This window comes from Suncus etruscus, chromosome 6, assembly GCF_024139225.1.
Source record: "Suncus etruscus isolate mSunEtr1 chromosome 6, mSunEtr1.pri.cur, whole genome shotgun sequence".
NCBI lineage: Eukaryota > Metazoa > Chordata > Mammalia > Eulipotyphla > Soricidae > Suncus > Suncus etruscus.
In genome coordinates, this window is record NC_064853.1 from 25,007,991 (window position 1) to 25,222,573 (window position 214,583).

The 214,583-nt window shown below is 47.5% G+C and overlaps 4 protein-coding genes across 9 annotated transcripts; 3 read left to right on the forward strand and 1 right to left on the reverse strand.

Moving 5' to 3' along the window:
- The first annotated feature begins 63,920 nt into the window (after positions 1-63,920).
- On the forward strand, positions 63,921-129,451 carry LRP8 (LDL receptor related protein 8). 6 transcript variants are annotated; one of them, XM_049774656.1, is made up of 20 exons: positions 63,921-64,126; positions 64,892-65,011; positions 99,146-99,268; positions 105,956-106,084; positions 108,522-108,920; positions 109,569-109,691; positions 110,287-110,418; positions 113,187-113,306; positions 113,389-113,514; positions 115,411-115,585; positions 116,399-116,626; positions 117,392-117,510; positions 117,916-118,055; positions 119,175-119,316; positions 120,289-120,441; positions 121,330-121,554; positions 124,392-124,460; positions 125,083-125,255; positions 126,244-126,420; positions 128,829-129,451. In XM_049774656.1, exons 1-20 carry the CDS (start codon positions 63,991-63,993, stop codon positions 128,865-128,867), a joined length of 3,048 nt encoding a protein of 1,015 aa, XP_049630613.1. In that variant the 5' UTR covers positions 63,921-63,990; the 3' UTR covers positions 128,868-129,451. The 6 variants fall into 6 exon arrangements, with proteins under 6 accessions (XP_049630613.1, XP_049630614.1, XP_049630615.1 ...); XM_049774657.1 differs by lacking the exon at positions 110,287-110,418 and adding an exon at positions 112,186-112,224; XM_049774658.1 differs by lacking the exon at positions 126,244-126,420.
- A 5,311-nt stretch (positions 129,452-134,762) lies between these two features.
- MAGOH (mago homolog, exon junction complex subunit) lies at positions 134,763-144,023 on the forward strand. The gene is made up of 5 exons (XM_049775104.1): positions 134,763-134,921; positions 138,768-138,826; positions 140,316-140,426; positions 142,179-142,261; positions 143,744-144,023. The coding sequence occupies exons 1-5, from the start codon at positions 134,834-134,836 to the stop codon at positions 143,841-143,843; spliced, it is 441 nt and encodes a 146-aa protein (XP_049631061.1). The 5' UTR covers positions 134,763-134,833; the 3' UTR covers positions 143,844-144,023.
- A 1,220-nt stretch (positions 144,024-145,243) lies between these two features.
- On the forward strand, positions 145,244-150,202 carry CZIB (CXXC motif containing zinc binding protein). The gene is made up of 8 exons (XM_049775083.1): positions 145,244-145,286; positions 145,471-145,554; positions 146,473-146,529; positions 146,648-146,729; positions 146,917-146,948; positions 148,153-148,230; positions 148,916-148,981; positions 150,125-150,202. The coding sequence occupies exons 1-8, from the start codon at positions 145,281-145,283 to the stop codon at positions 150,200-150,202; spliced, it is 483 nt and encodes a 160-aa protein (XP_049631040.1). The 5' UTR covers positions 145,244-145,280.
- Positions 150,203-152,102: 1,900 nt separating this feature from the next.
- CPT2 (carnitine palmitoyltransferase 2) lies at positions 152,103-177,956 on the reverse strand. The gene is made up of 5 exons (XM_049774734.1): positions 177,703-177,956; positions 165,701-165,781; positions 162,967-163,073; positions 154,388-155,692; positions 152,103-152,727 (listed from the first exon to the last, which is right to left on the reverse strand). The coding sequence occupies exons 1-5, from the start codon at positions 177,852-177,854 to the stop codon at positions 152,396-152,398; spliced, it is 1,977 nt and encodes a 658-aa protein (XP_049630691.1). The 5' UTR covers positions 177,855-177,956; the 3' UTR covers positions 152,103-152,395.
- Between the last annotated feature and the right edge of the window lie 36,627 nt (positions 177,957-214,583).

Here is a 214,583-nt window from a genome sequence, read left to right on the forward strand (position 1 = left end):
TGGCAGGTGGGAACGCAACTCCTTTCTAGATGACTCTTTTCTCAGCTCAGTCACTGGGTCCTGCTGCCTGGAAATGTGGAGAAGGAAGGAAGATGGAGGCCAGAGGTGGCCTCCTCAGGTGCTCTCTCTTTCTCTCTGAAAGGCCATCCCTGCATGCCTGGAGCACTGCCTCAGGGCCTAGTCTCCATCCTGCCCTCCTGAATCACTCCTATTGACTGATTCCCACAATTGGTTAGAATTTCAGAACATTCTAGTCAGAGTCAGAGCGGGCTCCCATCCCACCACTCTGTTTCAGATGGACTAGATTTCCAGTCTTTTTATATGAGAAAGACCTATTTTCAGATAGTCAGGACTATCTGTTTTCTCATTTCTCATTATTTTGTATTTGTTTGTTTGCCTTTCCTGGTGGTTTGTGGGGTAATATGAGGTACCAAGGGATAAAATCCAGGGTTACCATATGTTGCTATCTATTCATCATATTCACCATTTTTATGGACCGTTCCCCTCTTTGTTTCCCTGGGGCTCAAACATATTAGAGTTAGGGTTGGGTTAATTTAGAGCAAGAGGTTGAATTGGGTTAGGGTTAGGATTGAATGAGGGTATGGTTATTGTGGTTAGATTAGGATTAACTTTGAAGTAGGGTTGGAGTTAGAGTTGGGTTAGGGTTAAGATTTTAGGGATGAGTTAAGGTTAGGGTTAGGATTGGGTTAGGGTTAAGTTTTGAGTTAGAATTAAAGTTGGGTTAGGTTAGGTTAGGGTTGAGTTAGGGTTAGGGTTGAGTTTGTTTGAAGTAAGTCTGGAGTAGGGTTAGGACTAGAGTTAGAGTTGGGTTATATTAGGGTTGAATTAGAGTAAGGATTAAGTTTGCTTTAAGTGTTAAGTCTACCCTAGATTTAGTGGTTTATGTTGGGTTTGGTAAGAGTTGGTTGTGAAGAGTTTTTTTTGTTTGCTTGTTTGTTTTTTATTTTGTTTTTGGGTGACACCCGGCATAGCTCAAGTGTTACTTTTGGCTCTATGCTCAGAAATTGCTCCTGGCAGGCTCTGGGGACCATATAGGATGCCAGCATTAGAACCACCGTCCTTCAGCACGCAAGGCAAACACCCTACCTCCATGCTATCTCTCCAGCCAGTTTGTGAAGAGTTTTACCCACTTTGCTGCAGGCCATATTTTCTGAGCCAACAATCTCCATTGGTGATATGGAGTAGGCCAGGGATCAAACCCACGCTCTCACTTGTGCGAGGCTAGAACTCTACCACTGAGCTTTATTTATGATCCTTAATGGGAATTTCAATTCCCCATTGTTGCTGCCTCTATTTTGTCCAAGTGCCCTTATCCTTTTGGTAAAGCTTACCACCTGCTCTCACCTCCCCACAGCTCTGCTTTTCTCCATCTCGCCTTTCCCTCTGTCTACTGCATTTCAGCAGACTTCCTCCCACCAAACATAAAAAAAAAAAAAAAGAAAAGAAAAGAAAAGAACGTCAATGTGATGATGATTAAAGACTGCAGGAGAAGCAATTTTCAGTTGAAACCTGGTTTTTTTTTTTTTTTGTTTGTTTGTTTTTCCTGAATGGAGCAGGTGTCTGGAAGTCACAGTTACAGGAATGAAAGAACCACTTTATTCACCATTTTCCTGTAATTTAACTCATCCTCTTTCTGAACGGGGATTGTGCCTCAAGTAACAGTAATGAAAGCTTCACCTGAGGGTCCCTTACTGTCTGTGCTCCAGGCATCCTCGTGGGCTCCAGTTACTGTTGACCCCCAAGGTTTGTCCCTTGAACCTAGAGCTGGTCAAAGTTTATCCGTGACTTTCTTTGGTTTGTTGTTTGGTTTCTGTGTGTGTGTGTGTGTGTGTGTGAGAGAGAGAGAGAGAGAGAGAGAGAGAGAGAGAGAGAGAGAGAGAGAGAGAGAGAGAGAGAGAGAGAGAGAGAGAGAGAGAGAGAGAGAGCATGTGTGCAGTGCAGGGCATTGAACCTGGGGTCTCACACATGCAGGGCAAATACTCTCCTGCTGAGCCCCAACTCTGGTGCTTGCAGATATCTCTTTGCTCTGTTCCTCCTGAGCTTTGCTCCTCTGGTGCAGGAGGAGGCCTGGATGGGAGAGATCCAGCAGTAAGATTTGATTCTGACTGCTCATGTGGACCAAGGTGAGGGTTTATTTATTCCTGTGAGAGATAAACTGGGCAGGTACAGCTGAGAATGGTGAGTCCATTAGCTTCAGTTGGAACTATTAGAGGAATTCTTTTTTTATTTTATTTATTTATTTATTTATTTTGGTTTTGGGGCCACACCCTGTGGTGCTCAGGGATTACTCCTGGCTATCTGCTCAGAAATAGCTCCTGACAGGCATGGGGGACCATATGGGACGCCGGGATTCAAACCAACCACCTTAGGTACTGGGTCGGCTGCTTGCAAAGTAAATGCCGCTGTGCTATCTCTCCGGGCCTGTTTAGAGGAATTCTAATCTGAACAACCTTGCTTCTTTATTTTAGCTGCTAAAACAAAGGAGCAAGGGGTGGTGTGTGTGTGTGTGTGTGTGTGTGTGTGTGTGTGTGTGTGTGTGTGTGTGTGTGTGTGTGTGTGTGTGTGTTTGGAGCCCCCTCTGAATGATTCCGGCACTGTGCTCAGGAGTGATCCCTGCTGGCACTTATGGTACCATATGTATCACTGGGATTCAAGCCATCTATCAGCTACAGCCAGGGCTGTAACTGCCACAGGCACATACAAGGCAAAAGTGTTTTTCCTCCTCTGCTCTCCCTCCAGCCTGTAATCACTGTGATGTCTTTTGCTGATAGAGCTGGCTCCCCATCTCCCAAAACCAATGACTTTCCCTCCATGTTCTTGATACAAGAAACCCAGAAAGCATGGGCAGCTGGGGGCAGCCTGAGAAACATGAAACCCCAGGCAGATGGATGTTCTGGGCACCAGACCCTGATTCAATGTTAGGGTGACTGGCTTGAGTGTGTCTTTAACCCAAGAATCACACTGGATGTCCCCTTTCATCCTGGGGAGTCCCAGAGTGTACTACCTTGCCTGGTCCTCCTGCCTCCGAACCCCAAGCCCTGGAAGAACCCAAGGATTCTATGTGGTATTCATTCTTATGCTCAGCAGCAATGGCACCAGGCCCCAAGATTCTCCTTTGGAGGACTTTCGGGGTCTTTACTCATGAAGATGCTCTGCTAGTAGATGGGGGTTATGTGTGCCCAGAAAAGGAAGGAAACAGGACTTAAAAAATACCTATTGTCTGAGGTTCTGTTATTCACCATATGGTTAATGATGATTTTCTGTGTCATGACTCCTGCACCATATTTGTCACCAGTGTACCCATCTCTCTTCTTTTGGGTTCTCCATGCCTCTTCCTGTCAACACCACTGAACTCAGTAGAAAACAAGATTTGAAGGTCCACAACGAATCCTTTGGTCCAACACTAAAATGTGACCCACCCAGGGGATAACCTTCGTGTGCTTCCTGTGCTTCTGATCCTTCAGATGCTTCTCCGCAGCCTGTGCCAGATCACACAGGGAGCACACACCACACTCTCTTGAATAACTCAATTTTTTTTTTTTTTGGTTTTTGGGCCACACCCAGTAATGCTCAGGGGTTACTCCTGGCTATGCGCTCAGAAGTCACTCCTGGCTTGGGGGACCATATGGGACACCGGGAAATCGAACCGCGGTTCGTCCTAAGCTAGCGCTTGCAAGGCAGACACCTTACCTCTAGCGCCACTGCACTGGCCCGAATAACTCAATTTTTTATTATAGTTCAGGTAGCATGGTAACAATAGTGCAAAAGTTGATAGATTTGAGGTATAAATTCCCTCACACCCCACAACCACTAAGGAGCCCCAGATCTCCCACCACTGTCCCTACACCCATTCTGATGCAGCTTCTGGGGTCATTAGAGCTGGACTCCCCCAAACTCCCTGGTAATCTGAGCTCCATAGTTCAGGCCAAGCAGAGCCTATGCTTTGTTCTCTTATACAACCATATTGAGGTCATGGGGGAACAAACATCACCCTCTGATCCTGAGGTAACCCTGAACACATAGATTTTAAAGTGTTCTCTCCCTGCCACCCCATGTTTCCCAAAGTGGGTGACTCTAGGGTGCTGGAATCACCAAGGGATGCTATTGCCTTGGGCACTCTGATATGGGGGGGGGGCTGTTGGATGATTTCTCCATAAAGGCCACATCAGTTTGGGCCCCTACTCTGTGCCATCTGCATCTTAATCCCAGCGTGTCCCGGGCAGGAGAACGAATGGACTTAATAAAAATGTGGGTGGGGTGCAGAGGGGGGACACAACAGGGTTTTGCTAAAAGGCAGCTGAGTTGAGTCAACATGGGGCAAAGCCTTGGGGGACACAGCACAGCCAGACTTAGAACTATCACCTCAAAAACCTGACTGGTGGGAGCAGGATGCTGCAGTGGTTGGTGGCATAGGTGATAGGTCACAGGTCACATCCACACCAACCTTCTTGGCACCAACTGGGGCTAAGTGCCTGCCACACCATCTCGTTTCCAAGATGAGGAAAGTGAGGCATGGAATGGGGCATCAGTGGACTAAGATTCACAGCCACTAAAGAAAATCCATGAGCCCCCCAATCCCCATGAGATCTCTTAGCCCCCAGAAGTCACTTCTTTTTTTCTTTTTGTACTTTTCCTTATCCCCACCCCCATCATTTTTTTTTTATCAAGCACTGTGATTTACAATGCTATTCCTGATCATCTAATCCTATCATGTTCCAACACCACACTTGCCACCAGTGACCACTTCTCTCCACTGGTGCCCCAAAGTCCCTTCCCATCTGCCCCCCATTGTTGCCCCAAGTTCTGCTTTTAACCAAGGAGATGCCCTTCCTCGTCCTCAGCTCTATGGATCCTTCAAGAGTCCAGGACCCTGCAGAGCTGAGCCTCAGCCTCTGTGAGAGCTGCTGAGATTATCTGTCCTGCCTCAACTAACCCTGCATTTCAGCTCTGAACTACCCCAATAGAAAGAAGGTTGGGGTGCTGGGTAGCTCCCGGTAGGCCCTGGTCTCTAGGTGAGTGAGATAAGTCCTTTCGACCAGCTGTCAAATCCTCCAGCTCAGGAGCAGGTTCTAGATTCACACCAGGGGTCCTTAGCCAGCAGGGGTCCCTGGGTTGCACGAGAGAGAGAGAGGTGAATATAGATAGGGCAGGCAGCCCTAAAGGGGCACTGTGATGTGGTACTGGTCCCCCTATATAGGGGGGCATTTACTACAGGCTGGGGAGACTGTGTCCAAAGTGCTGTACCCACACCTTACCTGGTTTCCCCCCAAGACTGTCCTGTCTAATCCATCCAAGGCTTATCTCAAGGGGAGCTGAGCTATGGCTCTTTGTTTAGTATTTTTCAACGTCAGCAGCAGAGACGCAAAATCAGCCCAAAGGGCTGTTTAATTGCAATATGAAAAAAAATCACGTCTTTTCAAGGGAGAAGAAGAGCGCACTCCCCCGCGTGGGTTCCCAGCGCCAGGCTGTATCTGCTGATTCCGACTCATTCAAATCCGAACAAGTGCATTCATCACGCGGAAAAAGTACCATTCCAGCGAGGGCTCGCTGCGGGGCCCTTCGCCTCGAATGTTCCACAGCCCAATTAGGCCAAATGACACCAGAGGCCAGCAAGTGCCTCGACAGAGAATCAGTGGGACATGGGATGAGTCCTAGTTCTGGCCAACATGACAGCAGGGAACTGGGCATGCTCCTGCCCTCTTGGGAGGCTTAGTTCCAATCAAGTCAGGCTGGGCTGGTGCTGGCACATCTGTGGATCATGTATGCAGACCGGCTCCCTTGTCCCTGCTAAACTTTCTCTCTCTCTAATTAAGACTATGTCATCAGCCGACATGTGGTCACAGAACCCTTTTGACACAGCATTTTAAGGACTGACACCTCCTGGCCTTGGCTTTTCTAGGACCCATCCAGGCATGCCTTTAAGAGCCATAGCAGCTTATGGACCATTCCTACTTGCATCCCAGTGGCCAGTTCATCTGCAGACTTACTTAAACCTCTCCTGGGCCCATGGCTCCCTCTAATGATCCCTATTAATAGGTGAGGCACAGACAGGCCAAGTCCCTTTCCCAAGGTTCATGGATTCAGATTGGGCCCAGAGAGTTCTTGACTTGGAGCTCAGAACCCATCACAACAAACAAGCCAGTTGTTCAAGAATCAGTCACTCATCATCTTTATGTCCCCAGCATATACTCAATATGTATTTAAGATGTGAATGAGGGGCCAGAGAGATAGCATGGAGGTAAGGCGTTTGCCTTTTATGCAGAAGGACAATGATTTGAATCCCAGCATCCCATATGGTCCCCTCTGCCTGCCAGGGGCAATTTCTGAGCCTAGAGCCAGGAGTAACCCCTGAGTGCTACCGGGTGTGGCCCAAAAAAAAAAAAAAGATGTGAATATAAATGGAGACTAAGAGAATGTTGAGCACAATCATGATGCAATAATATTGGCAAGAGAGCTCTTGAATATTTATAAAAACTGAAAAGAGGCCTGGGGAGGTTCTCAAGTGGGATCCATTTTTGGCAAGGCATGGCCCCTGAGCACTGTCATGGATATTCCTGGTGACCTCTGAGCACCTCCTGAGTGTGGCCTCCACAATCAAAAGAACAAAGAAACAGCAATACTTGTCTCCTGCAATCTTGCTATACCCCAGCCTTGCTTTACAGAGAGGGGACAACTCCCCTGGATTCTCTGCTCAAAGTGAATAGAGTGGACTAGATTCTGCCCCTTGTAGGTTGCGAGTCTTGGAGGAGCAAGAGATGGTAGCTAAGATCTGATATGGGGTGTTCAGAGTCCAGGGAAGCTCTAGAGGGGTTAGAAGGCCAGCCTGGTGCCCCTATACATATACATCTATGTGCTGTTCTTTCTCTACCCTTCTGCTCTATGACAAGAGGGGTTCTCTGGGGGAGTGAGAGAGGCCTCAGAGCCCTTCACCTCTTCCTATCATGTCAGAAAGAAACTTCCACTGGGAGAGGTGCTTTTACTCCTTGAACCATAAGTCACAGAAAGAAACTTCTTCTAGGGCCAAAATGATAGTATGTGAATAGATCATTTGCCTTGTACATGGCTGACTGGATTTAACTCCCAGCATCCCAAATGGTTCCCTGAGCACCATCAGGAGTGATTCCTGAATGTAGAATAAGCCTTGAGCACTGCCAGGTGTGGCCCCTGATAAAACAGCAACCACGAAAAAAATTTGTTTTAGACCCGCACTTGGAAAGAACAGTTTTCCCAGACAATATTGAGTCGTTCTGATTACCACATACTGAGATAACTTTCTAGCCTGCTCCCACCTGGGGAACAGCTGGCAGTGACACGCAGCCCCTCCATGGGTTGCATGAACTGGAAAGCATCATTTTCAGGGCATATATTCATTCCAGCCATGCTCTAAACTGAACTCACCACCAGGTGTGCATATAGGAAGTCGCTGCCTCACTGCCTGAAGATGCTGGATCCTCAAAGCAACAACTGAGAGCCCAGAGCAAAAGCAATGGGGGCACATTCTTTGGTACTTGCCAGCCCGTTGCTGGTCTGGAAGTTTAACTGTCTTGTCCAAGGTAAGAGAAATGAAAAATCTATTTCTCACAAGCTTTTGGGTTGCTGTTGGCTCTGTTCCATGTCTCCTCCTCATCTGCAGGCCAGCAGATCTGCCAGAGCACACAAATTCTGTAGAGCACATTCCCAACAACTGCACAATCACACTGCCAAATTGAGCATTTTCAAGACAGTCTTCAGGCTCTTTGGGAGAAAAGGAAAAGAAATCTGCATAGCAGGACAGCAATGTACAACACTCAGAGTGTAGATTGGGTTTGGGGTCTAACACGTGTAGATTAAATCTCCATGACAGAACTTTGGATTCTCTACTTCCAGGGAGGGAGGGAGGGAGGGAGGGAGGGAAGGAAGGAAGGAAGGAAGGAAGGAAGGAAGGAAGGAAGGAAGGAAGGAAGGAAGGAAGGAAGGAAGGAAGGAAGGAAGGAAGGAAGGAAGGAAGGAAGGAAGGGAGGGAGGGAGGGAAGGAGGGAGGGAGGGCAGGAAGGAAGGGAGGGAGGGAGGGAGGGAAGGAAAGAGGAAGGAAAGAAGGAGGGAAAGAGGGAGAGAGGAAGGAAAGAAGGAGGGAAGGAGGGAGAGAGGAAGGAAAGAAGGAGGGAAGGAGGGAGAGAGGAAGGAAAGAAGGAGGGAGGGAAGGAAAAGTGAGGGAAGGAAGGAAGGAAGGAGTGGAGGGAGGGAAAGGAGGTAGGAGGAGAGGGAGGGAAGGAAGGTAGGAGGGGAGGGAGGGAAGGAAGGAAAGAAGGAGTGGAGGGAGGGAAGGGAGGTAGGAGGGGAGGAGGGAAGGAAGGTAGGAGGGGAGGGAGGGAAGAAAGGTAGGAGGGGAGGAAGGAAGAAAGGAAGGAGGGAGGGAGGGGAAAAGGGAAGGAAGATGGGAAACATGGAAGGAGGGAGGGAAGGAGGGAGAGAGGGAAGGAGGGAGAGAGGGAAGGAGGGAGGATATTGAGGGATAGAAGGAAGGAAGGAGGAAAAAGAGGAAGGAAGAAAGGGAGGGAGGGGAAAGGAAGGGAGGAAAGGAGGGAGGGAGAAAAGGAGGGAGGAAGGGAAGAAAGGCAAGGAGACAGAAGTGAATTCTAAGAGTTCAGCCTCACATCTCTGAGCTGAAATTTCTTTTAAAATGATGACACAGAAGAATACTTTTCACAAGTAGCTGAAGGGGAAATCAGGTTATGATGTAGCATGTAGAATGGAAACTCATTTTTTTGCAGCTGTATTCACATCTAATCTTTATGCAAGTGTGTATATATTGAGATTCTTAGCTATTCCAATAAGACTCCTCAAAGTGATTCTGCACTTTTTGTTCATACTTTCTCGGTTCTGTACCACACTTTTGCCAGGAGAAAATATTACATAGGTCATCAGAGAAAGCAACAAGGATGATCATTATGTTAATCAAAACCCACATCTCTAGGTCCTGGAGCCTGTCCCCAGGGCCCTCTGGCTGTGACAACCCTCACCCTCCAGCTGGTTTCTTGGAGCTGGTACTTGGCCTGCTATCTTGCTGGGAGGAGGGGTCAGGCCCCATGTCCTGCCTCCCCTACTGGATTTCTGTCCTTGTTCCTCCTCTCAGTGCTGAAACATTTTGCACATCTTATCAGTCTCATTTCACATCCCTGCCCCATTCTATGACCTTCAGTAGCAAGTTTCTAATCTTCACTGACACCCCAGGAAGCAGGAATGAGTCACTAGCTAAGTCACTCATTCATTTGTAACTCTGTTCATTTAGGTCCTTATCCAACTGTCCAATATCCACGATGCCCACTTTATACCAAGCTCTGGACCAGAGATAAATCAGATGTCAGTTGAAGGCTGGGAATATAGCTCAGTGGTCAAACAGTCGTCTTACATGTGTAAAGCCCTGGATTTAATCCCTGTTATCACACACACACACACACACACACACACACACACACACACACACACACACACACACACACACCCCAGATACCAATCTTCAAAGTTCCCTCTATTCTGACATGCAGCTCCTGCCAACAAACAGTGGCACATATCCAGTATATCAGGAACACAGAAGAGACCTTCATTCTTCTGGACTAAACCTCAGGTTCACACATGTAAACACAATATCACTGGTGCTGTACAGCGATGTATTACTGAGGCCTGTGTTAGAGCAAAAGACCTTAGAGGCACCTCTGAAAGGGCAGCATTTGTTTGGGCTGTGAACTTGATGGCCCCTTCCCCATGACAAATATCCGTATCAAAGGGGCAACTTTCCCACAAAACTGGGACACCCCCAGTCAACTCCACATTCAGTTTCCAACAGTCACACTGGGAAGGGGAGAAGGGAGGGGTGCTCTCGACTATGATGCCAGGGAGAAAGAATGGAAAGTAGAAAGAGCCCAGAACAAATCTGGGACTCAGAGGTCAATGTCCCAGCTTTGTTTTTTGACAAAGAAAATCAGAAGGCCTGGCCAGGGAGGCCTTGGTCAGGCCTTGCCTCAGTTTGTATGCTTGACTCATAAACTCTCAACTTTTCGTATTTTCTGCCCTGTGGTGAGCAGGAAAGAGAAGTGATCCTCAGCTTAAAAAAAAAAAAAAATCTAGGAGGTATTGTGGCTGCCTGATATGCCCATAAATTGCCAAGAGGATAAGGAGGATAAATAAGCCGGAAGACACCCAACCCACACGCATTATCAGGCACAGCTTGTACGTATTTCACTTCTGATCTCCTTGGAATGAAGCAAGAATTATGGACAAAGTGCATAAACCTTACCAGTCAGGTCTGATAATTTACACTTCTCACTGTCATTTTAATGCTCTGTGTCTGCCCCGTCCAACCGGGGAAACACTAAATCCACTGGCTTAAAGAACCACTTCAGGCTACAATATGCTCAGTCTTTCTTAAGACGTGGCTGGGTTCCCAGGAGAGTTTCCACACACACTACAGGAGCCCTGGGCCTCCACTGGTCCATGGCCCTGATGTAGAGACTGAATCACAGAAGTCTGACAAGGAGGGCACTTCACACACACACACACACACACACACACACACACACACACACACACGCACGCACGCACGCACGCACGCATGCACATACTCATTATGGAATCCATTTTGTGGTTGATCATTGGGAATACATGTCTGTCACTCACTTAACACAGCTCATGGCACCAACTTGATAACTTTAAGCAAGAATAATTATTATGGTGATTGTCTAAATAGACAGATGAACTTGGTCCTGAGCTCTGAGATACTTTCTAGGCCAAGATATACAGAATTCATGACTGGATAGAGGAAGAACTTTGAATTGATGGGTGGATGAATGGATAGACGGATGGATGAATAAATGAAAGGGTAGGTAGATGGGTGGGTGAACTCACTGATGGATGACTAGATGAGTAGCTACTTAGTGGCTGTCTAAAAGGCTCTTATTTCTGGTTCAGAGAACATCAAAAGGATATGAGATGGGTCAAGTTTGCTTCACCAGTAGTCTGTCTCAAAGGTGACATTTCCTGCAAGTCTCAGGAGCATGTCACTCATTTTCTGCTGGAGTATCCCAAACCTGACACACTTCATTCTGCCTCACTCAATCCTGAAACTCTAACTCAACATTTTAGTCCTCTGCACCCATCCCTAACACTCACCCCTGGAGCCAGGCACAGCTAGGGATGGCCATGGAGGCCAGGGATGGCCCTGCAGAGGGATAGTTCTCTGTCTAGGGTTCAGACCTTAACCGTAGGACCTCTAGAGGAGTGTGACTGGCTGAGGTTCTGGTTGCTGATGAGACTGCAGAGCTGCCTTTGACCTCCCTCCCATTGTCACCAAAGACTGTGTCACTCTGCCTACGAACCTCTGTCCTCACCAGCCCAACAGGAGGGGGTGCTTTCTCTTATCTTCAGGGATCACCTGACGCTTAGGAAATTGCTTTTGTCCAGCCAGTGGATCTGTGAACTCCTGCAGAGTCCTATTTGTCAGGTGCATCTTCGTTCCTAGCAGGGGGCCTCCCTGACAGAAGAGGGGCTGCATGGATGGGAATGGGAGTGGAGAGAACAGACATGAGCATGGGGTACCCTGAGGGGCTTCCTTCTCTGGAAATTGAATGCAAATGCTGTACCTTCACTGAGAATTTAGGAGACCAAATAGACAGGTGGATGGTGATGACAGTGATGGTAGCACTCGATTTTGAACCCCTTCTCTACCTGTTGCCCTTTCCGGGTGGAATCCCTGTCCACACACTCCCCCCACTGTGCACTGCTGCCCTAAACCCCACTGTGAGGCTCACTGACCTCCTGGTCCCCTGGGCCCCAGACAGAGGCTATGTGGGGGAAGAGCTGTGGCAGCCCCCTCTGTCCTTCCTGAGGGAGGTGGTAGGTGCAGAGCCAGGACATCTGATCTTGGAGGGGATGGACTGGAGGAAGGTGACACCCCCAAGTTGTGAGACACTCCCAGCTGAGCTTGGGTATTTCACAAAGGATGGATCATAGCATGCCCCCCACTCCTGTTGTGGATTAACACCCCCATATTATAGGGGAGACTGAGATTTAACAAAAACAGGGCACCCCAACCCCAAGGCTGGGAGGGGGTCCAGCCAGCCAGTCTGTAGTAGAGGAGGGCAGAATAGGAAGCACTTAGGAGGATAGGTGAGGAAGGGTGGAGGGACAGGTAGAGAGCAGACAGACGGGCAAGCAGGAGGCCACATAAGCCATGAGTTAGGGCAAAGCTAAAGATGGAGCCAGGCCGCACCCTGAAGTTGAGCCCTACTAAATGTCTCCAGTTGGGGTTTTGCTGGGCTCTGATCAAGGAATTGGGGGCTTGGTCTTCAGGAAGTGGGGCCCAGGCAGGAGGAAGGGCATGGAAGGGTCGACAATCAAGAAGGCCACATTTTTCCCTCAATGGCCTTGAAAGGGCCTCCCCTCTGTCCATCCTGAAAGGGTGAGGGTGCCATGCCAGCAAAGAAAATCCAGTCTGGACAGCTAGAATGGGGCGACCTGCTTGAAGAGGGCGGATCAAGATTCTTGAACCATCAGAGAATCTAATCACTCCTGCTGGAGCACAAGGCGCTTACCTCGAGGGGGTGTCACGGGAGACGACCCCCCCCCCAGTAGCCACAAAACTGTTTTGCCTTCACCCCGCCCACCTGGGCTGCCAGCAGCCGCCCCTCATCAAAGGCTCAGCTTCCTGCATTATTCACCAGGCCCATGGGGAACCATCCTCTTTCCTCTCGGAGCCTTTGCGAGGGGAGCTGAGCACATCAAACATTTCTTCCTGCTTCGCCTTCTTGTTCTTTTCCTTCTCCTCCTTCTTCCTCCCCAGCCCCCCCCCCCCGGATCAAACCCAGGGTTTCAGGCATACAAGACGGTGCTTGCTCTCCCACCCAGTATCCAACCTAGCACTGCTTCAGTTGTAAATATACTCATTTTCTTCTTCTGCTCCACCTGTTTTTGTCCTGCCAGAAACCTGGGGATCATCCTGGAGAAATGCCTTCTCATCCAGCCCTGTACTGTCAGACTTGGGGTCCGTTGCTGAAGGGCAGAACTTCATCCTCCCCTGCAGAACCCCATTTCTGGCCTCTTGCTCTTGGGCCCAGTGCAGTCCAAACCAGGTCAGAAACCCCCTAGCCCTGACAGCTTCTCATCCTCATGCAGATGCCAGTCCTGTGGTTCTCATTCAGGGGAGAAACCAAAGTCCTTCCAATGCCCTCAGACTCCCGTGAGCCACGCTGTCTCTCTCTGTTCCCCTCCCTGCCTCCTCCTTATACCTCACCAGACTCTGATTTGTTTCTGGTGTCCCCCTGGCCCACCCCCAGTGCAGAGTGTGTGCCCTGACAGACTCCACTCAGCACAGTTGACTCCTTCTCACACATGCCATCAGCACCTTCTAGCAGCTATAGCATCTACTTCCTGAGTATGTTGGTGGTGAAGATTCCACTTCAGAGCCATGGCAATTTTAGCCCATTATCTTCACCCATAAACCTCAAAGCTGGCCACAGTGTAGGTTCAGTTCATACTTTGTTGAACAAAACTCATGTTGCTGGCAATGTTCTCACTTAAGAAACCATCCCTGTTCTGTTCAAAGATAGCTAGACCTCAGGAAAGAAGGAACATGACAGGGCCCATCCTTCGAGTCATGTGTCCCATTTGCTACAGCTTCCTGTGCGAAGTGGGAAGACCGTATCCACCTTAGACACTGGTTCCAGTCATTTGCAAATGGGAAAAAGAAAAAGAGGAAAAATAAAGGTTTTTTTCTTTTTCTCACAATAGTGTTATGTAAATCACATCTAATTTTGAGGGGTTGTTGGGGGGTAACACTTGGTGCTGGGAACTGGAACCTGAGGGCTCACATACTCAAAACATGTGGTTTATCAGGTAAGCCCAGCTCCAGGCTCCATACCTGTTCTCCAGATGAGGAAATAGGCCCAGATAAATGAGGTGTCCAAATTTAAACACTTCTCTTTGCATTGTGTTGGTACTGAGTATAACATTCTGTTTGTTTGGGTTTGGGTTTAGGACTATACCCCTTGGTGCTCAAAGACTACTCTCCTTGCTCAGTGCTGAGGGCAGGAGTTGATCCCAGTGGTGCTCAGGGACAGGACAAACTGTCTTTTTTGGGGTCAAACCCAGGCCTTCTGTGATACCAGCTCGAACACTAGCCATTCAAAGTATCTCCTCAAATGGAACATTTTAATCCCTTCCTTTTCATTTAGTTATATCATGATACTGTGCCCATGACATTAAACTGTGTAAGATTGTATTTTGATGAGTATAAAATATTCTACTCACAGAAATTACTCTTATTTCCCTTTATAGTTTAGTATTCTGGATTCCGATGCTGTAGTACTATATGTGAATATTCCTATCATTCAGTTTTTCTCACATTTTAAATTCAGATTGTATTCAGATTTCAAGAAAGGAAAATCCAGGAATAAAGTTAAGCAAGTTATTTCCTTCTCCCTCCTCTTCTTTCTCCTCCTCCTCCTCCTCCTCCTCCTTCTCCTCCAATCCTCCTCCCCATACCCTCTTTCTTTCACTTCTCCCTCTTCACCCCCCTGCCCTCGTATCAGGAGCCAAACCAATGGCTTCAGGCATCCAAGGAGGTGTTTGCTCTTCAGATTCCGGTTATTAACTGAGAAGGAAAGATAGTGCTTGTGTGTGTGTGTGAGCGCACGCATGTGTGGACGTGAGTGTGCTTGTGTTAGTATACAGACATGTGAATTCCTGTGTGCATGTATGAATATGTGTTGTGTGTGAGAGTATAGGTGGAGATCTGGGGGCTATGCATATGACTGTTGGTGTTGAGTGCAAGGGGCGTGTGAGGACATGTGAATGAGTGTATGTGTGTATACATATGTGAGTATATGGGGGATCCTGTGCATATGTGTGTTTGTGTGTATGTTGTGTGACTGTACGAGGTGTGTGAGTGGAGGTTTGTGTCTGTATGTGAGAATGTATATGTGTGTTTATGGGGTGGGAGAGAGTGGATGTGTGGGGTTTGAATGTGTGTATGTCTCATCTCAGCTGTGTGGTCTGTGTCCTTTTCCCCTCCTGCCAGGACAGCTCACATTCCTGGGCTGGCCCTCGTTCATTATTGAAGGCCCAGCACTCCGCATGTTGGAGCCTGGGCCTCTGGCCACTACATTAATATTGCAGGCCGGGCTCCCAAGGACCTAAATATTTGATCAGAGCATGTGCCGGCCTGTCAGTGAGCCAGACACAGCTCAAAGAGTCGCTCCTCCCCTTCCGCCGTCCCCAGAGAGGCGAGAGACCTGGCCACCCTCCAACAATGGGGTCAGTTGTCTGAGGAGATCTGAATGCTCTGGGGTAGGAGGTGAAGACCATCGGGTTGCGTTGACAGCAGCCTCTGCACTCACTGAGTCCAGGTCTCAGAGCCTGAGACAGCGATCCCTGGCTGGGGGATAGAATGCCTGCAGACTCCAAAGTGACAGCCACAGGCCTGACACACAGTAGGCACTTTTGTGTGTGACAGGAGATTTGTGTAGAGGGAGCTCTTCCAATCTCTCTCTTTCTCTTCTTTAAACACCTCCTGACCCCAGGCTCATGTGTGCCCTTTGTGTAAATATTTTTACTTTAGTGTTTATTTGGTTGGTTGGTTGGTTATGGTTTGGTGGGGGGGGGGACACTCAACAGGATTTGAGGGCCTACGCTGTGCTTAAGGGTTCCTCCTGGCATTGCTCAGGAGATCATGGATGTCACGCATTGAACTCAGGCATCTGAATGCAAAGCCAGTGCTTGAGTGCTCTGAGCTCTCTCCCTCTCTCTCTCCCTCCCTCCTTCTCTCTCCCTCCCTCCCTCTCTCTCTCTCCTTCCCTCCCTCTCTCTATCCTTCCCTCCCTCTCTCTTTCTCCCTTTCTCTCTCCCCCTACCCCCAAAGGTCCTCATTTTCACTGGTCCTAAAACAAGGATTACAGCTAGAGAATTAGTACAAGGGTTAAAACTTTTTCCTTGCACATGGCTGATCTCAGTTCAAGCCTTACACCAAATATGGGCCCCTAACTCCACCAGAAATAATCCCTGAGCACAGTCAGGAATGAGCCCTGAGTACTGCTAAGCGTAGACCCCTCCCCCCAAAAAAGAAAAGGCTAGTTATTCTAATAATAACATGATCTCATTAGTTTGCTTTTTTTTTCTTCTTCTAATTCTGTGAAAGAGGTAAGATCTCTGTTTCCACCTCAGAGATGAGAAGAGAGACTCAGAGGATCTGTTGAGGTTGACCACAAGACTGTGACCTTCCTGTCAAATTTGGAACCAAACATGCCTTGGCCCTGATCAAGCCACAGGGACACAGGGACCTTCACATGCATCACACCAGGCTTCTCCTGTCCTGGTTCCAGCTCCAAGTCTCAGTCACTTGCTTCTGGCCACAGCCTTGACTACACGGGAGAGGGAGAGGAACTTCGCACCATGTAACACTGACACTGAGCTGACCCACTGGAGCAGTCAGTTGCTGACCCCAGCAGAGAGCAGTTCTACTGAAGAGGAGCAGAAGAGAGGGACCGGGTTCACTTGTGGGCCACAGAGCCCCACATCCTCATCCCTATGCACTCTGGGAACCATCTCAGGTTCCAGAATAAATTTTTATCACTTCTTTTTTTTGTTTATTTTTGTTTATTTTTTGGGGGGTCACACTCGGCAGCACTCAGGAGTTACTCATGGCTCTGGGCTCAGAAGTCACTCCTGGCAGGCTCAGGGGTCTATATGGGATGCTGGGATTTGAACCAGGGTCCAACCTATATTGACCGCTTGCAAGGCAAATGTCTTGCAGCTGTGCTATTGCTCTGGCCCCTTCTTATCACTTCTGCAGTGGATTCTGCAAAAATAATCAAGGAACTCTGTCAATTTGTCCACAGTGGAACTCATCACAGTGTAATCTCAGTAACATTACAGCCATAAGTGTGTGCATCACAACATCATGTCTATTCCTTCTTCATTTATTCACTCATCCATTCATCACACCATCACTGTTCCTCTCCCTCCTCATTCATACATTCGTTTATTCATCACAACATTATATCCTCTCCCTCTTCATTCATTCACTCATCACACCAGCACTTCTCTCTCCTCATTCAGCCAATCATTCATTCATCAGATATCACTGTCCTCTTTCTCCTCATTCATTTATTCATCATACATCACTGTCCTCTCCCTTTTTGTTCATTCATTCATTCATCAAGCCTGCTAATATGGGCAGGGTCTCATTCTTCTACCTTAAATTCTGCAATGTCTTTGCAGGGCGCTCAGAGTAGAAATTAAACTGCTCAGGCTTGGTGGTGGGAATGTTGCACTGATGAAGCGGGTGTTAAAAGAGGGGAAATAAAAGAATACTTTGTTCCATATCCAAAAAAAAAAAAAAAATCCCTGCTCAGACTGTTGTTAAGGCCCTACAGATTCAGCAGGCCTCTCTCCCATGTCTTTCTTCTCCATCGGCACCAATTGATCCTTTTGTCAGAAACTGACATACTGACATCTTTCCTCATCTAAGCCTCAGCCCAACCTCCCCTCCCAGGCAGCCTGGTGGTAAAGGAGCTTCCCTACTCATATCACCCCCTCTTTACCTATCGCCCCCTCTTCACCAATCACCACCTCTCACCCATCGTCTCCTCTACACTCTGCTCTCTTTCTCCTTTTTGTTTTTGTTTGAGGTCAAACCCAGTGGTGCACAGGGCTTACTCCTGACTTTGCTCAGGGGTCACTTTGATGGACTCGGGCAGGGGTCCTCAAACTTTTTAAACAGGGGGCCAGTTCACTGCCCTTCAGACTGTTGAAGGGCCAGATTATTGTAAAAACAAAAATTATGAACAAATTTCTATGCACACTGCATATATCTTATTTAGAAGTGAAGAAACAAAATGGGAATAAGTACAATATGTGGCCTGTGGGCTGTAGTTTGAAGACCCCTGGCTCGGGGGACCATATTGGGTACCAGAACCCAAGTCAATTGTGCAAGGCAAGCACCTTGTCTTTTGTACTGTCTCTCCAGACCCTTTTACTTTCCTTCCTCAGTAGGGATGCTGTTTTATAATTTACTTTTTTTTTTTATTTGTTTGTTTTGTTGTTGGGTCACACCCTGCGGTGCTCAGGGGTTATTCCTGGCTCTGCACTCAGAAATCACTCCTGTCAGGTTCGAGGGACCATATGGGATGCTGGGAATTGAACTACCATCAATCAGTCCTGGGTTCACCGCTTGCAAGGCAAATGCCCTACTACTGTGCTATCTCTCCGGCCCCCTGTAATTTCCTTTTTTGTACCCCTCAGATTAAAGCCTCAAGTGAGTCGGCCTTGTCTTGCTCACTGCTAGGCCACATGCGCCTGCTCTGCTCAAGGAGTCAGGAAGACCCACCTTGCCGGTTCTCTAAGCTGTAGGATGGGGAAGGGGGCAGCGCAGTGGCAAGTCAGCAGACTGGAAGAAGGGAAGGGGAGGGGATGGCTGTGCTCCCCGTTCTGCTGGGTTTTGTTATCTCTCAGGAAAGAAGCAAAAAGGTATGACTGCTGTTTCCCACGTGTGCCTGGGAAGGGGCCCAGGCCCCACCTCCCCGCTCCAGCAGCAGCCTGGGGTCCCTCCCGCACCCCAGGTGCTCTGCTCCGCCCACCTGCCCTGCTTGTCATTCTGGCTGCGACTTCCTTCACTCACACACTTCCCACAGCGCCAGGAGTGGGGCTGTGATAGCGTCCGAATAAATTATTTAAGCCACTTTCCGTGAGTCGAGGCGAGGCGGAAACTGCAGGCTTATCAGTGGGGCTGCCATGGGGTGCGGGGTTCAGGGCTCCCACAAGCCGGGTCCCTTCATTCTCATGCCTCAGGGGTGGAGCAAGGTGCAGGTGGAGGTGTCACACACGTGTATTCTACACTTACCTGGGCACATGCTCTAGTCACACACTTGGACATCTGTACACACCTGAGGCTGGAACCATCTCTGCATCTGGACTCAGACAGGACAACCCTAGAAACCCATGCAGGGATGGCAGGTCCAGGTCACAGGCAAGCAGGGCCAGAGGAACCCTCACACAAACCCAGTCACAAAGGAATGAGGAGGAGCCTTCTGGAAGAAGCTAGCAGGAGAAATGGGGTGGCAAAAGGGAGCTCCAGTGGTGAATGAGGGACCCCCTATGGGGATGTGGGTTTGCCTGCTGAAACAACCCTGAATCCAGGTAGATATAGGGCTGGGATCCAGAGGTGTCTGGCTGTCCTTTCTCATGCTGTGATGGGATCCTAACCAGGTAGGAGACTCCAGGCAGACCTCTGATCCTTTCCCCAATCTTTCTCTTTCTCTCTGTTTGTCTTTCTCTGTCTCTCTGTCTTTGTCTGTCTCTCTCTCATGCCAGAGCCCCCTCTGGTCAAAGTCTGGGAGCCTGGCCCACTACTTCTATGAAGAACCAGGGCCAGATGTTCAAGCAGTTAGTGCTGTCCTGATGTTTCCAATACCCCTTCACAGACCCAGGTGTGAGGAACAAGGCTTAAGGCTCAGGCCACACCACAAGTAGGTTCCTATCAGCTACATGCTAGCCCTTGTGTCCCCAAGTGGGGTGCTGCTAGGCTGACTCCCTAATTCTGAGCTCTCAGTCCTGGGTCATGGAGTCTCTGGTTTCTAGAGGCCAGAACCCACTTATCCCCTCAGTGACAACTGTTGTTCTGCTGCTGGACAATTCCTTTTCCTCTTCCCCTCCTAAGAGGAAAGAAAGTAGCTCCTATGCCCAGTATCCCCTGCACTCCTAACAAACACATACACTGCCTCCCTGGTCCTTGACCTGTGGTCTTCTCTCTTTCTTCCTCTTCCCACAGTACCACCCTCTGCTCCAACAGCCTGACCCTTGGGTTCAGCTTCCTCCACTTCTGCCAGGAGCAGGGAAGCCAGAGCTTGTCACCAGGCTGTGAGGCCATAGCAAGTCCTGCTACTGTCTAGGGGCACCAGAGGATTGTGGCCAGGCCAATTTTGACGACCCAGGACCCTATAAGGCTAATCCCCAACATCCCAGACTGGCAGACATTTGTGATGGGTACTGAAGTCAACCTTGCTTCACTTCTGCTAGTGTCTCTGGGCCAGTTACTTAACTTTCTATACCTCTTTATTCCAATCTTTGAAGTGGGACCATAGAAGCCTCCTCGCAGGCTAGGGTATATGAGCTGTGTGAGGTAGTTCTGGTAGATTGGAGGTCCCCCCAATTTTTCCTTTCTGCCCAGATTTGGGCAAGGTCAGAACTGCACAAGAAAATAGAGAGACATCCCACAAGGTCTTTAAGCATCAGGGATCAAAGTTGCTCATAGACTTATAGGCTTTGAGTCTGGCAAAGGACTGGGCCATCAGCTCTTTTTTCCAGAGGTTCCAGACAGAGGAAAAGATCAGTCCTGGGTTTGTGCTAACCTGAAGCAGTTCTCTGCCCTGTTAGAAGTTTGTCCTTCCAGAGAAGCATTCATTTATGCCAGAACCAGAGCAAGCAGCTGTGGAGGCTATGAAAGGATTCCTGCCTCAGGGAACTGCCAATCACAGGATTTCGGGAAGATGGTGGCATCTGTCTGGACATCTGGGCCTTTGCAGACCGGTTTGAAAAATCAGGCAAAACATTGGCTTTAGATTACAGAAACAAAAATGCCAATGAAGGAGAAGTACAGGGGGAAACAAGAGGAAGCCGAAAAGCCACAGCATAGAGTGAGGGCCAGGGGAATTTGGATTTGGTCTGTGCCACAGAGACAGGAACTTGTGTATATCAAAGCACTAGAGCCGACTCCAAGGGACCCAGCCTATCAACAAGTATGTAGCCAACATTTATCAGGAGTTAGGCTGGAGGGTGGAAGGGAATCTGGGCTCATTGATGGTGTGATGATGAGGTCAGGGCTGCTGGGATTGGAGGTGGGAAGACTATACCCTAACCTGCCTGCTTCTCCTACTCCATCACTGGCCACCCAGACATCCTGTTTGCACCCATGTATCTCTAGTCCCTGGCTCATCCTTCTCAGGCATCCACCAGAAGTGCCTCAAATGCAACTCTAGGGGTTCGGAGTGGTAGCATAGCAGGTAGGGCTATTGTCATGCACAGGGTCAATCTGGGTTCTATCCTGGCATCCCATATGGTCCTCTGTGCCCTTCCAAGAGTAATCCCTGAGCACCTCCAGGTGTGATGCCCAAAATGTACAAATCAAAAAATGTAACTCTAGTTTTTTTTTTGTTTTTTGTTTTTTTTTTTGTTTTGTTTTTGGGTCACACCCGGCAGCTCGGGGGTTACTCCTGGCTCTATGTTCAGAAATCGCTCCTGGCAGGCTCGGGGGGGACCATATGGGATGCCAGGATTCGAACCACCATCCTTCTGTATGCAAGGCAAATGCTTTACCTCCATGCTATCTCTCCGGGCCCCTAGTTTTCTTTATTTTTTTATGTTTAAAAATCACTGTTTAATAAATGAACATCCCCACATGGTACAGTGGGGAGGAGGACTTGGTGATTTGGGGGTGCAGTTCTGGCAGGAAGCAGAGAGCAGAGGGCATCTGCCAGCAGCATGGGCACCATGGGATGAGCCTTTGCAAGAAAGGAGTCAATCCAAACCCTGACTCTGGTCTCCCTACTTTCACCTTAGTGGGGCTCTCCCACATCCCCAAACAACCTGGAAGTGGGAGGGCAAGTTCAACCAGGGTGGTGGAGGGGTCTGGGGATGCTGGCTGTGGTCCATGTGGAAGGCATTGAAAGCTGAGCGGCTCACAGGTGGAGAAAGAGTGTGCTTACAGCCATTTTAGGCCCTGGGAGCCCCAAATGTCTGCTAGCTAAAGATCCAGAGCATGCTAGGGTATTAGATGGGAGCTAAGATCTCAAATGGTCTATGTTACGGCAGGTCCCCAGCACCCTCTGAAGTTCCCCACCTCTTGGAGCCCCACACAGTCTCCCAGATCTCCCTACCCCAGCCCCCAGTACCCTGCTTGAGTGTCAGGTTGAACCCAGAATTCTTTTGGGGTGTTCAGTCTCTGTGGGTATGGGCCAGGAGTCCTCTGAAGTGTGTGGGTTCAAGGACCCAGATTTGGGGTTGGGGGAACTGGGGAAGGCAACCTCTTCTTAAGGTTCTTTAGACCTGCTCCAGGGGTCTGAAGTGGGAGTTTACCCATTTTCTCTAGATAGAGTGAGAGCCTTAGAGAGTTTGATTATTGGGGAGGAGCCAGCAGCAAGAGAGGTGGGGGTTGGATGGCTGTGCCCCAGCCTGTGTAGGGTACAGTACAGAGGCAGAGCACATGCCTCTGCCTCTATAAGCAGTTTAGTGCCCAAGTCAAGTGGAGCTCTGGACCCAGCACAGCTCCAGCCAGGCCAAGCTCTGAGCCATGAGTTCCCAGCTGGCTTACCCCTGAAGAGGGAGGGTGCCAAGGGGTGAGGGCAGAGGAGAAAGAGAGGCTGCTTTAGTTCTGCCATTCTTCCAGCCACCACCCAAGCTCTTTCAAAACTTTTCATCTTAGCAGCTACCTGTCTCCTCACTGTTTGTATGGGAAACAGTCCCAGCGGGGAAAGAGCAGGGCAACCTCCTTGCCCCACTCCTGCTTTCCTCTTTCCTTCTGCTCTTTTTTTTTTTTTTTTTTGGTTTTTGGGCCACACCCTGTGACGCTCAGGGGTTACTCCTGGCTATGCGCTCAGAAGTTGCTCCTGGCTTCTTGGGGGACCATATGGGATGCCGGGGGATCGAACCGCGGTCCATCCTAGGCTAGCGCAGGCAAGGCAGGCACCTTACCTCCAGCGCCACCGCCCGGCCCCTTTCCTTCTGCTCTTGAGTCCTTGACAGTCATCAGGGCCTCAGAGCAGCACAAGCTGGAAAAGCCCCTCATTTAAACACTGGTCCCAGAAGTCAAAACTCCTCTGAAGTCATTGATGGGACCAAGGAGCTAGTACCAAGGTTAGGGCATTGTCTTGCTCTCATCCTATTCAGGTTTGATTCATAGCATCCCATATAGTCCCCCGAACACTGCCAGGAGTTATCCCTGAGCACCACTAAGTATTGCCCTAAAATCCAAAATAAACCCAAAGAAAGTTGCTAATATGTAAATTAAACCCAAGATGCTTCCCTAGGACCAGTCTCCACCCTCTTGGTCCTCATGGTTGAATGATCAAGACATAGGGGTGGAGACATGGGAAACTGAAGAAGGCCTGAGAAACTGAGAGGCCACTGTGAATGGGGCAGTCAGGGGCAACTTCCTGGATGTGTGGAAGAACTGGCATGAGCAGTCTCTGAAGGTTCATCAGCACTGTGCTCAGGAGAGGAGCTGCAAGGGTCACCTGTGAGTGGGGAAGCCTGAGCAGAGGATGGAGGAGGACTGTCCAGGGTAGTCTAGGCCTGAAAAAATAAAGCAGGAACCCCCCAAGGATGCCAACCTTAACTTGGGTGGCAGGTAAGATGCCAGAGAACAGCTCTATGGACCTTTTTATAAGTGCTGGCACCAGCCCCAAGAAGTTGCAGAAACGCCAGCTGTATCAGGAGAGGAAGGTCCAGAAGTCCTCCCATTGCTCAGGTCCCAAACAGAGACCAGTGAGCCCAGGAATGCCCATTTACTAGGTGGCACACTGGTGCTGGCTTTGGGAAATGACTTACCCCAGACCACCAGCTAGTGAAATAAGTGCCCTCATTTGCGTAGTTTGGATCAGGCTGAGAGAGGCCCCCAGGAGACAGCAGTAAATAGGAGCTCAGAAACCTCCCCAACCCCTATGCCCATGGTAAGGGCTTCTGCCAAACCAGGTCCTGAGCCCAGGCTGGAGCCTTTTGCCCCTTAGTCAGAGACAGCCAACTGCCTCTTTCTTCTAAATGCACTTTGCCCTTATTTCAAGTTGCCCCAGGGTCTGCGATATGGATGCCTTGCAGGAGAACTTGACTTGCTCCCAGCACCACACACATACATGCACTTTCACACACATACACACACATACAATACATGTACATATACACACGTAGTCACCACAGTAACCTTCTTAAAATTACTTAGATTCTAAGGCTTACAATATCATTGAGACTGTACATGATTTCAACACCACACCCATCTTGAATTATGCTACAAAGTTAAAATAATCAAAACTGCATGGTATAAGAATAAACGGAGGCATGCAGCCAATGTTTTTTTTGCCCCCCCCACATGTACGCTTGTAGGAATTTCCTTAAGGAGCTCATTGTGAATGTAAGTGTGTGTGTATGAGAGAGAGAGAGAGAGAGAGAGAGAGAGAGAGAGAGAGAGAGAGAGAGAGAGAGAGCATGTGTGCACCAGAGACTTCTCATTTCTGCTTGTAGGAGTCTGAGAGCATCAAATGGAGGAAGGCACGAAGGAATTAAAGAATGATGAAGTCAGGCCCAGAGAGATAGCACAGCGGTGTTTGCCTTGCAAGCAGCCGATCCAGGACCAAAGGTGGTTGGTTCGAATCCCGGTGTCCCATATGGTCCCCTGTGCCTGCCAGGAGCTATTTCTGAGCAGACAGCCAGGAGAAACCCCTGAGCACCACTGGGTGTAACCCAAAAACCAAAAAAAAAAAGATGGTACAATTAATGAGAATGTTCATAACTTATTGGAATCCAGGAGGCAGGGAGAGAGTTTAGTGCAAAAAGCAATTTTGAAGTTCCAGTAGTAGCAAAGGTTCTAAAATGAATGAGCTACTGATTATAAAAGGTCCATGAACGTGATCAAAGAATTGAGTGTACATGAAGTTCATCACAATAAAATGCTAAACACCAACATCTCAAAATTAACTAGAGAATAACTACTTTGGGCCCGTAGAGATAGCACAGCGGCGTTTGCCTTGCAAGCAGCCGATCCAGGACCAAAGGTGGTTGGTTCGAATCCCGGTGTCCCATATGGTCCCCCCGTGCTTGCCAGGAGCTATTTCTGAACAGACAGCCAGGAGTAACTCCTGAGCATCAGCCGGGTGTGGCCCAAAAACCAAAAAAAAAAAAAAAAAAAAAAAAAAGAATGATGAAGTCGGCTGCAGGGATCCCAGGTGAGGGATGGAATCCCTAAATGGAATCTCTTCAGTCTATAAGTCAGGGAAGCTTTCTTGGAGGAGAGGACCCTGAAGGAGAAGAGAAAAGCAGGGGAAAGGTTGTATAAGCAAAGGCCTGTGAAGTCTGAGGAACTGCACGGAGTTTGGAGGGCTGTAGGTTGCAAGAGGATATTTGGAGATTATTCGGAAGCTGATGGGAAGCCACTGAAGTTTAATTGAAAAAGATTTTAAACAAAACAAGCATTTTATGGTAAAAATTCCACATATATACACAAATAAGGAGAATAAAAGAATATAATTAGCCCTGGTGAGCCCTTCTTTCAGTTTCAACCACTATCTGCTCATGGCCAAGTTTGTTCTGTTTTTATTTCCTCTTCCCTCTCTTTCCTCCCTTCCCCAGCTGGACTATTGCAAAGCAAATCGAGACAGTACCTCATTTAATATATGAAAATTCCGTACAATGTCTCTTGTTAAAGAACATGATCACAATTTTTATGTGCTTAATTGTGCCCCCAATGCATACCTACAAGCCTCCAACACCAGACTGTGACCATGTGACTGTGGAGTAAAGCTCGCCTCTCACTCACTCATCCAGGACTGTGCAAGTTGTAGCTTTAGACATGAAAAAAGCTGGTCCCGCCACTATGACAATGGTAATTGGAAATGATCACTCAAGACATGATCTGGGTGCTGAAAGGAAGGAAAGTGATATGCATGATACCCCTCCACAGTGTCTAAAAGGAAAATAAAGGAAGAGGGAGGAGAGAGACAGAGAGAGAGATTGTCTGGCATAGAGGCAGGCTGAGGGAGAAGAAGAGACACTGGGGACATTGGCGGCTGGAAAAGTGAATTGGTGAATGGATGAGTATTAAACGTTATTATACAGCTGAAACTCAATTATGAACAACTTTGTAACTGCATACTTCACAGTGATTCAATTTAAAAAAAATATTAAAAGAAAGAAAGAATGCAGGCCCCAAAGTAACATCCTTTCCTCTGACAATCACGTCATGTTTTTTTTTTTTTTCATCAGTGTTATAACAACTAACTTGAACTATTCTAAGACATTGTACCTGAAACTTCTGCATCGGGAGATAGACTTTATTATTATTTTTAAAACTTTATTGATTGATTTCTTTTTGGGCCACACCCAGCGGTGCTCAGGGGTTACTCTTGGCTATGCATTCAGGAATCGCCCCTGGTGGCTGGAAGTTCCTATGGGATGCCAGGAAACAAACTGGGTCCCTCCCCGGGAGTTGGCTGCATGTAAGGCAAATGAAGTTGAAATGAAGCATCAGAGAGCCCAAGATAGTACAACAAGTAAGACACTTACCTTGCATGTGGCCAAGCCCAGTTGTATCTGCAGCATCACATCTGGTGCCCCCAAAACAACCAGGAGTGACTTCTGAGCATAGTGTTAGGAATATCCACTGAGCATTGCCAGGTAATGTTCCCTTTACTACCCCCCCTCCCACAATTGAGGTCATTAGGGTGGTCTCTAATCAGATGGACAGGCTCCTTAGAAAGGGAGATTAAGACACAGACAAAAAGAGGGAAGCGAGAAAAGCCCCTTTTCTACTAGAAAGAAGTCCCAGGACTGCCTCCTGATCCCCCAGAGGAGTGATTTCTGAACACAGAGCCAGGAGTAACCACTGAGCATCTCCAGGTATGGCCCAAAAACAAACAAAAAGTGCCCTTTCCTGGATTTAGGCCACCAGGGGCTTTGTTATGGTGCAAACAAATCCAGCAATATTATGTGACACCATCTGAATTTGTTTCTACTTGGAGTATTTCGTCCCTGTTGTCTCATGATTTTGTTTGACAGCTCATTTTAATAAAGATTCAGAGAAGGTCCACACATTTGAGATCTCTAGATCTTATAGGCCTTTTGAGCTACAGGTTCTTCCTATTTTCTTCCCCATCGACTATTGTTTCCTTCCTTGCCTTCTTGTAAGCTTATTGAATATGCTTCTCTTATTGAATATGTTGAATATTCTCTTAATGAATATGTTCTCCAGACCTTGGGGAGGTCTAGAGGCTTGATCCTGTTCATGCTAGTTTTCTGGAGGAAACACTTCGAGGGTAGTCTTGTCAGCTTCCCTCCAAAGGTGCAAATTGTCTGGTGTCTTCAGTGATGATATTAATATCGCCAATAAACATTGACTTAGATCCATGATTTCATTAGAGCTGGTGAAGCGAAACTACTCTATGATTTAACATTTATTTAGTGAGCCTAATTTTACAGAAACACTTGCCTTCTCTTGCTTGCTTGGTTACCCATAGGAACAGCCACTATAGGTATTAGAGTCTAAGTAAATTTATGATCGGATCTGATTTTTTTCACTTTCTGAGAGAAAATCTAAAAGCATCATATAGCTCAGAATAAACAAAGGGCATTATTAAAGAGCTATTCTCCCAGACCACCACACTCTACATATTGTATGGCTGAATTTCTGTAAAATTTGGAAGAACCCCAAGGGCTCTAGATAATCTATTCCAGAACAAGGAGGAAAGAGAGTTTCCTACAGTTCTCCTGAAGACAATTTAACCTTGATAACAACAAAGAATAATACACCAAACAGAAAGCAAGAAATCGATCTCACAACATATTGGGGTGTGACTTTCATAAGTAAAATGGTAGTTTTAGGAATAGTGAGAAGTAAGATTTTTTGTGTTTTTTTTTTCTTTTGGTTTTTGGGTCACACCCAGCAGCACTCAGGGGTTACTCCTGGCTCTATGCTCAGAAATCACTCCTGGCAGGCTTAGGGGACCATATGGGATGCCGGGATTCGAACTACTGTCCTTCTAGGCAAATGCCTTACCTCCATGCTATCTTTCTGGCCCTGAGAAGTAAGTTTTTAATGGTCAAGACGACCAGATCATGGAGCACCCAGGTGCTTGATCAGACTTGTATGTGTCCATGAGGATGTTTTGGGATGAGATTCACATTAAAACAAAGACTGAGTAAAGCAAGTCTCTCTCCCTAACCTCTTGGCCCTTAGCCAATATGGTGAGGGCCTGACTCGAACAAAAGGGTGGGAAAGGTAATTCTTTCCCTCTGCCTGCCTATCTCTGCTCAGGAGCACTGATCAGCCTCCACACTTGGACCAAAACTGCACCAGGGATTCTCCGATCTCAGGCCTTCAACCTGAGACTGGAACTAGGTAGGCAGTGGTTAATGATGTGGCTGCACTCTGAGAAATACACACTGAGATGAATGATCATTGTACAAACAAACATCCTGGTGTAATTACACAACTTAAAAGGTCTACTACACACTTGGGCCACGTGGTTTAGTTCACTGTGGCCCATTGGTCAGCAATGCATGAATGTATGCCACCTGCTTCCTAGGTTTGCATTTACTGCTCAACTCCATGAATGCAAATGTCCATTTTCCGATGTTGGATTATGCGTCCTACACTACTCAGTATTCATTCTTCACCCAGGGGAGTGACCTGGATTACTGGGTCCTCCCTACTTAGTATTCGTTCTCCACCCTAGGGTGTGGTCTGGTTCTTGCTAATAAAATGTTCGGGTCTCAGGAAAAAACATTGCATCCATTCTCTGGTCTTCCCCCACTAAGCTGACTTCCTTCTTATGAGAGAAAAAATTGTGTGTTAGGATTCCTGAACCCAATCTTGCCCCCTTTCACTGTGTGAATTAATTCCTGCATCCATGTTTGCTTCCAGACTTGCAACTCTTTAGGTTCTAGTTTTGGAGCCTGAGGCTTCATTCACACTCCCCCTCCTACGATAACTCCATGGTTCCTTTCTCTCATTCTCAGAGAGAGATTTATTAAAACAAATAAACTCTTAAAGTTATATATGTGTGTGACATATACTATTGGTCCTGTTTCTCTGGATAACCTGACTCCAGGATCTAGATGCATACTATGAAAATAATACAAATCTGTAACTCATCTTTGCATTGGTAATTTTTACAAATCAACAATGTCAACTATATTATATACAATTAACAAAATCAACAATATTATAAAGTGTCATCAATTAATAAATCAAAGGAATACAATTATGTTAATCTTGGTACAGATGCTTATAGGACACTTGATAAAAAATTTAACATTAAGGTCAATATTCTTCCCTTTTTTAAATCTTGATAAAAATGAAAATTGACAGATATTTTCCTAGTGGGATCATTTGTATCAGGGCAGAGGCCCCTATCAGGATGAATATTAAATAATTTCCAATAAATTCATGAATCAGACAAGGAAGACCCTCTTACCAGTCTTATTTAATATTAGTCTATAGATATTATCTACTATAACTTAATAAAAAAAAAGGCATATGTATTAGAAAGATAGAGATGAAAGTGCACTTATACACTTGAGAACCCTGAAATTAAAATAACTATTACAAGGAAGAAAAATGTGTAATATAGGGGCTGGAGCGGTGGCACAGTGTAAGGCACCTCTCTACCTTACACTTCTTAGCCTAGGACAGGGAACAGTTCATCCTGTGGCATCCCGTATGGTCCCCCAGGCCAGGAGAGATTTCTGAGCACATAGCCAGGGGTAACCCCTGACCGTCACCGGTTGTGGCCAAAAAAACAAAAATAAAAATTTTTTTAAATACGTAAGATATAAACTACAATAATTAAACTTAAAAATGTATCTGTCAGTCAGTTTGAGAGTTAGGAGGGAACCAGGGATTACTGGTGCAGGGATGGTGCCAGGATGTTGGGATAGGAGAAGGGAACAGTGTATGCCTTAAAATTATTGTAAACAACTTTGTAAATCAGTGTCAATTTTTTTTTTTTTTTTTTGGTTTTTGGGCCACACCCGGCGTTGCTCAGGAGTTACTCCTGGCTGTCTGCTCAGAAATAGCTCCTGGCAGGCACGGGGGACCATATGGGACACCGGGATTCGAACCAACCACCTTTGGTCCTGGATCGGTGTCAATTTAAAAAAAAAAATTTGGGGACCCGGAGAGATAGCCCAGTGGCGTTTGCCTTGCAAGCAGCCGATCCAGGGGGGTTTGGGCCACACCCGGCAGTGCTCAGGGGTGACTCCTGGTTCTGTGCTCAGAAGTCACTCCTGGCAGGCTCGGGGAACCATATGTGATGCTGGGATTTGAACCGGGGTCCATCCTGTATTGACCACGTGCAAGGCAAATGCCTTATCACTGTGCTATTGCTCTGGCTCCTAATTTTTTTTAATTTAAAAAAAATATGGTGAGATAAATGGGTTCAAACCTAAAATATAATGATTAATAACTTTTCTATATAAAAATAAATTATAAAATATAAAAAATTATCAAAAGAGATAAAATATGAAGCGGCACATTTAGTAAGAAACATGCAAGATATATGTGTGAGTCTTTTAGGATGCCTGAAGCAAGAATTAATGGAAAGGGATAACCTATTCTGGGATAAGAAGCCAGGAAAGAAATCAGTTTCTTTACATTAATGTATACATTTAGAATCATTCCGATAAGAAAAGATTAGGATTCTCAGAAGTACATATTAACTAGTCTGAGTTAATTGCTTCGATAAACTATCCCCAAGTTTAGAATAGCTAGTACATGATGAATGTTTATTTCTAGCTGAAATGAAGCCCCAAATAGATGTTTCTGATTGGGGTGTGTGTGTGTGTGTGTGTGTGTGTGTGTGTGTGTGTGTGTGTGTGTGTGACTGTGTGACTTTAATCTTTGCTTTTGCCATTTCAGCTTGGGTTTCCAAGGTGACCTACTGGTCTGCAACCAGCAGGAATAACCAAGTAGGGGCAGTTTTATGAGTCAGACCAATAACTTCTACTCACTGTCCATTGTCTAGAACCCGTCATATGACTATATTTAATTGCAAGGAAAGCAAGGGTGCTTAGGAAATAGAATAGGAGCTGAAGTTTTTTTGTCTTGGGAAAAAGAACCGAGATTAAAGTTTACATTAAAAAAAAAATCCAAGAATAAGCTCTCTTCACAATAGCCAGGATCTGCAAACAACACCAGAGCAGAACAGGAGACTGAAAAAAGAAACTGTGGTATACACAATGGAATACTACTCATCTATAAGAAAAAAATTGAAATCCTGCTATTTGCTGTTACATGGATGAAACTACAAGGTATCATGCCCAGTGAAGTTGGTCAGCAAGGACAAATAATCAATGACTCCACTCATCATTGTAAATCAGAGTGTACAGATGAAGATTGGGGAAAGAAAATAAATAAATCATTCAGAAAAAAATTAAAAAAATAAAAAGAGGGGCCGGAGAGATAGCATGAAGGTAAGGCATTTGCCTTTCATGCAGAAGATCACTGGTTCGAATCTCAGCATCCCATATGGTCCCCAAGACTGCCAGGAGTGATTTCTGAGCATAGAGTCAGGAGTAACCCCTGAGCACTGCTGGGTGTGACCCAAAGAAAAAAAATATTAAAAAATAAAAGGAAGGAAAACATGCAAGAATAGCTGGTGAGATTATGAACAATTTTATGAAAATGGGATAACTTACATAATATTGACAAGAATGCCTTAAAATGCAACTTAGCAAAATTGACAAAAGACAAAATTTAAAAGCTTAACTAGCCACATAGCCATCAATTGAAGTGGAATTTGTATAAAAATCCTTCCCACAAAGAAACCTCCAGGTTCCAATGGACTTCACTGGTGAATTTTATCGAACATGTATAAAAAAAATCACATCAAATTTCATACTAACTGTATCAGGGAAAAGTCCTTAAAAATCAGCAATGAATATTGGATTTTTATCATCTGTGGAAGAAATAATATGAACACCTCTCAACTTGTCTTATTAGACCAGCATTATCTTGATACCAAAACCCATGAAGATATCACAAGAGATTAAATGCAGACATCCTTCATGAATCCATCTGTGAAAATTCTTAATAAAATATTGGTTAATAGAATCAGAAATATATTAAAAAGAACAGTGCATCATAACTGAGATCTGTCCTGGAAATGCAAGGTTAATATAACATTCAGAAATCAATTAATACTATTCACCATATGAACAGAATAAAGAAGAAAATCCACAGAACCATTCGAATTGATGCAGAAATCACTTGACAAAATTCAAGCCATCTTCAGGGTGAGAACTGTCAGCAAATTAGGAAATGGAGAAAGTTTATTACTGATAAAGGGCAACCACCAAATCTTGCAGCTAACATAACTCTTAATGGAGAATATTAAGTTTTTCTAAATTCAGGAATGACTTATTGAACTGGAAGTTTTGAGAGTACAGTAAAATGAGCAAAAGAAAGAAAGGGTATAAGAATTGAAAAGAGGGCTGGGGCCGAAGAGATAGCATGGAGGTAAGGCATGCAGAAGGACGGTGGTTTGAATCCTGGCGTCCCATATGGTCCCCTGAGCCTGCCAGGGAGCGATTTCTGAGCGTAGAGCCAGGAGTGGCCCCTGAACACTGCTGGGTGTGACCCAAAAAACAAAAGAAGAAGAAGAAGAAGAAGAAGAAGAAGAAGAAGAAGAAGAAGAAGAAGAAGAAGAAGAAGAAGAAGAAGAAGAAGAAGAAGAAGAAGAAGAAGAAGAAGGAGAAGAAGAAGTAGAAGAAGAAGAAGAAGAAGAAGAAGAAGAAGAAGAAGAAGAAGAAGAAGAAGAAGAAGAAGAAGAAGAAGAAGAAGAAGAAGAAGAAGAAGAAGAAGGACCGCGGTTCAATCCCCCGGCAACCCATATGGTCTCCCCAAGCCAGGGGCGATTTCTGAGTGCATAGCTAGGAGTAACCCCTGAGCGTCAAACAGGTGTAGCCCCCCCCCAAAAAAGAATTGAAAAGAGGGTAAGCTCAAGGGTCAAGAGCTTAAGATATGTCAATATGTTGCAAGCAGAAAGCCCTGGTTTGATTATTGGCAACACATAATCCCCTAAGAACCGCCAGGTGTAACTCAAAATTAATAACATATGACAATTTGAACAAATATTAAAACAATATGCTAAGTGAAAGATAACTAACCTAGAGATAGACATGCTATATTTCTTTGATATCATGTTTCAAAAGTAGTGAAACAAATCTATGACTAACAAAATCTCAAAGTAGAACCAGAGCTATAGCACAGCAGGTGTTTGCCTTGTGCACGGCTGACCTGGATTTGATCTCCAGCATCCCTTGTGCTCCCCCAAGCTCCACCAGGAATGACCCCTGAGTGAAGAGCCAGGAGCAACCCCTGAGCACTGCTGGGTGTAGCCAGAAAAAAAAAAGAAGAAAATCTCTGGGTGATAAGGGACACAGGCATTCTGGATAGAACCTGGGAATAAAGGGGATATAGTTTGCTTAGGAGGCAGTTACATAACTATACACATAAAATTGCACTAATTTTGAAGTCATGAAATTTACTTATACGCAGATAAACATGGAGATTATTATGCTTAGTAGAATAAGCCAGAGGGAAATGGTAGAAAGAATAATCTCACTCATTTGTGGGACATAAGAAAAAACAAAAGGTAGTATGGTAATAATATACAGAGACAATAGAAAAAGGGTCAAGAGGTCCAGCCCAGGGTAGTAAGCTCGCCACAAAGAGTGGCAAGTGTAGTTAGAATAGAGAAGGGTCTACTAGGACAATGATAGATGGAACTGATCACTTGGGACAAGAACTCAGCAGTGAAAGGGGATAAACTAATAGGCAAGGCAGCCCTCCATTAACAATAGTGCAAACCACACTGTCAAAAAGAAAAGAGGTGGGAGGGAGGGAGGGAGGGAGAGAGAGAGAGAGAGAGAGAGAGAGAGAGAGAGAGGGAGGGAGGGAGGGAGAGAGAGAGAGAGAGAGAGAGAGGGAGGGAGGGAGGGAGGGAGAGAGAGAGAGAGAGAGAGAGAAGCAAATTGCCTGCCCTAGAGCTAGGCAGGAGTGGGGGTGGTGGGTGGGAGGAAAATGGAAAACACCGGTGACAAGAAGGGTGCATTGGTGAAGTATGGTGTATATTATATGACTGAAACCCAACAAAGAATAACTCTGTTACCACAGTGCTTAAATAAAACAATTAAAACTTTAAAAAAAACTAAAAACAAAAACAAAAAAGAACTTTAAAAAACTGCACTAATTTACTGAGATTAACAAAAAAATCTGTGTGCTTTATTATATCTGTTCTATCACATACATACAGAAAGTTGGGCAAAAGATAGGGAAAATGCAGAATCAGTAGCACCAAACACATGAGACTTTAATTTGATAAAGGTGTCACTTCCAATGACTGTGTAAAAATTGATTTTTTGATAATTGAGATAAGTGGAAAAATATAGGTCAAAATCATGTATCTGCTCACACCAGCATAAATTTTGGATGGATCAATGATTTATAGACAAATAATTAAGCTATGAAGAAAGTACTGAGGTAAACACATTATTCTTTTGTGAGTCTTAATTTGGGAAGAGAAAAGACTTTCTCAAAATGATCTACACACTGAGGGATCTGAGCTGGTAGGGGGCTCACCTTACACATAGCCGACCCAGTTTTAAACCCCAATACCCCAACACCCCCAACAGCCTGTCCCCCAACACCTGGTCCCCCAAACCTACCACAACTGCTCCCTGAGCGCAGAGCCAGGAGTAAGCCTTGAGCACTGCTGGATCTAGAAAAACAAACAAACAAAAACAGATCCAACCCAGAAAACCTGGAATAAAACAGAACTGTGGCCATGTCAGAGAAACTGTCAGAGAAAGTTTTGCGATAATAAAATGATAAGGAAGTCAACAAACCTATGTATTACATATATTATGTGAGACCACATGTCAAATTTTTTAAAGATCAAGAACCCAAAAGACAAGGAGCTTGGACTATGGGCAGATGGTTTGCAATAAGTACATATACAAATAGCTTCTAAATGTGCGGAATGGTATCGCCTCTCAAGGATATTTAGGGAAACGCTGATAAGAACTGCAAGCATTTCCTACTTTCCCTGTTAGACTGTACAGACCAACCAAGTTTATAATACTTTGTGTGGTGGGAGTGGGGGCACTGTGCTCTCTCATGCATGTTGAGGGGGGTTTCACTATGATAATTCTTGGGCAGAAAATCAGGAGATATTTATCAAAGGCGAAACTGCCTTAATCTGTAGCCCAAGCATTCAACTTCTAGGAACCAATTCTGTAGACACACTTGTGCTTGTCCAGAAAGACAAACGACGAGTCTCCAATATCACCTCGTGCACAGTAGCTAATAATGGCCTTCCACAGCATACTGGCTAAATAAATGACCAGGGCTGGGGACAGTGAATTCAAGGGACAGCAAAGGTGTCCTAAGGCAATCTAACAAAATCCCTTAGGACGTGGAGTCTGAAGCCAGAATAGCAGTATCCTCATCCCAGTTCTGCCTTTTCTTGACTGTGACCTTAGACCTTTTACGTAGGCTAACATCCCTTTCTCAGTTTTCTTATTTCTGAAATGGGATCAATGCCTCCTGGTGAAAGCAATGATTGATCAAAATACATTTGTTTCAGGAAGAACAAAGGCAAAGTTATTTAAAAAATTGAAAAAAACTAATGAGATATAATGAAACGAGATATAACAAGGCATAAAATAATTTTTAAAACAATTCCATGGGCTCCATTATATGATACAGGGAAAGCCTAGAGGATAGGAGAGAAAGGTGGCATTTGAGGGAGTTCTGAAATCCAGAAGGAAGAGCAGGAAGGTGTTAGAGAACCCAGACTGAGTGATAGAGAGAGGTGCTTCCTGCAGCCAGAAAATAACCTCTAACCTGGCACACTTGGCCGGGCACTGGGCACTCACCCTCTCCTCATAGAAACCACAAGTGATGGTTATGTTCTGCAGATACCGACCTACTCTGGGTTCTTGAGGACAGTGGAATATTAGCGCACCAATTGTCACCGGCCTTCTATTTTACAACTCTTATTTAATAGCTCAAGCTGGTACAGGAAAGGAAGGCAAGAAGGCAGACAGCAAGGTGAGAGGCAGGTAGAGACATGGGACCTGTAATATGCATTAGTATCACTGACTCTTAGTTCTATCTGTTGATGATTACATTCTATAAGATGATCTGATTGGAATAACCAATCTGATTGCAAATGAGGAAGTATAATAACCAATCAGTGAGATAGGCAATCAGATCATGCATGCCCTGATATGGGCATATATTGTAATGACACCTGATATTGTGCAAATACTGAATGAATAATGAGCAATCAGATCACACATGTAAATTAGGATATAGACTATGATCCATTAGGCCTAACCCCTTCCTCCTCTTTCTTTGTAATAGTTACTAGCACCTTGATGTTCTTACTGAGTTGAAAGTTCCTTGTCCCCTGTCCTAGGTGTAACTAGCAAGGGTTTTGAACAAGATCTGTCTGACTAAATCTGTACCCTTTCAGCACAGAAAGCTTATTTTCCCTAATAAATTAGACCTAGGGGAGTCTGGGGGTGGTTGCAAGGAGAAGGTAATTTTTAGTAGGCATTCTGAAGGGTATTTTCTGGACTGTGTCCTGCCCACTTCCCTAAGTGTTTGGAATCAGCAGTCCCTGTAGTCCATGGGGCAGAGCTCTTCATTTAGAAAGGATATGGTGTGGAGCTGGAGAGATAGCACAGCGGTAGGGCATTTGCCTTGCACACAGCCGATCCAGAACTGACGATGGTTTGAATCTCGGCATCCCAGATGGTCCCCAGTGTCTGCCAGGATCGATTTCTGAGCATAGAGATAGGAGTAACCTCTGAGTGCCACTGGGTGTGACCTAAAAAAAAAAATGAAAGAAAGAAAGGAGATGGTGCAGCACCAGTTAGGGTTTGCTGCTCAGTGAATCACCTCTCAAAGTTAGCAACTGCTTTAACACAGTCAGCACTATGGATCAGGCAATTCTGATTTCAGCAGAGCTGCTTCCTGCATCTGAGTTGGGTGCTGAGTTGGCTGTCAAGTATCAGCTATCCTTGTTTCCTGGAACTGTCCTAATTATACACCTGAAAGTGCTACATTCCAGGAGGTGCCTCCATCCTCGGCAGATAAAACAGTTGGTCACCCAGGTATCTGTCTGATCTAGGCTGGCCTGGGAAGGAGAGTGCCTGTTTTCCTAATGCCATTTGTTCTCCAGCAGAGGAGCTCAGGCTGTTCGCAGATTCTTGGGTGGCTGTAACATCACAAGGGTGCAAGCATAAAGACAATGGTGGAAACAGTCAGGGCCCCTTGGTAACTTACCTGTCACATCTACTAAATTAGGGAGGTGGTTTGTTACACAGTAAAGTTGAATTGATGGGGCCTGGAAGAACTCTCAGAAAATGCTGGAGCACATGCTTTGCATGCTAGAGCCCTGGATTCAAACCCAGCACCTCATTAAATCAGTATTGATTCAAAACCAAACAAAAAAAATCAAACATATAATATACCTTTACTATACTATGTGGTATATTTTTAGGGGGTGTTGGAAAGTCTTTTGGGATGAAGTAAAGGGGGGCTTCCAGGAGGGAACTGAGATAAGAATGACTGAATCTAGTGCTTCCTTCTCTCCTAGATTGGCAGAATAAGGAACCATCATTCTTTTTTGTTTTGTTTTGTTTTTGTTTTTGGGTCACACCCAGCAGCTCTCAGGGGTTACTCCTGGCTCTATGCTCAGAAATCACTCCTGGAAGGCTCAGGGGACCATATGGGATGCCAGGATTCAAACCACTGACCTTCTGCATGTTAGGCAAACGCTTTACCTCCATGCTATCTCTCCGGCCCTGGAACCATCATTCTTTTACACAGATGAAGAGACAATTAGGGCCTTGAGAGGGCAGCCATGGGCCCAAAGTCTCACACACACAAGGAGTCTGGGCAGAGGATGCATGCAGGGCATTCCACTTGGCCAGCTCTAGAATATCCCACTCTAGGGCATCCCACTAGGCCTGGGGAAGCCAGAGCAGAAAAGGAGTTCTGAAAGGTCTTTTGAAATCTCAGCATAAGGCAAAGAATCTATTGTGTGTCCATAAAAGATTGGGAAGGATGATATGAGAGAGCTGGGTTAGATGTTGAAAACACCCAAGTTCCCGTTGTGCTCCCATTCTACCCCCAGACTCCCCCAATTTTAATTCCTACAGGGTCACACGGATTTATTTATTCTTTTCATTTGAATGATTTTTTTTCCTCCAAAAATTCCCTGGGGCTCCCCCTATATCATTAGGTAGCAAATGGATTTGCAGGTATTTAATTAGGCTGGAAAATGAGAGACTGCCAAATGCCTTGTCCAGAGTTCTGCCTGGCAGGGAGGCCCAACAGCTAGGAAAGCAGCTAGTTCTGGGAAAGAGCCTGTCACAGTTCTGAGAAGGGCCTGTAACCTGCTGCCTGCCCCTCACTGGGCTCGTGGCTGTGGACCATCTGCTACCCTCGCTCCCTGCTCCTTGCTCCTCGGGTCTGGGTTTGTCCACAAAGAATAGGAGAAGGTATAAGCAGGGCAGCAGGGCTTGGATACTGCAAAAAAGGCTTGGGATAAGCAACCTGTGCTGAGGCTCCAGAGTGACAGTGAGCATAGCTGGGTCCTGGCAAGAAGACGAGGTCCTGGCTCCTTCTGGCCCAGGGCAAAGCCTTCTGGCTCTGCCTGCAAGCCTGCTGTGCTTCCGGATACAAAGTCCACTCAGCTCTTCATTCACTTCAGCCAAATCCATACTCCAGGAGGGAGTGTTTGCTACCCAAAGAACGGCAGTGAGTGACCAGCCGGTGCTACACAGCAAGTGGAAGGCAGACTCAGTTTGCGGTGCCTTCCCTAGTCTGTTGAAAGTCAGTCACCAGCTGCCCCCCACCTTGCCACTCCAACTGCCAGGACCGTATGCTCCCCCGTTGCCCTGCTGATACCCTCTTGCCCATTCTCACTGCTCTCTGAGCTCTGTCACCAAGGTGCCCAGACCCCTTGGGTCCAGGGGATTCATTCACCAGTGAGAAGAAGTGATAGCAGCTCAGGTATCAGAGAGGGCCAGCCATATAACCTTCCTCCTGGCAGAAACATTTTCCAGGAGGCTGCTCCTGCCTCCACCCAAATGCCACCCCCTCACCTCCTTCCTGCTCACTGACGCCTTCAACACAGTTGACCGGGGTGCAGAGGACAGCAGGTTGCCAAAGTCTGCAGATCCCACAAATCCCCAGGCAAGAGATTAATGCTGACCTTTCCTGTGGAGCTTTAGAAACCAAGAATCTGGGGGCTTAGCTGAATAAATTTCCTTTTCTAACAATTTAGATTAACAGGTAATTTGGAGATGGACTGACTCACTTCTTAAACTTTATTTTGTAAGGAAACTTTTCATCATCCCAGCATATGAAAAACCAGCGGGACTTGCCTCAAACAGACTTTCATCTTGAAAATGAACAGCGAAAATAAAACAGTCATTAAAATTTAAAAATCAGAATAAAAAATTAACAACACGTTGGCATAAATCTAATTGATTTGTAAAAAATGTGTTTTGTGCATCACACTGTGTGTGTCTCTGTGTGATAATGTATGTATGTAAATGTGTAGTCAAAAGAAAAGGAAGGACATGAAGCACTCTAGGTCAAGGTTATTGCCAACGCTCATGCTAACCATAAAAATTCCACAAAAATTTCATAAAAATTCACCTTGAGGTGTGGGGGACCCTATTATAGTCTTCACAGCCTCCCAACACCCTAACACAATGATTATTATCTCATTTCTTAGGTGGAGAAATTGAGGCAGGTTACTAAACTGTTCAAGAGAAGGAATGACTTTAAGGCAGTCAAGATCCAAAGTTTGTGCTTGTAGCTACTGAGAAAAGAGGGACTGGTCAGGAGAGGGATCTCAGAGTGAAGGATGTAATGCACCACAGAATAGGTGTTTTGCATGTATGAGAACCTGGGTTTGATGATGAAGGAAAAGGAGGAGGAGGAGGAGGAAACGGAGAAAGAAGAGGAGGAGGAGGAAACGAAGAAAGAAGAGGAGGAGGAGGAAAATGAGAAAGAGGAGAAGGTGAAAAGAAGAGGAAGAGGAAGAAGAGGAAGAAAAAGAAGAGGAAAAAAAAAGAAGAGGAGGAGGAGGAAGAAGAAAAAAGAGGAAGAAGAAAGAGGAGGAGGAGGAAGAGGGGGAGAAATTTTGGCCCAGAAAGATACTACTACCGCAGGCAAGGTACCAGGCAAGGTACTTGGCTTCCACACAGCCAATCCTCCCTGATCACTGGCAATATACATCATAGTTCCTGCCGGGGGTGATATCTGAGCACAAAGACAGGAGGAATCCCTGAGTACTGCTGGTATGATCTAAAAAAGAAAGACAAACAAGCCAAAAAAAAAAAAAAAGTAGGGGTGGAAATTTGCAGGAGAACTCAGTTTACCAATAAACTTTTCCCATTGTGAACATTTTGTGCTTTGAAATTGCTCAATCACATAGAAATGTTGGGAGGAGAAAATGAATGCCCTGTATGCTTCTCTAGTTTGTTACTATTGTTTGATGTATGTGCAAGTATGTTCCTCTACTTTAAACTGAAGTAACAAAGCGTTTCTTTCACCTTTTTTGGCAGTAATACCAGATTTGATGTGCTTGGTATATTTTTTCTAACTATAGTTTAAACAAATGCAATTGCTATGAAATAAGAAACTGTTTGTCCAAGTATCTCCTAAAAATACCCCTGCATCTCCCTATGGGTGTGAGAGCCCCATACTAAGAAAATCCTCTATGGATATTTATTTTTTCTTTTTTGGCAGGGGATTGGGCCCACATCCAACCATGCTCAGGGGACCATATAGTGCCAGGGATGGAACCTGGGACTCTGGAATCCAAAGCACATTCCAGCCCCCTCGGCATCTCCTCCATTCCCATGGTTGTCTTAAGTATAAGATCCATCCGTCAGGCCCACCTGCTCTCTCTGGGGGTAAGACACTTGGGTCCAGGAGGGAAGGCAGCTGCTTTCTGAGGTTCACTGCTCTGTGCAGTGCAGGCAATGTGGCCATGGCTTTGCCCTAGCTGCTCCATATGTCTGGACATTCCCTGTGTGTTGGAAGATGACCCCTCCCTTCAGGTGAACCCTCATTCACAGGCCCTTTCAGGGAGACCTTGTTGACACCCCAGCCAATGCCCCCACCCTGCTCTTAACTGCTTCATTTTTCTGCAACACAATTGGCACTCATGTTGCAGAACAGCTCTGAGAGCAGGACACATGCAGGGCCGCAGCCTGTGCTCTGTGTTTCCCTCTGCCCCCTACCCTCGACTCCCGCCCCTTGCCTGGCATGAAGCCTGATGCCAGCTTGTGCCAAACCAGAAACTGGTGGGGAGCAGAGGGAGGAACAAGCCTGTGGCCTGGGGTTTTGGAGCAGACATGGGGCCTGGCAGGGGTCACCTCAGAGGTGACCTCCATTCCCAAGCTAGCCCTGTTTCGGGGGCTCCATCTCTAGTTACTGAAAGGAGAGCATATTTTAGGGGTTTCTCTGTCCCACCACATAAGTATGGTTTTATATCCCTCCCCCCAAAACCCCCTGAGATTTACCTTTATTTTAAACTTTAGTAAACTGTAAGGGAATAAGGAGATATACATGGTAGGCCAGGCAGCCAAGAGGACAAAGGTTCTGCTTTCTCTGGACCTGTGTCACACAAATTTCTGAGCAAGTGTCCAGTCAACCAACACATTGACACATTGGACAGTTTGCCCCTCTCCACCGCTTTCCCCCACCATGTCCCCCCGCCTTTCCCTCCTGGTGCTGAACTGGGAACAACAAAATCCTGAGCTAGAAGGAGTAATGGAAGGAGGTCAGTCAGAAGCCACCAGTCCAGGCTCCCTACCTGACCGAAGGTTACCCTGGGCCCTGCGCCACGTGGACAGTGAGCTTGAAATGAATCTAGGTTAGATTTCTAGGCCCCAGGGGTCTTCTGCAAATAGTAGCTGAGCCTCTTTATCCTCTGAGGCCCTGGGCACAGATCAGCCCAGAGAAATCCTGGCGGCCCAGTTCTCGGGGCGCAAGGGAAGAAAGTAGGAACCAGCCAGGGACTCATAGCAGCCTAGTTCTGAGCCTTGTGCATGTGTACTGTGGAGCTGTGCACCCTCACCCTCATCCTGCACACCATGCTGCCGACCATTTGGTCCCCGGAGGACAGGGGACCCTGGGAATACACAGCTAATGTCCTACCCAAACATTGTTCAGAGACCAGGAGTGTGGGCTCTGCTCCTGCCTCCAGTGCTCTTCCTGACCAGCTCAGCATTGCACAGCCACCTGCGGCTGTCCTGCTGCCTAATGTTTAATGAATGACTTGGCTTATATGCACCTTTGGGACTTTCTTTTATTGGAATTGCTATACTCCACCAACCCTGGCACACCTCCTCGAGGAAGCCCTTTACATCTACTGCTTTATTCACAAGCTCTGCCTCTATGAAATCTTAGGGTGGGGGTGTCTTTGTCCCTTTTGCCTGTTCTGTCTCTGTGCCTGTCAGCTCAAAGTGAAAGGACCAGGGACTAGAAGTAAAGGAAGGTCAGCTGAGATGAAGATGAGGAGGAAGGACTCATGGAAGAAGAGGCAGGAGGTGAGAGAGAGAGAGAGAGAAGGAGAACAATACCCAAGTGAGGGAGCTCGGAAGGCCAGGTAGATTTAGGCGAGGGGGAGGATGGGAGGAATTAGATGTGGAAACATCCAGGTGCTCTTGGAGTTTATAAAGATCTTTTTAGCAGGACTGAACAGAGGGCAGTGGGTGGGGTTGGGGCACAGAGAACAACAGGAGGAACAACATTGTTAGGTAAGGAAGGCTGGGCAGGGCCAGGAGTGGACACCCCACAGCGGTCACTCAGCATTGTGCCTGGGGAGATCCTCCCATACATCCCTTCTGCTAAGAGTAGGAGACTGGACTTTGCTTACCTTGTGTCTGCCTGCAGCACAGATGGGGAAACTGAGGCTCTGAGAAGAAAAGGACTTATCATTCTGTGCGCTTAGATCACACCAAAAACATTTCTGGTGGGATCTTGAAATCTTGTCTGCTTTGGAGCTGGGCCAGCCCTGTACTTGAACCCCATGCTACCAGCTGATGAAGCTAGGATCCCCTGCCCCCCCCTCCCACTGTCCCCTTCCCTGCTCAGGACTGTGGATGAGCCTCTGTGGTAGTGGGGGTGTTCCAGTCCCTGTTCCTTCTCACAGGGTCTCATAACTAAAGCAGCATGCCCTCCACTGAGCAGAGTGACCTAGGCTCACACTTCTCTGCTATTCTGAGCCTGCTGAAAGGATATGTATTCGAGTCTGGGCTCTGAATCTCACCATTGTTCCTGTTAGTGAGACTGTGGGCTGCAATTTCCAGAGCACTCAGACCTCACCCAGGCAGACGCTGCAGTTTGTTGGTGTTCATAGAACTGATTGCCAACATCTCACAAGATAAATGATCAGGAAATTTCACCTTCGTTTCAACTTCTCTTGAAAAATCAGAAGCTGTGGTCTTGCTGGATGCCTGTCCCTGCCTGCAATAGGAATAGCTGGTCAGGTCCCCAGGCCTCAAGTCCAGAGCCAGGGGTCAGGCTTTTGGGCCACACCCTGGAAAGAGTTTCTACTCCAATCGGAGACACGAAAATAGACAGGATCTATTAAGGAGGCAGCAGTGAGCGAGCAGCAAACTCTGAGCATGATTTTGAGTCACAGTGCACACTAAAAGTCCAAGTATGGGTTCTGCAGAGAGAAGCCCATGTCCACACACATGACCTTCAGACAGTCAAGGAAGTAGGTAAAAGGTTAGGAGGAATATGGAACATGCACGAATTTCCTGGTGGATGATGCTTCCTGGAACCAAGAACGGCCCAGATTCTCATCATACTTGGTGATATCTGGGTTCCCATGGTGAGGGAGAACTGTCACTCCATAGCGGGGGTGACTTTTATGGCACCAAATGTATCGTAAGAAGATTGTATGGGAGGCGGAAGTTGTTTATCTATCTCCTGATCTTTCATTCCAGTTTCCCTCTTTTTTCTAAATTTATATAAGAAAATAGTTGACATAGTTGATCATAATACATTTGTTTCCAGGTAAGTGAAAGCAAAGCTATGTAAGAAAATAGAAAGAAAAATATAAAATGGAAGGGAAAGAAGGAAAAAAAAAAGAGAAAAAAACAAGTATAGTAACAAGCACATTTGTGTTTTTTTTTTAAATTTATTTAAACACCTTAATTACATACATGATTGTGTTTGGGTTTCAGTCATGTAAAGAACACCACCCATCACCAGTGCAACATTCCCATCACCAATGTCCCAAGTCTCCCTTCGCCCCACCCGACCCCCGCCTGTACTCTAGACAGGCTCTCCATTTTCCTCATACATTCTCATTATTAGGACAGTTCAAAATGTAGTTATTTCCCTAACTAAACTCATCACTCTTTGTGGTGAGCTTCCTGAGGTGAGCTGGAACTTCCAGCTCTTTTCTCTTTTGTGTCTGAAAATTACTATTACAAGGGTGTCTTTCATTTTTCTTAAAACCCATAGATGAGTGAGACCATTCTGCGTTTTTCTCTCTCTCTCTGACTTATTTCACTCAGCATAATAGATTCCATGTACATCCATGTATAGGAAAATTTCATGACTTCATCTCTCCTGACAGCTGCATAATATTCCATTGTGTATATGTACCACAGTTTCTTTAGCCATTCATCTGTTGAAGGGCATCTTGGTTGTTTCCAGAGTCTTGCTATGGTAAATAGTGCTGCAATGAATATAGGTGTAAGGAAGGGGTTTTTGTATTGTATTTTTGTGTTCCTAGGGTATATTCCTAGGAGTGGTATAGCTGGATCGTATGGGAGCTTGATTTCCAGTTTTTGGAGGAATCTCCATATCGCTTTCCATAAAGGTTGAACTAGACGGCATTCCCACCAGCAGTGGATAAGAGTTCCTTTCTCTCCACATCCCCGCCAACACTGTTTATTTTCATTCTTTGTGATGTGTGCCATTCTCTGGGGTGTGAGGTGGTATCTCATTGTTGTTTTGATTTGCATCTCCCTGATGATTAGTGATGTGGAACATTTTTTCATGTGTCTTTTGGCCATGTGTATTTCTTCTTTGTCAAAGTGTCTGTTCATTTCTTCTCCCCATTTTTTGATGGGGTTAGATGTTTTTTTCTTGTAAAGTTCTGTCAGTGCCTTGTATATTTTGGAGATTAGCCCCTTATCTGATGGGTATTGGGTGAATAGTTTCTCCCACTCAGTGGGTGGCTCTTGTATCCTGGGCACTATTTCCTTTGAGGTGCAGAAGCTTCTCAGCTTAATATATTCCCATCTGTTAATCTCTGCTTTCACTTGCTTGGAGAGTGCAGTTTCCTCCTTGAAGATGCCTGTAATGTCCTGGAGTGTTTTGCCTATGTGCTGTTCTATATATCTTATGGTTTTGGGGCTGATATCGAGGTCTTTAATCCATTTGGATTTTACCTTCGTACATGATGTTAGCTGGGGGTCTAGGTTCAATTTTTTGCAAGTGGCTATCCAATTGTGCCAACACCACTTGTTGAAGAGGCTTTCCCTGCTCCATTTAGGATTTCCTGCTCCTTTATCAAAAATTAGGTGGTTGTATGTCTGGGGAACATTTTCTGAGTATTCAAGCCTATTCCACTGATCTGAGGACCTATCCTTATTCCAATACCATGCTGTTTTGATAACTGTTGCTTTGTAGTACAGTTTAAAGTTGGGGAAAGTAATTCCTCCCATATTCTTTTTCCCAATGATTGCTTTAGCTATTCGAGGGTGTTTATTGTTCCAAATGAATTTCAAAAGTGTCTGATCCACTTCTTTGAAGAATGTCATGGGTATCTTTAGAGGGATGGCATTAAATCTGTATAATGCCTTGGGGAGTATTGCCATTTTGATGATGTTAATCCTGCCAATCCATGAGCAGGGTATGCGTTTCCATTTCCGTGTGTCCTCTCTTATTTCTTGGAGCAGAGTTTTATAGTTTTCTTTGTATAGGTCCTTCACATATTTAGTCAAGTTGATTCCAAGATATTTGAGTTTGTGTGGCACTATTGTGAATGGGGTTGTTTTCTTAATGTCCATTTCATCCTTATTACTATTGGTGTATAGAAAGGCCATTGATTTTTGTGTGTTAATTTTGTAGCCTGCCACCTTGCTATATGAGTCTATTGTTTCTAGAAGCTTTTTGATAGAGTCTTTAGGGTTTTCTAAGTAGAGTATCATGTCATCTGCAAACAGTGAGAGCTTGACTTCTTCCTTTCCTATCTGGATTCCCTTGATATCCTTTTCTTGCCTAATCGCTATAGCAAGTACTTCCAGTGCTATGTTGAATAGGAGTGGTGAGAGAGGACAGCCTTGTCTTGTGCCAGAATTTAGAGGGAAGGCTTTCAGTTCTTCTCCATTGAGGATAATATTTGCCACTGGCTTGTGGTAGATGGCCTTCACTATATTGAGAAAGGTTCCCTCCATTCCCATCTTGCTGAGAGTTTTGATCAAGAATGGGTGTTGGACCTTATCAAATGCTTTCTCTGCATCTATTGATATGATCATGTGGTTTTTATTTTTCTTGTTATTGATGTTGTGTATTATGTTGATAGATTTACAGATGTTAAACCAGCCTTGCATTCCTGGGATGAAACCTACTTGATCGTAGTGGATGATCTTTTTAACGAGGCATTGAATCCTATTTGCCAGGATTTTGTTGAGGATCTTTGCATCTGCATTCATCAGTGATATTGGTCTGTAATTTTCTTTTTTGGTAGCATCTCTGTCTGGTTTAGGTATCAAGGTGTTGTTGGCTTCATAAAAGCTATTTGGAAGTGTTTCTGTTTGTTCAATTTCATGAAAGAGTCTTGCCAAGATTGGCAGTAGTTCCTCTTGGAAAGTTTGATAGAATTCATTAGTGAATCCATCTGGACCTGGGCTTTTGTTTTTCGGCAGACATTTGATTACTGTTTTAATTTCATCAATGGTGATGGGGGTGTTTAGATATGCTACATCCTCTTCCTTCAACCGTGGAAGATTATAAGAGTCCAAGTATTTATCCATTTCTTCCAGGTTCTCATTTTTAGTGGCGTAGAGTTTTTCAAAGTAGTTTCTGATTACCCTTTGAATCTCTGTCATATCAGTAGTGATCTCTCCTTTTTCATTCCTGATACGAGTTATCAAGTTTCTCTCTCTCTCTTTCTTTGTTAGGTTTGCCAGTGGTCTATCAATCTTGTTTATTTTTTCAAAGAACCAACTTCTGCTTTCGTTGATCTTTCGGATTGTTTTTTGAGTTTCCACTTTGTTGATTTCTGCTCTCAGCTTTGTTATTTCCTTCTGTCTTCCTATTCTTGGGTCCTTTTGTTGAGCATTTTCTAGTTCTATTAGCTGTGTCATTAAGCTACTCAGGTAAGCTCCTTCTTCCTTCCTGATGTGTGCTTGCAAAGCTATAAATTTTCCTCTCAGTACTGCTTTTGCTGTGTCCCATAAGTTCTGATAGTTTGTGTCTTTATTGTCATTTGTTTCCAGGAACCTTTTGATTTCCTCCTTGATTTCATCTCGGACCCACTGGTTATTGAGCATGAGGCTGTTTGACTTCCAGGTGTTAAAGTGTTTCTTCTGAGTCCCTTTGGAGTTCACAAATAATTTCAGAGCCTTGTGGTCAGCGAAGGTAGTCTGCAAAATTTCTATCCTCTTGATCTTATGGAGGTATGTTTTATGTGCCAGCATGTAGTCTATCCTGGAGAATGTCCCATGTACATTGGAGAAGAATGTGTATCCAGGTTTCTGGGGATGGAGTGTCCTATATATATCCACTAGGCCTCTTTCTTCCATTTCTCTCCTCAGGTCTAGTATATTCTTGTTGGGTTTCAGTCTGGTTGACCTATCCAGTGTTGACAAAGCCGTGTTAAGGTCCCCCACAATTATTGTGTTGTTGTTGATATTATTTTTCAGATTTGTCAACAGTTGTATTAAATATTTTGCTGGCCCCTCATTCGGTGCATATATGTTTAGGAGAGTGAATTCTTCCTGCTCTACGTACCCCTTGATTAATATAAAATGTCCATCTTTGTCCCTTACAACCTTCCTGAGTATAAAGTTTGCATTATCTGATATTAGTATGGCCACTCCAGCTTTTTTATGGGTGTTGTTTGCTTGGATAATTTTTCTCCAGCCTTTTATTTTGAGTCTATGTTTGTTCTGACTATTCAGGTGCGTTTCTTGTAGGCAGCAGAAGGTTGGATTGAGTTTTTTGATCCATTTAGCCACTCTGTGTCTCTTAACTGGTGCATTTAGTCCATTGACGTTGAGAGAAAGAATTGTCCTGGGATTTAACGCCATCTTTATTTCAAAATTTGGTGTGTCTTTTGGGTAGTCTTGTCTTAGATTAGGTCTTTCAGTTTTTCTCTTAAGACTGGTTTTGTGTCTGTGAAGTTTCTGAGCTGTTTTTTGTCTGTGAAGCCATGTATTCTTCTGTCAAACCGGAAAGTGAGTTTTGCTGGGTATAGTATTCTGGGTGAAGCATTCATTTCATTCAGTCTTGTCACAATATCCCACCACTGCTTTCTGGCATTGAGTGTTTCTGGTGACAGGTCTGCTGTAAATCTCAGGGAAGCTTGCTTGAACGTGATTTCCCCTTTTGATCTTGCTGTTTGCAGAATTCTGTCTCTATCTGTGGGATTTGTCATTGTGACTAGGATGTGTCTTGGGGTGGTTTTTCTGGGGTCTCTTTTGGTTGGTACTCTTCGGGCATGCAGGATTTGATCACATATATTCTTTAGCTCTGGAAGTTTCTCTTTAATGATGTTCTTGACCATTGATTCTTCCTGGAAATTTTCTTCCTGGGTCTCTGGGACTCCAATGATTCTTAAGTTGTTTCTGTTGATCTTATCATAGACTTCTATTTTCATCTGTTCCCATTCTTTGACTAATTTTTCCATTGTCTGCTCATTTGCTTTAAGTTTTTTGTCCAATCTCTCCTGCTGTATGGAATTGTTATGTATCTCATCTTCCACAGCACCAAGTCTATTCTCAGCTTCTGATACCCTGTCCCAGAGCTTATCCATTTTGTCATTCACTTCGTTTACTGACTTTTTCAGTCCTGTTAGTTGACATGTTATTTCAGTTTGGAGTTTTGTGATTTCTGTCTTCATATTTTCTTGGTTCTTATTAGTGTTCTGTTCAACTCGATCCATGGTTTCTTGGAGTCCGTTGAGCATCTTCCATATTGCTAGTCTAAAGTCCTTATCTGAGAGGTTGATTAGTTGGTTAGTCATTATCTGGTCCTCAGAATTGTCATCTTCATTCTCTATGTCTGATGCTGGCCTGCGTTGTTTCCCCATTGTCACACTTGTATTGTGGGTTTTTCTACGTGTTGTGGTGGTATTCATTGTCTATATGATGCAGGCAGCACACTCCTCTGGCTCCTCCCTTTCTGGATGGGCTGACTTGCCTCTAAGGGAGGGGAGTCCTCCGTGGATGAAGCCTCACACTGGGTCAAATCTTAGGCCCGAGCATGCAACAGAGAAGACAGTCGGAGAGAAATGTTTGCTTCTGTGATATAGCGCCGTTCTTAGTGTGATTTTTCCTTCTTGTTGCAATGGAGTTCTTTCCTTAGAAAGAGTGCACGGCCGCATAGCGAAGCGGAGCGGCCGTGCTCCGCTGGAGCCTTTTTTTGCCCCACTCGCAAGAGTTTCACGCAAGAGGACAGTAGACAGACATAGACAGGTCACACTCACAATTTTTCACAGTTGGGCCCCACTGGGCTGGTGTACTTTCGCGGATTTTCCCCGCCTGGTGTCACACACAGGGAGCCGGCTTTTGCAAAGCTTAGCCGGTTTTTCACAAGCACATTTGTTAAAACTATTTTATCTCCTATGAAGTCATTGATACAATGGTAGAAGGTTTAGTTAGCTCTTGTTGTTAGCTATCCATTCTGTTGAATTGGGCATTCCTTTAGGGATGACAGCATCAAACAAATGAAGTTGTCTAGAAATTCAAAGCACTATTTCTGAGACTACAACTTTTAGGCCCGTGTATTCAGCTACCAGGTTTCTCAGAAGGAAGATATGGGGAGATGGGTATTCAAACTCAACCTAAAAAGCCCTGGTGACTGTTGGTGTACCTAGCTAAAACCCTGAAGTTGGGTGCAAAGAACCTAAGACCCACCCATATCTGGGAGGGGTCTTGGGAACCGGATAATAGGTGTAACTACCTGCAAGACCTCCCATTCCTGGGAGGGGTCTGGAAAAAGTTAGATAAGCCTGGAACGAAGGGGATTGGCCCTTTTTGTCTCTTGGCCGGCTTTGGGATCTTTGGGCCGCATGGAGCCCAAAGGGAAGATGGCTAACAGGAGATAAGATGCAGGGCTAGCAAAATAATGCTGTGCTTGAAAGGTTGACATAGGCCACACACCTGTGGTGGCTAGGGCATGAATAAAAATGATTCTTCCTGAAGCCTGCATGTGAGTGAGTAATTTCGCCTTTCACCTGGGCCTGGGACCCGGCCGGCTGGATGGGGTTGCAGAGCCATGTGGCCTGGGGTGGCAGAAAGGAATCCATCGCCATCCATCGCCATCCAGCCCCATCGTTAATTATTTGATGCTACAGGTGACATCATCCCCCAAACTGGTGTGTGTACCTAAAGAGTAGTCAGATTGGTGACCCCAAAGGGAATCATAGAGGATCAGTGATAAGGCAGGTCCATCAAGGAAATGATGATTCTGGGTGATGGAGGCAGCTGGTGTGACTTCTGTAGGGAGGGGTGTCTTGGTCCATCCTCTCTGCCCCAGATGGCCAGCTTTCTGCTGTGTGGGCTCATGTAGCCATAATCTTTCATGGCTCGGTTTACATCTTGTTCAAGAAATGAGTGAGTTTATGGAGCTGGTCAAACATGTGAACTACTGCATTTGTGGGTGTGGTTATAGCTGCCAGATTTCCAGAAGAGGAAGATGTGTGTGTGTGTGTGTGTGTGTGTGTGTGTGTGTGTGTGTGTGACCACACTCACTCCAAAAAGCCCCCCAGTTTCTCTTGGTTCCAACTAGTAAACTAGGTATCTCTATCTTTGTTGTTATTGCCATTCGGGTGCTAGCGTTTCTACTGAAAAAACAACCAGCACAGATTGGGTTTAATTTCAAAGAAGTGGAGCTCTACATAAGAGAACATTCTTTTACCAAGAAGACAACGACTTTTTATCTAACACTGTAACTCAGGTTGCTTCTATATCTATCATACTTACACAGGCCATTTCTCCCTGTCAAAGGCACCAGGCCTGCAGCCATTGAACTTCCTGAGTTGAGCTGGACCCGATTCTCCAAGATTTATAGATTTCTGTCTCCTACTTGTGGATTGGTGCTGGCTTGAGGAAGGAAGGAAGGAAGGAAGGAAGGAAGGAAGGAAGGAAGGAAGGAAGGAAGGAAGGAAGGAAGGAAGGAAGGAAGGAAGGAAGGAAGGAAGGAAGGAAGGAAGGAAGGAAGGAAGGAAGGAAGGAGGGAAGGAAGGAAGGAAGGAGGGAGGGAGGGAGGGAGACAGGGAGGGAGGAGGGAAGAAAGAAAGGAAAGAGGAAGGAAGAGAGGAAGGGAGGAAGCGAAGGAGGGAGGGGAGGACAAAGAAAAAAATTGAGCAAAGATTATAAAATTGATACTTCTTCCCTGCCAGAGGGGCAGGAAAAATTCTGGCCTTGTGTAAACTTTGGAGTTCCAGGTATAATGATAAAAATATGGGCCAGAGAGTAATTTACCAAACAGAGCTGACTGCATATCAGTTAGAGATGTGCTCTGGATACAGGAGGCCAGGTTTCGAGCCAGATAGCACCTGGTTATCTGTGTACCATTGGATAAGCCTGTGGCCTCTAGCACTGCCAGGTCTGAGCAGCCGGGCATTGCCAGTCTGCATGTACTGCCATGCTGAGTGTTGTGGGATTGGCCCCATTGGGGAGGACCCCATAAAAAAGAAAAGAAGGGAATGAAGGCATGAATGTGGACCTCATCTGGCCATTGTGATAACACAGAGTAGATAAATAATAAAAGAGTCCTTAATGGCTCCCTGGCTTTAATTACCACAACAGCTGCTGCTCTCTGATGGAATTGTGTTTACTCACACACAACACTGTCAGCAGAAATCTATTCTCACAGATCAGGAAACTGAGGCATAGAGAGGGGAATTTGTAACTCAGTGAGAACCAGGCGAAATGAGGGTGCTGGCCAGCCAGCTGCAGTCCTGCCCTTGACCTGAAGCCCTGGGCTAGTGCCCAGGGTCTGTGACTCTGTCTACAGACAGAACAGCCAGTCTGAAACCACACAGTGGCCAAGGTGGCATTTGCTCAGGTCCCTGCTCAGTATGCTCCAAGCAGGTGGCGCATCTCCCTTGGAAACCCCCCACTAGGCCGCCCAGCAGGAGCAGGAGTGAGAAGGAGATTCTTGTCTTCTGGCCACATCCCCATCACCACTGGTCCCCAGCCATGGAAACATGGCCCAACCCTGCCTTCCCCTGTCCTCTTCCCACCACCCCAAGTCCTCTTCAATGAGGGCACATTTACAGGGTTTCAACCCACCCCCCATTAGGCCACATCCTCCTTGGGCCAACCCCTGTACTATACCCCCATCTGTCGCAGACCCATGCTACACACTGGGAATGTATGTCTGGCCCACCCTGGCCTGCACGGCTCTTGCCTTTACATGCAACACACTGCACAACATTCTCCTCTCCTAGTTTGTACTTGACACCCCAACACATGAAGGCACATGCTTCCAATCTAGCAGCAAACAGGAAATCTGTGCTGTAAGTAGGTGGGAGCTCTCTCTCTCTCTCTCTCTCTCTCTCTCTCTCTCTCTCTCTCTCTCTCTCTCTCTCTCTCTCTCTCTCTCTCTCTCTCTCTCTCTCACACACACACACACACACACACACACACACACACACACATACACTCATGCATGCATACATGTACACACTTACATACACAGATGCACACACACAACTTATTTTCAGTCCTCTGCACCCCTGAGCACACACAGATGGGGAAGCAGGCAGGCATAGGCGGCAGCACCCCCCGCAGGGGCTCATACACACAGGCCACTGCTCTCATCCTGACTCAGCTGGGGCTACAGGGTCTGGCCTAAGGCAGGAAGGAGGTCTCCTTGGAGACAGGCTGGAAGCCCCCTGCTAGCAGGGCCTGGGAAACCAGGCCCCCCTCCCCTGGAGCTCCTGCCTGGAGGGAAGATAAATGATGTGTCTATTGAACTCCAGGGTGGGGGTGGTCCTGGCTCAGCGGGGCTCTGGGCTACTGCCTGGCTCAAGTTTCCTTCTGGCCACTGTGCTCTTGGTCACCTGGGATCCGGCAAGGCTCTTCTGGCCAGCCCCCCAGGCACTGCTGTAGGGTGCCCTGTTCCTTGCACATAAAAGCATCACTTAGCAGTGGAGGCTGGTATATGGCTCTCAGAAGTCCACAGGTGAGGACAGGAACAACTGAAGGGCCCCATGTGCTAGACCCTAGGCACACAGGAGCTGCTGCTCTCTTGGCTCTGCCACCAGGAAGGTACTATTTTTAAAGGGGGTGCATAGAGATAGAGGAAGAGTGACAGTAGGAGGGAAACAGAACTGGACCAGCCTTCCCCAGGTGTGTCCCCATCATTGATACGGAGATTTCACATCTATTTTTAATTTGGTATTTTACCCCCTTTTTTTCCTTCCCTTTGACGTTATTGTTTTGCCATAAAGAGGATGGGAGGTAGAAGCACGGGAAAAGAAGCAGGGGGCAGGTTCCTTAACACTCAGAGACCAGAAATTCCACACTTCTCCCCACCTCCGGATACAGCCTGGAATTCTGGGCTTGGCATCAATGACTCCCCAAGGTGCCCTTTCCTGCCTAGCTTCCTGTTGTTCTGCCTGTGCCCTGTGCATGGAAGATGCTTCATGAATGCTGCCCACCTCCCACTTGCTCCTTTCTACCCTTAAGTCCTCCTCTCTCTGCCTAGAGCCCCTGTTCCAGGTCACCTGCTCTGGGAAGCCACAAGGGTTCTTTCCACTAGGGTGACACGCCCAGCCTCCAGCCTCATAGAGAGGGAATGTCAGTGACCCCCAAGGAACCTATGATTTGAGGTCAAGTTTTCAAGGAGCTCTAGGAGGAGGCCACAGACAGTGACAGGTGGAGAAGGTGGGAGTGGGAAGAGAGTAAAAGGGGGTCTGAGTGGCCCAGGTGCCACCAGAGTCCCCAAGAAAAATGCCAAATTAATTCGAAAAGTTGTCAGTGCCAATAGTCAAGCTATGACCCAACATTAGAAATTATATATTCCACATAAAAGCTGATACATACAAAAGATGTGTGCTCTGTCTTTTCATAAAAACACATAGTTTGGTTGTGTAAGTTTCATTTTATTTTATTTTTGGGGGGGTCACACCCAGCAGTGTTCAAGAGTTACTCTTGGCTTTGTGCTCAGTAATTGCTTCTGGAAGGCTTAGGAAACCACATGGAATGCCGGGAATCGAACCGGGATCCGTCCTGTGTTGGCCGTGTGCAAGGCCTACTGCTGTGCTACCGCTCTAGCCTCTGGTTATGAAACTTTTGTTTGTTTGTTTGTTTGTTTTTGTTTTGTTTTTGGGCCACACCCGGCATTGCTCAGAGGTTACTCCTGGCTGTCTGCTCAGAAATAGCTCCTGGCAGGCACGGGGGACCATATGGGACACCGGGATTCGAACCAGCCACCTTTGGTCCTGGATCGGCTGCTTGCAAGGCAAACACCGCTGTGCTATCTCTCCGGGCCCATGGTTGTGAAACTTTTAATGCAAAGCAGGATCTTCTGGGAAAGGGTGGCCATGAATGATTAAGTGGGGACAACAGGTTGTAAACCAGGACCATTCCGTCAAACAAATGTTTGGCTACTGGGATGTGAGGCATAATAATAAGCACCTTTGAACCCAACTTACACTTGGGAACATAACTAATACTGAGACCTACACTTTCCCTTTTTCACTACCTTGAATTTTATGTGAATCATTTCCTTGGTGGGGTGAGGGTAGGGGGCACCTTCTCTCACAGATGTTGTAAAACCTCAACAAGAGGATTTATTTTGCTTGGTTTCCAGCCAATAAATTGTTGGGTCATGTGGTATTTGGTCTTCCACAAGTTTTTCCCACTCAGCATTATGTTTCTGAGATTTTCTCTCGCACTTGGCTGAGGTTCATGAAATTCATTTTCACTGCTGGAAAGGGTTTCAGGGTGCAGCGAGAGTACTGTTTATGATCCTTTTCTTCTGATTAGGTTGTCAGCATGAGTCCCAGGTCTTTGCCGTGACAAATGATGTCACAGTAAAAACATGTTGTCCTGTCTCTTGATCTCATGCCACCTGTTTCTCCAGAATTTGTGCTCAAGGATGATATTTCAAGATTCTGGAGTGGTTGAATGGTTTTCACTGTATTAGAGGAATGACTGGAACTGTGGTTGCCTTAATTCTCCATTCTTGCCAAAGTCAGACACCTTTATCTCAAAGGACCTCAGTGTGGTTTGACAGGCATTTCCTGATTGGTGTAAGGCTGAGGATTTTTCCTTTAGTAGAAAACTAAATCTCCATTCAAATTCTTCAAGTAAGAGGTACTTATCTGTAGCTTTTTTTTTTTTTTTTTTTTTTTACTAAAAAAAAAGTTGTCATGAGGGAAGTAGAAAGCCTGTCTCGAGTACAGATGTGGGTGGGGTGGGGAGGAGGGAGATCTGGGAAATTGGTGGTGGAAATGGTGCACTGGTGAAGGGGGGTGTATTGTGTATTTGTTGTAATATTGGGTTTTTTGCCTGTCGTCCCACCTGGATCTTCCAGGTGGGGGTGATTAAGGAAAGAAATAAACAGCTTGTTGGGGAGGCATAGGGGTCTCTTTTGCCAGAACTGACGGCTTGTTCGGTTTGCTTTTTGGAGCTGGCTGCAACTGACAAAAGACTCCTTTTGCTGAATCTTTGGTCCCCTGATCTTTTGTATTCGTTGACTATTTACTCCGGATATTTTTATCGAAGTCTCCCCCAAAAGGGGGGACGGGAGAATGGGATTCAATTTATCTTTCTGGGAGTTATTCTTAGACTTGCAGACCATCAGCAAGGGGTTTGACCTCCCCCCACAGGGGTGTTCTTTACATGACTGTAATCATACAACTATAATCATATTTGTAATCACAGTGTTTAAATAAAGATAATTTTAAAAAATTGTCATTGTTGTTTTATTTGGGGGCCAAGGGACTGTGCCTAAAGATTTTCTCAGCTCTATACTCAGGGCTCACTCCTGGTGGTACTCAGAAGACCATGTATGGTACAGGGATGAAAATGGGGTCATCTGTGTGCAAGGGAAGAGCTTTAACCATTGAGCTATCTCTCCAGCCTCAGCTTTTCTATTTTTTAATTGCATTGTCTTCTGCATTATATATTCTTGCTCCATGTATTTTGAGTAGTGTTCTTTATGCATTATTTGTGCCCTAATATATTCTTCTAATTTGTGCTTAGCTTTTCAATAATTGGGAAAAAATGTAACTTAGAGGAAGCAGAGGCTACATATGGTGATGTACACTTCAACCAAAATATCAGCAAAATATTATTACAGTCTTCAAAGAAGTAAGAGAAATATTTTATTCATGAAAAGAGAGCAGAAAAATATATAGGAGGGGCCAGAGAGGTAGTATGGCAAATAGGGCACTTGCCTTGTGCACGATTAACATGAGTTTGATCCCTGGCACTGTATATGGTCCCCTGAGCCCAGCAGGAGAATTCCCTGAGCACAGAGCCAGGAGTAATTCCTTTACATGACTGGGTGTGACCCCAAACATATAGATATAGATAGATAGATAGATAGATAGATAGATAGATAGATAGATAGATAGAGAGAGAGATGATAGATAGATAGATAGATAGATAGATAGATAGATAGATAGATAGATAATAGTCAGAAATTAAAGAGCTCTTGGGAATATAATAAAAACTAAAAAAGAGGGCCTGAATGTAGTTAAAAAAAGATAAAGGTGGGGCCGGGTAGGTGGCGCTGGAGGTAAGGTGTCTGCCTTGCAAGCGCTAGCCAAGGAAGGACCGCGGTTCGATCCCCCGGCGTCCCATATGGTCCCCCCAAGCCAGGGGCGATTTCTGAGCACATAGCCAGGAGTAACCCCTGAGCGTCAAATGGGTGTGGCCCAAAAACCAAAAAAAAAAAAAAAAAAAAAAAGATAAAGGTGCTGGTTCTGGAAAGACCATAGAGCAGGTAAGGCATTTGCCTTGCACCCAGCAGAGAGGGGTTCATCCCCAGAATCCCATATAGTTCCCCAAACACTTTAGGAATGAGCATTGAGTATCCTGAGAGCCAGGAGTATCCTGAGCATGGTCAATGTGGTCCCCAAAACAAAATCTACATATAACTAAAGATGGAGAAAGCAAGATGAGAGGGCAGGAGATGCTGCCAGTCTGGGCAGCTTTCTGGACTTGTGGTGGTGGACATGAGCACAGCACTAGGAATGCACAGGACCACTGTACTGGGATGGGCTGTGCATTCATGGTGGTTGGCAGGGTAACTGCATGTTTACTGCAATTGAAAACTATTTAAAACAAAACCCTTTTAAAACCAACCAAGCACAGGCTACAGAAATGGTGGGCAGGAGCTGGAGTGTGATTAGGGATGTTCGGGACATGAGAGAGCTAAAGTCTCATCCCCCAGGTGGGAAATCCTAGGAGAATAGCTGCAAATTGAAAACTCAAGAACCAGAAACAGTGAGTTACTAACTGCTGGGGAAGTTACTACCAGAACAGCTGAAAGAGCAGAAAGTGCTCTGCTCTGGCCAGCAGAAACTGGAGGTGGGCGGAACGACTTCAGGCTCTTTGTTAGCAAGCCCTGCAGAACTTGAAACCATGTGCAAGCCAAATTTTGATAAGAAAAAATGAAATGAAATGAAATGAAAACTAAAATCCAAGCAAAAGCCCCCTGAAAGTTGCTGAGTCTCTCTAGAAGGTCATGACTCAGGCAGCGATGCCCAGTCCACATGGCCTTCAAGTCACCTTGAGGAGAGGCCCAACACAGACTGCAGGGCCTTGCGTGCCATCCTCCCTTCTATACGAGGTGGGGACTCCAAGTGGGCTTCCCCAAGAGGCACAATGCACATCTGGACAGAGAAGGACATTGTTGATTGGAATAAGCACACATTTATTTTAATGAGTATTGAAAAAACAGAACGAGCGTATCCGAACTGTGATTTCATGGCAATTATTGCTTGGGTTGATGTTCAGTTTATTTAGTAAAAGGATTACAAAGGAGGATGCTAAATGACAGTGTGGATGTGTGTGAGCGAGGCTGGGGGTGTGGGGATTAAAGAGTGGTAAGTACCAATGGAGTAGTCATAGTCAGGTGGGAGAACAACTAGTCCCAGGAAATACTAACTACTTTACCAGGGCCAACCTCTACTTGGGGAGTGGGGCCCCAAGACCAGTAAGGATGAGGGAGCTGCTAGTGTCTCAAGATAAGGCAGTGAAGGTGGCTGACCCAACCCAGTACTCCTGAAAATCGGAGAGTCAGGAAAAGAAGTTGATGGTTTTGGTCTTTGCCCAAAGCCTGGCATCTTCACCCTCAGCTTCTGCTATTTCGTCTGTTGGGGTCCTAGAGCTAAGAACAGTAACCCTCTGGAGAGCTCTCACAAATCCCTAGGAAGTGCTTACTAGGCTATGTACCAGAAATAACAAGAGCAAGTTGTAGGTAGGTGTTCGCTCCTAGGGTTCAACTCATCCTAGCACTTTCCATTTATTTGCTAAGTTTCCCTCACTGGTTCTGAGACTACGTGGCTTCTGATCACTGAGAGGCCAAAAAGAGGTTTGCCTCTCACCCTCTTACAGGACATAGAGGACCTGGAGAACCAATGGACCCTTCAGAGATTAGGAGGGCTTCCCTACAGTTAGGTCTTGAAAGAATTCCCCCACTGTTTCTCTGTCATGAGAAAGCTGGCTGCTCTGCTGTGGGGAAACACAAGCAGGCCTATGGGAAAGCCAATGGCGTGAAAATGGAGACAGCTGTTAGCAGCCCTCTGGCCCAGTATGTAGGTGGGCCCCCCCAGTCCCAGTGAAAACTTCTGAAGATGCTGTCTGGCCAACATGGAGACAATCCCATATTGTAAAATCACCCCCACGCACCTTATCTCCAACCCCAGTCTGAATCAGGGTCACACATGAAATAATCCAAACCAGGCTGAGAGTGAAACACTTATAGTCTTGCAGTTTTCTACCTTGTATCTCCCTCAAGCTGCCTGCCAGAACTGTTTTTATTGAGTACAGAGATCATCCCTAGCTGGGGCAATAAGGACATAATAAGGGTAGATAACTCAGGCTATCCTAAGCCTGTCCCATCCAGGTTTACATATAAGACAATCTTTGTTTTGGTTGAAACCAAGTTGTAAACAAACAGATACAAAGAAATCTGGGGTGATCTTAGTTTTGGGTAAAATAAGGTGTAACCTAACACCATATGTCTCCTAATTCCCAACCCATGAGAAGTAATAAAACTTTCTTGTCCTGCTAAGCAGCTAAGTGTTGGATAATTTTATCCTTCTTTTCCTTTTTCGGTCCTAGGGGTCAAATTCAAGCAGAATTGGACCAAACAAATGAGCTGTATCTCTGGCCCTATTAACCAACACTGCTGGGCAATAGCCTCACCCTTCTTTTTTAAATAAGGAAGTGGCTGCCCCAAGGGTGAGGGAAACTTGTCCCAGGCACAAGGTTAGCAACTGACTTACCTCAAAGCTCAGATCTTTATAAAGTGCCCTTAATGAATGAGACTTCCCTTTTATAGGAATAAAGTCAGCAGGGGGTGGGGGGGTTGGGGGAGAGAGAAACAGATAAACAGAAATTCAGGAATGGTGACAGAGCCAGTGACATTCACGTAGCACCCTCAGACTCTGCCCAGAACAGCAGTAGTCTGTCTTAAGGCCAGTACAGCAGCCCTTGAAGCTTGGGGCCCAGAAGGAGTTCAGCTGCTCATAATTCATCTCTGAATGGGTGAGAGGATGATACAACCTTGGGCCCTTATGATGAGGAGACTGCCACCCCCAACAGCCACTGCAAGGGCTCTAGTTACTCATTCTATCCATACCCAGACCCCCAATGCCTAAGCATCAGAAAGGGGTTTTACAGCACCCCTTACCCATACAAAGCCAGCAAAGAGAGGGGTGTGCATAAAACTGGCTCTGATTCACACATTCATGAGCCATCACTGGACATGTCCAGAGCTAGTGTGACCCAATTTCTTGTCTTTAGTGCAAGTAAGCATCTCTACCCTGAGGAAGATAAAGGCATGGGGGAGGGCTCTGTGGAGAGGGGCACTTCCCAGAGCCTGTGGGGGGGGGGCTCCCCAGATAAGGCCCCAAGGGCAGACATGTTAAGAGGGTGGCAGATCCCAGAAAAGGCTGAAACCTGGTTCTTGTGATTAGGGTAAAGTGTGTGGGCCCAGGCCCGGAGAGATAGCACAGCGGCGTTTGCCTTGCAAGCAGCCGATCCAGGACCAAAGGTGGTTGGTTCGAATCCCGGTGTCCCATATGGTCCTCCGTGCCTGCCAGGAGCTATTTCTGAGCAGACAGCCAGGAGTAACCCCTGAGCACCGCCGGGTGTGGCAAAAAAATAAAATGAAATAAAATAAAACCAAAGTGTGTGGGGCCAGGAATCAGGACCAGGTATGCTTGGGAGGTTTAGTGCTCGGGTGACAGCAGACACAAGGTGAGACCAATTCTGTTATTTAGAGAATTTATCACTCCTGGGGGGCGGGGGGCTGCAGAATGCTCCTTAGAAACCTGCAGGGTCCAGCCTGATTGCTGAATTAACTCAGGACAGAGAGAAGACAAGTGAGGGCAAGTTCTCTGGGCTTCAATAGCTGGATGAAGAATTTGGCCTCTGTCCATCTGGGTCTGTGTTCTGACTTCATCACTAAGTATGATGACTTAGTCCCATCTGACTCCTCACTGGAATGGACCCGCCTGTGTCCTGATCCCTACAGAGTTCCATCTAGGTTTGAATGCTGGTTCTGCTACTGGCTGGCTAATTTGATCTTTTATTCCTTTGTTTGCTCTTCTGTAAAATGGGATAGGTAGAAAACATGTCTCTCATGGGGAGGCTGTATGGTCTGAATGAGTTTAAGAATTACTTTAAGTTTATGGCACTTAGCAAGAGCTCAATGAGTATCAGCTTATTCTTATTCACAGATAGCATTTGCCTCTGAACTTTTCCAAAACATCATTTAGCTAATGCTTTCTCTGGGCTAAATGTTTGTCCTCTAAAATGAGGACGCAATCCTCTTCAGGGACAGAGATACCCTGTTAAAGGTCGAACAATGACTGCTGATGTAGACCCATGTGGGAGGAGGACCCAGATGAACTAGCTGGAGAGGCAAGTGGCCAAGCCTGATGGGGGCTGAGAGGAGAGAAGATGAGCTGCACACACAGCCAGGAGACTACCTGGGAGATGAAACAGTGGGAGCAGACCCACTGTCTGCTCAGAGCCAGGATGTGTTTGGGTTCAGCCTTCATTCCCGGAGAGTTGGGACTTTCAGGAAGGAGTGTTATGGTTAAATAACAGCAACATAACAAAGGGTTATTGTACATGCACAAGCTGTTGCCTGTGGTGTAGTCCTCCCACCTGGGGCTGTGCTGGGTCAGCATTCCCACTTGACAGATAAAGAGACTGAGCCACAGAAGTTCAGTGAGTGGCCCCGGGCAACGGAGCTAAGAATCAAGAGAAAGGACTTCACAATGGCAGACAGCCTAGCCTGGACTCATGCACTCAACTCTGCATCTCAGCAGGTAGCTGCATCTCAGCTGCAATCCCACAATCATCTCAAAATGAGAACAGGCCCTGAAAAGTCCTTCTTGCCCTCAATTTGCAGTTGAGAAACGAAGACTTATAGATGGGGACTTTCCTGAGACCTCAGGGTGAATTGAGAAGGGGGGCAGGGGGACTGCAGATAGGGCTCCAGGCTATTCTATGGTCCCGGGCATTCTGTGGTCACAGTGAGCAAAAACCAAACTCTTATTGTACCTCCTGAAACTCTCATGTGATCCTGGCCTTGCCAGCTGTCCCCTCTGTCTCGCCTGAAATGCTTGCCTCTCTGTGTGTGTGTGTGTGTGTGTGTGTGTGTGTGTTTTGTTTTTGCTTTTGTGCCTCACCAGCAGTAAATCAGCAAGGTTTACTCTGGATTCTGAGCTCAGAGATCACTTCTGGCATGGCTCATGGGGTGCCATGGGATTAAACTGGGTCAGTCATGTGCAAGAAAAATGCCTTATCTGCTGTACTATCTCTCTGGCCCCAGCCTGTCTCAAGGCTTTTTACCAGAAATGCCCTTCCCATGGGTCTCTGTGAGTCCGTGCTGCGTTAGTCCACGGGTACTCTAACAAAACATCACACACAAGATGGCTATGAGCCAAAGAAGTTGCGTGCTCACAGTTCTGGAGGCTGGGAAGGGCAAGATCAGATCAGATCAGCTTTGGACTTGAGTGAGGTCTCACTTCCTGGTATTTCAGGGTTGGCCGCTCCCTTAGCAGAGGAGCTGAGGCCTTTCTGGGACTCTGCAGGAGGGATGCAGGACCCCGCTTCTGACCTAAGTGCCTTCCAAGCACCTCCACAATCTCCCTTTAGTCAATTTCATTATAGCACCTTGGTGCAGATATAGGCATTCCCTATCAGGCCTCCAGTGAAATGTCACCACCTCTGAGATGCCTTTTGTGATTGCCACTCTGTAGTATTCTCTGTGACTCACATCACCCAGTCTTGTATTTCCCACCACAACTAATGATTGAGGGGAGGCATCAGCTTTCATATCTGGTTCTTCCCAATAAGATGTCAACTGTACACCAGCAAAGAGGGATCTGATCTGTCCAGACACCAAGTAATGCCTGCCACACAGGAGGTTCCACATGTCTGAGAAAGACATGTCTGCTTTTCATGGTCTGGCCACAGCTACTGCCAGTTAAGGGACCATCCTGGGCTGATGTCAAGTTAGGTTCACCTAGGCACGCAGGACAGACCTGACTTGAAGTAGAGCAAGAGTCTATGTGCTGGATGATGGACACAAGGGGTGATGGTAAAGGGGACCTGCTCGCTTCTCTGGGGTCTCACCCTCTCCCGGGGGTGACCATAGCCACTGAGATCACTGCAGCCCTGCTCACTGCTGCCAGACAGTGAGAAGCAGGAGGGAGAGAGAGAGGGCGTGAAGGTGGGTCTCACATGGGCCTAGGCACCCAGGGGTAATCCTGGAGCCCCTCATGACCTCTATTGTGCCATTGGCTTACAGCAAGCAGCCCTAGACTAGTCCTGCCTGCCGCTGGCCTGTGAGGTGGTCTGTCACCTTTCCAAAGAGCCCGGTCACTCTCATAGAGCATAAGGACCCATGTGGGGATGTGGGGTACCCTCTCATCAGGGCTACACATCCTTTCTGTGAGCCCTACCAGCACTCTTCTCAAGCATAGCCAGAATGTTCTGGTAATCCCTGTGAACACCCAACTGTCCTCTATTGCCTAGAGTGGAGAATGAAGAGAAGCGAAGGAACCTCTATATACAGACCACCCACCTCCTATCTTGAGTGGGACACAAGGTGGTGTGCTGAAGGCAGAGAGGAGCACGGGCACCAGGAGTGCTGCTCCGAGGAGGGGTGGGTGTACTCCCCCCCAACCTTGGCACATCCTGGGGTGTGCAGCCCCCTAGCCACCACAAGCCAGCCTCCACGTGTGCCCATGCCCAAGGCTGTAGCCCCAAGCAGCACCGATTCAGACTCTCCTAGCAGTCTCTCCATCACCCATCGGGTGTCACCTCATCCAGGCATTCTCTGCAGTCTTGGGGACAGAACCCTGGGGCCCTCTGCCGAGTTTAACGGGGTGATGTGCGCCAGGCCAGATAGGGGCGGGCCTGGAGAAGCGAGGACCAAGGACAAGGCGGAGGAGGAGGGAGAGCGGACCAGGCTGCGGCGGGAGGAGCGCGGGGCGGGGCGCGCGCGCCGGCCGCGGCCGCCCCAAGTCGGGGCCGCGCGCCCAGCCTGAGCCCGCCCCGCCGCCGAGCGTCACGGAACCTGCTTGAAATGCAGCCGAGGAGCCGGGGCGGGCGGCAGCGGCGGCGGCGGCGGCGGCAGCGGCGGCACCGGGGGCAGCGGCAGCCCCGGCGCCGCGGCAAGGACTCGGAGCACTGAGGCTCGGCGGCGGCGGCGGCACCGGGGGCGGCCGGAGCCCTGGGCCCACCATGGGCCGCCCCGATCGGGGCGCGCTCCGGCCGCTGGTGCTCCTGCAGCAGCTGCTGCTGCTGCTGCTGCTTCTGCTGCTGCGGCTCCAGCATCTCTCGGAGGCGGCGGCGGCGGCTCCAATGAGCGGCGGCCAAGGTGCGTGCGGCCCGGCTCTGCGCCCCGGGAGCTGCCAACAAAAGCGCGGCCCAGCGATCGGGGGGTCCCAAGCGTCCCGGCTCTGGGTGGGAGAGGCTCCCCCAGAACCCGGGGTCTCGGTGCAATGTGCTCCGGGCCTCCAGGCACCTGCTCCTAGGGCTGGGTGGGAGGATTTGTGGGGGGAATTTGGATGGGGGGCTTTGGCCAGTGGGGAACTTTGCAGCAAGAGGAGAAGGCTGGGTGTTCTGTGCATGTATTTTTGTGTGTGTGTGTGTGTGACTGTGACAACCTCGCCTGCTGGGGTGTATTTGACTCGCGCCAGTCCAGTGCCAGTCCTCCCCACAAATGCCTGCCTGACAATGCGTTTCCGGGGACCCCCCGCGCGCGCGCCTTTTACGCGAAAGGCAATGCTTTCCTTTCCAGGGGGATGTGCCCTCCGCGTCCAGGGCGCATGTGGCGCCGCCGTGCCTAGGGGCCCACCCGGGCATGGTGCCTGCTCGATTCTGTCGGGGCCGTGTGCGCCCCCCGCGGGTGTCTCTGAAAGGGGGGTTTGCTCAGGAGGATGTGCCATCGATTGTGTGTGGCCTCCTGGAGGCATCGCAGAAACCCTGACCTCCCCCAAATCCACCCACCCAAAGGCGTGCCTTAATGGATCTCGCGGACCCCAGACACCCCCAGACGTCGGTACCCCGTTTCTTCCACTGGAGTGGGGGTGGCCAGGACCGCTCACCACTACCTTTCTGTTCCCTTCAAATCCCCATGCAGAGGCAGCCAAGGCGTGCGAGGAGGACCAATTCCGCTGCCGGAACGAGCGCTGCATCCCCTCCGTGTGGAGATGCGACGAAGACGACGACTGTTCGGACAACAGCGACGAGGACGACTGTCGTGAGTGGCCGAGGGAGGGAGGGAGGGAAAGAGGAAGGGCGGCGGGGGAAGGGCGTGCTGGGCGCGCACATGGCTGCAGTCGCTCCAGGCCACCTGCGTGGCCCCTTGCCACCCAGACCTGAATGAAGCCGGGATGCATGAGTGGATGCAGCCCTGGTGCCAGCTGCCAGCTGCCAGGGGCTGCTTGCTGGGCGACCCGGGGAGAGAGAGAGAGCAAGCTGCAGGGTCCGCTGAGCCCCACGCGGCTGGAGGCGGAGCCGGGGCAACTGGCGTGGTCCCGGGTGCGCACAGCGCACCACGCCCCGAGGCTGGGCTGGAACTGGGGGCGTGGATGCCATCCTCCCCACCCCACCCCACCCCAGCAAACCTGTAGTTTTCTGCAATCGGGTCGTGGTGGACGCCTGTCTCGGCCCCACGGAACGCTAGCGTGTCCCAAAGTTCCACGCTGCCCTGGGCCTAGCCCGCGCGCGCATTTTCTTGCGCGGGGTTTTGTGAATGAATGAATGGGCTCCCCGGGGGACCTGATTGGCTGGGTGAGGACCACCCCATAAGTCCCCATGGCCAAAGCTTGGCCAATAGGGGAACCAGCGGGTGTATAGTTTATGGGTGCTCTGGTGCAGTCCACCCACCCCCTCACCCACTCTCTGCCCTGTGATCACCCTCCCTCGGCCTGGCCATACTCCAACTGGTGCACCCTCAGGGCAGTAAGTAGGTGCCGCCTCCGGCCTTGTTGGGTTTCTGCCTAGTCACGGTGAATACCTTTTTACTGCCACCTGCACTCCTGCCAGCTTTCTGGGACTGAGTCATGGGGCCATGTAAAGGGAGCTAACCGAGCCCGGAGGAAGTTTGCCCCCTAAAATGGGACTTGAGGTGTCCTCTGGGCTGACTTGTCTTTGCTGAGGGAACCCGCTGGTGGCAGGCTGCCTTAGAAGTTGGTATTTGCTGTTCATGTGGTTTGCGATACGGGGCGGGGCTCCTGAGGTAGGCCGTTGGGGTGGAAGGAGGGTCGTTCCAGCCACAGAAAAATAGGAATTTATTTTAAGAATTTAAATTTAAATAGAAATTTATTATCATTATCTTTATTATTATTATTTTGGGTTTTTTTTTTTTTTTGGGTCACACCTAGCAGCGCTCAGGGGTTACTCTTGGCTCTATGCTCAGAAATCGCTCCTAGCAAGCTCGGGAGACCATATGGGATGCCGGGATTTGAACCACCGTCCTTCTGTATGCAAGGCAAAGGCCTTACCTCCATGAGCTCTTTCCGGCCCATGGAATTTATTTTAAGAGACACTTTTGCCAGAGACCATCATTCCACCAGGGCAATCTGGGGGAACAGATGCTGCCCTTGCCTACTAGAGAGGGGTCTGCAACAGGCAGACAGACACACAACTCCTCATTGTGGCAGGAGGGCATGAGGAACACTCACGCAGGTATTTCCTGGCCCCAGTGTGGCAATAGCCTGGAGCCTCTCCTGAGGATCCCCTACAAACCAGACTTCATAGTATGATGTTAGAGGCAACTGAGGCCTCCCTAGCAGCCCTCAGAGGTCATCAGGGCCACACTGTTGGTGCCCAGAGGCCTCAGGGGCTGGACCCAGAAGTTATGGGGTGCCCTCTGAGGTGGAAATTGAACTCAGAGCCCTCTAAGTATTCAGTGTTTGTTTTATTAAATGAAGTTTTCCAGGAAGCCTCTGATTCCTTCGCTCACATGAAACTAAAATTGACTCTGACTTGGCTACCTCTTTCCCTCCTGCCTCGGTTTCTTCACCAGAGCACACGGCTTAAGATTTCTGCTCTGGTTTTAATGGCCCATTGCAGTCAGAGACTTGACAGCATTGACACTAAGGAGCTGAGCTGCGTGCCTGCTGTGCTGAGTGCATTCTACTTAAGCTCTCATTCACCTTGCAAGGGGCCTGAGCATGGCTTCAGAGCTGGATAGTAGAAGCTTGGGTGTCAAGCTGTTGAACAGATGAAAATAGCTGAGCTGGTCCAGTGTGGTTGTGGATCTCCCCTGAAGTCTTCCTGGCTTCATACAGTGGGAGAGTTGAGGAGCCTGGGGAGACCCCTGGGTAGGACTCTGAGTCTCCTGGCTCTTCAGAACAAAAAACTGGTGAGAGTAACTGTTGAAGTGAAGAAGCTTGTCTTGGTCTGAGTTTGAAGATAAGGACTCTGGCTTTGAGAAGTGGAACAATTGGCCCAAGGTTATACTGTTATGGGCAGAGCTTTGTGAGAGCCTGTGTCTCTGTCATGGGCCATGTGTTGTCCAAAAAGATGGGTTCCTTTGAAAGCTGAGACACCCGGCTCTGTCCCCTATGGCTTCATGCATACTTCTGACTCACTGGCACAGACTTCTTTATGTGCAGGGTGACTTTGAAGGGGACTGAGATGGCCAGTCTAGGCTTTAATTTGGTTCTGAGATAGGAGGATTTACACATAGGCAGAGAAGACAAAGGCACTTGATATGGAGATCTGAGGGAACTTCCTTTAGTTATTTATGTTTAATGAACATGCTAGATGCTATCCTAAGTCCATTAGATAGGCTTTCATTTCATCCATAAAATAATCTATGAGGTATATATAGTGTGTTATTACTATTATTATTATTATTATTGCTTATAGGGGAGATGAAAACAGATGGAGTTTTCCATATAGCAAACTTGCATATTGTTTCTGCTGAAAAGGCATGTTTATTTTCTGAGCCTAACACTAAGAAGGTGCTTAAGGTACCAAGACTGGTTTGTCTTACAAGTCTTTCTGATTATCCAATCGCATGTCCCAGGAGACACACATGCTTCCTTAGGTGACTTTGCTTTGTTGTAAATAAATCCCAGTATCAGTTATGCATGTTCCATGCTTTTGAGCATATTTTTCTCTGTTGGCCATATTGGAGTAGGTCTTTCTGTGGCACGGGCCTCCATGGAAAAAGTCTATATACCTGGCTGCAGAACGAAGGGCATGGGTGCAATTTCTTAGACCTCATGATCTTTGCAAAGGGACTCCAAAAACTAAGAAAGAAATCTTTTTTGGGGGGGTTTTTTTGGGGGGCCACACCCGGCGGTGCTCAGGGGTTACTCCTGGCTGTCTGCTCAGAAATAGCTCCTGGCAGGCATGGGGGACCATATGGGACACCGGGATTCGAACCAACCACCTTTGGTCCTGGATCAGCTGCTTGCAAGGCAAACACCGCGGTGCTATCTCTCCGGGCCCTAAGAAAGAAATCTTAAAGGACAAAGCTGCTGGCATTGGGTGGTTGCTTTGCTAGATGTTTGAAAATGCTCTTGCCTCACCCCTTCCTTCCCTTTCTGGAGCTTCCCCCAATTTTCACTCTAGGCCACCTGCCTGAACTGAGTTTTTTTATCCTCCCTTGAGACCACTGGCTCCTCCTGCAGTGGTTTGACTCCTCCCTTTGCCATGCAAGCACTTCCGTCCTCAAGCACCTCACCTCTGTACTGCTCAGAGCCTTAGCATGGGGTTTGTATTTTGTAAGTGAAGTCAGTGTGAGGCAGAGTGAGACTAGGCCCCCCACGGGACCAGCTGGCAGTCTATGAGTATGAGAAGCTGATGGAGGATCAGAGAGATAGTACAGAGGGTGGGGCCTTGCCTTGCATGCAGCTAACCCCAGTTCAATCCCTGTCACTGATTTAGGCTTCCCTGAGCACTGCCAGAAGTGATCCCTAAGCACAGAGTCAGGAGTAAGTCTGAGCATAGCTGGGTGCTTGCTAATGCCTCCTCTCAGACACCCATGGGTTGGGGGGACCTGAGAATATGCTAAAGACAGCTTTTATTTTGAGGGAGCCAGAAAGACTTCCTGTAAGTTGAGACAACTGAGAAAGATCTTAAGAGATAGTAAATATATTAATACCATTCCTCTAGACTTACTTCAAAATAAATGATATGGTACCTATACTAGAGAGGGAGCAAATGGGGATTTAGAGGAATCTGGTGACAGCCCCCAAATCGTCTAATTCTTAGACTTGGAGCCCAAACTCAAAGCCAGGCCTTCTTGGCCTTGTGGGTCACAGTGGGCAGTTCCTGGTCTTGTGAGACAGACAGAGTTGGCAGGACAGGCACAGGAAAAGCCCCCGTGGTGCCAGTTCCAGCTTCAGGTTCTTCAAAGTGAAGGAAGGGGCTGGAAGGTGGAGACCCAGTCCAAGCAAGCCCTGGGGGTCCACCACAGGAAGTGGGCTGGGATCCTGTCTGTGAACTGGATCACGTAGTCCAGGAGCCCCCCTGGCCTTCTTCATGTCTGGGGCAGAGACACGCCAGCCCTTGGCGCCTGTCAACAATAGTAAGCCAGGACTCACGCTGAGGATCTGTGGCGGCAAGTCCTGGTTCCTGAGCCTGTGGGATGGGCTAGTTTGACAAAATTCCTGCTTCAGTCTGATTAACCAAGACCCAGAGTGGGCAGTGAACTGTCCAGAGATAGGGTGGTTTGTCAGTGACTTGGCTGAGGTGTTGGTGCAGGTACTTAGTAACTCAGACAAGACTCCCCACTTCGGGTCTCTGTGATCCCCGAGACGGAGGCATCGCCCCTATCAGCCTGTTAAGCAGGAACTCTGCTCTTCTGTGGTCTGAGCAGGCCAGACAGTTCTGGTGAGTTGTTAGGACCTCCGCCTTCTCTCCCGCAAGTGCCCGGCTCACCAGACCATCACCTCCTCTGGGTTTAATAGAGAGGGCATAGTGGGCAAAGACACTGCCCACGTCATTTCTTGTGCCGGGAAGGAGCCAGAGACCTGCTGGGAAACTTCCTGGGAAATTGTTCACGATCAGCCCCCACTGTCCACTGGCACTGCTGCCCCACTCTGAGTGGCATCAGGCCGCCTGTTCTTAGTCATACTCACACCAGACCTAGCATTATCTATTTGGATGGAGTTGTCTGAATAGACTGTCCACTAGAACCTCAGTTCCCATGTGACCAGGCTGCTGTTCTGTTGGGAGTAACTACAGGGCTCAGTCTGTGGGAACTCTGGGAGCTGTAGCTCACTTTCCTTTTGACATTTCCCATAAATTTGAAAAAGTGCAGATTTTGCCTCTAGCTTCCCGTGCATCACCCCACTGGTCTTTGCATATGTCCCTGTTTGCTTGGATCACTCCAGACACTTCTTTTTTTTTATCATCTTAGAAGATTAGATGCAATAATAAAAAAAAGGAGATTAAATGCAGTCCTTTTCCAAGAAATCTTCTGTGCTTACTGCTTACTTCCAACCCCCATACATACACACACACACACACACACACACACACACACACACACACACACACACACACACACACACACACTACACACACACACAAAGACAGGTACAGGAGAGAGGGGACCAAAAGACCCGTATTGAGATCACAGTTCAGGGAGACGTTGAATCTGACACACCTGGTTTTCTATCTCACTGGTGGCTGAACAATGTTGGGGAGCTAATAGTCTTTCCTTCTCTGAGACATGAGGATTAGATTAAGTGGTGATTCTGGAAACTGGGGTGTGGGTGAGTTGCAGGGGTATTGGTGAGCTACTGGCTGTTTCCGGAGGAAGGAGTTGGCAGAGGACTCCAGGGTCTGTGCATGCTCCCAGCCCTCAATGTTTCCCCTTGCTGGGTCTGGCCACAGGCAGTGCCCTAAGGCCAGAAGGACTTGGAAGTGGAGAAGAAGTGCCTGGGAGGGGCTGAGGGAAGAACATGGAACCAGCCAGTTGGTCTCTGTGAGAGTTGCCCCAGGGTGGGGGGGGGTCGAGGCTGACTCCCCGAGGACCAAGGCTGTATTGTCCTGCCTGACCTACTCTTTTTCTCAAGGCAAGCCTGAAAGGGGAAGATATTCTACTGCCCCCATTTTCTCCCCATTTCCCCCTTCCCTCCCTTCTAGGCAAGCTCAGGTCTGCCCTCTGGACCTGGCACATAGGCCACAGGAGTGTTGTTGTCTGGGAGAGAACCCAGGGACCTTTTCCCCTCATGAGATATGGCCCAAGGCTCGCTCTCCTGACTGACTGCTGGCTAGTTGTCACCCGGAAGCCAGAGCTGGGGCTTGTGAGAAGTTTCCATAAAGCCTGTTCCTGGAACCCCAGCACTTTCCCCGCCTATGCTGGCATGTCAACTCCCCCAGCCTTGCGTCTCACCCCTTACTGTTCCTGTATAGAAATTCTGAGATAGACAGATCAGGAAATTGAGGAGCCTATGATGGGGCGACCTTAGGAAGCATCAGCCAAGTGGATCTAGGACCATCATTCCCATTTTTAGTCCTTTCCTCTGAAAAGCCCAAGAGCTTGTTTTCAAGTCTGTCCAAAGCATGGGCTCCATTTCTCTGAACTTCCCTGTGTCCCCACTTTCCTCTCCACTTGGGTTTCCTTGGCCCTGATGGTCTGTCAGAGCCCAGTTCTGGTCATGAAACCACCCATGTTGGGATGTCTGTGGCTCTGCTCCAGGACAGGCCCATGGCAGCAGCTCCATCTGACTTGTCAGTATATCTGAGCCTCAGGAGGATGTGGGGCACAGACCACAGTCCTGGCCCAGAGGAGACATGTGAAGGTACAGAGGAAGTGTCCTCTGTTTTTGAGAATCTAATAGAGACCACAGGATAGATTAATCCGATGGTCTGGAGCATGCTCAGAGGCCGAGCCTCCCCCAAGGGCCTTACAGGAGCTTCCCCAGTGACCACAGTGACCTCAGAAACTCCTAGGGACTCCCATTAAGTTCCCCCAATAAGCACCCCAGTGACTCCTAATGATCGCTAACGAGCTGGTCGCACACGAGGGGTCCAGCAGTCTTGCTTCTTGGCTCACCCTGCAGAGCAGGGTAACTCCTACCTTGAGGCCTGGTGGCTGGGACGGGCGCCCTGAGGGACCCTCTCTCAGAACCTCAGTGACCTGGGTTCCTGGCATACTGAGTAGATAGCACCAGTGCCCCTGTCTTACACCATCCAGGACCAACCCTCTCTTACCTGCTGAATTTGGGTAGAGATCTCGGGGCCCTGCCACACTGGAAGGTGATTAGGACCTCAGGGCTGAGATATTGGTAACTAGGGGCTTTCTGTAGCTGCTACCTTAGGTCCCACTGCTATGCCTCCCAGAGGAAGGACCTGACTCTGAGGGGAGGCATCCCTCACCCCACAGAGCTAGCCCCGCATGAGGATGAGTAGCGCCTTCACATATGCTTACCTCAGGGCCGGGGTCCCCTACATCTACTCTTTTGCCAGTGGAGACACTGGTATCCTGCAGCTTCCTGTGAGGACTTGCATGTCTTCAGGCATGATCTGGCCTTCTTGGCACCTGCCACTCTACCCTGGCTCTTCTCTGTCTTGGGCTGAGTGTCCTAACTGAGCTTCCCACCCTGATCTATGTCTACAGTCCACCCCCACCCCCATCCATGGTACCCAGGTACGCCAAGCAGGACAGTCCAAAGCTGCTCTGAGTACTGCCAGAATGGGTGTCCCTGGAGGGACCTATGGCCACTATCCCTTCCTGGCCACCATCCTGGGGCTGACCAGAGCTGGGGACACCCTCACTGTCTTGTTCTCTGCCTTTTAGAAGTCGGACACAGTCTTTCCCAGAGTCCTGGAGACATCGGGGCAGGGTTCAGGGTTTGCCCCTATTTTCCTGGTGGGGAAGTTGCCTCTCTGAAGGGCAGGTGGCCCCGAAGTTCACTTGGTTGTGTGGAAGCTGAAATGCACTTGGGTCAGCTTTACGGAAATCGTCTTTTCTCATCCTATTACTGTCATTTCACGTGGTGCTTTAAAGTTCACAGTGGAAAGCAGAAGGGGCCACTGGGCAGGGCAGGCACAACCTCTGGTAAAGTTCTTGTGTGGCGTGAGCAGTTGTAGGGAGGGGCTGCCTGGGCTTTCTTCTGACAGATGCATCTCTTGGTCGGTGGTGGCACTTTCAGCTTGTTTCACGGGGTGGATGTTGTTCCCTTGGGAGGTGCCCATGATTTAATGTCGAAGTCTTCTCCAGAGACTTGGTTTTTTCCTGCCTGATTAAGTGTGAGGATGAGTTTTCTGAATGTGCTGAGTCTTTCCTGAAAATAGTTTGTGGGAAGTGGTTGCTGAACCATCACCATATTGTTCTCTCTCTCTCTCTCTCTCTCTCTCTCTCTCTCTCTCTCTCTCTCTCCTTCTCTCTCTCTCTCTCCTTCTCTCTCTCTCTCCTTCTCTCCCTCTCCCCCTATCTCCCTCTTTCCTTCTCTCCCCCTATCTCCCTCTTTCCTTCTCTCCCCCCTCTCCATTTCTCCTCTCCCTCCACAGATGTCCCATGCAATACCCCATAGAATTCTTTTCTCCCTGAGCATCCCAGCCTCTCAGGCACACAGTCCCCAGATCTGGGCCACGCAAACTTCAGCCAGGAGAAAGGACAATTCTGTCTGATCCTGAGTGCTCTCCCACACCCTCCCTTCAGAAAAGCCTTCTCTGAGTTCCTTCTCGAGCTCTTGTGCTCTCTCCCCCGCAGTACTGGAGTTCGGATCCTGACTAGTCTGTTCCTAGCTTGCTCTGTGCTCCTGGGTGGATGGTTTTCCTTCTTCAAACTTCCTTCCCACTCCCCATTGGTCCTCAATGCAGCACTCAGCACATTCTTTCTCCCTGGAGCTGGGCTCGGGGCCAGGACTGACCTGGCCTGGCCAGAGTTAGGGGTTGGTCTGTGGTCCCTGGTGAGCATTGGTGGGGTGTAACTGGCATGTTGGGCGGCTTTTGGGCAGAGCGATGGAGAGGAGAGCTGCCAGGCTATGGGTGGCCCACAGCCAGAACTCACCCCAGTCCCAGACTCCTGGGCCACATTCCTTCCTGCCTGGGATTTGTCTGTTGCTGGGCCAGGGGTGAGTGTCCTGGCGTGGGACCCACTGGTGAAGGGACTTGGGTGGGTTGGTTCTCTGTGTTCCATCCTTGGTCTGTGAAAAGGGAATCATGGGCTCATCCCAAAACAGTACACCAGTTACCCCAGAACCTGCAGAAGAGCATCCCCACTCTCCTTTCTCGTGAGCCCAGTGGGGAAGGGAGGGTGAAGGTACCCTCAGCAGCTTCACCCATTGCCATGTGAGGACGGGGAGGCGGAGGCACTGCTGGAACGAGGAGAGATGTAGGTCATTGCCACCAACATCTCCCAACTGTACTGAGTGCCTAAGGGCTGCCTCTGGTTGCCCAGGCACCAGCTTCCCAGCCAGGCCAGATCTGGGGAGTTGTCCAGGAGGGTCTTGGGTTCGCAATTGCCCAGGAATTACATCCAAGTTGGCAGCCCAGGCAGGAAGGCCCCACAGGCGTAGGTTAAGCTGCCTGCATGACCAGCTGGAAGCCAAGGGCTGGCTCTGTAGAATCTGGGCTGTTTCTAGCCCCTGCCTCTCCGTCCCTCCCTCTCGCCTTCACATCTCCACTTCCTAGACCCGGAGCCTCCATCTGCTGCTCCTTCCTCTCACAGCCCCCCCCCCCCCAGCCACGTGCCCCAGCATAGGGTTCGGGCGCACACTCAGGGTGCGGAGGGTGTGAGCCCAAGGTGACCCTTCCTCCCACACCCACCCGCCGAGGCAGGCCACAGGTCCCCACTGGGCTTGTATGTGGCGGGAATTATTTGTAGCTGGAGAAATGCCAGCAATCTCTGTTCCCAGCCTGACCCTCACCATGGCTGCCTCTGCCAGCCCTGTGCTCGCCAGAGCCCGAGGTTGATACAGTGTGGCCTGGCTCAGCCCTGTTCTTTGGGGTTCATGTCTGCCTCTGAGTACCATGGTGTTCATAGGGATCTGCCAGTCAGGACCCTTGGGTTGGGTGGGAGGGTCCCGAGGGTTGTTGCTATTCTCTGAAGCCCAGAGCAGGGACAACGAGAGCTGTGAAATGCAGCCCCCGGGGACCAGGTCTCGGAGTACAGAGCTGGCACTGGTTTATTAGCAGAACCTTCATGGCAGGATGGATCAGAGTTTATTAAAAGAAACCGCATGGGAGAATGGATCCCTGCGTGTGTGGTATCACCTCCTACGGGTTTTGCCAAGTGACCAGGTCACTCTCCATGAAACAATCAAAACCAACTTCAGCTCTGTGCCTAGGACAAATTCTGTCTTCTGCAGTTCCTTGCCCTGCCTACGTCTCAGGGTGCAGAGATTACACCCCACACTGTTGTCAGTCAGATCGGGATTTCTACTTCCTAGCTGAGTGGGCCTGATGGCAGCCCCTTGCACCTGACCCCTGACTGTTTTGGATCACTTGAGGAATAGACGTATCTGCTTGCCGGGGAATATGAACCCTTGTTGGTCTCGGGGCTGCCAATAGAGAATTTTAACAGGAAGGGCTGTGCAGGAATAGGAGCCACTGTCTGGTCAGGGGTTGAGCTCCCTGTGTATGGAAAAAATCAAGCTCCTACCCTGGGCTGCTTGTAGGGGTGTAGTCCTGCAGTGGGATGCACGTGGCCAAATGCAGATGCTGTTTCAGTCCAATGAGGCATCACTCACTCCTTTGTTCACTGAACACAAATTCACAGAAGCCTGGACATAGGGGTAAAAGCAGAAGCAGCAGAACCTGCTCTCCCGGCCTCACCACCCCAGCTTAGAGGTAAAGGTGGCCCAGATCAGCAGTGCCACATCCTTTGATAACCCGAGACCTGGGCCTGAGACAAGGGCAGCTGCAGAAAGGTCTCTGTTCACTGGAACAATGGCCATCTCTGAGCCATGACAGTGCCCCTTCCTGCCATCTCTGGGCCACGGCAGTGCCCTCTTCTAGCTTCTGCCTAGACTTCTGCCCCAGAGGAGCACGGGAGCTTGCTGGGACTAAGAAGGAGTCAGGATGTTGGCTCCATGTCAAGGTCTGTGTCCTCCCCTTGGGACTCACAGCCCTTATCTTGCTGGAGAGCTGTGGCCCAGGCCAGACTGTTGGGTGAGATACAGTTCTGCCTCTTTCTGCAGCCTGGCCCTCCCCAGCATCAGGCTTTGAGCCACTTTCTACAAAGGCCTGGGAATAGTCTTTGAATTAAAGGCTGGGGGCCAGGCCCAAAGTAACGCAGCCCTTCTCTGAAGGGTATAAGGGAGACAAGGGTGCAGAGGGCACCTGATCCTGCCTGACCACAGCTGTGTGCACTAGGGGCCATTTCTGCTCCTCATTTCTCCCTCTTCCCTGAACCCTCCACACCTAAGAAGCTACTGGTGGCTCTATCTCATAATCAAATGCTCAGAGAGGTGAAATATCACCAGAAACCCTTAACTAGGAAGCAGCCAAACATGGCAGGACCCCCTGGAAACTGGGTAAGCCCCTCACTCTTGTATGTCTGATAGAACCTCTCATGGTGGGGCCAGGATCTTCACATCTATGGGTCCCACCATGCTCCACAGTCAGCCTTGGGCATTTCCTGCATTTCCAAGCCCACCCTTTGGGTGCAGGCAATCAATCCTAACTCCTTCCCATCTGTGGGGAGAATGAGACAGAGCTGTGTCCAGCACATACGGTCAGCTGGTGACAAGGTGAGGCTGTGTGATGCCAGGGTTGTGAAGCTGAGATCTGGGGGGCCCTCAGGTCATGGGGTTCAGTGAAGTTACAAGAGCAAGAGCTCAGGCCTTGTTCCTAGCAGAAAAAGCACAGTCTGTCATGTCCTCCACTGTCACCCCATATCTGCGCTGTTGTCTGTCTTGGCTGGCATCAGCTGACTTTCTTTGTGGTCTCTGTAATGTCTCCTTTTTTTTTCCTTGTCTTTGAGCCACCTCAGTGATGCTCAGGAGTTATTCTGGCTCTGCACTTAGGAATCACTCCTGACAGTGCTCAGGGGACCATATGGAATGCTGAGGATAGAACTCGGGTCAGTTATGTTTAAAGCAAACAATACCCAGGGCTCTACTATTGCTTCAGGCTCCTCTAATGCCTCTTACAATGCACCTCCTGTGATGTGCAGCTGAGAATGAGATGATCTGGAATGAAAGTCATGCCATGTGTCCTGTCTTGCCTATGGGACAACACGGCCTTGGCCTTCAGTGCCCCCCTTACATCCCTCATTGAAAGCTTCTGCCATCAAACTCACTTCATCCCTGCATATTCTTCCCTGGTGACTCCTGTCCCTGTACTGCCCCCACTCTGTCCTGCCTCTCCGTCCCAGGATGACCACTGAGGAGTTGGGGTCAGTCTTCCCAACAGCTTTGGGCACTCCACTTCTGCTGTGTCCCAGCAGGAATGGGCCATGTTTCCCAGGTCTGAACAGAATTGGAAGTGGGACAAACTGGCTGTGTGTGACAGCTGAGGGTACCCCTTCTCCGAGCCACAGGCTTGCTGGGCACTCCTGGACTGAGGTTAGGGTTGGGCCTGACCCACAGGAGACTGGAGCTGGACTTGATAGAGCTCTTGCCCTTGACCATGGGGCTCTGAGTCCTATGTCCTCAGGCTGGACGTGGCCAGGGCTCAGGCCTTCCAAGGTGCCAGTGGATACCCTGCAGAGCGTCCTCTTGAGTTTCTGAAACTCAAGAGCTTGTTTGGACCCTCTTGACTTTGACCAAAGCCTGGGCAGCCCCTTAGTCACAGACCCTAGCCACCATTCCCCTGGGTCTGCTGACTAAGGCTCTCTGCCTGGTGGGCAGGGCTGAATTACACAAAAGAAAGATGGGGTTTGGGAGGGATCCCGGCGAGGGAGGTGTTGGGGGCTGGGAAGGATGCCTGGGCCTTTCTCCCATCATGTCTTAGCACAGCTGTGGGACTGCTCTCTCTGGCCTCAGTTTCCCTGGCTCCTCACCAGAATATGCTGAGGCTTAGGACAGTATTGTTTTCCCCAGTCAGCCACCCTGCTTTTGTGGGGAGGGCAAGTTTGGGCTCTTTATTCTCACATTAGTGGGGGGAGCCCAACTTTCACTATCCCTCTAGCTGTAGGTTTATGAAACCCTTGTCACATATTACCCAAGGTACCCAGCATCTCATGGGAGGTTCCCCGCAGGGATGATCCCCCGATTTGTGTGATGGGGTTCCTGGGTCCTCAACCCCAGAGGATTTCGACACACATTGAAATAGGGAGCTGGAATACAGGATTAGGCAAGTGGGTGGCTGTGCTAAGCTGTATCCATCCAACTTGCTGGTTCCATCCAAGGGTGAGTGACAGTGTCACCTTCATCAGTTAGTGTTGATTAAGTCACAGAGGGGCATGGTGGGGAGGGGGACAGGAGAGAGAGAGGGGAAGAATCAGAGGGTAGCGAGGGGAAAAGGGGGAAGGGATGGAGGGGACAAAGAGGAAAGGAGGGAAGGGGACAGAGGGGGAGAGAAGTACAGAGAGGGAGGGGGGGCCTGGCGGGGGGGGGGGGGCTCCTTCGGGTGGTTCTCACAGTCTGTCTGCAACGACTCCTGACAGATGGAGGGAAGGGGAGAGGTGCCAAGAGGCTGTCACCGCAGGCGGGCAGAGTCGGGGGGAGGGTGCTTTGTGGCCAGTTTCTGTCTGGGGAGGGGGCAGCAGCTGGTGGTCTGGCTGCTGGGGTCTCCTTGGAGCCTGCTCCCCGGGAACTGTAGCGGGGGGCGGGGCAGGGGAGTGAGCCCAGGACTTGCTTCTCTCCACCCCTTAGCACTGAGCAACGCCTGTGTGCCAATGTGGGCAGTGGGGGGAGACCCGGGACCAAGCTCAGCCTCATGAATTGCAGGTGCTTTACCCAACCATCCCAGGCCCTTTTGCTTCTTTTCCATGTTCGGCTATCTTTGAGGGTGGAGAGGCCCCAAGTGACACCTCCTGCCTGTTTCAAGGGTGGGTTTTCCCTGGTTGGGGGGGAATTACATCTCAGCTGGTTATGCCGGTACCTGAACCCCTAGGCACAGAGGGAGCTTGGAGATAAAGGCCTGGCTGAGAAGAGGGGCTGGCTTGGCTTTGCTGTGCGGTATTTCTGGTGTGCAGAAGTGTCCAGAGCCTAGACTAGAGCAGCCCACCTGCTCTCCAATATTGCCATTAGTCACAGCCTGATCCAGCAGAGTCCTACTCAAGTCTAACATTCATCCCTAGGGGGGCAGGTGCTCTCTGTACCCCCAACTCCTAGGAGAAATGAAAGCCTGTGTGAGAAAGGGTGAGGTACTAGAGCAGGAAAACCCCCTAGAGCAGAGCATCATATCCAGGTTTGGGGGCACAGGGGCCCTGGTGGGGTAGGGTCATTCTCTGAAGGTCCATCTACCTCCTGCCCTCCACACTCTCGTTACTGGGACCCTTGACTCCCAGATTCTATCTAAAGAGTCCCTGAAGTCCAGGGTCATGAACCAAGCCCCTTCCCAGGAGACCAGGTTGTAGATGCGTGCTGAGGGGCACCCGGGGACTTTAGCATTTGTCCTCCTGCACCCTGAAATGTGTGGGGTGATTCTGGAAACCTGCTTCTCTTTCTTGCTGCTTCAAATTCATTCTGTGTATGTGTTGGTCTCATGACATACTGCAATAACTAGTGACAAGTGGGGTGTGCAGTTGAACCTGGGGGGACTTGCGAACAGTAGGAGCTGGCCCCAATGCTGAGTGAGAGTAGGGGTATCATTTCTGACTTTTATCTCTTCCCTAAGGCCTGAGGCCACCCTGGGCAGCTGTTGGAAACCCAGTGCTGTAGGCCCTTTGCAACCTGTCCTTGAGGGCGCCTCCCTCTCTACCATGGTTTTACTCCTTTACCCCACCCCATGGATTCTTCAGGGTTTAGTGGGTGTCTGTGACTCCCCCAACTTCTGCTGATAAGAACCTTGGCCACATCCCGTCTCCGCTCCTGAGTACCTCCCCCCCCCCCCCCACACACACACGGTGGTTTCTGGGGAGCTTCCCAAAGAAAGGTTGGAAGGAAGGAGCAAGTGCCAGCCTGTCTTGTGCTTAAGCTTGTGGGGCGGAGGGCAAGGCCCTTTGCTCTCTATGGGCATCTCCCAAATCTGCTGGTGCCCTAGGAAAGGGATTGGTCTGTCTGTTGCTGACAAAGTCTCAGGGTGGTCTCTGGGTCCCCCAGCACCAAGTGGCAGCTTTGAACCCCGGCCTAAGACTCAGGCCCACTCAGCCAGCAAGTAGCTGCCGAATGGGACTTGCAGAGACCCGGCCTCCAGGGCCCAGCAAGAGGTGCCCCCTGCCTTCCTGTCTGCAACAGCACAGTCTCCCAGCGGCCTCTCACCTCCCACGCGGACAGGCATGGGCCTGGGCTGGGAGGAGGGATTTCCCGGCTCAGCTGAGAACTGTCACAACATTAATGTTAATTAAGCCTCGTTCATTCAGCCCTCCGCTTACACAGAGCTCCTGACAGCAAATTACTCATAAGTGAGATGGCAAATGTATCGCTGCGTTTCCCCAAACACTCACAGCAGAGAACTTGCCCCTGGAAAGGCAGAGAGGAAAGGCCTGGTGGGCCAACCTGAACTGAGGGGCCTTCTGGGCCTGCAAGCTGGGCAAGCTTCAGGCTGAGCAAAGCTGGATGCTTATCCAATCAGAGCAGGCTGCCTGGTGGGGCTTGAGCTCTCCCTCTCTGGAGGCAGGCCAATGGGTGTGAGGAAGCATCCTGGTCCCTCTGGAGCAGCTTGTCCCCCTGCCTGGAAGCTCTGTGCTCTACGCAAACCCATCCCGTGCCTGAAGCCACCTGCAGAACTCTGCTGGGCATGTGAGCAATAGCGTCCCCACGGCCCCTCTGCCTGGGCCTGGCTTCCCTGGCTGGCCTGGGGCAGGCCCCTGGCTGGGATATTTGGAACCCACCCAGGCTCTGGTACCTAGCTTTTTTTTTTTTAATTAATTAGAGCATTAAATGGTGGCCCTCCGGGAGAAAACCGCCATCTGGCTGTCACTGGCAGAGCAAGCTCTGTGCCTGGTGAGTGTACAGGCCACGTGGGGAGAGTCTGCGTGTGTGTGTGTGTGTGTGTGTGTGTGTGTGTGTGTGTGTGTGTGTGTGTGTGCGTGTGTGTGTGTGTGTGTGTGCATGTGTGTGTGTGTGTACGCACTAGGCAAGGCTGCATCTATTCCGTATGGAGTGTTCATCTGAGTGACAAGGAGGCTCAGAGGGTGCTTGAACCCCAGGAATCTTCTCATCTGCCTGAACACATTGGGGTGCAGGCCCAGCTTGTGGGTATAGTGTATCAGGCTGGCGATACACAGAGAGCAGATGACCTCCCCAACTGTCCTTACTGCGGAGTGGGCTGGAGGGTCCTGCTTGTTGCAAGTCAGCCCCTGAAGAGGTTGACTGATGGAGGGATGGAGGATGAAGCCTTTCTCTTCCAGCTCGGAGCACGCGTCTGCCACCCTGTCTAGCCGACGGTTCTGAGGTGAAACGGCGGGTGAACAGCTCGCAGACAGTCAGGCTTGTGGAAATATTAGCTTTATTCGGTGGACAAGACTGAAGTCCAAAGACTCAGCCTCAGTTCCAGCAAAAAAGCCTCGGCCTTCCACAGACCCTTGTTTTTATCCCCCAGAGTCAGGTACCATCCAATGGTGGGATCAGATACCAACCAATGGTGGAAGCAGAATCAGGTACTACCCTAGGGTGGGGTCAGAATGCCAGGTCACACCCTAGGGTAGGGCACAATCACCAATCAGTTTAGGGTGAGTAACATAGTAATCCCCTAAAATATTTACATACACAACACTGCTAAGGTTTGGCAGGTGCACAGCTGGCTGGCAAGGAGGTGACAGGACCAGGTCTTATGTTCTGTTGACAGGCGGGGAAACCCAGGACACCTGAGCACAGAGACAAGTGTACACAGAGACAAGTGTACACAGAGACAAATGTACACAGACAGGTGTGTACAGAACCAGGTGTGCATAGAGCTGGGGATGCACATAGTGGGAAGTGGATAGTGAGGTGTGCACAGAACCACATGTACACAGCCAAGTGTGCATAGAAACAGGTGTGCAGAGAGCTGGTGTGCACAGAGTGGGGTGTGGATAAAGTCAGGTGTACACAGAGACAGGTATGCACAGACCAGTTCTGGATAGACCCAGGCTGCACAAAGCCAGATGTGTACAGAGCTGGGCATGCATAGAGATGAATGTGCATAAATCTGGGTGTGCACAGAACTGGTGTGCACAGATTTGGGTGTTGTACACTGAACCAGGTGTTCACAGGGCCAGGTGTGCCAGGCAGGAAGTCAGGCACCAGGTGCCCAATGCAGGCTCTTTATATTTAGTTCTTGGTGCTTTAATCTGTGACAATTTGGGGCCTTACTGTTCAGGCAGAATTCTGAGCAGGTGACTTTCACATTTCTAGGGGTGTCTCCGGGTGAGGGCAGGACTTGTGCATCCTCTGTTCTCGTTTCCTGAATGAGGCAATTGAGCAGCTTTTGGTTTCTTCTGGGTGGTGGCACCAGACGGCATATGGCTGGATGGCCACTAACTTGCTATTTTTCCTGAGCCCATCTTGTCCCCCTGCGCCTGTCAGAGGAGATTGTTTAGAATTAGTAGGGAAGTGTAATGTCAAGGGCCTTGTAGACCTCAAAGTATAGCAAATGAGCTCTGGGCCAGAGGTTACTATCACCTTGTGATGAGGACCGTGTGTACCCAGGGTCCCCTGAGGAATAGGTAGGGAGGTGGACCCTGGGCAGAAGCTGGTGACCTTCATAGATTTGCAAAGCAGCTGTACCTAGAACTGTGGGTGCTGCCATCAGTGTCCAGTTCCAGCCTCCCATGTGTAGCTCATGGCGATGAATTTGAGCAGGGCCAGGCAGCAATGGAGATACCCTTCATCCTACTGGGACAAGCACAATGGTTTGTCTTGCTCAAAGTGACACTGTACCCCTGGGACTCCTCTGGGAGCAGAACCCACACTCTGTTCTTGGCAGTTCACTGCTGTGTCTTTGAAAAGGGAAGACTGGGATCCATTTAGGTGGCTCCTGTGCCTGGGAGAAAGGAGGTCAGGGGACCAACCATCTGGAAAGGGTTTAAGTTCCCCCGAAGACCAGGTTATTATACATGGATGAAGGACCTTTTTGCTTGTTTGTTTGTTTGTTTGTTTGCGAGTCATACCTAACAGTGCTCAGCACTTATTCCTAGCTCTGCACTCAGGGATCATTCCTTGCAAAGCTCAGGGAACCTTATGGCATGCTGAGGATGGAACTCAGGTCAGCCATGTGCAAGGCAAATGCCCTACCCACTCACTATACTATCTCTCTAGGTATTTTTTTTTTTGATTTTTGGGTCACACCTGGCAGTGTTCAGGGGTTACTCCTGGTTCTGCATTTAGAGATCACTCCTGGCAGGCACAGAGAACCATATAGGATGCCAGTATTCTAACCACCATTCATCCTGGATTGGCTGCGCGCAAGGCAAACACTCTACTGCTGTGCTATCTCTCCAGCCCTTAGCCCCAGGTATTTTTTTAAATTATTTTTGACTTAACTATTTTTGTTTCCTTGGGACACACCTGGTGGTGCTTAGAGACTACTTATTCCTGGCTCTGTGCTTGGGGTTTGTTCCCTGGGCGACCATGTAATTCTGGAGATTAAATTCAGTCCCTCTGCATGCAAAGCATGTGATCAGCCTGTTGGGCTTTCTCTTTGCGCCCAGAAATAGAGAATGTTTAAAGTAATGCATTCATGGTATTACTTTTATAATGTATATAGAATGCTGGAAAGCAAAATACGTTTTGTTTCTTGGGCTATAAATTCTGGTGGAAGAAAAGCCCGAGCCTCAAAATAGCATGTGTGGGCCTGGAGTGGTAGTTCAGTGGGTAAGGTATTTGCCTTGCTCATAGCGAACCCAGAGTCAATCCTCAGCTTTCCATATAGTTTACTGATCACTGCCAGGAGTAATTCCTGAGTGCAGAGCCAGAAGTAACCCCCGATCATCCCTGGTGTGACCCAAAATACAAACTAGCAAACAAAAAAAAAATCCCAAAGTTGTATATTCTCATTTATTGGTTCCTTTATCCTGTTCAGGCTCCCCTGCTTCTCCAGAAGCCAGTTGTGGACATTATCCTGCCCCAGGACTCTAATGGGAATGTCTGAGAGACAGCAAACAGGGTGGTAAGGGAGGCCAGAGGTGGCCAATTCCCACATCGGGTCAGGGGGCTTTTCAGCAGGTTGGGGAAGGGCTCCCCATCCCAACTCTCCAGGACAGGAGACCCTGGCCCCCAAAGCTCAGAGGCACCTACTCCCCAGAAGCAGGTGTCTGGATGCCTTTCCCACACCTTCTTCCCTCAACTCTTCTTGCATGGGGCTGCAGGACAACTCACCCAGAGGACCCCAGTCTCCGGGGCTCAGGGTAGAAGGGGTGGGGATGTTGGCAGCTGCAGCTCCTTAGCTATCCACTCGATGCCTGCCCATCTGGGAGGGCCCATATTGATACTGTCCTGGCTGAGTTTGACAGGGCAGGGGTCCCCCTCCCCAAGCATGCCCTGTCCACTCACTGGTGGCCCAGCTATAGCTCCCATGGGATAGCTTTCCATGACCCTCAGTGGTCCTGATGATAGATGCCCTTTGAACTGACCTGGGCTGGGGTAAGGGAGACTCATTGACAGTCTTACTCTGTGTATGTGTGTGCATGTGTGTGTGTGTGTGTGTGTGTGTGTGTGTGTGTGTGAGAGAGAGAGAGAGAGAGAGAGAGAGAGAGAGTGAGAGAGAGAGAGAGAGAGATCCCTGTTGGGGGTCCCCTCCAAGGCAGAGATACAGTGTTTAATAACCTCCTGGAAGGCCTGGGGTGTGCAGAGCCTGGGAGTGCTCTGTGGTGAGTGTTTGCTAAGTTCCAGATATGGAAGAAAATGAAGTGGCCTAGGTCATTGAATCATGGATGGAGTAAGGAGTAGGCTAACAAGGAAAGGGCTCCCCTGCACCCTAGCCAGCCAGGGAAGTCCCAATGGCTCAGGACCCCTTGAGGATGGATGGAAATCATCTGAGCAACTGGGTAGCATCCACCATCCACCAGCTCCTGCCCCTTGCTCCACACCTTCCAGCTTGTCTGTCTACCTGACTCCCTGCCCAGCTCTCGCTCAGAGGCTTCATGGGGCTCTCCTTATGCTCCTCGGTTAACATTGTCCCACCACCTGCCCGTGGCTGGCCTCAGGCTGGTGGCAACTCTCAGCCCTGTGAGAGCCCTGCAGAGCCAGCCCCATGTGTCACAGTCACTCCTGGGGGGTTGACCTCTCAGGTGGGCACCAGGCATGCAGGAAGCTCCTTGTTGGGTCTTTGGATCTGTACTTAAGCAACTGTGAATAGAGAGGCCTTTGGGTTTGGCCTGCAGGGGTCATAGCCATTTGGCTTCCCAGGCTACAGGACTCTGTGGCCAACACAAACCAACTCTCTGCACTGAGCACTCCCTGGATGGGGCCTGGGAGCTCCCTGTGTCCTGGGCCCTGGCCCAGTGGGGAGGTGGCAGTATGCAGGCTGCCATGCTCCCCCACACTGGCCTCCATCTCCCAGGAAACGGGGAATTTTCCTTCATTCCCATCATTAGGGCGCCAGGGCAAACAAACAGCCTCATCCAGATGAGTCCGGGGGCCACAATCACATTCTCTTCGGGGGCTTTTGCTCTTGTCCTGTCGTTTTGAGAAGCTGAGGTCATTGGTATTCTGCACGGGGCCGCTTCGCTGCTGCCTGTTTAGGATTATGCCTTAATTTTCTTTATCGCCTGGCAAGTTGGAATTAATCGTCCCTCTCCTTCCTTTTTCCCACCAAAGCCCATTACCAGCCTGTCTGCTGGTTAAAGTCACTCGGAGGTAGCTCTTGGCTTCTTTCCACGGCCCTAGGATTCTTTCTGACCTGAGCCAAAAAACAAGGCAGGGTGGAAAATCCATTTGTTCCAAGAAGGGGGGGAGTGACTCCCTCCTGCCCAAGAGGAAGGAGCGTGTCCAGCCTGCAGCCGGCAGGGCTCTCCTTGCCCATGCTGCCTGTGCGGAGCCCCCTTAGATGCTGGGAATTGAAACTTGAAAGGTTCTACTCTGGGTCTGTGCGATCAAGACTATTTCAAACTCAATAACATTCTTCTACTTCCTGTCTTTGTATAGCTGCCCTTTGATTCACTACTTTTTAAAAAATTTTTGCAGAGAGGGTTTGGGCCACACCTGTCGTTGTTGAGGGGCTTTCCTGGTTCTGTGTTGCTCAGAAGTGATCCCTGGCGATGCTCAGAGATCCTATGTGGGTGCCGGGTTTTGAACTGGGGTCACCTGCATTCAAGGCAAGCGCCTTATGCCCTGTACCCTCTTTGGCCCAAATACTTGTAGATGAGTGTTTAAGATTCTGAGTCCACTGCTGACTTTGGGAGACCCTTCGGCTACCTCCTCTTTCCACAGTGACCCGAATCATCAAGGGAGTGCCAGAGTGGCCCAAACCTGACTCTGGTGAGAAATGGAAAGGTTGAATGAACCACATGATCTCCAGGACCTGACCTGGAGATGGGTTCTGCCTGGGCCTAGAGCCAGTGTATGCTGTTAGTTACCCTGCCCAGTTGCCTCTGCCCTCATGTGTAAGGTTTCTGCAAGAAGACTGAAAGTCCCACCCTCAAGTCCAGTGGGTGTCAGTCCTTAACAAGCATCCCTGATGGCCTGGAAAGCTCACTTCATAATTGGAGGTCTGCTCTGTCCTTCAGGCAGTGAAGCTATCATAATTATGCCCATTTTAGAGAGGAGAAAGCTCAGACCTAGGGCATCCTTAATGCAACCCTCCCAAAGTTCCCTGAGAACAACCCCCACCTGGGTACTCTTTCAACCTGCCCCAACTTGGAGCTTTCTCCCTAGTAAGAATTGGATGCTGAAGCCAAAGGATAGAGTTGGGAGCAGTTGAAGGTCTATGATGATCCTTTCCTGGCCTTGGTTCCTGCTGAGCTTCTCTCTGAAGGGGTCTCGCCTTCTTTACAGTGGTGCTAGTTAAATGTCATCACAGGCCTTAGTTCCTGTATCCACCGGTGGATCTTGGTAGACTTAGGGTCAGAGTGATTTCTTCAAATCCCATATCTTGGTTTTATTCCCAAGAATTCATTGCTGGAGCCCCTGCCCTAGCTGTCTGCCTGCCTCCTTCAGTTTCTATTTAATTAGCTTAAGGGACACCCTGCTGTGCTGACACGGCTTCTGGCTCAGTGCTTGGGGGGTGTCTCCCAATGCTGCATAGGGGGGCCGTGATGCTGAGGGTGGAGCCCCTGCCTGCCTCCAGCATGGCACCAGTGCTCTCTCAGCCCTTTGAGCATTTCCTGGGCTGTCCATTGCCTTTGGATCTGCTCCACCCTCATACTGGGTGTCTTGGGTGGGAACCTTCCCTCAGGATCTCTGCTTAGGATCATTGTCTTCTGCCAGACTCTGGGCTCTGCAGTCAAATGCTCTTCTCATCCACCCCTCTGCAGTTCTTGAGGTGCTGTGTGTGGCCCCGGTTTTAACTCCATTCTGTAGGGAGCCCTCCCCCTCAACTTTTTGCCTTGCTCACCCAGTGAGACCCAAGACTGGCTGCTGAGGATACCCATGCAAGTCTGTGCCATTCTCCTCCCAGTTTAGAGGAAGGGACAGGGTAAGGACTTGTCCAGGGTTACCAGCACTCAGGGGACCTGGAGTTGTGCCCAGAATTCTCTCCTGTCCAATTTGTAGAGCTGACCCTCAGGAGTCTGAGTGTTTTCCTGCTGCCAGGAGGAAGCCAGGAAAAGACACTGATCTGTGGTACCTGGACAGGACCAGGCCCCCTCCTCAGTCCACCCATATGCTAGAGGCTCCCACCCACTGTTGCTGGTGGCACTTAGTATGATCATACCTGGGAGGTACCCCCTGTGGGGTGGGTCGTTCCAGCCTTGCCAGTGACAACTGGGAGGGCAGAGGGGACCTGGGGGAGGGGAGAAGGGATTAAGGACAGTGGCCAGCTCCACCAGTGGGGAGACCCCACATGCTAACAGCCCCTCTGCTGCTTGCAGTCTGCAGCTCTGGGAGTGATGCCCACATGGGTGCTGAGGGCTGAGTTCATGCCGCCTCCAGGCAGCTGCCAGCATCAGCCCCGCCTCCAACACGCTCTCCAACCACAGCCTCAGGCCATTTGTCACCAGGCTGCCCCCTTGGGTCCTGCCTCCCTTTTCCAGTGCTAATTGGTGGCACATTTGCATTTCCCACACTGCCAGGGCTGCTTCCCAGCAGGCCAGAGCTGCCAGTGGGGTGGAGGGGTTGTGGGATCAGGGACTGGCCAGGAGGCACTGCCCATCTCCAGGGGTCCTCCATCCCCATCCCTCCCTCCTCACCCCCCTGGAGGCAAGACCCAGAGCCCAGAGAGGCTCCCCACCTGCCCCTGAGCCCCTGAGAGAACATGGCCTGGGGCAGGGGTGCAGCTCAGACACCCGGGCTGGGCTTGTTCTGCAGGTGCAGGTCAGAGAAGCCAAAATCATGGGCTGGATTCGGGAGGTGCTGTCTTGCCTGTCTCTTGCCCTCTGCAGCTCTGACTGGAGGGCAGAGAATCCCCCCTCGGATCTTTCTAGGGGACTAAAAGCATTTCTATTGATTGTGGGTGGTTCCAAGCAGGTGTGACCCACCTGCTCCTCCAGAGAACTCAGGGGTTGCTGGGGCCCTGCAGGCCGGCTGGGACCCCAGAGTGTCTGCTGCCTTCTATCCTGATGTCAGCTGATAGTGATGGACAGACAGGGAGTTCCGCAGGCCCAGAGTTCAGCCTCCCATGGTGACTGTGGGGCTGGATTGGTGCCTAATCCCTGATGTGAAGAAGACATCCCTGGAATGCCAGTGCAGGGTAGAAGGAAGTCCCTGGGTCAGGGACCCCCTCTGACACTGACTCTCAAATCCATCCTCCCTTCTGGGTTTCTCTTTAGCCCTCCCAAGACACCCAGCTGTAGGTAGCCTGGGACTCATCTGGTCACCTAGGAGCAGCTGGTGTGGGCAGCTTGTGGAATATCATCTGTGCCCAGTGCCCCTAGACACTACAGAGACCTACCTGCCCTCCCCGTGTCATCCCTCAGCTACCACCTAGAGCAGCTCTCCCTCCACAGTAGGGGAATCTGGGATAGCCCACAAGTCGCCTCCTTTAGGAAGACCACTTCCCATGCAGTCCCCTGGGCCCGCCACTTTATCCCTCATTCCACACCTTATTGTGCTTTTGCTTTATGGTCTGGACAGACAAAAAGGTGATTGAGTGATGGGCAGAAAGAACCTGGAAACTCAAACCTACCAGCCCAGTGTGGCTGAACCCAAGCATAAACCTTCAGGCTTGTACTGCTGGACTGAGTACTGCTGGGAAAAGCCCCAGACCACTCCCCCCAGCACCCCTCGAGGTGTCCCCTATGAAAACGAAGTGATGCTAGGCTTCCTTTCTCCCTTCTCCTTCTTCCATCAGTTCCCTCAAACCCTTCTCCCTGTGGCCTGTGGGATATGGGGGCAGGGACTCAGATGTCACCTGCTGATGGATGGCATGGCCTGATCATGGGGAGCGGGGGAGCTGCTGGCCTGCAGAAAGCCGGAGCCAGGCCTGAGGCATGGGGCACCATGGGAAAGTTCAAGTCTGCAGCCCCCAGAGGCCTCACTCCCAGCAGGATTCCACGGGGGTCGCCTATAGCTGGTCCCCACACCCATCTTGGCAGCCACTTCTCTGGAATCCCTGGAGCAGTCACGGGTACCAGAAAGCTGGGGGCTCTATTGTCCCTTAGCTCTTAGATTCTTGGGACCCTGAGGTGTTAGGCCCCAGGCTGTCACATACTGGGAAGGGACTGAACCAGTGCTTCTGGGCCCCCAAGTTGCTGGTGACAGTCCTCGAGACTCAGAGCATCAGGAGATGTGGAGGAAACAGCCGGTGGTTCCCCCTCACCCACACCAGCACCCTGTTCATTTTGCTGGGCTTTTCCTGCTTGAGAATTCCGTAGAGAATTTGCTGCCAGGACCCGTGGCAGCCGAAGAGGGTGACTGTGGCCAGCGGGTAAAGGGGGACCCCGGGAGGGGGCGTGGGCGACTCTAGGCCACCGTCTCCTCCCCCTCTCACTCCTGCTGTGTTGTTGCCACAGCCCGAGAACACTCTGGTCTATCGTCCTGTTGACTGGGGTGACAGTTTAATAGTAGCTTCCTGGACTGTCATTTCAATCCGCCTGCCAGGTTAGTAGGCCAGGGGCGGGCTGGCACGCCCCCTGCCCCCACCCCGGATCTTCCTTCTCCTGGTAGCGGTCGCCTTGGCAACACCAGGCCTGGTGAGCTCTGCTGAGGGGTAACCGCGTGGGGGAGCAGCTCTTTCATGTACCCGACCCGGAGACAAGTGGCCCAGCTGCTGTGGGGCTGGGCTGCATGGCTGGGGCCAAGCCACCCCGCGAGGGGCCAGGCCTGGGAGAGACGATGGGAACAGGCACATCTTTGGGGGTCTGGACCTGTATCCTGAGTTGGAGGCCTCAGCCCTGAGATCTAGGAGTCCCTTGGGGCTGCCCTGTCCTGCTGCCTGGGTCTGTGGACCCAGCCTGAAGATGGAGCCTGGGTGGCAGCTCTGATCTGTGCCCACCCTAGGCCTTCCCCATCCTAGCTGTGATTCTCCCCACAGCCTCTCCCTTCTTTTCCTTGGCCACTTGTTGCTGGGAAGGAGGAGTCGCTTGTCTGCATGAGTGTGCAGGAAACTGAGTTGGTCCTGGAGGGCTCCTTGGGCCTCAGGGTCACCCAGGAAACATATTGAGTCTGGAATTAGTTTGGAAATAGTCTCTGTTCTCTCAGATCATCCTCATAGCTTGGCCAGGCCACTGGGTCTCCAGGGAATGAGCAGGGAGAGCTGTGGGGCTAAGCAGCAGCTGCCTTGTGCTTGGCAGAGCAGAGGGATCCCCTAGGGGACTCTAGGGACATTCAGGGAGAGGTCCAGGTTCTGCAATGGGCCTCTGGGTGGCAGGCGGGGCGTCTCACCAAACTCAGGGAGTTCCTCAGTCTCTAGTCCTTGGCTCCTCCTGGTTCCTCATACAAGTCTGTTTGTTGCCTCTCTTCCTGAAGGCCCTTCATTCCCCCCCCCCCTTATACTAAGGATTGGGTTGTCACCTCCTCCTTGAGCTATCTCCCCCTTCTCCAAGAAGCCTTCCATGATACTAGGGCTGAATAGCTTCCCCCCCCCCCCCCTGCTTTCTGATCACTCAGTGGGAACCAGGACTGGATCTGTTAGGGTCAGCCCCTCCCCAAGCTCACTGGCTTGGAGAGTGGGAGAGTCAAGGCGAAGGAGGTGGGGTTTTTCTGTGCCAGAGCATCCTGGCTGTAAGGACAAGAGGCAGGCAGTTGTTGCAAGTCAGCCCCTGAAGAGGTTGACTGATGGAAGGATGGAGGATGAGGTCTTTCCCCTCCAGCTCGGAGCACGTGTCTGCCACCCTGTTCAGCCGGCGGTTCTGAGGTGAAGCGGCGGGTAAACAGTTCGCAGACAGTCAGGCTTGTGGAAATATTAGCTTTATTCAGTGGACAAGACTGAAGTCCAAAGCCACAGCATCAGTTCCAGCCAAAAGCCCCTCGCCTTCCACAGACCCTTGTTTTTATCCCCCAGAATCAGGTGCCACCCAATGGTGGGAGCAGAATCAGATACCACCCTAGGGTGGGGGCAGAATGCCAGGTCACACCCTAGGGTAGGGCACAATCACCAATCAGGGTCAGTAACATAATAATCCCATAAAATGTTTACATACACAGCAGGCAGTCAGCAACCCTGACACGTGTGCAGAAGAACCTGGTTCTGGGCGTGGAGAGGGGCTGGTCGGGGTGAAGGGCGTGTAGGTGGAAGGAGGCAGATTGGCATGGGGAGGTGGGGAGGTGCTGCATGATCATTATCATCTCCAAGATTATAGATTCAGCGCTGAGGGGGCCTGATCCCGTCAGAACTGCACCCCACGCTCAGATGGGAGGCCAGCAGTGTCTGCCAGCTGCAGAGGCTGCTGCCTCCCAACACGGACCTGTGTACGCAGCTCACATCTCCTCAAGCAGCCTGCTGGCTCCTCATGGCCATCCTGTGTTTGGTAGCTCAGTGGGTCTGTTTGTAAGTGAAGCCAATGAGGCTCAGAGAGGTTGAGTAATTTGCAAAAGATCACACAGTGCAGGCAGTCTGCGCAGCCCTAGCTGCTTGCTGCTTTCCCCCTTCTAGGAATGGAGGCTCCTATGTCCTTGTCTGAAATTCTCACCCCCCCACACACCCCCACTGTGGTTGGTTCCCCCCCCCCCACAGCCCCCAGGAACCACCTGGTCCTTAGCAGTCCTTGGCAACCACTTGTTGCCATGGCGCCCGAGAATGATGGCACAGATCACCGGTCATTGCCCTGCCACCACCTTGTGGGAACAGGGACTCACAGAGATGGGCATTGTCCGGGTGAACTGACACAGAGGGACATAAATCCCTGGAAACAGGGGCCACAGCCTGGAGCCCAGCTGTGGACTCCCTGGAGCTGGATTTCAGGCCCCATGACCGAGAGTGGTGTCTAGTGTGTCTTCGCCAACAATCCCTCACACCACCCGCCACTCTCTGCAGGGCCGTTGTAGCCTCTTGATGTGCCAAGGTGCACATTGGGGTGTGCTGGAAACACACCACACCAGGCTTTTCTCTTTGTGTCATGGTGCTAGTGCCTGGGAAAGCCACCAGCCACCAGCTGGCTGGCAGTCCCTCCCCTGGGCAAAGTCCACTCAGGACCACCAGGTGGTTTGTTCCAACTCACGAAGACCAAGGCCACCTCAGTTTCCCCAAGACTCTTGTCTTCACAGCGCTACTTGATTTCGGGGACATAGCTCTGGGACCCTAGGCAGCAGTGTTGCAGCCCTGTCCTGTCCTTCCTATCTCTCTGGGGTCCTTGTGCTCTGCCTGGGGGCGAGGGGGCCAAAGGCTTCCGTGAGATGCCACTGAGCTTGGCAGCTGCCATGTGCATCTGAACCCACTTACCTCTTGCCCCCTCTCTCTGTTTCTATGTCCATGGGGGTTAACCGCACCCAAAGCACCTTGAAGAGTCACTGGGAGAGTGCAGAAGTCGAAGCTAAAGTCCAAGATGAACCCAGGTCAAATGGGTTCCCCAAACCTGCCCTTCAGGTTAGGGGCAGGATTTCCACTGACCTGCCCTCCTATCTGGTGCTGGGCAGGATGTGGCCAGGGCAAAGCCAAGCTCAGCTCAGGGCTGAGCCAAGAGAAAAGGCCCGGGTGAGTGTCTGGCCCAGGCTGAAATCTCAGACACCCCAGACACCTGCCTGGGGATGGGTGTGCCCCCCACCTTCTTGTTCTGGGGCCCTGGTGCCATCCATGAGCTTCCAGAGCCTGCCCAGACCAATTCGCTTTTGCTAAGTGGATTATCCACAGTCCTCTCCCCTCTTCTGAGGCTGCTCTTCCATGGCTGCTACTGCTGCTGAACATCAGTTTGGGGCACCCTGACAGGGAAGAGGGGTGTCTGAATGGGGCCTACTGAGCTGGAGAGACAGCTCTGTGAACTGGAGCACAAGCTTTGCATGCAGGAGCCACAGTTCTATCCCTGTCTCCATGGAATCACTTTGTACCCCTGGATCTGATGTCTTGGTTCCCAACTGGGAGTGTAACAAGTTGAGGGGGTCTCTGAGTGCCTAGTCTCCAGGAGGTAGGTAGAACCTGCTGGAACCAAGGAGGCCAGAGCGATGTCTCTTCTCTCCTGGAAGCTGAGCAAGTAATGAGCTGGGACTGGATGCGGGATCTGGGAGCCCCGGGGAATATGGATCCCCCTGTCCCAAAGAGACTGCAGCTGCCATTTCTGTCCTGGGGTGATCTCTCTTCCTAGAGACCTCAAAGCTGGTTCTGACCCCAGCCTGGCTGTGTCGCCTTTGGTCAGCCTTTTCCCTCTCGGACCTCATACTTCCATTTGTGGCTGGATTCTGACCTTTCTGCTTTCCGAGATCACGTATCCTCATGTGCTTTTCTTAGCTGAGTCTGGGCAGGCTGGCCTTATGGTTCATGACGCCACTGACTTAGGTGGAGACAGGGACTCAGGAGCACCCATGTCTGCCTCCAGATCTCTGCCAGGAGCTCAGTCCAGGGGGCCTGGCCCCATGGGGCAGCCTAGGGGACTGCAGAAGAATTTAGAACAGAGGACCCCAAACTTAGGTGCCTACCCAGTCCTTCCTCTTCAGAAATCACTAAATGCCCCCTTGGAAAGCTGTTTTTAAGCAAATAAACCAAGGGCCCCCCAGTTGCCCTTGAAGCCACAACTGCTCCCCTCCCCGATCATTCCAGCATCCATTAATATATATATCCAAGGTTGAGACCAGAAGGAGTTTCTGCACCCTGAAGGTGGGGACCAGGAAACTCAGATCACTTTTGGTTAGGCACCCCAACCCCTGCAGACCTGAGTTGGGCTGAGATGACACTTAGTACTCCACTTTCTTCTCTTCCAACTCAGTACATGCTTCAATCCTGTAGCCACTACTCCAGAAAGGGTGTCTATTTGCTTAATGCCAGGCCTGGCTGTGCTCTTCTCACACTGCCCTTCCTTTTGCCATAGATAAGGCAGATAAACCTTAGGGGCTCTGAGGTTCAGAAGCATCCCCACAGTTGGAAAGGAATAGAGTTATGATTCACCTACTCCACTGGGAAAGTCCCCTGCTCCTGGGTATAAGGACAAGATTGATTGGGGTATCTCCCACTCTAAACTGACCAGGCATCATGAATTATTCTTACATTATTTATTATTATTAATATTATTACTTGTGTAGTACCAGCATCAAACTCAGAGCCTGACAAATTTAAGGCATTTGCCCTATCACTGAGCCATAGTCCCAACTCCCCTTTTTTTCCATTGTTTTCAAGTGAACTCCATTTATTCTTTGATTTTTTTTAATTTACTTTTTAAAGAGCATATATTACATAGTTGGCATACTTGGTTGTAATATATTTGTTTCCAAATAAGAGGGAACAAAATTATTTTAAAAAGAATAGAAAGAAAAGCTGGAAGAGAAGAGAAAAAAAAGAAGTATAATGACAAGCAAGTTTGTAGAAATTATTGTATGTCCAATGAGGTCATTAAGTTATTGGCAGAAGGTTTAGTAAGCTCTTGTTGCTAGCTGACCATTTTGTTACTTCATTAGTTTCTACCATTAAGTCACTTTAGCTACACATTGGCATCTAAATTGGTGTACTCTTTATGGAGTGACTGTATTAAATAAAAATGAAGTTATTGTGTAGCCACAAATGCTGCTGCATGACCAGGAATTCAGAGCACTATTACTGATACTGTGGCTTTTGTGGGATGTGTTTTTGGCTGCAATGTCTTCTGGAATTACAAGGAGTGAGGTGTGTGTGTGGAGGGGTGCACTGACTCAAACAAAGTCCTGGTCATATCAGCCCAAATACCAAAATACCTGAAGTTTTGTCAGATTGTTGTCTCTGCGGAGAGTTGTAGAGGCATGTTGAAGCAAGGCTATAGGCAAAGCAGTGATTGTGGGTGATGGATGGATGCAGCAGTATGGCTTCAGCAGCTTTCCTCCCAACGCAGCCAGCTTTCAGCTACATAGCTGGTATACCCCTGATTTTTCATGGCTTGGTTTATATCTCATTTTTTGGCGGGGGTCACATCCAGCAGTGCTCAGGGGTTATTCCTGTCTCCAGGCTCAGAAATTGCTCCTGACAGGTTCGGGGGACCATATGGGATGCCAGGATTCAAACCAATGACCTTCTGCATGAAAGGCAAGCACCTTACCTCCATGCTATCTCTCTGGCCCCAGTTTATATCTCTTTTAAGAACAAAAGTGAGTATATGGAGCTGGCTGGTTTAAGACATGATGACTGCATTTGTAGGCTTGACTACAGCTTGATTTTTTTTTAATTGAAGGACATCTGACAATAGCACTAGTTTCAGGAATGTCACATCCTCAGTCAATATTTGGGGAAGAGCAAGGAAGTGGCCTAAAGGGCTCCCTGAATGCTTAGCCCCACCTATCTGTTCTTATGTTTGTTTTAGTTTGAGGGCCACATCTTGCAGTGCTCAGGGCTTACTCCTTCCTCTGTGCTCTAAGATCACTCCTGGCGGGGCTCAGGGGACCATAAATAGAGATGGGAATTGAACCAGATTGAAGTGTGCAAAGTAAGTGTCTTAACTGCACTATCTCTGGCTTCTTCTGTTCTATTTTCTATTGCTTAGGCTTACTCCTGGCTCTGCTCTCTAAAATCACTCCTGGCAGGGCTCAGGGGACCATAAATGGAGATGGGAATTAAACCAGATTGGAGTGTGCAGAGCAAGTGCCTTAACCCTGCACTATCTCTGGCCCTTTCTGTTCTCTTTGCTATGAAGTAGGTTGGGTTGTGTCTCTGATTCCACATCTATGTCATATCAAGTGGCATTTGTCCTTACCTGACTATTTTACTTAGCACAGTAGATTCATCCATGGTTATAATATAATATAATATAATATAAATATATATAATCCATGATTATATTCTTTTTGAGGACTAAATACCATTCCACTGTGCTTTGAATCATGCCCATGGCTCAGACTGGACCACGACAGAACAGAGTACAGATATATTCCAGATAGTGTTTCCACCTTTTCAGATTAAAATGCCTAGTGAACCTGATTATTCATATTGGGATTTTATTGCTTCTTGGGCTGAATCAACATAGGTTTTTTTCCCCAAAGGGGTGCCCTGGTTCACATTTGCACCAGTGTGCACAGTGCCCTCCTTTTCTTCACATCCCCACAGCACTTCTTTTAGAAAACAACTGAGAGATAGAGTTGATTTGTTTGCTGAGTGGAGTTTGCTGTTGGCACTTTTCATGTCCCCTGTGTCTTCTCTGAGGAAAAAGTCCATTTCGATTCTCTGAAGCATTTTACATTTTATTTTTTTCTTGGTGCTGAGGATCAAATTCAGGGCCTTAAACCTGTGAGGCATGGACTTTGCTCTCCCTCCTACACACACACACACAGACACACACACACACACACAGACACACACACACCATTTTTGTTTGTTTGGGGGTCACTCGCAGCATTGCTCCAGAACATTTCTGGCTCTGTGCTCAGGATTCACTTCTGGCAAGGCTTGAGGGACCCCAAGGGGTACTGGGGGATCAGATTGGTAAGGCAGATACTGTATACTGTCTCTCTGGCCCCTCCCATATTTTAATCAAATTGTTTGTTCTTTTGCTACGGAGTGGAATGAGGCTTTTATAAATTTTCTGATGAAATTTTATAAAATTTCATCATTAGCCCCTTTTCAGATACTGGATTTACAAGCATTTGCTCTCATGTCACCTTTTCATTTTAATGATGGTTCCCTTCGCTGTGCAGAAGCTTTTTACTTTGTCATTCCCGACCTTTCATTGCTCGTGTGCCTTTGATGTCAGATCAAAAAAGATCATTGCCACGACCTGTCTGTATGTGGTAGCTTACTGCCCCCTCCCATATTTTCGCCTAAGAGGTTCCTTTTCTGGGGGTCAAACCTGGCAGTCCTCAGGGGTGGTGCCCCTGATACCAGACTGGAGATTCGTCGCACAAATGTTCTCTGCCCCTTGGTGCCCTTTCCTTGGCCCCTTAGGAATTGTATGGTTTCAGATCTGCCATGCTTATTTTTAATTTTGTGTGATTTTTTTTCTGTATGGTGTAAGGCAGTGTCCATTTTCATTCTTCTGCATGAGCTGTCCAGTTTGCTTTGTGCCATTGGCTGAAGAGCCCGTTCTTTTCCCTTTTACATAGTCCTGATTCCTCTATTGTTAATTAACCATACATGTTCATGCATAGGCTTATTTCCCATCTCTTTATTCTGTTCTATTGATCTCTGTGTCTGATTTCATGCCAACATCAATGAAGTTTTTGTTGCTTTGTCATGTAGTTTGAAATGAGGGTATGTTTGATATATTGAGTTTTGTTCTTTTTCATGAGTGCTTTGACTGCTTGAGGGGTTTTTGGGGTCCCAAACAAGATTTGGGATGGTCCTGTGTCTGTGAAAAATGACATTGGAGCTTGTTAGGGATTACATTAAGTGTCTAGATTGCAGTGGGTTTGAGGGGCATTGTGACTATAGTAATTCTTCTGATACATAAGCAGATTTCCATTTATTTGGTCCCCCTACATACAGATTTCTCACCATCTTGGTTTAACTTATTCTTAGATATTCTTAGATATATTGGGTTTTTAATGAAAATGTTAATGGGATTGTTTTATTAACTTCTTTTTCTGATAGTTGGTAATTAGTATATAAAAGTGCAACCTTTTTTTTAATTGATCCTGCTATTATACCAGTATTCAACTTGTAGTATAATAAAAGTCTTTCTGCTTCCTTCCTAATTCGGATGTTGTTTGTTTATTTATTTTTTTTTGCCTAATTGCTCTGGATGGATTTCCAATAACATATAGAATAAAAGTGGCAGATGGGCTGAAGCAATAGCACAGTGGGTAAGGTGCTTGCCTTGCACAAGGCCGATGTGGGTTCAATCCCAGCATTCCATAGGTCCCCCAAGCACACCAGGAATAATTCCTGAGTGCAGACAAAAGAAGTAACCCCTGAGCATCACCATGTGTGGTCCCAAAACTAAAACCAAATATACAAACAATATAAAATGGCAGAAGTGGGCATCTTTGTCTTGTTCCCGATCTTCATGGAAAAGGTTCCCACTCACCAGACTGAGTGTGGTACTCACGGGGATTTGTCATACATGGCCTGGCCTTTCTTCTCTTGAGGCACATTTCTTCCACATGCTCTATTGAGGGTTTTTTTTTTTTTCATTATAAATGGGTGTTGGTTATTTTTTCAACAGATCTTTTTGCATCTATTGAGCTGATCATATGGTTTTTATCCTTCATTTTGTGACCCTGGTGTCTTATATTGATGTGCAGATATTGAACTGTCTTTGCATCCCTGGAGTAAATCCCATTTGATCATGGTGTATGATCCTTTGAATATATGTCATACCTTATAATCTTGCCACTAAGGTAATCAGTTACTTGTAGGGTTCGTTATCACCAGCACCCTGGTGTTTGCATAAGGGACCTTGGCTTCATTCTGATTGAGGATAAACAGGACAGGCATGTGAAAGAACTGAGAACTGGCTGAAGGGTTAAAAGCAAATGATGCAGATGGTCAGGGAAGACTTCCTGGGGGCACTGATAGTGGGTGCTGGACTTTGGGGCAAGATAGGAGGGTACTAGGGATCAAATACCCCCTTGGTGGAGGGATCCTATCACCACCAATTGGACTTGTGCTCTGGGAGATCAGGGTCAGGTGTCACTTGTTCCCACTGGTGGTAGGAAACACCTGTGAAATCAGTCCTGTCCCCTACTTGGTTGGTGAGACACTGGGGTCTGGCTTTCAGCCTGAGCACATTCTGGGCACCTCTCATCACTTGGCTGGGTGCTCTGAAAAAAAGCCCCCTGTGCCCACCTGCTCATGCCCTTCTCCTTGCCTGCAGCCAAGAAGACCTGCACAGACACAGACTTCACCTGTGACAACGGCCACTGCATCCCCGAGAGGTGGAAATGTGATGGCGAGGAAGAGTGTGCAGATGGCTCAGACGAGTCTGCAGCCACTTGCAGTAAGTGTCACCCACAGAGGGTCTTGCTGGGGGTTTGGGGGTTTGAGGCGGGGGAGATTGGGAGGCCCTGCTGTGTCCCTGTCTGGTTCCAGGGACCCAGGGCCTGGTTCTCTGTAAGCCTCCTCGCTGGTGGCTCTGCTTCACTGCCCTGCCACCAACAGCTGCCCTTGGACCAGAAACGGCCAATGCCTCGGGCTGATGGAAATGAAAGTGGGGCTGACATAGCAGCTCTGCAGCGCTTTAGACTCAGCAGTCTGTGTGCACCGGTTCACCTGCACTCCCAAAGCTGCCCGAAGCAGGGCACATTCTGATTGTCACAGAGGTTTGGAGGGGTGCGGAGACTAGGCAGGGGGTGCCCACAGAGGGCGGTGGGGCTGTTGTGTAGCTAGTTTCTCCTTTTAGTAGGGGTCATTGGTGCAGAGCAGGACCGTGCAGCCCCACATCCCCTCATCCCGGAGAGCTGGGCTTCCTGTCTCCTAGCAACAGAGCTTCCTGGATCCATGGGAGGAGGGGGGAGCAGGGCAGAGCCTAAGCAGGGTCCTCCAATTCCACAACAGCTACGGGGAATTCCGGGTTCCCCCCACAACCCTTCCTCACCTCGAGAGGGACCCAGGTGCCTGCAAACCCTGGAGGTGTGGATGGGAGAGTCCTAGCGGCCTAGATGGCTGCAGTGCTTTGTCCTGAGCTCCAGCTGGCAGAAGAACAAAGCCAGCCTCGCCCTTGACTCCTCCCTGCAGCTGGGCGGGGGTGTGTGTGTGTGTGTGTGTGTGTGTGTGTGTGTGTGTGTGTGTGTGTGTGTGTGTGTGTGTGTGTGTGTGTGTGTGTGTGTGTGTGTGTGTGTGTGTGTGAAATTTGAGGCCAGGACAGTTCGTGTGTGTGTGTGTGTGTGTGTGTGTGTGTGTGTGTGTGTGTGTGTGTGTGAAATTTGAGGCCAGGACAGTTCGGCCCTTTGCACAGCCGATGCCTGAACACCATGCATGAGGGTAGGGAGCTCTTGTGGTTACTAGTGGGGTCTGTTCTCAGCTCTGCACCCCCTCATCCCTGTTCCCCATGTCTCTGCACTGGTGTCTCTTATGTGGTTCTCAGGGATGCCATACCTTTGCCCCTCTCCCCAGACAGGGTGCTCCTGTCACCCTCCTAGAGTCGCTGTGGGCTCTGTTCTCTGACCTTGAGGAGCAAGTGGACACTCATCATGATTCTGGGACCACAGAGCCCCCACCCCAGGGAGCTGTGTGCAGGGCCAGCCCTCCCAGGGACCCGCCAGGCTCCTCCTTTCCTGCTCCTCTCCCTCCTGGTTCTTAACATTCCTGAATTCCCAAGACCAGATCCTTGGATTCCTGGGTGCTAAGGATGCTGTGCTGCTTCCTCTCCCTGGACAGTGCCCACTTGCCGTGCAAGGACAGTGAGAAGGGCTTCCTGGAGCAAAAGGAGGAGGAAGAAGTTTAAGAAGAAGAGTAAGGAGAGAAGGGGAAGGAGGAGGGAGTCAGCCAGGCAGGCTTGGGGGCAGTAGGTCCTGGTGACCAACTTGCTCACAACCTTACACTGAAGGGGACCCGCTGCCACTAATTCGTGTTGCCATAGCAACTGCCACAACCTCCCAGGTCCCCTGCCAGCTCCCCAGTAGTGCCCATTTTCTCAGGAGCAGAGGGGTGGGCCTGGCGTCCTGAGAACTTGGGTTCGAATTCTTGAACTTTGAGAACTTGGGACAACTTGGTGCCCAGTCTCCCCAGCTTTGTTTCACACCTCACAGCAGATTCACACCTCAGATAGTGGGGTTCATGCCATATGCCAGTGGCAACAGAGTCCTTCAACCTGTGTGCAGAGGAGCCTTACGTGGGGCAGAACAGACTGGGCATGGGAGAACCCCCATACCCCCACTTCCTGTGTGCCCCACCGCATGTTCCCAGCTCCTCTGTGCCCTCTGGCTCTGAGTTCCTCTCACAGACATTTGCCTAATGAGAGAGCAGCTCACTGCTAATCAGGGTTTACTGATTGGGGTGCTCCTGCCTTCCTTCTGGCATCCTCTGGGAGGTGGGGCAAGTTCAAGGTGAACAGTTGAATAATTTGGGTACTACTCATTGTTGAAGTTCTAGACTTCCCTCCCACCTGGAAGGGGACCCTGGCTAACAGCCCCTACTGTTACGGATGAGGATGTTGGTTCATCGTATAGGGGCTGACCCATCACAAATCCTTTGCCTGAATCCTGGCCCCTTAGGATGGAGCTGGCTAGAGCTGTTTCTGCTCTTGGGGTCCCAATCTCTGGGGACTTCCTGGGCCAGGAGCTTGCTAAGTGACACAGCTAGGACCTTGCCCCCAAGTCTCTGGTCTCTGGGAGCCATAGATCCTCTTTGGTGAGACGGCCTGACACCACAGGATGCTTATTAATCAGCCTTGAGGGCCGAACACTGCCCCCCCCATGCTATACAACATTTTTCTCTAGTTTATTTCTGAACTTAGAAATGAGATGGTGCCAGTGGAGGTGGGTTTTCAGACAGAAGTCTCAATTCATTGATGTCTCCAAGCTGCAAGCTGTTGGTTCAGGCTCTAGCCAACACTGGGAGGTGCCTGGTGGCAGATTGGGGTTCTCCCCTCCTGCCCCCAGAATCAAAGCCCCAGCAAAAGTATTTCACACCACACCCATCTTAGAAAGAGAGAAAGAGGAGAGGGGGAGAGAGAAAGAAAAAGACAGGGGAAATGAGAGAGGGATAGCATAAAAAGGAGAGGAAGAGAGGAGAGATAAAGGAAGAGAGAGAAAAGGGAAAGAGGAAGAGAAGAGAGGGAAATTAAAGAGTGAGAGATAGGAAGACAAGAGGGAGAGAGGGGAAGAGAGTAAGGGATAGGGAGAAAGAGAGGTAGGAAAAGGGAAAAGAGAGAGGAAGAAAGGAGAGAGGAAAAGACAGAGAGGGAGCATGCTGAGGTGAGGTCCAGCTCTCCAGCCTCTCCAGTTGCATTTATGGAAAAAAGCAAAGGCAATTTGTTGGCTGGCTCCTTGTGTTCTCCAGGCTGTGAACCTGAGACACACCTCTCTCTTCTTTGACCCATGCCCCCCAGCCCCTGCTTTAGGAGATCCAACCCCATTTTTGTTGTTTATTGTTCGGGTTACTCCTGGCTATGCGCTCAGAAATTGCCCCTGGCTTGGGAAACCATATGGGACACGGGGGGGGGGGGGGCGTCGGGGAGAATAGAACATAGAACCGAGGTTCATCCTTGGCTAGCGCTTACAAGGTAGATAGATGCCTTACCTCTAGCGCCACCTCTCCGGCCCCTGATCCAACCCCATTTTCAGGTCAGGAAGTCTGGGCTGCAGATGTCGAGCCCACTACAGTAAGACTTGGCTGTCTGTGCCACATTGGATGGCACCTGCCAAGCTGAGCCTCCTCCAGTTACCCCTGTGAGCTCAAGATGCTGGGAGGTCCCTGCGTCCTGCCCCTCTTATATGTCAGTGGTCATGCAGTAAATAAAGGGGCAGGTATAGAGCTGAGAGCCCAGGACTGGGAATTCCAGGGGAGTTCCAGACCATTCCCACAGGCCTGATGCTGACGCCTACTACTATTCCTGTCTGCCCAGGGCCTGGTCTGCTCTTGACTGGACTGGCTGTCAGGATTGTGAGGCCAGACTCTGGTCCCATACACAGCCGAGTCCTTGAGACGTCGTCTTTAGAGCTGTCTATTTAGGGATACCGCCAGCATCTTATTAATTATAAAGAAAGGAAGCAGACGGATTGTTTAATCATTGTCCTTGCTGAAAGGTTATGCAATTAGTTGTATAAATATTCATTAAAAGTTCTCACAGCTGCCTGCAGCACCAGGATCTGCAAAAGCAGCCCCCTACCTCCCAGTCACATAGGTGTCTGCATGCCCTGAGCTTTGGGGTCTGAGTAGGGCCAGTTCTGTGCCCTCTTGACGACTCAGGAACCTGTATAGTTTGATGGAAAGGGGAGGTTCCATTCAATGAATACTGGGCCTATCTTTCCCTTCTGGCTCTTTTGGCCTCTCTGAACCTGGGTGTCCTCATCGGAAAGATGAAGTGTCATCATGCAGGCCTGCTGTTCACTGGCCAATACACCCAGATGCAGAGGTCTTTGTAGAGCGACCCTGGAATCTGCACTTGCCAGCTTACTTGGCCTGTGGGGTGAAATGGGGCAATATCAAACCTCAGCTTGAAGCAGCAACCAGCCTAAAGGCATAGTATGAATCCAGGCTTCTTTTCCTATTTTCTGGGACTGCTCCAGGATCATTGATCTCCCTGCCCCTCCATCCCATTGCTGACACCACAGAGTGTCTCCCTTTTGTGGGAGAGAAGTTCGAAGAGATGACAAGGCTGGGTCTTGGTTCTGGTAGTAGAGCACATACTTACCAAGAATGTGTAAAACCCTGAGTTCAATTCTTAGCACCACAAGGTCTTTGAACACCATAGGGTAGGGTCGTGGTGGTCCCCAAACATCACTGTCCCTAGTTGAATCAGCTCTGCCAGGCATGAATAGGGACCAGAGAGATGGTTCAATGGACAGAGTACTTTGCATGCAGGAGGCTCAGGTCCAGTCCCCAGCATCACATGGTCCCCTGAGCACTGCACAGAACTGAGCACCCAAACAAAACCAAAAACATTCATAGTAGAAGAGATGAACTAATCACGAGTCTGCCTTACTTGCAGAAAATTGACCCAAGGATTCTCCAATGGGATTCTGGGAATCAGCTGGGTGGGGAGACACTAAAATGCAGGTCTCAAAGTTTGGATGCAGAAGCTGGAAACCACATTGTGCTTTTCCAAACACAGGCAGGCTCAGAGAACTGACCGGAGGTAAGGGGGGTGGGCAGGGAGTCACTATCAGCAATGCTCAGCCTTGGACTGCAGACCTGGCTGGTGCTTAGGGCAACAATAATAATGCCCTCTGGTGATGCTGGGGATCTGGGGGTACCAGAACTCAATACCAGGGCCTCCTACAGGCTAGAATATGCTCTACCACTTGAGCTAGCTCCTGGCCTGAAAATCCCCATTTCTAACATCCCCCATACTCAGCCCTACATAGCAATGACCCCAACTCCCAGGCCCATCATTGACTCCAGTCCTATGGGGCCTGGGGATGGGGCTCTAAGCCAGGTGCTTTCTGAGATGCCCCTGATATGAAGGGAACTTCCTGTGAACTGAGTCCTATGAACCCCCCCTTCCTAATGATGAGCCGCCTCATTCATGAAATAAGTCCCCAGGGTGACTTTGCCATCTGAGTTACATCCCTCTATGATTTTGTCAGTCCAGAGGCCTTGACCAGATGCTCCCTTGTTCCATCTCAGTTTTGGAAGTTACAGTGGAAAATTGGAGGATACGTGAAGCAGACTATGTCTGGCCCCCCATCAGGGAGCTGACCCTGGAGTCTGAGAAGCAGCTAGGAGTCATTTGGGGAGGACATAGGGTAAGGGATGCTTCCAGACCTGAGGATCAGGGTTCTCATTTTTCTTCCATATCAAGTCCCCCCTAAGCTGGAACCGTGGATCTAACCAGCCTCATATTGTGACCTGTGTCCTGCTGGACATTTATAGCAGCAATTGATCTCAGTGTGGTCTCAGCAAAGTCAGGGGAAGGAGTTTAGAAACTGTAAGTTCTACTGGAGAGCCAGTGGGATCTTACTGGATCCACCATATAGGCAGGCTCAGATCCTGAAGCTGAGCAGAGACCCTCCTGGCATCTCTCGTCCCTGAGCACATGGTTGAGAAATGGGCAGAGATGCCCAAGCCAGGTTTGCCTTAGGAGGCTGGAACATAAACGTGTCTCCCAGGCCCATCATTGACTCCAGTCCTATGGGGCCTGGGGATGGGGCTCTAAGCCAGGTGCTTTCTGAGATGCCCCTGATATGAAGGGAACTTCCTGTGAACTGAGTCCTATGAACCCCCCCTTCCTAATGATGAGCCGCCTCATTCATGAAATAAGTCCCCAGGGTGACTTTGCCATCTGAGTTACATCCCTCTATGATTTTGTCAGTCCAGAGGCCTTGACCAGATGCTCCCTTGTTCCATCTCAGTTTTGGAAGTTACAGTGGAAAATTGGAGGATACGTGAAGCAGACTATGTCTGGCCCCCCATCAGGGAGCTGACCCTGGAGTCTGAGAAGCAGCTAGGAGTCATTTGGGGAGGACATAGGGTAAGGGATGCTTCCAGACCTGAGGATCAGGGTTCTCATTTTTCTTCCATATCAAGTCCCCCCTAAGCTGGAACCGTGGATCTAACCAGCCTCATATTGTGACCTGTGTCCTGCTGGACATTTATAGCAGCAATTGATCTCAGTGTGGTCTCAGCAAAGTCAGGGGAAGGAGTTTAGAAACTGTAAGTTCTACTGGAGAGCCAGTGGGATCTTACTGGATCCACCATATAGGCAGGCTCAGATCCTGAAGCTGAGCAGAGACCCTCCTGGCATCTCTCGTCCCTGAGCACATGGTTGAGAAATGGGCAGAGATGCCCAAGCCAGGTTTGCCTTAGGAGGCTGGAACATAAACGTGTCAGGCTTGAGTTTGGTGTGGTGGGGCAGGACGGTGGTGGATCAAATACAGGTTCTGGGTGCTTGAAGGGCAGGGTGGGGTGGCTCCCCACATGAGCAGACCAAGGCCCAAGAAGTCCCTTCTTCATGCCAGGAGGTATGGGTTGGCACCAGGCCCTGTGTCCCCTTGGCTGATCATCACTTTGTGTGTGTCCACAGCCAAGGTGGTGTGCCCCGCAGAGAAGCTGAGCTGTGGCCCCAGCAGCCACAAGTGTGTGCCCGCCTCGTGGCGCTGTGATGGCGAGAAGGACTGCGAGAGTGGAGCCGACGAGGCTGGCTGTGCCACCCGTGAGTGCGGAGAGGGCCCCGGGTCAGCCCTGCTGGAAGGGCTGGGTCCTAGGGTGTGGGCTGGGGTGGGGAAAGGCAGGCGGAAAGAAACAATGACCAGGTCCCTCATTATGGCCAGGCACGCCGGAGACCTTTTCTTCTTTCATCCTCACAACCACCTCACAGCAGCCATTATCATCCCCATTTTATGGGTGTGGAAACTGAGGCTCAGACAAGCATGGGGCAGGGCTCGAGGCTGAGGGGCAGAACAGAGAGTCAAATTCAGGACTGGTCAGTGCAGCCATGCCTGCGTCTCTATGGGTATGCAGGCAGGTGCAGAGGGCATGGGGCTGGATGAAGGATCTGGGGGTGCAGATTGGGGAAGGAGGCGCAGATTCCTGGAGGCTGACGTCTGCTCGGATCTCGGCTTCGAGCACGCGTGTCCCTGGCAGGGAAGACACGGCCGGCCAGCAGCCTGGGAGGAAGCAGATGGCGAGGCTATTGCCATGCTCTGGCCAAGCTCCACTCACTGGATTAGCTCCCTCCAGGGAGCAGGGCGGCAGGTTGGGGGCCAGTGGGGGGCAGGGCCTAGTTACAGTGTGATGGACAGTGTTCACGTGCCAGGATGATGACATGAATCCCAGACCCTTCTCAGGAAGCTCAGGATTACCGGAGGAGACAGGAAGTGAGGCGATGATGTTGAGCAGAGAGAGGGACATTCATGGGGTGATTTCTTAGGTTCTGGTCCCCCCGGCCTCCCTCCATACACCCTCTACCCTCTCTATTTGCATCCAGTTCATGCTTCTGGGCTCAAAGAGAAGTGTCATCTCCTGCACTGGTTCTGGGCCATCGTGTTCTAGATTCTAAGTTCGGACTTTGGATGGATCCAGGAGGGCAGTTCCAAATCTGGAGGGACAGGCTCAGGGCTGTGCTCGTTTTGTGTGGCCTCGGAGGCCTGAAACTCCGTTCTCAGCCCTTTTCTCAGTCCCAGCTGCGAGGGGCCAACCAATGCGAGGGACTAGAGATCATTCTAGATTGACCCTGTCCACAAGGAGCTTCGCTGTCACCTCCATGAGGAAGCCATGGGTGTAGCTTCTCAGACAGGAAAAGGCCCGTTCCCTTCTCTTGCCCTCCAGAGCTGCTTTCAGCTCCCATTTGTGAGCTCTGGAGACACAGAACTGAGACAAACTGTAGGCTTCTGCTGCTTGGCAGCAGTTCGGAACAAAGCAACGCTTTCTCCCTGAGCTCTGAACATGAGTCCCTCCTTCCCCTGAGGGAGGGAGACTATTCTAGGCATTAGTGTAACCGTGAGGGACGCACCTCATGGTGCACAATGTGCTTTTCCTACTGAGGCCCAATATCCCAAAAGCCCAGAAATGAGGGGAGAAGTTGAAATAGCAACTGTCAGACTTGAAGGAGCTGTCAGCAACCCAGACGCGAGCTGCCTGCATGGAGAAATGAGCCATCCCAGCTAGTTTATGTTCAGAAACAGTGAAAAGCCCCAAAGTAAAAAAAACATGGGTTCGGGCGCCCCCAGGTGGATCGATGTAGCATTGCCTCCCTGTCCCCCAAAACTCCAGGCCTATTTATTCTTGGTTGGCTTGTCAGGGCTGAAGGAGGGAAAAAAAGAAGTCACTGCTCTGAAAAGGAGACAGTAGGACAGAGGCTCCCCCAAACCTGGGCATGTCCCCTAGTTTCTCCATCTATGAACCTGCAATCAGGTTGGTGACAGAGGCCCAAGCTCAGAGCAGACCCAGAGAACACAGGCAGGACCAGCAGCCATACCTCTCCACACCCCGAGTGGCAGGGAGCTGTGTGAGTTCTGGGAGCCTCAGAGGGACCGCTTGAGCCATCGCCTCCAACTGCAGAGTGTGGCCCGGCCGCCAGCAAAGCTATATGGATCATGAGCAAGTCCTGCTTGTGAAATGGAGAGGCTGTGGGGATGGGAGCACTGATAGAGGGAGCACCCTAGAAGTGGAGACACATGCAGACAGGCTAGATAAGAGTCAGGTTTGGGGTAAAATGAGGTGGGGGGGAAGCGCCATGCCAGGGCCTGCAGCAGCTTCAGCCGGGCATTCCAGTTGGTGCACTTGGTAAGGTGAGGAAGGCCCGGCACAGAGCAGGTTCTAATCTAGAAGGTCGGTCAGTGTCATGTGCCATGTCATCCCCAGCCCATCGCAGAGCCCCTCTGGCCAGGTCCCCCTGGTCCCCACCAGCAGGGTCGGCCAGGTCCCCCTGGTCCCCACCAGCAGGGCCGGCCAGGTCCCCCTGGTCCCCACCAGCAGGGCCGGCCAGGTCCCCCTGGTCCCCACCAGCAGGGCCGGCCAGGTCCCCCTGGTCCCCACCAGCAGGGCCAGCCAGGTCAGCCCTTTAGCTCTGCAGCAGCCACTGCTGCAGGGAGGGTGGCAGGGTCGGGTCGCCTGGCCGGCCGACCTACCGGGCTGTCTGTCCCGCGCAGTGTGCGCCCCGCATGAGTTCCAGTGCAGCAACCGCTCGTGCCTGGCCGCCGTGTTCGTGTGCGACGGCGACGACGACTGCGGCGACGGCAGCGACGAGCGGGGCTGCACCGAGCCGGCCTGTGGGCCCCGAGAGTTCCGCTGCGGCGGCGACAACGGCGCCTGCATCCCCGAGCGCTGGGTCTGCGACCGCCAGCTGGACTGCGACGACCGCTCGGACGAAGCTGCCGAGCTGTGTGGCGGCGGCGGTGGCAGCCCCAAGGCCACGGCCACGGCCACGGCCAGGCCCGCCGCCTGTGCCGAGGCCCAGTTCGCCTGCCGCAGCGGCGAGTGCGTGCACTTGGGCTGGCGCTGCGACGGCGACCACGACTGCAAGGACAAGTCGGACGAGGCCGACTGCCGTAAGCGCCCACCCCGGCCCGGCCAGGCCTGGCCCGTCGCTGGGGGGCTGCAGCTGGGCTGTGCAGGAAAGCGAGTGGCTTGCTGGAGGAGAGCGCAATGCACACCCTCCAGTTTCATTCCTCTCTTAATTCCACCCTTTTCCTAGCAGCCCCCCACTAAGTTTATTCCCGAGACTGGGGGGGTTCCCTCCGCCTTCCCCCTCCTGGCTCACTCAGATTCCTCTGAGGGTCCTGGCTGGAGGCAGGGGTCTCCCCCAGTTACCTACGGGGATCAGTACCTGCCTGGCAATAGTGGTTCTGTCCTCCCGGCCCCCAGTCACCAGACCTTATCACAAGCCATTCCCCCCCCCCCCGAGTTCCTAGAGGCAGCCCACCGCTCCCCACCCCAACCTGACCCACCTCATAGCTCAGAGAGGAAGAATAGGGGATGCCCCAGGAAGGCCTCGGTGGGCGGAGGGGTTGAGCCCCGTTCTGAGCTTCAGTCTCCCATCCATACTCGGGAGGTGCCTGGCCGCTTGTCTTTTGAGGCCCAACTCAGCCGCTGGCTCTACTCCTAGCAGGATGGATGGATGTGTGTGGGGAGGGCGTGTTGGGACGGGTGCCGATCCCATGTCCACCTGACTCTCCCCTGTTGGCCTCTTCCTGCAGCACTGGGGACCTGCCGTGGGGACGAGTTCCGCTGCGCCGATGGCACGTGTGTCCCCGCTGTCAGGCGCTGCAACCAGGAGCGGGACTGTCCAGATGGGAGTGACGAAGCCGGCTGCCTGCAGGGTGCGTGTAGGCAGATGTCTCGCTGGGGGCCGACGTGGAGCTGGGAGCCGGCATCCTCTGGCTTCTGAGACGCATCAGCCCCTGGAGAATCATTTGTCCCTGCAGCCCGCCCAGCAGCTGGCATCCACAGGATCAGCAGGAAGCCCAACCCCACCCCAGCCATGTTTCAGCTTCCAGTAGTTTCCCTCACTAGGTCATATCCTGCATCTGGGACCCATACAAGAGCAGGACACAAACCCACGGCTCACCCCAGGAATGGAGGACTGAAGGGCGGGACAGCAATTCGGCCTCCCCACTCCAGGCTGCACTGTCCCTGGGTCTCTATAGAGTGGCCACTTTGGACACTGGCCAGGTCCTGCCCCATGAGTCGAGATATGGCTCATCTCTAGGCCTGTGATTGCCCTGTCTGCACCGTCTCTATAGAGTGGCCATTTTGGACACTGGCCAGGTCCTGCCCCATGAGTCGAGATATGGCTCATCCCTAGGCCTGTGATTGCCCTGTCTGCACCGTGCACCAGAAGCAGGGGCTGGGGTGCTGCTCTCCTCCTGAGGGAAAGCCCTGCCCTCCCTTGCAGCGCTGTGTCCTCTTATCCAGCCCCTGCAGAGTCTACCTGCCAGGGCCCCCGCAGATTTCAGTGTAAGAGTGGCGAGTGCGTGGACAGCGGGAAAGTGTGTGACACGCAGCGGGACTGCCGGGATTGGTCGGATGAGCCCCTGAAAGAGTGTGGTACAGTACTGTCTACTTCCTGCTGACTTCTTTCCAACTCATCCCATGTCCTAAGACCCCTTCTATACCCCCACCCTGCTCCTCATCCCCTGACTCTGGCCTCTCCTTTTTGTTCACAAGCCCAGAATCTGGGCTTCCTCTCACAATCCGTTCTACTGGACTTGAATGTGTGCTCACTCTGGAACTTTCTCTCTTCCTCAGTCTTTCTCCACCGCTGACTGAGCTCCGGGGATGGGGGGGGGGGCTCCAGCATCCCAGGGATCCTTACAGAGCAAGAAGGGGCAACAGGCAGCACTCGAGGTCTCTCCCCAGGCCCAGGCCCAGGCTGATAGGCAGGATGGAGTGGGGAGCAGAAAGGGGACCTGTTTTGGAGATTATTCTGGACTAGAGTGCAGGGAAGACAGTGTGAACTGAGGGTTCTTCCTGCAAGGTCATCTGTGAGGTCAGGATTTGAGAGCACAAGGAAAGGCCATCTTCAAAGCCCTGATCTCACCCACCATCCCCTGCTGGGCACCAGGGGAACTTCATTCCCAAAGACATCAGGGAGGGCATGTTTCTGCCCTGTGGGGAGATGACAAAGATGCTATTAAAGGAAAGGGACATAATGGAAGTTCCCTCAGCTGCCACTGAACTCTGGGCTCCACAGAAATGTCCCTAGAGAAAACCCTATGGAAGAGGGTTGGAACCAGGACAAGGGTCCTCCCCAGTTACCTCGTCTGGGAGTTAGCCAGGCTGCTGACCCTCTGAACTGTCTCTTGCACTGTCCCAGTGCATGCCTGACTGTGTGTGTGGCTGTGACCTAGGCACCTCTGAGGTAGCCATTCCATGTCTGTTTGTTCTCCATGTCTGTGTGTCTTCTCCCAGGCCTTGTCTGCACGTGTGCTGTGTGTGCATGCAGGGGTGAGCATGTGGGGTATGCATGATGGGGTGGCAAACACGGACATTCCCACCCATGATGGACCCTCGAGTGGAACTCGCCATCTGCCCAACTCCCCAGCACAATAGCCTCCAGGCTGTGTTTACATAGGCAGGTCTAATGAATGTGTAACCAAGGGCCTCAGCCTTGGGGCTGGCTTCCAGGAATATGGACAGGGAAAGGCTCATCTGGATCCACTGCCCTGGGCCCATCCTGGGTGACAGGTTCTGTTCTCCCTTCCACAAAGGTCAGTGTCACCTCGAGCTCTTCCCCATTCGCTTCTCAGAGCCCAAGAACCTGTGTCATTTCATCAAGTGTCCAGAAATGCCCTCAGAGCTGAGTTGCTGCCACTTTGCAGGAGAGGGATGTGGATAATATCTGAGGGGGTGCTATGAAAAGGGAGGCAGTGAGCAGGTGACAAGTGAATGACTGTTGAGGAATAAAAATGGCAGTTGAGACAAATGACCAGTGAATGATGGCTGAGGGACAGGATGGCTAGTGAGGTCGTGAGTGAGCAGGGGATGAGTGAGTGACAGTTGAGTGATAGAATGGAAGGTGAGACCGTGAGTGGGTGATAAATGAATGCTGGATGAGGAACAGTGTGGTAGGTAATGTAGGGAGCAAATTGCATCTGAGAGAAAGGATAGTAGTATTTGGGGCCATGGATAAGCTGGTGGTCAATGACACCAGTGGTAATTTAGTTAAGGGGGAAGGCCTGGAGTGGCAGCAAGATTCCTGTAGGTGTCGTCACAGAGATCATTCAGGAACTCAAGGCAGGAACTCTGAGGGCTGGGCCTGGCTGTCACCCCTCCATTCCCAGTCATGCCATAACTGTGGTCTTGTTCTTTCAGTTCCATCAACATCCCAGAGAGTCAGAAGGAGGCCCAGGGGTAAAGGGGACATTCCCAAAGCTTGGCTCGGGCTTGTGGTGGGCTGCCCACAGCTGTGCATGGCCTGGGGTGGGTGGGCAGCTCGGACCAACTGCACGCATGGCTGGGTTGGCTCGCCTTTGCCCACTTGGCTTGACTGTCTGGAGTGGCAGTGCATTAGCCTGCAGGGCAGAGGGCCTGCTTGGTATCTTCCTCTGGTGTCTGGTACAGGATCTAACAATCCTGTGCTTCTAAAACTCAGGAGATGCTGTGAGAACTTGAGGAGCTTTGCTTTTGGCTACCCTGCCCTGCCTTTGAGCCTCTCATAATTAGTGATCAGGAATGTGGGGAACCGGATAGTCCTGGTTCCCTTGGTGTTCTGGGGCTGGGCCCCTGTCTTAAGTATAGGAGTCAGGGTTGGTGGGCAAGAAGATAATCAGAGTCACAATAGCCCCAACTCTATAAGGTAAAAGACACTTAACCACCACAAGCTCAGAAGTCAGCCACTGTGGTGCAGGTCTCTGTGCAGAATCTGTGGGGTATATTCTCAGGGCTGTCTGATGAGGGACAGGCAGATGGATCATGTCCTGGGGAAGGACCTGAGAGGAAGGGAGCAGACATTTCTAGGGCAGGAAGGCTGAGGGAGCTGTGAGACACCTAGGCAGAGATACTTTATTTCTGGAAAGGCCTTGCAGGATTCCTGGGGTGTCCTGACTTAGTCCCATGCAAGCCCCTTGGTCCTGGGTCACATGGAAGGAGAAGCTATAAGAAATGAATTCGTGAAAGGCAAGACCCTCTGCAGTGGGAGGTCGTGAGCTGAGTCCTGGCTCTGCTCCACCTGCAGCTACTCCTTGGTGGCCTGGCAGGGTGGTGCAGTGGGACTCCTGCCGCCCCAATTTCTGCTTCCGCTCTCTGCTCCCCACCACCCTGTCCTGCCCCTGCCCACTGCCCAGTCTCTCAGGAATCTCCGTGTCCCTTCCCAGGCCTGAATGAGTGTCTGCACAACAATGGCGGCTGCTCCCACATCTGCACTGACCAGAAACTCGGCTTCGAGTGCTCCTGCCCCACTGGCTTCCGACTCCTGGACCCAAAGACCTGCGGTGGTGAGCCCCTTCCCCTGCGTCCCAGCAGAGCCCCCACCCTACTCCATCCCATCCTTGCCAGCCTGAGCCCCCGTTCCCACAGACATTGATGAGTGTGAAGACCCTGACGTCTGCAGCCAGATCTGCATCAACTATAAGGGTTTCTTCAAGTGCGAGTGTCACCCGGGCTACGAGATGGACACGTTGACCAAGACCTGCAAAGCCACCGGTAGGCACCCAAGGGGCCACACCTCACTCAGAGAGGCATGCAAGCTTTCATCTCTCTCTCTCTCTCTCTCTCTCTCTCTCTCTCTCTCTCTCTCTCTCTCTCTCTCTCTCTCTCTCTCTCTCTCCAGCTCTTAATGCTGGTCCCTTGAGCTGCTGATGGGTACCAAATTTTTCCCTTGGGTTTTCCAAATGACACTTCATAAGTCACCTGGTCCTCATCTCTAAGTCTCTGTGCCCAGCTGATGGATTTCCAGGGACAGGACTGTGCGTGTGGCCTGTGCTAGAGACTCACACCATGGAGTGTGATGTTAGGGAGATTTGGAACATGAGGCAGAAAAACAGCTGTGAACTCAGGATGCAGAATCAGGATCTGGGGTCTGACCCAGCACGGCTCTGATCAGTGGGCTTCTCCCCATGAAGGTGATGCCACTGCAGCTGACAAGGGCAGGGGCTGTGATCCATGTCTCAGGGTCCTGCTTCTGGAGCTGTGGCCAGGACAGGAACCTGTATTTAAGGTCTGGGTGTCTGGATTCATCTGAGAACTCTGTGCAGACACAGGTGCTCCCCACTGCACATACATTTGGGGCCCATATCCAGTAGCGGTTGAGCTCAGTGTGAGGTCCACTTCTGGCAGTGCTCAGGGACCATGTGGTGTCAGGGATAGAACCTATGCGCTGCATGCAGAGCACATTGCTGAGCCCTTAGAGCTCTCTCTTGCCCTGTGCTGTATTTCACACGCATGTGCTGTGTGTATGTTTCCGGTGAGCGGGCTGTCGTATGCTCTCGATCAGCTTCAAACACCCAGCTGCCCACTTAGAACCTCTGCTTAGGTGTCTGAAAAGTTTTCTTCAGCTCAAAGTGCCAAAGGACTCCTGTGTTTTCTCGCCCTTCTTCCCACTCCCCTGGAGGCAATTCTGAGTTTCCACTTGGTTGGCCACAACCTGGGCATCATCGCTGTATTTCCTTTCAAGTCCCACATTCAGTTTAGAAGCAAGCCTTATCAGCAATGCTTCTGGTTCTGTCTAGTGTGTTCACTCTCATCCTTCCCCCACTGAATGTATGTCTGTGTGTGCATGCTTGACTATGAGCATACATGACTGTGAGAGAGAATATGCGTGACTAAGTGAGAATGAGCAGGTGACTCTGTGTGTGTGTGTGTGTGTGTGTGGGTGTGTGTGTGTGTGTGAATGTGATTTCATGCATGTATAACTCTTGCTGTCTGTTTTCTGGGAATGTGAGCAAGAATGCGTGTGCACCATATCTGGAAAGCTGAACTGTGGCATAGCTCTCACACTGCCCTGTGTGGCTCTGAATGGAGCAGTCACTGCACTGGCTCTCTGGTCTGAAGACCGCAGCCATCTCCTCTGACTCCTCCCTGCACAATCACCACAGCCCTACTGTCCTGAAGCCTCCCTGCACCTCTGCCATGTTCCAAAGCCCTCCTGCTCTTTTCTTCTTTCTGGAATATCCAGGACTTCCTAAGCAGAAGTAGGGCTGTAATGACCTCCCAGAGAAAGCTCAAAGACAGCTAACTCTGCTCTGGCTGATGGTCTTCTGGCTGGCGTGTAGGTATGGGCAGATGGTCTGGTGGTTGGGGTCTATAAAAGGCCTATGAGGGGTGATCAGTGAGGCTGGGTTGGACTCTTGGGGTCACACTAGAAGATCATCTATGCATACCTTTGGAGAATGTAGGAGCAGAGCAGATTAGGGCAGTTTGTGGAATAAAAAGCAAAACGCCCCCCTTTCAGGTGTGGTTCTCTGAGTCTTGTGTTTTTGAAACCCAATGTTCCTCTAGCCTAAGAGGGGGACATTACCACTGGCCTCACAGGGAAGGGAGATGCCACCCCGACAACCCCCATCTCACCTCTAGTTCTGACCTGTCTTTTCCTCCACACAGGAGGTAGAAGCCCCTCCCTGATCTTCACCAACCGGCATGAGGTGCGCAGGATCGACCTGGGGAAACGGGACTACTCGAGGCTCATCCCCATGCTCAAGAATGTGGTGGCGCTTGATGTGGAGGTCGCCACCAACCGGATCTACTGGTGTGACCTCTCCTACCGCAAGATCTACAGGTGAGCCCAGGCCTGGAGCTAAACCAGATCTGGTCATTCATGCACACACGTGTACACACACACACACACACATACACACACACACACTCACACAACGACATCTGTCCTGAGAAGACAGGAAAAGGGACACAAGCCTCCAGCCTCCTTCTATGGGACAGGAATTCTCTAAGATGGTATTACCATTCTCCGCCCCCCCCCCCCCATGGCACCTTTCACTGCAGCCCCACAGTTGGGACACTAGATCACTTATTCAACTCCTCTCTGTACCCAGTTCTCTCCAAGGGCCTTGTCAGACTCCCACCTCCCTGCATGCCCTGTCCCCCCACTTAGGCATATCCTCTTTGTCTTAAAGTCCTGGTGGGACAGCTGCTTTCCAGTGAATAGGGAAACAACACAAGGGGCCAGGGAAAGTCACATCCGAATGTGTCTGCTACTCCCCAAATAAGCCCACACTCGCACATTCCAACACAACAGAGCAGGGCATGAGGTCAGGACTCAGGATTGATGTGATGGATGTTTGTGGCCCTGGCTTTGACCCTTCCACTCCCAAATCGAGCGAGAGCAGTTTTTCTGCCATGGTAGCTGCTCATACCTTTGCAGTTATGTTGTCTGTCAGTACCCGGATAACCTGCTGTGCTTTTCCAGCCTCCACTGACCAAGTTGCTCTTGGGCAGACTGGCTGGTTCTAACTGAATCTTCACCTGCGGCACCAGGAACATGTTGAAGTGACACTAAGTTCCTCAAATGCATGGCACAGAGGGGGGCACAGGGCATGGCAGTGTTCCCAGGCCACCCCAGCTCTGTCACTCCTAGTGCCTACATGGACAAGGCCAGTGACCCAGCTGAGCAGGAAGTGCTCATCGACGAGCAGCTGCACTCGCCCGAGGGCTTGGCGGTGGACTGGGTGCACCAGCACATCTACTGGACTGACTCGGGCAACAAGACCATCTCGGTGGCCACAGTGGATGGCCAGCGCCGGCGCACGCTCTTCAGCAGTGGCCTCAGCGAGCCCCGGGCCATCGCTGTTGACCCCCTGCGAGGGTGAGTGGTCCCTCCCTCCCCATCTCTGTTTTCCCAGGGCTGTCATGGGTGGTGAGAGGCTTCGGAGGGGCAGGAAATATTGCAAACCACAGTGTTTAAAAGGAGGGAGAGAGAGAGAGAGAGAGAGACAGACAGACAGACAGACAGACAGACAGACAGACAGACAGACAGACAGACAGAGAGAGAGAGAACATTGCAAAACAGTGTCTAAAAGGAGAGAGGGGGAGAGCAGGAAGGAAACTGGGGACATTGTTGGCAGGAAATATGCACTGGTGCAAACCACAGTGTCTAAAAGGAGAAAGAGAGAGAATATTGCAAGACTGTCTAAAGGGATAGAAGGAGAGAGGAGGAAAGAAACTGGGGATATTGGTGGCAGGAAATATGCACTGGTGAAGATATGGCTGAAACTCAATCATGAACAATTTTGTAACTGATTCAGTTAAAGAATTTTACTTATAAATAAAAATAAGTACTTAAGGAAAAATAAAGTTAGAGAAAAGGCCATGTTCTCAAGCTGATGGCTGTGAATTCAGCTCTACATGGTAGCCCGTCAGAGCAATTAGAAGTGGGTCTCACATCTGTGAGCTGAGACTGGGAGACCTCGAGTGCTCAGGCCTCCCTGGGCACTAAGATTTGGTGGGTCCTGTGGGTTTGGCAGCTCTTCAGTCCCCTTGACGCATAACCTCCATCTCTCTGGGGTTGAGGGGGCTTTGAGCACCCCAACCACAGCACCTGATAGGAACCAGCCTGTGTTCTTTCTTTAAGGTTCATGTATTGGTCAGACTGGGGGTACCAGGCCAAGATTGAGAAATCTGGGCTCAACGGAGTGGGTCGGCAGACTCTGGTTTCAGACAACATCGAATGGCCCAACGGAATCACCCTGGGTGAGCTTAGTGCTCCCAGACGGGGGTGCTTCAGGATGTGGGTGATCCAGGGTGGGGTGCTCTGGAATGGAAGTGATCCTGTATAGGGGTGCTTCTAGATGAGGATGCTCCAGATGAGAGTGCTCTGGGATGGGGATGCTCTGGGAGGGGGTGCTCCAGTTCTCTGGGAATGGTGCTCCCAGATGAGGATGTTGTGGGATGGGGGTGCTCTAGGACGGGGGTGCTCCTAGATGAGGAGATTATCTGGTGGCACAGCTCCAGCGCAGACTCCTGATCCTCTCAGTGGCTTCAGCCTCAATTCTTAAAGGCGGCCCAGGTTGGAAAAGAGGGTGGGACAGGCACAGTAGAGCCAAGATAATGTAGATCCTGACCTGGTCCCTTTGCCTTGCTCCCCCCATGCCACAGATTTGCTGAGCCAGCGCCTGTACTGGGTGGACTCCAAGCTCCACCAACTCTCCAGCGTGGACTTCAGCGGCCTCAGCAGGAAGGTGCTCATCTCCTCCCAGGAAGTCCTGAGCCATCCCTTTGGGGTTGCTGTGTTTGAGGTGAGCCTTGCAGGGGGTATGACTCAGTGTGGTAGCACAGATGATTCCCTGAGACAGGCCCACTTGGCGTGGCCCCATGGAATGGACAGCAAGGTGCTAATCTGCCCATTGTGAATTCATGGGACACTGATGCCTTCCCTCTTCACACTAGGGCCTGGCTCCATCCGTCCACACCCTCTTAGAGTCCAGGTCTGTGGGTGCCTGGTCTGAATGCCCAGAATTGGGCCCATGTACACAGATGGTCTCCAACGGGGAGAAAGACATTTCTAAGACCCGCTGACCCCTGTAATTGGGCAAAGAGACCACACTGCTCAGTCCAGTCCAGCACATGTAGAAAGAACCCTAGGGTCCCAGTGCTGTCACCCCAGTCCTCAGGAAGCCAGGCAGAGTCCAGTCCTCCAATGTTTCAGCCCAGCATCCTTTCTCCTTGGGACATGAGAAAGCCCAAAGTGTTGGGCCTTCTATACTGACCTATTAGCCTCATTCCCCAACCCAACTCCTTCCTGAAAAGGTGGGAAAACAAGGGCTGGAGGGGGGGATGTCATGTTTTCAGTCATGTTTTCAGCTCTGAACTAGACAGGTCTGCTCACAGTGTGTTGGATCCCCATGTGCCTGGTCCTGCATGTTGTGCGGGAAGGGCCTGAACGTGTGCGTGTGTCTGAACTGTAAGTGTGAACCCAGTTACACTGCAAGATCTGAATGTGTCTGTGCATGTGATGAGCATATGAAGTGCATCTTGATTCATGCGGAAGGGCACATGTTGGGCATGGGTGTGGACTGCCCACGGGTGTACTCACCTTCTGGGGACTGACCATCATCTGCAGGTACGTGCCTACTGGATGATGGAGGCCTGGTAGGAGCACACACACACACACACCCCTTGCTTCCAGGTTCCAGGCCCCAGTCACTGCAGCTGCCATTTTCACCTAACTTTGTCTTTCTGCTGGGCCTCAGCACCCCAAACTCAACATTAATAACTACATTCAATTATCAGCATGTTTCCAAGCCAGGAGCACTTGGAGGGGAGAGACAGGACAGTTCATGGGGTTTCTCCTCCATTTTGGTCATGGGTCAAAAATCGTGGATCAGGGACACCATCCTTGCCTCTGTAACCCACAGGACAGAGTCTTCTGGACAGACCTGGAGAATGAGGCCATTTTTAGTGCAAATCGGCTCAACGGCAAGGAAATCTCTATCCTCGCTGATAACCTCAATAACCCACACGACATTGTCATCTTCCATGAGCTGAAGCAGCCCAGAGGTGAGCCTTGCCTGGGTCCTGGCCCCTGGGCCCCTCGCCCCAGCCACCACTGTAATTCTTGTTGGCAGAAAGCTTTGCTGTCACCTCTTTCATTTCTTTGGCCACAAGCTTTTGGTGATCAAGACCGGGTCTGTAAACACATGAATAAATATCCTATTTGGGTCAGTTCAGCGAAGTGTGCCCCCATGTTAGAGCTGAGGAATTGGTAGTATGAGAGGTCAAATCATGTTAGTAGGAGGCAGAAGAACCAAAGCTCAGGATCTACGATCCCAGGTCTCAGCCACCCATGAGGGACCACACGTCTTCCATGCTGTACCTACCTCACTGCAGTGCAAGTTTAGGAATCCTGAGTTATGAGCTTAGTGGGAATCCAGACTGGGAAACACTGCTGGGTTGTGCAGGCTCCACCTGCACTTCTAGGAGAGAATGGGAAGCTTCTCGTTGTAACTGAGACTGGGCTGCCATGAAGGGGAAGTATCTGATTCCAGATCTAGACATTCGCATGAGAAATAGAGATACAGGGCTGGAAAAATAGTATTTTCCTGGGCTTGCGATCAGCTCAGCTTCAATCCCTGGCACCCCTGAGCCCCCCTATGAATGACACCTAAATGCAGAGCCAGGAGTAAGCCCTAGAGAGAAAGAAAGAAAAAGAGAAGAGAGGGAAAATACTGCCTAAGTCTTAGGCTCTAAGAAGAAACCCAACCCACCTCAGTTTAGATTCTGTCCCCCAGTTTCTGCAAGTCAAGCTTTGACAAGTTGGTGCTCTTTGAGCTGAGGGTTCTTTTCTCCACCTTTCTAGGGTATAACCCCCACTCTCAGAGTGGGATCAAGTGTGGGGGTCAATGACCAGGCATAGCACTGGGAGGGTCCTGGGGATTGGTAAAAACTTCTCAAGCAGGCAGCAAAGGAGGGGGGCCTCAGCCCTGGGAGGAGGGGAGACACTGTGCTAACTACCCCTTTCTCCCCACTTAGCTGCAGATGCCTGTGAGCTGAGCACGCAGCCCAATGGAGGCTGTGAGTACCTGTGCCTTCCTGCGCCCCAGACCTTCAGCCATTCTCCCAAGTACACGTGTGCCTGTCCCGACACCATGTGGCTGGGCCCAGACATGAAGAGGTGCTATCGGGGTGAGCCTCCTGTGGGTCCCATCCCATTCATACCTCTCATAATTCTGGGACACCTGTTCTCAGTTTTCCTTCACCCTTTGGGCTTGGGGTTGGTCTCCTTTATCTTCCTGGACTGCTGTGTCTTCCATGGTCCTCCTGAAGCTTTCCTCATTCCCCCCAAATGCATGTACACCTACATGTAGAACATAATTTCGGGAACTTTCTGAAATCCCTTGAAGACCTCCCTTGAAGAATTCCCCCAAGACTAGGAATGGATTTCAAGATCCTTAAGGTTGATCTTAACAATTCATCCCCCTCACCCGGTCATCCTCATGGTTTCAGTTTCTGTGCAATTAATGTGCAGGTGATGTTACTGTATTACTGTGTTACTGTGCAGGTAATCTGCAGGTGATTATGAATTTGCCCATCTCCCTGTGGGAATGGGATTGAGACTGACAGGTAATTCTTCACCCATACAAATTGGTATTTGTCGCCCAGGACTTTCATTGGAGCAGCTTAGGTTAGGTTAACTTAGGTTAACTGCGGCAGTTGTAATGTCCAGACCCAGTGGTTTGAAAATGGAGCAAAGTTTAAACCTGAAGTTGTAAGAGTGTAAAACCCTTCTGGATTGACAAGTTCCCCTAACCCCCACCCCTGACAGCCCCAGACCTTGCAGTTCCACCCATGCTCTTTCCCTGACCAGTCCTGTCACATCAGCATGCCCAGAACCCAAACAAGTCAGTGTTGTAGCTTGGGATCCAGCCATAGAATCATCCCAAGCCCTCTGGGAGAGCAGGGGGGGCTTGGGGGAAGTGTATTGAGGCCCAGTCCTGGGCAGGAGCTCTTCCATATAATTGGGAGTATGATTCATATTCAGCCCCTACAGTTTCTGTCTTGTTTCCCCTCCAGCACCTCAATCTACCTCAACCACGACCCTCACCTCTACCACGACGGGGACAGCAGCAGCCACTACCAGAGCTCCTGGGACTGCCATCCACAGCACAACCTCTCAGAACCACAGCACAGAGACCCCAAACCAAACAGCCGCAGTCCCCGGCTCAGTTAGTGTCGCCGCAGCTCCCAGCATCAGCCCGTCTGACGCCAGCCCTGCCACCAGCAACCACTCCCAGCACTGTACGGAAATAACTGAAAATTTTGTTTGCCTGCTGGGATGGGGCAGGAAGGGCCATCAGCATGTGATAAAACACTGGAACATCTCAGAGGAGGAAGACAAGGGAGGAGAGGGGTGGGAGAGCTCTGGTCTGTGCCCAGCAGTCCTCGTACCCATAAACGAAAAAGGGTCCCAGGGAAGCTCCTTCCTGCCTAAACCTATCTTGCCTTGCATGCTGGGATGATAGTAGCCCTGCTCCTACCTGTGTCACAAACCCACAGGAGTTCCAGGCTCAGAAGGCCAAGTTCCACCAATGAACAGCTAGGGTTCCTAATTTGGCCACTGCAAAGCTCCAATGTCAGGTTACAGACCTGTGGTTAGGGTGGGGTTTCCCAGCTAGTGACATTCGAAATAGCCTGAGCATCTATCCAAACCCTGGAGAGAACTTAATGATCATCTGGAGCAAAAATTGTTACTACTAGGGATGTTCTCAGGAGCTAGCAAACATCTTCTTTATTTCTTTGTTTTGTTTTGTTTTGTTCTGGGACCAGAACCAGAGATGCTCAGACTTTACTCCTGGCTCTGCACTCCAGGATCCCTCCTAGTGGTACTTGGAGAGCCTTGTAGGATGCTGGAGATCAAACCCAAATCAGCTGTATGCAAGACAAGCTCATTATCCACTGTCCTAGCTCTTTAGCCCACAAACATCTTTTAATGGAAATATGTGCTAGGGGGTGTTCACATAATAGGACAAACTTTTCTTTTGGTTTTGATTTTTTTTTTTCATTTATTTACTTATTTATTTATGGTTGAGTTAACTCCTGACTTCGCTCAGGGATCACTTTTGTTGGGACTCAGAACCATATCATTTACATATAAGCTAAGCACCTTACCTGCTGCACTGTCTCCAGTTCCAAGAATAAACTTTTCAATGTTCTCTCATTTCCCAGAAACTTGATAGCCCCTTTCTCTCTCTCTCTCTGTCTCTCTCTGTCTCTCTCTGTCTCTCTGTCTCTCTGTCTCTCTCTCTCTCTCTCTCTCTCTCTCTCTCTCTCTCTCTCTCTCTTTGAGGGGGGTAAGGTAAATGGGCTTGGGAGCCAAACCAACAGTGCTCAGAAGCTACTTTAGGCTCTGTGCTCAGAAGTTACACCTTGGCAGTGTTCTGGGGGCCATATGTAGTGCCAGGGATGGAACCAGGGTCATCCATGGCAAGCAAGCACTTTACTCACCCCCCCCCCATGTCTTGCCCCAAGGAGAAAGCAAGTGCTCTTCAGAATGGACTGGGACAAAGGCCCTAAGCAGGGATCTCCCTATGGATTCACACACTGTCTACCATGTGAGGATGCTTGCACTGTATCATAGCAGTTGCTGAATTCCTTGATCCCTAGAGTTCTCACAAAGTGACACACTGAGAGGAGGGCTTTGGGGCTTTCTCCAGGATCTATCTTTCAATAAATGCAGGTGATGGCTCTATGCATGCCTCTGAAGGCTGCCCTGGGGAGACCATGGAAAATGTCCTTCAAAGTGCTGAACAAAGGCCCTAATCATCTTGGTTGTCATGTGAAAGACATACATAGCACATGTATAAAAATATACATTTTTAATACAGGGGCCAGAGAACTAGTAAAAGGGCTAAAGCATGAGTTTGTATACAGCTGACCCCAGTTTGAAGCATTGAGCATCACTGAGTTCCTGAGCACTTCTGGGATTGCCTGGCTATTCCCCATTGCTGTAGGGCTAAGAAGAACCACATACTTAGGCCCTCACATTGAAACTCAGCCTGGCTGTCTGAGAACCACTGGATGTAGCTCGTTGGCCCCCAGATGCAGTGTTTTTATATTTAAACTCTGCTTTCATATGCCCACTTTTTTTTTTTTTTTGGCTTTTTGGTTTTTGGTTTTTGGATCACACCTAGTAGTGCTCAAGGGTTACTCCTGGCTCTATGCTCAGAAATCACTGCTGGCAGGCACAGGGGACCATATGGGATGCTGGGATTCGAACCACCGTCCTTCTGCATGAAAGGCAAATGCCTTACCTCCATGCTATCTCTCCGGCCCATATGTCCACTTTCATATATGTATGTACCACCACACGGTTTTCTCAAGCCTCAACCCCACTCCTCTCCTTTGAACCAAGCAAAGCTATGCCAGCACATGTTTAGCAAGAGTTTATATGACTGTCGCTGCATGAAGGAAATGCCAGGGCCTCTACTTAATGTGAAGGCATGCACTATTTTTAAAACAAAAGGGTTTACCAGAAGTCACCCAAACAATAAGTAGAATAAAGATTTTGCACCCAAGATTTCTGACCCAGTAGCCTTGGGTTCTACTTTTCTAACTATGTAGGAAAACTAAGTGAATCATGTTGATAGGTCACCACAAGTGACAGACAAAAGCAGCAGTGCCTGAGGGTCAGAGATGTGTCAGCCACATGGGTGCTCAGTGCTCACTCTGCCAAGCACCACCTAGTTTTTGAGCCACACCCAACGGTACTCAGTGCTTAGTCCTGACTCTGCACTCAAGAATTATTCCTAGCCCCTTGCTGGTATTGGGAAACCATATGGGATGTCAGGAATCAAAACTGGGTCAGTCGAGTGCAAGGCAAGTACCCTATCCATTATTGCTCAGTCCCTTTTCCTCCAGAGAGGAGGGCACTAGGAAGTGAGTTCTGGTTTTCTCCCAAGTGTCTCCCAATTGTCAGTAAGACTTACTTTCCCTCCTTGTGAAGTGGTTATCTGTTTTCTACTCACCTCATGAGTGTGGATGGGCTCTGGGAAAGTTGAGCAAAGGCCATCAAGTCATTCTGGAAATAGTGGGGTCTGGCAGTTGCCTTATTTTCTGCATATCTTTGTGTTTTGCAGATGGGAATGAAGAAGGCAAGATGGGCTCCACTGTCACTGCTGCTGTCATTGGCATTGTTGTACCCATGGGTGAGTCTGAGCCCCACACCTCTGGGAAGAGGAGCGATCCCCACACATTGAAGGTTCTGGGAGAAAGCTCTGGAAGCAGAGTGCCTAGTCCTGATTAAGTCTAGTTTTGTAGCATGATACTTCCTATAACACCTGGGCCCTGGAGCCCGTCCTGGCAAACTCCTTCCTGCTCACTTGGCCTTACTCTGCCCTGTAACCATGTGATGCTAAACTGTCAGCTCTGTGGAGGAGGGCTCTCTAGCAACATCCATCATCTGGATGACAGGAAACCCAGGATGTGTTGGATGAGTGATTAGAGTGCTTATCTATCCTTTACTCTATCTTTCTGTCTTGCTTCCTGTGTGGCTTTCCACACACTTAATAAGTAGCTACTGGTGCCAGATGGGCTGGTTGGAGATGGCAAGGGCAGAACCGTGGGCAGACTTGTCTCCTGTCTTCCAAATACTCAGTCTTGCTAAAGAGACAAGTCTTGTTGGCGGGCTTGGGGTACTGAGGGTAAAACCCAGGTCAGCTACATGCAAGACGTACAGGACAGTTTGTGGACCGGCTACAGAAATGACTAGTCAGGAAGAGCACTGAGTGGAACTTGCTGGAGAATCATGAGCTGTGCCTTTTCCCTCAGCGGTAATAGCCCTGCTGTGCATGAGCGGCTACCTGATCTGGAGGAACTGGAAGCGGAAGAACACGAAAAGCATGAATTTCGACAACCCAGTGTACAGGAAGACAACGGAAGAAGAGGATGAAGATGAACTCCACATAGGGAGGACTGCTGAAATTGGGCATGTCTATCCTGCAGTAAGTACTCTCAGCTAGAAGCCTGCCTTCATCTCTCCTTTCCTTCTCCCTTCCTTCCTTCCTCCCTCCCTTCCTTTTTTCTTCCTTCCTTCCTTCCATCCTCCCTTCTTTCTTTCCTTCCTTCCTTCCTTCCTCCTTCAATCCCTCCCTTCTCCCACTTCATTGAATATTTATTTGAAAAAATATCTGCCATGTTCCAGGCACTGTTCTAAGCCCTGGGGACACCAAGGTGAAGGAAGGTGGCTGGGGAGAAAGGTATCTGGGTCACCTTGAACTTAGGAAGTCTTTAAGGCAGTAGAGAAGCCAGGTGTCTTCTTGCTGAGAAAGTTTTCAGAATGTTTGGGCTGAAAGACCAGTGAGGGTATTCATTTCCAAATATTGAATTTCTTAAACATTATGTGCTGGCACTGTGCCAAGCCCCAAACCTAGACCAGGTGTCCACAGAAAGGCAGCAAGTTGCCTGCTCAGGGAGCTCAGTGGGGGTAGCAGCAGTCACGCCCCACTGCAGGGCTGTGAGCTGAGTGCATGGGGGAAGCTCAGGACCCCACTACTAGGCTGCTCTCCTACTGGCTCTGCCTCCTGGAGCCTCTCCCCATGTAGTCCACTTGTCCTTTTACTTAGTAGCCTCCCCGGACCAGAACTTCCTCAACGGAGGGTTGTATCCCTGGCGCCTGGCACATGCAGTGAGCTCCTATTGAATACACAATGCCATAATACACCATCTGGAAGCTACTCGTTCTGTTTGGGAACTTAGGCAGGGACCAGTTCACAGGGGAGGTGACAGGCAGAGTGTGGCCTTGAAGCATGCCCAGAGGTTTTCCAGGGAAATGTCATTTAAGCAGGAAGCCCAGGCTTAGAAGCTGAGCAGGGCAGCACTTGCTGGGGGAGCAAAGACTACAAGGTGGCTGGAGCAGATGTTGTGGTTGTAATAGCAGAGCCCGGTGGCTGAGTGTGACCTCATAGGTCATCCGGTCCATCCCCCTGTCAGGCAATCAGCAGCTTTGAGCGCCCAATGTGGGCAGAGCGCTGTCTTGGGGAGACCAGAGAACTGGAAGACCCAGCCCCTGCCCTCAAGGAACTTTTTGTCTTGCCGGGGGAGCCAAGGCCACAGCCGCACCAACTCCCGAAGAACCCTCTTTCCGAGCTGCCTGTCGTCACGTGCAAGGTAGGGCAGTGCCCCTTGAGTCTCAGGGGCTGGCGAGCGAGGGCGTGGACTCAGGCAGGGGCAGCAGTGGCTTCCTGGCTGTGGAATGCTGCAAATGTCAGCTGGGTGTTGGGGCAGTGGTCGGCTGAGGACGTGGTGGCATGTGGAAGGAATGACAGCCCCGGGGCAGGGCAGACCGCACAGCTGCTGCACCCAACTGTCCAGAAGTAAGGAGGGCTAGTGTATGGCTGCAGGGAGCCTTGGCCTCTAATGACAGTTCTAGAGGCAAAGCCTAACCAACTAGGGAAGATCAGAGAAGGCAGTGGAAGAAGCCTTGAACTTGCAGTGACAGGACTCTCAGCTTTCCTGCTCACAGCCCTGTGATGTTTGTCACTTCTCTCTGCTCACTTTTTGTAAAATAGGAATAAGGCTCCCCCTTCTGTCTGACTGAGAGTTCATACTAGCCTTGTGTTTTTTGAGTTAGAAAATGTCCTAGAAAGATATGTGAGGTCTCAGGAGAAATTTTTCTGGAGGACTCTTGGCTCCTACCAGCTGCGGAGAAATTGACCAGATGAAATTGACCAAGTGAAATTGACCATGTCCTAAGAAATTTCTCCATATTGTCTAAGTGCTATGGTTTAGCCTTCCCGGTTATTTTGTGAAATTGATGTTATTAGTTCCATTTTTCAGTTGAGGAAACTGAGACTCAGAAGTTGAATAATTGGCCTTGGGTCATAGCCAGGAACTGGCAGAACTAGAATTTAAAATCTGGTGTGTATGTACATGAAAGCTTATATTCTGGAGCTAGAATGAGGGTACAATGGGTAGGGTGCTTGCCTTTCACAGGACCAAACTGAGTTTGAAATCTGGCATCTCATATGGTCCTCTGAACCCTGCCAGTAGTGACCCATGACACCAGAGCTAGGTGTAAATCCTGAGCCACCAATATGGCCCGAAAACCAAAAAGGAAAAAATAAAGCCCGTGTTCTTTCTACTCTGACATGGAATAAAGAGCCTTAATACTCTGTAAATCTGTTTTCTTAACCTATTCTCTCTCCTTTCTCTGTATCGCTTCCCCCATCACTGCTGGGACTTCTTTGCCCTGGAGATCTGTCGTGGAGAGATCCGTCTGGGAGGGTAGTTGGGTAGAAAGTCTCAGATCTCTATGCTAGCAGACCAAAGCCATGGCATGCATGCAAAACCAATAATAATATAGAGGCAATTTTTATTGTGTGTAGAATGTCTAGAGATGGGAAACACTAATCTGGTTCTCTTCCTTGGGGATGTGCAAGGCATCCTAGATTAAGTCCTCTACACACATCATTTCATTTGACTCCCAGCAGCCCTGCAAGAATGATCCTTTATTATCCCCATGAGACAGATAAGATCTGAGCATGGTAGCGCCATGTCTTATACTGTTGAGGAAGATACTGATACAGTTGGGCCTATCCATAGGAGGTTATCCAGGAAATGGAAATGTGGGGAATAGGATGTCACCAGGAGCAGCTGGGGAAAACCAGATGGGAACTGTGGAGCACATATTCTGAAAGAATGGAAAAGAAGGGGAAGAGATACTAGTAGACTTCCAGGCTTGCCCAGGCAGATCTCTGAGTCTAAGTGATTGAAGAGAGCATAGTAGATAGGGTGCTTACCTTGTATGATGTGACCATCCTGGGTTCTATCCCCAGCACAGTATATGGTCCCCAAACTTGCCAAAAGTGAATCCTGAATGCAGAGCTAGAAGTAAGTCCTGAACATCATTAGGTGTGACACCCCCCCCCCAAAAAAAAAGAAGTAAAAGATAGAGTACATACCAGGATGGATGAGGTGAAGGTGATTTCATGGTCCACAATGGCACTGTCAACAATTGCCTTCAGGATTAGGGAGCTACCAATCAGTTAGTGGCTGGCCATTTGTGGCAGAGGGCAGTATAGTATCTGATTACTAGGAATAGGATGGGAGGGAGGGATATAAGTCAGTTGGCCTGTGTTACTTTCTAGTTGTTTGTAATCAGTTGGCAGGGGTGTAAAAGATTGATTTCCTGTGTTTAGCAGACTAAAGACAACTGGCAAATAATGGTCTGGAAAGAAACATTTGCCAAAAGCTGGGGTTCACCAAACCTGTAAGAAAGTTTAGATCTCCGCAGCCCTCCTGGACGAAGGGGCAGATGATGGGGAAAAGCTGTACATCTGAATTCATGCAGACCTGGGTTCCAATTTATTTGGCCAGTTGCCCGGTGATCCAAGACAATGTTTAAGCTCAGCGAGTCTCAGCTTTCTCGCCTGTAAAATAAAGGGAAGGACCTGCTTCTTGAGACAGTAGGAAAGTTCTGTAAGCTCATGTAAAGCGACAGGATAACAAGGACCTTGTGGTAATCCAAATGGTAACTCCTATGGCCTAATGGGGATTTCTCTGCTCTCTTTCCCCAGCGAGTGGCATTAAACCTTGAAGATGATGGACTACCCTGAGGATGGGACCACTCCCGCCGTGCCTCACGGGACTCAGTCTCAATGCACCACACCCCTGGGATGGTGCATACCTGGATAGAAGACATTTCTGTCCATGGGTCTGTGTGAGTTCGTGTGTGAGAGGGAGAGAAGAAAGTGTGCATGTGTGTGTGTCTGGGTATCTTATTTTTTTTTAATTTATGTTGTAGAAAGGTAACCACAAAGTTATGATGAACTGCAAACATCCAAAGGATGTGAGAGTTTTTATATGTATAATGTTTTATACACTTTTTAACTGGTTGCACTACCCATGAGGAATCATGCACCATCTACTGCTGGTGACTAACATGATGTACATAACCAAATGGGCCGATGGAGCAGTAGCTCACTCGTCACTCTAGAACGACATTCACAGAAGGCATTTGGTTGGGGGAGGGAGCAGCTTCTTAGGTCTTGGAGTTTGGGTTTTGTTTTGTAAGCAAAAGGATTATGCTTTGTGGCTATCCATCAACATAAGTAAAAAGAAAAAAAAAAACCTTTCACTCCCTCCCCCATTTAGATTATTTATTAACATATTTCAAAAATAAGACTAGTTCTATAAATAATTTAGAGACAGAAGAGTATTTATTTTTGGTATGACTGGCCTCCCCCACGCAGACTCTGCGTGCATTTATGTTTGTGTATGTGTGTGAGAGAGAAAAGGATATAGCAGAGAAACGTGCCAGTGGCTGAACAATATATTTTTTAAATATATTTTAAAAACCTCCCACAAGAGAGTTACACATAGCTTTCCCAGGAGCCTCTGGAAACACGGCTCAGAAAAAGGATCAAATGGTTCGGGAAAACATAGAGTGGAAGAGGCGAAAACTTTTCCTCCTCTAATTATTCCCGGGGATGAGGGGTCTAGTCAGTCAGAAGAATCCCCTTAGTTTCCCCCTACTGCTGTGCTACAGGCTAGTCCTCATGAGTACACGGCAGAACATGCCTAAACCTCAGCCACTCCTGGCTTTGAAGTTATGCTTCAAGAGAAACCTCTTCTGTGTCCTCTAGGACACGAAAGTAGTATCAATGTCTCCTCTGAGGTCCCCTGAGGAACACCATCCTTCTTTGAGGTCAGTGGAGCCCCCAGTCTCCACAAGGAACTGGCGCAGAAGCTGAGCTTCTGAGACATGCTTGGATGAAGAATGGACAGTAGAATTCAGTTTTGTTACATCTCCAACTACCCCTCTCATGCTCTCTACCACTTCATGTAGGCAGAGAATACATTTAAAGTAATCTATAGTTACCATCACACATTCATATAGAGAAGACTAATTTTTAGCTTACATCAGGAAAAGTGGCTAAACCTGAAGTCGTCTTTGACGGGTGATGGCATATACCATGTCATAGCAGATGGATGTTTATGTTCACATAGGGGTTTGGTTTACTGCTTTGTGAATAAAATGAAAAAAAAAAAAGCTGTGCTGATGTACAGACATTTTTCATCGTGGATACCATCTCTGGTCTTCCTAAGTATTAGAGAAGGCAGAGAGAAGTAAGTTCCCATTTCTTTTCCTGGGCTCTGTCCTGGGAAACCATTGGAATCCAGAAGGAAGTCAGTGCCTCCCTGACTTACTCGTCTCTTTGCTCTCTTGCCACACCATCACCCTTGGACAGGTAGGGATCAGGTAGGGAATGGAAGTGTTTGACTTAAGTAGGAGCAGAGGACACCTATCAAATCTTGACATTCCTGGAACTTGACACATTTTGGCCAAGTCCTCCCTGCATCCTCCCACTACCCACTGAGTGAAGTTGGGATATCTTACTGTCTTGATACTGTATGAATTTTCAGACAGACATTCAGGGGTTCTGCCAGCCTTTCCCTAGGACATTCCTCTCCATCATTTATGTTTTCCTCACCACTGAGAAAACAAGGGTGTTTGCAAGTCTGGGGACTCCCCTTACCATGCTACATGCATGTGCAGAGTCCCATGAAGCTTGTTGGCAGGGTAAATGCACAAACCCGGAACAACCAGATTTAAGAAGGACAGAGATTGAAAGACAGGTGCCAACTCCTATGGAGCTTAATCACTGCTTTTCTTATAAGAATGCAAAATGAAAATGGTTTGGATAAAGAAAACCATGGAAATAAACACAAAACAAGCAACCTTTAAAAAGGCAAAAACAAAAAACTGCCTCCGAAGAGAATTTTTTAGGGACCTTGACCACAGAGGGAATGAAAATGAATGAAGTTAGGACAAGTCAGCTGACATCACCAAATGATGATGAAATACAACTTTCTCCAAGACAACTTCCTCTCCTAAATATGCCACCATCAAGTTTGGAAGCTGCAGCTCTGGGAGCAACCTGTGGAGAGCAAGTCGGGGAACCTTGTGGTTGGCGAACGAGGTGCCTCATGAGATTGGAAGGCTCAGCTCCTAGCTTTGAATGTGGATGCTCTTGAACCTCATCTTGAGGTGCAATTACATTTTGTTGTCTTTGAGCCCTTTGCTATCATATAGCTACAGCCAGTAGCATGCTGTATGGTCACTGGACCACAAAGATGGAGGGAAGCCTAAAGACCATAGCAGGCTGGCAATATCTTATTAACATGACTTTTCTCTTTAAAGAAACCTCTCAGCCCTTCCCCCTTTTCCTTGGCCAGGAGGCTACTCTGGACTACCTGAACATTATACCACACTTGCTACCTATCTCATAACCTATCTTTCTAGTGGAATTATAAAGGGCCTGGCAGAAATGGCCTCCCTGAATCATAAAACTATTCACTCTTGAGACCATGATTCCTTACAAAGCATATTGAGGTAACCCATGACCTCGAAAGGAGATCCGATTTAAATGCACAGCAATAAATTAATCCCTCTGGGCTCTACTTTGTGACTGCAATATATTCATTTACTGATACCGATTGCTAGTAGCACCTAAGTGCCAACACTGCAGAGGTACGGGCCATCCATGCGTGTTCTGCCATGGTGGAGCTGACAATAGCAGCAGACAAGGATACACATGGATTCAAGAAGGAAAACATTCTTTTCAGGGTACTACTGATAGGGTGCAAGGGAAAGAGGGGTCTTTTTTACACAAGGTGAAGAGACATGGGGTCAAAAAAGGTGACCTTAAGCCAAGTCTTAAAAATCAAGTCGGGGTGTCCAGGTTGCTTCAGGCAGAGGAGACACAGCACTAAGATACAGGGATCTGAACCAGTATGGAGAGTTTTCAAGAATTGCAGGTACTTCATCACAGTGTGCAAAAGGTTCAAAAGTACATAGTAAGAAATGAGTCTGGCTGGAAAGACAGGTTTAATGAGAGCACTTTATAGACACTTCCACTTAATTTCCAGATGAACTAAGCAGAGACTTGTTGGTCATTGATTGTAAACAAGGCACTAAGTATCATGAAAAAGACTTCCAGGATGAACTGCTAGCACTTTGCAAACATTTCATCTCCAGCCTCAGACTTCTCAATGGCCAAAGGGAAATCATGAGCTTATCACCTACCTGAGTAGCAGCATTTTTATACAGTCACAGAAAAATAGCATAAGACCCAAGCAGGAAAGGTGGTAACAGAAGCATTCTGCAAGGTCAAGAGCATCCGATTTCCTTAAGCATGAGAATGAAGAGTGGAAATGTGAAAGAATTGGAGTTTGGAGACTGGACCCCAAGAACTGTCCTAGTTGTGGGAAAGGGGAGTGAGGAACCCCCACCCCACTCCCTGACCTCCCTGACTCCACTCATCAGTTCCCAGAACAGCAAAGGGTTAGCAGTTCAGTAATTTCTATTCGCCCTCATCAGTGTTTGAAGGGGGTGGACCAGTCTTCTCACTGTACTCTTCGGGTATTGGGAATTTTTTCAGATATGGAGAATTTAGGAGGTGGAGGAATGGGTTCATGCAAGAAACCAGGAAGCTCCGTTCACTCAAGCTGTGCACCATGTGCATAGTCAGCAATCAGCAGAAACCCTCTGCATTTGCAAACACTTTGTGCTATAAAAGTAATTTTTAAAAGTCACCTGTATGTACATATATATTTAAAGACATGAAGGTTTTGATACTTTTTTAACAAAAACTGCAAGAAAAAAAAAACAAATACCTGTACAGACCATATGTTTCAAAATACCATTTTGTTCTATACAAAGTTGTTAATGGGGGGGGTGAAGTATGGTTTGCAAATGCCATCACATTGTACCCAAATAAATATTCCTCATCTTCCCTGTACCCCAAAATGATCATATTTGCTGTATCAGGGCATGTTGGGTCCCATGAACCATTTTTGCTGTTTGTCTTGTCTGAGTTCCGTTAGCTCTTATACTCTGCCCTTTGCAGCCTGATTTCCTTCTCAGAAGTAGGACAGAAGGAGGTATGCTGCATCTCACTAGCGGTACTGACATCATCATCATCATCTAGGTGAACTGAAAACCAAATGTGGACATTTGTAAGATCTGCACTGTTTCTAGAGAGAGATTAAATTCATTTTTTTAATCTGAAAGTACGGTTTCAGTGTAATGCTTTTTTTGAGGGAAAAGTAAATGATCTTTGGCTGATTCCCTATTATTTACCAGGTATTCTTTTATTAGGGGGAGGATGTCTCACAAACAATGCTCAAGAGGCCCAGGGACACCCTTCAGACAATCTCATCCAACTAGATTCAGTGGTTCAATAGAAGGACTGAGAGATTACCTGGGACATTCTTGTAAGGGGTTTCAGGGTTGTGCCCCCTACCACTGACAATGCTCAGGGGGATCATATGTGGTGTCAGGGCTCAAATCAAACTCAGCTGCATGCATGATGACAACCTTAACACTGTACTATCTCCTTGTTTTTTTACATTAATCATCACAATTTTTTGCATCTCTCTGAGATAGATACCACCAATGTTGTCTTCCTCATTTTATATATGAAGAAAAGAATGAAGTAAATGGTCAGAGGTACACATAGATGTCTATATGTCTAGTGCCCCCAAAGCACATAGTCTACATTTCCCTTCTCTTCCTCTTCATCTAGCTAATTGTCCTTAGCCAAGGAAAGAATTCCTGGAGGATACTTGTAGGCAGAATATTAGGGCTTACAAGTATCTCCAGGAGTTTTTCCCTTTAAAGAAAATACTTAAGACTTACATTATTAGAGTCCACCCCAAAACCACCCATTGTTCTATCACTCTTGCCATTAACTGTATATAGGGCCCCAAAACTTGGGAGTACTACTGACATTAACTATGTATCCAAATTTCAAACTTCCAAGTTTTCAGTTTTCCAACCCAATCTATAGCAGCCAGTGATGTTTCTAGGAAACAGTAGAATCGTATCACTACTATCCCTTTACAACTTTCTTTGTTTATCTTGCGTTAAATTCAACCACCCTAGGGCTCAGGACCATAGCTTGAAAGATTAGAATATAAGCATGCTGGACCTCCAGATTCAATCTTTAGTACAGCGTCGTCGTCGTCGTCCCCACACACACACAAACAAGCAGCACCAATGGTTTTAGCTCAAACCCCTTAATTTGGTGTGCACTTCTGTTATTTATCCACCCACAGATGTTGTGTGCCAGTTACATAAACGTAAATTGCCCTCATTAAAAATAACTTGTCCCTATACACTAACTACAACCACCATCTCCAATGACAGGCATAAAGAAGACGCCATCTACACTTGTAAAAAGTTTCTATATAGAAGCCCAGCAGCTAACAATAAGGCACTTAATGCCTGAAGAAGCTCTCATCTTCCTAACCTGGAGAAAAGGCGCGGAGAAGGCCCCGCCCCTGTCTTGGCCACGCCCACTCCCTCTGTTTGGCCACGCCCACGGCCGAACGGGCCGCGCTGCTTTTGGGCAAGGCGGAGTCGGAAAGGACGTGGCGGAAGAGACGTAGAGTCTCCTGCGCCGCATGCGCCGCTACTGACGTCATCTCTGCGCGCCGTCATTACGTCAGTGTCGTGCGCGCATAGGGCTGCTGCTGGTAGCATTTCAAATCGCTCTCGTTTGTCTTTTCGCTAGCCATGGAGAGCGATTTTTATCTGCGGTACTACGTGGGTCACAAGGGTAAATTTGGTCACGAGTTCCTGGAGTTTGAGTTCCGACCCGACGGTAAGAGCACGCACCCCAGGAACCCTTCGAGTGGGGAGGCCGGACCCCGAGTGTGTGGGGATATCAGAGGAGGAAGGGACAAACCTGGGGCCAGCCTGGTCTGCGAGACACGGTGCTTGTGGCCAAGCCACGGGTTCTTTCTGTCCCCGTACCCAGGACTTCTCTTTATTTATTTTTTGCACCATTTGCATGCATTTCCACTTTGGTACCAAGATTATGTTCCATGAGGATCAGGAATACAGGATAAACTAGACAAGCCACCTCTCTTAGGAGACTTGTATTTTAGTATTAGGAGAGCAGTCACCAACTAAAAAGAAGATTCCAGATGTTGGTGAGTGGTGAGAGAATAAAAAGGGATGGCATCATTGAGGTTGAGCTGCTTTTAGAGAGAGAGAGTGGCCTTGGGGAGCTCAAAGATGGGGTGTTGGACCAGACTTCTCTGACTGAAGCTACGTTGTGAAGCCCAAGAGGAAGAACTTTATAGCCAGAATTTGGATTTTTCTCTTAAGTGCAACAGGAAGTAACTGGAGAAAAAAAACTGTATGTTTGTTTTTGCTTTGAGGCCACACCCAGCAGTGATCAGGGAGTTAATACAACTGGCTTTGCTCTCAGGAAGTACTCTTGAAGGTGCTGGGGGATCAGATGGGATATCAGAGATCAAACCCAGGTCAGCCACTTAGAAGGCAAATGCCCTACCTGCTGTACTATCTTGCTCCCACCCCTAACAACCAGGATATTTCTTGGTTTTGTTTTGTTTTGTTTTGGGGCCACACCCTACGACGCTTGGATTACTCCTGGCTCTGCACTCAGGAATTGGTCCTGGCAGCCTCGGGGGAACCATATGTCAGGGATCGAACCCGGGTCCGTTCTGGTCGGCAATGTGCAAGGCAAACACCCTACCGCTGTCACTCTGGCCCCATCAACCTCGATATTTCTAAGCAGAAAAGAGATTTAATCTGTTCTTCCCTTTTCCCCCAGCACAAAACCCAGGTCTTATAGGTCTTGTGCTCTGAAGACATACACCTTACCACTGATTTACCTCATCTTCAAAAAATTAAGACATTTTAATTATTGGGGTGCAGTTTGGGCAAGAGTGGAAGGAACAAGAAGATGTTGGTTGGAAGTAGAATGCTAATGAAAATGGAGAGAGGGGCCGGGAAGGTGGCGCTAGAGGTAAGGTGTCTGCCTTGCAAGCGCTAGCCAAGGAAGGACAGCGGTTCGATCCCCCGGCGTCCCATATGGTCCCCCCAAGCCAGGGGCGATTTCTGAGCGCATAGCCAGGAGTAACCCCTGAGCGTCAAATGGGTGTGGCCCAAAAATCAAAAAAAAAAGAAAGAAAATGGAGAGATTTCAGATATTCCCTGCGGCTGGGCTAGGGGGTAGAGGGCACACCTGGCATGTTGAGGTGTTATTTCTAACTTTGCTCAGGTAAACTCCTGGTAGGGCTTGGGACCATATGGAGTGCCTGGGATTGGACCCAGATAAAACACATGCAAATAGGCACCCTACTCTTTGTACTTTCTTTCCAGCTTCAGATTTAAGAAATATGCAGGTTGAACCAATAGGATTTATTTTTCCTCTTCGTTTTTAGGGCTATAACTGGGTGCTTAGGGACTGGGGGGCTTCGCTGACTTATTACTTGGGAGGTCGTTACAAAAGGAATTTGAGAGACCATATGGTGCTGGAGACAAACTCAGGCCTCCTGCCTGCAAAGCATGTGGACTCACTCACCCTTTGAGCTATCTCCTGGGCTCACAGTAGGACTCTGATTTGAGGAAGGGGCTCTGTGTGGGGAAAGAAAAAGGAATCAAAGCTAATAGAAAACACTAATGAAAGGCAGGGAATAGAGATCAATTTTTAAACAGTGGCAATATAGTGTTTTGAGTGCTGCATTAGAAACAGCAGGAACTAAATACTGAAAGAAGCACTTAACTTAGCCTGAGAGTCAGGGAAGATTTCCCAATTAAAGTGACTTGGGGAGGGCTGAATAGCATAGTGGCAGGGCATTTGCCTTGCACGCTGCCGACCCAGGATGGACCTGGGTTAAATTCCTGGTATATCCCATATGGTACCCTGAACCTGCTAGGAATAACCCCTGAGTGCCGCCAGGTGTGGCCCAAAAACAAAAATAAATACATAAATAAAGTGAGTTGGGGAATGGCAGTCTTTAGTAATTATGTAGGCATTGGTTAGTCGAGAGTAAAGGAAATATTTCAGAGGCTAAAAATCAAAATGTGTTGTATGTTTCAGGTAAAAAACAAATACTTTGGGGGCTGGATAGTTAATAGTATGAGAGTTAAGGCAGTTATCGTGCACATGGCCAACCCTGTTCAAATCCCTGGCACCGCATATGGGGTAGTATATACGTAATTATGCATATACAAATCCCCTTGAGCACTGCCATGAGTGATACTTGAGCACAGTTGGGAATCACCTCCATCAGCTGTGGTTCAAAAACCCCAACCCTTTACCTCCTTCACAGAAATAAAAAGTAATTTGCTTAGTAACTGTAGCTGTGTGAGAGGACTTTCAGGCTCTTAACATTATGCCATGCTGAAGATATAGATTTTTCTCAAGTAGCTATTGTTACGTTAGGTGTTAGATTAGTTTATCAGATAGTCTTGACAGTACATCAGTTTGTCCACTTTGTGGAGAGTAAATTGAAGGAAGAGACCTGAGGCAGAAAGAGTGCAGAGGCTGTTGAAATTAGTTTATTTGGCTCTTTTCCACATGTGCTCTTTGTTTACAGGAAAAATAATGCATTTCCTTTTTTTTTTTTTTTTTTTTGGTTTTTGGGTCACACCCAGCAGTGCTCAGGGGTCACTCCTGGCTTCATGTCAGAAATCACTCCTGGCAGGCTCGGGGGACCATATGGGATGCCGGGATTTGAACCAATGACCTTCTACATAAAAGGCAAATGCCTTACCTCCATGCCATCTCTCCGGCCCCATGCATTTCCCATTTTTGTTTAGATAATTTTTTTAAGTGACAGTGATCAAATTCAAGGTCTAATACATGTAACACAGAAGTGTTCTGTTCAGCTACTTTTCCCCATCTCTTTTTTCATTTTCCCTTTGTGCTCACCATGCCCAAATCAACCGGGTATTGTATTGGTACATAGAGGCTGTCTATACATGCTCAATGCTATAACCACATCTTGCCATCACAGAAGTGGATCAGAGTTTGCTCTGATTGACCAGATATGTGAGTAGCATTTTACAGTTTCAAAATGCTTTCATTGTTTATTTGAGCCTCAAGAGATAGCTGGTAAGTTACTGATGACTATCTTTCTTTCCTAACCTGCAGAGATCTGCTTTGCTAGAGTAAAAATTCAGCCTGCCTGTGTTCTTCCACAAACCTGAGCTGTCTTGTGGAAGAACTGTAGTTCAGTGTGAGCTGTACTCTTGACTGTTGGGGGCTCTGCAAAGGACTACTTTTTTTTTTTTCCTTTATCTTTATTTAAACACCGTGATTACAAACATGATTATAGTTGTATGATTACAGTCATGTAAAGAGCATCCCCCTTCACCGGTGCAACATTCCCACCACCAGTTTCCCAGATCTCCCTCCTCCCCACCCCCCTACACCTGTACTCAAGACAGGCTTTCTACTTCCCTCATTCATTCACATTGTTATGATAGTTTTCAGTGTAGTCATCTCTGCAACTGCACTCATCACTCTATGTGATGAGCTGCATGAAAGGACTACTTTTGAAACACCACTGTATAAATAGTTTGAAGAAAATGTTGAGATTTTGGGAAACGACATTAGTCTTGATTGGCTAGCGATGCTTTATATGATCATACATTTTTACTAGATATTGAATATGATTTTTGTCCCTTGCAGGGAAATTGAGATACGCCAACAACAGCAATTACAAAAATGATGTCATGATCCGGAAAGAGGTGATGATCCTTCTGAGAGCTCTTTTGCATTATAGTCACAACCTGTGTCATTTTAATTCTTTCTGGGAGTAGTAGTAAAAGATAAAATATGGGCAAGTGAGGGCCAGAGAGATAGCACAGCAGAAGGGCATTTGCCTTGAACATAGAAGGATTGTGGTTCAAATCCCGGCATCCCATATGGTCCCTCAAGCCTGCCAGGTGTGATTTCTGAGCGTAGAGCCAGGAGTAACCTCTGAGCACTGCTTGGTGTGACCCCGCCCCCCCAAAAAAAAATTACGGGAAAGTATAAGCAAGTTCCAACTCATAAATTTTTTCTCAAATCCCTATGTAGTTTTCTATTTTCTTTCACAGTGCTGAATCAGTTTCTAATATTTGTTTGTAGTTTTCCAGATCTTAGTTTGAACCCTGAATTTTCTGTTTTGTGACTTCAGGTAAATTTCCTGATTTGAATTTAAGAAACTGGTTTCTTAATCCTCACAAACAGAATTAAACCTATTACCCTTTCCTGTTCCTAAGTCTGTTGTAAAACAAAATACTAAATTGTCTCGTGCACAGCATTATGGAGAGCTGTTAATTTGCATTTGAACCGACAAGAGGTTCAGGGAACATTTTTTAGCACTGACTGCATGTTAAGTGTCAAGAGTACTAGATATTTTCCATGAATGAGCTAATTTAACACACACCCTGCGGTGGGTGGTGTTGTATGCCCTTTACATATCGTAAAATGAAGGCCTACATACTAGTTAGGGAGGCCTCAAGGTCACCTCTTACGGGAAAAGAGAACGAAACAATTCCAACCTCTTGTGAGTGCATGGACTCCACTTTGGTGTGATTTCTGTCACACTATTAAAGCTTTGTCAGAGCTCCCCTTTGACATATTTGGAAATGTAACTGTTAGCATGATTACCTTCCCATGTCAGCATCCTTCCTCACATATTTTCCTACATGAAATAGTATGAAAAATGTATTTTACATTATTGGGAGGCAAGGGCACACATCTAAGAGTGCTTGGGGGTGCCTCTTCTGGCTCTGTGCCTGAACCTGGGGTGTTGTTGCTAGTGTACTCCTGGGTCCATGCAGTCCTGGGGCTCAAACCCAGGCTTCCTGCATGCAGTGTGCTCTTTGAGCCCTTTGAGCTAGCTCCCAGCCCAAAAATGCATTTTGGAAAACTGTCTACTCTAAAGAAGTACGTTATCGATTCAGGAAAAGCTGGGCTTGTAGATATTTTGTGTTGGGTTCCATTGGGATTGAATATGTATTCAAGGAGATGGTTCATGTAAATAGACTGTGCCAAGATACAGCTGGATGGGGGAGCGGAGGGGTCCTTATTGGCACCTCTAGTCCTGCCCTGTCTCTATCATGCAGAGGCCAAGGCTGAAATGCCTCCCCTAGATGCCAGGAAGGTATGTTCCAAGTAATCATTTGCTCTTTCCTTCCTGTCTGAGTCTGATCACAGCACCTTAATTGTTATTTTCTAACTTGCTTGCAGGCTTATGTACATAAAAGTGTAATGGAGGAATTGAAAAGAATAATTGATGATAGTGAAATCACCAAGGAGGATGATGCCCTGTGGCCACCTCCTGACCGGGTGGGCCGACAGGTAAGTGTTTCGCAGCTGAACCTACAGGTCAGACGAAGTCGTTGCAGGTGTGGGTAGCATGTGAAATTAATTGCTGACTCCTCAGAGCCCAGCCCTAAACTGCTGCTTTGACACCCTCTCCTTCCTAGGAATTCTACATCTACTAAGTAACTGCTAGACCAAAAGCAGCAGGAGGATGCAAAGAAATTTGAATGCGAGGGTTTCAGTAATGAAGGGAAGAAACACAGGTCTGAAGAAAGAACAAATCAGCCATAGATTTCCCACAAGAAAGGCCTTTTATGGAAGACTCAATATATGAATTTTCCCTAAAGTAATTTTATATATTTATTGCATTCAGAGCAAAGTCACAGTAGGATTTTTCCTAGAATATGTAGAGAATTCAGATCACAAGTGATTGACGGTATAGGAGTAGTAAAGATAATTGTAAAATTGTCTTAGAAAGCTATTGACATTTGTGCTGTGTACTGCTTCAGAAATTGTCACATAGAACAGAGTAGAAGCACTGGAAACAAACCCATATGTAAACAGTTTTCCTCTAGCAGAGTTGAAAAATATTAATGTGTACTTCAAATAATTTTCCTCCATAATAAAAGGAGTTGCATCGAGTATTACATTGGTAATATTAACAAAAATTAGAAATCAGGTACTACAGCTGCCTTAATAGGTGAATAGAATAGTCTAAACATTTAAACTTTATGAATTCTATCTATATTTAGCTATGTATTTGTTATTAAAATTACATAAGAATTTAAAATTACCAAATCTTAAAAACTGGATGGGGCTAGAGAGAAAATACAGGGACTAACACATTTACCTTGTATTCCGCTGACCCTAGTTCCACCCCCAGCATCTAGACCTTTAAGTGATCACAGGTCATTCCAGTGCACAGAGCCACAAAGCCCCTGGGACATTGATAGAATATTGCATAATGTTTTTTAATTAGACTGGAGTTCATTACAGTGGGCAGGGCACTTGCCTTGCACATGGCCAACTCAAGTCTCTGGCATCCCATGTGGTCTCCTAAGCCTTGCCAGAATTGATCCCTGAGTGCAGACCTAGGAATGATTTGAGAGTCATCAGCTATGGCCTGAAAACAAAAAAAGAAAAATTATAGAAAAAAATTGGAGGCCCGGGAAGAAAGCTCAATGTAAGCATATGCTTTGCATCCATGAGAGCCTGGGTTTGGTCCCAGGCCAACATGGCACTGCATGTTCCTTCAAACACCGGTGTCATTCAGAAACAGACAAAAGGGAATTTTCCATAAAGATAGGACTTATTGGTTTTACTGATCTGTGCCACCCAGCAGAAACAATCACATTGTGTAACTAAAGACCTAAAGGACCTAAAGCTAGCATGTGTGACAAAACTTGATCAAATATAAGTTCTGAGTGTCACTCCTTTTCCTACTTTTCTCAGAAAGGTTTGATCTTGGTATTTGTAAAATACAGATCTAGAGTTATTACTCTATTTTGTTAACAGTTAAAACTCCTGTATAAAACACTATATTCTTCCAAACACCACAAGTGGTGGAATTTGCAGACATAACTTTCTCTAAAATTGTGAGTTATTCAAAGAGTCAACCAGTATTTGTGACTTTGTTTCCAATGCCCAACATAATTTAGTGCTCAGGGTGAACTGCTTTTACTTATGTGGCCATTTATAAACGGATTTGCATGGTTTGGCTAATATTACACCTTGCTTTACAATTGATGAAAACCTCCAACTGAATGTACTATTTTGATTTGTTTCTAGGAACTTGAAATTGTCATTGGAGATGAACATATCTCCTTTACAACTTCAAAAATTGGTTCTCTTATTGATGTCAATCAATCCAAGTAAGTGTCTGTGATATTTTCACGTTTCTATTTTGGAACAGATTGAAATGAAACTCTTGCTGTTATGGTAAGAGTTGGTATAAGTGGAAGGTGGTGGGGGCTTTATCCCCTCTTTAGAAAAGGACACCACATAATAGTTGAGGGTTTGCTTTAATTACTTTCTCATTGTTTTAGTTCATCTCTGGTAATAAGAGCTTCTCAGTACTGTGAGGTTGTCACTTGATGGTAGAGCATATACTTCACCCTATGCTGGCTCCTGGGAATGTAGATTAGAGGTAAAGGGGCGAGACTGTCAGGTGCAGGTGTGTGCGTGCACCTCCCCCCCACACACACACATTTACACACATGATGTGGACTGGAAGGTGATAGGGAGTGTGCCCCTTTTGGTGGAGCACACTCACTCTTCCCTCCCTTCTTCCAGCCCCTTCAGAAAACGTGTTGCTAAGCCTCACTTTGAGCAAAATTGACATGACGTTATTTAAATTATAAATTTGGGGTTTCACATCAATAGAAAAGCTGACACATAGTGAAACTGAGGCCTAAGTCTTTATTATGAAGCATCCTTTGAATTTGGAGCCTGTTTAAGGTGTGGGGTGAGACATAACTGAATTGGATCATTGTATACTAGCTTCCTTCATCTCCTTCCTTTGCTGTTGGTGTTAACCCTTAGCCTTTGAGTCGTGCTTTTATACTACTTTTTATAAAAAATCACCTTCCTAGTTCTTAAATAGGTGACTATAAAATAAATATATAGGAAAAGGTGGGGCCAGAGTGATAGTACAGTGGGTAGGGCACTTGCCTTATAAACAGTTGACCTGGGTTTGATCCCCTGTTCCCCTTAAGTCCCCCCTGAGCACAGCCATGAGTGATCTCTGAGTGCAGAGAAAGGAGTAACCACTAAGCGTGCTGAGTATGGCTCCAAGACAGGAGGTGGGGGGGGGTGGGGGAGATATATATATAAAGTTAAGTTTTTTTGAAAGCACAAAAATTATGTAATTTGGGCCCGGAGAGATAGCACATCGGCGTTTGCCTTGCAAGCAGCCGATCCAGGACCAAAGGTGGTTGGTTCGAATCCCGGTGTCCCATATGGTCCCCTGTGCCTGCCAGGAGCTATTTCTGAGCAGACAGCCAGGAGTAACCCCTGAGCACCGCCGGGTATGACCCAAAACCAAAACAAAACAAAACAAAAATTATGTAATTTATTTTATTTTAATAATTTATTTTAATTAGGTTAGTTCTTTTCTACTTAATATCTTTCCTGGTTTTAAAAAACATGCTTATATGACTGTGATCTCATAATAATCATAAATGAAATAAATAATTTTATATAAAATATGTAGTTTATTTTCTTCTTTCTGGATAGTTGTTTTTCAGAATTTTAATTTCTTGAATAATTTTGTAAGAGTTTGGTACATAAAAATCTGTGCTATTATAATTTATCCCACAGTTTTTCTGTTTTCTAAATTTATTTTCTCTTTTTAGGGATCCAGAAGGCTTACGAGTATTTTATTACCTCGTTCAGGACCTGAAGTGTTTGGTCTTCAGTCTTATTGGATTACACTTTAAGATTAAACCAATCTAAATTAAATATTGGTGTGGACACAGGGGGATGGGAGTAGCTATTTTTAATTACTGTTATCAGGACATTTTTGTGTATATCATGGAAGTATTTTTTGTATGAACTCTAAATGATTGTCTTTCATAAATGTGACAAAATGTAATTTTTATCATTTTGTAAAGACACAATTTTGTTAACCTCTGATTACTTCTTAAAATTAATTTCCTATGCGATGTATTACAATTAGAAATCTAATTGACTGGCAGTTGATAACTACCAACTTACAGAAAATAGAGGTACACGCTTAAAAATATATAGTGGGGGCTGAAAGAGTACAGCAGGTAAGGCACTTGCCTTGAATTCATCTGATCTGGGTTCAGTCCCTGGCACTGCATGCTCCTTGAGTCCAGAACCAGGAATGATCCCTGAGCACCACAGGGTATAAATACAAAAGAATACAAAATGTAAAATACAAAAGGATACAGTGGGAATTCAATCCGTGATATCTAGAGGAAACTCTGGGGTATATTGGGGGGGGGGGGCGGTTAAACTTCCCAAGTGGAGCTCACTGGGCCAGTCTTTAGTTCTGGGGGCCTTGGAGACAAGACTGCTGCAACTGCACCCTGCCATGATCAGAAAACCATATGGTCCTGAGAATGGATCCTGGCAGGATACGTGCTAGGTTTGTGTTCTAATGTGCTGTTTATCCCCAGAGATTTATGGATTTAGGACAGTGTTTGGGTACTGAATCATAAATTAAAGAAAAGTAAGGCCAGCATGAAGGCACAGTGGGTAGGAGTTTTCCTTGCTTGTAGTTCATCCCAGTTCTATCCTGTAATGATTCCCAGCGCACTGCCAGGAGTTATTCATTACTGGGTGTGGGCCAAAAATAAAAGAATGTTCCCAAGGGTCACTCCAGGCGGTTTTGGGGGTTGGAAGCCAGGTCAGCTACATGCAAGGTAAACATACTATGGTTCCAATCTCCAGTGGCCATTTTGTTGTTGGTTAGTGGGTTGTTTTTGTTTCGTTTGCCATACCTGGTGCTCTCAGGATACCACTCTTGGCAGGCTTGGGACCATAGGGGATGCCAGAGATCGAACCAGGCAGGGTCTGCTGCATGCAAAGTAAAGGCCTTACCCCCTGTGCTATCTCTCCGGCCCCCAATAGCATGTTTTAAAATCTGCAATCTTAAGCCATAAAGAACCGAGCGTCTTAAGTCTGGGAGATCTGTAAGATGGGAGGAGGTTCCTAATTGGCAGTCTCTAAGAGACGACCGGCAGAGTCCACGACGGACCGTGCGGAGTGAGCCGTGTGCCAGAGGGGGGCGTGGCCCTGCGAAGATGGAGGCCGCGAGGTGTGGCGGAAGCGCCGGCCACTCTCGGGCCAGGCCCCGCCCCTTCCGCGCGTTTACGACGAGCCGGAAAGCAACGCGGCGGCGGGGCCGGACGGAGCCGTGCCGAGATGGGGGTGAGGCGGCGGGGGCGAGGGCGGGGAGGTGGCGGCTGCCCGGGAGGCCGGCCGGAGCGCCGCGAAGGGCCGGGGCGAGCGGCGTGGTGCCCAGCCGTGGGAGGCCGCCGGGGGCGGGGTTGCGTTGCGTTGCGTTGCGCAGGCGCGGCCCCTGCAGCCCCCCGTTGCGGCTCTTCCCTCGTAGAGAATCGCGCTGCAGCTCCGAGCGTCGCTGGAGAACGTGACCAACCTCCGGCCCGTGGGCGACGACTTCCGCTGGTTCCTCAAGGTGCGACGACTCGCCTTCCAGCCCGGGACCTGCGGTGGCGCTGAGCCCGTGTCCGAGCCTGGTCTCGATTTGTCCAGCTAGAATATTTTTGCTTTATACATGGATTTATCAATAGATGTCTATATATTTAAATACACGAATATATTTATCTAAATATATATATTTATCAATGGAATTTATATTGCATAATATATTTGCTTTAGAGACTCTGTTGATTTGATTTGGCCTTCCCTAGAGATGCCTTGGGATTGGGAGTGTTTGCAGTTCTTTGACCATCATGGCATGTGCATCTGTGACTCACCTGGAGCCTCCTTGAAGGGGCTCGCCTCCTGCTTCTTCCAAAGAGTCACTTTGAGGGCGCTTTCCAGCCAAGATCATCTTCCTCTGTGTCGGGCATAAGGCCACCCTCTCAGGACGCCTCCAGACCGACTTTATTTCCCAGATATTTTGAAATCTAGTGCCAGGTGTGCCTTGAGGAATTGATGTTTTTAGACATCCAAAAAAAGGCACAAAATCGGGGCCCTGAGCTATAGGATTGTGGGGAGGGCATCTTGCCTTGCAACGACCAACATGAGTTTGATTCCCCAGTTTCTCATATGTCTCCCAGCACTGTCAGGAGTAACCGTGAGCATCGTGGAGTATGACTCAAAAAAAAAAACAAAACGAAACAAAGCTTAATGATAAAGATGGGGATAAACAGTTTTATGTTGAGCACTTTTTTCAGAGCCTTGAGGACTCGGGAAATTGCCAGCCCACTAGAGGGAAAAGAGGTGCTGAGTGTTCGACTCCTGTGCCACAAGGGCAGTGAGCCCCCGTGGTCTGGCTGGGGCTGGCCCTTAGGGTGAAGGTACATGCTCCACGATTCCTGCACAGACTGTCGGCCAGCCACTCTACTCAGGATTCCTTTTCCCTTCCCAGATGAAATGTGGCAATTGCGGGGAGATCTCAGACAAGTGGCAGTACCTCCGGCTAATGGTAACTTTCCCACCTCTTCCGGGGGACTTGATCCCTTCAACTGGGGAGTGAGTGGGATATGGGTCTTCTCAAAGCCCTCTTATTCAGGTGATCAGAGATTCTGTTCACTCCTTTCCAGGACACTGTGCCCCTGAAGGGAGGCCGAGGCAGTGCCTCCATGGTCCAGAAGTGCAAGCTGTGTGCGAGGGAAAACTCTATTGGTAGGTCAGGCCAATGCCTGTTGCTCGTGTTAACCTGTGGGTGACCCAGCCTAAAGCGCCCAGCTTCTGCACAGGCTCTTCCTTTTCCAGTACTGCATATGGGTGGACTGGAGGTGAAGTGGGGGTTAAGGGGGGAAGGAACATAGAGTAGGAATTCAGGTTCAACTCTGTCTACTGTCTTTTGCAGAGATTCTGAGCAGCACCATCAAGCCATACAATGTAAGTTTTCTGCTATGGTGCCAGGCACCATGGGAGTAAAGTTGAGCTGGAAGAGAGGATGCCTGAATTTTAATTATGTCTATACTAGAAGGATCTGCCTGGGGGCCCCATTCACAGATCATAGATTCACTCTGATATCATCAGTATCAGATGATACAGTGCCCACACACAAAACATAGAAGTATTGAGTGTGGCCATTAGGCACCTCTCCTCAGAGTTCCTGGCAGCTTAGTCTTCATACCTAGATGAACACTTCACATGTCCCTATTGTCCTGGAAGGGTGGCTGACAGTCTTGAATCCTAACTATCATTAGTATGAATGGTTGATGCCCTCCCTACCGGATCAGTACCAGATGGGATGGTACTTGCTTTGGGTCTATTTAGTTTAAAGAAAGGCTGCTCTTTGCATGTATTCTTCATTCCTTTTTTGACATTTCTAAGAAAGTGATGAACACCAAGTTCTCTGCTTTGTCCTGAAGTTAGACAAGTTCCGGGAGAACTTGCTCTTTATAACTCAGAATGGAGTGAAAGAGACAAACCAGCAAACAAACAAAAAAATCAAATACGGTCAACAAAGAAATGTCTTCTCAGGCAGCGCCAGGGCTGGTGAATAGTAATGGCCATGAGAGTGAAATACGTCTCAGGTGTTTAAAGGGTGTCATCCCATGATTCAGGCATGATTTCTGGCTGTAATGTCTGTCTGAAAGGTGTCCCCTCCACCTGCAGTCCCTATTTCAAAGGCTTTGACATCCACCCCTGCATTGCAGATAGAGCACAAATGACTGGTGAATTATCCCAGGCCATTTGGGACATCTAGAGACTTTGTGACTAGGCATTCTTGTCATCATGTTTTGATACTGATAATACAGCTTGATTGAACAATATCATATCTGCCAGGTGCTGTATACATAGTTCAGAATCTCACCGGGAGTAATTTTCTCCAATCCGTTTCACAGTTGTAGACCCAGAGGCTAAGGGAGGCAGAGTTCAACTTACATCCAAACACGCTAACCCAGAATCTAGATTAACCCTCCACATCTCTGTTCAAGATGTCGGGGATCAGGTGCTGGTCAGTCTTACAGGAGGTGTGTGGGCCCTGGACCAGGCTCATAGAGACAGTACGGATCCAGTTGGCAGTAGAACAGCAATCAGTGGTACTTTTGAGAGTTCCATCAGGCCTGTTCTCTACATACTTTCTTTCCAGGCTGAAAACAATGAGAAGTTTAAGACGATAGTGGAGTTTGAGTGCCGGGGCCTCGAGCCAGTGGATTTCCAGCCCCAGGTGAGTGTCTCCCTGGAAAGTGTGTATCCTTGAGGGGGGCGGGGGCTGTGGAAAGAGCAGAATTTTGACTCCTCCTTCCAGAACTGGTATTTATTAAGCTCCTGTCTTATGTTGAACACCAGGACAGGTTTCCTCATTTAGGAATTTTGGTTTCCTCTTAGGAAGTTATGAGTTGTTTTTTTTTTTTATTTCAGATGAACAAAAAGCCTCCACAATTTGGGACTTGACAAATAGTAATCCCTTAAATCTATCATTTAAACCCAGGTCTCTTGAGTCCAGGGCAGTTCCAGTTGTGAAGCATTGTTGCCCTAAAGCGTATCTGGGAAGTAGCAGAGGGATTCTGGTCTCTTTCATAAAACTAAGGTCCATAGAGAGGTTGACATGCCTAAAGTCTTACATTATAGAAAGTCATGGGGCTTAGGGATGGCGCTCAATACATGTACCACTGAGTTCATTCCCAAAACCACCCTGTGATGGAGTGTGATCCAAAGATTCCTAAAGCTGTAACTATAACAAAAGGTGTAGTAGAAGGACTTGTCCCACGCCACCTGCCTTCTCCAGGGCTCTTCACAGAACCACTCTGGTCCTGGGACCACTACCAGGAAGCTCAGCAACTTTGTTCCAGCATCTTTGTCCTTGGGTGCCACCTCTCCTAGACTAGCACCTTCTTTTCCCTTCTTTGCAGGCTGGCTTTGCAGCTGAGGGTGTGGAATCCGGGACAGCTTTTGGTGATATTAATCTACAAGAAAAGGTATGGGTCACACTTGGTAGGAAGTAGCCTCTAGGTGTTCAGGGATTGTGGGTGTAGAGCTTGTGGATAACTTTCTATAAGATTTTCTGGGGCCGGGCGGTGGCGCTGGAGGTAAGGTGCCTGCCTTACCTGCGCTAGCCTAGGAGACGGACCTCGGTTCGATCCCCCGGCGTCCCATATGGTCCCCCAAGCCAGGAGCGACTTCTGAGCGCATAGCCAGGAGTAACCCCTGAGTGTTACCGGGTGTGGCCCAAAAACCAAAAAAAAAGATTTTCTGAAATGAGGATATTTAGGAGGCTGAAGTACCATCTTAATAGCTGTAAGACCATAGGTTTGCTTGCTGGATTCAGACATGACTTCCAGGGCTGCCTACCATGAATTCAACATTAAATAAGGTGTTTTAAAAAAGAATTGTACATAAGAGCCAAAACAAAACAGCAGGTAAGGCGATTGCCTTATATGCGGTTGACCTGGATTCATCTCCAGCACCCCATATGATTCTCCAAACATGCCAGGAGTGATCCCTGAGCACAGAGCCAGGAGATGTAGCCTAAAAACAAACAAATAAAGCAAAATTGTGCATAAAGCAAGGCTGCATTGATAGGTTGAGAATTTGGCTGAAATCCTGCAGCAGGAACCTATCTTTGTATTCCTTCAGCTCACTGTCCATTGTGACTGTGAAGAAAAAAAAAAACTAGTAGAAATATAATTTTGTGTTCCTGTACTTTCGTGCCCAAGATAAGAAAGTCTTGAGACTAAGCCCTGGGAAGGAAAGAAAAACATCAGTTTGCACAGCATAAAATAGAAACCAACTAATGTTTCTGGGCTCTGAGCTCATAGGTGCCAGCACAGTGCTAAGCACCTTTAAATACATTACTGCCTGGTTTTCTGTCAGCATTTATTCACTGTGAAATTAGTGGTCGCCCCTTTTTCATAGAGTACAGAACTGAGAACAGGAAAGATAAATGCTTCAAATCACATAGTTGGACACACTGAGCTCAGGCCTGGGCAGTCTAAGTTCTGTTTCAGAACATCCAGATGAGTGAATTTTTAGTCAGTCAGTGCCTCTCGAGGCTATAAGTACTGCTGTTCCCGTACCAGCCCTCTGAAGCAGGAGACTGATGCTCCCATTTCTTTTCACAGGACTGGACTGATTACGATGAAAAAGCTCAGGAGTCAGTAGGAATCTATGAGGTCACCCACCAGTTTGTGAAATGCTGACGCGCGCGCGCGCGCGCGCACACACACACACACACACACACACACACACACACACACACACACACACACACACACACACACACACACACACACACACACACACACACACACACACACACACACACACACACACACACACACACACACACACCCCTTCCTGCATCCTTGCCTGTGAGAACTGAAAAAAGAGCTGGGAGGCCGGTCCTCTCCTCCCTGTTTCCCTGTTCCTCTGGCAGCGGTGCTTGCCCTCAAAACCTGCATGCTAGCCTTAGTCCCAGTCCCCCAATAAAGCCTCTGGTTATAATGCCTTTGTGTGTGGAGGTGGTCAGAGTCGCCTCTCCCTACACTGAGGAATGCAAAGTGGAGCCTTTGACCGCTTCCTGGAACTTTCCTACTATGTAAATCCTAAATACGTTAATCTGGTTTGTAAAATACACAAGAGCAGAGATCTTCTGAGGCTGACCAGCTTCCAGAAGCATCGCAGAGGGTCTGTCTACTAGGTGTGATGGGTTCTGGGTAGGGTGCCAGTGTAATGACACTGTGAGCCCAGGAGTTGGCGCCAAAACACTGCATTGCCCATTGGAGCTCTGTTCATTGCCATCCCTGTCTATTTCCAGGGCCAGAAAGGACGGGAGTGGTCAGTCTAGAGTGGGGAGTGAGGGCTGGGGTGAATGTTGTACAGAAACACCTGCTAATTGGGTGCTCCCCTCACTTGCTATTCCACACTCCATGGGGATAGCCAGTCTGCAGGGTTAACCTTTGCACCTGTAGCACCTCCCGCTTACCTGTTGTCTATTTGGCCGCAGTGCTGTGAAGATAGAATCTCCTGGGTCTGAAGGCCCATGAGGGTGCTCTGTGAGGTGAGGAGAGTGAGCATATTCTTGCATCTTGTGGAAAACCTCCTGTGGGGGCCCTCTTTGTCTGGTATTCTGCTAGAGCATGGAGTTATTTGTAATGTTAAGTCACTTGGCTTTCTGAGAAATCCATTGAGAGTAAAGGATGTGTTTCCTCCCAGGCTGGATGTGGGACACTACGAAGGGGCTCCTCAGGATTTAGGCAGAGCAGGTTGTGCCCAATGATGGCAAAGATGCCGTCTCCAGTGTGGCAGCCACCTAAAATTTCCTCACTTAGGTTTCCTCACTCAGCTGTTTTCTCCTCATCTTATCTTTCTGGAGTCAGAGAAATCCAACTAATAACAAGTGAAACAATAGATTACATCAGCTGATGCAAAAAAAAAAATAGTGGATAAAATTCAACAATTGGTAAAATTGCAATACCTAGGCAGTACAAGCAGTGGCACAAAGACAAAGCAATGAACAAATCCTGGATGAAGCTAGCATGATAGCATACCAGGTAGACGTGTACCTTTCACGTGGCTGATCCGGGTTCAGTCTCTGGCATCTTAATATGGTTCCCTGAGCAGAGAGCCAGAAGTGACCCAACACTCCCCACCCCCAAAAAATAGATCCTGGCAGGAAGAATAGTAAAGGCACACTCTCCAAGTCCTGAGAGCAGGACTCCAGAACCAAGGAACTGGGGAGGGGAGGGACGAGTTTAAAGGAGCCACTATGATTAAATCCAGCCATGCCAGGATTTGAATTTAGGGCTTTGAGATTGGAAAGATGTCCTCAACCAGCGATGTGGCTCAAGGACTAGCACATCTGTATTTGTGAAGCCCTGGGTTCAATTCTTGGCATAGCACGGCCTCCCAAGCACCAAGCCAAGAGTGGCCCCCTCCCTAACCCACACCTCCAAATAAACAGGATGTCCCATAAGAGAATGGGAAAATTATAAGGAGGATGAGACCATCCCCTGATGGGGGAGGAGCCATTCAGAATATACTTGTGTGAGGATGTGTTTTATAGGGATTAGGAAATGGGGTTAACAAAGAGGAACTATTCCAAGCAACAGTTAAATTTTATTTATGATTCATCAATAAATATACAAACCTGAGTTAGTTTTCCAAATCCTACTCCTGATCAAACTTCCTTACAAGTAGAATCTCCCATCATCTCAGTTGTGATCTAGTCCCTCCTGGTCTAGATGCACCTGCAACTTTGAAATTCTAATTGGGAAGCTCCAGCCATTATAGTCCCAGCTGCTCGGGTGTCGCATGAGTTTCATTAGCACCTATTGGGTACATGGGTCCCATTTTCATGTTGAAGCAATGGGTGCCTTTCACCTCTTCAGAAATTATGATTTGATGGCTTTGCCTTCTAAGGTATCAAACATGTCTTCTAAAGACTTCTGCACACAACGGAGAAATTCCCGTGCGTTTCGGCTTGGGTAGGAGGAGACGTTGCAGCCTATCCAGTTGTCGTGAACAGCGTAGCCGATGCCGAAGCCATCAGAGACAACTGGGGCAAAGCCACCAAGGTTTACAGCAGGGCTGGTCAGGGTGCTTGTGGACAGGATGTTGTGGTTTATCTTCCCATATGCAGGGTCCTGGTATAGCTCGGGCAGGCCAAGGCCTCTGGCTGCTGCCAGGTACCGTAAAGCAAACAGGTGTCGATCAAAGCCCTGGCCTGTTGGAGACAAAAGACAAGTCTCAGGATCTTGGGTCTAAAGGACCCTCTGACACTCCCCTGCAATATAATAGCTATTTTCAATCTTTTACACCTGCATATTGGCTACAGATTGGCAGCTGAAAATCACTATTCTTGGGCCACACCCGGTGATGCTCAGGGGTTACTCCTGGATATGTGCTCAGAAGTCACTCCTGGCTTGGGGGACCATATGGGATGCCGGGGATCGAACCCAGGTCCATTCTGATCTGATCAGCTGCATGCAAGGCAAACGCCCTACTGCTATGCTATCACTCCAGCCCCAGAAAGTCACTATTTTTGAAGCACTTCCTTTAGAGCTGTCAAAGGTCTAAAAGACCTTAAGACACCTTGTACACACCAAACCTGGGTTTGATCCCTGACTGCCCATATCCCAAAAGCCTTACTAGGAGTGACCCTTGAGCACCACTAGGGGCGGCCCAAAACCCAAAAATAAAAGTTAAAAAAATAAAAATAAAATAAGTTATTTGCTTAACTAAAAATGAGCCTACAATAAAAGTAAACTGGTTTTTTTTACTCTGAAACTGACAGTTCAATAGCTCAAATAATTTGTTTCACAAACAAGTTCAAAGCCTGGTGATCCTGACCACCCCAATGTCTCATTCCTGGTGAGAAAACAATAATAAAATTCTGACATTGAATCAATTCAGTCAAAAATCTAAACCCACATTTAGGGACTGGGTATGTAGCTCAGAGATAGGGTACATGCTTTGCATTTATGAAGCCACGGGTTCAATTTCCACCATAACCCCAACACACAGAAGAGAAAGAAAAAAAATAAGCCAAGGTTGGAGAGATAGCACAGCAGGTAGAGTGCTTTGCCTTGCAGCTGACCCTGGTTTGATTCTTATGGTTCTCCATTGGTTCTTATGGTTCTTATGGCATCCCTTATGGTTCTCCAAGCCTGCCAGAAAGAACAGCTGAGAAGTTAAATCAGCAGAACCAAATGGAAAAGGGTATCTGAACAGCATTCTAACTTCAGCCACACTACTGACTTGTATAATCCAGGACAGCAGTTTTCTGGTTTTTATTTAGGCAGAACACCCAGAGATGCACAGGGCTTACTGCTGACTCTGTGCTCAGGAATCACTCCTGGCAGGCATCAAGGGACCATAAAGGATGCCTGTGATCAAACCCAGGTCAGCTGTGTGCAAGGAAGTGCCCTGCCTGCTGTCTCTCTGGCTGCTGGAGCACCAGTTTTCTACTCATAATATGTGACCAGAAGATCTTGGCAGTCCCTGCCAGTTGTTAGAATTGTGCTTACACGTTAGCATTAGCCTAGGTGAGTCTCCAGGTCCTTTTCAAATCTCAAGTTTCATCCAAAAGACAAAAGACTCAGATGGAGAAGAGCTTCTGAGATGGCTTATTTCCAGAAAACCAACAGTCTACACCAAAAGTGAAGAGAGGGCAAGCAGAACAGGAAATAGCGAGCAGGAGTCATCACTGCAAGTGATCTGAACAGACAGTGGTGATGCACTCACTCACTACCTCGTGTCGCCTCCCTGAACCCTCTACCCAGCTAGCTGCCTTTCCACACTGCCAGAGTAGAAAGATCATATTATGGAGTTGGCAGGTGGATTAAACCTAATGACAAATAGAAACCTGATGTGAACTAGCTTACCCATCGCTGCTTCCTTGGTCAGCTGGTTGTGATACTTGGAGCACTCAGCTATCATCTGCCGTAGCTCTGCAGCACTGTGCTTGGTGGGGGCCTTGACAAAGGCCTCAGCGCAGCGCTTTGTGAAGGTGGAGGCCGGCCGAATGGTCTCTGTGCGGCCGTGCTTGAACGCTGCAGTGCTGCAGGACTCGTAGGTAGCCACAGTCTGCCCATATTGCCGCAGGAAGGCCATCTGGAAGGCCAGCTGGGCCACCGAGTCTGGGCTCAGCTTCTGTTGCTTTAAGAACTCCTTGCCTCCTCTCTGAAACTGAATTAAGTCGATGGTGAGGGTCTTCATGGTGGCATCAAACTTTTTCTTGGCAGAGCTGATCCCTGTCTTCAAGGTGTCATTCAACTGGAAGCTGAGTTTCTGCACGGCAGCGGCAGAGTCGGTGCGGGCCGGCTGGCTCTGTGGCGTGATGGCCGGGCTCTGAGTGCTATCTTTAAACACCTCGTTTAAAAACCGGAGCACTGCCACCCCGTCGCCCCAGGCATGCTCGAAGTGGACGGCTGCAGTGCCGTCTGCAGCTAGGATGAGGTTGAAGGATTTGTCATACCAGCGGTTGGTGCCATCCCCATGCAACATGTTGTGTGACAGCTGCACCAGGTCCGTGATGCGGTCGTCATCCAGGCAGAGGCAAAAGACGGCAGAGTCCACCTTCCGCAGCACCGCCTCGTTCCCAGCACTCAGCAGCTTCTGCCTGAGCTCTGCCCACACGTCCCGGTTCTCACTGGTCAGGTAAGACAGCGGGAACTCAGGGGCAGGGCTGTTGTCGGAGAGAATGAACTTGAGATGAGCCTGGATTTCCGGGGCACTCAAAATATTACCCTCTTGATCTAGGACATCAAAAACATACAAATGTCCTTTGCGTAGGACCAGGAGGTGGCGGGCCTTGTCGTCGGTGAAGAGTTCATCCTGTCTAGGTTTGGGCACACGGGTTGAATTGAAAAGGCGAAAATACTGAGACATATCCAAGGGGTAGGCATTGACCATGTAGGCACCGTACCAGGACAGTGAGGAAGGCACATAGCGTATGAGTTTCTTGAAGGTATCAGTGTCACTTTTAGCCGGGTTCAAGTGGAATACTTCTGGCTCCAGAAGGTTAGCACGGAGTGTCTTCAGAAACCGGAGTGCAGACACAGTCATGTTGGTTGCCCGGATGAGCTGATCATTATACTCAGACTTTGGGTCTGGGTTGAATGCCATAAATGGATTGAAGTTCAGGACAATAGGGTCTCGAGCAGTTAAGTACATATCAAACCAAGGACCTATGATTAAAAAAAAAAATAGGGGAAAGGACCATATAAAGTTAATTCAAGCCCTCAAAATAAACTTTCACAAAGGAAAAAAAATAGACACTGACAGAAAAAAATAAAGCTAACCCCCAAAGTCACGTAGAATTTTTCAATTATTTGCTCTGCAGTAATTCACAACAGATTACTGACCTGATGTACAGTCTCTTACATCTGGTTTCTATCAATTAATATTTTTATAACACCATTTTGTTGCACATACCAAGTGCTTCCTTTCTTGTGATTGCTGACTAATGCCCATCAAGTGGACACTATGCCACGATCTGTTTTCCCATTCATCAGCTGATAGACATCTGGCTTTCATGTTTTGTTTGTGCTTAATCATGCTGCTATATACAAATGTACATCTATGTCCTCAGCTCTCCCAGGAATTCCACTAGGAGTGAAACTGCCAAGGGCAAGTCTGTGATTTTTTGAGCAAGTTACCTTCCAAAGTGGCTGCACTGCAACCAGTAAAGATTCCAATTTCCAACATCCTCAACCTCAAGTTACTATGTCTTTTTTATTTTTTTTTCTGGTTTTGGGCCACACCCAGCAGGGCTTAGAGGTTACTCATGGCTCTGCACTCAAAAATTCCTGAATGGATGCTGGCGTCAGCCACAGTGGTATGCCAGGGTCAGCCACATGCAAGGCAAACACCCTACCTGCTATGCTTATCTCTCTGGCCCTGTCTTATCTTTTTTTGTGTGTGGAGGAGGGAGTTGGGCCACACCTGGTGCTGGTGATGCTCATGGGTTTACTCCTGGCTCTATACTCAGAAACCACTCCTGGTAGGATCAGGAAACCATTTTGGATGCTGGGGTTCAAACCCGGGTCCATCCCAGGTCAGCAGCATGCAAGGCAGACACCTTACTGCTGCTGTGCAATCACTCAGGCCCCACCTGAATTGTCTTTGTTTTGTTTTGTTTTTGGGTCACACCCAGCAGCGCTCAGGGGTTACTCCTGGCTCTGTGCTCAGAAATCACTCCTGGCAGACTCGGGGGACCATATGGGATGCCGGGATTCGAATCACTGTCCTGCATGCAAGGCAAACACCCTACCTCCATGCTATCTCTCTGGCCCCAACTTGCCTTTTTAACTGGAGTCATTCTATTGACTGTATCACCGTGACTTGGATTTGCATTTTCCTAAAGCTTAATCACAGCTTTTCCTCATTTTGTTTCCTTTCTTTCTTCTTAAAAGAATAAACAGAAGGGCTGGAGATATAGTATACTTGCCTTACATGTTACGTACCTAAGTTGTCCCTAGCATTCCCAGAAGTGATTCCTGAGCTCAGAGCCAGGAGTAAGCTCTGAGTACTGCTAGGTATGGCCCCAAAACAGAAAGAATAAAATACATATCACCACACTTGCATTCATGCTGAAACAGAAATTTTAATCCTACCCTGTCTTCTTAGGGTGTCTCTTATTTTATTTTCTTTCAGAGACAGCATTCATACTAGGTGTGGCCTTGTTGGGGAAGGAAGGGAGTAGGATCTTCACCATTAATCCACATACTTTGTACATATGAGCACTCCCTCTCTTGGGAAATGCTCAAAAGACATAGAAGTAATTGTCTAGAGATAACTGTCCATGCATGTGGATCACTCAAACAAGCCCTCTGCATTCCTTCTAGATATCTTGCCTTTAAAAATTCTAGAATCAGAGCTAGAGAGATGAAACAGCTGGTAAGGCACTGACCTTGCATGCTGCTAATTCAGGTTTGATCTCGGTCATGCATACAGTCCCCTGAGCTGAGTCGGGAATAAGCCCTGAACACTGCCATGTACGGTCCCAAACTAAAGGAATCAAAAATGCCAGAAGCAATATTATATCTGAACATGTATCTTCCAGGGATATTCCTGCCAGGATAGGCAACATGGTCAATTCCAATAAGGACCACCTTCCACTGAGGGAATTACTTTCACAAGTAAAGCACTAAGGAAAAGATTAACAGTCACACATTTATCATTCATTTATTGGTCCATTCATTCCATTTCATTCCTTGAGTCAATGTTCTAGATATTGGAATATAGAATATATATATTATATATGTATATATGTATGTGCCACGGCAGCTCCAGTGGAGTCCGTGTGACATGGCAAAAGTCATGCTCTTGGACCTGAGGTAAAAGTTTCATAGAAAACTCCTAGAGCAGTCATAGGTGGTTCCTGAGCAAGAAAATATTCCCCATGTTATGCACTGCTTCTGGGAACAATGATGAATTTTTTCTTATTCCATGCTACAGTAACCTGGGAACACCCATAACATAATAATTTGAGGGCATGTTAATGATTTTACGAATCACACAGAAACTTCCGAGTATGATTTTTTAGAAAAGAAGCTTTCAGCAGTAAATCAAGGAATTTTGCTTAAAAGCAATCACTAATATTCTTAAGAATAATGAAAGTAGAATCATTTAGCCACAACTTTGGATCAGGTGCAAGTAGAAGAGTCTCTCAGAGAAGAATTAGGGAAAAGCACAAAACCTGACAGCTGGAGATACTTAAAGGACCGTGGCAGATTCATGAGTGCCCCTATAATAAGGCAGAAATAGATCAGGTAAAGGAAACAGGATGTTTTATGTTCCTAAGAAAAAGCAAGACACACAATGGTTATATCTAATATAGGGCAAATGATGGGAACCACCATCATTGGCCACTTAGCATAGGATTAACTACACCTGATCCCTTACCATATACAGGAGTGTATGATGAGGCTGGTAACAGAGGAGTGGTGCATGAAGGAAAAAGAGTGTCTTATAAATTGCCCTTTTTAGAAAAACTAGAAACAGCAATGCCTCTTTAATGTCATCTTACACAGGAACAAAAGGATTTACTAAAAAAAGCAAATAAAGAAGGCTATTTAAGGCCTGGACCAAAGCAGTACATGACTAGAGACCTAAACCTGGACCCCCAGACATAGATTTAAAATGGTGGATCTATAAAATATTAAATATAACAAAAATCCTCAGGCTGGGAAGGCTTCTAAAATCAAGAAAAGATTAACCATTAACCACTAGTCTTAGGTCATCTAGTTAATATAGACAATCACCAGAGTGCCATTGTTTAGGAATCGTAAGATTAGATCTGATTTTTGATAAGGTCAGCATGCCTAAGAAATTGCTAATATGTGTCAAATATATGTTGAAATGAGAAACCTGTAAATTGATGTATTTTGATTTTTTGCCAATATCCTGCTGTTAGATGTATAAATAACCTAGAGAAATAAATGCAGTTGCTCTGTAGCAGAGGCTCAAGTCAAAGCTCTTAGCCACTTTCCAGCACCCAAGCTTCAAGTCTTTTGTTACGCTGACCCCTTGCCCACCCATCTTCCGAGGAGGACCCTAGTGCTGCCCTCCGACGACTGAGCGAACTGAGTGGTCTTTGGCATGTATGTATATATGACATAGGTATGTAGAAAGAAATATGGCATAGTCTGTGTTGTAAACATTTTATGGAATTATTATGTTACTGACCCTACCCTGATCGGTGATTGTGCCCTACCCTAGGGTGTGACCTGGCATTCTGCCCCCATCCTAGGGTGGTACCTGATTCTGCTTCCACCATTGGGTGGTGCCTGATCCCACCATTGGGTGGTACCTGATTCTGGGGGATAAAAATAAGGGTCTGTGGAAGGCGAGGGGCTTTTTGCTGGAACTGATGCTGAGACTTTGGACTTCAGTCTTGTCCACCGAATAAAGCTAAGATTTCCACAAGCCTGACTGTCTGCGAGCTGTTTACCCGCCACTTCACCTCAGAACTGCCGGCTGAACAGGGTGGCAGACGCGTGCTCCGAGCTGGAGGGGAAAGACCACATCCTCCATCCCTCCATCAGTCAACCTCTTCAGGGGCTGACTTGCAACAGTCTGATTCAGAAGTGCTCTGATAAAGAAGACAAATGGAACAGATATAATGCAGTGCACTAAAATAAAAATAAGTACAGGGAGTGTAAGATAAATCTGTTGAAAGAAGGTATGAATTTAGACCTCTTGACAACTCCAATAACTGACTTTTAATGAGTTATAGACCAATATGGCAAAGAGAACCAGAGAGGAGAAAAAAGCATATATTGCAAGTTGAAAAGTAATCTGGCACTGCAGTGACTAGAGCCAACTCAAGAAAGCCAATCTAGGTTGGCAGCAGAGAAAGCTCAGAGAAAATATGATTTGTACTATAGAAAGCCCAGAGGCTCAATAACTGGCAGTTAGGTCTGATAAGATAAGATAAGGCTGATAAGTCTGGCTGGAGGCCGCTGAATTAGACCCCCTTGTTCCCCAGCATCTTTCCTCACTATATTAAAAGATTTAAATTAAAGCTGGAGAAACTGAAATTGGAACCTAAGTCTCAGTTGAGTCCTTGAGCCATATTCTTTGCCCTACTCTGACAACACCAGCAATTGGGACAGTGCCTTATAATTATATAAAGAAAACTCCCCAAGGGCTCTATTGAAACAACACAGATATTAGTTATTTCACCAGATCACACAACAGTGAGCATATGGTAGCAAGTCCAACTCTTATCCACAGCTTTTAAGAGCTTTGAATTTTTTTTTAATTTTGGAGAATTTGGGGCCACACTGTGCAGTGCCCAGAGTTCAGTATTCTTGGCTCAATGTTTGGAGAACTCTTCTGGATGTGCTTGGGGATCATGCAGTGCCAGGGGTCCAAACCAGGACCTACCACATGGCAAGTTGTGCTCTAGCCCATCCCAGAGCCTTTATTGTCCACTGAGAACCAGGACAAGAGGAAGATAAGCAGCATCTGATGAAAGAAAAGTGGGAATATGGACTGGGAAGAGAGCTCACAGAACAGGAGGTCTGATGTGAGCCCAGGTGATGTGAGTTCAGCCCAGAAACCAGAGCCCCAATCACTGCAGCTTGTAACTCTGGTGGCTCCTGAGCACCTCTGGGTGTGACCCTGGTGGACTCCAGCTGGGCTCCAACACCAACTCTCAGGAGTGCACAGGCAGATCACAGGGAGTGGTCCTCGGCCCCTGAGCACTTCAAGGGAGTGCCCCAAATGTGGAATCAAAACATAAGAAAAGCAATGTGGAGATAGACTATGAGGGAAAATAAGAACTTCTTCAAATTCCAAGATAAATGATTAAACATATAGAAAAACAAAGTCTAATATTGAATTTAGAGAAAACAAGTTTGTAAAGATAAAGTGACCCCCCATGTGTTACACAGCTGACAACAGTACTTATATGATCCCAATAGTGCAGTGGTTCTCAAATAGTGGGGCTCCATAAAGGGGGGCGCATTTGACCTCAGCAAACACTGTCATAACAAGCTAAGTCCCGTATTTATGTCTCTGTATGTCTCTGGAGCTGAGAGTTGCTGTGTCCTGCTTCAAACCCCACTTTGTAAAGCTATGCATTGCAAAACGTGCTCATTGTAGCCATAAATCCAGACATCACCTCTGATTAAAAAATCAGCTCAAGGGCCCGGAGAGATAGCACAGCGGCGTTTGCCTTGCAAGCAGCCGGTGGTGGTTGGTTCGAATCCCAGTGTCCCATATGGTCCCCTGTGCCTGCCAGGAGCTATTTCTGAGCAGACAGCCAGGAGTAAGCCCTGAGCACCGCTGGGTGTGGCCCAAAAACAAAACAAACAAACAAAAAAAATCAGCTCAAATTATTTTATATATTTTTGTTCTGCAGGTTAGTTGTTTTTTATTTTTTTAATGAAGATACAATTAACAGTCACATTGGGGTGGGGGGTGCAAAAAATGTTTTCTTCTTCCTAAGGGAGCATGACAGAAAATAATTGAGAAGCACTGCAATAGTGGAAATATTAACTACTGAGCTAAGCAAATTACAAAATCACCATACTGTGAAGTCAGGGATAGGAAGTGTTTCCCCTCCCCAAGGCCAAATGCTAATCTCACATGATGGTCAGACCAACCCACAGCTGGGAGGGGTCTGATGTTGGTAATTAAGGCCTAGGGGAGGGGTGAAGGAGAGAGATTCAGAGAGAGATTCAGCTAGAGGTTCAGCAAGAAGCCTCAGGAAGAGGCAGGATGGAGAGATGAGAGATGGTTGGGAGTATAGTGGCTGATTAGCTTAGAAGCCACACATGGTAGTTAGAGCCTTATAATAAAGTTTTGTGTCTCCTGACTTTTACTGACTGCATGTGGGTCATTTCCTCACCATCATCCTGAACCCTCAGACACGCCGGCTGGAATGGGGTGCAGTGCAGGCACCTGGACTGACCGAGAAAAGCCTCACCATCTATCCACCATCATCCATCACCAACAAGGAATCTTATTAATTTAATTAACACAACAGGAAGTGTGTGTACACATTCATGCATGTTAGTCCAAGTTAGACATCTCCCATCACATGTATGAATGCTGTACACATCGAGAGATATACATGGACCTAAAACCACGAAAGTCAAAGTGCAGTCATCTAAGTAAATAACTTTGAGAGCAAGTTAGTTATCAAAGGAATTGGGTGACCACTGAAAATGAGAAAATTGGGGAAGGCGTTTTCCTAACAGGTCTACAAGAACTCTTTTGATTCCTGAAACTATGCACAGTGCCTGTTAAACCTTAATGCACATGAAATTAAATTAAAACAAATGTTAAGGGGACCAGGGTGGGAGCAGACAATTCAAGGTGAAGGAGAAGAGCTGAAAATCTTTGTAGAAAAATCATCCTGCCTCCTAAAGGAAAAATTTGCTAGATAATAAAATGGTAGCAGGAACAATGGCAGAAAGAATGAGACTCAGGGCTGAGGAAGTTTTGTAATCACAGAGTATGCAAAAAGGAGTGGTACAAGAAAAAGCTGGAGAGGGAGTCAGACCAAAGAACCTGAAAACCAGATTCTTTTTTTTTCTCTTTTTTGTTTTTTGGGCCACACCCAGTGACGCTCAGGGATTACTCCTGTCTATGTGCTCAGAAATCGCTCCTGGCTTGGGGGACCATATGGGACGCCGGGGGATCAAACTGAGGTCCATCCTAGGCTAGTGCGGGCAAGGCAGATGCCTTACCGCTTGTGCCACCACTCTGACCTCTGGAAGCCAGATTCTGTCCTGATCCTATTCAGACAAAACCACTGAGAAGATTCTGCCTTGGCACTATCCACAGAGCAGCAAACCACTGCTCTAGCACAAACCCTACCCAAAACCCTGTAAAAGCAGTTAGGTGGTATTGCCAATGTTATTCTGGAGACCAAAAGAGAAGATTTATTTATTTCCCATTAGGGTAGGCTCTGGGGAGAATCACCACCACAGCTGAACGTACCCACCTGAAATGTAGCTGGTGTGTTTATTCTGCTTGTCCTGAGCAACCAGCTGTTCGTGAAGTTCTTTTCCAATCCCATTTTCAAAACTCTTGCAAAATTGTTCTGTTTTCCTGAAAAGTTCAAAGAAAGATGGGATCAGACTATGGTAGGGAATTCATGACTTATGGATTAATGGCCAAGAACTCTAAGTCCTCAGAGCACTAACTAGAACCTAGAGACTGAGATCAGGAAAAAGAAAAAAGAAATAGACAACAATGAATCCGACCATTGATAAATGTTTGAATAAGAAAATCAAATAGGTCATACAACAAGCTATAATCTGGGAGACAGTTAGACAAAGAGAAAAAGACATAAACTTTCAGTCAAATACAGCTATGCTTGAAATCCAAATATAATCTTCAGACTTGGGTAAGTTATATCACCATCTTTCTAAGGATCAGACAAGACTGAAAGAATATTCAGAAAACTAAGGATCTAGGATAGCTTGAAAAATAACACTCAATAACTGGTAATGACTAAATCATTATCTTATCAAGAGAAGCTACGAGTGACAATTATTTAAAGGCAAAGGTTTAGGTTCTGTACCCTTTGTCTTTCCATTATTGTTGAATGAATGAGACTGTGATTCTAATGACGAAGTCAACTAGATGTTCCAAATAGTACTATTACAGGGAGGAAAAAAAAAAGGGACTATTCTAGATTACTTTTTTTTTTTGGGGGGGGGGGGTTTGGGTCATACCCGGCAGCGCTCAGGGACAATATGGGATGTCGGGATTCTAACCATTGTCCTTCTGTATGCAAAGCAAACGCCTTACCTCCATGCTATCTCTCCAGCCTCTAGATTAATTCTTACTCCAGGAATAAAGTATTGCTTAAGGATTCAAAATACTGATCTAGTATTTTGAAATTTTGATAACATCAAGTCTTTTTTTTTTTTGGTTTTTGGGCCACACCTGGCGTTGCTCAGGGGTTACTCCTGGCTGTCTGCTCAGAAATAGCTCCTGGCAGGCACGGGGGACCATATGGGACACCGGGATTCGAACCAACCACCTTTGGTCCTGGATCGGCTGCTTGCAAGGCAAACACCACTGTGCTATCTCTCCAGGCTAATAACATCAAATCTTATTTTCTTTTTTTTTGTTGTTCTTGTTTTTGGGTTACACCCGGCAGCACTCAGGTTACTCCTGACTCTATTTGAACCACTGTCATTCTGCATGCAAGGCAACCACTTTATCTCCATGCTATCTCTCCAGCCCCAAATCTTATTTTCTAATCCCATGCTGTAATTCTTTTCAAGTGCTGCCATAATAAGATATCACAAAGTAGACAGCTCAAAACAATAAAATTGAGATTAAGTAGAGAGTTCAAAGGCTAAAAGAACCTGCCTTGAAAGCTTGAGGGCATGATTTAGATCCCTGATACCGCCCACATGCAAGGAGTGTGGTCCTACAGCTCTGTTCTCTAGAAGTCCAAGCACCACAACTAAGTGTGTGATCTCTGGCACCAGCTAAGTATATGTGAAAGCACCACAATCAGGAGCATGATCCCCAGTGAGCACCACAACCAGAACATGTGTGAGCACCATGACTTAATGATTCTAACTTGCAGTGAGAACATGTGCAGGCAAAAATAAATATGTAAATAAACCCTAACAAGTACTGCCAGCAAGTATGCAGCTCCCAGTGAGAAGTATGACTCCCCCAAGGACCAAAGACAATTGCATGTGAGGGCCCGGCACTGCCATACAACTCCAATAAGAGAAAGCAATGATTTCTTTTTTCTTTTTTCTTTTTTAAAAATTTAAATAAATAAAAATAAAATAAAATGTTAAAAAAAATTGATTGATTGATTGATTTGGGGGCCACACCCGGCGGTGCTCAGGGGTTACTCCTGGCTCTGCAATCAGAAATCACCCCTAGCAAGCTAGGGGATGCTGGAAATTGAACCGGTCCCTCTCAGGTCAGCCGCATGCAAGGCTAATGCATCCCCCCACCACCACCACTGTGCCATCTCTCTGCCCTCAAAAGCAATGATTTGTTTCCTCACACACTTCTGGAGGCTAGAAATCTCCTATCCAGGTGATGGCTGGAGCTTCTTCTCTGGCATCTTGAAGGAAGAATGTGTCTATTGCCTTTTTGGTTAACTTCTGGTGCTACCAGCTCTCCTGACATTCTATGGCTTATTGCAACATGTGGCCCTCTGCTCTATGTCACAGAGCTATTTCCTAATCTTCTTTCTTAGAAGGGCACCCTTCACCTTGAACTAAGTGCCCGCCCTACGCTAGCTGGCCTCTTCCTAATTAGTTACAGTACTAGGGTCCTATATTCAAAGGTCATTTGCTAAGGTATCAAGGAACATCAGTGGGTGGCATTATCAACCCAGTATACCTGCCATCCCACAGACTCTAGTCCACTCTGTCCTCTCCCTGGGAGCCTCCCTACCAACACCACAGTCCTCTGCAAATGGTCCAGAGCAGCTGACCTCACAGACGCCAGGACAGATGCCACAGGTCATGTTGGGGCTTATAAATCACTGTCCAGTTTATGAAAGATTCTCACCTCAGGGACGGATCAGCTCTTCATTAATGAAAATCTAGTTTCTGAACTTGCCCATGCAGAGACTAGTCTCCAGGTTTCTGGAAACCCACTCAACTTGGACTCTTGCTGAAGTTTGGTTCACCTACTTGCCAGCCTCTGTGAACCACATGAGCTGGTGGCTTGGGGTTCTCAGCATGTACCTGAATTGACCATCATCCAGGAGTGGCTTCTGTGCACTGAGGTATCTTCTCATGGTGTCTTCAAGCTTGGGGATAGGCAATCTGGAGAAAAACATAAACATAAGGGTGAGGGGCCAATTCACAGAGGCATTTCAGTGGCTTCATAGCCCCAACTGATGGGATCTTTCACTCCTGAAAACCATGGGAAATCCTCAATAGGCTGGTATTGGTGGGTTGACATATACAAATATTAACAGAACTCTCAAGCAGAACCATTTTAATGTACTGATAATGAGTTTTTTTGTTTTGTTTTTGGATCACACCCAGCAGGGCTCAAGGGTTAATCCTGGCTCTGAGCTAAGAAATCACTCCTGGCAGGGCATATGGGGTGCTGTGGATAGAACCTGGGTCAGCGGCATGCAAGGCAAACACCCTACCCACTGTACTATTGTTCTAGCCCGAGAGATGACTTTCTTTTTTTGGTTTTTGGGTCACAGTGCTCAGGGGTGACTCCTGGTTCTACGCTCAGAAATCACCCCCAGCAGGCACGGGGGACCATATGGGATACTGGAATTCGAACCACCATCCTTCTGCATGCAAGGCAAACCCTTTACCTCCATGCTATCTCTCAGGCCCCAGTGATGACTCTCTTAACTTATTAGATTACACTTTGTTTTACCCAAAACAAAGATCATCCCTGGTTCCTTTGTATTTATTTGTTTACAACTTGGTTTTACCCCAAAACAGAGATTGCCTTACACACTGGTTCAGCATAGCCTAAGCTATCTTTCCTTACTCCCCTATCTAAGAGTGGTCTCTGTACTAAATAAAAACGACAGTTCTGGCAGGCAGATTTGCTCTCCATACGAAGTGGAAGACTGCCAGACTACATAAATTTCACCCTCAGTCTGGTTTGGAATATTTTGTGCAGCACCTCTGCTTTGCCCTGCTCACCTGGGGTTGGAAATATGGCATGTGGGATGATTTTACACTTAAATTGGTAAATACAATGACAGATTCAAAATGGAAAGTGGACACTCTCTTAGGATTCTTGTCACATTCTCCAATGACTGCACTGTCTGCATTTGGCATGATTCTCTTTCACCCTTAGTTAGAACTGTGCTGCCTGTTCTAATATTTTTATGGCCTATTTTTAAAATGTTTTAGTGCATTTTACAACAGAAAATCGTACAAAAAAGTAAACAGGCCTTGGGCCAGAAAGGTAAGTCTGTAGACCAATGTGCACTTGTCTTAAAGCACAGTACAGAAAGCAAGCCCTAGTTTGATCTCTAGGAACACCAACCCCTGAGACACTGAACACTTTCAGATGTGGTGCACTGCCCCCCACACCCCACACCTCAAAAAAGAACAGGTCTGTTCAAGGGACAGTCAGTGCTAGGCACTGAATCTGGGCATAATAATACTCAATACTACCCTTTATAACACCCCTAGGGATATATACCCTAGGAACACAAAAACACAATACAAAAATGCCTCCGCATGCCTATGTTCATTTACAGCTCTATTTACAATAGCCATAATCTGGAAACAAGCCAGATGCCCGACAACAGATGAGCTGCTAAAGAAACTGTGGTACATATACACAATGGAATACTATGCAGCTATCAGGAAAAATGAAGTCATGAAATTTTCCTTAAATGGAAACTATTATGCTGAGTGAAGTAAGTCAGAGGGAGAGAGATAGACACAGAATAGTCTCACTCATCTGTGGGATTTAAGAAAAATAAAAGACATTACTGTAATAACACCCAAAACAATAGAGATGAGGTCTGGAGCAGGGGTGGCGAACACGCGGCTCTTGAGCCACATGCAGCTCCTAGCCAAAATAAATGCAGCTCTTTGCCTCTTATCATTATTTTATATACTGTGGCTCTTTGCAAGTTTGAATTTTGTTCTGCTGCTTCTGAGGAGGGACCTCTGAGGAGAGATCTCCGAGCAAGAAGTCCCACCCCCAGGCTACAGCATCCTGTTTCCCATCCCTCGGAAACAACTGCACAGGCCAGCGAGCGGGGGACTGTGTGTCACATGTTGTGTCACATCTTGTTGTTAGTTCTTAGGGTGGAGGACGCAGCACACCCTCACCATCACTGCAGGATGTTTACCCTCACTCAAAATGGCAAAATGCAATATATGTTTAATATATTATTGTTACAATTATATGCTTTTGTGTGAATGTTTATCTGTTTTGGCAGGTCACTGCGTGGTGTGGCTCTCTGACTCTCACAGTTTAAAATTTTGGCTCTTTGTGTCGAATTTGTTCGCCATCCCTGGTCTGGAGGGAACAGTCCACAATATGAAGCTTACCTCAGAGATTGGTGAGTGCAGTTAGAGAAATAGCTACACCAACAACTATCATGACAATGATAGTGAATAAGAGAAATCGAAGGCCTGTCTCAAAGACAGGTGGGGGAGGTGGGAGACATTGAGGGCAGGAGGAGGGAGATGGGGGCATTGGTGACGGAAGGTCTCACTGAAGGGGATGTACTTTTGATGACTAAAACCCAACTACAAACATGTTTGTAACCATGGTGCTTAAATAAAGATATTAATAAAACATTTTTTATTTTTTATTTTTTTTGGTTTTTGAGTCACACCCAGCAGCGCTCAGGGTTTACTCCTGGCTCTATGCTCAGAAATCGCTCCTGGCAGGCTCAGGGGACCATATGGGATGCCGGGATTCAAACCACCGACCTTCTGCATGCAAGGCGAATGCCTTACCTCCATGCTATCTCTCCGGCCCCAACAATTTTTTTAATTAAAAATAAAAGTCACACAGCACTTCCCTGGAAATCTAACTTCTCAAACAAACACAAAGTACCTCGAAATGGTGCTTGAGATTGTTACGGCCCCCACCCCCAGGCAGAATCTATGGCTTATATGGGCAATACTAACCTAGAAGCCCCAATGCTGCCGGAACACAGTGATATGACATATGAATGTAAGCTGTGCTGAAAATTCCATCCCCTGCCCAAGACTAACTCTCAGCTTGTCAGATTACAAATTAACAGGCATGGGAACTACAATATACAGCAATCCTTTCCGGAAAATGAAAAGTCATTATAGAAAACTTGTTTAAAACCGACTAAGAGAGACTCTTCTCTCATTTTTCAATGCCTATTTCTTATAAAACATCACACAAAAAATAAGTTTGAATTATTTACAGCCTTAGACAGAACTAAATTCACCACATTTTGATACTGTAAATTCCCTGATACTCATAAAAATCCCAAGTACAACCTCAGCTATTACAATAATTACAAATTATTAGAACTCTAATTAAGGGGCTGAAGAGATAGCATGAAGGTAAAGGCATTTGCCTTGCATGCAGAAGATTGGTGGTCCCCCGAGCCTGCCAGGAGCAATTTCTGAGTGGAGAGCCAGGAGTAACCCCTGAGCGCTGTAGGGTGTGACCCAAAAACCAAAAAAAAAAAAAAAAGAATTCTAATTAAATGAATAGTTTGTTATTATCTATTCTAAATAATATAAATGTCATTTAAATATAAGAGTATCAAGTAAATATAAGGATATATAATGCAAAATCATAAAATTTAATTTTACTTATTATAAAATTATTACTTTCCCCAGAACTTGGCCACAGCAGAGAGAGCAATAAAAGTTTACCTTCTTGGGCCCGGAGAGATAGCACAGCGGCGTTTGCCTTGCAAGCAGCCAATCCAGGACCAAAGGTGGTTGGTTCGAATCCCGGTGTCCCATATGGTCCCCTGTGCCTGCCAGGAGCTATTTCTGAGCAGACAGCCAGGAGTAACCCCTGAGCACTGCCGGGTGTGACCCAAAAACAAAAAAAAGCAAAAAAAAAAAAAAAAAGTTTACCTTCTTTTACACAAAATTCTAAATTAGAGACAATGGCAGTTTTTTTTTTGAGGGGGCGTTGGGGAGGGTTGTTTTGTTTTGGAACCACACTTGACAATGCTTAGGATTTACTCCAAGCTCTATAATCAGGAATCACTCTTGGTGCGCAGGAGGACTTATGAGGTGCCAGGGGTCGAACCTGGGTAGGCCTCATCCAAGGCAAATGCTGTACACTGTCACTCCAGCCTCAGCTATGGCAGTTCTATCCCTTTCAGTGTCAGGGATACAGCTTAGTAGAGGACATGCTGTGCCTATGCTGAGACCCAAAGTCTCATTCTGGCATTGGAAGAAAAGGGATGGAGCAATGAGTACTGAGGATGGCTCAGGTAGAGCATCTCTTATAGGGTGGATGCTGACTTGGTCCGGTCCCCACCACTTACATAGGGCTAATATACCCAGGGCTAATCCTGGGCACAGTTATTTGTAACCATAAGTGGCACAACAAAGATCTGTAAACACCAAATCCAAGTATGTTTGACACCTGGTCATTGCAATGACAATAATGGAAAGGAAATGCATAGGAAAGTGGTGAAGGGTGGGGGAGTGGGAGTGATCCTTACTAATAAGCTTCTGAAATGCTTATTCTAGCCTGAGCTTATTGTAAGGGAGTAAAGTTAATTTTAAGAGTGCTGATTTGGGGCCGGGCGGTGGCGCTAAAGGTAAGGTGCCTGCCTTGCCTGCGCTAGCCTTGGACAGACCGCGGTTCTATCCCCCGGTGTCCCATATGGTCCCCCTAGCCAGGAGTAACCCCTGAGCATTACCGGGTGTGGCCCAAAAACCAAAAAAAAAGAGTGCTGATTTATTTTTGATTTACTAATACTCCAGAAATGAAATTTTTCTCAATGGAACTCAAAGTACTATAAATGATACATGTTTTTTATCATGAGAATAATCACCCATTTTCTATAAAATACCAAATATTATTTAATGATTGATAAGGAGCAATAGTACAATGTGAGTAGGGATCCTGCCTATTTCAGTCACTAACACCCCACAGAATCTCCTGAGAAATACCAGGAATGATCCCTGAATACGGTGCCAGGAGTAAGTCTTAAGCACTTCTGAATATGTGCCGAACACACACAAATATTATTTAGTGAATATGTTGAATTTGTAACATTTATATTTGTCTCCTATAAAATAATTGCTGTCAATAAAAATTCCATATGGCAATGCAATGCTGATCACTGGATTATCTGGTCCTTGGGAAATAATGGCCATTGTTATAGTTTCTGACTCACAAGGAAAAGCAGCAGAGTGAGCTTTTCATAAAGCTAAATTTGCTTAACTTGAAAATGTGGCATTCATTGTGAGATTGGCTCCATCTTTTGGGGATGGGGAAGGATGGGGAATAGTCTTTGATAATTTTGGGCTGGGCCAGAACAATAGTACAGCAAGGCATTCACAGACCCAGATTCCATCCCCAGCATTCCACATGATCCCTCAAGCACTGCCTGGAGTGAGCTCTAAGTGCAGAGCCAGGAGTAATTCCTAAGGACTTCAAGGCATGGCCCAAAATCCACAAAAAATAAAAACTCGAGACTGGAATGATCATATATAGAAGGTAGGGCACTTGCCTAGCATGCTGCCAACCCAGGTTCGAACCCTGCCATCCATATGGTCCCTCAAGCACCTCCAGAAGTGATCCCTAAGTACAGACTAAGGAGAAAACTCTGAGTATTTCTAGGAATGGCCATTCAGAAAACAAAAAGTCTTCAATCTTACTGATCTGTGAAGTCAAAGAACATTGAATTCTTAACACAGTGGGAAGAGGATGAGACTCAGAGCCAGACTGAAGCTGAATTTCCAGTTGCCTGCTTACAGGTGAACTGTATTCTAATGTCCTCAACACTTCATTCCTGCCAGCAGACCTGAGGGCACAACCTCACAGAACTGTGAAATGTGCCACTGCATCTGTGTTTGCTTCTTGGCTTCTCACTTCTCCTTGCAATCAGGGGCCAATTTCTTCTCTCTCTGAACTTTTTCCTCTATATGTGAAATTTATTATCTTTTTCCTCTCTACAAGTGAAATAGCACTGAGCTATTATGAGGGTTACCTTTAAAACACTTTTCCAGAAGGCTGACTGCTGGTTATTAGGAGTGGGAATGAGGATGAAAGTGACTAGGCCTACGGGGGGGGGGGGGGGGGGGCCAGGGGGGGGGGAGTGTCTGGTTCAAAAGTTTGCTTGGTGAGAAAATGAATCAGATAGGTAATCAGACCCCCCCAGAACTGCTGCATCACATACTTCCAAGATATAGAATCTTATGAATTCTATCTCAGTAGGGGCATTAAATATTAAAAAAAATCTACTCACTTTGCATACCTTTGACCAATCTTTCTTCAGTAAGATAAACTCACTAAAAGAGGTATTGTCTGTGGCCCCTTTACAATTCTGACTACAGATTCAGGAGCACAGACAGCCAAGAGCTAACCCTGGCTTTCTCCCTCGATTACATGACTTAGGTAAGTTACATACCCTGTAGCTGCTACTTCTTCTCTATAAAATAGGGTATAATAAGGGCTTGTACCTTCTAGAATTCTGTGCCTGAATTCCAAGGCAGGCCTGTGACTGACTTTGAACAGTCTGGCACATAGGAGGTACTCAATAAACATCAGGTCCCCCGACCTCCTTGCTCCTCCAGCCCCACAGGTCCAGATCTGTGCACCATTTCATGGAGCAAACTTTACCCCCAATACCATCCCCGCAGGTCCAAACACATCTTCCCACTGGTCCTGCTGTTCTGCTTGTCCTCATTCATCCATTTCTTCCATAATTGCCTCCTGGACTCAGGTTCTAAGGAACTAGTCTGCCCCATTCTCTGTGTATGATTACATTTGGTTAATAATACCCAATGAGTACCAATGATACCCAATGAGTACCTATGAGGTTCGCAGATTTGTTTTTATTGCCCAAAAAAGAGGACCTCTAATAGCTGGGCCACTAAGAAAGGAGGGTCTAATTGCTGCTATAAGAGGTAACTGCCACTTTGTCATAAGGGGGTGTGCACCTCCTTCAGAAGAGAGTCATACAAATGAAAATCTGAGGGCCTGGAGAGATAGCACAGTGGCGTTTTCCTTGCAAGCAGCCGATCCAGGACCAAAGGTGGTTGGTTCGAATCCCGGTGTCCCATATGGTCCCCCGTGCCTGCCAGGAGCTATTTCTGAGCAGACAGCCAGGAGTAACCCCTGAACACCGCTGGGTGTGGCCCAAAAATCAAAAAAAAAAAAAAAATAACAAAACAAAACAAACAAACGAAAAAAAACAAATGAAAATTTGAGTAGGAGGCAAGGCAGAGTCTTGATAACATCAATTGAGCCCCAACAATTTGGATTTTTTCCCAGACATCCCTGTTTGCTTAAGTTGGCCTGTTCTTGTAGCTTGCTTCTTACCACACAGGCCCAGTGGGGACGTTCTTCCAGTCAGCAAAGCTGTGAGGACCCCAGAGGTCTCTTTGCACTGCCCCCGTTCTCCAGTTCCTCACAGAACAGGCAGTGGGGTCACCCGGGCTCTCGGCTCCTTCAGCTCCCTGACCAAGTGCCTTGAAACAAGGCAGGGTTGGGCCTTGAGAGGTAGGTTCCATCTTAGCTCTGTGGCTTCTCCTTTTCAACCCCCTTCTCTAAAAAATTGCTTCCCCACCAACACTCCACTTACTCTAATAAAAGTGAAAGAAAAGTAAAATGGTGAGAACTGATTTCATCTCCTGTGTAAGTGACCTGCCCTGTCACCCACCTCCCAACAGCAGGCACGCTTCCCGAAGGAACACAGGCAAAACACCACTTATGCAATAGCACACAACCTGGTTTTCATTTAGATGAAGCTATGTAGACATTAGGACAATACTGTTCCTGCCTGTTGTCCTCCACACTCTGAACTGCCTCACCCGTCTCCCACCACCTCCCTCCCTCTCATTCTGTTGAACACCAGCTAACACCAGTTTAATCTCTAATCTCAAGTGATTACAAGTGAAGAGGAAAACAATTCCCAGTTGTTTTGGGACAGGGAGACCTGTCCCATAATAGGGGACCCTCCCTGCTGTTTTCCTCCCTTTCCTTCTCTCTTTTTAAGTATAATGTCTTCCAATTCAGCCATTAGCAAATAAAAAAAGATGAAAGAAAAACAACAGATAATTGACATTTTTGTGGATCAACTATCTATAGGCCTAATAATATATATGCATATATTATCTAACATATATTAGACACAATGGATGGACCAGAGAGATGGTACAAAGAAAGGATAAGGCACCTGCCTAGAATGGAGTTGCAACTGGGTTCAAATCCCAGTACACAGATGGTGTCCCAAACACCACCAGGTGTAGTTGTGTGGCCCAACCCCAATTCACCCCAAACACAATGGATTCACACACAATCTCTCTGCCTTTGCAGGCTTCCATTCTGGGTATAAGCTATCTTATATTTCAATATCTCCAACTTCCACCTAAAATGTCACCTCCTCTATGAAGTGTCTATTACTCCCTCATGCACTAAATTCCTCCCACCGACACACATACACACACGTTCACACACGCATGTATATGGACATTTCTCTCTCTCTCACTCACTCCCCCCTCTCCACATCCTAGTCATGCAACAAATATTTGTCTAATGCAGTTACTAAGTACAAATCAGACCTGATTCTTACCTCAAGATCTTAGCCATCATAAAACTGAAGTCCCATCACTAGATTAAAAAAACCTCATAGGCTAATGAGATTTTTTTTTTTTTTTTTTTTTTTAGTGTTTGATCCACATTTAATGATACTTAGAGTGCACTCTTGACTCTGCACACAGGAATCATATCTGGTAGTCCTCAGGGGAACTATATGGGATACCAGTGATTGAACCCAGGACAGCCACATGCAAAGAAAGCACCCTACCCTCTGTACTACTGCTCGAGCCCACTGATGGGTTTCTAAATTTATATTTATGTCTATCAGATTAAGGTGAATAAAAATATCTGATTTTTTCACACTTCGTTTCCTTAAATTTTTTCAGTTTCCTGATGAGTTTAATTAAACCAAATACATAAATATATTTCTTTCTTTGGGGAACCACACCCGGCAGAGCTCAGGGGTTACTCCTGGCTCTGTACTCATAAATCACTCCTGGTAGGCTCAGGGGACTATATGGGATGCTGGGAATCAAACCAGGGTCAGTCCCAGGTTGGCCACCTGCAAGGCAAATGCCTACTGCTATGCTATCACTCCAGGTCCCCAGGAATATATTCTTTTTTTTTTGGGGGGGGGTGTTTGGGTCACACCCAGCAGCACTCAGGGGCTACTCCTGGATCTATGCTCAGAAATCGCTCCTGGCAGGCTTGGGGGACCATATGGGAATGCCAGGATTCGAACCACTGTCCTGCCTGCAAGGCAAATGCCTTACCTCTATGTTATCTCTCCAGCCCCAACCATGAATATATTCTTAAAAATAACACCTGGGGGTAAAAAGATGTCCCAATATAGGGCAAAGAGATAACCCAGTGCCTGTTGGAGGTTGAGCCCAATCCCTGGCACACACCGAGTCCTGACAGAACTGATCCTTGTGCACTGATCCCTGAGCCTGGCTTAACCCCAAGTATCGCCAGGTATGGCCCAAAAAGCAATCAAAAAAATTTTAAATAAAAGTTAAAAAACAAGCCCCTAAAGTTTCTGGAGGAAAGCAAGTCCAAGGCAGAAAGTAATAATAGTAGAAACAGGAAGGGAAGTTAGCTGGACTACCTAATGCCAAGGCCAGCTCATTAGGCTAGTTCCTCAACTGTGGCATCATGTTTCCCTCTAGCTTCACAAAAACCTCTGAAGTGCATGTGCCATTTATGGGACCAAGTTAGAGTCACCCAAACTCTATGATGTCTCAACCACAATGAGACTTCCAGAAAAAAAGTGAACAGCCTGGGTTTGATCCTCAAGTCCATGTTCTACCTTGAACACATTATTTCACTTAAGCAAGTATATGTATCTTTGTTTGCTTGCTTTGGCACTCTGGAGAAGTCTATGTCCACTCTCAACTGGTACTTCTTTCTCTCCTCTGACATCTCTCAATAAAAACTATCTTGCTTCATAATAAACAAACAAACAAACAAATAGCCTACCCCAACTTCTATGGGAAACTAGGAAAAACAACCCTCACTGATTCTACTGATCAATGACAAGATAATGGCACACTAGGGTATGTGATGATTTTGGAAGATAGAGGAAAGCCATCTCAGATAATGGCTGATGGTTACCACACATCAGCAGTGTTTGGAAATTTCCCTTAACTCATTCAGTTTGTTTTGTTTATGTTGTTTATGGAGGGGGGGCACTCTGCGATGTTCAGGGGTCATTCTTGGCTCTGCACTCGGGAATTATTTCTGGCGGTGTCCCAGGACCTAATCCGGGTTAGCAGCTCCCTGCTAACTTCCTTTCAAACTCCCTCTACCAGATCTTCAACAGGACAGATCTTAGATTGTGAGCCCAGATCAAAGTCCCTGTGGTCAAATAAATACTTGCTTAGTTATATTACATGTAGCGTGATCATTTTCAAAGAGGCACATCCCTACTTTACAGATAAGAACTATGACTCCGATCACTGAATTACCTAAAGTTACAGATCACTGGATGCCAAATCTGAAATCCAAGTCCTACCAGACTTCAAACCCAAGTTGGCAGCCAAAGAGTATCAAAGAGAAGACATTTCATGCCTAGATCTCAAAGATAAAAGACACCACCTCCATCTACAGCAGAAATAGTGAAGTGGGAGTCATGTTTTAAGGAGTACGTGGACTTGTCGTTTACAGATGCCTCAAGTTTTCTGTGCTGTGGGTAGGGCTGAAGAAGAAGCTCTCATATAATTTTTACAGTGATCCTACTGGAAACTGGAGAAACTCCTGATTTTTAATCCCGATGGGGCCCGCCTGCCTGAAAGTCAAAAGCCTCAGCTGCTGAACTTGGCAAGAGGAAACAGGTTGTGTCAGTCTCACCTTTCCCCTACATACTGGTTCAGTTCACAGGCTGCAAAGGACAGGAGCTTCGTCCCCAGCTCGTCCCACACACCCAGCCTCTCCATTCCCTCGCTGTCTTCCTGCCAAATTTGGACAATGTGTTTGGAGCTACAGAATCTTAATTTAGTTTGTTTTTGACGTTTACACGTTGTGATTTCACCTTAAATGATCTTCCTGAGGGGTTCAGGGTGGGCAGTGATGAGGGTAACCTAAATGGCTCCTGGTCATGGAGAAAACCAGCAGGTTAATACTTGGGGGGGGGGGCAAAACTTATTCTTTATCCTATTCATAGTACGAGAAGCCCTGTGACTCCCCAAACTCTGATGGCAGTGAGGTGAGAAAAGGAGCGAGAGAGATGTTTAAGATAAACTTTAAACTTGGAACTAGGAACTAACTGATGAGTCTGGGACAACTGGGAGCCAGATTTAAGAAACTGCTTTGAAAAGGGTGAGAAAGGGGAGAAAAGGACTTATTGGGGAGTTTTAACTGTGGGTTTGGTGAATGATGAAGCATCTTAGAGGCCATGGATGTAGGGGAACCTCAATGGATCGGGGAACCTCAGGTGAGAAGAGATAGAAGGTGGTGTCCTCTGGCTCCAACTTGAATAAACAGTCTGGGGAAGAGGGGGCACGAAAAGCCATGCCAGAATTCAGCCCTTGGATGTAGTGTGGGAGCAGGAGGATCTTTTAGGGGGGCCTTAGGAGTACTGTTGAGAAGTCTTGGAGAGTGCTGGTGACTTGTAGCACAGGGTACTACGGTCTTAGGGCGCATAGTCTAAGGACCAGGATAATAGGAAGGAATTAGCTTTCCACATTGCAGGAATCAGAGTCAGGCAGGAAAGCTCATGGGCCTTGGGCATAGGCAGGCTGCACTTTTCCATGGCAGAAATGTGAGGAGATCTCTTTTCGGGTATCCTGCATGCTGAAGGGAAGACCCAGGTGGAGAATCTGAGACTCTAAGTGCTCCTAAGAGTTTCCTACGCCCAGGAGAGGGTGGCAGGATTTTCAGGTAGGAGATGGCAGATCTCCCAGCCCTACCCCTTGTGGCACTCCCGGAGGGTCTGCAGAAGAAGGGGATGCAGAAGTGTCCCAAGTGACAGGTTGGGGTCCCATGCCGGGTCGGTGCTGAAGACTGGGACCGGCCCTCGGCTCACCTGGGCAGGCTGTCTTGGTAGTGCATGGTGGGCACGATGCTGCGCTGCAGGTACTGGCCGGGTCCCGCGGCGGCGCTGAGAGGTCGGCAGGGCGCTCCGAGACCCACAACAGGGCCCCGGGGCCAGGCACGCAGCAGCAGGCGGATCACCATCGTCCCGGGGGGCTACGACGTCGAGAACGCGGCGACTGGGGGGCGTTGGAGGTAGAGAAACAAGGCAGCTTCTTCTCTCTGGATCCCCAGGACGCTGCCAACTTCTCGGCACTTCTGGTTCGTCCGCGAGGCCACTTCCGGCCTGTCCCACCGGATAACGATAGGCCCCGCCCACGGAAGGCTCGGCCATACCGAAGGAAGCTCCGCCCACGGAAGGGCTGTCCATTTAGAAGCTCCGCCCATGTTAAAGTCCCGCCCACCGAAGGATCAGGCCTGCAGAAAGCCCCGCCCACGGAAGGCCCCGCCCACGGAAGAGCTGGTCATATAAAACTCCGCCCACGTAAAGTCCCGCCCACCGAAGGGTCAGGTCGTGATGAAGGCCCCGCCCACGGAAAGCCTTTGCTAAAGGACCACTCCAAGTTCCAAGGATGTCCAGCCTCCCTTTTCCCTGAATTGGTGCTTTTTAAGGGAAGTGGAATTCCGATGCTACTTAGCTCTAATTTTGGAGCAAGACTAACGAACTGAAGATATAGAAGTTGAGACAAGCTTTGGGAAATCTGATAAACCTAATTTTGATCCAGACTCAATCCCTCCTGTTTAACTCACCTGAGATAAGGATCACCATCATACATGACATGTTCCAGAGTCTGGATGAGAAGTGAAATAACTTGGATGACCAGTGTCTGGTTGCGGATATTTTCAGTGATGTTTGTCCCATGGAAGATCTTTGATGTACCACGAGTCACACCCCACAGCTTCTTAGGGAGCTCAAGTGAACCACTATAAGGAGAATTTTGTGCCTTAGTCAGCAACCGAATTTCACATCCAGCCTCCTCCTCAGAAAACCCAACCTTCACAAAATATCCTTGCTGTCACCTCCCCATACCAGCTGCGGCCGAAGGGCTGAATAGGCTCCCATTTTAATAGAAAAAGTGGGGAAAGGTCAGAGAAATAGTACAGAGGAAAGATCTTGTCTTGGAAGCAGCTAATCTAGGCTTGATCACCGGCATTCCACATTGTCTCCTGAGCACTGCCAAAAAATAAAAGGCAAAACAAAAATGTTTTTCTTTGAAAAACAACCTTTTTTTTTTAATGGGCTGGGGAACATCAGAAATCAGTCAATGGTATTCTTCAACTTGAATCCAAAGCAGAATTCCTGGACTAGAATAATAACACAGTAGGGAGGGCATTTACCTTGCACGCAAATGACCCAGATTCCAACCTCTGGCCAACTCATATGGTCCCCTGAGCCCACCAATTTGTAGGCACCACCAGTTGTGGCCCCAAACCACCCACCCCTCAAATAAAGAATAATCAGAAAGTTCACCCCGGTTTAATCACTGGCACCAAAAAGGCCAAGCATCAGCTGGTGCATCTTTGCAGGTCCCTAAAAGTGATGGGGCAGGCTGGTTAACTCCCATCACTGCAGAGACTAACTGCCCCGCATCCTCTGGCCTCTCATTGAACTGCCAGCCCACTTGACTAAGAATCACCAGGTTCTGAGCATACATGGAGACTCCCACAATACAGAGGACTCAGGAGAGGGTTGAAGAGATAACTCAATGGGCTGAGCATATGCTTTGCGTGCAGTAAACCTGGGTTCAGTTCCTGGTACCACAAGATCCTGAAGCACCTTATGAGAGCCAGTCCAAAGCAGCAAGCAGGGAGCAGCCTCTGTGTAGGTCTAGGCAGAGCCAGACACCAAAATTAAAAATAAAGTAACCCAGAGCTGGGAGGTCATAAACACTATTTTTCTGTATGTAGAAGTTACTCTACTGGAGCCAGAGAGATAGTAAAGCAGAGAGGGGGCTTTCCTTGCATGGGTCATCCCCAAACACTGCCAGGAGTGATCCCTGAGTTCATACTCAGAAGTAACCCTTGAGTATTGCTGGGTCTGACACTAAACCAAACAATGACAACAACAACAATAACAAAAAGTTCCATGACTTAAAGAAAAATTCCAGGGCCGGGCGGTGGCGCTAGAGGTAAGGTGCCTGCCTTGCCTGCGCTAGCCTAGGACGGACCGCGGTTCAATTCCCCATATGGTCCCATATGGTCCCCCAAGCCAGGAGCGACTTCTGAGTGCATAGCCAGGAGTAACCCCTGAGCGTCACCGGGTGTGGCCCAAAAACCAAAAAAAAAAAAAAAAGAAAAATTCCAAAGAACAAATTGTTCAAATTGAAGTATCCACAGCCTTTTGTTTCAAACCCTGCAAAGGAAGAACATAGTGATTGGGTGAAAGAAATATACTTACTGAAAAGTAAAGTTCTTTTTTTTTTTTTTTTTTTGGTTTTTGGGCCACACCTGGCGTTGCTCAGGGATTACTCCTGGCTGTCTGCTCAGAAATAGCTCCTGGCAGGCACGGGGGACCATATGGGACACCGGGATTCGAACCAACCACCTTTGGTCATGGATCGGCTGCTTGCAAGGCAAACGCCGCGGTGCTATCTCTCCAGGCCCAAAAGTAAAGTTCTTAAAAAAAATATATCAACATTATGGGGTTGGAGCGGTGATGCAAGTGGTAGGGAATTGGCCTTGCACACGCTAACCTGGCATCCCATATGGTCCCCCAAGCCAGGAGTGATTTCTGAGCACATATCCAGGAGTAAACCCTCAGCATCACTTGGGTGGGGTCCAAAAACAAATAAAATAAAATAAAATAAAAGATGTTCTGTGTTTTTAAGCAGTCTGCTCACTCAAATGAAAGGAGCCCTCTGTAGAAACACCTGGCAAACTTGCTAATCTTTTAATTTATATTAGAATTAACACCAGGGTCCATCCAGTCTAGGAGCAGAAAACTTTGAGATCTTAAAGTTGCCCTTGGATACTAGACAAGCCTCTGGCTTCACTCCCCTATGTCTTTTAATTAGAGCTTATCATCCAGAAGATTTGTAACTCACACTAAAGGCCTGTGAATTATCTGTTGTGAAGAAACCTATAGATCAAACAGTATGTACTGATAAGTATTCTCTCTCTTTCTTCTCTCTCTCTCTCTCTCTCTCTCTCTCTCTCTCTCTCTCTCTCTCTCTCTCTCTCTCTCTCTCTCTCTCTCTCTCTCTCTCTCTCTCTCTTTTGGTTTTTGGGCCACACCCAGCAGTGCTCAGAGGTTACTCCTGGCTATCTTCTCAGAAATAGCCACTGGCAGGCACGGGGGACCATATGGGACGCTGGGATTCGAACCAACCACCTTAGGTCCTGGATCGGCTGCTTGCAAGGCAAATGCTAATGTACTATCTCTCCGGCCCCAATAAATATTCTTGATAACAAGAAAAAAATTTAACCTTGCAGAAAAGCAAATGTAGGCAGTCTCTCGCATGTAAAATTCATGTTAAAATACACCCCAGTAGCATTCAATAAAAACACACAATTATGATTCACCATAACTGAATGTGTCTCCATCTTTCGCAGAACCCTGCACCCACTTTCTTGGGGACCCAGAGAACTTCCTGAAGTGTCCAGACAAAGAGGCTGTGACAGTGAAGTATAGTCAAAGGCCACAAATGTAGACATTCAAATATTTCCTGAAATCACAAGAATTGGTGGTGGTGAGAAGTTGACCTAGCTTGAGTTCTTGGATTCTATTGGATCTTATCTGAATGAAATATTATTTGAAATAAGGAAACTCCTGGTCAGGACCACCAAAAACACCACCTGGATATAATGGGATTTATGAATAGGAAAGCCACACCTGCAAAAGAAACTGATTATGTGAGAAAGTCTTTAAATATAAAAAGTTGAAAGTGTGATGTAAAAAAGACCTCCCTCTTCCTGGAGCTGGATTTTTAGCAGCACGGGCGGGCAGCTGGCAGACCTCCGTATGTGCCAGCGGCCTTTTGGCCTGGCCTAGGGTGGGGGGCCCGGACCTGGGTCACCCGAACCCCCTCTCCCCCTTTCCTCCGGATCTCCAGGTGGGTTCCTGGGAGGAGCTCATGGGGCACCCTGGGTTTTCCCCACTCCCAGGCCGGGTCTGGGGACCGGCCTAGGTTGGGCTTAAATCCCTGTCCTTCGGGCTTGGGAGGGTCTCTCTCCCTTCCTGGAGCTGGATTTTCAGCAGCACGGGCGGGCAGCTGGCAGACCTCCGTATGTGCCAGCGGCCTTTTGGCCTGGCCTAGGGTGGGGGGCCCGGACCTGGGTCACCCGAACCCCCTCTCCCCCTTTCCTCCGGATCTCCAGGTGGGTTCCTGGGAGGAGCTCATGGGGCACCCTGGGTTTTCCCCACTCCCAGGCCGGCTCCAGAGGTTGGATCAGGGGGTGGCGTTTGATCTGGGGGGTGGCAGATAATTTCTCAGCTATACTCAGGCTGTCACTGGCAATTTCATACCAGTCTACATTTTGAAACCGCGCGGGGGCTAGCCCCCCGCGCGATCATATGCTCCTCCCAACCATCAGTACCCCAGATTTACCCTTCTTAACTTCAGTAACACACAGCTTCAATCTCTGACCAAAGACATACAGATCTTACAAATCCCAGAACTATTTAGAAGGACATAAATCGAACACATATTGAACACATATATCTTTTGAATATTTTATGATTATTTTCTTTAACTGCTGTAACTCTCTATATATTCTTCTACCATGATGTTTCTATCCACTTTTCATCTTGTCTTTTCTTTGTAAGCTGTTCAGTAAGGATTGTGGTGGAACTGTCCCTCAGTTTGATGCCTATGATTGAACTATGTCATGGAAATTGCTGGTCTTGTTCCTATTGCCTCCAGATGCACCAATAACGCTTCGTGGCATTGATCCTTGTTTGCATAGACACATTAAAATGGGAAAACACTATACATACAGATTAGTTATTATCTAATAAATCTCATTACAATGTACCTTACACCCTGAATATTGATATAATGACCTGGCATAGGCCCCAGTTGAATGGGCATTCTCCATTCACGCTGGAACCAGGCAAGCTATCTACGAAACATCCAAGGTCTTTTATAGCAACAGTTGGAAGCAGTCCTCTACCAGGAAAGACACTACCAAGGGTGTGACATCGACCTCCTAAAAAGACACTTCCGTTTACACTGAGAAGACGTGACAACAACAATGACCTGCGAGAAGACATGACAACAACGATGACCTGCTCTACAGGACATGGTTCTCTCTATTGCCCCTTAAGTGTGAGGTGAAACGAGAGGATGCTCTGCACCATCCTGACTGCAATATGGGATATGCAGACTCCAGGATCTTTAATACAGAAGAATGATACCAACAACAGAGACTATGTGAGGAATGGAGGTGTATTGCCACTACAGACTATGACTTGAATTGGACAAACTAGTTTGCCTGGAGCCTAGAGTCAGTCCTGTGCCAGGAAACTTCAGGGGTAGGGTCTCCATGTATTTAGACCATAATTTGTCTTTCCATGTCCCTTATGTTTTGGTGGGCCTATGCAAACAAATGCCACTTTAATATCGTTTTTTACTATGTTCTCTTGACTCCAATCCTTAAGAAAAACAACCCATTAAAACTTTTGAGGTTAACTTAAACTAGTAAGCATGTGCATGGAACTAGATAAATGTACTTTGCCCTCAATGTTTAAAGAGTTACATAAGTCTAATATCTTTAGATTATATGGTGTGCTGCTAAGAAACAATATGTACTACAACTGGGGATTTGAGGGACAAAGTAATTGTATTGTACATGGGTTCAGTTTTGTTTTTCTTAATGTTCTTTGGCTGAAAGTTCAAGGCTGGGATATCATCGATGGAACTACTGAGAATCCTGTTTATGGGTGATTGGGCTTCCACTGTAACTTTACCCTGTCCTCTTTCTTTGCATCTTTGTTGTCATAATTAAAATAATAAAAAAAAAAAAAAAAAAGACCTCCCTGTCACACCCAGCGGCGCTCAGGAGTTACTCCTGTCTCTGCGCTCAGAAGTTGCTCCTGGCAGGTTCAGGGGACCATATGGGATGCCGGGATTCAAACTGGGGTACATCCTGTGTTGGTCGTGTGCAAGGCAAACGTCTTACCGCTGTGCTATCGCTCTGGCCCCAGAATCTGTTTCTTTTCATTTATAACTAACCTAACTTTGACTTCTGAGAAACATTGCCCCAAGCTGTGTCTTTAAGTAAGGAGTTCACTATGCGGGCGTGGAACACTGACGGGCCTTCAGGGACCCTGAAGCCTAGTTCATGAATTTCAGAGGTGGGGGTCACCAGAGACAGCATAAGTCTGCTGCCTAGCTGCAGGGGTATCAGGGGTGGTGCCAGGCCTGAGCTAGAGTGGAAGAGTAGAGATAACAGCCATCACAGAAGAAAGGTCTGAGCTCCAGACTCTACCCTGGCATTCCTGGCATCTGCTGCACCCATGAGTGCCCTCTGCTCTTCGACAATGGGGAGGCTAAGCTTGACTCCACTAAGGGTCCATCAGGAATGTCTCCTAAGGGTTGGCATCAGCAGGAGGGAGGCAACTCTCAGGACAGTAGAGCTGTGTGTCCAGACACACAACATGTGGAGTTGTTAGGAAAGACCATTTTCTAGGGAACCAGTCAGATGACAATGAACCACTGAATAGTAGATTGTGTCTGACCATACTGGACACGACATCTTGGTCATTCTAAAGCCGCCCCACCCTACCCCAGTTACTGGTGCCTTCCCCCTTAGTGATGAGGAATCTGTACAAGGGTGATGATGTCTTTATTATTATTATTATTATTATTATTATTATTATTATTATTATTATTATTATTATTGGTTTTGGGGCCACACCCGGCAGCACTCAGGGGTTACTCCTGGCTATCTGCTCAGAAATAGCTCCTGGCAGGCACAGGGAACCATATGGGACTCCGGGGATTCAAACCTACCACCTTAAGTCCTGGGTCTGCTGCTTGCAAGGCAAACGCCGCAGTGCTATTTCTCCAGCCCCAGGGGTGATGATGTCTTATCAGCTCCCTCTAGAGGCAACTTGGCCTCACAGCATCGCACCTCTGGGATTTCCTGAGCCTGAGGTGGAAGAAACTAAAAAGGTCCTGGGAGTCAGGGAGTCCTGACTCGGTGACAGCCCCTGACTTTCTTTTTTTGTTGTTGTTTTTTTGTTTTGTTTTGTTTTGTTTTTGTTTTTGGGCCACACCCGGCGTTGCTCAGGGGTTACTCCTGGCTGTCTGCTCAGAAATAGCTCCTGGCAGGCACGGGGAACCATATGGGACACCGGGATTCGAACCAACTACCTTTGGTCTTGGATCAGCTGCTTGCAAGGCAAATGCCGCTATGCTATCTCTCCGGGCCCAGCCCCTGACTTTCTACCCTGAGCAACTTTCGGAGAAAGAAGTCCCTCTCCTCCAGCACCTGGTTCTGCTGACCAGGCTGTCAATTTACTCCCTCTGGAACATTCTGCACGCATTTTCAGGCAAGGCTTGAGCCAGCTCACACATGTTCTGGTTGTGGTGCTCACTGGGGATCACACCACAGAGACTGGCACACATCACAAAGAACAAGAACAATCAGTGCTGGTGGGGATGTGGAGAGAAAGAAATTCTCATTCACTGCCAGTGGGAATGCTGTCTAGTCCAGCCTTTATAGAAAACAATATGGAGATTCCTCAAAAAACTGTAAATTGAGCTCCCATATGACCCAGCTATACCACTCCTAGGGATATACCCTAAGAACACAAAAACACAATACAAAAAAATGCCTTCTGCACACATATTCATTGCAGCGCTATTTACAATAGCCAGAATCTGGAAACAGTCCAGATGCCCAACAATAGATGAGCAGCTAAAGAACTGTAGTACCTATACACAATGGAATACTATGCATCTGTCAGGAAAAATGAGTGCACAACTTTAAAAATCATGCTACGCTCCAGAATGGAAAGAAAAGGAATTCAAAGCAACGTCAAAAGAGCTTGACTGCTGTTTAAATTCTTGTCACATGGTGGCGCCACTCAAACAGTAAATCCCTACCATTCTGTGAGTCTGTGGTCCAAACTCTTTTCAAGTAATTGTGGCTTTTGCTCCATTTAAAAAATTTTGTAATCATGTTTTCCAAACATGTCCTAAGCACTGGAGCTCCTAAGAGTGATGAAACAGTGCTGAAATTCAATTCCAGGAAAGGGAGCTTAGCAGTGATAAATCCCACGGTGGCACGTGTCATTCCGTTAGCTGAAAGCATCTTGTTAAATAGTGGGTAATATAGGATAAGCAAGCTCTGCAATGAGAGATTGGGGTGCCTTTTGGATGCATTCTCCAGGAAAATTTCCCAAGGGAGAGTGTCCAGCCCTCCTCTGCGTGATTTGAGTTTCAATCCCAGCTCTGCCTGGAAAGGACTTGATTATCTTGTTCTGCCCTATTGTGGGAGATTCCTAAGGACCAGTCTCTGGTTTAGGCAATTAAACTGTGAGATCAAATCCCATCCCCATCACCTCTCAGTGTGATGGGGATAAATTGTCAGCGCCCTGCCTCTTTGTTTTTATTTTTTTATTTTTTTGGGTCACACCCAGCATTGCTCAGGGGCTACTCCTGGCTCTACGCTCAGAAATCGCTCCTGGCAGGCTCGGGGGACCATATGAGATGCCGGGATTTGAACCATCGTCCTTTAGCATGCAAGGCAAATGCCCTGCCATTATGTTATCTCTCTGGCCACTGCCCTGCCTCTTTGTAATGGAGCACATTGAGATGGAAGGGGACTGCTGTGTGAACACTGGAAGGAGATCATCTCTCAAGGGCTGAGCACTATGCCTGGACAAAGTACTCTTTTACTGTTACTACATTGCTGATATGCAAAATTCAAAATTGTCTTCAAAACACATGATCCACAAACACAAAACACAGAGCGCCGAAACACAGGATCCACAAAACACAGAACGCCAAAAGCCCTGTCTTTGAAACAAGAAGTAAAGTTCATGTACTTAGTTTGATTAAAAGCTATAAAAAGAACTAAGCAGAAATAGAAAAGGGTATTTTGAAAAAAAAAATTAAGGGAGAACAACAGGAGGTTTGAAAGCTGAAGGGGAAATTGTCTTCACTCTGCTTTGGAAGTGGGGTTCAACGGTGGAAGCTCTGGTTAACATTAAGGTAGAACTGACTTAGAGACTGGCAGTACCCAATTTCTTGCCCTGTCTTGTTAGGGTCTGGAATTGAAGGACAAGACCACACAATTGGAATGAAGCTGAACAAAACTAATCTGTCTACCAACAGCTCCAACTGACTGGTCAGGGTCATCTCTAGGAGACAAATTGCGCCCAAGGTTACGAATCAAATTATATAGGAAGGGGATATAGGGAGGTTCTAGTTTTTTGATAATCTTTTTTTTTTTTTTTTTTCGGTTTTTGGGCCACACCCTGTGACGCTCAGGGGTTACTCCTGGCTATGCGCTCAGAAGTTGCTCCTGGCTTCTTGGGGGACCATATGGGACGCCGGGGGATCGAACCGCGGTCCGTCCTAGGCTAGCGCAGGCAAGGCAGGAACCTTACCTCCAGCGCCACCACCCGGCCCCTAGTTTTTTGATAATCTTTAAAATGATTGACTGTTGTCCAGGATACCTTCCTACTGCTCCCTTGTGTCTTTCCCCAATAGGCTACCTGGTATGGCCAGGTAGCTTGGAACATTATTAATTGAAATAGGCTTGAGAAAGCCTAATATGTGGTCCTTACAAAATGGAGTTCCTCCTTGTTCAGAACCTAAGAGAAGCCTGACATGTGGCCTTGCCATCCTTTCTTGTTCAGAACCCAGGACCTCACAGTCTCTCTGACACACACCCAGTCTACTAGTGCTGGGTAGTGAACGTGTCACTCAGTTCTTGGCCAATCTCATTTATCAGAAACTGGGAAGGTTTTGGAGCCCTGGGGAAGAGATCATTAAAGATGTTGTATACAACCTGCTTACAGGACAGGGCTTCCTGCATTGCCCTTTCATGGTGAGGTGAAACGAGAAGGCACTCCACATCATGACTTCAATGTAGGACATGCAGATTCCAGAATCTTTAATACAGAAACATGATACCAACAACAGAGACTGTGTGAAAAGTGTGTTGGCACTACGGACAATGTCTTGGATCGGACGATAACTTGTCTGAAACCTAGAGCTGGTCTTATGCCAGGAAACTTCAGGGGTAGGATCTCTTTGTATTTAGGCCAAGGTTATTCCTTTCCATGCCTCTCATATTTTGGTGGGCCTATGCAAACAACAATTGCCACTCTAACACCGTTTTTACTGTGCTCCTTTGACTCTAATCCTTAAAACGCACCCACTTAAAATTTGAGGTTAACTTAAGCTAATATGCATGTACATGGAAATGTAAAAAATACTATGCCTCTAATGTTTAAGGAGTTACGTAAGTTTGATGGCTTTAGATTGCCTTGTGTGCTGTTAAGAAATATTATAATGTGCTACAATCTGGGGACTTGAGGGACAAAGTAATTGCACATGGATTCTGTTTTATTTATCTTAACTTTCTTTGGCTGAAAGTTCAAAGTTAAGATATCAGCAAGGGGACTTCTTCTGAGAATTATGTTATGGGTGATTGTCCTTCCACTGTAACTTTACCTTGTCCTCTTTCTTTGCATCTTTTGTTCTCATAATTCAAAAAAAAAAAAGATGTTGTATAATTCTCATCCAGGGCCCTGTCCCATTTATCATGTCCACCCTACTCCTCTGGGGGTCTGAGGGGCCTTCATGGGTCCCCACAGCTGGAGACTCAACAGGCCTGCAGTGAGCCAACCCCTCGTGCCCTTGCTCCCTCCCCCAGAAACTTTTTAGTTGCTTACAAGGAGGTTCCTGTCACAATGAGGAAAAGAGTATTTTAAGGATGAGCCAAAGGAGGAGAAAGGTTAGGGAGAGGTTTTGGAGACACATCTCCTCCATCTATTTGAGTAATGTAAGCTAGTAGGATGTGGGGGAATTTGTTTTGCAGCCCAGGAGTGGAGCTTCCTCCTGATGAGGTCTCTGCTCTGTGGTCCCTAAGGCAGCTGGGAGGAAGGTCAGGAAGAGAGGCCGTCAACCTCTCAGGATTCAGAACCTTTGCATCTTTTCCTCCTCCACCTCTTGTTTTGTGAGTTTTTTTCTTCTATAATTTGAGTGGATTTCCATGCTGTGCTTGAATGGTATAGGGGGTCACTCCTGGTGATACTCAGCCAACTGGGTTGGATGGGCTGGATGATTTAATTCTTTTAGGGGCAGCACACTCAGAGGTGCTCAGAGGTTACTCCTGGTGGGCTTGTGGGGCCATATGGGATGCTGGAGATTGAACACAGGGCCAGCTGTGTCCAAGGCAAAATGCCTACCTTTTGTGCTATCACTTTGGTCCTGGGACAGTTCAATTCTTGGTCCCAATGCTACAATGCTGCTTTGTCTAAGGTGTCAGGACCACCAGGGCCTCCCCAGGAGTCCTAGAGGGTCATGCAGAACCAAGAATCAAACTCAGGGCCTCGCACACACTAGATATGTACTCTAAGTCTTTAAGTTATGTCCCCAGCTATTCTAAAATGATTTAACAACTTCACTATAGTTTCAAAAAGTTCTGTCCCTTCATGGCTTCTTTAAACACACATGGATGGGTGTATAAACTGGGAGGGACATTGGGAAGAATTTAGGGCTCAGGGGTAAAAACAGTGATATTACTTTCCAAGGGTGCAGGGTCAGAGGTCTGGGAGGGATGCTGCATTGGAAGGATCCTGGAAACCTGGATAATTGCCCTTTGCTTTGACTCTCATTCTTTCTGCCTTTCAAGTTAGAAAGCAAGGACATGTGGCAGTATAATCCTTGCCATCCTAGATGAGTATGCCCTTATCTTGCTGTTCCTCTGTCTCCAGTTGCATCTCTCCTCCTGCAGAGTCAGCATAGTAGGCTCTTGGGACCTGACATGGACGGTCATTCACCTGACTGGTGAATGACAGAGTTGTCACCTTGGAGCATTGGCACATAGCACACTCTGCTCTTCGTGGACATTTCATTCACTCATTGTCCAGGTAGGGATTTTTCTTATTTTTGTGCAGGGGCACCCCTGACAGTGCTTGGATCTTGTTCCTGCTTCTGTGCTCAGGTGTCACACCAGGCAAGGCTCAGGAGACTACCTGTGGTGCTGGGAATCAAACCAGGTAATTCTCACAAGGCAAGCACCTTTACTATCTCTCAGACTTTTCTCTGATATAGTAAGCTGAGTTGGTCAGACCGCCCCATCAATAACTCACTCATTTCTGTCCTTGACTGGTGAAATGTGTCTTCTTGGGTTCTATTTCCCCCTTCATGATGCTGTGTCATCTCTTGACCTCTGCTCTAAGATGTCTGAGTGTCGGCTGTAAGCATTCATGGCTACTGGTGCTCTGGTTCATGTCTTTATACATATCCCCTAGCCTTGTGCCATGCCTCATTTGTGTTCCTGTCACCATCTCTCTAGCTCCACTGTTGCCCCACTGTGGTTAGACTCCACAGACATGTCCCTCACCACTCAACCACCCTTCAGGGGTTGAAAGTGTCCAGCAATCCCACTCACGCTTGGCCAAGAACCTTCTTCAACCAAACTGAGTGCTTTGGAAAATCACCCCTCTTCCTCCACCAGCCATTTGCATGAGATCACAAAAGCACAGAAAGCCAGTGGCTGGTGACCCTGTCTGCAGGGGTTTGGCTCCGGAAGGCAGTGCCGTTCAGGAGAGAAGAGAGAGCCCTGGCCAGCCCTGGCCAGTGGGAGGCAGGGAGGGAGTTGGGCCCCAAAGACTCCTTTCTGTGCCTCGCCAAAACTGCCCAGTTCCACATGGTGGACACTGGTGGCAGTAAAGGTCTGTTGCTTGTACCAGCTTGGGGACACTCTGGCTTGTCTCCAGGCCCTCTTCCCACATGGAGAGAAAGGACGCCAGGGTTTGCAAAGGAGAATCATGCCCTTCTGCTGGTGATAGCTTTTGACAAATGCCTCTGGTTTAGTTCATCCACCCCACTTGGCTGGCAAAGTCCTGCACTTCGGAAAATGTAGCTCCATTTGACAAGCATTAACTACTGACAGTGCCAGGCAGAATGCCCGGTGCTGGGTTTAAATGATGAAGTTCGCAGCCATATGATGCCAAGTGAGAGCTTAACCCTTGAGAGCCAATGGCTGCCACCATACTTTCCCTATTGATGGTAACCAGACGAGCATGAGCTCAGCTTGGAGCAGGTTATTAGAAAAGGTTAAGATAGGGGAATGTGAGAAAGTGAGTTGGCTGGGTGTGGAAAGTACATAGCCCAGGACAAGGAGTCACAAGGTGGGGTGTGGAGACAAGGCAAGTGCCCAATCTGACTTTGACCTCTGCCCCCACACCAAGGTGTAGCCTTGTGACCCCAACTGAGCCGGAGCAATACCACATTGTCTGGTCAATGCATTGAACCACCAGCCCAATTGTCTGAGTATCATCAGGGGTAACTAATCCCAGGCTCCCTTAACAATCTTTGGGAGCACAGCCCAAAAAGTCACTGGGGAAGAGACATGCAGCAGAGGTTGAGGTCTGTGGCTCTGAGGTTCCTCCTCTGTGCAGTGTCTTCACCATCACCTCTTGTCACGTGGTCTGTGTGGATCTCTCAGGACCCCATCACCCCGAGGCTGCCCCTGTTTCTGGGCCACAAAAAGCACCCTGGGAACTGGCCAGGGTCACACACTGTCTGTCTCCTGGGAGGTATGTTTGGAGAATAAAAAGTCCAGGGACCTAGACTCTGATCTATGTTCACACAGTTGGCACATGGAGCAAACACTGACAATTGCAGGGACTAGAGAGAGGGGATTTAGCTGACAAGGACCCTAAGTTGCTGAAATGGTTGGCAGTTCCCTAGAAGGCTCAGAGGAGCCTGGTAACTAGGAAAGAGAAATGCAGCAGATGCAAAGAATCTGTCACTAAATGGATGGATGAGGATGGAGATGGGTGAAAAAAAGTCAAATTTGGTCCCACCTTTGCCTGGCTTCCCTTTCCAGGGTCACTTGCCATGTCTGGTAAGAGGCAGCAGATATTCATACATGCAGGGTCCCAAAAGTTCTGCTGTGGCTATGATTTTAGTTTTCATGCCCTGATGTGAAAAGGTATTTGTATTAGTCAAGGTTTTCCTGAGAATTGGAGTGTCTAGGTATTGTATCTGTTTGTAGATAGATAGATACATGGGTGGGTAGATAGAAGACAGACAGATAGTAGATAGATAGATAGATAGATAGATAGATAGATAGATAGATAGATAGATAGATAGATAGTTAGATAGATAGAAAGATAGACAGACAGACAGACAGACAGACAGATAGACAGACAGATAGACAGATAGATAGATAGATAGATAGATAGATAGATAGATAGATAGATAGATAGATAGATAGATAGATAGATAGATAGATAGATAGATAGATAGATAGATACCTGGTCCTTAGATGATGATATGAAATTTTAGAAAAATATCAGTAAATGAGGCCAGAGAGATAGCATGGAGGTAAGGTGTTTGCCTTGCATGCAGAAGGACAGTGGTTTGAATCTCGGTATCCCATATGGTCCCCTGAGCCTTCCAGGAGCGATTTCTGAGTGTAGAGCCAAAAATAACTCCTGAGCACTGCCCAGTGTGACCCAAAAATACAAAAAATATATATATCAGCAAATGTGAATAAGGGAATATTATTCAAAAACCTGCTTTTGTTATATGTTGTTTCTCATGTTGCTTGTCATTTCCAGTAACCTATTTGTCATATTGGTGAAAATTTAATGAAGGTATATATTTAGATGAGAGGGAGAGAGGGGGTTAGGGAGACTTTAAGGAATTTACTCATGATATTATGAAAATCCAGTCCAAAAATTGCAAACAAGGCTACCAGCCTGTGGACACAAACCAGAGTTCTAGGTCCAGAGGTCATCTCCTGAGGAGACCCGATACCCACATGCTAGGTCAAAGTAAATATCATAGCTCCCTTCCCTTTCCTTTGCTGCTGTTGCTGCCATGACAGGGTATCACTCGTTCTTGGATGAAGTGCTAACATGCTTGGCCATAGTGACCACCATGGTCTACAGGGGTCACACATTTTTGTTGTGGGGCTTACACATGTGCACACAGAGGGATGTGCTCCTTTAGTTGTGAAACTCAGACATTCTGGCTGTAGTGCTCACTAGGGTCACTGTGAACTCACACACAAGTTCACTGGTGTTGCTGTAAGTTCACACATCCATGTGCTCAGATTTACACACATGCTCACTTGGGATCCCTGTGAGTTCACACACTCGTGTTCTCACCTGGAGTTGCACGGCTGGTCATGGCACCTATGTATTTCATTGTAGTGTTTACTGTTGTAAAGTCCCACATTTATTTTATTTGGGTTGCACTCACACCCACCCACCAGGCTTTGCTTCTAAGAGCATAGACCTTATTGTGGTGTGCGGGATTCCAGAGAGAAGAGCTGCTGGGCTCTAACTTGACACATGCGCAAGCATCAGAGATTGGACTCATGGCCTCATGCTTGCAAGGCAGGTGCTTTCAGAATCCAACATGATCACTCTTTAACTGTTCTGAGTACATGTTTTGCAGTAGAGAAATAAATGTTTCAACAGTTTAATAAAAGGTAATAATAAGCAGACACACATATACACACATTCACACACTCAAACATATACTCATATGCATTTATATCCACACTCACACACACATTCACATCTTGTTTCCTGTGTCTCAAACAGCTGAAGTATGTTACACTTTAGGAAAAAGCACACAGAGCTGTTCTTCCCAACACCTCCTGCCTTTCTTCATGATGCTTGTCCTATTGATCCCAAACTAGCTCCTGTCTTTTTCTTTCTTTCTTTCTTTCTTTCTTTCTTTCTTTCTTTCTTTCTTTCTTTCTTTCTTTCTTTCTTTCTTTCTTTCTTTCTTTCTTTCTTTCTTTCTTTCTTTCTTTCTTTCTTTCTTTCTTTCTTTCTTTCTTTCTTTCTTTCTTTCTTTCTTTCTTTCTTTCTTTCTTCTTTCTTTCTTTCTTTCTTTCTGTTTTTGGGCCACACCCAGTGATGCTCAGGAGTTACTCCTGGATGTGCACTCAGAAATTACTCCTGGCTTGGAGTACCATATGGGACTCCGGGGGATCAAACCAGTTTGTGCAAGGCACCACTCTGGCCCCTACCTCCTATCTTTCAAGAAATGAACTGGAGGGGCCGGAGAGGTAGCATGGATGTAAGGTATTTGCCTTGCATGCGGAGGGATGGTAGTTCGAATCCCGGCATTTCATATGGTCCCCTGAGCCTGCCAGGAGCTATTTCTGAGTATAGAGCCAGGAGTAACCCCTGGGCACTGCCAGGTGTGACCCAAAAAACAAAACAAACAAACAACAACAAAAAAAAAGAACTGGAGGGAAGTTTCTAGCCCTGGGCCAGAGTGGTCGGGAGGTAGATTTGAACTCTGGTCTGCTTTCTATTTCACAGAAGCTGGCATGACAGTGCCCAGCTCTGCTGCAGCATTCAGGGCCCTTATGGGCAAATGCCTTCTCACTCCGGGAGGGGCAATCTTTTTTTTTAATTGATTGAGAGTCTGTGGTTTGTGATACTGTTAATAATGATTTCTCATGCGTATAACTCCAAACTGCACCTTTCACCAGTGTACCCACCTGAGGAGGGGCAATCTTGGTTCTCTTCAGGCCTCCAAAAGATTGGATGAGACCCACTCAACCTACTTGTTTCAAAGTCCACCATTTAAAATGTTAACCTCGGAGCTAAAGAGATAGTGTGGAGGTAAGGTGTTTTGCCTCGGATGCAGAAGGTCGGTGGTTCAAATCCCGGCATCCCATATGGTCCCCTGAGCCTGCCAGGAGTGATTTCTGAGCATAGAGTCAGAGTAACCCCTGAGCATTGCTGGGTGTGATCCAAAAACCAAAATAAAATAAAATATCAACATCATCCCATACCAGTCTTGCAGAAACATCCAGAATAATGTTTGGCACAGGGTTGGGGAGATGGCTCAGAGCACTGTGGCATGTGCACTGCATGTGGGGGCTCTGCAGTCCATCCAGACACTGCATAGTACCCCATGCACAACTGAGTGCAACCCCAAAACCAGAAGGGGAGGAAGGCTTGACCAGATACCTGTGCCCTGTGGCCCGACTAAACCAAATTGTTAAGTTAACCCTCACAGAACTCTAAGAATCGTGCCAAGTTGTTTTTTTTTTTTTAAAGAACAGCAGTGGTTCTGCTTTGTCAACTGAGGTGGGGGCTGGAGCAGGGCTCAGCTGACACACACAGTCTGTTACACATTTATGCTCTTCCCACACAGGTAAAGTTCATTTTCACTTTCAAACAGATTCCAAATAGGACCCAAGTGAACAGCAAAACTAAGTTAAGACATAAATATGGGCCAGGGGATGCAGTAAATCACTTGTCAAAGTGTATGAGGCTCTCCAAAACACACACACACACACACACACCACAAACACACACACACACACACACACACACGAGCAAAGAAAGACATGAAGGAAGCAATGACAGTACAGCAATGGCAGAGCCCAGACATATAGTAATTTTGTGGTTCTATAACTGAAGCTGAAACTTCCGCGTCTAGCATCCTCTCCTTATTTCCTTAAAGTCTTACTGTTAGCTTTTGTTTCTTTTAATGGCCACATCCAATGGTACGTAAGGCTACTCCTGCTTCAGTCCTTGGGGATCACTCCTGCCAGTGTTGGGAGATTATACAATGCTCTGGCTTGAACCTGAGTGTCTCATATACTCATGTACTCAACCTGTTGAGTTATGTTCGGGTCCAAATCATTCCATTCTTTTTTATTCTTTTCTTCTAATTTTTTTTTAACACCATAATCTACCAAGTCGCCCACAAAACAGTCATTTCAGGCATTAAATATTCAAATACCAGGCCTGGAGAGATAGCACAGCGGCGTTTGCCTTGCAAGCAGCCGATTCAGAACCAAAGGTGGTTGGTTCGAATCCCGCTGTCCCATATGGTCCCCCGTGCCTGCCAGGAGCTATTTCTGAGCAGACAGCCAGGAGTAACCCCTGAGCATCGCCAGGTGTGGCCCAAAAACAAAAACAAAAACAAATATTCAAATACCAATCCCTTCACCAGTGTTCCCAATCTCTAATCCACCTGCCTAAACCATAGACTGCCTTCATAAAGAAATCATATTTTTTGTTATAAGATAAGGGCAAATAATAATTATCAAAACTTATATCAACAGAGGTCAATTTGGAATGATTGTTTCATCTCTCCAAGGGTTACTAAAGTCAGTGTCTAAGGATTTACTGGGCTGTGATTGGTTCTACTTAAGCCTTCTGTGTTACTGTTTAATTTTACTAAGCTTGGTAGATTGCTTGTTATTCCATTTTTAAGCAAATATTTCTGTTTGTTATTGTTGTACTAAAGTTGTCATTTATCTTCTTCATTCCAGTTACCATCCTCTGTTCTAAAATCTTGCTTAGCCTGACCTCTTTCTCGCCTCCTCCCAGTTTCTGAATTTTTTTAAATGAATTGGATGGTGTTCCTCCCCCCACTTTTTCAAGATACATTCCTACCCTCATCCACAGAATCTTTCTACATGCGTGACCTTTTTTGGTAAATGGGTCTTTGCAGATGTAACTGAATAAGGATCTGGAGATGAAGGAATGGTCTGATTTGGGGGGCTCCTAAAGCCAACAAGTGTTCTTCTGAGCGTGAGTTAAAGAGCCTAAGAGAGAGACAGACAGACAGATGAGAGAGAGAGAGAGAGAGAGAGAGAGAGAGAGAGAGAGAGAGAGAGAGAGAGAGAAGAAATGAAATGTGATGAGATGAGATGAGATGAGATGAGATGAGATGAGATGAGATGAGATGAGATGAGATGGGGATACAGCTAAGAATTTCAGGCAGCCACAGCAACCCAGATCAGGATACAAGCTAGACTGTTCCATCAGGAGTAGCAGACACCTGGATTGGGGCTGTGGCTTTGGGAACCCCAGAGAGTTCCTTTCTATTGCCATCAAGTGACTTATTACAGTAGTCACAGGCATGAATAATCAGGCACAGAGAGAAAGTTCTTTTGTTCTAGTCAAAGAATGGTGTGCTTTTTTTTATACTGTCCATGTAAACACTGCTAAAGCCACAAAATTTACACAAGAAGCCCAACAATGCCCGTGATCCTCACTAAACATATCTATTCTCCCACTTCTTCATTTCTTCCTCTTCCATTTCTTGCAGAAGCACTTGTGATTCTGTCTCATTCCGTTCTAGAAAGGAGACACAGTCCCAGGCAGTTTTATTGTCTTTGTTGTTTGCCTTGTGGACATCAAACCAAAGCAACTAATGATTCACAGCAAAGGGGGCTTTTCTGTAAACAGATGGCAGCAGAAAGGGCAGGTTGGTAAAGGGCTTTCATGGAACCATCCAGGTCTATTTTCCTGCATGTTCACTGAAAGCAGCACTGTACCCCTCAGCCAGAGGCAGGGTGGGCTGTGCTGATCTAACTTCACATCCATGTTTAAAGATGACCCTAAAATAAACAAACAACCTTAAAAGGGCTGGAGTAATAGCACAATGGGTAAGGCTAGCATATGGCTGACCCAGGACTGACTAGGTTTGATCCCCAGGATCCCATAAGGCCTCTGAGCCTGCCAGGAGCAATTTCTGAGTGAAGAGTCAGGAGTAACCTCTGAACAAAAGTTCAGATCTAGAGGGGCTAGGAGATGGGATAGCAGTGAGGGTGCATGCCCTAACATGCCTGCCTAGCAAGCATTAGACTTGGGTTTGATTCTGGGCATTACCTTGTTCTTGAGCACTGCCAGGTACAACCCTGGAAACTCCTCAACATCCAGGTGGCCCCAGGGTATCTGTGGGGCCTGAACAGAACTTCATTCTCAAATCCTTGCCTTGAATCACAAGCCTGATTGACTGAAATCACTGGTGCGTCCCCAGGCCTGCTGAGCATCACTTAGGTGGACTCCTAAAATTAAGAGGGTCCCAGAACCACTATGACAATGATAGTTGGAAATGATCACTCTGAACAAGAACTGGGTGCTGAAAGGAGATAAAGTGATATACATGATAACCCTTCAAAAACAATTGTAGGCTACAGTGCCTGAAATGAAAGAGAGAGAGAGAGAGAGAGAGAGAGAGAGAGAGAGGAGGAGGAGGAGGAGAAGAAGGGAAGGAAAAAGAAGAAAGAAGAAAGAACAGAAGAAAGAAGAAGAAGAAAGAAGGAAGAAGAAGAAGAAGAAGAAAGGAAGAAGAAGAAGAAAGGAGGAAGAAGAAGAAGAGGAAGAAGAAGAAGAAAGAAGGAAGAAGAAGAAGAAAGAAGGAAGAAGAAGAAGAAGAAGAAGAAGAAGAAGAAGAAGAAGAAGAAGAAGAAGAAGAAGAAGAAGAAGAAGAAGAAGAAGAAATGTCTACCATAGAGGCAGGCAGTGGGGAGGGCAAAAGGGAAACTGGGGGCATTAGTGGTGGAAAATGTACATTGATGAAAGGTGTTGGATATTATATGACTGAAACTCAATCATGAACAATTTTGTAAATACGGTGATTCAGTGAAAAATATTTTATATTTAAAAAAAAAGAGGGTCATAGATATTCATGTATCCAGCATCATATCCTCAGATACAAGCATGAAAGGACAAAGACAGAGAGGACTCAGATGACTGTCGTGTCTGACATGGCCCCTGACCACCCATGAACAGCGTGGCTGGCAGCTGGCTCAGACTAATTCTGTTTTGAAAAAGGGGCCCAAAATAATGATAACTCCTATTTTTCACAAACAAAAGGGAGATGAATCACAACTGAGGGAGGGGAGGTGTCATTTGTTTGGGCTCTGGTCCTATTTCTTTATATTTCACAGAATAGAGCTCAAAGGTCCCCATAGAAGTGGTGGGTTTGACAAGGAGAAGCCAGAAAATCAGAACTAGGGGGGAACGTGGGGTGTGGTGACCCCATGAGAAGCTTCACTCCTGGCCCTCATTAAGCCCAGTGATGTCCCTGAGTAATCTGCTTAGCAGAAATGCAGCGAGCAGAAGAAGCCATGGAGGGGTAGGCCTCCCTACGATAACCCAGGAACAATCGCACCAGCTAGATCAAACAACAAAGATGAAATGTAGAAGTTAACAATATTTCAAGGTATTTTTGAAATGACATTCTGTAGTGTAGTAGTTGATTTTCAACACATAAATGCCACTGTTTTGGGGGCTGGAGCCATAGCACAGTAGATAGGGCATTTGCCTTGCGCATGGGCCAATTGGGTTCAATCCTTAGCATCCTATATGGTTCCCCAAACCTGCCAGGAGTGATTCCTGAGTGCAGAGCCAGGAATATAACCCCCCAAACAAAAATAAAAAATCCACTATTTTAACAAGCCACAGTGGGACTTGTTAACAGTGATTTAGTGACTTTGTAGAACAAATTTCATCAAACAACTGATATGTGTGGCAAAAATATAACAAGCTTAATTTTTGCTTGTCTGTGTTAGGGCCACTCCCAGAAGAACTCAGGGGCTATTCTCAGCAGTTGCAAAGTGTGATCCAGACCTTAAAGCAATCTTCTAGCCCTATAGTGAGATTTGTATAGTGCTTCTGCTCCCTGCGACAGCAACATATTTAATGTTTACAAAATCTGTATGGGTCGTCTAAGTTGTATAAGTCCTCTTTTCTACAGCCTTTCCCAGGTAGAGAATAGCTCGGAAGGCAACATTCAGAGTAGTACCTCTGCAGGCATTTTTAACCACAGGGTTTTTGTTTGTTTGTTTGTTTTGTTTTGTTTTGGGGCCACACCTGTCGGCGCTCAGGGGTTATTCTTGGCTCTGCACTCAGAAATCACTCCTGGCAGGCACCCCACCGTCTGTCCTGGATCGGCTGTGTGCAAGGCAAATTCTCTACTGTTGTGCTATCTCTCCAGCCCCTAACCACAGGTTTCTTACCAGAGATCAAAAGTGTGCTGGTGGAGCTGGAGTGATAATACAGTGATTAGGTCATTTGCCTTGCATATGGCTGACCTGGGTTCAATCCCCAGAATCCCAAATGGTCCCTCAAGCACTGCCAGGAATGACCCCTGATTCAAGGGTCAGATTCAGATTCAGGAGTAACACCCAGCACCAATGGGTATGGACCAAAACTCAAAAATTAAAAAAGGGTGTTGTTAATTTTGGACTTAGAGTTAAAAAGAAATTAAGTAGGGGGATGGAGCGATAGCGCAGCAGTAGGGCGTTTGCCTTGCACGAGGCTGACCAAAGACGGACCTGTGTTCGATTCCCCCTTCGATTCCCCCTCCCCCCACGTCCCATATGATCCCACAAGCCAGGAGGGATTTCTGAACGAAGGCCTGGAGTAAACCCTGAGCATCACCAGGTGTGGCCCAAAAACAAAACAAAACAAAAAAAGTGACTAAATATGTTATTAATTTAGGACAAGTGCAATAGGCAATTCAAGAATATGGAATACTGTTTACCTTACTCAAAAAGGATAAATCCCAGTCAAACTCAGTCCAACAATTGGGTCTTAATGAAAACCTGAAGATAAGGATCCCTTTGGATGAATGGCTGCCTCATGGGAGGGACTTTACCAAATTAAACCTACTCTCCACTGTTATAAGGGAATTTATAGTTGTGTCCATCAGTTTCAACTGATTTCTCCAGTGACCAGACTCTAACGAAACATGAGTGGTAAATACCTATTCCTGTGAATCCATCAGAAAAAAAATTATTTTTTGTGGGGTGAGTTTTTCTTTGTTTCTTTCTTTCTTTTTCTTTCTTTCTTTTCCTTCTTTCCTTCTTTCCTTCTTTCTTTCTTTCTTTCTTTTTCTGTCTTTCTTTCTTTCTTTCTTTATTTTTCGTTCTTTCTTTTTCTTTCTTTCACTCTTTCGTCTTTCTTTCTTCCTTTCTTCCTTCCTTCCTTCCTTCCTTCCTTCCTTCCTTCTTTCTTTCTTTCTTTCTTTCTTTCTTTCTTTCTTTCTTTCTTTCTTTCTTTCTTTCTTTCTTTCTTTCTTTCTTTCTTTCTTTCTTTCTTTCTCTAATTCCTTCCTTCCTTCCTTCCTTCCTTCCTTCCTTCCTTCCTTCCTTCTTTTCTTTTCTTTTCTTTTCTTTTTTTTGATTTTGGGCCACACCTGGCAGTGCTCAGGAGTTACTCCTGGCTCTGTGCTCAGAAATCATTCCTGGCAGGCTTGGGGGACCATATGGGATGATGGAAACTGAACCCAGTCTGTCCGGATTGGCCAGGTACAAGGCAAATGCCCTACTGTTGTGCTATCTCTCCAGCCCTAAAATTCCCTTTAAAGAAAAACTAGACCTTACTATTCTCTTCTGAAAGCCAAATTACACTTTTTTAGTGTCTTTTTTATAGAAAAGTGGGAGAAACAGAAACTAACAACTAATGTTGTTGCACTATAACAACAATTTCATGAATATTCTAGGTTTCCTTCCTGTCTGTCTCCTTAACAACACATTTTAAATTTTGGTTTTGAATTTGGCTTCCTTACTTTATAGTACTTTTCCCTCTGTGTTAGATTTACAAAATAACCATGTTGCAAGTCTTTCAATATTTCAAATGCAATATTACATGCCAAGTTGTGTTCTAGGTGCTGGGAAAAAAGTAAGGAACAAAATGATAAAATATAAACCCATCAAAAAGCTTAGAAAATCTTGCCACTAGCAGGCACCCATAAATTTAATAAATATAAATATAATGTTAGAAAAATAAGAGAGGAGGAAGGTGTTTTACTACAGTGAAATAGGAATGGGGCAAGACACAGAGGTTTGCATTTACTTTGAGCTCTTTACCTTTATGACTACTTTACAAAAGTCATCTGACCTCTCTCTACCTCAGTTTCCTTGCCTGGAGAAGGAACTTAAAAACATCTACTTCGGGGCGGAGAGATAGCATGGAGGTAAGGCATTTGCCTTTCATGCAGGAGGTCATCAGTTCGAATCCCGGCACCCCATATGGTCCCCCGAGCCTGCCAGGAGCAATTTCTGAGCCTGGAGCCAGGAATAACCCCTGAGCACTGCCGGGTGTGACCCAAAAACCACAAAAAAAAAAAAATCTACTTCATTATGACTGAAACCCAATTACAATTATGTTTGTAATCATAGTGTTTAAATAAAGAAATTATTCAATTAAAAAAATCTACTACAACTATTGGTTGTGAGCTTTGGATTCAACTTGTTAAGGGCTTAGAATATGCCTGATACATGTTGAATTGCCAATTGAGGTGAGTTGTTTATTGTTATGGCTTATTTCTCCTTTTTACCTCTCCTCCTTCTCTCTCTCCATCTCTTTCTCTCGTCTCCTTTTTCTTCCCCCACCTCCCCCTCATTCTCTTCCTCCATCTGTTTTTTGGGCTACATCTTTTTCAGGATCTACTTCTGGCCCTATGTTCAGGAGCGACCCCGGTGATGTTCAGAGGATCATATAATTGGGGTTGGACTAGGGTCTGCCACAACAACTGCATGCAAGGCAAGTAAGTGCCTTACCTCTCCACTCACTCTCCAGTTCCTATTGTTGACCCTTGACCCTTGATCCTAAAAAGGTTACATTTCATTCAATTTGGTCCCCTGGGACACATTTTCCTCTTGGGTTCAGATGGTGAAAGTATCATAAACCAGGGCGTAGAGTAGCACTGGGAGCCTCAGAAACAAGCTGTTGGAGCTGCTGGAAGAGAAAGGGTCATGACAGAGGTGGAATAATTGATTGTGGGACCTGTGAGCGGAGCAAGAGCCAACAGAGCTTGGCAACTGAGGTCATGCAGATGTTTCCAATGAAGCCACGAGTTCCGTTTTCTGTGTATGATCTCTCTTTTGTTCAAGGTTGGCAATTAAACCAGTTTTTTTTTTTATAAAGCACTTTGAGAGCCAATCAAAACATAAGTGCAGGCTGCCATCTGTGACCTGTTATAAACTTTAGCAACTATTACTTAATACACCAAGCGGACCAAGAATAGCAGTGCAATACGTAGACCAAAAGGCAGAGAGTAAGGATGTTGATCACTTCATATCATCTGCATTTGAACAATGATTCTCCCAGCAACTCCAAGATGTGAGCATGCCCATTCTGCAGATAAGGAAGCTGAGGCACAGAGGTGCTGCAGGTCACAGAGTAGCTGATGAAATGGTGTGACACCCACCTCCCAGTATCTCCCAACCCAATTTCTTTTCATTCTGACAATGATGTGACCAAATTGCAGGATAGTATGACCTGAGCTCACAGATCCCTTAACCTCACCACAGGGCTAAGATGTTCTGGAGATGGGCTGAGGCAAGGTAGAGCATGCAGGTTCATTGCTCTGCACTACAGGAAATGTGGAGAAAATGGTGCAAGCCTCCTTCCATGTCTGACTTTATCCAGGCCTAAAGAAGGGGCTCAGGTATTAGGGTTATCTGTTCACGAAGGAGTCCAGAGCCAAAGCAGATAATCGAGGTGGGGGGGCATTAGAACCTAGATCAAGAAAGATCTAGGTCCCTAGAAAAATGTACAGAAAAATATAGTGAGTTTTACCCATCTACACATTTTAACTCTCTTTTTTTGTTTTTGTTTTTTTTGTTGTTTTTTTTTTTTTTGGTTTTTGGGCCACACCCGGCAGTGCTCAGGGGTTACTCCTGGCTGTCTGCTCAGAAATAGCTCCTGGCAGGCACGGGGGACCATATGGGACACCAGGATTCGAACCAACCACCTTTGGTCCTGGATCGGCTGCTTGCAAGGCAAACACCGCTGTGCTATCTCTCCGGGCCCCCCATCTACACATTTTAATGTTAATAATCCAAACCACACCGGAGAGATAGCAGAGCGGCATTTGCTTTGCAAGCAGCCGACCCAGAAGCTAAGGTGGTTGGTTCAAATCCCAGCGTCCCGTACCTGCCAGGAGCAATTTCTGAGCAGATAGCCAGGAGTAACCCCTGAGCACCGCCAGATATAGCCCAAAAAACAAACAAACAAAAAATTCAAACCACAGATTCTCCAGTTCTGTGGCTTTGATCAGTGGTTCATCACTTTGTATCCCAACAACTGAATCAAAATCTACCATTGGGAAGGGAACTGCTAAATTTTAAACCCACCCACAAGCAATTTACTGTGGAGTTTTTTCCATATCGAGGAGGAAGCAGCAGGAATCTGCATTCTATGTAATCAATTGGCATAATAAATTCTATTATATCTATTGCTAACTATCAATATATCTATTTCTTAGGCACCTGCCATATGCTTGGTATAGTATTAGAGTCAGAAATAGAGTGATAAATAGAAAAGGCCAGGCATATAGGGAGAGTGAGAGGGAAACTATTGACATGATGGAGGAAAATGAGCACTGGTGTAGGTTGTTATATGACTATAACTCAATCAGAAACAACTTTATCTGTGGGGGGGAACTGTATTATGAACAAATTTGTAACACGGTGTTGAAAGAAAGAGAGAAAGGAAGAAAGAAAGAAAGAAAGAAAGAAAGAAAGAAAGAAAGAAAGAAAGAAAGAAAGAAAGGAAGGAAGGAAGGAAGGAAGGAAGGAAGGAAGGAAGGAAGGAAGGAAGGAAGGAAGGAAGGAAGGAAGGAAGGAAGGAAGGAAGGAGGAAGGAGGAAGGAAGGAAGGAAGGAGGAAGGAAGGAAGAAGAAAGAGAAAGAAAGAAAGAAAGAAAGAAAGAAAGAAAGAAAGAAAGAAAGAAAGAAAGAAAGAAAGAAAGAAAGAAAGAAAGAAAGAAAGAAAGAAAGAAAGAAAGAAAGAAAGAAAGGAAGGAAGGAAGGAAGGAAGGAAGGAAGGAAGGAGGAAGGAGGAAGGAAGGAAGGAAAGAAGGAGGAAGGAAGGAAGAAGAAAGAGAAGAAAGAAAGAAAGAAAGAAAAGAAAGAAAGAAAGAAAGAAAGAAAGAAAGAAAGAAAGAAAGAAAGAAAGAAAGAAGAAAAGAGAGAGAAAGAAAGAAAGAAAGAAAGAAAGAAAGAAAGAAAGAAAGGAAGGAAGGAAGGAAGGAAGGAAGGAAGGAGGAAGGAAGGAAGGAAGGAAGGAGGAAGGAAGGAAGGAGGAAGGAAGGAAGGAAGAAGAAAGAGAAAGAAAGAAAGAAAGAGAGAGAGAGAAAGAAAGAAAGAAAGAAAGAAGAAAGAAAGAAAGAAAGAAAGAAGAAGAAAGAAAGAAAGAAAGAAGAAAGAAAGAAAGAAAGAAAGAAAGAAAGAAAGAAGAAAGAAAGAAAGAAGAAAGAAAGAAAGAAAGAAAGAAAGAAGAAGAAAGAAAGAAAGAAAGAAAAGAAGAAAGTGCCATGCCTTTACCCAAGTTTTCTTGAGGGAGAAAGAAAAGCAACCCCCCCAAAAAAAACCACTAATAATAAAAATCATTTAATGTATAACAATAATAGCTATAAAGAAAAATAAACAGGTTCAAGGACAGAGAATGACCAAAGAGCAGGTTATTTTATCCAATATTTATTTGCTTTTTTAAAAGCAAGATTTATTTTGTGTTCCCAAAGTTTTTTTTTTGTTTGTTTGTGTGTGTGTGTGTGTGTGTGTGTGTGTGTGTGTGTGTGTGCCCATGTTTGGAAAACACAGAAGAGCTAGACAGTGAGGATGCCCTTTTCAGCTGCACAGCACATTCTCAGGGTCTGGTCCGTGGGTGTCAAATATGATCTCAACAGGCAACTCCAGCCTCACTCCAGGGGCTATGTTGGAAATGTAGCTGAGTGGCTGGGAAGAGGCACTGAAGGCTAAAACTCATCCCTTGCCTGAGGTAGCCAGAACCCAGCACTTGATAGTCCCCTATTAACAGGTGTGCCCCTTCTCCTCAACGAAAGAAATGTCCCCTAGGGCTCTGTCCCAGTCCTATTGCACAAGAAACTCTGCGGGTGTCTGCTGACTAGCAGAACCACAGTGAGAGTCTAATAAACAAACATTTGCTTCATTTCTTACCAGCCCTCCCAAGTGCCACTTTTGTAAATATCAGTAACACAAATATTTATTCTTGATTTTTCCCTCTTTATACAATTATCATTTTTCACTTTATGTATGTATGTATGTATATATTTATTGTTGGACTTTTGGGACACACCGGAAGGTGCTCAGAAATTTCTCCTGGCTCTGCTGTCAGGAATCATTCCTAGTGAGCTCAGAGGACCATATGGAGATGCTGAGGGTCAGTCATATGGATTGAACCTGGGTCAGCCACATGCCAGGAAAGTACCCTACCTGCTGTTCTCTCTCTCTCTCTCTCTCTCTCTCTCTCTCTCTCTCTCTCTCCCCCCCTTTGCCCTGTTTTTTCATTTCTTTTTGTTATTGCAGTTTCAAACATGCGAGAGAGCACTCTAAGGTTAATATTCATGGGGCCAGAGAGATAGCACAGTGGTAGGGCATTTGCCTTGCAAACCCAGGGACAGATCTGGATTTGATTCCCAGCATCCCATATGGTCCCCTGAGCCTGCCAGGAGTGATTTTTGAGCACAGAGCCAGGAGTAACCCCTGAAAGCTGCCGGGTGTGATCCAAAAGCCCAAACCATAAATAAACAAATAAATAATAAAAATTTTAAGTATAATATTCATGATTTTTAATTCATTTCTATTCATTGGTGGTGTGACTATACCAGTTAATTTGAGGGGAAACTACCCAGCATTGTTCAGGGGTCAGAAAGGTCATGCAGTGCCAGGGATACAACACAGGGTCCTGTGCATGCTAGTCTGTGCTCCAGCACTTTGAACAACTCACAGGCACCCACCAACCAGCTTCCACTTCCTGGTGGTAAGCAGCGGTTTCTCTGCGCAGGCATTGAGGGGTTCTACTGCAAGTAGTGACCTGGTGCATGTTTGTGCAAGTCAAAGAACAAATTTCTGTAAGCATCTGGACATTTCAGAGACTGTCTTGTTTCTCTAGAGGTTGTGCTTTCTCGCCTTCAGTGCCTGTTTGTTTTGTTTTGTTTTGGGGCCATACCCAGTTATACTTAGGGTACCACTCTACATTCAGGATTTACTGCTGTGGGGTGCCAAAGATTGAACTCTGGCCGACCAGTCGTGTGCCCTACCCACAGTACTATCACTCCAGCCCCTAAATTCAGTTTCTATTTTGTTTGTTTGTTTGTTTGTTTTCTACCACACCTAGCAGTGCTCAGGTGTTTTATGTTGGAGTAACCAGTCTTCGCTTTATTCAGGATAATTCTTTGCTTATGCTTGTCACTAATGAACTGGAAGTACCTCTGGATTAGTCCCTTACCCACCTGTTCTCTACCCAATGGGGTGGTCTTTCTCTTCCCAATAAAGACCTTGGGTCTCAGGGAGAAGCTGCTTGCGGTTTTGATTTTCACCTGCTGGTATCTTTTGCTAGTGAGCAGAAAACTTGTGGGTGTAAGTTTTCTGAAACTGTTTAATTCTCTTCAATCATGTATGGACTATTTCCTGTGTTAGATTTTGCTCCCAGACCCACACTCCCCAATCCCTCAGAATTGGGGCATGAGGACTTTCACTTCAATTACTGCTGGCTCTGCACTCAGAAATTACTTCTGGCAGGCTCAGGGGACCACATGAGATGCCAGGGATGCTAAAGATTGAACCTGAGTCAGATGTATGCAAGCCAAATACCCTCCCTACTGTGCTATTGCTCTGGCCCCTAAATTCAGTTTTTTAAGAATTAAATCTTAGATCCACATCCCACAGTCACCATCATATCTACTACTCCATATGATAATTTTTTTTTTTTTGGTTTTTGGGCCACACCCAGTGACGCTCAGGGGTTACTCCTGGTTATGTGCTCAGAAGTTGCTCCTGGCTTGGGGGACCATATGGGACACCGGGGGATCGAACCGCGGTCCGTCCAAGGCTAGCGCAGGCAAGGCAGGCACCTTACCTTTAGCGCCACCGCCCGGCCCCTCCATAGGATAATTTTATTCTTAGGAAAGTTGTATACCAAGCTGTGAAAAATCATGGATATATTGACCTGGCAGCTAAAAACTGAAGCACTCTTGGGAGGAAAGGTGAGCCAAGCTCCTGCCTGCTGAAGCCGAGGCAGTTGCATCCACAACCCACAATTGTCTCTATGTCAATGGCCCAACTTCACTGCTTAACTATTGATCTCTGCAGAGACACCTAATTGACCAGGTATGCCAGTATCTGGGCTGAGAATTTCAGGGATTTGTCAGAGTGAGTGTGGGCACCCTCCCCGCCCCAACCTCAACAAGTCATCCAGTGGGAAGAGCTGTGTAACTTGCAGGGCCTTTCACTGTCAGGTCAGATTCTAAGGGTTTCTATCTAACCCATAAAACCTCCTTTAGAACGCAGCTCTGTGGCATGGGTTTCTGTGTTCACGAGTCACACACTTGGAAATACTGCTCCTCAGGTGAGAAATTAAATTCCCCAACATCCCACTTTCCCAGTGTTTACCTCTAATCCCTTCTACATGTAAGATGAAGTTTTCAAGGTCTGTCTGGCTTTGAAAGACAGAACTTACTTTCTCTGTTAGGTTATTGCTTCCTTATACTAAACAAGTGATTTAAAAACCATACTGAAAGTGGTTAGTGTGGGTCAGAGATAGTACAGGATGTAAAGCACTTAACTTGCACACAGCTGCCTTGATTCCTGGTTTGAGACCCAGAAACATATATGGTTACTCCTGAGTACAGTCAGAAATAGCTCCTGAGCATCACCAGGTGTAGGCCCAAGCCCCTACTTTCCCCATGCTTCCCTCTAAAGAGTTTTTAGTTTATCCAAAAAAAAAAAAAGATGCTGCCAACTCAATTAAGATTTCTTCAGACTAATTTAAGGATGGAACTCTGGCAGGGCGAGCTCTGTGCAAAGAAACTGTGCATGGGTTTGGAGAAAAAAAACAGCAAGTAAGACCCTAATCTTGCATGCAGCCATCCTGGGCCCAATCCCCAGCACCACATATGGTTCCCAGAGCCCTGCCAAGAATGATCCCTGAGCACAGAGCCAGGAGTAAACCCAAGTACAGCCAGGTGTGACCCAAAAACCAAAAAGGAAAAAAAAAAAAAACAGAATCTATTTCTGGCAGTATTTAGTATCTTCCCAGAGGAAATCTTCCGAATAAAAATTCTTGGACTTTCTCCCTGAAAGATATCAATGTCAGACAAACTGCACTCTAAGGAAAATAATTACTAAAGATAAAGAGGATCACTTTATAACCATTAAACCACAAAAATAATGACATGGAACAAGTTATGAGAGCTTAAAATAAATCCACTATAAATCAAGCATCAAGAGGATACCAAGGAGAAAAAAAATACATATTTACAATTGGTCTAGCAGGCTTTAACATGAAATAAGTATAATCAGACAGATCACAAAAAATGACTCTAGAGGATTTGCCTAATGGATCTGTGAGCCCATCTTAATGGATCATAATACAATGCTGTACCCATCATCTGTGAACCCCCATCCTCTCCAGGCACATGTGGCACATTCAGGCAAGCCCAAAATTCACTGGGTCACAAAGTAAATCTCCATAAACCTGAGATTATTATTATGACATATCCTCATTCTTTGGCCACACAGGGTTATTAAAAATCAACATTTTTTCTTAAGAAATGATGCCAGAGCCAAAAGGATGTTCACATGCAGAAGGATTAACTTAGAGCCTCAACTCAAAGCACACACGCACAAATTAATTCCCAATAAGTTACAGATCAACATCATGAGTTAAAAAATATGGAATTTGTAGTATAAAAACCTCTTTTGTGGGGACAACACCCAGTGATGCTCAGCAGTTCTGCATTCAGGAATGACTTCTGGTGTTTCTTGGGTTACCAAATGGGATGCTGAGAATTGAACCCAGGTCAGACATGTGCAAGGAAAATACTCTATCCCCTTTACTATCTTTCCAGCCCCAGGAAAAAAAAAGCTGTGATTTAGAAAGATTTCATAAAAGCAAGACTTATTTTTAGTATTGCAAAGTAGTTTTATTGAATAAAAACTGTTAGAAAAATGTGAGAGAAGAGAAAAAGAGAAAACCTGTGTCCAATAGAGAACACAGGCTTCTTCAGAGAGAGAAATAAGCAAAGAAATGTAGAGACAACCAAGAGGGATATATGTTTGAGGGAGAACATAGGTTTGAAGAGCAAGCCTAAAAGCATGACATTTTTAGTGGTAAAAATATTGATAAATTGGATCTAATCAAATACTTTGCATTTAATCTTTTTATGGTGTTGGAATCAAATCAAGGCTTCATACATTCAAGCTACCACCAAGATGCTTTCCTAGTCCAAATCCTCTGCTTTAAGACTCAGTGGTAGATGGCCGGTATTACATGTTTGAGGCCATGAGTTCAAACCCCAGCTCTGCCCAACATTATTGAGTATTATTCTTAACTCTGACAGCATGATCCTAGGAGCAGTGTAACCAAGTATTTATCCCTGGCACAGCAATGACATGACATTGACAAAGAGTAGGGAAGGGCTGGGGGTAGGGAAATAAAATGAAATGATAAATCACAGCTGTAATAAAAGTATAAAAATCATAGTTAAGATATAGGTTTGAATATATACAAGTTTTATAATTGAAGAAGTCAACCAGTTTTATTTCTTTTTTTAACCAGTTTTATTTCTAAATAAGCAAAATATATGATGAGGCATTTTATCAAAGAATACCTATAAATAGCCAATAAGCATATTAAAAGATGCTCAACATCACTAGTCACTAGGAACATGCAAATTAAAACCACAAGATGTCTCTTCTAACAACCATGTTAAGTATAATCAGAAAAGACAAAAATAGCAACAGGGGGAAAGGATGTGAAGAAATTGGAATGCTCATACATTGCTCACAAGGTTTTAAAATTATAAATTCACTCTGGAAATAAACCTTGGCAATGTCTTTAAAGGTTAAATAAAATTTTACATTTACAAACCTAATAATTCAAATCATTGTTATCAATTGGAGAGAAATGAAAACACATGTCCACAGAAAGCTTGTACATGAAAGTTTATATATACAACCTTGTTCATAAAAGAAAAGTAATGGAAATAATAAGAACTGGGGAAATAGCTCATAGGCTGGGTGCATGGCTTTGCTTGCAGGATGCCTGGTTTTGATTGCTGGCACCCCTTTATTCCACAAGCTCTTCCAGAGGTAATCTCTAAGCACAGAGTTGGAAATAACCCCTAAATATCATCAAAACAAACAAACAAACAAAAAGAAGTCATACAAGTGTCCATCAGCAGGTGAAGGGGAAAATCTGAATGTGGTCTCTCGGTATCATGCAGAATTATTATTATATAAGAAATAAGCTGCTGGGCCGAAGAGATAGCACAGTGGTAGGGAGTTTGCCTTGCACAGGACCAACCCAGGACAGACTCTGGTTCTATTCCCAGAATCCCATATGGTCCCTGAGTCTGCCAGAAGCAATTTCTGAGTGCAGTGCCAGGAGTAACCCCTGAGAGCTGCTGGATGTGACCCCAAAACAAAACAAAAACGAACAAACGAAATAAGCTGCTGTTACATTTGCAAACATGAATGAACTACAAAAATTAGTAAACTCAATAACAGAAATCAAGTTAAAAATGATACCAGACTGTATAATTTATCAAAGAAAATGTCTATAAAAGTCAGATCTTTTTTTTTTTTTTTTTTTTTTTTTGGTTTTTGGGCCACACCCGTTTGATGCTCAGGGGTTACTCCTGGCTATGCGCTCAGAAATCGCCCCTGGCTTGGGGGAACCATATGGGACGCCGGGGGATCGAACCGCTGTCCGTTCCTTGGCTAGCGCTTGTAAGGCAGGCACCTTACCTCCAGCGCCACCGCCCGGCCCCAAAAGTCAGATCTTTCGAGGCCAGACACAGCAATAAGGTTTTTGCCTTGCACTCGGCCAACACAGGACGGTTTGAATCCCAGGCATCCCATATGGTTCCTCGAGCCTGCCAGGAGCGACTTCTAAGCACAGAGCCAGGAGTAACTCCTGAGCACTGCCAGATGTGACCCAAAAAAAAAAAAAGTCAGATCTTTGAAGATGGAAAGAATATTAAGGATGAAATGAGGTGGGAACAGGATTGACAAAAATGTGCCTGAATGATCTTCGTGAGATAATTGAAATGTTCTAAAATTCTGCTATGATGACGATTTGACTCATTTCATTTACAAAGTCATTGAATTGTCTGTTTTAAATAGATGAATCAAATTATATAGAAATTATATTTTTAGGGTTGGAGAGATAGCACAGCAGTAGGGTGTTTGCCTTGCATGCAACTGATCCAAGACAGTGATTCAAATCCCGGCATCCCATATGGTCCCCCATGCCTGCCAGGAGTGATTTCTGAGCTCAGAGCCAGGAGTAACCCCTGAGTACTGTCAGGTGTGGCTCAAAAAAACAAAAAAAAAATTGTATCAAACAAAAAAATGTAGTAGACAGTAATAAAACAATAACTAGATAAACATTATGCTGGGGATTTTGGAAGCATACTTTTTTTGTTGTTGTGGGCTACATCTGACATTGCTCAGGGCTTACTACTGACTTTGTGCTCAGGGATCACTCCTGGTGGTGATGGGGGGCCATATATGGTGTTGGGGATCAATCAGCCACATGCAAGACCTTTACTATCTATCTATCTATTTATTTTGGGGCTAGAGATATAGTACAGAGAGTTGGATGCTTGTCTTGAACATAGCTCACCCAGGTTTGATTTCCAGCATCCCAGGTGGTTTCCTGAGCCCACAGTCAGGTGTGGTCCCATCCCATACACACACACCAAAATGCTGTTTTGCTGAAATTTTCTTAATCTATACTCCATTGTAGAATCAAATAATTAAGTATGGTGCTGGATGGAGAAGGATGGAGGTGGATTTCTCTCTGCCATCCCAGGCCACGTGGCTCCGCAACCCCCATGAACCAGCGGGTCTGGGGTTCAGGAAAGTGATGGGTATTGAACTCACTCACAGGCAGGCATCAGGAAGCATCAACTTTATTCATCCCTATTCACCACATGTATGTGGCCTATCTTATAACCTTTCAAGCATTGCTATTCTTAGCCCTGCATCTTAACTCCTTTCAGCCATCTTCCTTTGACCTTCATGCTGGTCAAAGACCAAAAAGCCAAAGACCCAAAAGCCAGAGAGCCCAGCAGGGCAAAAAAGGGGCCAAATTCCCTCCGTCAAAGGCTTATCTACCTTTTCCAAGACCCCTCCCAGGAATGGGCGGGTCTCAGGTAGGTACACCTAAATCCAGGGTGGAGTTACACTCCATCTTATAACCATTTAGTAAGCAGTTTAAATATAACAGGCTGTATTGATTTCTGTTTGGCCACATTAGGTAGCACTCAGGGGTTACTCCTGGCTCTGTGCTCAAAAATTACTCCTGGCAGGCTCAAGGGACCTGATGTTGGGGATAGAACCTGAGTTCTATCTAAAGCAAACTCCTTACCTGCTGTGCTATAGCTCTGACCCCTATACTGATTTTTTTTCTTTTGGTATTTTTTGGGGGGTCACACCTGGCAGTGCTCAGGGGTTACTCCTGGCTCTACAATCATAAATTGCTCCTGGCAGGCTCAGGGGACCATATGGGATGCCAGGGTTTGAACCACCATCCTTCTGCATCTAAAGCAAACGCCCTACCGCTGTGCTATCTCTCCAACCCCCTGTACTGATTAATTTTTTATGTAAGAGATCCTTTACATTCCTCCTCCAACTCTGTGAGTTATGTATCATTAATATCTTTCATTAATTAATTAATATCCTATTTCATAGGCTAGAAAACCAAGAATCAGAGGTTAAAAGCCACATACCCAGTTAATGGGGTAACGAGAGTGTGTGCTGGGATTTCAACCCAAGTCAATGTAACACTGAAACCCCGGCCCTCTCTCTGTGATTGTCCATATTAAACTCTCATGAAGGAGTCATCTTAGAGCTACACTGCTGAAGTTCAGAGAGGACAGTGACTTCCCCAAGAGCATTGAGAGCAAAAGAACCAGAACCTAAACCTTTATCCTTCTGGCTCATCACCCTCTGCCCAAAGCACCCAGTCATTGGTCCAATTTTGCTTCATCTTTTCCCAGAAACTGAAGGTGAGTTTATTCTTTGTTTATTCCTTAATTGGAGTTCTTAACATCTGTGGCCCCAATTGCCTGAGATCAATTCAGCCACTGCCACTGTGCTGTCCAGCTCTGAGACACCTTATGTCAGTATTTTGCTTCCCCATTCAGCAGCCACTGACCCTCAGCAGCTTCCCCAAAAGAAATGAGCATCTGGAAGCCAGAGAGAAGGTAGCAAGAGACTTCACTTCAAGAGAGGGTTCCAGTGCCTGGATCAGGCATGGAGGTACACTGCAGCAGAAAGGAGCCTAGGGCTACAAAGGAATGGCCAGCAGGGATTGGTTCTTTGAGGTGTGTTCCAGATTTAAGGAGGAAAGTAGAATAAGAGAAACTGCAGTTCTGTTCCTAACTTGCACCTGGTTTCCACATGGTCTTCCCAAGCACCTTACCAACTGTGGGCCTCAGAGAGGAGCATCAGAGTAGATTCTGAGATCCCTGTGGGCCTGTGGCCTATTTCTTTTGTGGGGACCATCTCTTGTGGTGCTTGAGGAACCATTAGGTGCCTGGGATCAAGCCTGGGTTTCCCGCATGCAGAGCATGTGCTCTGACCCTTTGAGCCATCTCCCAGTCCCATTTGGAAGGACCACAGCAGCACAGCTCCTTGATGGCTAATACTTACAAGAATCAGTGCCCAGGGAGGCACTTATCCATAAAGAACTTCTTTGCACAGCCCAGCCTGTCTGGAAGCAAAGTCAGGGAGGAGAAAGGATATCTGCTTTGGGATATCTGGGCATAGCTGTGAAATTCAATGTGGCCAAACCCCAGAGCTGTCCTCAAAAGAGAGGAACTCAATTTGACATTCAGTGGAAGGAAGGGCTGAGGCATGAGTCATCCCAACTCCAGTTCATAAGTCCTTTTGGTTCTGAATGTCCTGCCTACAATGCTCC

Bases quoted from the DNA above. Each gene is read 5' to 3' on its own strand.
- LRP8 (XM_049774656.1), top strand. From the start codon at position 63,991: ATGGGCCGCCCCGATCGGGGCGCGCTCCGGCCGCTGGTGCTCCTGCAG. The intron at 65,012-99,145 runs GTGAGTGGCCGA...CCTTGCCTGCAG, and splicing joins CAGCGACGAGGACGACTGTC to CCAAGAAGACCTGCACAGAC. The intron at 99,269-105,955 runs GTAAGTGTCACC...GTGTGTCCACAG, and splicing joins CGAGTCTGCAGCCACTTGCA to CCAAGGTGGTGTGCCCCGCA.
- MAGOH (XM_049775104.1), top strand. From the start codon at position 134,834: ATGGAGAGCGATTTTTATCTGCGGTACTACGTGGGTCACAAGGGTAAA. The intron at 138,827-140,315 runs GTGATGATCCTT...ACTTGCTTGCAG, and splicing joins ATGTCATGATCCGGAAAGAG to GCTTATGTACATAAAAGTGT. The intron at 140,427-142,178 runs GTAAGTGTTTCG...ATTTGTTTCTAG, and splicing joins CTGACCGGGTGGGCCGACAG to GAACTTGAAATTGTCATTGG.
- CZIB (XM_049775083.1), top strand. The intron at 146,730-146,916 runs GTAGGTCAGGCC...TGTCTTTTGCAG, and splicing joins TGCGAGGGAAAACTCTATTG to AGATTCTGAGCAGCACCATC. The intron at 148,231-148,915 runs GTGAGTGTCTCC...CCTTCTTTGCAG, and splicing joins CAGTGGATTTCCAGCCCCAG to GCTGGCTTTGCAGCTGAGGG.
- CPT2 (XM_049774734.1), bottom strand. From the start codon at position 177,854: ATGGTGATCCGCCTGCTGCTGCGTGCCTGGCCCCGGGGCCCTGTTGTG. The intron at 163,074-165,700 runs GTACATGCTGAG...TGAACTTTTCAG, and splicing joins CTGGATGATGGTCAATTCAG to GAAAACAGAACAATTTTGCA. The intron at 155,693-162,966 runs GTGGGTACGTTC...TTTTAATCATAG, and splicing joins ACACACCAGCTACATTTCAG to GTCCTTGGTTTGATATGTAC.